Source organism: Lagenorhynchus albirostris, chromosome 1 (assembly GCF_949774975.1).
Source record: "Lagenorhynchus albirostris chromosome 1, mLagAlb1.1, whole genome shotgun sequence".
NCBI lineage: Eukaryota > Metazoa > Chordata > Mammalia > Artiodactyla > Delphinidae > Lagenorhynchus > Lagenorhynchus albirostris.
In genome coordinates, this window is record NC_083095.1 from 148,828,906 (window position 1) to 149,117,263 (window position 288,358).

Here is a 288,358-nt window from a genome sequence, read left to right on the forward strand (position 1 = left end):
GCGGAGCACACCCTGACCCGAGGTTACTTCTGGGGAGCCGCAGTCATGGGGAGGGGATGTGATATGGTCTTCTTTTTACTCTAGATATGCCTGAGCTTTGTAAAATTGTACACAAGAACGTATTCGCGTATTACACATTTAATACATTTATGTTCATTTTTTAAAAGAAGATTCTTAAACAAACAAACATCTCAGTACAACAAAGGTGCATCGCTGCAGAGAGCAGCAGCGTTTCTCGTGGATGTGACTGTCTGTTCCAGAAACCTCAGAGTAACACCCCGCGCCCGCCCACCCTTGGACCATCATGGAACTGATGATGGAAACGTACTCTCCAGGACATCCCAGCGGGAGATTAGGAAAGTTGGAGGCGCCTCGCGGGTCGCCGCAATTGCCGCCCGCGCCCCCCTAACCCTGCGTTTAGGGAAGTCTTGACTTTGCAGCTTGCGTACCCCACCGCCGCACTGGTGCTGATGCGTGAAGGTGCTGCCGCGGCGGGCGGGGCAATCCGAGCCCGCACCCCCACCTCCTCTCCCGCCCCCTCCCCGCCGGCCCCGCCCGCCTCGCCCCCAGCCTGCGCCCCGGGCGGCCGGCCCGCCCCTTCCCCTCCGCGCGCAAACGAACCTCTCGACGCCGCGTTCCGCGGCTGCCGGCTGGGGCCGGGCGAGGGAGGGGGCTAGCCCGAACAGCCTGACTGCAGTAGTCTCCCGAGCGCGGGCTGCGCCGCCCGAGCCGCTACGCTGGGGAAGCACTAGCCGTTCGCTCACGGGCCGGCTCCTCCAGGCGCTCGCAGGCATGCAGCCCGGGAGCAGGCGGCGCGCCCCGGGCCGCTGCTGAGCCGGCCCGGGCGGCGGGGACCATCGCCTGCCGAACCCCTCCCGCCTTGCCCCGGGGCCGACGAGCGGCGCCCCGGCACCCCCTCTTCGCCCGCAGCCCCGCCAGCGCCACCCTCCGCGGGCTGCAGGGGCTCATGCAGCCGCCAAGGTAAGCGCGGGCTGGGAGCGAGACGGACCCGGCTCTTGACATCCCGGAGGCGCCGCCGCCACTTGCTCGGCGCACGACACCGCTGTGGTTCTCCCCAACCCTGCGTCTCATCTTGCTCCCATCTTGCCCAGATTTGGAGCTTTGCTGCGCCTCGATCCCTTTAGCTCTTGGCAGCAGTAAAGTTTTTGTGGTTTGGTATTTGCTCTTTTTTCCTAAAATGCTCTCCCCGGGCAGCCGGCAGCGCGCGTGGTTGGGCAGACCCGGCGAACGTCTGTACCACTGTGCGCGTGCTGGGAGCTCCCTTTCTCCCGCGCGGCCGTTGCAATCGGCCCGCGGAGCCTGGGACTGAGCGTGCCACCCGGCTGTCCAGCCGTGAACCCCATTGGCACGACTCGCCCGGCCCCCTCCTCCTGCTCTGCGCCCGGCTGCCTAACCAGCTGCAGAGTCGCGTCTGGAGCGCCTGCCCCGGGGGGCGTCGACGCGGCGCACTGTCTGAGCTCGGGTCCGAGCGGTCCTTCGCCTGGGAGGGCAGGTGCGCAGGAAGGTGAGGGGCTTGGGGTGAGTGTTTAAGGGATAGGATCCCCGAGTGGCCCTGACGTTCCTAAGTGGACAGGTGGGCCCGGCGGCCCGGGCACAGCGACGGCTGCGCGCGTGGCCCGAGCCGTGGCTCATCCCAGGGAACGAGTGGGGCAGGGGAACAGGTGTATTTAGGGGGAGGGCCGATGTGGGGGACGCTCGGATGCAATTCTTGATTGCATCCTCTTAATGTAATTGCATAAGATTTGCTCGGAGGTAGAATCAATTCCCCCAAATTGAGTTTTTTAATGGGATCCTGCGAGCTGCTGTTATGTGGTGTGGTTTCGGAAGGCGTTGGATTGTATTTATTTTATAAATCGGATGTCTTGCGATCGGATTAGGGGAAATCGCGCCATCTAGCGGAAATGGTACACTGCGCGTTTCTTTTAGGCCGAGAAGTTGGATGTTCTCAAAGTAGGAGATTCCGGCGCGTGGCGTGGAGGCAGGAACCAGCAGGCGGGTCCTGGGATGAGTATTTCTAGGTGTATTTACAGTCCGGCTGAGCGGGAGCTCAGCGACGCCCCCAGCTCCGCACGCCGAGCTCAAGGGCCAGAACTGCAGCTCGTACTGAGTGGCAGGTTGTCACCTCGAGGAGATCGTCACCTTCTCCTTCTGGCTTGAGGGTCCTCTAGCAGGAACATAACGTAAAATGTTGCCTGCCGGTGAGTCTGTGCCTGTTCTCTGGGCATCTGTCCCAGAAATCGGAAAAACCTATGCACGGACCGTTGTCTTCTCCCGTGTATCACAGATGAGTGATTTTTCAGGCGAATCTTGAGCCGTAACCCCTAGAAAAGGGATTGGCTGTGCTCTAAAGGGCAGCCGAAGGAGAGAATTGGGAAAAGTCTGGTGCAGATCTGTACAGGAAAGGTATAATATACCAAAATGGCATTTTTTTTTACACAAAGAAGAGGCTTCCTGCTGTTCCACTACCACAGCGAGTGACAAGCAGGCCTCCTTTATGAGAGGGACATGGTCTCCAGTTAGCAACTGGGGCGGACTTCGCTGGACAGCCAGCTGAGCCGACAAAGACTGTGGGTGGGGCTCCCTGTCCTTGGTGCCTGGTTTTTGCTGCCACCTTCCAGGCCAGATGATATTAGCACTGAGCTGGACTCTCCCTGTTCTGAAGTGTAGTCTGCTTCCTTGTAGAGCAGTGTGGTGTTCTCCTTGTGGGGAGGACCCTTGCCCCCTTAAGATCCTCTGAGGTGTGGTGGCGGTGAGGGAGGTCCCAGCCTCCTTTTTTCAATAGCCCTGCTCCCATCATTTCCCTCCCAGGTGACAGGTGCTTGTGCTCTGAATAGACATATGGAGTGGTGAGTGGCTTATCTGCTCACTCCCCACGCTATCTCAAACTGCCTCGCCGTTTGCAGGTGTTTATTTAATAACTAGATTTATGACAAAGAGGGTCTTGCAGTAACCTGGCATCTTATTCAAAGAGGGCTTCTCTGACCTTTGCTAAGAAACCTCTGTCTGCTTTCTTTCCTTACAAGCGTCTCCAAGGCATGACTCGCTCCATCCCCAGTGGGTGTAATAATACAGAATGGAGGATGAGAAGCTCCTGGTTAATATGACCCTTGACTTGGCTCTTCACCCGCCCTGTAGGAGCCCAATACAGGAGTTCTTAGATGAGGAGACGCAAAATAAAATGAAAAGGTAGTCAGCATTCCTAACACTGGGACAGGGAGTTTTTCAAGTCACTCTCACAGTGATGCTCGCTGCTTCTAGGAAGCAGGCAGGAAGAGGTGCTGGCATTTCCACTGCTCAGAAGAGGAAACTGATGCCCAGAGAGGTGCAGAGGAATAGCCAAGGTTCTGTGAGTTTAAAGTGCTTTTTTCCCTACAGCCTTGCTACCGAATGAATTAAACTCAAGCACTTGGTTTTACCAAGTATGGCCCCCAAATAGGGCATGCCATAGGAGATGTGTTCACCTATCTCTCCAGAAGCCTGCCATCCAGAAAAAGAGACAGGATATACCCAAATGAAACTGATCATAAACAAAGTTCAGGCTTATTGGAATCTGTTATTTCTGTGAAACAAGGAGGCACTCCTACTTAAAGATCACTGTTCTAGAACTTGACTTACAACATCCCAAGTGTAAGTTCAAACCACGTTTACGTGTCTGCAGTGTTCCTGTGGCTCTCTGGAGAATGGCTTTGCTTTTCAAACAACATTCATTGTTTATCCATTCAGCAAACATAACATAGACTTAACTTGAAGGAGACCCAGGCTTTGTCACCTGTGGTATCCAGCCCCATTCAGATGACAGGCTTCTCTTTTTCTTATTTTCACTGAATGACACCACAATTTCAGCTTCTCTTCCCTTAGCAACAGAGCTCTGAAGAGCAATGAACAGGGCAATGGAAAAAATGAAGAACTGTCTTGCCCAGGTGTGCAGACAAGGTCAGGCAGAAGTCAGTTTCCTTGGTGACAAATGAACATCTTTTAAAACGATGCCAGTTTCTTAGCCAGGTCTGACCTATGAGTAGAAAATGCTGTATCACACTAGAGCCTCTGGGTCAGGAGGCAAGAATACCCACTGAGGTGTGAAACTTCATAATCTGTGGGCAAGAGGAAGAAGAAATTTTGAGATTTGGGCAGAAATCAGAAAAAATGGTAAATGCAAGTACCTTTTATAGCCCCATTTGAAAGATTTAAAGTCACTGCTACTTGACAAACATAAATACGCATTATGTACCTTATAAAATTATTATATCCAGATTACTACTGTAAAAAATTAAAGTGTAGCAGGCACTGTTTTTGTGGAAAATAATGACAAAATTGCCGGTTGAGTTTACTTCTCATTTTTCAACTGTTTGTTTAAAGCAACATTCCAAGATGGAGAACTTTCAGGAATCAGGACCCTGGGTTTGCCAGAGTCTGAAAATCTGGCAGAAACTTGAAAACAAAAGATTCTGTCAACAATCTGGTAAAACAAGACCAATCCTTACAGATTCTGTGTCCTCCACAGGGCATAACAGAGATGAGTGGGTATGAGTACCAGTGCCCTAAAACTTGTTGATTGATATCTCACTAGGGTATCATTTAGTAGTTACCATCCGATGTGGTTTCCACTTCTGTTTTATTTTTTTGTCTTTGGAGATGCTCCGAGCTCAAGGTCTCTGCAGCAGCTTGCCCTGGCTGACAGCAACGATCTGTCCTGGTTCCTGATGATACCCACTCTATATCTGCCCTTGTGAGCAGAGATATTCTCCCTCAGTCCTCAGCAAGAGGCTCGGTACCATTACTTATTCTTTTTTTTATTGAAGCGTAGTTGATATACCACATTACATAAGTTACAGGTGTACAATATAGTGATTCACAATTTTTAAAGGTTTTACTCCATTTATAATTACTATAAAATATTGGCTATAGTCCCCATGTTGTACAATATATCCTTGTAGCTTATTTTATACATAATAGTTGACATGTCTTAATCCCTTATGCCTGTATTGCCCCTCCCCACTTCCCTCTCCCCTCTGGTAACCACTAGTTCGTTCTCTATATCTGGGAGTCTACTTCTTTTTTGTTATATTCACTGGTTTGTTGTGTTTTTTAAATTCCACATATAGGTGATAGCATACAGTATTTGTTCTTTGCTGTCTGACTTGTTTCACTTAGCACAATGCCCTCCAAGTCCATCGATGTTGCTGCAAATGGCAAAATTCCATTCTTTTTATGACTGAGTAGTATTCCAGCATGTATATATATCACACCTATGGTTGCTTCCATATCTTGGCAGTTGTAAATTGTAAATAATGCTGCTATGAACATGGGGATGCACATATCTTTTAGAATCGGTGTTTCTGGTTTTTTTCAAGTATATGCCCAGGAGTGGAATTGCTGGGTCATATGGTAGTTGTATTTTTAGTTTTTTGAGAAATCTCCCATTACTTCTTCTTAGCACACTTATTCTTCTCGAAGGTGGATGCAAACAATTTTTCGTCCTCTTTAGGAGTTTTCTCCTTGATGACTTCTTTAAACGAGACCAGGTGGAAACATAGGAACACACAAAGACTGACCCATAATGGCTTCCTAAACATCCGTCATGGTATAAGCCTTGTCGGTTACAATGTGAACACTCCACCTGAGAATTCAGTCTCCTGACAGACTTTTTAATACATTTCCCAATTGATCTGGACCACAGTGTGTATTTTCCTCCAGGTTCGCTATTTAAAATCCATGATATCTAGTTGTTCAAGGTGCTTTCACCATTTTATCCTCTTCATCAAAGTCCAATCCACTTGTGAGACTACCACATCTCCCTGGTTACCCCTTGCAGGAATGCATTTACCTGGCTGTCAAAGAGGCTAGCTCAGGAAACATCTGCTGGGCCATCACAGTGACTTGGAAATTTGCTGCCAGTGTGCATTTTTGGCCCCAGAATAGAATAGAATAAAATAGAATAGATGACTCTTACAAGAACAAGTCCCTTGGACTGCTGAGGGTGCAGCTAAGCTACCCCATGGTATTGCTGCCTCTGCATCCATTTTGTTTGGCCAAGTGGCCTGTGAGGACCTTAAATTGACACCAGCCCCCTCATACAAGTGCATGCGCTAAGTAGCAGCCAGCCCTCGTGACCCACAGTCTCCCCTCCTCCCCAGGGCCTACCCCTTGTGCACCCGTCAGCTAAGATCTCCATCAGGCTCACCGAAAGCTCACTCTTTTGGTTTGAATTGATCTATCTGGCCTTAGCTCAGGAACCCCAAAGCACTCTGCCCACAGACCCTAATCAAGACATGTGCCACAGGGCTTCCCTGGTGGCGCAGTGGTTGAGTGTCCGCCTGCCGATGCAGGGGACGCGGGTCCGTGCCCCGGTCTGGGAAGATCCCACATGCCGCGGAGCGGCTGGGCCCGTGAGCCATGGCCGCTGAGCCTGCGCATCCGGAGCCTGTGCTCCGCAACGGGAGAGGCCACAACAGTGAGAGGCCCATGTACCACACACACAAAAAAAGACATGTGCCCCAGGTCCTGTTTTCTGTTTGCACTGGGCCTTGACTTCCCCATGTGGCCCCTAGAAGTGCACCAGGTACTTCCTCCAGGACCTGTGAGTAATGAACTTCCCTATTTCAGTTTCTCTCGTGGTCTGCAGTTGAACCCTGGCTCACCATCCAGCACCTTGTGCTCCACTTGACAAGTGTGAATGTGACAGATTCATAACAGAAGAGCACGTGGAAATGCATATTTCACTCATAGAATCGTAAAAACTACCAGCTTTCTTCAAAACAATTGGTACCTTGAAAAGGATAAGAATTAATTGGAAAGAATAAGAATTAATGTTTGTTTGGAAGTTTTGGTATATAACTTTCATTTACATTTAATTTAATATCCTTCATGGAAGGAGGTAGAATATAAATAATAAATAGATTTTTAATACAATTGCACTTTCTCAGATGGGCTTCCATTTATGCAAGCAAAAAGAAACATAGAGCTTATGGGTGTTCCCTGGTGGTCTTGTGGTTAGGATTCGGGACTTTCACTGCCATGGTCTGGGTTCAGTCCCTGGTCGGGGAACTGAGATCCCGCAAGCTGTGTGGTATGGCCAAAATAAAAAGTAGAGAGAGAGAGAGCTTTGAGTGCAGACTTACCTGTAGACGGGATGAGGCTCATGAGGGCTTCCCCTCACAGGTCCAGACCTGCTAATGACCCCTCACTCCTAAGGTTGGTAATTCATTCTGCCCCAGAGCAAGGGATTCATGGGAGTTTAATTTGTGTTGTTTTACATCAGTCAGTGCAGCTAAAATAGTTTGAAATTCAGATTTCAGAATACTGATTTCAAAGTGCTTCCCTTACTATCCTGAGGCATACTTGTTTTTGTATCCTTGGGTATCTCAAGATCGTATGGTCAGGAAAAGCTAGAGGCCACCCTCTTCAATGCTGTGAGGGTTTACATTGCTTTTATTTTTCTCTGCTAAGAGCATTTTGAGAAAGGAGATCCCTAAACTCCAAGCATCTGATTTCTTCATGAGCAAGTGGATGCTATTGGCAGAGTCTACTGACTTCAGGGGTTCATTGCTAGGGAGCATACTGCTCCCTACATACACACACCTGGGCCAAGAGCCAATGAGGGCAAAGCAAACCCAAGCCAAAACGGCACCCAAACCAAGATGGCACGTAAGTCCTCCCTTTCTGGGTCAATGACCAATCTCTAGGGGTGGAAGCCCATCTGGCTTTGAATTTAATTAAGACATGCTCTGAATAGCTTGAGGTCTGAACGGACTGCGGTGAATGGATACTGTAGATAGATTTACCTAAACATCTTGTTGTATTATATTTACCTGTCACTCAGAGGCTATTAAGTCAGGTAAGCACTCTATGAAACCTTGACCTAAAGATACCATTTAACATCCAAAAGAAAGAAGAAGAATCTATAAGTATTTCAACTTGCATAAGTTTTTAGGGGGGTAGGGGAGATGGTTCAGGAAAATTTTTCTTTCCTTAAAACATTTTAATATTTTAGTTTGTTTATGGAAAACAGTGTATCTCTAAACATGCTCACATCTCTAATGAATGACCCATCATTATACATATGGAGCATAACAGGAAAAAGTAAACCCCAGTGAAGATGAGAAGTAGCTGTGATTTGGTGGGAAATACATTGGACTTGGCATCACAAGGCCTGGTTTTGAGCCTCTCTCTGCCATTTATATTCTTGGTGACCTTGGACAAGTCACATAATCTCCCTGAGTCTCAGTCTCCTCATTTTGAATTGGAGACAGCTGTGCCCATCCCATAGTTGAGACCACCCTACAGTTACGTGGGAGACTTTGTCTTATAGTGGTTGATCAATAAAACTGGAGTATAACTGATCATGCACTTAGAACCCACCCAGAAGTCAAGGTTATCTAAAAGTCCTTGGGCACTAATTCGAAAAGATACGTGCACCCCAGTATTCATAGCAGCGCTACGTAAAATTGCCAAGATGTGGAAACAACCTAAGTGTCCACCAACAGATGAATGCATAGAGAAGACATGTCATATAGATAGATAGATAGATAGATTAGATATAGAGATATATATACACACACACTGACATATACATTACACACAATGGAATATTAGCCATAAATAAAGAATGGAATTTTGTCATTTACAGCAACATGGATGGACTTGGAGGGCATTGTGCTAAGTGAAATACGTCAGACAGAGAAAGACAAATACTGTATGATATCACTTATATGTGGAATTTAAAAAAATACAACGAACTACTGAATATAACAAAATAAAAAGAAGCAGACTCACAGGTATAGAGAACAAACCTGTGGTTACCAGTGGGGAGGGGCTGGCAATACAGAGCTGGTGGAGTGGGAGATACAAACTATCGGGTGTAAGATAGGTTACAAGGATGTATTGTACAACATGGGGAATACAGCCAATATTTTGTAATAATTGTAAATGGAGTGTAACCTTTAAAAATTGTATTAATATTTTTTTAATTTTTTTTAATTTAAAAAATGAAATAAAAGTCCTTGGGGAACGCTACAGATTTCCCCACTGTCCCCACGCATACAAAGGCTGTAGCAGAATCAGGTACCTAGTAGATACTTTGTTACAATCAAAACAATGGTTCTTATCCATGATATAAAACTAACATTGGCAACTACTTATCAACACTTACTCTATGCCAGGCATCTGCTCTAAATTTTCTATTGTTGTGTTAACTCATTTAATCCTCACAATAATCCTCTGAGGGAGCCAGAGTCTATCCCCATTTTTCAGATGAGATAACTGAGGTTTAGACAGTCTGTTCAGACTGCATGTTCTTGGCCAGCATGCCATATTGCCTCTGTTATGTAAAAGTGCAGACATTCCCTCAGCCTCCAACAAATTGAAAAAAAGAATACCATCGTGGTAGAGGCTAATGTCACATAAGCAACACATTTGTTCTTTCTCGATTGGCACCCTTCCCCACCGCCCATCAGCTGGGGATCTTCTTCATTTCAGCTTTGCATTAGCCATTCTAAACAATTTTGAATTTGATGAATAACTTGGTCCTCTGTTCCTATTGCTAAATGTCTGTGGTATTTGTGCTCGGCACCGACTTGTTCATTAATCCAAATACTGCGTCCTTCTGCTGGTTGGGAGAGAGACGCAGACTCGCTGATCAATTCAAATAGTTGCCATTTGGTGGATAAATGGGTCCAAGTTGGTTCTTCTCCCAAGAACTTACTGGAATGGGGAGAAGTAGACACTGGGTGGTCTGTCCTCCCTTACAGGAACCTGGTGCATCTCAGTATGGGTACCCAGAAGTTGCTTTAAAACAAGACGTTAGTAAATGTTTACAAGGTGTGGTTTCAGGTATACAGTAGTATTGCTGGGTATGACTGCTGAAGAATTTCATGCTGACACTAAAACATAGAAGTGTCACTTTTCAAATAACATTTCCTACTTGCTCAGCAACATTTCGCTTGGGAGAACCCAGAAATGTTCCAGATGAGGCCCCAGGATGGGTCCTCAGAGTCAGGTATGGGCAAGGCCAGTTAGTTACAAAGCCAACAGTAGTTCACTGAGTTCCTAGAGATACCAGACCGTGAAGCTGGGAGACCGCCCACCCCCCTGGGGGGGCGGTGGGATGTGGCGGGCAGCCAGGCCACGATTCTGCAGATTGAGAGGCTGCGGGTCCAAAGGTAGGAAAGGACAGGGACCACACAGCTAGAGTTAGAACTGCTCCAAATCCCAGGTCTCTCTCTTTCCCCACATCCACTGCAGTGTCTAAAAACTCTCAATCTCAACACCGACAATGAAGCAATTCACAAATACTATCACTTTCGTACTGGGCTTTGTAGGCAGAAGAATTTGCAACTGTAGACCAGCTAGTAGGTGTGCACTGGAGTCGCAGACAAGAGCTCAAGAGGAAAGTGAGGAAGACTTTCATACATGAAACTCCAGCTATGTACTAGCTTATAATCCCAGTTAGCAAGGAAGGGGAGAGGTATCAAAAGAATAAATGAGGCTGCCCCAGGAGCTTACTGAGAATCTCAGAGGTCAAGAAGGAGAGGTGCGAAGGACGGAAGGAGGGGCTTAAATTATGGAAATGTGACCTCAGAAACTGTTAGCATGTCATCAGGAGGGCTCCAACCCAGCCTGGGCTGAGGCTGGGGGACCTCAAAGGGAGTCCTTCCTTCTGTTCTGAGTAAGAGGATGAGTACAGAGATGCACGAGGGTCAGTGGAGGCAGAGAGAAGACCAAACATCTCCATGCCTGGGAAGGAGTTAGTGAGCTCATCAGAGGTGGTGTGACAGCTGGGAGTCACCCAGACCTGCCCAAACCCCACTCTGCCACCAAGCCAGCTGGGTCACCTCAGGCAGGTTACTTGCCTTCTGCAGTGTAAATTGGGGTAAATGAGGGTTGTCTGACTTATGGATGAGAGAAGAGAGAAGACGTGTTTTCGAATGAGAATTGAAGTCCAGGAAGAGAAGAGGATGTAGTTTTAAAAGGCATTTGGCATTCCTCATATGGACTATTTTATTTTATTTATTTATTTATTTTTATTTATTTTTTAAGTGAAGTATAGTTGATGTATGATATATGTTACAGGTGTACAATATAGGGATTCATAATTTTTACAAGTTATACTCCATTTATTGTTATTACAAAATATTGACTATATCCCCCTTGTACAGTATATCCTTGTAGCTTATTTTATACTTAATAGTTTGCACTTCTTAATCCCCTACCCCTATATTTCCTCTCCACCCTTCCCTCTCCTCACTGGTGACCCCTAGTTCTCTGTACCTTTGAGTCTGCTTCTTTTTTCACATGGACTGTTTTATATTTAAGTCTACCTCTACATACGTACATCCCCTTTGGCTGGGGAACTCAGTTCTTCTTGGAGTCCTCAGCTCCTGACATAATGGAGGGACTCATAGGGCTATTTCGCTGAAAGTCAGAATGAAAAAAGGAAATACCCACTGGGGAGGGAGCAGTTGAGGGCTTGCTAATACTTTTTGGTAAAATGGTAGCTAGCTACATAGATAAATAGGTTGATTGATGGATTGGTTGATTTTTATGTGTGCTTATGTGCATATGGAAATATCTAGAAAGATGCACATGAAACTGTTGATAGTTATGGCCTCCAGGGATAGTCACCTGATTTCATTAACAGGAAATTGATTTTTGAACATGTGTGTATATTACTGTTTCAATTTCTTGAAATAAATTTGATGTTAGATTGAAGGAAACGGAAAGTCCAGAAAATTTGTTCTCCTAGCATTTTGTTTTTTTTAAAAATCCCTTTTATATCTTTCCAGCATCATGATATGCCCATGCCTACCAAGCAGGGGTGTGCTTCTGGAAGCTTCTGAGGTGGACACTCCATGCTGATGTCCCATGCCAACCTGGTCCTCCAAAGTGGACCCCTGAGCAGGGATGTTGCTACCCCACAGAGCAGTCTGATGTGATTTGTCCACAAGGTGGAATTTTGACAGATGTGTACCAGACAGTATGAGGCCAATGGTGACACAGTTGTCACCAGATCTGGTACTAATGAAGTCTTGCTTTGCAGTCAGTGGTCCAGTTCGTTAAAGAAGCTACTGACGAAGACCCCCATTCTAAAAGATTCTTCAGCCTGGTAAAGTCCCAAGTTAATTTGAGGCAACAGGGATGGGGAATAAACGTGGGGCTCCTGAGACACCGCACAATCACCCCTCTCAGAGTCCTCAGAGCTAGAATTATTTGTCTCCACATCTGCCTGCGCCCCTGGGCTTCCTGGGGTTGGGGGGGGAACTGTCTGCTGCTTATCCGAAAACTCCCAAAACCCACTCAAAGCCTAATACTCAGTGAATGCTTGTTGAATGAATGAAACAGAAAAACAAATAAATTAAAAGAATCTGCCTTGCATGTGCGAGTGGGGCGGGGGGGGGGGGGTGGGTCGGTGGGGGGTGGATCTTAGTAACCTGATCACAGACATTAAAAGACATGTCCAAGAGCAAATAAAATCTGCTAATGTTTTAAATCCATTGAGAGAGTTCGAAGAGAAAGTGACATATCTCTTCAGTTTCTGAAGAGCTGTTGGAATGTCAGGGAAATGTGTGTTTCAAAAAACCATTAAAATATTGGAATAAAATCCGTATGTTTTAATTACTAAGAATAAGCGTCCCTCAGGGTGAGGGACAGAGCTCATAAGCCACGGAAGTAGTGTGCACACACAGAGAAAGTAAAGCTACAGCAAACAGACAAAACCAAGATAAGCCTAAGGGGGAACACATTGGACGGCTTTCCGAAATCCACAGTAAAGAGGTTCCTTGATGCCAGGGTAAGGACAGTGAGACCCAAAAATGCTTTGGAAGAAGAGAAGCAGGGAGATTCCTAAATTGTCATGGAAACAAATAGGTCAAGGACAGCCTGTGGCCCTCTACCCCAGGAACGTCTGGAGAGAAGGGAGCAATGGCAATTAAAGATGGCAGTCATACCCTTGTGGCCAAAATATGCAACTTTCCTTCCACACCTGGCCTGCACCCAAGGGCGTACATGCTGGGCGCCCTGCCCACAAAGGAAGCCCACCTATGCAGGAAGGGTCACTTTTAATAACCACTTTGTGGAATAGATACTAAAAAAGTAGTATCAGCAAGCATTTTGTAAAGTCCTAATTAACTGGCCAAAGCACAACACGCTTTCTGAAAAGAGAACATGAAACTGGACCAATCTGTTAGCATTCCTTGAGGAGGTAGAAACAGGTCTGGAGAAACCCAGGGATGAATTATGTTTAAACGTTCAAAATTCCTTCTGACAAAGTTCCACCCCAAAGGTCATTTCCAATAGTAAATTCCTCCAAAACATAAAGGGAAATCTCCATGGATCGGAATTGTCCTTAGAGACAGGAAAAAAAAGAGGATAAACAGGTACTTTTCTAGATGAAGAATTATAAACAGTGGGGATCCCCAAGGATCACTGGTGCTCCCAGACTTTGTTTAAATGTCCATAGATCATCTGGAGGAATGACTGGTTCCAGGCCTGCAGATGAAATGGTTCCAGGCTCTCCAGAGAGATGGCAAACAAATGGTGATTAACTGCAGGACCAGTTTATGAGTTTGCAAGAAGATACATATTAAGCTTTTGCAGGGGCAAGCCTCAGTTAATACATTTAGGAAAACAACCCAAATTACAAAAATAACGGACTGTGTCCAGTCTGTCTATAGCCCCCAAGGGATCTTGGGGGTCTTTGCAAAATGTTTGTTTGCCCAAGACTGTGCAGGACCAAGAGTTCAGAAATGGTATTGGAAACTAAGCCAAAAATAGTCTTCTCCCTGGGCTCTACCCAAACCTGGCAGTTTTATGACCTTCTCCTAGAAAAATGTCTCAAAACTGTAGAAAGGTGAGTAATCACCCAGGCAGAAGGCTTTCCTGAGAAGCTGGGCTGCTTTGTTCTTTAAGGACGTCAGTGTGGAAAGATGAAGCCAGAAAGGTGATATGATCAAAGTCTATAAAACCTTAAAGGTTATGCAGAGATTGAGCAGCTCTGGTTCATCAAGTCTGAGATGGACAGACCCAGTGTAGCCTTTGAAGTTTGAAAGAGGATTTTGAGGGGCAAATTACAAAGAAGGATTGGGTCCCACTCTGAGTTGTAAATGAAGCAACTGAGTTCCTCAAAATGTGGTATAGGGCAAAATTTTTTCAAAGGTGGAGAGTGGAGGGGATGGAAGTAGGCTCAAGAAATGTTGCCAGTAAATGGATAATGGATTAAGAGCCATCAACAACACATCCCTGCACTTCTGAGGATGGCTAAAATACTTCTTGGGACCAGTTGGACCTTAGCTTCCTCCTGATTGGTCAAGAATCTGTGCATAGATGTGAGAGGAACCAAAATCAAACCAGTTTCAGCAAAACAAGGACTTTGTTGGCTCCCATAGCTGGAGCAGGTCCTCGTGGAGCTCCGAGGAGCTAAGAAGGAGCTTCAGGGAGAATCACGTGCTGAAGAGTGGCATGGAGATGGTTAGCCCTGAAAATCGCCATCAGTCCCTGAAGAGCTCACCAGACACAACGCAATTTTAGTATAAACAGTATGCCAACTCTGCAAACACAGCTTCAACCCACAACACTCATCAATACTCACCTTCCCGTCAGATTACTATCCCCAGACCCATCCTATGGAGGAATCAGAGATCAGAACTGGGAGCTCCCTCATGGCAACAGTCTCAGGACAGATTCTGATTGGTCATCTTGGGTCATGTGCCAGTCACTGCTTTAATGAAATCAAGTATTAGGTTCTCTGTCTTGCCTGGACTTTAAGTCCAAGAGGATAAACTGATTGACTCATCCTGGGTCTTATGTGCACCCACGGTTGATGGAGGGTGATGGAACTTAGAACCTACAAGTCCCTACACATTAGTCACCCAGGAGAGCTGACTAAAAATGCTGATACCCAAGGCTCTTCCTCCCGGGATCCAGATTCAGCTGCTCCGAGTGGGGCCTGGGCATTTGTATTATTGTTAAATCCCCCATGATGATCTCCCAAAAGAATATACCCCTCTCCTTTGTGAGGCTCTGGGTGGGGCTCCCAAGTGCTAAAAATGCACACCCTAGCAGAGCATGTGCTGGCCTTTCCCAGGCTTTCCCAGGCTCCTGCTTTCTCTTTCTGCAGCCTCACCTCTTTCTCCTATAGCCATCCTCAAGCTTTTCCAGGTCCTCAGGCAAGCCACACCTTGGTACACGGTTTCTTCAGTGTTCCTCCTACCTGGAAGCCCTGCCCTCCTCCTCCTCCCTTGCCCACCACCTTCGCCTGGCACATTCCCAACTGGGAAAACTTCCCTTCCCACGCTGCACCCCAGGCTGGGCTGGAGGCCCCTGGCGCCCGTGTTCTGTGCCTCCCCGACAGCGTCTGTGTTATGCCTTATTGAAAGTGATTGTTAAGTTATCTGTCTTGACTTTAAGCCCAGTGTGGACTTGCACCATTGGAATGAAAGGCACATACAGCACGTCAGGGGTGGGGTTCGGTGTGCTTGGCTCTGCCGTTCATTAGCTGGTAATTGGGTGAGTACTTAAACTCACTCAGCCTCAGTTTCTTCATCTGCAAAATGGGGATAGTAATAGAACCCACCTTAGCTTAAAGTGTCTAGAAATGTAAAGCACTTAGCCAGCACCTGACATAATGTAAGAGCACGCTGAAACATGAGCCATTATTACTATCATTCTTAGTGAAAACGAATCCTTGAAGATACCTCACAAGATACACCACCCTTTCGGTAAAGCCCTCCCCAGGTAGTTAGTTGTTCACTCCTCACCTGTTTTACCCCTCACCTTCCTCTAATACCTGTTTCTACTAGCAGTTCAAAGATAGGAGTTATCTTATTGATTTCTTTATACCCCAGGGACTAGCATGTACTAGTCCTAAATATGTATTTATTGACTGATGACTCAGGCCCTGCATTTGAGAACACCCTGTTCATACCCAGAGGCAGGGGAAGCCAGACTCCTTCCCCACCACTGCCCCTGGGAGGGCTTCAACCTTATGTAAACCTCGCCTTTCAGAAGCTCCCTGCTCCTTCATCACACAACCCCACCCCCCGAAAATGGAGAGGGAGAGATGGTGGGGCGAGGGTTCAGTGGTGGGGCCTCCACAGCCAGGACTGGCGGAAAGGGAACAGGAGCATGAAAAGGTCTCTGCCCCTCCGCCCAGGCTGCATCCAGGGGAGAATGCATAAGTGGTGAGACTCTATAATGAGAGCTGTCAGTCTGAAGTCAGCTACACTTTGCCATACGCGTGCCTCTCACTGTAGTGGCCTCTCCCGTTGCGGAGCACAGGCTCTGGACGCGCAGGCTCCGGACGCGCAGGCTCCGGACGCGCAGGCCCAGCCGCTCCACGGCATGTGGGATCTTCCCAGACCGGGGCTCAAACCCATGTCCCTTGCATCGGCAGGCAGACTCTCAACCACTGCGCCACCAGGGAAGCCCTGAAGTCAACTACACTTTGATTTAAGTGAGTTTCTATGGCAAATAGAGTGCTGAGTTCCAAAACCCAACATTTCAAGAATTTCTTATTTTTGCAAAGATTTGTGGAGTTGTCAATAAGCTGGTTGGTTTGGCCGGTATAGACAGATTCCTCAAGGTCAACACAACCTCATATTGCTCTATTTGTAGCTGGATTTCTCTTCATAGTCTAAACTGTGTAAAAGCCAAATCTCTACTTCTGTGATGTCCAAATTCAGCCTCATACATTTTTCCTCTGAGAAGGAAGTCCTTTTCGTCCCTTTCCCAAATGATTTGCTTATGCCGTAGGAATTGGATCTCCTCCCAAAATGACAGCCAGTCCCCTGGCCGGAAGGCTGGGGAGCTCCCATGGCCCAGGGCCCCTCCCAGATGGTGTAGGCACACCTCGTTTTATGTGCTCTGTAGATACTGCTTGCTTTTTTTTTTTCTTTAATTGAAGGCCTGTGGCAACCCTGTATCCAGTAAGTTTATCCATGCCATGTTCCCAACAGCATTTGCTCACTTTGTGTCTCTGCGTCACATTTGGGCAATTCTCTCAATATTTCAAACTTTTTCTTTATTGTTCTGTCTGTTACGTGATCAGTGATCTTTGATGTTACTCCTGCAAAACGATTCCAGCTCGCTGAAGGCTCAGATGATGGTTAGCATTTTTTAGCAATAAAGTTTTTTAAATTAAGATATGTATACTGTTTTTTAGACATAATGTTACTGCACACTTAACAGACTACAGTATAGTGTAAACATAACTTTGATATGCACTGGGAAGCAAAAAAAATGTGTGGGACGTCCTTATTGCATTAGTTGCTTCATTGCGGTAGCCTGGAATGGAACCCTCAAGATCTCCAAGGGATGCTTGTATTCAGTTGCAGTCTTGGGGTGACAGTATTATCAGCCTGCCCCTTACAGACAAAGAAACTGAGGTGTAGAAGCTGCAGCCAAAGGTCCACACTCTTGGGCAAGGACAGCACCGGGAGGGCCTGCTTCCAGGCCTTCTGAAGCCTGCACAGCCTCTCTGCTGGATCCTAAGCCACGTTGTACGACCCAGAGATGCTGCAGCTGTGGTGGTGGTGAATTTACAGTCGGGGCTGCTGGGAATGCTAATGGATCCTTTCTCTCTCATTAGCGAGAAGCTTTAGAACTAACTTGTGTAAGGCAGGATCTAGCAAAGGGTGTTCATTGGTGGACCTCAAAGGTGCCTGTGTACAGTCTGGCTCTGTGCCTGCCTCAGTGTGCCGGGGCTGTCCTGTGATTCTAGAGAATAAATGGTGGATCTGGCTCCTGGATGGGCCAAGCCTGAGGAACGCGAACCGCGATCTGGATTTTGAGGTGGTGGCCTTTCACTGGACAAACCTGTAGCATTTTGCCAACGGGGGCTTAAAATGAATCCCGGTTTGGGGAAATGATAATTAGACAGAGCCTGTTGGACTGAGACCCTTTTTTTTTTTTTTTTTTCTGTACGCGGGCCTCTCACTGTCGTGGCCTCTCCCGTTGCGGAGCACAGGCTCTGGACGCGCAGGCTCAGCGGCCATGGCTCACGGGCCCAGCCGCTCCGCGGCATGTGCGATCTTCCCGGACCAGGGCACGAACCCGTGTCCCCTGCATCAGCAGGCGGACTCTCAACTACTGCGCCACCAGGGAAGCCCCGTGAGACCCACATTTTTGAGGGAAATACGGTGGCACCCCAAATTGTAAAGCCAGCAGTAGCCATCACAGCATTTTGCCTTAAGGAAACAGCAGCTTGTTTTTGCCCCATGGTGCGGTGCTTGAGGCGTTAGTCCCCTTTCGTACTTGTTTTGTAGAAGCCAGATTCAGAAGTACTACTGCTTTGGGTTCCATCTACAGACCTAGGGTCCTCTTCCCCTAGCCCAAAGCTTTCTCCTTCAGAGCTTCACTCCCCTCCCAGCAGGCAGAGTCCTAAATGCAGACGCAGCCCTGCAGCCTCTGTGGCCTTCAGCAAGTGAGGACTGCCATAGTGCTTAAAAGAAACATCTAAATTGGATAAAAACTCAGAATTTTTTCCAAAGAACCAGATGAGTTGGCTTGGAAGTGAGGTGAGGGGGGCCAAAGGAGCAATTGGTTTGACTAAAAACACTTGCTCTGGCGTATTTGTGTTCCATCCAAAAGATGCTTCTCAGGGGAAGTGGCCAGTCTTAAATATCCCAGCAGCGGCAGGAGAGCTGCGGGGCCTAGGGAATCTTGGGGAGGAGACATTTTGCTCCTGGAAAAATAAGTGACCAAGTTAAAGGAAGTCACCACCCTGATGCTCTCCCAAGAGCGGCCTTGGTGGCCTTGCCCTGGCGGCGCCGAGCGTCCAGGCCCTGCGCACCGCGGGGCCCGCTGCATCCACACCTCCTGGGGTGGCAGCTGCCCTGCCGCCTCCGTCAGGCTCGCAGGCCCCCGACTCCGGAGCGCGGCCAGTACGAGTCCTGGGGCAGCAGCGAGGTGCCTGGAGGGGATGCTGGAGGTGGCCGAACCCAGGCGGGGTGGGTGGCCCGGGGCCAAGGGAGGGGCGTGAGGTAGGGAGGGAGCCTCGAGGTGCTTTAGTGGCCGACATCCATTGGGCCATCCCGCCCAACCCCGGACAACTCGGAAGCGGATTTTTCAGCCTCCTGCACTGGGGACACATCTGAGTGAGAGCAATGAGTCGGGGTGTCGGTGGCGTCTTCGGGACAGCAGTCTAGTTGTAAAGGGATCCCGGGGTTTTTCTCCAAGCTCAGTTTCTACTTGGGTTGGATACGTATAGGGAAGATGGGGGAAGGGGGCGCGGCCGTCCTTGCTCTCTGCCGGCCTTGACTGTCCCGGGGCATTTGGGCCTTTTCTGCGTGGAAAGCCGCGGGGTTCGGGGAGCCGGGGCGCGCCCACCGTCCTCCAGCCCTGGGTTCCCCAGGTCCCCGCGGCCTGCGCCGCAGCCCGGCCGCCTCGGTCCCCGCCCAGCTCTTCTCCCCCAGCCCCCAGCGGGCCGCGCTGAAACCCGAGCGCGAGGGGGCGGAACGCGAGGCGGCTGGGGCAGCGGGGCCGCGCCGACATTGGAGGCGAACTGGGTGATGGATGGCGAGGGAGGGGCGCGCGGGGAGGGGGGGCGCGCCGGGCGCCCGCGGCCGAGATGGACCGAGCCTCCCGGCTCGCTGCTCCCGCCGGCGGAGCGAGGCTGCCCTTTCTCCGCAGCGTGATTTATTTTCTTCTTTTCTTCTGAACTCTTCTTCCAGGGAGAGGCTAGTGGTAACAGGCCGAGCTGGATGGATGGGTATGGGGAGAGGGGCAGGACCTTCAGCCCTGGGATTCTGGCCGACCTTCGCCTTCCTTCTCTGCAGCTTCCCCGCAGGTAAGGCACAGCCCCCGGCCCGGGGACAGCCGGCCGCGCGCGCGGGGCCCGCTCCCCGGGTCTCCTCGCAGCGCCGGGCCACAGGTCGGCGAGTCGGAGCTCAAGTTCGCCGGCCCCCCGCCTCCCATTTCCACGCGTCTTTGTTTCTCCCGCGTCCCGCCGAAGGCGCGATGGATGCGGCAGTGGGGACCTGGGGGAACCCCTCCCAGGCTATAATGAAAAAGAGCCAGGCGGGGAGGTCGCAGGCGCCGGGGACGTCTCCCAACTTCCGAGAAAAAGGGGGTACCGGGATGCGCCCCTTAGGGGCCCCCGAGAAGGGGGAGAATGGGAGGCACGGACTCGGAGCAGGGGGCACTTTCTCCAGCTCCTCGCCCAGCAGTTTGCAAACCTGCCGGGTGCCCAGGGGTGGAGCTGGGGGCGCCCCTGAGGTCCCAGGCCTGACCCGGACCGCCCCCTCCCGCGGGACCCCGTCCCTCCCCCCCGCGCTCGCCCACGCGGGGAAGCCCACGGACTGGGCTTCGAAGGGCCCTTATTCCTGTTTGATAACATTCCGCGTCGCCCCCTGTTTGTTTTTATTGTGTCAGAAAGGGAGAGAATTTCAGAATTAAAGCTGAAAAAGCCCATCTGTTTCCAATGAATCCCCCATAGTTTTTCACAATGTTTTTGGCAGATCGCTGCTTTCAAATTCCTCCGAGCCCGGACCTCTTGTTTTTGTTGGGGGAAGGGAGACCAACTCCACAGAGAAGCATTTGTTCCTTCCCAAACGCTCCAGTTTCTTTACTTTTTTTTCCCCCCCCTTTCGGAGGGGGAGGGGGAAGGCACGAAACTTAAATCCCGGGTCTGTTTTCTTTTTAATGTTTCAAGAAAGTTTATTCCATTTTTGCCATATGCTACTCACAGCCTCGAAATGCCAGTTAAACCCTTTGTACCCATTTTCCCCTTGCTAAAAATACAAATAAACCCAGCGTCACGGGTCAAATGGTCCGCGATGCAAGGCGAGATTTCCCGGCTGTTTCCATTGTGCTGCGGGATGCCGAGGTGTCTTTTTTGCAAAAATGAGAGCCTGTTTCGCTCCGCAGGCGGAACGGATCCGCAGCCGCAGCGCTCTACCGAGCTCTGCAAGAAAGGACTTGAGTTAGACCGGGATTGGGTTGTTTTGTTTTGCTCCTCAGCCAGCTGGGTTTCAGGAACTGGCAGAACTGGGCAGTCCGGACTCGGCCTGGCTGTAAGTTGGGGCTCCCGGTGGGAGGACATGCAAGGCAGCTGTAAGGGAGGAGGAATCCGTTTACTTTCCCGCCCCAGCCCTGCTCCGGGGCCCCCCAAAACCCACCCGGCACCGCGCGCCCCAAGGGCGTCCCCGGAGAGTCACAACCTGCTCGCAGCCCTGGATTCCATTGGGGATGCCCCGGCCAAAGACAAAATGGGGGGTGTCAATGCCTTAAAGAGCCTTTAGACCCCGTGCACCCTCGCCCCAGAATGTTACAACCTCCATAGAGGGTCAAGCAGCAGGGAGTCCTACTCTCCCTCCCTTTTTTTTTTTTTTAAACGTAGGTTCCCCACCTATAGAAGGTTCTGGCTGAAAGGCTGATTTGGGTCCTTCCCAAGAACTAAGAAACTAAAATTTGAAATGATCGTCTTCTTAAAAGAAGAAAACCCCCTTTTAGAGATGCAGAAGTTTGTAATGTGTGTGCATCTCGGTTTGGTCCAGATAAAGATCCAGCCCATTGGAAGTTTTATCAGATGGGTTGATAAATGGCTTTTGTCCCTTAGCTGCCATGGGGGATGTGATCTCAGCTTGGAGCTGAAATTGAGAAGGGGGGCTTAGAAGCCCTTAAAACAACACCTTCCCGCTCTTAAAGCGGCAGCACTTGTTAACTTCTTGGGCTGGAGGGAGAGGAAGGGAAGGGCTGGCAGGAAGTACTCAGAGGTAGGAGGGAGCTGTCAGGGCTGGGTGGTGGAGTTTTGCTGTTTTCATTTCTCCATCTTAAAAACTTTATTTTAAAAGTCTCCCCCATCGTCTGAGGAGAGCTGGTGGGTTATAGAATTCATAACCCGAATTCCATCACTTGTTTCCAAGAAGCCCATTTCTTTTTGGCTTCAAGGCCGGTAACTAAAACCTGGCAGATAGAGCAGATAGCTGTTGCACTGTCATGCCAACTGGCTAATGTTTCTTCTAATTTGAGGCCCTGACAGCCGCATTTAGTCAAAATTGCCCACCTTGCTGAAAACTGAGCTTCCAGTATGCCCGCATGAAATAATACACTGGGGGCTCTGAAAACGTGTGTGCTCCAGAAACCTGGGTCAAGAAGACGGTTTCTTAAGAGATGAAATGGGTCATTTCCACCACAAAGAGGTGGACTGTCGCCAGAGGGGCTGCTTGGGGATCAAGTCAGAGAACCTGCAGGTCTGCTGGGCAGCTGGGTGGGCGTTAGAGGAAAAAAAAAAAAAGAAAGCACTGGAGACAGTCAGGGGCCCTGTGTACCAGCCCCTCCCTCTAAAGACAGGTGGAATCTGGCTGGAGCAGCCTCGTGAAAGCATAGGCTTGTTCAGTGCTAGTCGACTTGAATGGCTTCCAGGAGTAAACCCATAGGACTGCAAATTAAATTGGACATAGTTATGTGGAGAAAGATGCCTTAACCTCCGCTAGACTGAGAGGGTTTGTGTCTTTTGAGAGTGTTTACATGTACTCAGCGTGCGTGGCACACCTCCTGTGGTCCTGACACAGGGACAGCATTCGGGGCCCTCATCGGAGCAAGGTTGGCGTCCGCCTTCAGTCCTGGTGGAAGGACAGGGGCCCTTCGGTGTCCCTTGGGCTCTCAGGGTGTCTGCATGGACCATGCTGTGCCTTCAGCAGATGGACAGAGTGGCCACTGCTGGGGTCTAGCTGGGAGGGGGGGGTGGCAGGAGGCCAAGAAAGCCTTCTTAGGAGAGTCTTTCACTAATAGCGTCTGCTTCAAAACACAATTAATAGATACTTTTTTAAACTTTGAAACCACCCTGGCTTAATAAAACAGATTTCTAAGAGGAACCCGGCAAAGTCACGTGTTGTAGACATGCTGGCATGTTTCCCATTGGCTACATATGGACGCTATACTCCAGCATGGTGGTTCTCAAAATGTGGTCCTTGGGCCAGCAGCATCTACCCCCTCCCTCCCCCCCGGCCCAGGAACTTGTTAGAAACCTACTGAAGCTGATGTTCTGGGGGTGGGATGCACAGTCTGTACTGTAACAGGCCTTCCAGAGGGTTCCGATGCACCTCAAGTGGGAGGACCACTGTTCTAAAAATCATTGCCCTGGGCCTTTCTTTTTTCCTCTTTCCCCTTCCTTTTAAACCACAGCTGTTTTAGAAAGATTAGTCCTCAGTGGGGAAACTAAGGCTTGCAGAGACGCAAGTCCTCTGCAGTATCCAAGTACATCTGTGTCATTGTAGAGATGAGAATATTTATCTCGGAGCTGCTATTCAAAAACGTACAAGCAAGTCAACCCACTTACCGTGTTTTTGTCCTTCCAGTAGGACTTTGTGTCCCAGAGGGAAAGACTGAAATGAGTCCCATTGCAAGAGCCGGATGGCAGCAGCGTCAGCCAGTAGGCTGGTGTGTGCCACACCAAGGGGCCTGCAGGGCACAGCCCTGGCTCCCAGGGAGGGCGGGATGTAAAATCCTGCAGATGCTTGGTCGCTTTGGCCCTGAGGATGAGTTGGAGAGTAAGGAGAGGATCTATGGTCTTCTGGTTTAAGAAGGGAAACCTCTGCAAGGTTGGAGGAATTGCTAGCAGTCACCCCAGTGCCCAGAGGAGAACTGGGGAGAGGTGATCCATGGGCTCAGATAAGGTTGCTCCATGAGATGGGGAACTGGGGTCCCGGGTCTCTGTGGAGGTGAGAGGATTGCGTGGGGACCACTTTACATGTTGGAGGTCATATGGGTCCTGCTAAAATTTCCCTCTCGGGTGCAATGTGCAAGGCCCTCAGCAGAAGTGGGCAGAAAACCCCAATTTATGTTTGGTTGAGTGATTGGGGGTACCATGCCGTTGTAATGCCTGGCTACACTCAACCTGCCTAAAACTGAAGGCACTGTTTCTTCTAGGGTAACCAACTCATCTCAGTGGACCCAGGACTTTCCACTGTTTTAAAATTGAGAGTCCCGTGTTTTTAGAAGCCCTCTGAGTCCTGGGCACACCAGGATGGTGGGTCTTCCTAGACTGTCCTCCTGTCCCCTGGACTAGTGCCTGGCCTGTGTCTGTTAGACCCCACTGCCCAGAACCGTTAAGTCCTGGGTGTGAAGTGGCCTCTCCCTTCTGTCCGTTCACCCGGAGCTGGGCCTCCTTCCTCCACCCTTTCCTGCCTGTTGCCGTTGTCACCTGCAGGCAGCTGAGCTTGGACCTGCCTCCCAGGTGCCCCACCCTCACACTCCAAGGTGCCAAATGAATCGCTCTAAAACTCCTGCTCAGGCACTCACAGCTCTCTGTGGCCCTCTTTGGAGCATCCAGAAGGGAGGACCCTCTGGCATCTGGTCCCACACTCATCCCTGGCCTCATTGCCTGGCATGTCCCCAGGCTCCAGGCCCCTCCAGGTCTCCCCATACTCTGTCACCACCCACCATACCTTAACAGTGGGCAGCCCCCAGGCCTTGCTGAGGCCCCTGCCCAGTTTGGAATGGGAATGCCCACTAGATTAAAGCCCAAGGCCAGTGCCATCTGTTGGGGTCCAGTGCCGTCCCTCCAGTGACCTGGGTACCTGTCACCTTGGCTGCTGACGCCTGTGCTTCCTCTTGACCTTGTTGCTTCCTGGGTCTTGGGTTTTTAGTCCTCTTCTAAATCACTGGAGCTGTTCATAAGGGCAGGAACCCCATTTCCTGTTTCTTTATACCCTTCTCTTTGCTCTGCGCCCCAAACACACCCGGCACAGTCCTGGAAACTACAGGACCCTTGGGTTTTTTGTGTGTCTGTTTGTTTTCTGCTCAACAGGCAGAGACCACAGGGTTGGGGTGGGGGATGTCCAGATACCCCAATCTTTTTTTCAAAAAATCTGTTTCTGCTTATAAAGACAATACTCATTTTTAAATCTAAAGACCGAAAAGGATAAATAAGAAAATGAAAATAACGCAAATTCCAATCTCCCACAGACTACCATCACTAATTGACATTCATGAATAACCTTCAAGACAGAATACCTTCATATTGTTTTCTCCAAAATATGATCATTTGAAGAACAACAGTTTTTAAAGCTCTTCCGTTTATTGAGCAGCCACATATACCAGGCACTCTGCTAAATACTTGAAATACGTCACCTCATGAGATGGTCACCCCTCCCCTGTGAGCATCATTCCCTCTGTATCGATGAGGAACCAGAGGGTCAGAGAGGTTGCCTGACATCGCACAACTTAGTGGCAGAGCCAGGAGTAGAGCCCAGACCCCTGCCCTTTTCCGTATACCAGGTTTTGGGTAAACACTCGTTAAACGTGCTATGTAGCATTTTACACTTGGAGCTATGTAGCGTATGAGGCTTTAAGGTGGGGGGAAAAGAATAAGAAACTTTGGAGATATAATTAGACAGCAGAATGAAGAGTGACCACGCTCTTCCATGGATCTCACATTGTTGCCGCTTCCCAAAGGCCCTCTCTGCTCCCTATCTATCCCTGGCTTAGCATTCCAAAGCACATGCCACCCAGCCGTAGGTTGGGAAAACAACTTTGGCAGAGCTGTCATGGTGCAAATTTTCCCAAGTCAGATTTGTGTCTTTTGGGTTTTGCTTATTTATTCATTTCACTCACTACTTCACCTGGGCAGTCAGAATACCGAGACGCCTATTGAAGTGATCCCTCTGCGCCCAAGTCCCTGCAGAAAGGAGCCCATTATAGTTCCCCATGCTGAGGAATGTTCCATGAACACGGACTCACACTCGTGTGTGCACCAGCCAGGCATGTGCCTTCCCAGTGCATGAGGAAGGTGGAGGAAGGCCTGCCTGCAGATGGAAGTGGGGGAGAAAAGCCACTTCAAATGAATTTTGACCCGGAGCAACCAAGCAGATGAGCCCAGGGTTACTAGAGGCAGAACCGGAATGGAAAACTGTCACCTCTAGAGCCAGTCCTAGACTCAGGAAAAGGGGTTATGCCTCCAAGTAGGAAGCCCAACTGCTCGCCTACAAGCTTCATTTATACCTGAAAAGTGATGTCTTTGCCCCTACCATCCTTCTCGTGGAACCCAGAGTCGCTTAGTTCTCTGCCCTAAGGCAGGGTGGTCTGGGCATGGAATCCTGTGCCTGGCCCCTGCCCGCCATGGGCCCTTCTAACCCAGAGGAGCCCGTAGCTGCCTGACTGCAGGGCTGCTTGTGGCCTTGGGCCCGAGGGTGAGCACATGTGCTTTCTAACGTCCTCTCAGCTGTGGCTGTTGATCTGGCTCCGTGTGGCCCCGGTGGGTGTGCCCTTTTCCTTGGCACTCGGCCTGGTTTCTTGCAGCGACTTGGCACGTGTGGAGGCTGGGACAGAGCAGCCTGGCTGGGCGTGACGAGGGGGCAGCGCCTCCTGCCTCAGCTTGGTGAGTGGCACTCGGCCACCTGTGCCCACACTTAGCAGTGAGTTAACCGCTGCTCCCCCATCTCCCCTCCTCCACTCCCTAAGCCAATGCAGATTCTCTGAGAAGCTTCCTCCTGCCCCGGGCTTTCTTCTCGGGTAGGCAGGTCCCTATAGGAAGCCGCTGAGAAAAGTCCCAGTGCTCTCAAGGGGCGAGAGACGCTTTGGAGTCACCGGCTAGGTCAGTTCCTTGGAACGTTCTTAGGCTGAACTGGGAGGAATGCCTCTGAGGAAAGCTGACCGCTTCTGGCTGCCTGTGGGTGAAGTAAGGTAGGGTCGGCTGCACCTGGTGAAAAATCCAGTCCCTCACCTGGGTGTGTTCCTCTCGGTATCTGACGCCAGACACCTGGATGGAGCGACACAAACCCGGCAGCCACAGGCATCTCTCAAGCAGAGAGACTCCAGAACACTGGCCCGGCCAGAGCTTGCCAAATTCTGGCGCTAGATCCATCCGCTGTCCCCTCCCAGCCTCGGTGCTAAGGGACAGGAGAGGGTGGAGAGCTGTCCACTGCTTCTGCTGCTGGTGCCCAGCCTGGGTCTCCCACGGGGCGCAAGCACATTTCCCACCTCTTTTGGGACCCACATCCCAACTCGTTGCTAAGAGGCGAGCCCCAGCATCGGCGCTGCCTGGGACAGGTGGGCAGTGAGGACAGGGGGCGTCTCAGGCTTCTGTGCTGCTCCTTCCACAGAGGCTGTGCAGTGAATTCTCTTTGAAGCTGCCCTCCCTCTGCTCTGCCTGCTTCTGTCCTAATTAAAAGCCATCGCCTCTTAATGTTATGCCACTTCCTAAAATAGTGTTCTCATCATGCCAGGTACTTACTGAAGGTTATCCAGCGGGCTCCCCACGGTCAGCGGGATCTGGTCTGAAATCCTTAGGCTGGCGTATCGGGGTCCAGTCAGGAAAACAGAAACCACGTGGGGTATTGCCACAGAGGGAACCTGATACAGGGGATTGTGTCTAGATGGGCGTGGGAGGACGGAAGAGGCCACAAGGGACCACGGAGGCACACACAGAGTTGCAGGAAGCGACTTCCACTCCTGGGGCTGGAGGCACAAAGGGAAGAGGACCTTGGGGGCCCAGGGCTCGGAGGAGGGCCGCTACCTGGCTGGTCTGGCTACTTTGGAGCAGCGGCTGGAGGGGAAGAAGGGCCAGGGCTGGGTGGTGGTGCTGAGGTTAACCTGGCTGGGCCTCGTCTAGTGCTCCCCGGCGGTGCAATCTAACAGGGAGCTGGGTGAACGGGGAAACGGGGTTTGCTGCATCCCAGCCCCACACAGAGTGGAGAAAAGCAGTTTGAAGCTGAACGACATTTGCTTCATCGCCGGCTTTCACTCGGGGCTTCCGTGCCTGGCCCCAAACTTGCGGCCACACGCTCAACCATCCGGCATTTCACCTCCGGCCAGTCCCAGCAGTTCCGGAGCCACTTGGGCTTCTGGACCTCTGCCCTGCATCACCTGTCAAATCCCACTGCCCTTCAGGACCTGGTGGAAAGGCTGCTTCCCTGATCCCCTCTACGCCTCCATCCTTAAGTCTGTGTTCAAATGAACCGTGTCTTCTTCCCTGCATCCCGGGGGTCTGTGTAGCTGACTCCACCTGAGCACAGAAACCAACTGGGGCTTGTTCGAGGAATGGCAGGAAGCACCGTGCCGGACACCTCGTGGGGTCCAGAACCTTCAGCAAGTCCATGAATCCAGGCAGGGACCCTGCGAACCACGGAGGCAAAACCCATGTGACTGTGGGGCTTGCCTTCAAACGAGCCGTATACTCCTTTAAGAAGAGGCAGGTTTTTCTGTCTCCCGGCTCACCCCACCCCTCCGACCCGGCAACTGAAACCTGATCTAATCCCTTTGCACGAGGGTAATTTATTGGTCTATTGGGCTTTTCTTGGTGGCAAATTGCATTGTCTTTATTCCTGGGTTCGGGCTGAGGAACGGCTCCTGCATTCCTAAGACTCCTTTCTCAGGGCCGAGCCTTCACACCCCGTGGCGCTCAGCAAAATAAGTTTTATTGGGCTTCTTTGTTATGCAAACAAGCCGGTAATAATCAGGCTATTATTCTGAAAGATTGGGCTTGATTAACAGTTCAAAGGAGGTCTCTGAAAGCGGCTAATGCCGCGCTGGTGCATAAATATTTTCATCCTGCCTGGGTTGGTACAGCTGCAGCTTCCAGCTCCTGGCTGCTGCTGCCCACCCCCTCCCCCGTCTTTCTGCTCGGAGAGGAGCTGGGTTGCTATTTAAAGGAAGAGAATTAAGTCAGACAAGCCGTGTGTGGCTGTGATTTCTCTCTGCTGCGTCTCAGACCATGAAGAAGGCAGTCTGGAGCCCACCTCCTGCAGAAGTGAAAGGTTACAGATGTGGGGTGCCGGAGCACAGATGCTTTGAGCGTAGAGTGTGGGAGTCAGAGGATTCTCGGGATTTTCAGGGAGGAGGTGGCACCCTAGCTGGGGCGTCGATGGTTGACAGTTCAGTGAGCCCCACAGAGAGGAGTGGCCAGAGGGTGAGACCAAAGAAGGTGACACAGGGAAGCCAAGGGGCCATCTCCAGTATTTGCAGGGTTACATTTGAGCCTTTTCTCTGTGGCTCTAGAGAAGGGCCAAAGCCCCACGGATCTCCCTGGGGGGCAGTTGTGGGTCCACAGCTGGAGCTGTCCAGAGCAGGAGGGGCCAGCCCTGCCCAGCATAGTCCCAATGGCAGTGGAAGCCGGACGCCCACCGGGCAGGGATGCTGCAGGCAGATTTCCTGCCATGGGGGCTGGCTGGAGGTACAAACTGGTGACCTGTGGCATCCCTCAGGCCCCAGGTTCTAAAATTCCATGGTGCGCCTCGGGAAGCCCACATGGAGTTTGGTCGCCAAGTGATCATTAGATAAAGTGATCTTAACAAAGTCAATTGCACAGAGACGTGGGAGGCCTGGCCCTAACCGCACAAGTTGGGAGCGAGCGAGTCCAGTGGTTGCCCAGGGTCCCAGCCTGCACCCCACCTTTCGAGCCAAGTGTCCGGCATCACGGGGCGCCGGAGGGAATCGGGATTCCTGGGGGTGAGTCTGGCTGGCCACTGTCTTTGCAGCCTCTGCATTCTCTTCTGTTTGTTCCCTAGTAGCTAGGGAACTTCCCAGAAGTTCTACGTCTCAAGAGACTTGAGTCAAATCCAAACGTGCCTAATAGGCTTCCGAGGAGCATGAAGTCTGTGCAAGGGTCTTTGCATTTTCCTGGGTGTCTGAGGTGGAGCTCCAGGTACCAAGGGTCAGGAGGGGCCCTTTGAGAGCCCCCGGTGCCTGAGGACGCAGCGTCTGAGATGGAAATAGGAGCTCAGGAGAACTTTAATCACCTGGCCGTGCGCACATGGGCTGCCGTGGCACCGTGGCGAGGTGGCCGTCTGCAGGCGCCAGGCAGGAACAGGGCAGCAGGCCGCCTTCTGTCGCACTGAAAGCACCAAGGAAGCCGCGCTCAGAAAAGCTTGCTACCTCTTCCCACTCATACGAGTTGCAGTAAGATGTTTCAAACACTCGGACTTTCCTCTCCTTCCCTTCTTCCTTGAACACTCACATCAGAAAAGCCCAAGGTTTACTGCCTGGAATTCAGGTCTGTCTTTTTTTTTTAAGATACAGCACATAAAAATCAGCCCCTCTGGGGTCTCTTTGGCAGGTGACGCCACAGTCCAGAGCTTTTCCTTTTGATGCTGGGCCAGGTTACATTCAGGTCCCTGACCTGGGTTGGGGAGCCTTCAGTCTATGATTTACTGGAGTGGAACACAGGGCGGCAGGATGACTCCATGGGGGTTAGGGCCCCTTGGCTCGCCACCCGTGGGGACTGTCCAGCCCTGGCATCCCCGGCACCCTTCCCTAAGGCCCCCAGGAAATGATGGCAGACGGGCCTGGGAGAGCTGCGTTACCACCTGGAGAGAGGGCAGAGGGGATATCCCCCAATTCTGGTCCCAGCTCTCGTTACTCTCAGTGGCCTCTTATACACCATTCCCCCACCCTGATCTGAAGCTTCTCCCTTATGATGGGAGCGCCTGGGGTTCCTCTTAGACCCTTAGGAAGATGTGCAAGGCCCAAGGGTTCGGGACAGCTGGGGAAACCCAGGACATCAGGGAAATGTGGGCCCAGGCATCATGGTCCTGGACTGATCCAGGTGGGCTTTGGGGCTGGGCCTTTGGGTGTGAGTGGGCAGTGGGCAGGAAGAGCTGGCCAGACCCAGCTGATCTGAATCAAGGCAGAAGGGCAGTCGGAGCGCCAGCCAGGGCCCTAACCCGAGGAGGAGGGTAGAGGGCTGGGAGCAGTCCCTGGGATTCGCTAGGGAAGAGGCAGAGGGAGGGGCTGGCTCCCATCCAATGCCCTTCCGTCCCCTGCCTGGTGACTTAACCTCCGACCTCACAGGAGGGTTGTATCTGTCCCCCTCTGAGACCTTTGTCGGGGACCTTATTTGTTGAGTGCCCACTGGGTCCCAGGCATGCCAAGTACATCTCAATCCTCAGCAGCTTCTGAGGTGGGTGTTACCTCCACTTCACAGCTAAGGAAACTGAGGTCAGGTCCAATTCCCACAACTACTCGTAGGGGACAGAGTGGGACTTTGGGCCAGACACCCTCCCTCCGGCGCACACTCTGCCCGCCATCCCACGCGACCAGCGTCGCCTTCAGACTTCCCCACTTTTGGCCCAGCCCTGGACGACCGCATCGAGAATGTTCTCCAGAGGGTTGAGAAATGGGATTGGCAGGACTTCAAGCTCAGCCCCTCTACCGCCACCGCCCCGCTGGGATGGAGGCTGGAGGGAGGCCCTGGGTGCGAGGGCAGCGGGAGAGCAACCCCTGTCGCCGCCTGCGGGTGGTGGGCGGAGCTGCCATGCGCCCTCGGGGGTGGCCGGTTGCTACCTGTGGCTCAGGAGGGGGCGGGGGGAGCAAGGGGCGGAGCCACGGTGAACAGAGAGATGAAAGGCCTTGTCTCCGAGCGCTGACAGCCTGAGTGCCCCGGGCTGCTCAGTGTTGGCAGCTGGGTCGCAGCTGGGCTTGCTCCTCGGGAGGCCGGTCTCCTCACTTCCCTCTCTGCCTGCAGCCCCCCCGCCCCCCACCCCCCGAGAAGATGCCCCGTTCACACATTCCAGACCTGCGGGGGAGCCAGGGGGGGTGACGGGCAACTTGGCCCCTCTGTGACGGGCTGTTGAAGAGAAAATGACCCCCAGAGCACCTGACAGCGGTGCAGACCTCAGGCCCACTGGGCCCGGCGGAGGCAGAGCCCGGTGGTTGGTGGGCCCGTTCGAGGAGCGCGGCTCTGAACAGATCCACTCGATGACCCCAGGGCACTTCGGGGACTCTCTCTGAGGGCACCGGAGTGGGATTTCGGTCATGCATTCCAGACACACCAGAGAGCTCTTTAGCTGAGACACTGCTCTGAGCCCAGGTGTCAAGGCTGTGCAGACAGCAGACCCCCTGTCGCCCGTTTGGGGGGAATAGAGCCACGCATGACGGGGGTCGGGAATGGGACGCCCCCAACGCGTCCCACGCTGTGTGCAGGTTGGCCCTGCCCTGGGCAGCGTCCCGACCCCAGCCTTCAAGCCCCTGCCCACCCCTGGCTGCACCCTGAGAAACAGGCACTGGAAACCAGTCTGTGGAGGCAACGCCGCGGAGCGTGTGGACCATGGGCCTCCTGGCGGGTGGCAGTCTCTCAGCGTCGCGGGAGGGGTCCTCAGGGAGAGGCTGTAGCCCACCTGTGGCGGAGTGTGCCTTTGAACCACCCAGCGGCCGGTGGAGGCAATCATGAAAGCACCAAGGTTGTCCGAGGTCCTGGCATTGCCAAGGGCCTGGGCTCTCGGGTCTGAGGGGCTGGATTCACATCCTGCTTCCTCCTCACAGTGGAACCTCAGTCAGTCTCGCTGAGCCTGGCTCTGCTCTCTGGGAGGCGGGGATGCTGTAGTGCCCACCTGTGAGGCTGCCCGGGGCCCTGAATGAGGTGAGACCTGCAGGGCCCAGGCCACTGAGCCTGGAACAGAGTCAGTTAGCTGGGACTTCAGTCTGTGCCGCCCCAGCTTGGCTCTGGTGGAGAGCTGAGGCCAGCACAGCCCTGCGTGTGCTGCAGTGGTCTGGCTGTAAAGGGTCGGGCACTGTCTTTTCTGTCCTTTGGGCAAGGTGAAGGCCAGAGGGGGACCCAGGGCTGGTGGGCCAGTGGGCAGTGCCAAGGTAGCTGCCACTCAGCATGAGGCCTGAGTCCCTTTGGGGTAGTTTCCTCTGAGATGCCTACCTCCAGAATTCTGAGGAAGCAGAATGGCAGGTCAGCTCGCCTGTAATCACCGAGGCTACCGGAGTGGGCATTACGGGGAGGCCGCAGACCAGAGGTGGAGGGTTGGCAGCTGCAGCGGCCAGTTCCCCTGACCTGTGTTCCTCCACACTGCTCGTTCTCCACGGCATCCTTTCCACGCACACCCCCACCTCGAGGCCCCCTTTACCGTCTCCCACTCAGGGCACAGTAGCATTTGCCACAGGGATGTTGGGCCCTTGGGCATCTTCTACAGGTTGGGAAATCATGAAGATGACGGGGCCGGAGAATCTTCTAGCCGCCTTTCAAAGGAGACCTGGGCCAGGAACATGGCTCTGGGAGGGCGACCACACAGGGGGTCTCCCCGGACGGGCACCTCTTCACAGCGGTCACCCCCTATCGTTTACCAGATCTGCTTCTCTAGGTCAGCATGCTGCTTCCACTTAAAATGGGAAATCTGTAGCTCTTCTATCAAATCTGTTTTATTTTTCCTAATACATATTTAAATATGTGACTTCTCAAGTGAAAAGAAAAATGCTCACCCAGATACCTCCTGAAATGACCTTGTTTACCAGAGGTGTGACAAATACAGGTCAAGTTAGGGGAAAAGCCTGAATTTTAGGACAAGCACCGTGTTTACCAGATATACTTGGGGCAAGTCACACCAGCTCCAGGAGAACAGCGCCCGCACCTGCAGAGGTGGGAGAGCTCCCTGAGCTCGGTGGCCCAGGCATCCAGGTACGGGGCCTGGCAGCACAGACCAGGGCCACACAGGGCAGCTGCCTGGATGGTTCTTTTGCTAGGTTGCCCTCATATACTTCTGTCCCTGCTTTCAGGCACAACTTGATTTTTTAGGTAAAAAGCCAGTAACAGAGAAGTAGACTGACTTTTCCAAGGTTAAGAGCCAGATGAGTGGCCGAGCCAGGAGTGGCTGGAGCAAGCGCCTCCTTCCCCTCTGTTGATTGGGCTGAGACACCAAAAGCTGCAGCTCGCAGCTGGTCTGCTGGCCCCTTTGCACCTGGAAGCCTGTTTAGAAACGTCCCTCCTGCTGCCACTTCTGGTCACTATGGGCCGTGCAGAGGAATCCAGGAGGCCGGGAAAGGGCAGATTCCATGTGTCTAGGTACAAGATGCAGGTGTGTTGAGGTCACAGTTCTCAGGCATGATAATTATCTGTAGCTAATTATCACTAAGGTCTCAACGCTTAAAGTGACCTTAAAAAAAAAAAAAAAGCATGAATTAGAGCCGATCCAAGGTTGCCACTCAGTTGCCTCCCAGCTTGCTCTCCTGAGCAGAATAATGGGGGGTGGAGCTCCGGAGACCAAGAGGGAAGCTGCCTTTCATCTGCAGACGAAGGGACAGAACCAGGCCCTCTGTGACCAGGGCTAATATAATGATTACACTAGCCAACATTCATTGAGCTTCTGCTCTGTGCCCGGTGCCGGGATAAGTCCTTTAACACTTTCAGCAACCTCATAGGGTGGATACTATATTACCCCATTTTCTAGATAAGTAAAATGAGGCACAGAGAAGTTAAGTGATTTGTACAAGGTCACACAGTGGCAGAGATCAGAACACATACTGAATAGTGGGGCTTAATTCCCTGCCAGATTTCTTTTGCTGTGCCAAAATTCTTGGCGGTAGTTGTGAAAGTGTCAACAGACGCCAAAGGCCCAAGGGTGGGCGGAGAGCTTGCGGGGGGGGGGGGGGGCGCCGGTAGTCCTCTGCCAGGCCTTTCAGCCTGCAAGTCCGCAGGCCTAGCTACTCAGGGTCATTACGGCTGCGCAGAAGAATCGGGAAAGTGGGAAAGGCAGGTTCCGCGCCTGCAGGAACTCTTCCAACGCCTGAGATGAGGCGTCCTTTGTCCCTTGCACGTGTCCCGCAGCCCTGGCCCACGGGGGTGGAGGAGGCCTGGGCTCACCACTCCCAACGTGACAGCGCCTCCCTTCCTCTATCCGCAGCCACCTCCTCGTGCAAGATCCTCAAGTGCAACTCTGAGTTCTGGAGCGCCACGGCGGGCAGCCACGCGCCGGCCCCGGACGACGCCCCCGAGTTCTGCGCGGCGCTGCGCACCTACGCCCTGTGCACGCGGCGCACAGCCCGCACCTGCCGGGGGGACCTGGCCTACCACTCTGCCGTCCATGGCATCGAGGACCTCATGAGCCAGCACAACTGCTCCAAGGATGGCCCCACGTCGCAGCCGCACCTACGCACGCTGCCGCCGCCACCGGGGGACAGCCAGGAACGCTCGGACAGCCCCGAGATCTGCCACTACGAGAAGAGCTTCCACAATCGCGCGGCCGCCCCCAACTACACGCACTGCGGCCTCTTCGGGGACCCGCACCTCCGGACTTTCACAGACCGTTTCCAGACCTGCAAGGTGCAGGGCGCCTGGCCGCTCATCGACAATAATTACCTAAACGTGCAGGTCACCAACACACCGGTGCTGCCTGGCTCAGCCGCCACCGCCACCAGCAAGGTACGGGGGAGGGGGGCCGGGGGTGGTGAGGCGGGTCACGGCACCAGGCCCTGCCGTCAGGAGGGCCCGGACTTTCCTCCCCCCGACCCAGACGCCCCCTGACCCGCCCTGTTCCTCTCGTCGGTAACTGAGCAAATTACTTAGGAAGGAATGTCCTGCACGTTCTTTGTCGTCAGGTGAACTACCCTGGAGCCACCTCTGCCCTTTGCCCAGAGTGCGGTGTTTCTCAAACTGCTGCTGTACACCGTCCACTAGGAGTCTTTGAAATCAGCCTTCTGGCGTCAGAAGCTAGCACACAGGCATAGTTTGGGGGTGGGTCTGGGTTGCGGGGCGCAGGGTAGAACAGGATAGCCAAACCTAGCCTATATTAAGGCAGTTTGTGAATGCTTTCCCAGTGCAAGAGTAAACGTTTAGGAAACTTAGATTTTGTTGTGTGCGTCTGTTCATGTGCGTGCACATTGGGTCTAGCTGTAAGTAAGATGGATTTCTTACTAGGGTTAATGGTCCAGAAAGTTTAAAAACACTCCCAGAGCATTCAGTTTCAAACTTCTGGGACAGTCTTTTCTTGCCCCAAACTATATTTTCGTAGAACTCCAGAGTCAAATCCCAATAAAGGGGAGCCGATATGCAGGTATGTTTCTGTCGTTATCATCGCGGAGCTTACTGTCCAGTGGGAGTCAAACCCCGCCCCAGACAAGCGGACCCAACAGCCTCCTGGAGGTGACGGTCCTGCCCAGGGGTTCTCATTGTGGCTGTACATTTACGAACCGAGCGGATTTTAGAAGATAATGGTTCTGGACCCCCCAGGCCGCTCTGACACCACATCTCTGGGTGGGGGTCAGATGTGTTCTTTTTTTAAAACCCCCAGTGATTCTGGGGCATGGAGGGCGTTGAGGACGCCGGTTGGAGGCCACGGCTGCTGGATGCTGCTGGTGCCAGTCGGGGCTGCAGGGTACCATCCTGCCCTTTGTCTCTGTCCCACACCGACACAGGAAGGCTGCAGCCTCAGAGCAGAGAGGGCCGTGGTGTCTGGGCACAGGGAAGATGGAACAAGTGAGGACAGGGCATCAGCCCACTGAGCACGCCCAGGGCCACCCATGCAGCCCGTCTGTCCAGGGCAGCTCCGGAACCTGAGGCTCTAAGAGGGAAAGTGGCCTCCCCACCCAAAGTGCATTCGGCTGGGAACCAAGCTGGGATTTCACCGGAGCCAGGGGACTCCAGAGCCCAGCGTGTTCTCACTGCCAGGAGAGGAGGTTCCCATCTGGAGCCCCGGAGGCCACCGAGAGCCAGTCATCTTCTGACCCAAGGAGGCTTCAGTGTCTGGGTGGCAGGACTCAAGTCCTACTCACAGAGCCACAGCCAGAGGCGGCCATGACGTGGCCCGTGGCCCAGGCAATGGGACATTCCTGTCCACTCCAGATTCTCCCTCGCATTTTTCCAGGAGGGTCTCCCGTGACCTCACATTCAGACTCGGCCGGAGAACGTGGTCTCAGGTCCAGGAGGCTGGTGGACGATTAGAGTCCAGGCCGTGGGGACAACTCTACCTCCCCGGGGCCTGGGCCACCAGAGCCCCTGGAGTTTCCGGTTTGGCAGCGGGTCTGTTTTCCCAGGAAGAGCACGTTGCAAGGCAGTGTGTGGGGTAGTGCCAGGCTGGCCCACAAGGGCGTTTCTGTTCCTTCTCGTCCCTCCATGCCCCAGAGGAGGACACTGAGGTGACCTGGCAGCCAGGAAAATTCCTGCCACCTCCCTCTGCTCCGGTGGCCCTTGCATGCCCACAGGGGTCTCTTCCTGGGACCAGCTGCTGGGTAGGAAACAAGCAGGCCTTAGCCCCATGGATGCTCTTACAGGCCTTTGGCAGCAGGCCATGAAGCCCAGTGGGCAGCAAATTGCGGCCAGGGCTCCCTCCTCCCCCTCCCCCCTCTCAGCCCTCCACAGACTAAGGGGGGGCCTGAATCAAGGTGCCGGCCGCCTTCTGTGCAGCGACCGCCTTCACCTACCCGCCTCCCTCCCTAGAGCCAAGATAAATGAATGTCTGGAGCCTGAGGCCGCGGCTTCCAAATTCAGCAGCAAACACACTGTGCAAGGGGGACCCCGCCTCCCTGTCCCCAGCTGGCAGGGGGGCACACAGGAGGTCTGAGGGCGTGAGGGGGCTGTGGACCTCAGGAGGCCTACCCCTCCTGACAAGGGTGGTGTGAGCGTCAGATGTGACAACAGACCTGGGAGGAGTTGTGGTTAGTGACCAGCAAGGGGGGCTTGCTGGCCCCTTTGACTGGGGGTGAAAGCTAGAGAAGGAGCCTTTGGGTCACATACTAGTGGGTCCTGCAGGCCGGGGTGAGGTGCCTGGGCTTAGGACCCCTGGATACCACCCTCAGCTTTCTATTGGCACACAGTGGGACCCTGAGCTCAGCGAGGCCGTCCACAAACCAAACGGCTTATTCGTTCATTTGTTCTTGTATTCCATTCATTCACTTAGCCCACATTTTTCAAATGCTCACTCTGTTTCAGGCTCACTGCTGGGCACTGGCCAGCAGAACTGCCCAAGTAGGCACGGGAGTGCCTCCCTTCCTGTCCCAGCATGAAGCTTCCAGAAGGGTCTGGGGCTCTGCAGCAGAGCCCCTTGATCAAGCCAACCCATTTCCGCGGTGACCTAGGGCCACCTTGATCTTCCCAGCAGGTGAAGAGTTTTAGCAGCCTTCTCTTATCTCCCCATCGGCCAGGAGGCAGCACAAGGCTCTGCTGGAGGCCGGGCAGTGAGTCCGCGTCTGTGGCCAAGCCAGCTTCAGGCCTCAGGGCCGACTGGGGTCTCATGGTACCCGGGTGAGAGACATGGGTGGCTGGTTCCCCAGTGCCCTCGGCCTGCCTCTGCCTGTTCTCTTGGGCCTCCATTACTCAGGTGTGTGTGTTCCTTCGCTGATTCAGAAAACATGGACCAAACAGCTCTTCTGTACCAGCCTCTGTGCTCGGCGACGCCTCCGTCTCAGCAGCTCCCAGGCTAATAGTGGAGCACAGAGATAGCCACAGGATGCTGGTGATGGGCGCTGGGTGGGGCAGCAGGATGCTGAGGGTCTTGGGGCGGGGCACTGGCTCTGCACAGAGCACCGGAGAAGGCCTCCTGCCTGCCCTTGCCCTGAGCTTGCCCCCGAAGGACAGGACGGGAGGGGCAGCAGCAGAGCCAGGCAGAGTGTGGGCTCTTATCCCCGAGGTGGTGGAACCTGGGCTTTTGTGATTTCCCATCCCCTCAGCCGTGGTGCCTTGCCCAGGAGCACGGTATTCTCACTGTCCAACCCTGCCTAGCCCTCTGTTCTTGTGGAGGGTCGAGATCTAGTGTTTCCAGCCCAAGCTGACCTTTCAACTTCCTGTTCCCGTGGGACTGCCTCCCATGCCCGCCCCCTGCTCTGTCTTCCTCTTTCTGGCTGCGCTGGGGGCACCCCGTGTTGAGCCTCAGGGAGGAGAGGAGCTCGGATCTCGGTGCCTCCCCCCACGGCGGCCCCCTCGCATGTTCCCCGTTGCACTTCCATTCCATCACACGGCATCCTTCATCCGCTTAGTCTGTGACATCACCTTCCACCCCCGCAGTGTGAGCACCGTGAGGACAGGGGTCTTGGGCTGTTTCCTCCCCTCATGTGGACACAGCCCCCAGCCCCAGGCCTGGCACACAGTTGGCGCTCCACGAATAGTTCTGATGACACTCGGGCTCTGCCCTGTGCCCAGCAGTGGGGAGGGCGCGAGCCCCTCGGGGAAGGGGGGCAGCCGAGGCGGGAGCGGCAGCCACGCCTGCGGCTGTGTGGGCAGTGAGCCGCCTGGCTTTCGACAGGCCCCCTTCATGCTGTTCCTTGTGGTTGAGTCCCTGGCACCGGTGCCAGGAAGAGTCAAGCAGCCTGTCAGCCTTCCAGGAGACTGTCTCCGCAAGAGATGGCGGTTAGAGCGAAACCAGCCTTTCCTGTTCCAGGGAGGCCGATGGCACTGGGAACGCCACCCCCCTACTCCCCCGCCCCCAGTGTCTGTGTGGCCCTGCACACCAGGCAGGGACACCAGAGCCCCTCATTGCACACCCCTCCCCCCATGGCAGGACCACCCACTGCCCAGACCACCCCGGCTGGCCCACCTCCCGGCCCCCCGCAGGCAAGCAGGCAGGCGGGCGGCCTCATCAGGGCAGGAGCCTAGGATGGAGACAGGAAGCAGCAGGAGGTGGATCCCTGTGAAGTCGCCACGTTCGTAGGTCTGGGCAGTGAAGGAGCGGCAGTTTCGTGGGGTTCGATGATGCGTGGGGCTACGGGCAGGATGGAGGGGCTGCAGCCACCTTGGACATCCCACAGCGAAGCAGAAGAGCCTCGTCCCGGGACCAGCCTGTGACCTCCAGGGAGGAGACGGGGAAGCAGAGCCCCGGGCTCAGGGAGCTGTGCACGCGGGCCTCCCGCTGTAGCCCGCTGTGGCCTCTGGCGGGGCCTCCGGCTCTCGACCTCAGAGCACCAGCCCCTCCTCGTGTCCCATGAAGACCGCGCAGAGTGCCCCCTGCACACCCGTCAGGCCCCACAGGCGCGGTGCCTTGGCCCCAAGACTTCTAGGGCCACGAGAAGGCTTTCCTTCCTTTTAAAGTCAGAAGGAAAAAGCCAACATGATCCAACCTAGACTATTAATCTTTACGCCAATGCAGTCCCAAAATGCAGCGTCTTTCTTTTAAAAGAGTTTTGCTGGCCTATAGTTGATTTGCAATGTTGTGTTAGGTTCAGGTGTACAGCAAAGTGAGGCAGTTATACATATAGCCACTCTTTTTTGGATTCTTTTTCCATATAGGTCGTTACAGAGTATTGAGTTCCCTGTGCTACACAGTAGGTCCTTATTAGTCATCTGTTTTATATATAGTAGCGTGTATATGTCAATCCCAATCTCCGCCACGAATGTAGTTTTTAATGTTTCTGACGGAGGAAGGGACCCAGCAAGGCCCAGGTGCCCTGGAGTTCCCCAAAGTCATACTGTGGCCTGCCCCTCTCAGACTTCCTCTCATCCTTACATCTCTCAGGAACGGGGTGAGAAGGGCTGGGGTCTTCTCTGCGTTCCCTCTGAGGGCCCCTCGTACACTCCCTGCCTGGTCGCCCCTGAGCTTTATACTGGCGTGAGGGGACGCGCAGAGCAGCCGTGAAACAGAGCCGGCGACACCTCCAGCCCAGCTCTTGCTACTTTGTGGGTTTGCTCAGCCTAGAACTTTCTGCAGCCCCTAGGCTGCCCCTCTCCAGTCCTTAGGTGTCTCAGCACCTGCTCCTGGGGCCCCCAGCCAAGGCCACTCCCTGCCGGCTTCCCCCTCCTGGCTATGTCCCCAGCCACCCCGGAACTGCAGCCAGACACTCCCTGGCCCATGCCCCACCGGCACCTCCCCCTCCGCCTGTCTTGGCCGGCCTCTCCCTGACCCTCCTGCCTGAGCTGAGGTCCTGTGGCAGCTCTCCCCGCCTTCCCTTCCCCATCGGAGCTGCTTTGGGTTTCCTCTTTGGTTTCTAGCAAGTCTGGGGCCTCGCCTTTGTCATACACCCACTGTTCGGCCAGAAATTCGCCTAGTGCTTTGCTGCATTGCCCTTAACCTCGAGAGCTGTCCAGGCCATCTTCATGCCCCTCAACTGCCACGTCCCCCTGGAGTGCCCAGGCAGAGAATTCAGCCACGGCCGACCATACATGTCGTCAGCAGCCCCCCGCCCTTTGCTAGAGCCCCTTCGGCCTACAGACGTTATAGGGAGGTGTGGTACCCCAGCTGGTGAGGCCCTTCTTCTCCAGGCTTGGTGGCAGGGATGAGGGGACAGGGCCTGGGAATGGTGGCTGGGGGCCGTGAAGAGGTTGGGGCCGGGCCGGAGGGGGGTGCTTTTAGCGGGAGGTCCCAAGATGCCTGGGCACCATCTTGCCCCCATCGCCCCACCTCCTTTCCTGGCTTCAGGCTGAGAGTCCAGCAGGAACAGGGCAGGGGCGAGTTTCCCAGTTTCACTCCTGTCTCCACCCCATCTTCCTGGTTAGGGTTACGGAGGAAAGAACAGCCAGACGTCTCACCCAGGGTGACAGGGGAAACACATCACTCCCCGGACTGTTGGTCTCTTGTCCTTCTCCCAGGCCTCCCACCCTATGACTTTTTGGCCAAAAATGCCCAGGGACTGGAAACCAAGAGCCTAATCCCAGCTCTGCCTCTTGCTGGCTGTGTGACCTTGGGCAAGTCACTTTACTTTCTGAACCCGAATTTCCTTGTCTATAAATCCGAGGTAATGTCACCTTCCCTGCAGCGCCGCACAGGCCCAGAGTAATAAATGCAGCAAGTCTGTGGTTTGCAGGAGGACGGTTACTGATGGAGCCGCTTAGCCCTCTGCTTCTCCAGTAGCTCAGCGCAGCCCCTCACCCCGGCTGCAGGCTCCAGCAGAAATGTGCCTCGCTGCTCCCCTGGCCCGGGCTGCCCGTTAATCTGGAGCCCCCGTCTCCCTTTTGCTGACTGGCACCTCCCTCCCCTCCCTCTTCCTCCTGCTACTGCCAAGGCCTGGTGGGAGACCCCGCAGGGCAGCCCTGCTGCGGTGGCCTCTGCTGACCTCTGCCTGCCTGCCTGCATGGATTTTGCCTGCTCGTTCGTTCTTTGAACATCAGTCTCTTCCACCTGCTGTTATGTTCGGCCTGTGGCTTATGGTCCTTTGGTTGTGGTCCATATTCGTTTCCTATTGCTGCTGTAACAAGTACCACAAACTAAGTGATTCAAACAAATAGAAATTTATTCTCATACCTCTGAAGGCGAAAGTCTGAAATGAGTCTTAAGGGGCTAGCATCAAGGTGTCAGCAGGACTGATCCCTCTGGAGGCTTCAGGGGAGAGTCTGTTCGTTGCTTCTTCCAGGCCTCTGCTGGTGGCCAGCATCCTTCAACTTGTGGCCACAACCCTCTGGTCTCTGCCTCTATGGAAACCCCGCCTTCTCTTCTGCCTCCCTCTTATGAGGACACATGTGATTACATTTAGGGCCCACCAGGATAATGTCTCATCCTTAATAAGTTAAGGATAATTTATCCTTAACCTAATCTCAACTGCAAGCTCCCATTTGTCATATAAGGTAACATTTACAGGTTCCAGGGATTAGCGCCTGATATCTCGGAGGCCATTCTTCAGCCTACTACAGTGGGTAACGACCTTTCATTTTTAATTAGCCATGCTTTTCTTGTTATGTTTCCTCTCTGTATATAGTAAATGAGCTGGTTTTCTATTTAGGAGAGGAGTATAAAGTCCCCTAAGTCAAAAAAATTTTTAAGCAAAAATGCAGATTGTTTTAAAGAAACATATTAAATGTGTAGGGCAGGTGGCACTGCACAGTGACCACAGTGGGGAAGGGGCGGTCTGGGACATCCTGGGGGCTCTCGCCATCCCTCCGCTCAGTCCAGAGCATTGTAAGTCTGGGGCTGGGCCTTGTCCCCTCCACAGTTCCCGGTACTGCCTCACCCCCTCTCTTTGCCCCCTTGCCCCACAGCTCACCATCATCTTCAAGAACTTCCAGGAGTGCGTGGACCAGAAGGTGTACCAGGCCGAGATGGACGAGCTCCCTGCCGCCTTCGCCGACGGCTCCAAGAACGGCGGCGACAAGCACGGGGCCAACAGCCTGAAGATCACCGAGAAGGTGTCGGGCCAGCACGTGGAGATCCAGGCCAAGTACATCGGCACCACCATCGTGGTCCGCCAGGTGGGTGGCTACCTGACTTTCGCGGTCCGCATGCCCGAAGAGGTAGTCAATGCCGTGGAAGACCGGGACAGCCAGGGCCTCTACCTCTGCCTGAGGGGCTGCCCACTCAACCAGCAGATCGACTTCCAGGCCTTCCGAGCCGGCGCAGAGAGCCCCGGCGCCCACGGGCTACCAGCCGCCAGCCCCGCCCCCTCAGCCCCCGACACCTTCCCATACGAGACGGCCGTGGCCAAGTGCAAGGAGAAGCTGCCCGTGGAGGACCTCTACTACCAGGCCTGCGTCTTCGACCTGCTCACCACAGGAGACGTGAACTTCACGCTGGCCGCCTACTACGCCCTGGAGGACGTCAAGATGCTCCACTCCAACAAGGACAAGCTGCACCTGTACGAGAGGACTCGGGAGCCGCCGGGCCGGGCGGCCGCCGCAGGGCTGCCCCCGGCCCCCTGGCCCCTCCTCGGCAGCCTTCTACTCCTGCGCCTGCTTCCTGTGCTGCTGGAGGCCACTTAGGACCGAGAGCGAGGCGTCACCGAACTGGTTGGCGGCTGCACGAGGGCCGGTGGTGGCCCCCCGGTGGCCCCGCAGTCCCTGCAGGGGTCCGGAGCCCCGGCGGCCACGCACCTCCGCGCTGCCTTGGGCTGCCTGCTGGCAAGGGCTGGGGGCGTGGGACGTCCCCTCCCCTCCCCCGGGGCCCGGGACAAGGTTGTGGTGACCAGTGCTGTGACGTTTGTGACATAGAGCTGTGCAGAGGGAGAGCTGCCCCTCTCCGCCCGCCCCGCCGTGTGAATGTGCAAATCAGAGCCCCTCAGGCCTAAGCCCTCACCCCAACAGAGACACTGGGCGTGGGCAGAGTCGACCTGCCCTCACCCCTGCAATGCACTGAAACAGGCCCGGCTGACTGCTGCACGCGCATCCCGGGCCACCTGCGCCCACCCCACGCACACACACTCGTACACACTCGCACACACAAGGACGGGGGGCGGAGGTAGCCTCGAGGCTGGACCCCTGGGCCGGGCATCCTTTCTTCTTGGGCTTCAGGACACCCCCGGGGTGCTGCTTGGCATCTTTAGAAAACTAACGTAACCCTTCGGCCAAAAAGTTGTGTCCTCCTGGTGCCTTCCCGCCTGTGGCCTCCCTGCGAGCCAAGGAGAGACCACCGTGTGCGCCCTGGCTGGGCACAGGCTCAGGCCCCAGTTACCAGGCCCCGCAGGTGGGGGACGACACATGTCGTCGGCACGTGCTCTGAGCAATGCCTGCTCTGGCGCCTTCCCCCACTGCCCATCCTCCTGTCCCCCGGTCCCCACTGTTCTTTGGAAGTCGAGTCTTTGCTTCTAAATGTCTAAACAGAGAGCCACCCCCTTGATTTCTGTTCCTTCCTCCCCGGCAGGTGGCAAGAGGCGGTGAGCAGGGGAACTGAGGCCGCAGGGTGCGGGCTGGAGACTCAGCGGATGGGGCCAGCTGGCCTGCCCTGATCCTCTGCTTTCTCCTCACCTGCCCCCCAGATCCTTGCTCCCTGCCCTGTCCACCCAGGTCTGCATTCTGGGGAAAGGAGCAGGGCCTGGAAGGTGTCTCAGCCTTTAGCATCCCTGGCAGGATCTCCTCCTTCTAGGCCTTTCTCTTAAGCCCCGTGGCCACACAGCCAGGAGACTTTCCCACCTCACGTCAGCCAAGCTGCCCATCCGAGGAGCCCCGAACCAGTCCCACCTCTGCTGCTGTTTCAGAGAACCCCGGGGCCCAGCACCGAGCTGGGCTCCACTCCTAAAGGCGCGGCCGTGTCCCGGAGGGCGATCCTCCCAGAAGCCCCGCAGGCCCCACTGTCCCCGACCGCCCCTCTGCTGTTGCCCAGGGACCTCTCATACACTGGCCCGGGAGGCTGCGGACTGGTCCCTGCCTCCCCCTCCGAGAGGTTCCCTCTCTCTGCCAAGCCGTGGGCTAGGCGGGCAGGTGGGGGGGAGGCGCAGCCCCAGCCCCTCCCTGCTGGTTTGTAGATGGTCCCTATGTTGGAAGTAAAAAGTGAAGCACTTTATTTTGGTTGTGTTTGATCACGTTCTGCTTGGAAGTGGGGGCCCCTCACTGTGTCCCGTGTCTGCGACCTGTGTGGAGTGTCACCGCGTGTACATACTGTAAATTATTTATTAATGGCTAAATGCAAGTAAAGTTTGGGATTTTTGTTTTGTTTTGTTACTTTCTTTTGGACTACGTGTTGGAGTTTGTTATCTGAACGGACTTTGGTTCCTTTCGGGGTGGAGGGTTGACTTTGGTGGTGGCTGCCCCCTTACAGTGTATCTACCAGGGAAAGGGGAGCGGGCAGCGCACGCACGCTTGTGTGTGTGTGTGCGAGTTGAGTGTTGTGAGTGCCTGCAGGAGGAGAAGCAATTAAACAACCAAAGCCCCCTGCTTCTCTAAAATTACTTTTTCTCCTTGTGATGAGCTGCCTTTGGGGCTTGAGGGGCCCAGGTTCCCTCGCAAAGCTGGAACCGTCTTGGAGACAGATGATCACGTGGAGGGAGGGACATGAAGGGCCTTCTGGGGCGAGGTTGGGTGGGCTGGCCTGGGATCCAGGAGGAGTCCATCAGTCTAGGACCCTAGATCTGGAACTGTGGCTGCCTCCCTCCCCAAAGGTCCCCCTCCTCGCCTGCAGCCCAGGGAAAGGGTGGTGGCACTGCAGAGGGTCCATCAGTGTGCACAGGACTGAAGCTTGCTTCAGGTCTTCACATTTCATCTTTTAAAGTTATCCAGGGTTTCCCTGGTGGCGCAGTGGTTGAGAGTCCACCTGTCGATGCAGGGGACGCGGGTTCGTGCCCCGGTCTGGGAAGATCCCACATGCCGCGGAGCGGCTGGGCCCGTGAGCCATGGCCGCTGAGCCTGTGCGTCCGGAGCCTGTGCTCCGCAACGAGAGAGGCCACGACAGTGAGAGGCCCATGTACCGCAAAAAATAAAAAAAATAATAATAATGAATAATAATAAAAAAATAAAGTTATCCAGTGAGTCAGGAACAAATGCATGCCCATTTTACGGATGGGAAAAGAGAGACTCGGGGAGATGGACTCACTGGCCTAGGGTTCCTTAGCAAGGGCAGGGTCAACATGTACACCTAGGCCTGTTTTGCCCCCAAAGTCCCTGCTCTTCATACTAAATGCCAGGCAGCAGAATAGCAGCCCAGTTAAGCCAGGCCACGTCCCAGCTTCTCCACTTTCCTAGCTCTATGACCTTGGGCGAGTCAACCTCTCTGAGCATGCATCCCCTCCTTTGTAAAGTGGGGAGTGTCCATCCCATAGGGTTGTTTGAAGATTCAGCGAGTTAATTCCTGTGAAGTACTAAGGACAGGGCCTGGCACACAGTGAGTGTCCAGTGTCGGTGTCACTATTACCCCAAGGCAAGAGGGGCTGAGTGAGACGGTGGGTGAAAGGAGAGGGGAGAGGGCCACGTGGACCCTGGAACCTCGGTGGGGAGGTGAACCGAGAAAACCAGAGAGTGAGCATGTACACCAATCCCAAGCCGAGGAGGAAGCTAACAATAGGAAGGGAGAACTTTCTAGAGCCCTGTTCTTAAGCAGGCTCCCAGAGAGAACACAGGAGTCCGGGCCTTGGGAGGAAGAACCATCCTGGAAGGGACGAAACAAGGCTGGGACATCCCCAGGCATCTTACCCAGTCACCCAAATTGATAGGCCTCTCAGCCTCACTAGAAAGTGGGATGAAATGAATACTCATGCAGGGGGTGGGGAACCAACGAGGGCTGTTGGCACTTGGCCAGCGCAGAAGAACAGATTAGTGAGAAGCCAGGGCCAGGGCACACGGGAGAGAAAAAAAAAAATCTCGTTCACCATCAGATGAAAAAGCTGCGGCACTGGCCAGAAAAGAGTCTCGGTTTGGAATTTGTTCAGGACCCTAAACTTAACCAGCTGGAATTCTTTTCCAAGTACCATGCTACTAGTTGCCCTCAGTGAACATGGAAATTTGCATTTCATCATGAATATGGAACACAGAGTCGTGAGCTAAATGATTCCCAAGAAGCAGCTTCATCTTACTCCGCAGGGACGCTTCTGTGCTAGCTCAGCCGAGGCCAGTCAGCCTGGAGGTAAACGCATTAGCAGATGGAGCTGCGGGCCCCTCTCCGCGCTCCACCACCCCCGCTTACCCAGAACCCATCTGAGCCAGGCCAGAATGGGGCTCATCAGAGCAATGCCGGCGCGCAGGGTGGAGCCGGAGGTTGCACGGACTGGGGCCGGGGGGTGGGGGCACCTGGTCTCAGACGGCAGGCTGACTTGGCATCCAAACTGGCTCTGCCCGTCGCTGTGTGGTCTCCCTTGGATATTTTGAACCTTGGATTCCTTCTTTGTAAAATGGAATTAGGAGTACCTACCTCCCAAGGCCATTACAGAAATCCGATGCGCTAACGCTCATAAAGTGCCTTGCACACGGAGCCCTGGCACCCCGGCAGCATGCAGAGGCCACCAGAAATGGCCATCTCCTCCCTTTGCAACTGCCCGTGTTCCTTGATTCATTGGATAACTCTTTCGTGATTGCGGGTGCTGGGGGGATGCGACAGAGATCTGTACACACTCCCTTGCATTCTTGTTGGCGAGACGGGTCCCTAACCAAGCAGTTACATCAGCGACTGTCCCATGTGACAGCAACATGAAGGAAAGGTTCATGGGTCAAAGGACCCGAGAGAGATGCACCCCGGATCGAGGGGTGGTGGAGAGAAGCTTTCCTCTCCGGTAGGGTCAGCGGGGACCTCGTACTAGTTCACCTGCGTGAATCCGGAGAATGGGCCGTGCAAAGATCTGGGGAGAGCGTTCTCCACGGGGAACGGTGAGTGCAGACGCCCTGGCACAGCAGCAGCCCAGAGGGTGTGGACCGCAGGAAGCCAGGTGCATGGATCAGGGTGCAGGGTGAGGTCACGGGCAGCTGGAGCAGGACAGGCCTTGTTATTCTAGCTGCCACAGGAAGCTGCTAGCAGGCTCTGAGCACGGGGAGACGGGCTGGACTCTGGTTTTAAAGGAATCATTCCAGCAAAGAGCGAGATCACTGCGGGGAAGAAAGGCCGTCAGGGGGTGCGGCACAAAGCCAGCCAGAAGTGAGAGGGCAGTGGCAGAGCCAGAGGTGGCACGAATGACGGGCTTTGGGGTTCACTGTGAAGGTGGAGCTCTGGGGCACGAGAGGACTTGAGAGCGGACCAAGGTGTTGCCTCCAGGTGTGTGGGCTCAGCACCCGGGGAAGCTGTGGTGTCACTTACCGAGCCCGGGAGGACCACAGAAGGAGCAGGTCCGGGACCCCGACATCCAGATCTTACTTTAGGACACGTTAGAAAGCACACGCAGCTGGGTTGTTCTTAATTTTTAAATGTAAATGACAAAACTTCCAAGAAAAACTTCTTAAGAAGTGCAACGCTCACAGAATAAACCTCCCAAAGGGAAATGTGTTACATTTGAATGAGCCGATTGCAAAGCCGTGGTCGGTAAGAGGACTGGCAGGGGTCTCCCGGCTGTCACTCAGGGGATAAAGACACCTGAAGGCCACGACCCAACAGAATCTTGGGAACCTGGTGGGTTGGGTGGCCCAGGACAGCTGGCTTCACTAAGATTGGGCTTTACGGCAAACACCCAATTACGCATGGACCAAAGTTCTGATCCTGATGAGGACAACAATGCTAAAATTTGAAAAAAAGGAAGTTAAAAGAATAGGAGGGAAGCCTGGGAGGCGCATACTTACTCCCCACAGCTACCAGATGATGTGCTGGAGCCCCTCTGGGCTGGAACAAGTCCGCTTCAAGTGGTGGCCCAGCCACTTGCTGGCCGCGGGACCTGTGGCCTGTTTCCTCATCTGCAAAATGAAGCCGGTGGTCCTGCTGCAGAGGTTCTTGGGAAGACAGACAAAAATGAGAGAGAACACGGAAGGAAGCACCAACGAAACCACAGACCCCAACTAGTGTCAGCCCCTCCCCATCTCATCCCCCCAGCTCACACCACCTTCACGGACTCCCCCCTCCAGTAAGCCTGCTTGGGGCCGCTCCCACACCAGGAGGGCCCCTGCACCCGCCCACTCCCCGGCTGACCGATGAGATCCGGAGAGAGGGCGCCTTGAAGGAAAGGCCCACCCTTAGCCTCACATACCTGTCTCCCACCAGACACTCAGGGTGGGGACCCTGCTTGGTTCACGGTCCTTTACCATGTGCTCATCTCTTGAATATGGCCCAGGAATCACATCTCTTTGGTCTGATTGGCCTTAAAACAATTCAAGAGCTCTTCATCCAGCTCCCACACAGGCTGAAGAAGCTTGGTGTTCTGGCCAGTGGTCAGGGGGAACCCCCGGCAACTAATCAGGAGTCTAAGGACCCCTAATCCCAGGGAGGTGCCCGTTGTCCCTGGGAAATCATCACCTCCTGAATCAGTGGGACCAAAGACTCTACCACCTGATTCAACAGCTCCCTCTTAGCTACCTTCCCCACCTTTCCAGGCTTTTCAGCACCTTTGACCATTTAATCCTTTCCTGCCTCTGACGTGGGTTTGGTGCAAGAGCCCTGAAGGAGAGGAACAGAAATGAACACGCTCGGAAGGTCCCAGAAGGATGGACTTAATTAAGAAACTGCAACAGGCAGCAGGTGTGCAAGGCATGATGTGCTGGGGGCGAGGGTGTCTCTGGAACTGGGGGACGCAATCCCAGGCAGCCTGGATCCCCGAGGCCGAGGCAGGCGTGTCGCTGGGCATCACTCCATCCTTGCCCAGAGCAGTGCTGGGAAGGCTCACAGATTCTTCCGCATTTGAACTCCTCCTGCCGCTTCATCCCTCCCTCCCGCAGGAAGTAAAGTCCTCCCCAGGCCGGCCCCTTTAGCCAGAGCAAACTGTCTGGCCAAGCAGATCTGCCGGCGGGGAGAACAAAGACATGCTCGGAAAGGTCTGCTGGAAATGGTCTGGGGCCTGGGTCTCAAGTTCACTCCAAGCTCCTTTTGTGCACGAGTCCAGCCACGGTATCCGCCATCTCCAGGGCTGGGCACCTTATTAACGTGGATGACCTGGCTGGGGCTGAGGGGCACACCCCTGAAAGCAGGCCTCTAAAGGGATTGAGAGGACTAGAAATGGGTGGAGAGGCCGTCCCCAAAGCACACCCTCAAGGAGGCAGTGCAAGTGCTTGGTCCATTGGACCAGCCCCACCCTGCCCAAGGCCAAGCCCTCACCTGGGGGCAGGGGGTGTGTGCCTTGGGTTGGGTGGGCCTGGATGACCAGGGATGGGCAGTGGTGTGGGCAGGGGGACACCCGGGCAGAGGGAAGAGCCCAGGCTCCAGGACCAGACCTGGCCAGGATCCCAGCCCTGTCACCCACCTACTGACTGTGTGACGTAAGGAAATGAGGGAGTGAGGATTTTAAACTCTTCAAACATTCTTCCAAGGAATTTTGAGAACTTTAAATGAAACAGTCAAATAATTTAAATGGAGTAGTCCTGTGTTGGGAGAATCACGTACCTGCCTCACCTTCATGGTTGGGGGTGACGTGTGGTCAGCCTCAGCTCTCCTAGCCACGAGGGATGATGACCGCGTGTCCTCACGTGTTCTTCCTGCGGACAAAATGCGTACGCCCACACCTGCCTTGAACTTGCAGTTCCTTTGACCATTTTCACAACAGCCCTACCAGGCAGATGCCATCAACCTGGTTTCCAGGTGAACCCCATGCCACCCACCTGCTCCTCCCTTGAGGAGCCCCAAAACAGGGCTGGCATCAAGCCAAGGCTCTGGTCCTGGGGGAAGCAGGGGACCAGACCCCCACCTGGAGTCTGGGCAGGTAGGGGGACCTCAACAGACCCTGAAGTGAAAGAGGATGGGAAAGACGGTACGCCAGGCTTGAAGCCTGAGAGGCTTGGGGTCGAAGGAGGAGACAGCCCGGGCTGCCTGTGGGGTCTCGGCTGGGTCACCCCAGTCCAGGGGCGGCCATCAGCTTGCCCAGGTTGGGGTCAGCCTTGTTGGCAATCCCAGACATGATCCAGCTGCTGGTGTGGACCCCACTCCCAAATGCATGGGGACTGGAGTCTCCAGCCAGTGCCATGACAGCTACCTGTTCTGGACACCTGCCGTGTGCCAGGCGCCCTGCCAAGTGTTTGATCCAAGGACTGATTTGTCACAGCGGAGCGCCCTTCCCGCCGCCTCCTTCCCGCCGCTCAGGGGACTGGAATCCTGGGCTCCACCAGAGGGGCTTGGTCAGCAGGGCTCCCAGGTGGCCCTCAAGTCAAGGCCGGGGGCCTGGACCACCAGGGACCAATGCCAAGGGGAGCCGGGCAGCGCAACTCCAGCATCTGCCTTGGTGAGTTGACACATCCTGCCCTTTGCTAATGGTCAGGGTGGAAGTGGGCGGTGAATCCCTCCAGGAAGTGCCCAGGCCCCTCCCTCTGGGTGCTGACCTTCCCTTCTCTCTCTCTTCGGTCCTTGCACAGACACCAGCTGGTGCTTCCCCTGTGGGTCCGGTCATGGTGTGGGTCTGGGGACACATTCATTTAGTCCACACACGTCCACTGAGGCCTGTGCCGTGTCTGGGGCTGTGCTTCGTGTTGAGGACACAGCAGTGCTCCAGGAGATGAGTGTGGCCGCCCTCCCCAGATGACTTACAGAGGGTGTAATAGAGTAGGAAGGGGATGAGAATGGCGGCGGGAAATGGCCCTGAGCTGGTCCTCACGTCGCTCACCTTGTTCTCTGGCCTGGAGGCAGCCACACGCTGCCCCTGAGCCTCTCTCTCTAGTCCTGGGTCACAGGGCCGTCGGGAGAATGAGATAATACCAGTCAAAGGCACTTGGGTGACAGTCGGAGAAGCCATTGCACAAGGCAGGGACAAGCTCGGCCTTTAGAGGCAGGAGGAGCCGCGTTGGAATCTGAGCTCCACCATTGAGCTGTGTGATCTTGGGCAAGTTACTTCAAGTCTCTGGGCTTCAGGATCCCCACTTGGAAAATGGGGATAAATCCGACCTCATGGCAATTTTGTGAGGACTCAAAGAGAAAACACAATAGACAGGCCCAGAGCCTGGCACCCAGTAACCAGCCCTCTGTAGGTGGTGGCTTCTGCTCACGGGCCTATCACTCAAGCTGCTTTATTCACTCACACCCAAGTCAAGGCCGTGACCAGCTCGGGGTTCCCAAAGGTACATGACATACGGATGCTTTCTAGGGGCCAATATTTCCCCAGGCCCTCCAGGGCTGGAGTTCATTGTGTAATTTATGAGTTTAGGGAGAGAATCTTTGTAATTATAGCTCCTTTCAACTATAAAATCAAGACATTTATTAATTAAGCCCATACAAAACTACAAAACCAATAAAACGCAAAGGGACAGCATTAATTTAAGAAATGCGTGATGTTTTGCAGACCCTAAGTGGGCCCTCTCTGTGCAATGGAGGGGGGCGGAGGTGGGAGCGTCCGGGCCAGGCTCTCCCCAGCTCAGCTGCCTGTCATCTGTCCCCCTGCCTTTCAGTCTTCTGACCCTGGGAAGCCCGTCTCGGGTGTGAGTTCCCTTGTCCCCCCGGGGAAGTAGCACTGATTCCTCGGCTCCAATACACCCCTCCAGTCCCGGCTTCCTTTCTCCCTCCTGCCCTTCCCAATGACCCAGGATTCGCTTCAGTTGATTGAAAAAGATGTCCATCAATATGAAAATATACAAAAATTTCAATTCTTCTAGAAATCTCAAAGGACTACCCTCCCCACCGTACATCTGTTGGCCCCAAGTTCAGGAAACACTGAACTAGGACCTAGTTGGGCGACAGTTAGCTAATCTGATTCCCAGCCACACCCACTGTCAGAGCAGAACTCAGGAGGTGAAGGGGGCCGTGAGGCTCCGTGCAGGGGACAGAGTGACGTGACACGGGGCTCAGAGGGGTAGGCAGAGAGGCCCCGGGTGGGGGGCTGGGGACCACAGGAGCCCAGAGCAACGTGGGAAGAGGTGGCCCCAAAAGGAGGCAGGGAGGCCCGCAGAGCCTTAATCTCCAGCCTCTCCAGGGCAGGGAGTGGGCTGGGCCTCAGGACAGACCAGATGACCAGGCCCAGGCAGGCTGGTCCATGCTGAGGACCAGCAGCCCCGAGGAGTTGGCCACAGCAGTTAAGGCTCCCCCTGCATGGCGCTTAGCACGGCCGGGCACTGCTCCCCCATCAAGTGGGTGACACTTCCCACCCCTACCCCGAGAGGTTAACACCTGGCCCAGGTCACAGCAGTCGGGGTGCAGCCTGATCTGAAGTGAGATGTTCTCTCTGGTACCCATGCTGTCAGCCAGACTGCTATGAGGGCCCTGGATCTCCTCCCCGGGCCTTGGGGCCCTCCTGGGTGAGTCCACTAGGCTCTCCACCCTGCTACTGCCACCGCAGACCTTGCTGCCTCTTTCACCCTCCTGCCTGGTACAGTGAGCTCCAGGCCGGGCCTGGGTACCTCCCTCCGCAGGTGAGGCAGCCGGAGACCAGGAACCGCATGCCTGCCGCAGCATAGCCACCCTTCCAGGAGCTACGATGCTGAAATAATACCATCAGGGCTAGTAAATTGCCTCTACTTAATATTTGCCCCAGGCTTCTAAAGCCTCATCGTGCTCCCAGTCTGTTCCCTGGAGATTCTAAAAATCCAGCAAATGAAGGGTTAATGCCCGGCAGGCCAGGAAGCCTTGGGGAAGTTGTTCTACTGCCCAGAACTGGCTTCTAACTGCTTTAAATATCCCCCTGGTCCAGGAGGCCTGCCGACTGGGACCTGAGCTCTGGCCCGAGCCCCCAGCATGCTCATCCTCCAGGGAAGGGAGCACCCCGGCCCTCCTCTCCCCGGGTCCCCTCTCTGGGCACCTCACAAGAGAAGGCTTCGAGCCCAGCACCCACAGGGCCCATGCAAAGTCAGGACTCAGAGCTAGAGGTGAAGGAAACCTGGTCCCCGCTGGGAGCCCCACTTTTCCAGGGGGGCATGGCGGCTATGAGAACATGGGGGCAACAGAGTATGCCAGGGGCTCTGGTGGCATCTGTGGGCACCGGGAAGGGACAGACAGAGACGGGACAGGGACAGCAGGGTCAGAGGAGGCTGCTCGGAGGAAACCAAGCTTGAATTGCATCTTGAGGTTGAACAGGATTCACAGGCACGCGGAGGTGAAGGAGGTGGAGAAAAGGGGGACGGTGGCCTAGAAGCAGACCGTCAAACATCTGAGGCTGCAGGGGCAGTTTGGGCTGGCTGCAGCCGGGGGCTCAGGGATACAGAGAAGATGAGCGTGGCCAGCAGGGCAGGTTGTTGCCCATGGCCTCGGACCCAAAGCAGTGAGCTTAGAGCTAAGGGGAAGGTCACGGGGGACCAGCAGAGCGATGCCTGGGCCTTGCGGCTCAGGGCGGACCCTCTTCCTGCCACACGCAGGTGGGAGGGAGGAGAGGCTGGAGCTGGGAGGAGCCTGTGTATCCCTGAAGGATGGCTGGAGGTGACCGTGAAGCAGGGCTGCCCCGTCAACCCTGGGGGGCAGAGAGCCCACCCGGCTGCCTGAGGCCCCTCCTGAGGCTGGTTGGTGGCGGTCAGCACGGCCCCCGGGCCTCCTGCTGGTGTAGGCAGGTGAGGCCAGCCTCTCCCTGCAGCCTCTAGCCCTCTCCTGTGTCCCCCGCCCCGTCGCACTTCCGGCAGGGGCAAGGTGCCTCCAGGTCTCTGGCTCCAGTGTGGGCTCACAACCAAGGAGAACAGCCCCCAGGGGGCAGGGGAATGACGGCTGAGCCCTCCCAGGGTTGGGTTCAGGTGGTGGCGGAGACAGGCCGTTTGTAGTGGAAAGCTGCTGCCCCCTGCAGGAAAGTTCTAGAACCATACGTGCTCAGGGCCCTCCATCGGAGAACAGGAGCTGATCCCAAAACACAACGCAGACCCCAGCTGGGTGGCAAGAATCGTCTCCCAGGTGCAGTTCCCAGCACCGCAGGATGTCCCAACATCCCCCTTTGATAATATCGACAGGTGACGAGCCCATCAGGGACCCCTCAGGGACCTCACTCAGGCCACCAGAGCCTGACCAAGGGCTCTCATGCGGACTTTGAGTCTGAGGCTTGGAGAGGCAGCAAGGTCGCCCAAGAACGCCATCTGGTTCAAAGCCAAGTCTGTGCAGCTCACAGACCCACGCCTCCCATTGGTCCTCACACCTTCCCTGGACCCCTGCCCTCTACTCATCTCCTGGCTCTTTTCTCCCTGGTATTTGTCAGACCTCGTGTCCTCTTTTTGTTCGCTTGCCTAGGGTCTGCCTCCCCAATCACCCTAGCTAGGAAATCAACTCAAAGAGGGCAGGGCCCCGTCCTTCCTGTGCGTGTCCACACCACCTAGAACAGGGCCCGGCCCACAGGGAGAACCTCTCTCTCATGACTGTCTAGTCCCAGCTGTGTCTCCCCCACCAGACTGGGAGCCTTGTCTCTGTGTTTAGATGGTTCCAGTCCCTTCTGGGCCTTCCTCCCTGGGTTTAATCGCCCAGAGCAGGCTTTGCAGAAGCCCCTTTCCCGGGCTCCCAGGACAGGCAGCTCCAATTATTTGGCCGGCTCCAGGGTGAGGGCTGCTACATCCTAGGTACCCCTGACCTCCCCTCCTCTACCTGCACCCTCCCCAGCTGAGAAGTGATGGATGCTGTCTCCTTCCAGGTGGTCCCCGGGGCTTGCAAACCTCTTCCTTTCCCACAGCTGTCTCCTTCCAGGTGGTCCCCGGGGCTTGCAAACCTCTTCCTTTCCCACAGCTGGAGCTCTCACTTACAAACTACATTAACCCTAGGAGCTGCCTGGTTCGTGTGCAAATGAAGGTGAAAAATCCACCTGCCCTACTGCACACAGGGAAGGACCAAAGTAGACAAGGCACTGACTTCCCTGCCCGCCTCCTAGACCATCCCTGCCCCCCAAGGCCAACCCAGTGCATGGCGTCAGTGGGGACCATGCTTTAGTGATGACAATTCCCTCTTGGATCACGAAAGACATTAAGAAAAAGACAGCACGTATGAACCCTCTGTGGGGCAGCACTGGCCCCAGGAAGTGGCTGTCATTCTGCCCATCTTCGAGGTCGGAAGTCTGTAGGTCAGAGACTTGCCTGTGTTCCACATAAAGCCCGGTCACACGGCACAGAACCGACCAGGAATCCCCAAGACTCAGCCCAGGTTAGGACCCCACCACCAGCAGCAGAGGCAGACCCACCAGGGCCCTGGTTTCTACAGGGTAAGAAGCATTTATTCCGATGAGCCATGTCTCTTCCCCACTTCCCAAAGCAGAACAAATGCAGGTTGGGAGGTGACATGAGCCCAGTAGTTTTCCAGTCTCAAAACGTGATGGAAAGGCTGCCTCCAAGACAAACCTGGTCCTGCTCCTTTAAGAGCCACAGGTTGGAACCCAGAGCCACCAGATCTGGCAAACTGCGGGGCCTGTGTTTCAATAAGTGACCTTTCTGTTGGCGCTAATTGAGAAGGACTTGCCTTGATGCCAGATGTGTGAGGCCCTGCCAGGGAGCGGGGAGGGGCCTGGGCCTGCTCCTTCCAGTAAAACGCAGGCGTTTTTTGGCAGCGGTCAGTTTAGAAGCCTGGTTGCTATTGTAAATCATAAGCTGATTATTGCACTTGTTCTTAAAATTTCCCAAAGTTGTTCCAGCCGAGCTGTGAGTTGCAACACGATTGTGAGCTAAGTTTATAGGCAGGAAGACCCCTCAGCTCTTGAGTCTCTGACTCCCACTGCATGCACTAAAACCCCGGCACCACCAGGCGGGCGAGGCTCCCTGCAGCCACGTGTCCTGGGCTGACAGTCACAGGAGTTAAGCCCTCAGCCCTGAGCAGACACACGGGTTTATTTGGTTATTAGCAATTAAGACCTTCACAAAGACTGAAGTTCGGTTCCAGAGTCACCTAAGTATTAGCAAAACCCTTTGGGTCTGGCAAACTTCTCCGCCTCCTATTCAGACGGCTCGCCAGCCACGGCTGTGCCACCCTTCCTCTGTCTGGGGCTCGCAGGAGCTGGGCCAGCCCCCGTGCCAAATGCTCAAGTTAACATTTGTGTCAGTGTTTCCATTATAAAGTGCTCTTTTCCCCCCTTCAAGAATATACAGCCCAACCGTAAAATTACCCTCAAGGCTGCAGGCTGGCGGACCCGGTGTTCTGATTTCCTCTTGATCGGGGGGGGGGGGGGGCTGCGGGACCGCTGCTGATGGGCACCTGACCGGCACGGGTCTCCCCGGGATCCTCCCCGCCCGGCACGACCAACGTGGGAAATTGAAGGCGGCTCTGCTCAGCCACTGGCGACAACTCCTCATCAAGTGCAGGGACTCGGGCTAAGACGACTGCTGCTGGGCCGGGGGACTGTCAGCCTCAGCTACTCAGAGAAAATCTAGAACGTGTGGTGAAAGGACCTGGACCCGACAACACAACTGGGCCTGGGGAGGGGGAAGAGACGCAACTTTAAAAGGCTCCATTTCGCAAGCTGTCAATCTTGACCCAGCAACCAAGGGAAGGGAGACGAGGAGGCATGCACAGTCGCGGGTCACGCCAATGCAATGCAACGTGTTCGCCCAATTCTAAAAATCCTAAGTAACACTTTTTAATATACAAGAATCAAAAGTACAGCAGTTTTACAATGTAGGAAAATTTAATACATACTATATAAACAACATTATTTACATCAGAAATCACTAGGACAGTGGCATTTTTCACAAATATAAATTAATTACTGTTTAGTCAACAGGTTTTAAAAGTCCACAATTTTACAATAAAGAAAAACCATCTGTCCCCAACCGAGTGGGATTCAGATGGACTAAAGCAGCCTGGACCCTTGGCCTGGCTCTCCTCGCCCGACACGGCAGCCCTCGGAGGAGCCAGAGGAGCGAGCGCTGGCACTGGGCCCCGGGCCACCGCTCCTGCTGACGCACTGGTTTTGGTCTGTAGGATTTCAGTGTCACTGTGTGAATTCATAACTGAATCGTGTTTGCACCGCGCACCCTGATGCGGCTCTCAGACATCAGCTAGAGTGTCTGCAGCAGGACGTGAGAAGCGTTCTGGGTTCCCATCAAAGAGCGTTAAGGAATGCCTAAAAGGAAGGGGAGCCCGGGGCCAGCGACAGATGGCGGGGACGAGTCTGGAGTTACCGTGTCCTCTGCTAGGACTAGGACATACACGTGAATCCGGGTTTCTGTTCAACTTCCCTCTTCCTCAGCCCCTGCTCTTTCTACCTAATAACTAAATCTTTCAAAGCTAGGCTCCACGGAATACCATCCTCACAGATTCCGGGGGCAGCTTCTCCCATCCACAAGTGAGAGAATTCCTACCTGTGCAAATTTCTGGTTTTGATATAAGCATATAGTATTCATACTGATTTAGGACAATGAGGAAATGCCTTTCTCCCAACCCACCCTTCAAACATACTCCGACACCTAAAATAGATGCTTTTATGGGGATACTGTACTTTTCATAATCAATTTAACACTGACATGGCTGACACTGCCTTTTGCTACATCATATGGCACTAAAAATCCTGAATGTGAACAAAAGGAAGTTCCTTTTTCCTCATGATGAGACATCTTTGGGAATAACTCACATCTCCTACCAAGAACTTCAGGGGAAAAAAAAAAAAAAAACCTTGATGAGCATTGAAATGCAGGCCCTCCAATTCCTCCTCCTGGCCTCCTCTAACTGAAAAGGACACGACCCAACTTCCCACAGGGGAAGCCGTGCTAGGGCCCACCCTGCCCACCTCCAGGGCCCACGGATGGCTCAAGGATCTGCAAGCCAGGCTGCCCGTCCCCTTTGGCCTGAGCAAGACAAGCACAGGTAGTGTCAGTACTGTTGGCAAGGAGCCCAACCTGTGGCCAAAGCAGAGACATGATTTCCTATCTTCCCCCACGGAGCAGTCTCTCACGTCCTCACTGGGGTGACGGTGGCCGGGGGCTCCACTGTGGTCCCTTGGGGCTGTGCTCCGGGCACGTGTCGTACAAGCCCAGGGTGAATGACGCCAAGTACCAGGAGGAGAAACAGATCAGGAGGTGGTGGGCCCACTGAGCTCCCCTCACGAGCTGTGCAGACCCAGACTCTCATGTGGACCTCAGCACAGGCGAGCCCAAGGATGCTCTGGGAAGCAGAGTGTGACGGTCCCCCAAAGCCACCTCTGCTTCACTGGTGAGGCAACAGTAAAGGCATTAATGGTGCTGCCCAGGATACCAGCATGTAAGTGATAATGATTTTATGAAGTCCCCTCGGGTTAGTGCGGGGAGTTCAACCCTGTATACGCCCAATGGAAGGGTTTCCAGCAGCTCTGAGCCTGGACACGTATAGGCACACTGTATGTTCAAGTCAGTTATTCTGTCTCCATCTAGAAAGGCCTTTGGATACTCTAACAATTACTGGCAAGTTATATTTAAAGTGAACAGAACGGAAGGCCCCAGAACCAGTCAAATGAAAGGAGCCTCCTTAACGAATGTAACCAACTTGCCTCCCATCCTGACTCAATTCAACTCTACCCTGTCCTTGGATGTTTCGTGTTTTGGAAAAAAAAAAAAATGAACTGAGGTTTACACTTAACTTGATTTCATTCTAAAAGATACTGAGTTCAATTCTAATGATCTCCAACTAGCAGTGGAAACGTGTTCACCACAGGCAACTTGTGTCTGTCCACCCACCACATGAGCGGCAGGAGACGTGTGACTCTGCGGAACCTTACCTCTTCAAGCTGGGCGAAGGCAACTCCGACGCAGCTGCGGATGGTGACCAGCTGCCACGCTGGCCCTCCCCAACTTGCCGCACTACCACCCCCCAGGCTGGGAAACCCGTCCGCCCCTCCCCAGCAGCCCGCCCTGGTGCTGCCAGCAACCAGCTCGTCAGCAGGCCTGCTCCCTCAGCCCCCTCCTCGCCAGGCCCAGGACCGTTACCGCTCATCCCAGGAATCGGAATCCACCAGGGATTCCCGTGCCCTGGCCACACACACCCAGCCCTCGCCCCGCCTGCCCTGCATGCAGCCCACGCCCAACCAAACAGGACCCACGCCCACTTCAATGCTGCCCGACTCACAGTCCTCAGAAGTCAGCTGCACAGGCCCTACTTTCCCTGGCACAGGGGGCAAGCGAGGCCCACCTGGGAGACCAAACCTTTGAAATGTACAGTGTGGGAAAACTTAGTGTTGGTGGGGAAGCGGCCGCTGTGGAAGTGTTTCCCCCTCAGTCCCCCACGCCCCCAGCACCACAGGTGTCACATGATGAGGCCGAGTGTCACTTCTCCCAAGAATACGTTTGAGGGGGGTACCTGCTCCCCTTCAAGTCCTATGATGCGAGACCCCACCCGCTCGCCCCCGCGCCCCGCTCCCCAACAGCAGCATCTGTCACGTCATGGTGAACCAAACCCCGTGCTGTCCAGCAGGTCCCAGCAGCCTTCGTGCACACGCGCCTTCCCCGACCACGCGCCGAGGTCCAGGGCGCGCCAGCCCTGGTGATAAAACATTCACGACTCTAAGATCCTTTCTTCCTTCACTGGGGAACAGCCCGTGAAGCTGGTAGACAAAACGTCACCTCTTCCTCCTAGCACCCATCAAAGTGGGAGGCCAGGACAAGGCTGGAATGGGATGGGGTGCCCAAGTGCGGGAGTGGTGACCCAAATCAAAGCTGGACCGAGCGAAAGGCCCCCCACTCCCTGAAGTGCTCCTTCAGCGGCGAGCTGACAGCAGCAGCGTGTCCAGAAACGCCATCACTGGTCTAGGTAACTGGCTCCTGTGGATCAGACCAAAAACATCCAGGTGCTTAATGACTCTTGCACTCCCCTTCTTTCCAAGCTGTCCTTTATGTTTTTCTAACATTCCAGTTATAATCTGGGTTGTTTTTCTGTTCTAGTGATCTCTCCAAAGGAGACCGATGATCCAGGGGTGACTTGGAATCGTGAGGAGATTTCTGAGAAGGGGGCGAGCGAGGATCTGAGACTGCGGGGTGCAGCGGGGGAAGGGGCTGTTTATACTCCCCCAATTTGTCTGTGTGGAAAGAGCGGTGATGGTCCGAGGGTCCCTGGCCGTGGTAGCCCATAGGGGGGCGGTGATCAGACATTCGTCGGAAATCCTGCTGGTGGTAATTTTGAGGCCTGAATTCATCGGATCGCCTCCGTTTGGAGTCGTGATGGTGCCTGAAACAGAGATGCAAGGATCAGCTGGAGACCAAAGCCGGATTCCCACCCCTCCTCCGTCATCCATTGGCTCTTCCTCATGCACTCATATTTAAGGACGCTTCCAGAAACTCAGATGCAAATACTTACATTACTAGGAATCGAAAAAAACAAAACTAAAGTAGTAACAAAGGGCTATTTTATACTTATTGGCGAAACACAGCCTATGAAAGGACATAAGCCTCATCAGGTCTGCAGTGAAACAAGTACACACTTGAATCACTGATGGCTTTGTAAACTCACATTCCCTTCAGGAAAGCTGGCAAGATCTACAAACATCCTCATGTTCCTCGACCCAGCCCAGGAGAAAAAAAGCCACAGAAATTATTTTGTAAGTTATTAGTAACAACAAAAATTATAACCTAATATGCAACAATAAGTGCAGGGTTAATTAAATTATTTTAACACGTACTCAATGTGAAGAATATTAAAATTTTTAGTCGGGACCATGGCAAACTGCTTGTTATACTATTAACAGAGAATCTGTATAAGTCAACAACAAAAAGACAAACTCAAAAATGGGCAACGGAGCTGAACAGACATCTCTCCAAAGGAGATACACAAATGGCTACTAAGCACATGAAAAGCTGTTCAACATCTTTAATGGGCATTAATCACCAGGGAAATGCAAATCAAAACTACCATGAGATACCACGTCATACCCATTAGGATGGCTACATTCAAAACACTAAAAATAAATGTTGGTGAAAATGTGGGAAAATTGCAATTCTAACACATAGCTGGTTGGAATGTAAAATAGGTCAGCTGCAGTAGAAAACATTTTGGTGGTTCCTTAAAAGTTAAACATAGGACTGCCACCGACTAACAATTCCAATCCTAGGTATATACCCCAAAAGCACTGAAAAAAGATATTCAAACAAACACTTATATACCATGTTCACAGTAGCACTATTCACAAGAGCCAGAAGGTGGAAAAACTCTAATGCCTATCAATGGATGAATGGATAAACAAAATTTAGCATGTACATACAATGGAACATTATTCACCCATGAAAAGAAATGAAGTACTGATACATGCTACGATGTGGATGAACCTCTAAAACATTATGGTAAATGTCAAAAATGCCAGTCACAAAAGGCCACGTACTGTATGATTCCATTTATGCAAACTATCAAGACTAAGTAAGTCCAAAGAAACAGAATGAAGAAGACTGGTGGTTGCCAGGGGCTAGGGAGAGAGAAGAATGGAGAGTGACTACTTAGTGGTTACAGAGTCCTCTCTGGGGTGACGAAAGTGTTTTGGAACTCGACGGAGGTGGTGCTTGCACAACACAGTGAATGTACTAAATGCCTCTGAATTGTTCACTTTAAAGTAATAAATTTATGTTATGTGAATTTCACCTGAATAAAAGAAAGGGAGGGAGAGGGAGAGGGGAAGGGAGGAAGGGAGGGAGGGAAAGAGAGAGACTGTCCATGTTCCAGCCAAGATGGAGTAACAGGGGCTACACTTACTCTCCTGCTGAAACAATCAGAAAGGGACAAAATGTATGGAACAATGGTCTTCAAGACACCAGATGTCACATAACAAAGAACCGCAAACCCTACGGGAAGAGAAACTAATGAGATAAGCCTTACAAGCACCGGCTCAGAAGCCCTGACTTCCTGCGTTGGGGTGGGGGTGTTCCAAGTGTAGAGTGCAAGAGAAGCAAGTTCTACAAAGAGAAAGAAGTTCAAAGACCAGCAAAGGTTTCCCCTCGAGTGTTCAGCTGGATACCGCTCAGGGTGTATATGTGAGGAAACTACCCAAAGGCCAGGAGAAAAAAAACACTGAGAAGGATGAGATGCCAGTGCTCTGTGCTCACACAGAGTTGGAACAGTGCCTGTTCTCTTCTCACCAGCCAGATGGGGAAACCTCAAGATCCAAGGGGCACTGGTAGAGTACCAGGAGGGTCCTGGCCTCAGTGCTGGGAAATCATGAGCCTTTGCCTGAGCACTGCTCCAGTTCTGCCTAACAAATCCTAACGACAAGATCTGAAAGAATCAAACTGTTTCCAAGTAACCTAACTGTGTTTCATAACAAAGCTCCAGAACGTTTACAGGAATACAAAAATGTCCAACACTTAACTAGGTATCTAATCAAAAACTACCCGGCATAGAGAAATAATAGCAAAAATAAACAACTGGGACCTAATCAAACTTATAAGCTTTTGCATAGCAAAGGAAACCATAAACAAAACGAAAAGACAACCTATGGAATGGGAGAAAATATTAGCAAACAATGCAACTGACAAGGAGTTAATTTCCAAAATATACAAACAGCTCATACAACTCAATAACAACAACAAAAAAAAACAACCCAATCAAAAAATGGGCAGAAGAACCAAACAGACATTCCTCCAAAGAAGACATACAGATGGCCAATAGGCACATGAAAAGATGCTCAACATCACTAATTACCAGAGAAATGCAAATCGAAACTATAATAAGGTATCACCTTACTCCGGTCAGAATGGCCATCAATAAAAAGTCTACAAGTAACAAATACTGGAGAGGAGTGGAGAAAAGGGAATCCTGCAACTGAATTTAAGTTGGTACAGCCACTATGGAAAACAGTACAGAGGAGGTTCCTTAAAAAAACTAAATTTAAGAGTTGCCATGTGATCCAGCAATCTCACTGCTGCACATATATCTGGACAAAACTATAATTCAGAAAGAAACATGCACCTCTATGTTCATAGCAGGACTAGTTACAATAGCCAGGACATGGAAACAACCTAAATGTCCGTTGACAGATGAATGGACCACGAAGATGTGGTACATACACACAATGAAATACTACTCAGCCATAAAAAAGAATGAAATAATGTCGTTTTGCTGCAACATGGATGGACCTAGAGATCATACTACGTGAAGTTAAGTCAGAAAGAGAAAGACAAATAACATATATCATTCATATGTGGAATCAAAGGAACTCATTTACAAAGCAGACAGAGACTCGCAGACACAGAGAACAAACTTATGGTTACCAAAGGGGAAAATACGTGGGGGAGGAATAAATTAGGAGTTTGGAATTAGCAGATACAAACTACCATATATAAAACAGATAAACAAGAAGGTCCTACTGTATAGCACAAGGAACTATATTCAACATCCTGTAATAAACTGTAATGGAAAATAGTATGAAAAAGAAGAGAACCAGGAAAATAAGACCCATAATGAGGCAATAAATCAATCAACTGAAACTGACCCAAATCATAGAATTAGCAGACAAGGATAGAAATACCATGTTGAAACTGTATACCAGATTTCAAAAGGTCAAAGAGAGACATGGAGGATTAAAAAAAAGGACCCAAATGCAACTTCTAGAGATAAAACTACAATGTAAGAAATACAAAATATACTATCAATAAATGGGCCTCGAGGCAGATTAGACATTGAAAAAGACAATATTAGTGAACCTGAAGACAAAGCAACAGAAACTTTCCAAATGAAACAGAGAAAACAGAATTAAAAAAAAATAAACCTAGCATCAGTAAGCTGTGAGACAAATTCAAGCAGCCTACCACAGGTGTAACTGAAATCTTCAAAGGAGAGTGGGGGAACAGAAAAAAGTATTTGAAGAAATAATGGTAAAAAATTTTCCAAATCTGATAAAATGATAAAGGTGCAGATCCAAGAATTCCCAAGCACAAGAAACATAAGGAAAAATATACCACGGCACGTTATAATCAAATTGCTAAAAACCAGTGATGAAGAAAAAGACATATTACGTACAGAGGAGTAAAGATAAAGTGAAAAATGAAAAATGACATAAAAAAAAATGACATGAAAAAAAAAATCTGTCATGAAAAATGACAGATTTTTCATCAGAAACAATACAAGTAGAGAATAGAGGAACATCTTTAAAGTACTGAAAGGAAGTGTCAATCTATAAATTTATACCCAAAAGAAAATATCTTTCATCAGTGAAGACAAAATAAAGATTTCCTCAGACATACAAATGCTAAAAGAACTTATCACCAGCAGACCCACACTAAAACAAAAGTCCTCCAGGCAGAAGAGAAATGATACAAAATGGAAATACAGATCTACACAAAAGAATGTAGGGCAAATGCCCACTGGAGTCAGACAAGATGGTACAGAAGGGTGGGGGGTGAGGGGTACAGACCCCTCCTAACAGGCTGCTGCTACTTGGCCACAGCTGCTGTGCTAAAGCAGCCTGGTATTACCAGATCCTCCAAAAGAAGGCAGGACACGGAGATGTTTATATGAAATTTTCCTATATTAATTTCAAGGTGCAGTCAAAGCATGTCTTTAGCCTAGGAGAAACCAAAGTTGCTAGGAAGCTAAAATACAGCTAAGTCCTGAAATTAAGAACCTCTTCAGCCCTTCCTGTACTTAGTGCTAACTCTCACAACTACTCTCACAAAACCGTGGCCCATCATATCATGGTATTATATAGTTGTAGAGAAGGGACAACTTCAAAAGACTTTGACCGCTAAACTGTGGGCTCCTAGCATGAAAGGACCACAGGCTGGTACCCACCTAGTGTGGCCGACACCATAGCACAGAGCTTAATCATTTTGGTTGCAGACTCTGATACTTAATGGCTACCACTTCTCTAGATTTCCTCAGAGGATGGCAGAAAACTCCCCCTGCACAAGTGTGATGGTGAAACCAAAACTGGCTCCTTGGCCCAGAGAATAAAACTTAAAACCTGTAACTTGGCATTCAAGCCCCACCCCCACATCCAACCTGTTCATCTTCTGGGCATCCCTTCCTGGGGGCCTATCCTTGGCCTGGGCCTGTGACACCTAGTCCACCTCTCTCTGCTTAGCTGACTCTCCAGGGCCCAAACCAAGAATCACCAGCCTCCCCTCTTCCTCAGCCCTCAGGAAAAACTCAAAAATCCATTCTTTCAACCGTCCACTCAGCACACAATGTCAGCTGCCTACATCATGATTTCTCCCCAACATTCTGAAGATGCCTTGATGGCAGAAACACAGCACCAGACTTGGGACCATGCCTGGCACAGGGTAAGAATGAGCATCTGACGGATAAATACATGAAGTTTCTGTTGCTTGTCTCTCCACCTATAAATAGTAAGCCACTGGCAGAGGTCAGTGCCTGGTGTCTGAGGGCCCTCTGCATACCGGTCATAATAATCCCTGTGTCCCCGGTGGTCTCGGTCACTGCTGTACTGGTCATAAGGTCTCTTTCTGGACAGGTTGTTGGGTCGGTAGCTCCCTGAACGGTGGGCGTCCATGTGTCGCCGGTCCCCGTAATGGTGGTCCTTGTACCAGTGCTGCTCATACTGATGGTGCCTGTCACCACCCCAGGGTGGATTGTTATTGCCACCACCATAGTTGAACTTTCTTTCCCTCTGCCAGTCGCCTCGATCTGCAGAAAGAGAAATAATGATCTCGTGATTCCAAGAACTGGCTGCATTTCACTTCCACTAAAGTTTAAACTGAAAAGGCCTGACACGTTACAAACACTACACTTCTTCCTTCTTGACCTTTTTGCTGCTGGTTATCATACAAGTAATGAGTCCAAAATTCTTTCCCCAAAATTTTAAGGCAAAAGAAAATTCACCTTTCTCCTTCTGAAATTCAAGAACCACTGTTTTTCATTTTTTCTTTCTTTCTTTCTTTTTTTTTTTTTTTTACTGTTTTTCATTTTCTACACCTGCTTACCTTCCAACCTTGGGCTTACTCTTAAAATGAGATTTCACTAAAACAAACAACAACAACAACAACAAAAAAAAACACACCAAACATTAATTTGGAAAAAGGCACTGCTGAGTTTCACAGCCACAAGGTAATACCCTCCATTTACACATCTAAGGTTTATTTACCTGCGGGTACCATCAGCTGTGCCTGGTTCCTGAAAATCTTTCCAGACTATACCTACTGATTCTACTCTTCTTCCTTAGCCCACACCAAAAGAATGGCACTCCTCCTGTAAAAAGTGATTGCTCTAACTCTGGATTCTGTAACTCTCAAGGATAGAGCCAAACTGAAATTTGTTTTAGCTTCAGTAAGCCTCCCTTTTCCCCTGAGGAGAAGAATCACACGTATCTGAATCCAAAAAGGCACTGAAGACACAGAAGTAGAGGAAAGGAGGCTATGCTGTATTGAAATGTGGTCTCCAAAATGTATGTCCACTTAGAACCTCTGACTGTGTCTTTACTTGAAAATAGGGTCTCTGAAGTTGTAATGATGGATCTTGAGTTGAGATCATCTTGGATTTACAGTGGGCCCTAAATCCAATGATAGATCCTGTTAAGAGAAAGGTGTAGGGAGATATGGGAGAAAGAGACACAGAGAGGAAGGCCACGGAGAGATGAAGACAGAGAATGGAGAGACATTCACAGTAAGACAGACAGGATGAAAAGGCAGAGGGCTATGTACCAGATGAAGGAACAAGACAAAACCCCAGAAAAACAACTAAATGAAGTGGAGATAGGCAAACTTCCAGAAAAAGAATTCAGAATAATGATAGTTATTATTATCCAGGACCTTGGAAAAAGAATGGAAGCAAAGATCGAGAAGATGCAAGAAATGTTTAAAAAAGACCTAGAAGAATTGAAGAACAAACAAACAGAGATGAACAATAAAATAACTGAAATGAAAACTACACTAGAAGAAATCAATAGTAGAATAACTGAGGCAGAAGAACAGATAAGTGACCTGGAAGACAGAATGGTGGAATTCACTGCTGCAGAACAGAATAAAGAAAAAAGAATGAAAAGAAACGAAGACAGCCTAAAAGACCACTGGGACAACATTAAATGCAACAACATTCACATTATAGGGGTCCCAGAAGGAAAACAGAGAGAGAAAGGACCCAAGAAAATATATGAAGAGATTACAGTCGAAAACTTCCCTAACATGGGAAAGGAAATAGTCACCCAAGTCCAGGAAGCGCAGAGAGTCCCATACAGGATAAACCCGAGGAGGAACACGCCGAGACACATAGTAATCAAATTGGCAAAAATTAAAGGCAAAGAAAAATTACTGAAAGCAGCAAGGGAAAAATGACAACATACAAGGGAACTCCCATAAGGTTAACAGCTGATTTCTCAGCGGAAACTCTACAAGCCAGAAGGGAGTGGCATGACATATTTAAAGTGATGAAAGGGAAGAACCTACAACCAAGATTACTCTACCCAGCAAGGATCTCATTCAGATTTGATGGAGAAATTAAAACCTTTACAGACAAGCAAAAGCTGAGAGAATTCAGCACCACCAAACCAGCTTTACAACAAATGCAAAAGGAACTTCTCTAGGCAAGAAACACAAGAGAAGGAAAAAACCTACAATAACAATCCCAAAACAATTAAGAAAATGGGAATAGGAACATACATATTGATAATTACCTTAAATGTAAATGGACTAAATGCTCCCACCAAAAGACAAAGACTGGCTGAATGGATACAAAAACAAGACCCATATATATGCTGTCTACCAGAGACCCACTTCAGACCTAGAAACACATACAGACTGAAAGTAAGGGGATGGAAAAAGATATTCCATGCAAATGGAAACCAAAAGAAAGCTGGAGTAGCAATTCTCGTATCAGACAAAATAGACTTTAAAATAAAGACTATTACAAGAGACAAAAAAGGACACTACATAATGATCAAGGGATCGATCCAAGAAGAAGATATAACAATTGTAAATATTTATGCACCCAACATAGGAGCACCTCAATACATAAGGCAAATACTAACAGCCATAAAAGGGGAAATCGACTAATACATTCATAGTAGGGGACTTTAACACCCCACATTCACCAATGGACAGATCATCCAAAATGAAAATAAATAAGGAAACACAAGCTTTAAATGATACATTAAACAAGATGGACTTAATTGGTATTTATAGGACATTCCATCTAAAAACAACAGAATACATTTTTTTCTCAAGTGCTCATGGAACATTCTCCAGGATAGATCATATCTTTGGTCACAAATCAAGCCTCGGTAAATTTAAGAATATTGAAATTGTATCAAGTATCTTTTCCAACCACAATGCTATGAGACTAGATATCAATTACAGGAAAAGATCTGTAAAAATTACAAACACATGGAGGCTAAACAATACACTACTTAAAAACGAAGTGATCACTGAAGAAATCAAAGAGGAAATCAAAAAATACCTAGAAACAAATGACAGTGGAGACATGACCACCCAAAACCTATGGGATGCAGCAAAAGCAGTTCTAAGAGGGAAGTTTATAGCAATACAATCCTACCTTAAGAAACAGGAAACATCTCGAATAAACAACCTAACCTTGCACCTAAAACAATTAGAGAAAGAAGAACAAAAAAACCCCAAATTTAGCAGAAGGAAAGAGATCATAAAGATCACATCAGAAAGGAAACGACAGCAAAGATCAATAAAACTAAAAGCTGGTTCTTTGAGAAGATAAACAAAATTGATAAACCATTAGCCAGACTCATCAAGAAAAAAAGGGAGAAGACTCAAATCAATAGAATTAGAAATGAAAAAGGAGAAGTAACAACTGACACTGCAGAAATACAAAAGATCATGAGAGATTACTACAAGCAATTCTATGCCAATAAAATGGACAACCTGGAAGAAATGGACAAATTCTTAGAAATGCACAACCTGCCAAGACTGAATCAGGAAGAAATAGAAAATATGAACAGACCAATCACAAGCACTGAAATTGAAACTGTGATTAAAAATCTTCCAACAAACAAAAGCTCAGGACCAGGTGGCTTCACAGGCGAATTCTATCAAACGTTTAGAGAAGAGCTAACACCTATCCTTCTCAAACTCTTCCAAAATATAGCAGAGGGAGGAACACTCCCGAACTCATTCTACGAGGGCACCATCACCCTGATACCAAAACCAGACAAGGATGTCACAAAGAAAGAAAACTACAGGCCAGTATCACTGATGAACATAGATGCAAAAATCCTCAACAAAATACTAGCAAACAGAATCCAACAGCACATTAAAAGGATCATACACCATGATCAAGTGCGGTTTATTCCAGGAATGCAAGGATTCTTCAATATACGCGAATCAATCAACGTGATACACCATATTAACAAATTGAAGGAGAAAAACCATATGATCATCTCAACAGATGCAGAGAAAGCTTTCGACAAAATTCAACACCCATTTATGATAAAAACCCTGCAGAAAGCAGGCATAGAGGGAACTTTCCTCAACATAATAAAGGCCATATATGACAAACCCACAGCCAACATCGTCCTCAATGGTAAAAAACTGAAAGCATCTCCACTAAGATCAGGAAAAAGACAAGGTTGCCCACTCTCACCACTCTTATTCAACATAGTTTTGGAAGTTTTAGCCACAGCAATCAGAGAAGAAAAGGAAATAAAAGGAATCCAAATCGGAAAAGAAGAAGTAAAGCTGTCACTGTTTGCAGATGACATGATACTATACACAGAGAATCCTAAAGATGCTACCAGAAAACTACTAGAGCTAATCAACGAATTTGGTAAAGTAGCAGGATACAAAATTAACGCACAGAAATCTCTGGCATTCCTACACACTAATGATCTGAAAATCTGAACGTGAAATCAAGAAAACACTCCCATTTACCATTGAAACAAAAAGAATAAAATATCTAGGAATAAACCTACCTAAGGAGACAAAAGACCTGCATGCAGAAAATTATGACACGGATGAAACAAATTAAAGATGATACAAATAGATGGAGAGATATACCATGTTCTTGGATTGGAAGAATCAACATTGTGAAAATGACTCTACTACCCAAAGCAATCTACAGATTCAATGCAATCCCTATCGAATTACCACTGGCATTTTTCACAGAACTAGAACAAAAAATTTCACAATTTGTATGGAAACACAAAAGACCCCGAATAGCCAAAGCAATCTTGAGAACGAACAACGGAGCTGGAGGAATCAGGCTCCCTGACTTCAGACTATACTACAAAGCTACAGTAATCAAGACAGTATGGTACTGGCACAAAAACAGAAAGATAGATCAATGGAACAGGATAGAAATCCCAGAGATAAACCCACGCACATATGGTCACCTTATCTTTGATAAAGCAGGCAGGAATGTACACTGGAGAAAGGACAGCCTCTTCAATAAGTGGTGCTGGGAAAACTGGACAGGTACATGTAAAAGTATGAGTATGGTGTTAGGGAGTGATCTAATACCATAACACCTTACACAAAAATAAGCTCAAAATGGATTAAAGACCTAAATGTAAGGCCAGAAACTATCAAACTCTTAGAGGAAAACACAGGCAGAACACTCTATGACATGAATCACAGCAAGATCCTTTTTGACCCACCTCCTAGAGAAATGGAAATAAAAACAAAAATAAACAAATGGGACCTAATGAAACTTAAAAGCTTTTGCACAGCAAAGGAAACCATAAACAAGACCAAAAGACAACCCTCAGAATGGGAGAAAATATTTGCAAATGAAACAACTGACAAAGGATTAATCTCCAAAATTTACAAGCAGCTCATGCAGCTCAATAACAAAGAACAAACAACCCAATCCAAAAATGGGCAGAAGACCTAAACAGACATTTCTCCAAAGAAGATATACAGACTGCCAACAAACACATGAAAGAATGCTCAACATCATTAATCATTAGAGAAATGCAAATCAAAACTACAATGAGATATCATCTCACACCAGTCAGAATGGCCATCATCAAAAAATCTAGAAACAATAAAATCTGGAGAGGGTGTGGAGAAAAGGGAACACTCTTGCACTGCTGGTGGGAATGTGAACCGGTACAGCCACTATGGAGAACAGTATGGAGGTTCCTTAAAAAACTACAAATGGAACTACCATATGACCCAGCAATCCCACTACTGGGCATATACCCTGAGAAAACCATAATTCAAAAAGAGTCACGTACCAAAATGTTCACTGCAGCTCTATTTACAATAGCCCGGAGATGGAAACAACCTAAGTGCCCATCATCGGATGAATGGATAAAGAAGATGTGGCACATATATACAATGGAATATTACTCAGCCATAAAAAGAAATGAAATTGAGCTATTTGTAATGAGGTGGATAGACCTAGAGGCTGTCATACGGAGTATGTCAGAAAGAAAAAGACAAATACCGTATACTAACACATATATATGGAATTTAAGGACAAAAAATGTCATGAAGAACCTAGGGGTAAGGCAGGAATAAAGAAGCAGACCTCCTAGAGAACGGACTTGAGGTTATGGGGAGGGGGAAGGGTGAGCTGTGACAGGGCGAGAGAGAGGCATGGACATATACACACTAACAAACGTAGTAAGGTAGATAGCTAGTGGGAAGCAGCCGCATGGCACAGGGATATTGGCTCGGTGCTTTGTGACAGCCTGGAGGGGTGGGATAGGGAGGGTGGGAGGGAGGGAGACGCAAGAGGGAAGACATATGGGAACATATGTTTATGTATGACTGATTCACTTTGTTATAAAGCAGAAACTAACACACCATTGTAAAGCAACTATACCCCAATAAAGATGTTTAAAAAAAAAAATGTATACTTCATTTTGATTATGGAACACTTGACTCTGTAAAATTTTATACTATGCTTCTATATATACTATATTCTTTTAAGCTTTTGTTCTATATGTTTTCTTTTTATTACTTTTATCTTTAAAAGTAATTCACGCTCGTTGTAACCAGTGAAGTAACAGACAATGGAGAAATTATTAATTTCCTCCAATCCGTCCACATTTTTACCAGCCTAAGGTAACTGGTATGTGTATGTTTTCACATCCTTCTCTATGCTTATACAAATATATTATTCAAATATATACAACAGAAAACAGCTTGGTGTTTTCTTGGTGGTTCCTCAAAAAGTTAAACATAGAATTATCACATGACCAAGCAATTCCACACTCCTAGGTATACATCTAAAAGAATTGAAAATAGGTACTCAAATAGTTGCATACAAATGTGCACAACAGTACGATTCACAATAGCCAAAAAGCAGAAACAACCCAAACATCCGTCAACTAATGAAAAGACAAATTCTAGTCTAACCATACAATGGGATATTATTCAGCCACAAAAAGGAATGAAATACTGATACATGCTACAACACGGATGGACCTTGAAAACCGGATGCCAAGTGAAAGCAGTCAGACACATATTGTACAATTCCATGTGATTCCTTTAATACAAAGAATCCAGAATATGTAAATCTATAGAGACACAAGACAGACTGGTGGTAGTCGGAAGCTGGGGAGAGGGGAGAATGAAAACTGTTTTTTCTTTGGGGTGAGCAAAGTGTTTTGCCACTTGATTTAGGTGGTGGTTGCACAACATTGTGAATGTACTAAATGCCGCTGAACTGTTCATTTAAAATGGTTACGTTTTAAATGGTTACGTTTAAATGGTTACGTTTATTCACGTTATGTGATTTTCACTTCAATAAAGTTAAATACACACACAACAGAGATTCTGTTGTTGCTGTTGCTCTTTTTTCCCTCCAATTTTTTTTTTACCTATAAAGCCAACTCATTTTTTTAACAACTGCTAATAATGTAGAGTACAAATGTCCTATTATTCATCTAACCATTTTTCTATTAATGGGCAATTTATTTCCAGCTTTTTGCCATTATAAGGCTGTAACAGCATCCTCATACATGTATGTGTTTGCATTACTACAGGACAGACTTCCAGAAAAAGGGCCTACGTATTTAGATATTTCAGATTATTTTCTGGAAAGACTGTAGCAATTCACACTCTTAGCAGCTTGTGTGCATTTCACCCTTTAATTTTTGCAGATCTGAATGGGTAAGAAATTGGTTTAATTTACTGTTACTTTAATGTACATTTCCCTAGCAGCAATTGTTCATCTTGTCCTACTGGCCACTTGAATCTCCTCTTCCAAATGAATTCCCTATTCCTAACCTTTGTCCATTTTTCTATTTGGTTATCCTTCTGTTATCAATTCATAAGAAGTTTTTCAATATTAGCAGTTTTAATCATTTAACTGTCATATATAATGTAAATTGTTTCCCTGAGTCGTTCATTTGTCTTTTGCTTATTTATGTTGGTCATGTTCTTCTTAGATTTGAATTAACAGCCTTTTGGATCTTTGTCTCATGCTTCATCTCACTGAGAAAAAAAGAGGACAATAAAGTGATGGAAGAGAATAAAGCACAAAGGTCCAGCTACTGTCTTTGGAAAAAAAAAGTGATTCTTCTTTCGGCACCTTTTTTTTTTTTTTTTTAAACAACTGAGTTCTGTTCTGTTTTGTTTTTTGGTATATCTATTTATTTATTTATATTTATTTATATTTGGCTGCGTCAGGTCTTAGTTGCGGTGCGTGGGCCCTTCGCTGAGTCGCACACTGTCTATAGTTGTGGCGTGCGGGTTTTCTCTCTCTAGTTGTGACACGCGGGCTCCAGAGTGCATGGGCTCTGCAGTTTGCGGCACGTAGGCTCTCTAGTTGAGGCGCCTGGGCTTAGCTGCTCTGCGGCATGTGGGATCTTAGTTCCCCGACCAGGGATCGAACCCACATCCCCTGTACTGGAAGGCGGATTCTTTACTACTGGACCACCAGGGAAGTCCCCTGGGCACCTGCTTTTAAAACTTCACTTAATGACTCACCTGCATTACTGAAGTGTCTCTTGTTGGGGTGACTATAGTTATCTCTTGGGTGTCCATGCATCTGTGGGCCATGAGAGGCAGGCAAATGAGGCTTCTGAGGGTGAGGGTTGTGTGGGGTGTGGGACTGAGACATCAGGGAATCCCGGCTTGAACCCGAGGCCTCTGGTCGAAATGGTTTTTTACCACCAATCGCATCATCTTTCTTCTTCTGCTCCTGTAGAGTAAAAGGAAACCAAAGACCCTCAGGATCCCAGGTGGAATTCCCAAGAACAGTATAAAGATCATCCCCTTTAAATATTCCCCTCTAGACTTTTGACAAGTCCCTCTCGGCTTCCCTGCTGTTTACTACCTTCTTAGGAAAAATATGCTCATAAATTCCACTGAGCTCCCAGGGCAGGGAAAGCCTCACAGAGCTCCATCTGCTGCTCAACCTGCTAGGCCACTACAAAGAAGCCAATCTCCAGTGACCTGCAGCTGCCAGAAAAAGGGCCCAGGCCGCTGGATGTCACTGCACGGGGCGAGGAACAGGGGTCAGGCTGTCAGCACTCTTGGAAATTGCTCTCAGGCCATGTAAAACTGGGACCACCAACTTCTTCAGGCTAACTCGAACAAACAACCCCTGACTGGCCCAGTGGGAACTAGTTCCCATGCCAAAGTCATCAAGCTAAACATCTGAATGTTTAAGTAACACCATACCTTTACCACACAAGTGAAATATTTGACATAAAAACATCACAAAATATAATAAGGAAAAAATAAGAACTGTGAAGTGACCTAAAATTTTACCACCAAGGGAATTACTGTTAATAATTTGGTCTATGTCTTTCTGAGCCATTTTGCGTGTTTATACATAATACAGTAGACCCCCCTAATCCATGGGAGATACACTTCAAGACCTCCAGTGGACGCCTGAAACTGCAGATAGTACTGAACCCTATATGTACTATGTTTTTTCCAATACATACATGCCTATGAGAGTTTAATTTATGAATCAGGCACAGTAAGAGAATATCCGAATTGCCAGCATCACTACTCTTGTGCTTTGGGACTACTATTTAGTAAAATAAGGATTACCTGAACTCAAGCACTGCAATACCACAACAGTCGATCTGATAACCAAGAGAGCTACCGAGTTACTAATGGGCAGGTAGCGTATAGTGTGGATATGCCGGACAAAGGGATGATTCACGTCCCACGTGGGAGAGGGCAGGACGGCACGAGATTTCATCACGTTACTCAGACCAGTGCGCAATTTAAAATTTATGAATTGTTTATTTCTGGAATTTTCCATTTAATATTTTCAGACCATGACTGACTGCAGGTAACTGAAACTGTGGAAAGCAAACCACAGTGGGGGGAACTGCTGTGTGTGTGCGCATGCGTGCGTGCGTGTGTGCGTATTTTTTTAAACAAAAGTATCATTTGATATTCTTTTTTTACTTAATGTATTGTAAAAATCTTATGTGAATACTTACTTCCACAATATTATATTTATGGTTGAAAATTCCCTGATATGGATATATCGAGTCATTTCCATATAATCATGTTTAAACCCTTAATTATCTCCTTCGACTAAATTCTTAGAAGGAGAATTACATGTTTTAGTCTTTTGGTAAATCTTACTGAACTGTCCTCCAGAAAGGTTGTGAATGTATACTATAACCCCAACTAGTGGGACCACTACTTTGATTATTCACCTTATCCTAACTTCTGATACCTAGACTAATAAAGCCCTTTACCCTTTACATCATTTGTCCAACTTCACTCATCCTAACTTTCACTCTTTCCTAGAGGGCCTTTCCCCAACCATTTCATTCCCTCCTGGGGCTTTTCCTGACTATTCTTTCAGAGACTTTTTACAATGTATAAAATTCACAGTAACATTCAGCAGTATTACTATATTATTCCTGTATATTACTGTTCTACCATATTCTTCCATGTAAAATTAAATTATAAACCACTTGAGGGTGCTACTCCACAGCTCAGCACAGTGCTGGGCACAGGATATGTTCATGCAACAAATACTTCTGAGCACCTGCCCTGCGCCTGGCACCATTCCAGGTGCTGAGGATACAGGAGGGGATGAGAGACGTAAGACCTCAGCCTTGACATGGTAGTGAAGGAGGTATTAAATGTTCCTAGACTGGCGCTACATGGCTAATTGGGGTAGGGCCCACGTGACAAGTCACCAGATCTGCAAATGGACATGCCTGAACAAGGAACGCTGCCCCTGCAGCATTGGCCAAATCACTTCATGCCCATGCCCCTCCACCAAAGAATGGGAGGCAGCTTCTGGGCACCTTCTCATGTTTGCTCCTTTACGTGAGCGGTTGGGACCCTACGTACAAAAGCTGGAAGGACACCAAGTACATGTGGCCCAGAAAAGAACAGAAAAATTATGTGCTGCCCATAACTGTTATCTTTCAGGAGCCACATTTATAAGCTACCATAAGACATGTGCGTATGGAAGAAAAGCCCTGGTGAATAAATGATTCCAGGATGTAAGAACACAGAGGAACAACTCCTTGTCAGAATTTCCACACTGTCTGGTTCCAATACATTGGCTATTTTACCCATTGGGTCTTAAGTGTTAGTTTGACTACTCGTGGAACATGTGGAGAAACTGCACAGCTAACACAGTGAAAGAGCCCACCATCCAAGACAGGCTGGGCTGTGGTGGGCTCCTGCACCCCCTCTTGGACCTAGACCTCCATCTGCAAAGTAAGGGCAGAGAACCCATGCCCTTTCTAGCACCAACAACCTATGAGTCTATGATCATCTCCTCAGGAAAAAAACAGTAATTAAGGAATTCTTCTGTGGAAATGGTTTTTATCTGTTTGTATGAATTAGGATGAAGTTTGTATTTTACCTCTTCTTCTTGAGACCTTTTCTTGTGAGCCATCTTGTATAACTTATGCAATTTTCGAGCATCAAATTCTGTAAACTTGGAAACAAAAATCCATAGGTTCCTTAAAAAAAAAAATTTTGTTCTGGTGAATTACAGGATTTTAAAAATAACTATTCTCTTTATAGATGGCAAGTTATTGAATTTTGCTGTGGAATACTCTCCAAGTATAGAAAATAAGTTACAGAAATAATCTTTCAGGTCTTGGCAACAGTAATAAATACACCTTTAAATGCTACTGTCAATAGAATTTGACCTAGGGGTCTGGAGACGAGGGTCTGTCTCACAGCTAAAACCCCTCTAATTTATTTCACTGGCACCTAGGACTCCGGACCTAACGTCTTCCTCCACCTTCTGCACTCCCTGGACTCTGCCGGGCAATGTCATCACCGCCATATCCCAGGTGGGGATCTATGTACCGTTGGGCACCTCTGCATTGCTGCCCCTTCTTTCCTCCCAGTCGTCACCACCAAGGCCTGTCATTTCTACCTTAAAACTTCAAGGGATTCTTCTCCTCCAATTCCATTGCACTCACTCTAGCATGCCATTACTGTCAACAGGGGAGTGACTGGTAAAACGGGTGTGTAGGATAAGGAGTCACAGGTAACCTCCGTGAGCTGGAACGGAAGGCTCACATCCTCCCACACTTCCTGGAGAGCAGTCACACCACACCGTGCCATGCCACTCAGAGGATGCTGCCCTGGCTCTGGACAAGTAAACCTGCTGCACAGTGTGGAAAACCATTGCCTGCCTTTCTAAAGCCTTCTGTAATAGGGCTTCAGTCATCTTAACGAACTGCCTTTAAACCCTAAGACCCTCCCAGGCCCTTCACTGGCCCACTTTCAAGGCTTTGCTGAAGCCTGAGACCTCTCCTCATCTAAGCAGGTCCACTCTGCTCTTCCATGCCGGCTCGAGTGTACCTGCCCAGCCCTCAGAAGACTTCCCTCCCTCACTACTCCTCTGCATGTGCTTATTCCTTCTTGGAATTCCTACTATACTTGATCTTCCAATCACCACTTCATCGTGGACAGTTCCTCACAAGTGGGCAAGGAACTGCTTATGAACCACACAGCAGTCCAGGACCACAGTATCCAGCCCAGCTTCGTGGATCTATACGTTAGGATGATGCATTTTCGTTACAGAAAGCCAGATGGCTAGATACAGGGATCTGGTTTGGCAACAGTGTAAAAGGAAAGTCAAGCCACATTTCAAAACTTAGATCTTCTTTTTTTAATGGGTGTGAAGCATGCTATGGATAGCATCATGACAGAAGGTGTTCTTAAATCTTTTTCACTCAAAAGCCAATCCACTGATATTAGGTATATTATACAAAGATACTTCATTAACCATGAATTATCAATATATGAGTTCAACATAACTGTGGAGTATGGAAAGAGACTTAATGTTACAATTGTCTTTGAGAAATTCCAGTCATGTTTTCTTAAAACATCAAAAGTGAGTATATAAATGAATATATGTAAGTCATAATGCCTTACAAACTGAAGTTCTGGATTAACTGCCTTAATCCAAATTACTACTAGAGCTCTTCAATTATTAAAGAGAAGAGAACTCATAGCTCTGGTGGTTTTAGCCTTTGCTTCCTCTCATGAGGTTAGCAGAGAACTAACCAATTAGTTATTATATTATCTCTGAATATTAACCTGAGATGGGTAAAGTAGTGAAATTATAGACGGTTTCTATCCCTTCCAGGTCTAAAGACTGAGTCTTTATTCTGAGGACAGGCCAGCAAATCCAGTATTACGGTATTTCTCTCATAAAATAATGACATCATCCTACCCATTCAAAAGATTGGTCTCAGAGGAATGGCCTATTTCAGGAAAAGAAAACTGAAGCCTGCAGGTATGCTGCTAATAGACTGCTTTTGCTGGGAAAAAAAAATACTTCATTAGGTGGCTGTGTCATGTTGCATAAAACAAAACAGAACCCCTAACACACACTTTGTCATCAAATCAAACCAGGCAATTCGAGGCTGTGGCTGCTTACCTCCTCCACAGTTTGATGTGCTCCTGGTCTGAGTAAGCTTTAAGGCACTCGGCTATCCGGTCCCCGATCTTCAGCAGGCAGTTCCGGGTGTGCTCCAGCTGTTCCTGTACACTGAGCCCCTTGTCAGGTTTATCCAACTGTTTCAGTGCCTTTTTCACAGGCCTCATCCTCTCCTTACACTGGAACAGACCAAGAGTAGAGACATAAAACATCTGCAGCAAAGACAGCTTCAGCTGTGCTTACTGGGCCCTAAATTCCCAGAGAACACACAGCACCCCCCAGGCCACATAATCACTAGAGGAGAAGCAGGTAATGGCAGGGGAACAAGTATAAATGTTAGAGTCGGAAAAACCTGAGGTTCAAGTCCCAGCTCCATCGCTCAGAGCGATGACTTTTACAGCTTACTTGGCCTCTCAAAACGCTGCTCTGTCTCCTCATCTGCAAGAGGGGCATGATAATCTCCCAAGGCCATTATGAAGATAAATGAGAAGCAAAATTATAGACCCAACCTGAAAACCTCCCATCACAAACTATCTAAAACTACAGGATAAAATATTTACAAGTCCTTTAGACTTGTAAGAAACTGAGGGAAAGGTTTCCAGACAAAGATAGTAGACTGAACACAAGAATCTTTTTCTCCCCCTCCCCATCCACTAAAACAACAGTAAAGAAATCGCCATAAGAAGAGATAAGCCCACAAAGACATGGAAAATGAGAGGAAGCAACAGCAACAAAATATTGGCAGCAAGCGAAATGACTCAATAGACCTCAGACAATGAAATCCTAACCCAGCAGTGGAAAGAGCTGAGAACCAACCTGATTTATACTGCAATTCCTGCAGAGGCTAGCTAAGTATCTCTGGAAGTAGGGATGAGGGCTAAAAATAAGGCTTTTGTTTTGTTTTGTTTTTTTAAGACTGCCTAAGAGGAACAGATTTATAACAGACGTCCAGACTTCCAACTCTGCCCGACAAAAGATATGGAGGTTTATTCTTTGGAGAGGATAAAAGAAAAGTCTCTGAACTGGGCTACACAGGCATAGTTGAGAGGCAAGGCTACTACACTGAGAATAGCACTGTATGAATATATGCATATTAGATAAGCCACCGCCCAGTCTTTTTATTTATTTATTTTTTGCCTCTCAGATTCTAGAACGAAGAAAGCCAGGCCTTAACCCTCCAGTCAGGAGACTGGAGGATTCTCGTCCCCAAAATCCGACCACCCAAGAGGAAGAACCAAATGATGCTGACTCCCCACTGGAAGTTTTCCAAGGAAGCAGCCCAGCCAGATCACCCTACAGAGAACACTCTCAAAGTCGATCAAGCCCAACCCACATGTTCAGAGCTTCCAATCAGATGTTTAGTCCCTACTCTTAGATACGAGCAGACAACCAAGGATTACCAAGCCATTTGAAAAATATCTAACATGAGCAACGGAAAACAAATCTAAGAGAAATATAAAAACATTCAGAGAACCATATGGGGAAAAAAGATCTTGGAAATAACACATGACAAGAGAAATGAAAACCTCAAAAGAAATAATGGCAGATAAAGCTGAGGAGATCTCCAAGAAAGTAGAGTTAGAAAAGAAGAAATGGAAGAAAGTTTAAGATAATATTAGGGACCACTCCCAAAGTCCAACATCCAAAAAGTAGGATAAAATTAAGAACTGAGGAGGAAATTATCACAAAATAATTTAAGAAACTTTCTCTGACCTGTAGGGCATGGTTGTCAGCCACTAAGTATCTAATATAAGGAACTATTAAGGCACATGTCCATGTAACTTCAGAAGAGTGAACATCTGACAAACTTCCATCACTCTGTGATAATTTCCATAGCTATATACTTACGATTTATTTTTCAGTATTGTACTTAAATTTTTTTAAAGTACACAAAATAAACTGGAAGATACATGACTGTAACAGATAAAAGATTAGTATTGCAAATGGATACAGGATTCCTATAGAAAAGGTAAGAAGAGAAAAATTACCTGGAACAGGCAAAGGATGTGAAAAGGCAATTCACCAGAAACATGAATGCCCAATAAATATGAAAGTAAATGTTCAACAGCACCACTGGTCAATAGATCATACCTCTTAGATTGGCAAAAATTAAGAAGGTAGAAATTACCAAGTGTTTCCGAGACTGGGAAGCAGTTGGAACTCACATTCGTTGCTGGAAAGAGTGCAAATCTCTACAATCACTTTGAAGACTAATTCCACAACATCTAAAAGCAGTAGATGTGCAGACCCAAAGAAACACCCAGCTTTTCTGCTCAAGCTACACACGAGCGAAGCTCTTACACATGTGTATAAGAAAATATTTACAATTTCACTGCAGCCAATTTGTAGTAGTAAACATTTGGGAAACCCCAGTGTCCATCAATAGGAGAAAGAATGAATCGTGGAAGTCATAAAACAGAATAATATGAAACACCGAAATCAGAGACATAATTATCAACATGGATAAATCTCAAAAGTGTACATGCTGAGGGAGGAAACTCAAGTTACGGGATACACACAGTGTGGCATTTACTGATAGGTTCAAATTTTTGCTCTACATCTTGGACAAGTTACTTAACTCTCCTCACCTTATTTTTTAAGGGGTAAAATAGAGATAATTACCTACCTCATAGGTTGTTGTGGAGAAAAAACACAAAAAGCACACTAATGATGCCTGGCTGTTTATATGAGCTATTACTTACTGTCTTTAGAGACATTAAGTAGTAAAACTCTAGAACCACGCATGAGAATTACGATTTGATCTACAATGAAATTAGAATTGTGGTCACTTCTAGGGAGGTAACAAACCATGACCAGAAGCTTCAACTTTATAGCCTGAGCCTTAAAAAATTCAGACCTGACAAAACTTGATGGTACCTCTATCAATGCCTATTACATTCCTGAAATTTTTCTGTATTTTTAGAAGATATCATAATATAAAAACAAGAGTAAATGAGCCAGTATGTAAATGCAATTTCTTTTTTTTTTAATTCAAGTATAGTTGATTTACAATGTTGTATAAGAGCAATTTTTTAAATAGTATGGTACCACAGAAGCGTTAGTTATGATTTTCTCTTTTAAACACTGGGCTAAGGAAGAAGCAGGAAACAGATCAGAGAGCTAGTTGTGTAATGAATTTATTCATTTACTCATTTATTGAGCTACTTCTAGCATCTACACGTCCTTTATATAAGACACAGTACTTGCCCTCAGAGAGCTCACAGGAAGAAGAGTAAAGAGATTTAAGAAAAATGAGATAAGTGCGAAGAGAAAAAAATATACACGTATGCATACAGGTTTCTGGGAACACGGGAAAAAAAGGGTAAAAAAGAGAGAAGACTGCCTTACAGGATGAGGTCAAAATTCTATGCTTTGCTTCCCCAGAGCAGGAATATTTTGAGATTTGGAAGATCACTTTCTCTCTGAAACTAAATTAACTATTCAAGTGAACAGTGATGTGTAGAAGTTTGGGGAAAGGAAAAGACCTCAAGAGAGGAGGGGAAGGGAAGCGAGTGCAACACAACGAAATATACACATGCAGCTCCGGTAAGGGCCTAAGTCCCTGAGGACGCACTGGCCTGTTTCCACCCCATACAAGGTTTGGTCCATGACTCCTCCCCCTCACCTGCCCTGTCTCCTATGAGGAGATGAACCACATCCTAGGCCACGTCTTGGCTCCTAGCCCCACAACACGGGAACACATAAGACAGGCCCTGCTCGCCACCGCTCCAGCTCACGCAGCCAGGACCCCAGCCTCGTCTCAGGTCATGCTGCTTAGACCGCCTGAGGCTGTGTGGCGGGAACTATGAAAGGCAAAGCCGCAGCAAGCACTGTGGCTGCAGACCCCAGAATTCCTCAACTTCAGGACTTACTATGCTGAATGTCTCCTGGTCCAGATCATCATCCTCATCCTCTCCAATGGGGACAGGTTCGCTTCCTGCTGTAATATGGACAGGACCCTGAGATCGCTTTGATTTACTTGAAGATTTGGCATCACCACCTTTAGGCTTTTAAAAAAGAGTTACAAGGAATCATTGTCATTTGTGTACTCCTGTCTTGCAATTTGGACTTCTCAGCTATGTCACATCACTACAAGTGGGTACACAGGATGGCCTCAGTTTTGAGACATCATGAAGCCAAACCTATTTGATTAACAGTTTAGTCACATGTCATTCCCACTTCTGTCTCTAAACAGAGCCAATTATAATTTTGGCTTCACCAATGCTATTCTGGCTTCTATTCCCTAATCCATAAAATGCATAAAAATGTCATCAAGAGGTTAAGATTGTGAATTGGCAGAGCCCTCACAGAGTAGCTTGTAGCAACTTCAAAATGAAAGTACACTTTGATCTTGGAAACTGTATTAACTAAAATATTTCAAGTGACTGAAATTTACATAAATCCACATGGGTAAAGTTCATTTATCCATGAAAGGGTGCAGAAGGATGGAGACAGAGATACATATAAAAAAATTCTATGTATGAACATTTAAAAACATAAAACAATACTACGCTTTGATTACGATTATGTAATATGTAGTAAAAGTATAAAAACATGGGCAGGAAGGTTTCACACGAACTTCAGGGCAGTGTTATGGAGGAGAGAAGAGGGAGGAGAGCAATGAAATTGGGAGAAGAAACAGAGGGGAGTCCCAGTAATGAGTGCATGGATACCAAATACAGTAGCCAAAAAAAAACCCACTTGAAGTAAACATGAAAAATGTTAACAACAGCTGCAATATCTGGTAGTGGACACATGGATGCTGGCTAAATCATTCTTTGTGCTTTTATTTCTTAAATATTTCACCTTAAAAGAAGAATACCTTTCTGCAGAAGCACAGATGCAAAGAAAGGTATCTGTTACAATACAGTTTATAACATTAGAAATTTGAAAGCAATTTCAATATGGGAAACTTAAAATTGTTTCCAAAATGTTATAATCAAACAAAATCTTCTTTATCTATTAAAAATGATTTTAACTTTTATTTATTCACTTGGAAAGCTGTTTGTGATATATTGCTAAGTGGGGAGAAAAGGTTATCCAGTCTAGTCTGATTTTTATTTTATATTTGTTCTTATACGCATAATAAAAAAGTTCCAAAGGTGCTCATCAAGAAATCTCTTAGAGCTATGACTGGATGGTGGAATTAAGGCAGTTATTTGTTTGTATGTTTCAACAATGATTAAAGATTAATTGCAAAATAATTTCATCAGAAGTCAGCAAGATGCAACACTGTACCAGAATTCTGTGGTTTGGAATGAACTTCATAAAACCCCAACATGAAGATTATATAATAATAGTAGGGCTTTCACCCATTTCTACTCCAAAAGCTTAACTCTTGATAGTATTTGATAGTATTTCACATATTCAGATTCATCTGTGGACTGTGCTTTTCTGAGAACATGAGTTCATGTATGAGTCTGAGAGCATGTATCAAGTAGTCTGAGAACATGTATCAAGTAGTTACCTGTCCTGTCTCATTCCAACACCCCCTCTGAAGTGTGTAATAAAAGAGCAAATAAAGGCTTCTATATTAAAGAACACCACAACTCACACACTCCCCTCTCTCTGCAGGAAGAGGAAGAGGTGAGTATATCCCTTCCTTCTGGGATATACTCATAAAATGACAATTATTTCAGGGCCCTCAAACCCCATTCTACTTCTAAATCCTAGAAGGGAATTTCAAAGGCTGCAGGCATCTCAGTAAGCAGAATGACATCGATACCTTCTCTTTCTTATCTTTTGATTTCTTCCTTTCCTTGTCCCCTTCCTTGTCTTTCCTAGAACTCATTTGTTTCTCCTTGTTCTCCTTGTTCTCTTTCTTCTTCTGTTTCTTTTTCATTGGACTTTTTTCTAAGCCATCATCCTAGAAAACAAACAAGGTTATGAGCTTTTGCCACAAACTTTACATTTCCTCGTTTACTTTCTAGAAAAAAAAGCACTGCTCCCAATGGTTCATCACTGTGTCCACAGAAGCATGTTCTCAAGCATACAGCCTTAAAGCTATCTGCTTAAAGTGAAGCCTGTAGAGGCAGATGCTCTTCACTTACATCTTCTCTTTATTTCTCATAGCAACCCTTCAACACAGGCATTATCATTCCCATTTCACAGATGGAAAAAGCTGAGGAACAAAGAGATTATATACCTGCCAGGTAGTAATTGGTAAGGTTGCTAGTATTTGAATTCATGCATGCTTGACTCAAATCCATGCTAGTTCACATACCCACTGCTGATCTTCCTGGAAATAACCTCAAAGGGCAATTACACTTGAAGAGTAACAAAATAAAATCCCATAAAGTTTTCAGTCACGGAAACAACAGACTGAATGCTAGCAAGTTACTTTTCCTTTTGCTTAGACCAGAGGTTACAAGTTGACAGGCCTTGGGCCAAACCTGATCCACAGATGAGTTTTGTTTGGCCCAACAATGAACTGCATAACAGCTGCCCCTATATATTAGGCATGAGCTCCCTGGTTAACCACAGTCTCCACCACTCCCTATCGCTCCCAGCAATGAGGCTGAGTGTCAATTGCCATTTATCACTGAAATTTGCATGGTTCCCTTCATTTCCTTCCATTACGAATTTACTTCTATTACGAATTTTCAATTGCTGATTTTAAATGAACAACTATATTCCTCTCTCACAGGTTAAGCAAAGACATAACATAGTTTCTATTTTTATTTTATCTACTCTGGAATGTAAACCAAACACATTTCAGATAATTTTATACCAGTTGGCACAATAAATGTAACTTAAAAATAATCTCAACTGAAATCCAGCCTCATACCTTTACTTCTCCCTCTTCTGATGGATTATCTGAGTGTCTAGGAGATGAAAACTCAATTCCATGCTCATCTTTCAGCCTCGGTGCTTTGTTTTCCTTCTTTACTCGAGGCTTCCGCTTCTTTAATTTGGCCTGGAAAGGGTAAGAAAATGATGGTAAAGCAAGTCCCTCAAAAGCATGACCAAATAACATCATGATTCTTTGGAACAGCAGCAGCCATATAATTCAAACAAGGAAACTCAGAGAAAATTCAAAGGAGTGCAACCAATTTTACCTGAAGTAGAGAAAAAGAAACTATATAAATCTCCTATGCCACACAAAAACATCCATATCCTTGAACCTACTGATTCCATTTTTTGGAATACAATCTAAAGATAAAATTCAAAAGAAGAAAAAAAACCCTTATGTACAAAGATATAAATAAAGATAATATATAAAATAAGAGTAACATTAAAAAAACTAGAAGCATGTTATATCTAAAAATAATGAAAAGGTGTTCATCTACTCAAACAGATACAGTAATTTAAGCAAGTAAAAACATGATGCAGGGGCTTCCCTGGTGGCGCAGCGGTTGGGGGTCCGCCTGCCGATGCAGGGGGCATGGATTCGTGCCCCGGTCCGGGAGGATCCCACGTGCCGCGGAGCGGCTGGGCCCGTGAGCCGTGGCCGCTGGGCCTGTGCGTCCGGAGCCTGTGCTCCGCGACGGGAGAGGCCACAGCAGTGAGAGGCCCGCGTACCGCAAAAAAAAAAAAAAAAAAAAAAACATGATGCAATCTATCTCCCCAGAGCCTAACTTATAGAATATCCTCAACATACTATGTGAAGAATGACATTAATTATGACACTACTATGCAAAAAAGGACAAGGTATGGGATTGGATTTTTTTCTAAAATTTGCTTTCTTTATAATATAGGGAAATTAATACAAATGGCATAGCTCTAAGAGCACTTAAGGAACATGCACACACAAAGGCTGCTACTACTGGCTGTAACTTACAGTATCTCCTAACTGTGATTCTCATCTTTTTAAGCCTGAATTGAAATGAAAAGTTGGGGAAATAAAAGCTAAAGCTCAGATGAGTCCATTAGTAACTCGGTTGAAATTTTTCACTGAGCAAGTAAGGCAACTGTAACTGAAGTCCAGTTTCTGAATTAACTGTGTATCCTAATTACCCATTTATTCCCTGGGACCCATGATTACAAGTAGCCGAGTATTAGCTGTAACAACAGGCAAACCCAGTGATATTCACGCAGTACTGAGAACTATATTCCTAAATTGAGGAAGGAGCATAAAGATACAGCAACAGTATGTCTAGACCAGCGGCACTGGGAGAAATGAGGACTATTTTGAGGCAATATTTGAGGAGAATGCCAAGATGTTTAGGTCAATTACTAAATGAACATTACTATCATCACTCAACCAAACCATCATTACTGGAACCTCAATACCAACACCTGACAAGGAGAGGGTTAGCATTCTGTGGAGATGCCTGGAGAGGGCATCTCTTCCCCTACCTAACCCTGCAGGGCTGGAGCCTCAGACCCCTGGACGGTGCTCGGCTGGCAGCTGCACTCACCTCTTCCCCGCCCGTCACGGCCCCCTCCTTCTCCAGACTCTTCCTGAGCAGCTTCAGCAAGTAGTCCGCTCGGGTCTGCAGCTGCTTTCCCTGGGGCTTCTTATCTGTCTCCACTGGCAGGATCTTCAACAGGAAAGGAAGAGAAGTACCCGCCACGGCCCACGGCCCGGTTAGTGGATCAGGATAAACAGAGATGACAAACAACTGAGCAGTCCTTTCCCTCCCCACCACCCAAAATACAGATAAAGCCTCAGATCCTATCTCATGTCCATGGCTCCCAGTCACTGAAAATCCCTTATGAGCCGTTCTCGTTTTACAAAATGGGATGGAGAAATCCAGCTCTCCCACTGGCTCCTACCTGTGCTGTTAACAGGGTAGAACAACTCAGGTAGGAGGGGCTTGTTGGCTTCATCTGCTAGAGCATCCCAGCCGTCGTGGATTTCCTCCTTCCAGGAGCAGGGAATCCCTGGAGCTAGGTTAAAGCTTCGTTTTAGATTGAAAATGCTTCTTAGAGCATTGCTGGAAAGCACTGAGCTATGCCAGGACACAGCTGGACCTCTCAGGCCAGACTGGATTTGGTCTCAGTGCTTATGGCAGGGTGCTGTCACCCTCTGAGAACATTGCACCTGGGATGAGCATTGTTTGACGTGCCAGGAAAAGCCCTGCCAGGAGCACAACATGGAGCGCATCCTACTAAAATTGGAGCCGGCTTTCCCTGCTTACAGCTCTGAGCACGGCCTCACTATACTTGGTAGCCTGATGTGCAACGGATAGGGTGGGAGGCTCGATTTTGTGGGAGAAGTACAGCCACAGTTTAATTCCATTACAAAAAATACCAAGGTATGGCTCATTCTTTCTTCATGTGTAGAACTGAAATATGGCTGTTTCAAATATCGTTAAAGAAAGTGCCAACAACTAAGGCCGAGGAATGCTCTTATTATTAATAATCTTACCCTGGTATTTGTTGCAATGAGATTTGACCTACAAGAAAAATCAGAATTTGAAGGCTTCTCCTGTAATTTCCCCAAAATTTCACCTGGCTATAATTGTCATCTCTGAAATAGTGCCACAGTCCACTAAAGATGGTAATGTTTCCAGGGATAAAGAAATCCCAGGAATTTACTATTGTTCTAATTTCCAATTTGATCCCCACCCCCCAGAAAATAGTTAAAAGTAAGTAATTAATATAAAAATATTATACAACAAATCTTCTAGACATCTCCAGCATCACAGAAATACTTACTTTGTCAGTTAACTTAAGCTCTGGATCCGTTTTAATTAGCTCCCAGTTTCCATAGCCGTGTTCATAAATTCCCAGCAATAGGCGAGAATCATCCTCTACTCCCCACTCGACATCAAAATGTGCAGCTTTGACACGACAGGTTAAGCAGTATCTGAAAAGATTTCCAAAGCAGGAGGACATTAGAGGAAGGGTCTTTCTGATTTGGGAATAACCACCAATAAGCAAAGCACTCTGGTACGTTAGAGAAAAAATAATGAAAATACTACATAACTACACATAACTGTAACTTCAAATATGTTTTCTAATGGCACAACCACCCATGCATGGGCATGTATTATACTCACTTTTTTTTTTCTTCAGGGTCTACAGGGATAGATTTATGCAGCATCTCAAACTCTTCTTCATGTTGGATAATAGATTTCACATTAACCTGAACCCCAGATATCTTGATAGTTGGGCCTCTCTTTTTCCCTGGTCCTTTCCCTAAAAACACCAATTTCATATTCGTTAAGTGAGAATTCGCTGAAGTTTCACAAAAAACATAGGTCAACAAATTCTGAACTCTTATTTCCTCAGCGTATATCTCTGGTTTATCGTTAATTCAAAGATATAATCAAGTAAAGCAAAACATTTTCTCAATTAATGTTTGTAAAATAATCTCTAAACAATTCAGTTTTTTAAGATTTAGAATTTTTTAATCCAGTAGTGTTTATAATTGTATTTTAATCTTCTTATTCCTGTTTTATACTTTGGCTCTAAAATTAATAAAATTTATGAAAGAAGATTTTAAAGGAGTAATATTAATGCTGAAGTTTTTTCTTTTCTAACCCATCAACAGATTTTTAAGTGCTTTAAAAGATGATCTTCTCTACTAAAAAAGTATGAGATCAAGTTAATACCTAACACATTTGAAATGATGAACAAAAGAAGTCATGGAAAGGTTACCCTAGCCCGAGTTTCCAATTAAAGTAATCCTAGAAGTAAAAACAAAGCAGTCAATTCTAACCAGAGTCCAAATCGAAATGCATGATAACGACACTTGTCTGTGAGGGAAAAGATGGCTCAGAGCCTGAGAAAAGATTTCTTTTTTTAACATTCAAGTCGATGAAATGGCACTACAATTATAAACAATTATTTAGGGATTCTCATATAACCCACAAGAATTTCACTTGCAAATGCTATTCCCAACAATACTGATGAGTTCTGGAACAGAATGTGGCAAAACGGGAAAGGCACCTCCTCCGAAGATCAGAAATCTGGGATTTATTCCCGGATCTGCACAAACTACCCCCTGTCCCCTTTCCCCTCTCACTTCTAGTTATTAACCTCTCTGGGTCTGTGTTTCCTCATCTGTAAAATAAAAAGATTGCAACAGAAAAATGGGTAAAGGATAAAGAGACAATTCACAGAAAAGGAAATACAAATGGTTCCATGTGAAAAATACTCAACCTCATTCATGGTAAGAGAAATGCAAATTAAATATATAGACATAGCCTTTTTAACCTCAGGCTGGGAAAATTCAAAGATTTGAAAATATGTCGGTGAGACTAAGAGGAAACAGACACTGCCATTCTAGTCAATGCTGGTGGGAGGATATGGCGCAAATGGCATACACACAAGATTATTTACCACAACACCGTAAAGCAAAAGATTGGAAAGCTAAACGTCCATTAACAGGATACTAATATTGTAAATCCATTAACAGATTATGTAGCTCTTCAAACAAAAAAAAAACAGGCAGTGGAGAAAAGATCAACCATCTTTAATGAATGGTGTTGAGACATATAGTAGCCATATAGGAAAAATCCAAAATCCAAAAAACCTGGATGCAATACCAGGAAAAACTCCAAGTGAATCAGAGATATAAAAGTAAATGAAATCACATAGGTATTGGTGGTGGTGGGGGGTGATCTTAATGACTTCCTTTATATCCTCAGAGTAGAAAAAAGAATTTTTTTTTAGTTTGTTACAATATATTGAATATAATAGGTTCCTTGTGCTATATTAAATCCCTGTTGTTTACCTCTTTTATATATAGTAGTGTGCATCTGCTAATCTCATACTCCCAATTTATCCCTTTCCCCTTTGGTAACCATAAATTTGCTTTCTATGTCTGTGAGTCTGTTTCTGTTTTGTAGAGAAAATGTTTTTAACTAATCAAAATCCAAAACAACAATAGGGTAAAAGATTGATAAATTTGACTATATAAAATTTTTTTAAGTTTTCTGTACAAAATATCATAGCAAAGTGAGAGGACAAATCACAAACTGGAGGAGAACACTGGCAACTTTTATCAGAAAAAGAGATCCTGGGACTTCCCTGGTGGTGCAGCGGTTAGGAATCCACCTGCCAGTGCCGGGGACACAGGTTCGATCCCTGGTCCGGGAAGATCTCACATGCCGCGGAACAACTAAGCCCGTGAGCCACAACTACTGAGCCCGTGTGCCACAACTACTGAAGCCCGCATGCCTAGAGCCCGTGCTCTGCAACAAGAGAAGCCACTGCAGTGAGAAGCCCACGCACCGCAAAGGAGAGTAGCTCCCGCTCGCCGCAACTAGGGAAAGCCCATGCGCAGCAACGAAGGCCCAACACAGCCAAAAATAAAATAAATAAAAAATTTTTTAAATTCCTTGTATTAAATCTTCTTAAAAAAAGACAAGAAAAAGAGATCCTAAAAATTAAGACCAACAGCTCAATAGAAAATGGGCATAATATATGTACAGACAGTTCACAAGTGGCCCTCAGAAAAGATGCACAACATTGCTCATTAAAAGAAAAGTGAGATGCCATTTCCCAACAGTCAGTTTGGCAAAAATCCAAACATTTGACAATACATTCTGTTGTGTATGAATATACACTGTAGGTGGCAATGTAAATGGTTATCAGATTTATGAAGAATTTGGCAGTATCTAACCAAATTACATATGCATTTTTCCCAGGACTCAACAATCCCACTTCCAGAAATTTATCCCAAAGATATGCTGGCAGAGATATGAAACAGCATATTCATTAAACTATTTATTCATTGTAGCTTTATTTATAGTGGCAGAAGACTGAAAACAACCCAAATATTTATTACTAGGGAACAATAAAGTTTGAATTAACATCTATCTACACAGTGGAATACTGTGCAATTGTAAAAGGAAGGAAGTATGAACTCTACACAGTAAGATGGAGTGAACGCCATATGTAAAAATTAGATGCAGAACAGAATATAATGTATGATATCTCCTGTATAATAGAGGAAATACACACACACAGACTTAAAATTTTAAAAAGAAACAATGGAAACATAAGCCCAAAACTAATCGAAATGATTACCTACAGGGGAGGAAGAGAACAGTACTGGGGGGACAGGAATGAAGGCAAGATTCTCTCATCGTGTTCCTGGTTTTGTTCTGACTTTGGGCCATGCAAATGTTTTACATAATTAAAGAAACAAAGTTTTATCAAAAGGAGAAAAGTAATCCCTAGAAACTGAAAGGAGAAGAAAACAAAAGATACTAAACTATATATTAAGTTGGTGGCATAACCACACAGAGAAAAGAACAATTTCAAATAATTTTAAAACATAGTACTTTGTGTACTGCTAATGAGGTGTATTTTAAGGACAAAAAGAAACACAAAGAAATCAAACTCTGCATTAAGAAGTCTTATAGTTAACAGTAAAATCAGGGGGATTCCCTGGCAGTCTAGTGGTTAGGACTTGGCGCTTTCACTGCCATGGCCCAGGTTCAATCCCTGGGCAGGGAACTAAGATCACACAAGCCTCATAGCACAGCCAAAGAAAGAAAGAAGAAAACAAACAAATAAAAACAGTAAAATTGGTACTAATATTTGGAAACGTGTATAATGTATAAGACAAATACATGATTATGTTAACATTTTTAGGAACAAAATTTTCAACTTAAGCAAAGAGATATCAATAATCTTACATTAGAATTGGAAATGTTAACCTGGACTCAGGAATATGCTAAATGCCAATTTATAGAAAATACAGGTATATGGAAACAAGTTAAGCAATGCCAGAAGGAAGCAATCAACCAGATGCAGAATGTGAACATGCAGAGAAAAGAAACATGTGGAAAGGAAGGGACTGTTACAAGGAAATATCTCCAAATATGCTGTGAGATGGACAAAGCAAGGTACAGAACAGTGTGCATGCTACAGCACCAATTGTGTTAAAACAGTATCTATCCATTTTTTGAACATACATATTTTTATATTTCTAGAAGGAGACAAGAACTAGGGATACCTGTTTTTCATTTTTGAGCCATGTGAATATAATACTTATTCAAAATAGTTACACGGAAAAAAAAAACACTGTAAAGTTAAGATTTACTTTTGGATGTATTCTTGGCGCTATAAAAGCACATATTTGGATCACTGTCCAAACCACTCAAGTTATTTAAGTTTTTTTCATGGAAAAAAAAATCTAAAAATGTTTTTGACTATATTCAAGAGATTTAAAAATTCTATTACTTTTAGTAACAGCCTTAAGAAGAAAATTGCAAAGCACAAATACTTCTTTACTTAATGAAATAGCTAATACTGCAAGCCAGATGTGATGACAAGCACTTCACATGTATGGAATTATTCAAGTGACCATCCAAACCCTCTGAGGCACAGACTACTACTCTATTTTGCACATGAGGCTGTTAAGACGCTATCACTTGTCTCAGGTCTTGCAGCTAAGAAATGGCAGGACCAAGATTCCAGGTAAACTGGCTGCCTCCAGGGCCTGAATACTTAACCACAGACGACAGAGCCTCCTGTAACGTCAGTGAAGGGTGACAAAAGAATGGGGGCAATGGCACAGATAAACCACAGTCCAGTGAACTGTGGAATGACCACACCCTCATCTTTTTGTTTGAGGTTCAACTATAAGGGTATCCTTTAACAACAAGGACCTCAGCTCTCTCCTCACACCTCCTGCTTTTAAAGGACAGGCAAAAGCACTCCTGGTGTATAAGACAAAACACAGTACAGGTCGAATCGAATTACTGCAAATTCTAGTGCCAAAGAGAGTCTCATTGCAACAAAAAGGTTTACAATATTCATCTACTATTTTTATTCTAACTAATTCTCTAAATCCTTTAAGTTTATCACAACAAAACAATACATGTATGTATATCCAAGATAATTACTGATGTCTGTGGTCTGTAATGTCCTCACTTACAGCCAAAATGCAATGTGTCCACGCAGCTTTACCCACTCAGGTCTTTACATCATTCAAACCAATCTAAACTTTCTACAGTAACATTAAAAGAAATCATTCATCTTGTTCATTACTTTGCACCTTCTGCAAATCAACTTCATTTGTGAGTAAATCTTTGGAATCTTAAAACTGACCTCACGGGCTTCCCTGGTGGCGCAGTGGTTGAGAGTCCGCCTGCCGATGCAGGGGACACGGGTTCGTGCCCCGGTCCGGGAGGATCCTGCATGCCGCGGAGCAGCTGGGCCTGTGGGCCATGGCCACTGAGCCTGCGCGTCCGGAGCCTGTGCTCCGCAACGGGAGAGGCCACAACAGTGAGAGGCCCACGTACCAAAAAAAAAAAAAAAACACAAAACCGCAAAAACTGACCTCACGTAAAGGGATGTGAGAATACACACCTCAAAAAATTAGGGATGCATGGGATATAAGTGTGTTCATCTTAAAAAAAAAAAAAAAGATGCTTAGCAGCAGAGATCCCAATCCACAAGTGCCAGGTCTTTGAGAATCACTGAGGGAGACATGCTGACTTACCCTCGCTGGCATTTTCTTTCAGCTGCTCTTCGTATTCTTGCATTGCTGACACACAGCTGTTGTGAATCAATTCCCCTAGGCGCTTCAGATCTGCTACAGACTTATCTACCAACTCAGCATCACGTGCTATGCACTCCAGCCTGAGGAAAGACAAATACGGGGATACCTCAAGGCCCTGTGCCCACGTTTCTAATGTCACGTGAGCTACCACTTGGTTTCACATAAGCTTGTTCCTGCAAAGACACTTTCTCTACATGCCTTAATTGATCCTTCCAACAAGAACCCTCGGACAGTGACTGACGACTTACTTTCCATCATAAAGAATTTGATTTGGAATAGTCCACAAAAACAGACTAATTTCAAAAAACAGAGGAGAAAGGGTTCATCTTTCTTTATTAACTAAATGCGCTGTCTGATAACAGTAGCAGGTGAAGTGCCCCAAAGCTATTTGCACTAGTTTGTTTCTTTGTGCTCACTTTCCTTTCTCTAGCGTACTTTCATTCGCTGCAATGTTCCTAGAAGCGAAGTACAGTTACATGTACAATATGTTTCGGTGATCTCCAAGTCATCTGGAGCAGGTGAGTAAATTAATGTCTAAAAGCCAGGCTGTCAAAAGGTGCCAGACCTTAAAAATGGAAAGTAGAACCAAAAAAAGAAACCTCTACAATACAGAAGTGAAAAAGAGGCGGATAAGGAACTATTATATTACTAAGCTTACCGTTCAAGAGGGAGACCAAACTTCTTATACGCCTTGATGAACCTAAGAAAATAATCAATAAATCACATTAAAAAAAAAGACTTCAGCTATATTAATGCAAACACATCCTGTGATGAAATATGAGCCATAAAAACTGTCAAAAAGAGACTGGGCCCAATCCTTGCAACTGCCACTAAATGAACTAAAGGTGGCCTTTGAAAATGGCCAGCTTAAAATAGTGAATGCTAAAAATCTATTCAAACCAAAGATTAACTTTATTCTCAGTGACTGCTCATGAAACTGCTTAGTGACATAATTGAGAATGGTGACTTAACTCTAGTACTATCATTTTTAGAAGGTACAAGTTTATGGAGTTCAATACATAATAAATGATTTAAAAACCACAACCTCTTATAATAAAATCCAGTACAGTTAAGTGGTCTATTTAGTCCACTATTGTTACTTTCAATTCCACACTGCAATATTTTCCGTTACTTTCTGGTCAATAATACAAATATAAGGTTTTTAGGACTGCCTCAAATACTTTTTGTAATGAGGCAAAGTAAAATAAACATATGATTTTAAACTTATTAGGCAAAACTCTTTTGGAAACTCTGACTCCTTCTGCCAAACATTGTTTCCAGCCAAAAATCTAATCTATCCTTCCACAAGTCTCTAGCCTAAACCATGCTATATGCCAATCCATGTTTAATCCACTCCCTTCCCTACAGCCAACCACTAGACTTTCACTAAAAAAGCAAGATGCCATGATATATCAAGGGCAGCACTGTAACACGCCAAACTACCTGGTTAGATAAAAATGAAGGGAGAGAAACTATGGAGAAAAAAAATGAAAAGAGAGGGCACAGCAATTAAAGAAAATGGGGATGAATATAACAATAGCTAAGAAACAGTATTAAAGGAATAGCATGGATTAGGAAAGTACTATATGTGAAAGCAAACCTGAGAATTATTCCTCCACTCTACGATTCTTCTTCTTGATATATACTGAAATATTTTACATCTGAAATAATATGCCATTTGTGATTACTTCAAAATAATATTGAGACAGAGAAGCATTCCAGGAATGGTGGAGTAAGGACCTCTGAAAATCCGCTCCTCCGTAAAAGCAACAAGAACACTGGCAAAACTGTCAAAATCAACTTTGTTAGAATGCTGGAAATTAACCAAAGGCTTGCAGCCATCCTATGAGCATTTATTCAAGAAAATGGCTGAATCTCAGTATGAACAGTGAGCTCTCTGGCATCCTGACTTGCTCTGTTTCCCATGCCCTCTCCCCAGCTCCATAACTGCCTTGAAAACTACACCTTCCCAACTACTGCAGCTGTGCAAAGAAGCAACACAGCAGCCACTAGAGGGAGCAGAACAGGCGTAGAGCTCCCCAAAAGCTCTTTCCCCAGAGAACAGTGCTATTTTGACCTGACTGACAGCACCCCGAGAAGCACCATTCTCAGACTTGTCTTCATTTGACCTGACTCTGTATGAAGAACACTGTCTGTAGTTCATCGGTCAAAAAACAATTAGAGGCAAAGGTTTAACACCACAGCTGCCTGAGGCAGCATTATAAGTTGGCAATATGAACAGGTTGACCAAAAACTGCAATGGAGAAACCTGGGGGAAAAGATGTGCACAGGGATCTTTGAAAAGCTCAGGCATATTCCTGGGTATCTAGAAGGCTGCATATATGCAGGGCTATGTGCAGGCACAGAGAAGACCTGAGGAGCTGTGAATCTCTCACCTCTGGCTGGCATTGAGGCTCTGCACAAACAGGAACTGAAGGCTAAGGCAGAGCTGTAAACTGCCTATCAGAACATTGAAGACATCCCCAAAATACACAAGTAGCCCTTCAGCAAAGGCTGGTAGATTTACAGGTTGGTAGACTTAAGGTGTTTAAGGAAGTCTCTGTCCAATCATTAGCTGACCACTAAGCTAAATGAGCAGAGACTTCAAAAGACAGAGAAGACAGACTTCGCAGAACTAGTCCAGAAAAGTTACTAAACAAACAGCAACAACAACAAACAGCAAACACAAAAAACTCTTGCTGGCAGGGGGAATCTGATTTCCAGACTTGCCACATTGTATTACTTAAAATGTCTAGTTTTCAACAAATATTACAGAAAACAAGAAAGTATGGTCCCTATACAGGGAAGAAGATGGTTTTCAATGGAAATAGACCCTGAGGAAGTCCAGAAGTTGAACTTATTAGACAAAGGTTTTAATCAACTATTATAAATATATACAAGAACTAAAGGAATCCATGTCTGACGAATTAAAAGAAAATTTGAGAATAATATATCACCAAATGGAGAATATCAACAGAGACAGAAATTATATAAAGGAGTCAAATATAAATTCTGGAGCTGAAAAGTACAATAACTAAGATGAAAAAAATCACTAGAGAGGCTTAGGATTAGATGTGAATTAGCAGAAGAAAAAAAATCAGTTAAAAGATAGGTCAACTCAGGGACTTACTTCTCTGGTGGCACAGTGGTTAAGAATCTGCCTGCCAATAGAGGGGACACAGGTTTGATCCCTGGTCTGGGAAGATACCACATGCTGAAGAACAACTAAGCTCGTGTGCCGCAACTACTGAAGCCCATGTGCTCTAGGGTCCGCGTGCCACAACCACTGAGCCCACATGCTGCAACTACTGAAGCCCGCGCACCTAGAGCCCATGCCCTGCAACAAGCCACCGCAATGAGAAGCCCACGCACTGCAATGAAGAGTAGCCCTCCTTCCCTGGTGGTGCAGTGGTTGAGAACCTGCCTGCCAATGCAGGGGACATGGGTTTGAGCCCTGGTCTGGGAAGATCCCACATGCCACGGAGCAACTGGGCCCGTGAGCCACAACTACTGAGCCTGTGCATTTGGAGCCTGTGCTCCAAAACAAGAGAGGCTGCGACAGTGAGAGGCCTGTGCACCGCGATGAAGAGTGGCCCCTGCTCGCCGCAACTGGAGAAAGCCCTCGCACAGAAACGAAGACCCAACACAGCCAAAGATAAATTAATTAATTAATTAAAAAAAAAGAGTAGCCCTTGCTTGCTGCAACGAAGACAAAACACAGCCAAAAATAAATTAAAAAAAACAACAACAACAAGAGATGCATTTAAAAAAAAAAAAAGATAGGTCAACTGAGATTATCCAATGTGAAAGACAGAAAAAGAATAAAGACTAGCCTTCAAAAACACAGGAGAAATTAAGACATTCCTAGATAAATAAAAAGACAGAATTTGTTGCTAGCAGACCTGCCCTGAAAGAAATACTAAAGAGAGTACTCTGGGCAGAAATGAAAAGACGTGAAACAATAACTCAAATCCACATGAATAAATAAGAGCCTCAGGAGGATACCTGAGTAAGTAGATAAAAAGACAGTGTATATGTATTTTTGTCAGTAGCTCTTTTCTTCTCCTAAATGATTTTAACTATCAACTGCATAAGGCGATAATTATATAACTGTGTTGGTGGGCTTATAAAGTTTAAAGATATAATCTGTGTGACAATAAAAGCACAAAAGAGGGGGAAGAAACGTACCTAAACTGGAGTAAAGTTTTAGAATACCACTGAAATTAAGGTGGTATTAGTCCAAACTAAACTGTTCTAAGTTAAAACATTAAATTATAATCTCCAGGGGGTTCCCTGGTGGCGCAGTGGTTGAGAATCTCCCTGCTAATGCAGGGGACACGGGTTCGAGCCCTGGTCTGGGAAGATCCCACATGCCGCAGAGCAACTAGGCCCGTGAGCCACAACTACTGAGCCTGTGCGTCTGGAGCCTGTGCTCCTCAACAAGAGAGGCCACGACAGTGAGAGGCCCGCGCACTGCGATGAAGAGTGGCCCCCGCTCGCCGCAACTGGAGAAAGCCCTCGCACAGAAACCAAGACCCAACATAGCCAAAAATAAATAAATAAATAAATTTATTAAAAAAAAATTATAATCTCCAGGGAAACCACTAAGAAAATAACTTTTAAAATATAAAAGAAACAAGAGAATTAAAATAGTATACTAAAAAATATGTAATATGCAAGAAGGCAGTAATGGGGGAATAAAGGAACAAAGAAGACCCAAGACATAAAAAATGAACAGCAAAATGCAGACATAAATTCTATCTTATAAGTAACTGCTTTAAATGTAAATGGTTTAAAGACTTCAATCAAAAGGAAGAGAGCAATAGAATGGATTTTTGAAAAACATCTAACTATATACTACATACAAGAGTTGCAAGCTAGATTCAAAGACACAAATAGATTGAAATAAAAAAGGAAACAGATACTGCACATACAATACCAAAAGAGAGTTGGAGTGTCTACACTAATATCTAACCAAGTTATAAACTTTAAGACATAAATTGTTACTAGAGACAAAGAAGGACATTTTATAATGAGAAAACGGTCAGTTCATCAAGACAACAGATTATACAGCATACACACCTAACAGCAGAGGCCCAAAACATATGAAGCAGAAACTGACAGAACAGAAGGGAGAAGTAAACAATACAGCAATAATAGAGCCTTCAATACCCCATTTCCAATAATGGATAGATCAGGCAGAAGATCAATAAGGAAATGGAAGATCTGAACAATAGTAAACCAAATAGACTTAAAAAACATCTATAGGACACTCCACTCAACTGCAGCAGAATATACATTCTTCTCAAAATAACACTGAGGGTAGGGGAAAATAGAAATATGGCACACACACAAGATTGACTACAAACTCATAATGGTTAAAATAATACCCGGGGAGGGGGTGCGCTAATATTCTATCAATGTTTGTATACATTTACATTTTTCCATAATATATTAAACAAAGAAATAATAAAAGAACAGGTATAACATTTAGTGGGAAACAAAGACCTTGTGATTTCAAATACTGACCTAAAAGGACTATTTGATAAGTTAAAATTTGGGTTAGACCATAAAGTTAATCATTTTCATATTTTCTACTTTCTTCAGCTTTTTAAAAAAATAACATGGCAGCTAGGGGAAAAGTGGTTTGGAAGCAATAATTTTAGATTTTTCTGGAGGGAAAAGGGGTGTGAATCAGACACCAACAAATGTGTAGTAAGTACTGACATAGAAAGATGCCTAAAATTGGTTATAAGTGACAAGAAGCTGCAGAACAGTATGTTGTATATACCAATAAACCAAACTGATATCAGCACTAACACTGATGGAAAGTAAACTGGGGTTATCTATACTACTTTTTTATATTTATACCATTTCTTTTATACACACTGATACATATGTATGTATGTATTTATTCATATTCTTCAATAAAAACAAAAAAGAAAGTTTCAGCCCAAGTTTACCTCCAACAGCCTCTTTCCTCTTGGCTGGACTTTCTTTGTGAAATGTTCAGAACCCAGAACAAGAAGTAAACAAAAAGAAAGAGCTCAACTGAGGAAAACCTTGGAGAAGGGAGAATCATCCTGGGGCCTTGGAGCATGACTCAGCCCCCCTTGCCTTCCTCTGACCTCCCTGTCATCAATGTCAGGGATCCATCAACCTGAGGCTTACAGCATGTCCTTCCAAATGTGAGGGGGAAGGAGAGCAGAGCCCCCACTAACCTCCGGATCTCGGCATCAGTGAATCCCTCCACGAGGTCCTTCCGCACACTTCGGGGGCGCCCTCTGCGCTTGGGCTTCTTGTCGTCATCAGAGTCATCTGTCTCACTCTCAGAGGCAGAGGATCTCTGGGCCTGCCTCTTAGACTCAGTATCAGAGTCACTGTCATTTGTCTGAGCCTGAAAAGGCAAAGTCACATTGTAGCAAGTGCCAGGTCCAAAAGATCTAAGGACTAAGACCAGCCCATCTTAACTCCTTAATACTCAGAACTTCCCATCGTATCAGGCAAGTCAATTTCCCTTTAAGAAAGAAGGAGGCAGATGGCATGTGATGAAAGAAGACCTGCTTGGGACAGTCATTCTGCCAGAGACATACTGTAATGTCATTAAGTAAACTGGAATAAAAATATTTGGATTGTGGCTTCATGCTTACTTCCTTGGGCAAATTACTTTACTTCTTCATGCCTTTGTTTTCCATTTGTAAAATGGGGACAATAGCACCTATAATACAGGGTTTTCATACGAATTAAATGAGTCAGTGAGTGGAAAAGCACTAACTTATGCCTGACATACGGGGAATACTCAATGATAGCTACTATTAGCTAATACTGATTTACTAGGATCTCAGACAAACCTGAGTCTGTTATCTCCAACAACTGGGTAATAAAACAGTCTATCTACTTAAATGTTGTTGCAAAAATCAAATTAGATAGTGCCTATGATAGAGCTTTGTAAACTGAAGCACCTTTATATAATCGCTTACTAAGTATTTATGCCAAGTGCTATAAACAAACACTTAAAGGTGAAAAGAGGTTTGACTCTGAAAGGCAAAGGCCTTGCCAATTAGAACCAAACTCTTAGACTTACTGGTTCTAATCTCAAGGGCAAAATGTAAACTTCTGTCAAACTCAAAACCTGTCCAGCCATCTCACAAACAGCCAATCTGCAAAGATCAAATGGCTCATAGGTATGCGCGTGAGCCTTGTGCATTTTTCCATTTCCCTCTGCTAGGTTTCCTATAACTCTACCCTGGAACCCTCCACACATCCAGACAACAACATAAGGTGAACAAAATAAGAAGTATCAATACTTCCATATCTTTCATGTTATTTGTTCACCTTTTTAGTGGAACTCCGAATTCGAGGCAACATATAAATTTCTTCCAGCTCTTTCTGCCGCTCTTCCTCCTCTACTTTCTTCCTTTGCTCCTCTGGAATGATCTCATCCCAGTCCTTGTGAGGACGCTCTTCTAGTTCTTCTTCATCCTCCATTGTTGCGAAGTTGGCAACCTTAAAACAAATGGACAACCCATTGTCTGACATTTCCCTATTTCCCAAACACCATCTACTAACACACCAACTCAAGCACTGTTTTTAATCTAACATGCTATGAATGATAATAGGACTCCTGTGATATTACATAATCAAATAATCAATTTTCTACTCATCTCTCCCTTATCACCCCCCCAACAAAATCTACTTGCCAAATCCTAAAGTTCATCAGAAATTTTACTGAAAAACAGGGAAAGATATAAAGCTACAAACTGCCTTATAAGTTTTATTGAAAGATTTGCTGTTAAATCATACATACTTTCTAATGTACTAATTAGAAATTTTAGATTTATTTAGATTATAACATTTGAAAACCTAATACTAATCCATTACAAACTTACAGTCCTATACATTATAAATCGCTACTGAATAGAGCTCATTTGAAACAACCCATAACTCAAAGCAGTAGCTATTGGTTACCTTATTCATTTTTATCAAAAGTATAGAAGCTAAAAAAAAAAAAAAAGTATAGAAGCTAAAGGTCTGTAAGAATTTCATATGCTCAAAACTGCATGTTAGTCTTAGGAATAAAAACAAGAACACAAAATGCAAAAAACTGAAATAAACCATTTATTTCATATCAAATATTTAATATATTTAGACCAGGACACCATCATGAAGATTACATCTGTTTAAGAAGGGAGCAGTAGCCATAGAAGTGAAATCCAGTTGAAACGCTAACAATTCACCTCCATCCTCTGCATCCACAGACACATTAACTCTGATCCTAGAGCTCTGTGATCCACTCAACTCCTTCCTTTTTCTTCCACTAAGACAACTTCTACCTGTGGCCAACCTTGGACTTCATCACAAAATAATGCTTCCTTTCAAACACTTCTTCCTCAGCCCTTATGGGTCTACCACACATAACCATCAATGTAACCTCCAGGTCTTCCCTGCTTCTCTAACATGCATGGAACCAAACCATGATGAATCCATTCAACCATGTTCTCACTGGAATCTGGGTAACTTGCCACTTTGATGACTCTTCGATGCCTCCCAAGCCAATTCTCCCACCTTGGGATGGCCAACTGATTCAACTTCTCTGACCTCAAGTATTTCTGGAGCAAGTCATATGATCCTGCTGACTGGCTCTAATGTGAAGCCCCATCTTCTAAATTCAGCTCTACACCCTAAACCAAGTTCCTCCTGGCAACTCCTGGCCCCTGGATGGGACTATCCCAAATCTTTTCCACTTCTCAGCTAACACCTCACTTAATTTACTGGTAATTAAGGTCACCAGTTGGAACTCCTACATCTTCTCTCCCCTCTATTTCCTGAAGTGTATACTTTCCTTTTTCTTTCAAAGCCTAGTTCCTCCATCTGTGCTTTTGATTATATCTGTTCCAGTCTCCTCCTGGGCAATGTGCAACCAAATTTTCCTTCTTTCCTTAGAACCTTCAGAATTTCCCTATTCTCAATTTCTTTCCTCAACCTAGAAATGTGGTAACACCTTTAAAAAATTTCGCCTTGCTTGATCCTTCTATCCTCATAAATTACTTTCACTGTTCTCTTCACTAAGCTTTTTAATAATGTCTATACTCAATGCTGTCATCTCCTACTCATCAGGTGCGCAGCTTCTGCATTTAGTCCTGATCTCATTTAATTTTCTATCAAATACCACTAACTACCCCATAACTGTCCTTAAAAAAAAAAATCCCACCAAGTCAAGAGCTTCCCAACTGTCACCTTCGATTTTCATACCTTTGACCTCTCTTTCTTATGATTCTATTAATGTCTCTCCCACAACCTCTCCACCCCTCCCAGAGCTCCACACTACCAAGTTCTCCACCTATCCCACTGACAGCTTATTCTCAGCCCTTGTCACAGCGACTTCTTTTCCTCTACCCACTGAATCTGGGCAGGATGGACCGCTTCAGTGGTGACCCTCATGGGGAGGACTATATGGTCTATACCCACATCATACTTGGAACTCTAGAGAATGATTTTGAGGGGTATGAGTCAACTGCGGTAAATAGAAAAGCAGAGTCCCTTGCACCCAGAAAGTACTGACAGGCATTACTTATTATTGGTTCATGAATCAATGCCAAAGACTTTCTCAGACAATGATTTTCATACCTTAAATTGTGACAGAAGCTCATCTGTTGCACTTGTTGAGACTTCATTCTCTCTGGTTTCAGCCAAGCGCAAAATTTCATCTATATCCATTTCCTAAAAGAACAAGAGCAACACAAACATGGTAAAAAGGCAAGCAGTGGTAAGCATTTACTGAAAATGACTGGTGCAAATAAACCGACTCTCTTCTCTGATATTCCATTTTCTTTCACACTCTCAGTTTCATGTCCTTTACATCTAATGTTTCAAACTACTAGTTATACAAATGATAAGATGAAACTTCAGAAATTACGAGAAATAAAATTGGAATAAAAAAGACCAAAGACAAAATCCTCAAATGCTTTTCTCATTCTTTCCTAGTCAATTTAGTAAGAGCTTTTAGCCCTGTAAGAAAAAAAGAGAAACTATGTTCTGCAAGTAACTACTATTTCCTTATAAAAGCCTCAGACTCAGAATCACTTCCAGAAAATTTCAGACTCTCACAGATGATACTTATCAAGAAATTTTTTTCCCTTATTGTTGACTACCTGAGGCTCTGATTCCTCCCCTTCGAGTTCTTTGAAGAGATCCTCTGCTCCAAATTTCAAAATCGCTGTCAGCTCTTCTTTATTAAAAGGATTTGAACTGCAGAAATAAAATGTAGTTGTAATCTTTTAGGAATGTCAGATAACCTCTACGGAGTTCTAAATATCTATTCTTCATAAAGAGGTCAAATTACTGGTGAAGATATAAATTCTGCCACAAGAAAAATGATCTCACAAATATTTCATGTTTTTTAATCCACAGGATGAGTCTGCAGTGGTAAACCTAACCTAACAAAAGACTAAGAAATCAATTATTTTCCTGTTGATTCATCTGTTACATGGTTAAGCAAGAAAGATAATTAGCAACATGAGAGAAGGGAGTTCTCTCTTTGTCCTTTGACTCAGAAAGCTATCATTCACCATGAATTTTCAAACTCCTCATCTCTGGTCCAAACTAAAAGAACAAGCTTTTTCTGCCTAGTTTCCTTTTAATGGAAAATTATCATCATCTAATTAGGAAGGGCTCATTTGATCTCACCTGTAACACAAGTTGCAGGACTGCCTCAGAAGATACTCAACAATTTGGTCAAAATGTAAACTCTCTAAGAGAAATAGTTGTGTTTCCAAATAAAGCCAACTAAAACTTAACTACTTTCCTTTTATAGCCTTTTGTTTTCAATAGGAAAGATAATCTCCACACAAACTTTTTTACCAAGAAATAGATACCAATTCAATCTGGTGCATTCTCACTGCTGAAAAGTCCAAGGCAACATTGTGCCAGGATGAAAGCCCAATGGGGAGCACACAGCTGCCACTGCTGCTGCTGTGTCATATGTCACAGGCAGAGCCAAAAGCAAAAGGCAAGAGAGGAGGGCAGGAAAGAAAGAGAGAGGGCACATAAGAAAAGAGCTGATATGGAAAGAAAAAAAAAGAACCTGAAGAAGAAGGAGAAACAGGGGGAGCAAAATAAAATGAAAATGCCATCTTCTTGCAGTTTTGGCTTGGCCTTTTCCAGGTAATTAATGGATTAATGTCTGTTGTAAAGCATCCTATTAGAAAAATGAATTATACCAAATGTTGACATAAAATTGACTCTGCTACCTCTCCCATCTTTCTGGAACTTACTTGGACCTTCCAGAGTTGTTTTCCAGAACTGTCCGGCCAGTGGTATCCATGCGCTGAATCACCAGATGGTCCAATACCATCTTCTTTTTGGCCCGTTCTATGATCTCTTCCTCCACGGTCCCCTTTGTAACCAAGCGGTAAATATTTACCTGTAGGAAAAGGAAATGTTATGCTTATGCCTGATCACACATACAAAAAAGTTACCTCTGCCTAAAACCAAGGGGGAAAATAAAAAAATATTTGTTCTCTGCTATGGCATATCACTTGTAAGCCATCCATCCAAGCAGACAACTTAAGTATTGTACATGCAATATTTTTACTATTTGCAGCACGTTACATTCTTAAATAAAATAGCCCCTAAGGAATTATTATAGCCTTGTTCTAACAATAAAAATGCTGCTAAAGAATGATCTGTCTCATTGAAACTGAATCTTTGGCCACATATGAAACTTAAAGAGGTACCCAGTACTAGAGCAGACTTTGAAATTCATCTACGAAGGAAACAAGTGTGTACGTTTCCAACATACCACAGAGCTAATACTGTTCGTGTGTAATAAAAGTAGACCATCTTGAACAATGTTAGAATATTTTAACAACTTTTCCGTAATAAAATAGATGGAAAATTTCAATTCTAAGTCTATTCATCAAATATCTTTGAGTAAGCCAGAAAGTTACTGGTGATATACTTTTCAAACAGCAAAAGAGAATAGTTTCATATCTATAAGCTCATCTCAGCCCCAAAGACAGCTTCTCTGTACTAATTAACAAACAGACATCTACCCTTGGGGAAATGAAGACAAAACAGGAAAAAAAAAAAAAAGCATTTTACAAACATCCTGAAAGGGCTGAATAACCTCCCCTGCCCCCTCCCCTCCAAGCCATATCTAGAGGCCCCTCTCCACTGACCTGCTTCTTCTGACCAATTCTGTGGGCTCGGGCTTGTGCCTGCAAGTCGTTCTGGGGGTTCCAGTCAGAATCAAAGATGACAACTGTGTCCGCTGAAGCCAAATTGATTCCCAGGCCACCAGCCCGTGTCGAGAGCAGGAAACAGAAGTCCTGTACACAATGCAATATACTACTTTATGCAGTGGCCTTCTCAGAAACAGTTTCACAGTCCAATAAGCCCTTATACCTGGAAACCCCTGCAGGTGTGAAGAAAAGTGAGATATGATGGACAAACTTTATGGAGGCTACAAGAATGTCAGGGACTTGATGGCAGAGTGAATTTTCATTTGATTAAGAGGTAAGAGTCAGTGCAATGAACTAAGGAGTAAAGTAGAATCTGATAAGGCAACAGGAGCAAAAGAATTGGTGTTCTCTCCTGGCTAAAACTAGTATACAAGCAGTTAACAGAAACCAGACAAACTTAATTATCATGAGGATCGTTTCAGCAAGTTGCTTAGATACTTATTTCCTGGGTAAAGGTGCATTATGCCATGTAAGGCAGTCAGTATGAGCAAGGAGACTTTATTGGGTAAATGTCCATTCATTTGTTAGGCTGGTGAGGAATACAGAAACACTGTACTAAGAGATCACATGACTGAACCACTGGACAGCACAGGATCCTCAATCACAGAACATGCACAAAGAAAACCAGAGCAGGTGTGGCCGAACAGCAGTGTGTGGGAAAGACCCAGGCACTGACATATTCCAGTTGCCATAGCAATGATAATAGAGACTGGGCAGGAACAGTACACCAGCCTGCATCTGAGTGCTCAGAAAAAAAATGGGCAGGAGGCAGAGAATAAACTCTGAGCCAGAGAAAACCAAAGCCAAACATTTCTATTTCCAGGGAATTTGGTCATGTATCAAAGACTGACACCTTTCTGGCATTGGAAATGGCACTCAAAAACTGGTAGTTCTGAGTTACATTTTGATAAATGGGTGTATTTAACACATATACACAGATGCAATGAAAAGGTCTCCACATTCTAAATAACAGTCACATTCACCAACATTATGCCGTAGAAATAAAAATGGAGAGAGCTGTCTCACAAGAGCTTTAAACAATTCCAATAAAGAACTGATTAACAGGGGGGTTGAAGCATAGTCTGTGAGCCTTGGTGGAGATACCAAGCAACACCACACTCTGAAGAGAAGCCTGCAGGTAAACACTTGAGAATGAGACACCTAAAACTTAAATGAAATCTGGGGTCTGAATGATCATAAGAAATATTTTCAATGTCACTCTTTATCAAAGACAATATGAATTATATTAAGATATTTGTGCCTATTATCAAATGGTAAAATGGAAATATTCATACATAAACATTATGAATATAAATTGTTTGGAAAGAGTGATTTAGCAAAATGTATCAAAAATCTTTTTTATATGCTCATATCCTAGCTAAACATCTGAGAACAATAAAATGGTCAAATAAATGATGGAACAGGCATGAGAAAATATTAGAAATTAGTTTTTTAAAATATTTAATGACACGGGAAAATGCTCAGAGTAGAATTTTGAATGAAAGGCGAGCACAAAACTATATGCAGCATGATCCCAATTGGGCAAACATAGAAAGAAACAAAGGGTTTCTTCCAGGATGAATGGAAATGCACCCAAATAATGTGAATAGCAAGCTTTCTCTGGGATGGAAGTTTTCTTCTTTGTATAGTATTTCTTCTTTGTACTCTTCACCATCTTCCAAAATTTCTAAATGTGTTTATATTACTTTCCCCCAGTAATAAAGTAATTTTTTAAATTAATTAAAAGAAAACTCAGAGTTGCAGAAAATGGTAAGGAATCTCTATTCTATATCTAGCCATCGGACAGGGGAATCAACAGAACTATGAAGAAAGCCACTTTAGCTTTTTCTTGAGAAAGGGCGATATGAAACATTCAACTCACACTGTGTTTTAAACTAATAGTAGGGACCACAAAACCAATCTCAACAAATACTGAAGAAGAGAAACAGGTAACACTGATGGGGTGCTTGTTGTGTACCAGGCCCTGCGCTCAGTGCTGTGTGTGGAGTATGGCACTTAGTCGTCACAGCAGGATTATGAAGTAGGGCATCGTGGTGCTTTTACAGTTGAGAAAATAGGGAGGAGAGAGAGGAAGATGGAATTAGATGGTTATCAGTGTTTTTAGTAATTACATTCCTCTTCTCCTTGACCATTCAGAGCCTTGGTTCTGAAGAGATTAGTGCCCAAAATTCCTCAAGGAGAACTAAAATTTTAGGCTGGAGAAATAGGCAGAATACCATAGTCTAACTAGGCTTATGTGCTATTCAAGGGGCAGGAGTCATACCATTCTGGACTGAAAGACAGACATTAAGAGTGTTCAAAGCTCTTGAGAAAGCAGAAAGTTAAGCCTGGTCTATTTATAGAGAATAGGGGCCCAGACTTCAGAAGCTCTAACGTTCTCTCCAAAACACTTCTAGTTCTACCTCTGGCCCTCACCACGGCTTTCTTAACTCCTCACACCACTTTAGCCTTACTTACACTAAACTTCTTTTCGCCTCTTCTCTCACATCCCATGGTATTTAACAGTTTGATATGCACAAATTACAAGGTTACCACGGTTTCTAACTTGTCCTAAGTACTCTTCCACATGTACCTTAAAAACAAAATACTTTATAATGCCAAATTCAAGTTGGATACTTAACAGATTAACCAATGTTGCTATTAGCTCAAGCAAGGGAATTAAGCCACATCCTGCCGGGGTCCAACAAATCTGAGACATAGCAAACATACTTTTTAAGACTCAAGTCAGCAAAAAAAGTATAGATCAGAACCTTCTGATGTAACATACATGTCAAAATTAATCCTACCAGCCAGCCCTCCCCAACCCTCGCCTTGCGGTTCTTCTAGGCCCAGAAATTTGGCATCTGAAAGCCACCAGAGAACCCTCAGTTGATACCGGAACTACTCTGTCATTAATCCAGACCAGGGGAGATAAACAAGCATGCATATGCTTTTCTGGATTGACAAACAACAAAATTAAGAGGCATCTTTAGTGATTTCTCCTTCCCTTATCAGGTAGGAGAGCTGCACTGTGAAATGTTTCTGAAACAGAATACATTAAGCTAGAAAGGCTTTCCCCTTGATACAGAGCCCAAGCTGCCCAAATAACAAAGCCATGCATGCTATACCTCAGACCCATCTGCATTGAAGTGGTCCAGTGCCTGTTTTCGGATTTCTCCCTTGATGGAACCATCCAGACGCTGTAAAAATAAACCATAAGAAAATCATAAGGTAGGAAGATCAGCTACACTCAAAATAGAACACCAGACTTGTAACCTTCATCACTCCAACACCCACTGAGTAAAAATAACCGGAACACACTGGCAAAGTGCTGTCCAGGGGCTGTGCTTCAGCAGCACACCCAACTTTGCCCCAAGCTCTCCGGTTACAAACTCAAGGTCAGAAGCTTCTGATTCTAAGGGCCATCTAGGTTTATCCAAGGATCAGAATGGCCACCAGGACATAAGGAGAAAGGTGGCAACCCAAGCTGTGCTTAGAGGCTTTGTCTGCTTCTACATCTGTGCGTACCAAAGAGATTAGGAAATAGTACCACTGGTCACCTCATAATTAGCTCCTGCAGGAAAATGGTGCTCCTTAGCTACATGGCTAAAAGTTGCCCTGTTATTAAGTGCTCCATAAACCAAAAAATTATTTACATAATTTTGTTTGGAAAACATTTTCCCATAATATTGAAAATGTTAAAATTAAGTGAGTCATATATCCCAGCTTTTCTGAAAATTACACTCTAAAATCAGAGCAAAGTGTTCAAACAGCCAAAATGTATCTTCAAGAGAGCCTCTGGCATTTACTAGCACATACAATTCTTACATTAGACTATATGTCAATTCTAGGTCCAAAACAATGTCACCATAGAGAAACCATATAATATGTAAATACTGAAGAATTCCTACTTGTATGCTATATATAAAGCATTTCGGACTCTTTAAAATCATTTTCACATTACTTCCCCTTAATCACCACTTGAGATAAACTACCTCATTTTACCGAAGGCAAAACTGACCAGGCAGATGTCAGCTGACCAGTGATCAGTGACAGGGGAGGGGTGGAGTCTGTGGAAGGACCTACAGCTCAGCGCTCTGTCCACCAAACCCAGAGCCACCTGATCACAGGTAGAATCACACATGGGAACCCCCTTTCTTCTTTCTGACTACCAACTCTACTGAGAGCCTTGACCCAAAGATAAGTCTAAATAGCAGGTTCACAACCAGTATTTGAAATGAGAAAACCCAAATGCCCTCTTTTCAATATTCTAAGAGAAGACATTAGGCATGATAACCTGAGTAGACACCAGACTACTCATTCCCTAGAGAGAAAAGTAACATATTCTTATTTTACTTGATACCCAAATGATGAGCTAGACCTGAAAGCTCCCAGGGATCAGATATACTGAGAGATCACTGACTCTCTGTACTGTGCTATTTTTGGTAACAACCACGGTATTTAACTATATTCTAAGACAACTGCTGAAAGACCACACAAAGTATTGTGGATATAACAACGCCTTTCAGGGTATGCTGAAAGAAAACCTGTTACTGAGTTTTAAAGCTTGGCCTTCTTAGAGAGAATCACTGCCTTCAAGTATCTTCAGTATCAGCATAACTGCATGAGTCCATCCAAAATTAAAGAAAAAGTTTATTTAATGCAAGGCAGGGCTTCCCTGGTGGCACAGTGGTTAAGAATCCACGTGCCAACGCAGGGGACACGGGTTCGAGCCCTGGTCCATAAAGATCCCACATGCTGCAGAGCAACTAAGCCCGTGTACCACAACTATTGAGCCTGCACTCTAGAGCCCACAGGCCACAACTACTGAGCCCATGTGCCACAACTACTGAAGCCTGTGCACCTAGAGCCTGTGCTCCGCAACAAGAGAAGCCACTGCAATGAGAGACCTACGCACCGCAACGAAGAGTAGCCCCTGCTCGGCGCAACTAGAGAAAGCCTGCGTGCAGCAACAAAGACCCAACACAGCCAAATATAAAATTAATTTTTTAAAAAAATCAAGGCATTATAAAAATATTAGGCCAAAAGTCAAGGTAAATTGCACACATCTATAAATAAATCAGAGATAAGTTTCCCATTGTCTAACACGTAGAAAAATATTATGCTGAAGAAACTTTTTCCCCCTTATTTTTCTCATCTTACAAGAGATTAATGAATGAAGACAAAAACCCAAAATTATAATTCTGCAAAGTATATTCAGGGACGAGCAAGGTTTCAAGTATACTGTTCTCCTGAGTTCCCCAGCCTCACGGCCAGGGTCAGCTTCCTTTGGGGTGAAATATAAAACACTGTCACCTCTCTTTTTCTTTCTTTCTTAGGATTTGGGCTTCTGTCATCAGGTTCACACTTCCTTCCTCGCTACTTTTACCACAGGCTCAGAGATGTAAGATACCATCTAACAACACTTCTATCCCCATCCCTCACCCACCAAAAAAGAATAATCTCCCATGACCTTGTTCATTACAGGGTAGCCTAAAGGCATGGAAGTAAAAATTAAGACCCGCCTGGAACCTTAATCTCAATTTGTTTGAAACAAGAAAACTCTTGTTTTCTCCTTTAGGATAATTTAGCAAGCAAAGCATACAACCTAGAGGGAGGGAGGGAGGAAAGGAGGAAGGGAGAGACCCCAAGTACCAAGCATCCTCACCTGGAAAGGATAGTGCTTAATAGTCAGGTACTCAGCCAGGATATCCAACATTCTCACCATCTGAGAGAAGATAAGGACTCTGTTCCCTCTTTCTCGAAGTCTTGTCAACAGTTTATCTAATAGAATCAGCTTCCCACTGCTCCTGATCAAGGACTGAAGATTGAAAAGACATTCTAATCATCATGTTCAAAAGCATACTTCAATCTGCCCTTCCTCTCTAATAAGAGTTCATATTTTTAAAATCATCTTTAAGCTTTTGGAAGACTTCTGCAATCTAGCTGACAAGCAATTCCTAAAATGCTCTTTACCTAGTATCTGTGACAATATACTTTCCAGATTTTTCCTAGCTATTTGACTTTTCTCACCTGTTTTTAAAGCTTCTTTTGATGCTCCTTGAAATTACCGAGGAGGAAAGGGAGCATTTTGATAAAAAGCATCTATAGAAACTAAAGTGTCTTTAAGAAAGCAATTACAAACAAGGTAAGCACACACCAGAAGAATCTCCTGTCCATTTTCCCTTTCGTTTTCTTCGGGAGGTTTAATGAGATAACAGTGGTTGCAGCACTTTTTCAGTTCCATCACAATATTAAGGAAACCAGATGTGCTGCCTCTTGTTCCTTTGGCAAGAGCCTTGTAATTTCTAGTCAGAATCCATCTGCAAATTAAGATAATAATGATATTATTAGATTCAAAGAAAGAGAGTTGGGGATACCAGCAGATTATAAAAGGAAATAGTATTACTGAGGGTGGGAGGCGGTGGGTGGGGGCGTTAAAAAGGCAGGGAGGGATGCTTTATTTTATATCTCCTGCCACCTAACCAGGAACCCTCACACATCTCCAGTCAGATTCAGACCATTAATCATTCTATTGGCTATTTCAACCTGGATGAACACAGGAATATTAAAAGAAAATAATAGCAACAAAATATATATATTCATAGAACATATATTACATATATGTATTTTATATAAACAATGACTGTCACTGAAGCAGTCTTTATTGTAGTATAAAAGTGGAAATTAAGCTGTCTCAAATTAGAAAATCAGTTAAATAAATTAGATATACCAAAGATAGAAGCTACAGGGACTTCCCTGGTGGTCCAGCAGTTAAGACTCCACGCTCCCAATGCAGGCGGGCTGGCTTCCACCCCTGGTGAGGGAACTAGATCTTGCATGCCTCAACTAAGAGCCTGCGTGCCACATCTAAAAGATCCCACATGCTGCAACTAAAAGATCTCTCATGCCGCAACTAAGACCCGGCACAGCCAAATAAATACGTAAATAAATGTTTAAAAAAAAAAAAAGATAGAAGCTACATATCCATTTAAACTGTTGTAAAAGGGTATTTTACATAATACAGTGTTCATAACGAGTATGTTTTATATCCCAGTTTGAAAATATTAGAACTGCTTTCTTTCTGAGTAGTGAAATTTCTTTACACTTTTAGCAATCACACTTTTAGGAATCCATCTCAAAGAGGAATTCTCAAGGATTCTCACCGTAGCACTATTTATAAAAGTATTTGAAACTATCCAAATGTCCATCACTAGGAGACTAGTTGAATAAACTATGCTACAGATCCACTATTTAGTTGTAAAAAGAAAGGACTGTCTCTATAAACTACTATGGAGTGCTCTCCAGCACAGCCGATTCCCATCACTAAGTGAAAAAAGTAAGGTATAGAAAAATGCATACAGCATGCTACCACTTGCACAAGGAGGCAATAAGAAAAGTTAACATCTGCTTATATTTTAAAAATTAAAAAATAAAGGAAAGATAAACATTAAGATTTTTAAATATAAAAGTAATTCTTACCTAAGGAAAAGAGGGACTAGAATGGGGGAGACAAGGATAGAAGCCAGATATCTCTGAACATACCAGGCATGGCAGTTTTGCCTTCGGAACTCTATAAATATTATAAATAATCATGAACAAAATTAAACAAAGCAATCTCTAAAAAAAAAAAAAAACCACTAAAATGAAGTAAATAAACAATTGTATCCAGTCAGTACCTAACCAAAGAGAAGAAAAACCATCTCAAGTGCTTTAAGCCTCTTACCATTTCTAGTGGGATATACCTTTAAAAACAAAAAAAAAAAAATACTATTTTAAAAAACCTTAACCTGTTTTTGTTCTTCATCTTGCTAGTGGTAATCCTGGCACCATTATTTTAAGACTGTGTGTGTAGTGTGAATTAGGCTGGTGCACTTGAGAAGTCGAATTTTTGGCATGGGTATAAGTTCATTAAGGTCAAATAAAATTTCTGTAGTACTATTTAACTGGACAAAACTCATGATGTATTTTTATCTTTAAAAACAAACAAATTTCCTAACTCTGTCCACTTTAAAGACCAGTGAATAATGTCCACTGCAATTGCAAAGAGCACCCCCAGTGCCGTCTGTGACCTCCAAATATCATTTTCCAATGAAACAGGATGTGAAGCTTTTTGGCTGACTCTAGTTCTGGGGCAGGAAATGAACGAGACGAATCTGAGCATTTTATCATTCCAGAAAGCAAAGAAGCTATCAACTACAACTTGGATTTTGTCAAAAGAACTTGAACAAGTTCCCACTGGCTAAAACTGGGACCATTAGACCATGAGTATAGATAATAACTGCAACAGAATAAAACAGAAATAAATATGTTTATTGATGAATCAATAATCATACAAAAATATTGAAATCGTACCAATAAGTCTCATTGGTCAAACCTTTGAAGGAAGATAGATAATCCATTTTTTCTTTTGAAAACGTCAAAAATTCAACATGGATGAACCTTGAACACACTATGTTGTGTGAGATAAGTCAGACAGAGATAGACAAGTAACGTATGATATCATGTATATGTGGAATCTAAAACAGCCAAACTGAAAGTAAAATAGTGGTTACCAGGGGGCGGGGAGTGGGGGATAGGACAGATGTTTAAGGGTACAAACCTGGAATGGGTAGTAAATAATCCCTAGAGATCTAATGCACAGTACAGTGAATACAGACAACAACAATGTATTATATAATCATCAACCTTGCTAAGAGACTAGATTTAACAATCCCAACCACTAAAAAGAAGGGATCATCATGTAATGTGATAGAGGGGCTAATTATCACAATGGCCATCAGATTAAAATATATGAATGCATCAGATTAACATGCTATACACCTTAAACTGTACAACATTATATGTCAAATGTACAGTCAGCCATCCGCATCCACAGGTTCCACACCTGCAAATACAGAGAGCCAACTATACGTTGCCATTTTATGTAAGGAACTTAAGGATCCATAGATTTTGGTATCCGAGCGGAGGGCCAGGGGGCTCCCTGGAACCAAACCCCTGTAGTTACCAAGGGACAACTGTATTTCAATTTAAAAAAACAGTAAATAGATGAAAAATTTTAAATTCGAAAATCAGAAAGAACCATGCATTTATTCTGTCTTTCCTATGTGAACTGTTCCTCATTGATGTGGGGAAGTTTCTTTTTACAGAAGTATTCCACCTAATAAACAAAGGAGTAACAAAAGTTGAATATTACCACTTTGTAATCCCTAATGAATTAATGATCTAGGCAATGCTCATCAACATTTGCTAATATCACAAGAAGACAACCTCCTATGATAGACTGCATTCTGTGAAATACACGGATTCTGGGTCTAGCCAACCTTCTACACTTATCTGTGAATGTAAAGGAAACAATGTGTTCTCAGGAAAATATTAAATGATGCCATGGAGCTGGAATGAGCAAAATCCAGGCTGTGAAAAAAATTTATGGAACACAAACCCAGTTTCTCAAAAATTTAGAAGGACGGAGGGGAAAATGACTTAAAATAAACTTAAGAGATACATCAACCAATCATCATGTATGGAGCTTACTTAGATCCCAATGCAAACAAGCAAAATGTGTGTGTGTGTGTGTGTGTGTGTGTGTGTGTGTGTGTGTGTGTGTGTGTGTGTGTGTGTGTGTGTGTGTGTGTGTGTGTGTGTGTGTCTAGGACAACCAGGAAAACGTAAACACTCACTGTACATTATAAAAATAGTAAGGAATTACTGGGGGGGGGTTTAGGCATAATAAAAATAGTATTGAAATTATGCTTAACTTTTTTTAATTGAGGTATAGAATGTCATATTCGTTTCAGATGCATAAAACATGATGAGATATTTGTATACATTGCAGAATGATCACCACAATGTCTAGTTACCATCCATCACCATAAATAGCTACAACTTTTTTTCCCTTGTGATGAGGACTTTTATGATCTACTCTCTTGCATATTTCAAAAAAAATGCACTTCAGAATTATTAATTATTGTCACCATGCTGTACATTTCATCCCCGTGACATACATTTCATAGCTGAAGTCTGTAACCTTTTGACTCCCTTCACCCATTTCTCTCACCATCCTCAACACCTGGCTCTGGCAACCACCAATCTGCTCCATGAGCTTGGGGGGTTTTGGGGGTTTTTTTACTTAACTCTTAAGAGTCCTTATTTTTTAGAGATATACAGAAACACTTATGATTTGGACCTGGAATATGTTTCATATGACCTGGGGGTGGAAATGGGGATGCAAAAGAAGATACAGATGAACTAAGACTGGCCAGGAGTCAGTAAATATAAAAGCTGGATTATGGATACACACCATTCTATTTTTGTATGTATTTGAGATTTCGCACAATAAAAAGATTTTTAAAAATCAAGGCAGAAATAGTTAATCAAGTCCAGGAAGCACAGAGAGTGCCATACAGGATAAATCCAAGGAGAAATATGCCAAGACACATATTAAACAAACTGTCAAAAATTAAATAAAAGAAAACATATTAAAAGCAGCAAGGGAAAAACAACAAATAACACACAAGGGAATCCCCATAAGGTTAACAGCTGATCTTTCAGCAGGAACTCTGCAAGCCAGAAGGGACTGGCAGGACATATTTAAAGTGATGAAGGAGAAAAACCTGCAACCAAGATTACTCTACCCAGCAAGGATCTCATTCAGATTTGATGGAGAAATTAAAATCTTTACAGACAAGCAAAGGCTGAGACAGTTCAGCACCACCAAAGCAGCTTTACAACAAATGCTAAAGGAACTTCTCTAGGCAAGAAACACAAGAGAAGGAAACGACCTACAATAACAAACCCAAAACAATTAAGAAAATGGGAATAGGAACATAAATATCGATAATTACCTTAAATGTAAATGGACTAAATGCTCCCACCAAAAGACACAGATTGGCTGAATAGATACAAAAACAAGACCCATATATATGCTGTCTACAAGAGACCCACTTCAGACCTAGAAACACATACAGACTGAAAGTAAGGGGATGGAAAAAGATATTCCATGCAAATGGAAACCAAAAGAAAGCTGGAGTAGCAATTCTCGTATCAGACAAAATAGACTTTAAAATAAAGAATATTACAAGAGCAAAGGAGGACACTACATAATGATCAAGGGATCGATCAAAGAAGAAAATATAACAATTGTAAATATTTATGCACCCAACATAGGAGCACCTCAATACATAAGACAAATACTAACAGCCATAAAAGGGGAAATCGACAGTAACACATTCATAGTAGGGAACTTTAACACCCCACTTTCACCAATGGACAGCTCATCCAAAATGAAAATAAATAAGGAAACACAAGCTTTAAATGATACATTAAACAAGATGGACTTAGTTGATATTTATAGGACATTCCATCCAAAAACAACAGAATACACATTTTTCTCAAGTGCTCATGGAACATTCTCCAGGTTAGAGCATATCTTGGGTCACAAATCAAGCCTCGGTAAATTTAAGAATATTGAAATTGTATCAAGTATCTTTTCCAACCACAATGCTATGAGACTAGATATCAATTACAGGAAAAGATCTGTAAAAATTACAAACACATGGAGGCTAAACAATACACTACTTAAAAACGAAGTGATCACTGAAGAAATCAAAGAGGAAATCAAAAAATACCTAGAAACAAATGACAATGGAGACATGACGACCAAAAACGTATGGGATGCAGCAAAAGCAGTTCTAAGAGGGAAGTTTATAGCAACACAAACCCACCTTAAGAAACAGGAAACATTTCGAATAAACAACCTAACCTTGCACCTAAAGCAATTAGAGAAAGAAGAACAAAAAAAAAAAAAAAAAAAAACCCAAAGTTAGCAGAAGCAAAGAAATCATAAAAATCAGATCAGAAATAAATGAAAAAGAAATGAAGGAAATGATAGCGAAGATCAATAAAACTAAAAGCTGGTTCCTTGAGAAGATAAACAAAATTGATAAACCATTAGCCAGACTCATCAAGAAAAAAAGGGAGAAGACTCAAATCAATAGAATTAGAAATGAAAAAGGAGGAGTAACAACTGACACTGCAAAAATACAAAATATCATGAGAGATTACTACAAGCAACTCTATGCCAATAAAATGGACAACGTGGAAGAAATGGACAAATTCTTAGAAATGCACAACCTGCCAAGACTGAATCAGGAAGAAATAGAAAATAAGAACAAACCAATCAAAAGCACTGAAATTGAAACTGTGATTAAAAATCTTCCAACAAACAAAAGCCCAGGACCAGATGGCTTCACAGGCAAATTCTATCAAACATTTAGAGAAGAGCTAACACCTATCCTATAGGCCAATATCACTGATGAACATAGATGCAAAAATCCTCAACAAAATACTAGCAAACAGAATCCAACAGCACATTAAAAGGATCATACACCATGATCAAGTGGGATTTATCCCAGGGACGCAAGGATTCTTCAATATACGCAAATCAATCAACGTGATACACCATATTAACAAATTGAAGGAGAAAAACCATATGATCATCTCAACAGATACAGAGAAAGCTTTTGACAAAATTCAACACCCATTTATGATAAAAACCCTGCAGAAAGTAGGCACAGAGGGAACTTTCCTCAACATAATAAAGGCCATATATGACAAACCCACAGCCAACATCCTCCTCAATGGTGAAAAACTGAAAGCATTTCCGCTAAGATCAGGAACAAGACAAGGTTGCCCACTCTCACCACTCTTATTCAACATAGCTTTGGAAGTTTTAGCCACAGCAATCAGAGAAGAAAAGGAAATAAAAGGAATCCAAATCGGAAAAGAAGAAGTAAAGCTGTCACTGTTTGCAGATGACATGATACTTACTATACATAGAGAATCCTAAAGATGCTACCAGAAAACTACTAGAGCTAATCAATGAATTTGGTAAAGTAGCAGGATACAAAATTAATGCACAGAAATCTCTGGCATTCCTATACACTAATGATGAAAAATCTGAAAGTGAAATCAAGAAAACACTCCCATTTACCACTGCAACAAAAAGAATAAAATATCTAGGAATAAACCTACCTAAGGAGACAAAAGACCTGCATGCAGAAAATTATAAGACACTGATGAAACAAATTAAAGATGATACAAATAGATGGAGAGATATACCATGTTCTTGGATTGGAAGAATCAACATTGTGAAAATGACTCTACTACCCAAAGCAATCTACAGATTCAATGCAATCCCTATCAAACTACCACTGGCATTTTTCACAGAATTAGAACAAAAAATTTCACAATTTGTATGGAAACACAAAAGATCCCGAATAGCCAGAGCAATCTTGAGAACGAAAAACAGAGCTGGAGGAATCAGGCTCCCTGACTTCAGACTATACTACAAAGCTATAGTAATCAAGACAGTATGGTACTGGCACAAAAACAGAAAGATAGATCAATGGAACAGGATAGAAATCCCAGAGATAAACCCACGCACATATGGTCACCTTATCTTTGATAAAGCAGGCAGGAATGTACACTGGAGAAAGGACAGCCTCTTCAATAAGTGGTGCTGGGAAAACTGGACAGGTACATGTAAAAGTATGACATTAGATCACTCCCTAGCACCATACACAAAAATAAGCTCAAAATGGATTAAAGACCTAAATGTAAGGCCAGAAACTATCAATCTCTTAGAGGAAAACATAGGCAGAACACTCTATGACATAAATCACAGCAAGATCCTTTTTGACCCACCTCCTAGAGAAATGGAAATAAAAACAGAAATAAATGGGACCTAATGAAACTTAAAAGCTTTTGCACAGCAAAGGAAACCATAAACAAGACCAAAAGACAACCCTCAGAATGGGAGCAAATATTTGCAAATGAAGCAACTGACAAAGGATTAATCTCCAAAGTTTACAAGCAGCTCATGCAGCTCAATAACAAAAAAACAAAAAACCCAATCCAAAAATGGGCAGAAGACCTAAACAGACATTTCTCCAAAGAAGATATACAGACTGCCAACAAACACATGAAAGAATGCTCAACATCATTAATCATTAGAGAAATGCAAATCAAAACTACAATGAGATATCATCTCACACCAGTCAGAATGGCCATCATCAAAAAATCTAGAAACAATAAATGCTGGACAGGGTGTGGAGAAAAGGGAACACTCTTGCACTGCTGGTGGGAATGTGAATTGGTACAGCCACTATGGAGAACAGTATGGAGGTTCCTTAAAAAACTACTAATAGAACTACCATATGACCCAGCAATCCCACTACTGGGCATATACCCTGAGAAAACCAAAATTCAAAAAGAGTCATGTACCAAAAAGTTCATTGCAGCTCTATTTACAATACCCCGGAGATGGAAACAACCTAAGTGTCCATTATCGGATGAATGGATAAAGAAGATGTGGCACATATATACAATGGAATATTACTCAGCCATAAAAAGAAACGAAATTGAGCTATTTGTAATGAGGTGGACAGACCTAGAGTCTGTCATACAGAGTGAAGTCAGAAAGAGAAAGACAAATACCGTATGCTAACACATATATATGGAATTTAAGGAAAAAAAATGTCATGAAGAACCTAGGGGTAAGACAGGAATAAAGACACAGACCTACTAGAGAACGGACTTGAGGATATGGGGAGAGGGAAGGGTGAGCTGTGACAAAGAGACAGAGAGGCATGGACATATATACACTACCAAACGTAAGGTAGGTAGCTAGTGGGAAGCAGCCGCATAGCACAGGGAGATCAGCTCGGTGCTTTGTGACTGCGTGGGGGGGTGAGATAGGGAGGGTGGGAGGGAGGGAGACGCAAGGAGGAAGAGATATGGGATCATATGTGTATGTATAACTGATTCAGTTTGTTATAATGCAGAAACTAACACAGCATTGTAAAGCAATTATACTCCAATAAAGATGTAAAAAAATTTTTAAAAATTTTAAAAAATCAAGGCAGTGTTAAGCAAAAAAGTTGGATAGTAATTTTTGAAAATTAAATTCTTGTTTTTATTCAGTTATATTAATTAAGAACAAGCAGGGAGTAAATTGGTACAGCCACTATGGAGAACAGTATGGAGCTTCCTTAAAAAACTAAAAATAGAACTACCATACGACCCAGCAATCCCACTACTGGGCATGTACCCTGAGAAAACCATAATTCAAAAAGAGTCATGTACCACAACATTCATTGCAGCACTATTTATAGTAGCCAGGACATGGAAGCAACCTAAGTGTCCATCGACAGAGGAACAGAAGATGTGGCACATATATACAATCGAATGTTACTCGGCCATAAAAAGAAATGAAATTGAGTTATTTGTAGTGAGATGGATGGACCTAGAGACTGTCATACAGAGTGAAGTAGTCAGAAAGAGAAAAACAAATACCGTATGCTAACACATATATATGGAATCTAAAAAGAAAGGGTTGGGGGGGTTCTGAAGAACCTAGGGGCAGGACAGGACTAAAGACGCAGACATAGAGAATGGACTTGACGACACGGGAAGGGGGAAGGGTAAGCTGGGACGAAGTGAGAGTGGCATGGACATATATACACTACCAAAGGTAAAACAGATAGCTAGGGGGAAGCAGCCGCATAGCACAGGGAGATCAGCTCAGTGCTTTGTGACCACCTAGAGGGGTGGGATAGGGAGGGTGGGAGGGAGACGCAAGAGGGAGGGGATACGGGGATGTATGTATACATACAGCTGATTCACTTTGTTATACAGCAGCAACTAACACAACATTATAAAGCAATTATACTCCAGTAACAATGTTAAAAAAAAAAAAAAGCAAGGAATATCATTAGAAAGATTACCAGACCTCTAACTTTAAAAGACTGTAATTTTCATGACAATACAATTATTTCCAATCATTCCAGATCCAACTTTAAATCATCAAAACTGAAAGCCCATGACAAGTACCTTATATACCACCCTCTGTCTCAAACCCACCATTTTACCTTTAACATATTATAACCTAAACCAAGTCCATAACCTGCCCATGCCACTTGGAGTGCTAGAAGAAGAGTCTTCACCCTTTGGTACAGAGGTGAGTGCTTTTCCTTCTGAACTTCCACACTCCCCTGCATATGCCTCAGTTATAAACAACACTTTGTATTATTTGTCTCTAGTCTGTCTTCTCTACTAAACAACAGGCTTCTGACAGGAACACATTCCATTCACGTTCATATTTCCAGTATCTAGCAAAATGCCTCGCATGTTGCAGAACTTGAAGCAAATGACCGAATGAATGGCAGAGAAGAGAATGAGTAAAGCATGCCTGTTTATTAGCAGGGGGATAAGCCTAAGAACATATATTTCAGACCACTAAGATAATGAAAAGTACTGTGCAAATTCTCACCTAAAAAAGAAAGAACAGTAAATCTTCCTCTTTCTGACCATAAATAAATTGCTACTTAAATCTGTCTTGAGGCTTCACTGGAAAAGGCAGTTTATTTGTCGGTTATATATCTCATGGCTTCCTGGTACTGATCTTTTTTTTTTAATTTATTTATTTATTTCTTATTATTTATTTTTGGCTGCGTTGGGTCTTTGTTGCTGCGCGCAGGCTTTCTCTAGTTGCGGCGAGCGAGCGGGGGATACTCTTTGCAGTAAACGGGCTTCTCATTGCAGTGGCTTCTCTTGCTGCAGAGCACAGGCTCTAGGCATGTGGGCTTCAGTAGTTGTGGCACGTGGGCTGAGTAGTTGTGCCTTGCAGGCTCTAGAGCACAGGCTTAGTAGTTGTGGCACACGGGCTTAGTTGCTCCGTGGCATGTGGGATCTTCCCAGACCAAGGCTTGAACCCATGTTCCCTGCATTGGCAGGCAGATTTTTAACCACTGCGCCACCAGGGGAGCCCCCTGGTACTGATCTTTTTTTAAAACAAAAAATTTATTTATTTTATTTATTTATTTTTGGCTGCGCTGGGTCTTCACTGCTGCATTTGGTCTTTCTCTAGTTGTGGCGAGCGGGGGCTACTCCTCACTGTGGTGCATGGGTTTCTCATTGCGGTGGCTTCTCTTGTTGTGGAGCACTGGCTCTAGGGTGCACAGGCTTCAGTAGTTGTGGCTCGCAGGGTTAGTTGCTTCACAGCATGTGGGATCTTCCCGGACCAGGGATCGAACCTGTGTCCTCTGCATTGGCAGGCGGATTCTTAACCATTGCACCACAAGGGAAGTACCCCTGGTACTGATCCTAATCCCACTCAGGCTTAACCCAGCCAATAACTTACTTGTAATACTGTTTCTGAAGGGCTGACATCTCCACCCTGAGAATCTGTTCCACTTTGGCAGGAAGGGATTTCTCCACATCTTTTTTCACTCTCCGGAGAAGGAAAGGCTCTAGCACCTTATGAAGACTCTGATAGCCATTCTCTCTCCCTTTCCCATGGTCTTCCTCAAAATCTTCCCAGAACTCAAACCTAGAGATGACATAGTATAGTGTTACTTAATTACAAAGAAGAAAAAAAACATTTTTCCAACTAAAATTTCTTTTTTAAGGAACCAAATAGGAAAAAAAAATCTGTTAAAAAAAAAAGAGTCTTCCCTATAAGGAAAAATAAATTTTATCAGTCACTAGCTCTTGAATACAAGAGAGGGGAAAACAAAAAGGCAAGGGAAAACCAACTCAATCAATTCCATCAGTCTACACTAGATAACAGCAGGTTTCCAATTCTGAGACTGGATCTAGAGTTCACAAAATATTTCAGTATATCATGCAAGTAGTATGTAAGTAACATAATAAGTTACTGTGATAAAATGTTAGGCAGAAAAATTAATCATAAGGTATCTTTTAATAAGCTGCAATTTACTGGGAAAACAAAATTCAGAGGTCAAAGAATAATTAGTGGTGATATTACAGCTATCACTGGTCAGAGGTACAAGTTATACAGCTTCCATCAGTAATCCTCACTGCTCATAGATGAAAAAGTTAATGGATTATAATGACAGTAAACAAGTGACAGCCCCCAGACAAGAAGAGCAATATAAGTGATACAACTTAATACTAATAGAACTTGGAGACACAAAATTTATTAATGAATTTTAAAATGTTATCACCCGTAATAATTTTGCCTGAACTCTACAGATAAAAGTTTCTCCTGTTTAAATCTTAATTTAACCATCTTTGGGTCACTAAAGGATTTGTGGCAGAAATCCAGTACAGGACATTATGATCAAATTTCTTTCAAAAATAAAAATTGAAAGAAATTTATTTCATGAGCATTAGGAAAATATGCTCTGACTTGCTACTAGAAAGCCAGCAAAGCACTTGGAAGAAGTTGTTTAGTTTTGTGTGCAGACTGGAGCCCAGTGGGTGAGGTGCTGCCCCATGGTCTGCTTTCTGACACCAGGAGGCCCAGCTCTGCTGAGGCCAGTGAAGTCCCAGAATGATAAACTCAGTGACTCGACATTACCAAGAGCTATGTAATACGCTCTCTGATAAGACAGAAAGTCAAAGACAGCAAATGCCAACACTGTCACCGGGCTAAAGGATGTCAAGAGAGTCTGCTGCCATTGTCATTTCTGAACTCATGAATGGCCAAGCATTTCATCAGGCACTAGGGGCATCAGTATCAGCCCTAGTGACAGCTGGTAATGCCTGAAACAACCGTGTTCGGAGAAGCAAACAAAATGATCTTTTGGGGTAGAGATCTATAAACATAATTAATGCTTCTAGCTCAACAAAACTAAAGTAAACTGTATTTTGTCACACTGCTATGAAGATACTCTAGGAACATAAAATAAAATGAAGAGTTAAAACTGATAAGAGGATTAAAAGGAACAATGTAAACTAAGCTATCTTAATACCATCTCACACACAAAATGCATGAGGCAACTGGAAATGAGAGACCATCACTATATATCAGGCCATTTTCTGAAGAACTGGGAGATAATTTCAAGAGAATGTTTTAATTTATGTAACACATATTATAATTAATTAAAACTTTACTAGTCTAAAAACTTAAATAATGAACTTTTTTTTTTTTTACAAGACTTACTTCCCCTACTGTTTTAGGGAACAAATATTTTCACCCACCTAGTGTACTCTTACTACATTAAAGGAGTTAATATGAGATAGTATTTCTTCATATACACATTGAATTATTTATGAACTACCTGTGGTTGCTTTCTGTCTATACAGCAGATGAGTAGCTGTGACAGAGACCATAATGCCTACAAGTTGAAAATGTTTACTACCAGGTTCTTTAAGAAAAAGTTTGCTGTTCCCTGCAATAGACAACCGTCAATTTATAACACCACATATATAAAAGGTATATGGTCATCGTGGTGAACTTATAATGATACCACACCACAGCCTAGAGAGTCATTATTTTAGTTATTTCCCTGTTAATCAACTTCTGTATTTAACATGTCTCTCACCAAAGTAGAAACAATTTTGATCATTTAAATTTTCCAGACCTTGGGATTTTAGAAAAATAGAAGCTCACTCTACTGAGGAATAGCAAAGAAAAAAATTAAATCAAAGCAGTGAGAATGTTATACTAGAAGTCATGAGATAAATATGTGAAAGGAAAAGTGCAAAAAAATTCACAGACTGGCCTAGACAGCAGAAGCAAAAGTAAAAAAAGATTTCAACACTAAGAGGTAAGATCTCTGAAAATTATCAAACTGAGTTATTTTGTAGGGTGGGCATGAAGTACATATGTGCACATGATTATCTTTATAAGCTGAACTCTTTGATGTAGTCATAGCTCTATCTTTAATACCAAGCTCCATGCTTTGCAAAATACTACATACAGAACAAAGTGGCTCACTGATATATACCTATAATAAGGGTACTAACAACATACAGTAAGGGTAGGCTCCTGGCCAGAGCCGCCATGCAGGAAAGGTGCTCAGACTGACTCTGCACAAAGGAAACAGCATTTTAGTTGGTTAAAAAGACGACTAACTTTTGGATGTTGAGAACAACGGCCTATCACAGTTGAGGAGGGGAGAGTCCAGAAGTTACCTGAGCAAACCTAATTCTCTTCTGTACAATAACAATTCTTCAGTGGATCATTTCCTTAAAAAGAACAAATGGTTGTATAGAGCCATAATGAACCTCAGAAACTACCACTAAGGCTGGGGAAAATACTTCACAGGATTTGTCATCCACACAGTAAGCTCAGGCAGAAATAAAGGAAAATCTCCACTCCTTAACTAATGGGTTTCCTTCTTATACACGCATCTTTGTGAAAAATAATGTTTTTTTAAAAATGTTTGAAAATAATAATGTTTTAAAAACAAAGTTTGCAAAGAGAAAAACCTCTCTTACACACACACACAGTGCATCTCTAACCCCAATCCATCCTTCAATAAGTAATCCAACTGGCCATATGGAAAACCTTGGCAGACACTATCTGAAGGATCATCTCTAATGGAAAAAGTAATTCAAAGTTCCTCTCTTTCCAAAACGTAGCCCATGCTGGGTGGAATGCCACAGGTGCTTAACAGCAACAAAAAATGAATTATGGCCATTTAGGAGCCAAAATCCCTACCATCCACTTCAGTAGCCAAGTACAGAAGGGCAAATCTTAGCTAATCATTCATTGGAGGAAACTAGGCATCACATTTCTTTTTCTAAATATCAAGCACATATGTTCCCACAGTGCCTCAAGATCCCTACTATGTAGAATGCTTTTAGTTCATCTCAGTGGTGCTATGAAGGATGCACTATTTCTCTTAGAATTTGAAGTTTAAAGGACATTGGCCTCGGTCACAGAAGACCAGAAACTGAACTCAGTCCACCCACTTATTAACCGTGTGATATGAGACACATTTTCATCATCTCTCTACGATAGCATATTCTTATTACAATCTGAGGCTAAACGTATAGAGTGTATCAAAAATTAGATATGAGAAAACAATATAAAAACTATAAAGTAATATACATGAAAATTCTTATCCATTTCAGAAAACAAAGATTAATAACTAATAATTGATACCCCCACTGTCTCTAAACTTTTATACATTATCTATTTGTTTTACAGCACATATAATCTTTGAAAAGCACACTTTATAAAAACATGGGCTTCTGCTAATACATGATGGACAGGGTATTCATTACAGAATGGATACAATGTTCAAAAAGAGAAGGGGGCAACTGCCTCCCTCCTCAGAAAGGTGACTACTGTTGACTTAACAGAGCTCTATGGAAGGAACAGAGGATCCAGGTGAGCAGGAAACAGGACAGGCAAAAGATTAGCAGTGAGACGAGGTGGGGAGGGTGGAGGAGGACAGAATGAGCAATGTGGGAAGAACTGAGGAACCCGCTCAAGTAGTGCTTCTCAACTGGTGGTAATTTTGCCCCTCTGGGGTACACTTGGCAATGCTGCAAGACATTTTTGGTTGTCCCAACTGAGTCATTTCTGGCATGTAGTGGGTAGTGGACAAGGATGCTGTCAAACATCATATAATGCAAAGGAGAGCCCCCACTGTAAAAAAGAATTATCCAGCCCAAAATGTCAATAGTGCTAAGGTTGAGAAACCCTGTTCTAACGGAAGGCATAGGGAGCAGGGGTGCAGAGGGGCCTCCTCTCTCAGAAGCATACTATAGTGAGGATACCTGCAAAAAAGGAAACAGTCTAGGCCCGTTCTACTAACAGCTATAGTGAGCGCATGCATAATCAGAGTAGTCAAGTTTCTCTATCCATCTCCTGAAGAGTCTTAAACTACTCTTCAAAAATAAAGGTGAAGGGGGCTTCCCTGGTGGCACAGTGGTTGAGAGTCTGCCTGCCGATGCAGGGGACGCGGGTTCGTGCCCCGGTCCGGGAAGATCCCACGTGCCACGGAGCGGCTGGGCCCGTGAGCCATGGCCGCTGAGCCTGCGCGTCCGGAGCCTGTGCTCCGCAACGGGAGAGGCCACAACAGTGAGAGGCCCGCGTACCGCAAAAAAAAAAAAAAGGTGAAGGGACTTCCCTGGTGGTACAGTGGTTAAGAATCCGGCTTCCAAGGCAGGGGACATGGGTTCGATCCCTGGTCCAGGAAGATCCCACATGCCTCAGAGCAACTAAGCCCATGTCCAACAACTACTGAGCCTGCGCTCTAGAGCCTGCAAGCCACAACTACTGAAGCTCGGATGCCCTAGGTTTACAACACAAGGAAGGAGGTGAAAATGGAACTATGATGCAGAAAAGTTCCTATATTTTACCAAAATTAAATCAGTATTAATTTTAAGAAAATTGTGATAAGATGTATACACTAAAAACCTTAGAGCAACCACTACAAAATAAAACTTAAAAAAATCAATTAACAGAAGAATCTAAATGGAAAACTAAAAACTACTTGTTGAAACAAAAGAAGGCGGTAAGAAAGAAACAAACAAAAAAGAAATATGACATACAGAGGGAAAAAGCAAAATAGCAGACATAAATCCAACCATATCAATAATTACATTAAATGTGAATGAACTAAATACTCCAACCAAAAGGCAGAGATTGTCTAACTAGAGAAAAAAGGAAGATCCAACTGTTAGCTGTCTATAAGAGACACATTTTAGACCCAAATAAACAGGTTCAAAGTAAAACAATGGAAAATAGTATTCCATGCAAACAGATACCAGAAGAGAGCTGAGGAGCTATAAGAAAATCAAAATAGACCTAAGGAACAGGAAATATTACTAAAGATAAAGAGGGACATTTTATAATGATAAAAAGGTCAATAAATCAGGAATATGTAACAAATACAAATGTGCACATACCTAACAACAGAACCCCCAAACTGACAGAACTGAAAGAAGTAGGTCATTCAACAACTGTAGTTAAATATTAAAATACTTCACTCTCAATTACTGATAGAACAACTAGACATGAAGTCAGCAAAGATACAGAAGGAAGACTATTAACCAAGTTGACTTAATGGACACTTATAGAATTCTACCCAACAAAAGCAGAATAAACATTATTCTTTTCAAGTACACATGGAATATATTCTCCAAGACAGAAAACATACTAGAGCATATAACAAGTAACAATTCATTTAAAGCATGTTCTCTAAGATAAAAGTAAACTACAGATCATTTGGGAAATAATTAAATATTTGGAAATTAAATAACATACTTCTCAAAAAAAAAAAAACCGCCATGCATGAAAGAAAAAGTCAAAAGAGATATTCAAAAATAGGTGAAACTGAATGAAAACAAAAACACAAGATATCAACATTTATGGGATGCAGCTAAAGTAGGACATGGGGGGAACCTATACTTTTAAGTACCTATATTGAGAAAAGGAAGAAAGAGACTTAAATCAATAATCTAAGCTTTCATCTTAAGAAAACAGAAAACAAGAAAATTAAATGAAAAACAAAGGAAGGCAATAATAAAAATGAGAGTAGAAATAAATGAAATTCTAAAATAGAGAAAAAAACAAAATAACGTCCAAAGCCAGTTTCTTTGAAAACATCCCCAAAATTGTTAAAAGCTTTACCTAAAAAGACCAAGAGACGAGACACAAAATTGCCATAATCAAAAAATTATTTAGATCAGTATTGATCCTTCAAAAATTAAAAGGATTATGAGGAAATACTACAGCTTTATGCCAACAAATTAGACAACTTAGATGAAATAAACAAATTGTCAGAAAGACACAAATTAACAAAACTAAGTCAAGATGCAATAGAAAACCTGAATAGACCTATAACTAGAAACAGAAATAGTCATTAAAAATTTTCCCACAAACAGAAGCTAAAGCTCACAAGGCAACACTGAGAATCCTAATCAAATATTTTAAAAACAAGTAACATAAATCTTAAACATTCTGACCAACTCGGATTTATCCCAGGAATAAAAGGTTGGCTTAATCTAAAAAGGAACTAATGTTACATACCATACTGGTAGAATAAACAGCAAAAACCACATGGTCACCTCAACAGGTAAAGAACAGCACATGACAAAATCCAACACTCAATTCATCACTCACTAGGAATTACAAGAAAACTTCCTCAACCTTATAAAGGGTACCTAACAAAAATTCTGTAACATCCTACTCCCACCAATTCTACTCAACATGGAGGTTCTAGCCAGTACAATAAGGCAAAAGATAAAAGGCATCCACCTGCATTGGAGAAATGAAGTATTACAGCCTTTACTTAGAGAAGATCTGAGTCTAATATAAAGCACTTCAATATAGACTACTTAAAAAATAAAAATAAAAACCTCTTCAACTCAGAAGGCAAAAAATCCAATTGAAAAATGGGTAAAAGATTTGAACAGATATTTCACCAAAGATATACAAATGGCTAATGAACACAGGAAAAGATGTGCAATATTATTAGTCATTGTACAAATGCAAGTCAGAACACAATGAGATACCACTACACATCCACCAGAAGAGCTAGAATCCAAAAGACTGACAATACACCAAGTATTGGTGATGATACAGACAAACTAGAAAAGTCAAACATTTCTGCTGAGGATATAAAATGGTACAGTCTCTTTGGAAAACAGCCGGTAGTTTCTTAAGTTAAATGTACACTTTCTGAACAACCTGGCAATTTCACTCCTATAGATCTAGTCATACGTCCACACAAAGACAAAATAATCCAAAACTGAAGCAATCCAAACATCCATCAACTGGTGACTGGATGTGCATACAATGGAATATCACTCCATAATAAGAAAATAACTCCTAATAAACTCTGTAACATGGGAGAATCTCAAAATTATTATGCTAAATAAAAGCAGCCAAAATCAAAACACTACTTATTAGGATTCAATTTAGATGAAATTTCTAGAAAAGGTAAATTCTCTAGAGATTAAAGCTGATTCGTGATTGCCTACGGCTAGAAGTTGAGGCAGAGATTAACTACAAACAGACAAGAGGGAACTTTTTTCAGTGAGGAAAATATTCTAAAAGTAGATAATGGTGATGGTTGCACAATTCTATAAATTTACTAAAAAAATATTAATTTGTATATTTACAATGGTACATTTTATGGTATGTAAATTATATCCCAATAGGCTATTTAAAAAAAAAGGTAACACATGGGGAAAGGGACCATTTCTCTATTTGTTCAGTTTATGGCATACAGTAGGCACTCAAGTCTTTTCTAAATTAAAAAAAAAAACAAAACTGTGGAGCATTTACCTGTCAATTTGACAACTCTCAATTTAACTGTTTACTGCATGCCAGGTACCATTCTAGGCAATGTGGACCACGGATGAATAAAGTAAATAAGATCTCTGCTACTTCTGAATGCATAATTTAATTAATGACATGGTATGAATGAGGAAATAAATGAAAAAGAGAAAGGTGCCATATAGAAAATAAAACGGGGTATGGATGATAAGCATGTCTGATAAGGAACTTGAGGTTCAGTGGTCTGAGGAGACCTCTAAAAGGAGGTGGTCATATAAGCTGAGGCAAAGATGTTAATAAGTGACTGGCCACATGAAGATAAGGAGGAGAAAAAACATTCCAGACAAAAAGAATAGCAATGCTTGGCATGTTAAAGGAACAGAAAGATGGCCAGAATGGCTGGAGCACAATTAGTAATGGAGAAAGTGGTATGAGATGGGTCAGACTAAGTACGGTATTCCAAATCAGGGTAAAGAATTTAGATTTCATTTTAAGTATCATTGAACACCAATGGATAATTTTAAGTTTTATGAAACGTGCATACCATCTTCCCCACAAAAATCTTTTCAGTAAAGACATTCCACAATTCTTTACTAAGTTAGATTTTAATGAGACCTAAACCCAGTGCTATTGTTATCAAAAGGTTAGATTTAAGATATTTTTTAATACTTGTCAGATTGTGTACCTCGTATACTTTTTTCAATTATATTGATCACCTTATAACAACAGGGAGAAGGTGTGATGTTTCCTATTTATCATTTCCCCCAAAGCATTAAATGATTCAAATGTTTGGTAGACAGTATGCTTTCTTTCTTAACAGACTGATTTCTGAGCTTTCTATCATTTGTTATGAAACATTTTACTACTTTTGTTGCTGCTTCAATGCTTTGCTTTCCCCAAACCATGCCATCTGTTTTCCCTAAGGTTTACTAAAAAAGTTAAAGAGCATTGGCATTTCAGACATTCTAGCATCTTTTGAAACACATAGGAAGGAGCTTACTTCTCCGGCATAATAAAGTGCAGCAAGGACCAGAGCTCTTTGAGGGAATTCTGAAGAGGGGTCCCCGTAATCAGGAGCCTATGGTTGGACTTGAAATCAATCAGAGTTTTATACAATAAAGAGTCATCATTCTTCAACCGATGGGCTTCGTCCACTCCCAGAAAGGCCCAGTTAATACTGCCCAGCACAGTCTAAAGTAAAAACAAAACAGAACGAGCCACCAGGTCAGAAGGGAACCCAAAAGTACTTTCAAGTGTTAATTATCTCTGTACAAATACCATCACGAAGGTATACATAGAAACATTTATTCTTCACTGACTTAAAGTATATCAGGACTCTTCTGTTTATTCCGTTAGTTAACAGATTGGTGTCTACTCAAAAGAGCAGATCATCCTCTAAAAGCTATAGGGGGGGTCTTTTAGGCCAGGTTTTGCTGCATGCCTCAAAGTGAAAACACAAAAACTGGTATGCTGGGCAAAAACAACACAAAAACAAAAAATACATGATTTTGCAGTCTCTCCTTAATCAAGATTCTTCTCTGCCTATTCTCCACCCCAACCTTGAAGCACAGAAACACCAAGAGCCACCAAATTGCACTTGTTTATGCTTATTATCACCACTGGGATCACCTGGCACATACATTTCTTAGTAACTGTGGGAAGGAGATAATTTTAAGAGATTCATTTTTCTGTCCTCCTCCTCAGAGACACTTACACAACATCTGTTCTGGAGAAATGCTTAATAATAAGATGGGAAGTACCTGAGAGGGCACTCAAGACCAGCTTCCAATGACTCACTAGAATCTCCAGTAAGTTACTGGCCTCAATCCCTTTCACCTATTTAATTCAATTGGCTTAGGTGACCCAAGGTCCCCTTCAACTGTAAGGTTCTGTTTATTTTCTAATAACCTTAATATTCTTCATGGATTTTTTTGTTTGTTCATTTGTTTGCTTTTTTTAAATACGAAAAGAAAAGTAACATGGCAAGGGGGACGCAAAGACCCCATCATTTGGACAAGTCACACTCCAAAATTTAGCCTTTTGGTTACCAATTACACACCTTATCTTTTAAGAGGATCTCATATGTTGTTATAAGTGCATTGAACTTCAGCCTTTTGGTCTGACAGTGAATCCATTCATATTCTCGTATCTATAAGAGAAAACAATCATTAAGATATAATTTCTACCTTTACCTTTCTATATCACCAGCAAGTCTTATGACAGATGCAATAAATATACCAAATAAAAATTAAATCTGATTAGAATTTAATGAATACCTTATACATTCTAAACTGACCTAAGCAACCAAAGTATAGAGCAATATGAGTTAGAATTAAAAGATCTATCGTGGAGCAGCAAAAACTTTATTGCCAGAATTCAAATAAATTGTCACCTCCCTCTGCCCCCCTCCACCCCCGATATATTTGACCACAAAAATGCATTTCATCAGCAATTAAAACCCTGGTAACTTGAACTTATCTAGGGAATCTCCCAGAATGAGAACTTTCTTAAGGAAATACAATTTGATCATTCTTTGGGTAGGGCATATTTTTATTAGTAAATAAAACAAATTCCAACCTCTGGCTTGGTCAGAAATTTCATTAATCATACAGCAGAACGATGTGGCCCCCAAGAAAAAGGAAAGGGAGGCTTACAGGATGAAAATACAATTTAATATGAATGAAAATCACGTCAACGCAAAGAACACAAAAACTAACATTCGTACTGAAGTATAATATAATGTATTTAACTGGACACCCAGCAAGCACAATGGCCCATGACAGAGCTCCTACAGCTTGGTTGTCAAGTTAAGAACTGGAGGACAAGTCAAGGAGAGCTGCAGGGACTCACCACAAAGTGGGAAGAAGAACAAAGAAAAGGAGTACTGGAAAGAAAAGAAAATGTCCCTGATTTCACAGTTTTTTAGAGTTCACTTTCTTTGTCTTCACCTTTCAATGCAGTAGTGCTTGAAGCAATTCTGCACAATCTAGAACTTTTTTAATGGTTAACGAATGGATTAACAAACTTAAGAACTACTATAGACTTAGAAACTCAAAATTAGAGCAATGAAGTCTGCCAGAGTTTAGGTTAGAAAATTTTAATGAAAATATTTAATAAAAATGAATTTGCATTAGCATGGTAATATATGGTTGTAACATCTCTCTCAAACGTTGAGGACTCCTGATGGCTTGCTCTTATTATAAGCAATCCCCTAGAAACAGTTTATTCCAACATACACACAGTGGTAAAAAAGCAAAGGTCTGGGACCAGACGTGTCTTTGTCCCAATCCCAGCTCTGCCACATTCCAGCTGGCCTGGGGACAAGTGTTAAACTCTCTGAGTCAATTTCTTTAACAGGAGATTGGAAAGAATATCATCTACTTTGAAGATTATCATAAGGATTATAGGTAATATACATAAAGCACCCAGCACAGGGCCTGGCACATAGTAAGTACCTTAAAAAAAGTTATCAAGAAAAAGATTTGCCAGACAAAGACAAACTTAAGTCCATGTGTTCTAAGTTCCTGATGCTCAAGTTAACTTTGATATCAGACAGATAATTCTCTTTTCTGCAGCTCTGAAATGGCTCACTGTCCTTTTATTTCTTTCTTGTAAGTTATGCCACCTCACTATTTTAAAAGGTTAGGAAACAAACTCTAAGAACTCAATTATTTTCAGTAATATCTCTCTGCTCAAATAGCAAAAATAATATTAACATTCCACAAGGCATTAACTCTATCTTATAATCCTTTATAAATAAAGTGGTCTTGAAAGTACAGGGGAAAGAAAAACTTAATACTGCAATCCAACTAAAAGAGATTCCCATTCATGTACTGCTGTTGCTGTTCTTTACAAAGTAAGCATATGTTTTTAAGACTAACTGAATTGTATTTTGGGGATACATCAATTTCCCAATATCAGGGGCATAGCACCGTGTCAGAATCACAATTTTACTAAAGGCTATAATGGCTTTAGGTCAATTTCCAAAAATACATTTATAACACAGATTCTATCCCAATTCTTTTTGTTTACACACCGTATTTCTGCTCATCAGGTCACCTATGTAAACCACTACGTTAATCTCTGGTGCCCAGATTTCAAACTCCCTCTGCCATGAGGTGAGGGTGGATAAAGGGACGACTATAAGAAAGGGGCCATACAGCTGGTGTTGGTGGAACAGGTAGGAGAGGAATGATATGGTCTGGATGGTCTTTCCTAGGCCCATTTCATCAGCAAGGATTACACTGTTACTTCTGCAGAAAGAAAAAGATAAAAACAAAAAGATCATTAGTTCACAAAAAAACAGTACGTGCACAAACAGCAAAGGCATCAATGCCTCACAATGTCACCAAGCAAGACATGGGTTGTGAGCCTCTAATGTCTTTCCTCTCCTCTGCAATTAACTCTCCTACATAAGACAGTCGAGTAACAAGTAATCTAAGTATTATCAAGGTTTGGATTACTACAAGAGCCTATTCAGACTATATGTTCTTTATCTTGCATTTTGGTCTTTTACATCTATCCCCTGTAACAGAGAAGGCAGGTTTTGTTATATTGGTGTATGCAAGCACATGACCTTGGGTTCCATCAGTACAGAAAGCAAGGGCAGATGGACTATCCCCACTGCTGATGAACCCTACAGGCCGACAGTCATGTGCCTTTGTTCAAAGTGCCCACCCATTCCACTGCAGGCCACTGGGCTGTTTAATGCTACATACACTACTCCCTAGACCTAAATGCTGGAGCTTGTTTTAAATACACTACTCTACAGCAGGGGTAGGCTGCAGATCAGATCTCTGAATCCCATCCCAGACCTACTGAATCAGAGTATCTGGGGAAGGGCTCAAGAATCTGTATTGTTTAACAAGTACTTCTGGATATTGTGCTATGGGTATATGGCTTGGACCACACTTTGAGAAACAAGGCTCTAGGAGACAGGCAGGAGGCAGGATTTCAACAGGATCCTAATAGAAAAGTATTGTAAAGATATTAAGAAAAAACCTTTAAGTAAATTAAGTTAATTTAAACTGAAAGAAATAGAGTTAGGAAAGTATGTTCCAGAAATAGAAAAGAGCCCATTTGACAGGAAACCAGGACTGCATGTATGCCATAAGTCTGAAAATATTACAAGGTTCTTGAAAATCAGGCCATGGGAGGTTTACACATATATAATACATGCTTAATCAGTGGACCGGAGAGAACTAAAACCAATATTCAAGTCAAAGACAACTTAATCGATTAGAAAAACAAGACATTTAATTCACCAAGAAGAGATTCCTTTGAGTAATTTTCCTCATATTTCTCTCACCTTTTCACACCACTGGGGAGGCAACAGGGTTAATTTTCTCCAACATTTCCTCTCCCTAGCAAACTGCCACTGTCCATTTATACACATGAAAGGAAGTTTGGATTGATTTGCCTGCTTTTCTGGAACTAGACCAAAACAGCATGTTACCTAACTCAAGGTTCCCATGACCAGGGCCTAGTAGCTGCCTGGGCCCTTTTCAGCTGATTCTGAATTAGTTTAAAGTAGAAAATGCTGGCTCAGGACTCTACATGGTGTGACTTTGGACAAGGGCTCCTAAGAGCCCTCAACTACAGAACAAGAGGGTTAGTTACACAACTCCTTAAGGCTCCACCTAGCTTATAACCGTCCTTTAGGAAGATCAGGTCTCACTATTCTCTGAAACAAAAATAACTTTCAAGGAATTTAGAACATCAGACCTCCATTCTCAGTCACAGAAACTGAATCTCCTCAAGATCTCTGATTCTCATATTGAACGTTAAATATTACATAAATTTTTACAAGACAAAGAGTAATACATGGTTCAATTGGGAAAGTCATTGTAAATGCACCTCTATAACCTAAAAACCATCTTTTCGGCATTGAGAAAAGAAGCTGGCATGTTTTTGTCTTCAGGCTGTAGTCTAATTCTGAAATAAGAATTCTTGCTTTGCCATAAAACACTAAGAAATTAAGAGTTTACATGTGGGGGAAGGAATCTGGAAACAAACATTAAAGGTACTTCTCACACCGTATGTCCCATGAAGACAGGGGAATCCTGTCTCGTCTTGGTTCACTATTAAATTCTCAAGGCCTGGGACTTCCCTGGTGGTCCAGTGGTAAAGAATCTGCCTTACAATGCAGGGGACGTGGGTTCCATCCCTGGTCAGGGAACTAAGATCCCACATGCCTCGGGGCAACCCGCGCACCACAACTACTGAGCTCACGCACCTCAACTAGAGCCCACGTGCTGCAAACTATAGAGCCCGCGTGGTCTGGAACCCGTGCACCACAACCACAGAGCCCACATGCCACAACTAGAGAAGGGAAAACCCGCATGCCACAACTAGAGAGAAGCCCGCGCACCACAACGAAGAGCCCACACGCCGCAACGAAAGATCCCACATGCCTCAACAGAGATCCCACGTGCTGCAACTAAGCCCCAACACAGCCAAAAATAAATAAATAATAAATAAAATCTTAAAAAAAAATTCTCCAGGCCTACCTAGGTCCCTAATACATAGTAATTAGGGACTACTTGAATTTGCGATTGAATTTGGTGAATAAAATTTATGAGTACAGCCTCAAAGTACCTTTAAACCTCGTTGTCTCATCTCTCTTTTTCTTTTTTCCAAGACTATGGTGATCTTGTTACAAAAAAGTAAAGGATAATTTCACAAGTCCAACTGTCAGAGAACTTCCTCTACAAGGGATGGCCTGTACAGCAATAGGGGGGGTGGGGGGTCACATCACTCTTCAGCACCACTATGTAAAATTAAAGGTTTCCCTGGCTCAGAAAGACAACTGAATGGAAAAAAGACATTTTCTTCTTTCTTCTGAGAATAACTCCTTCCCCACTAAAGATATGGGCAAATTACCTTGCTATTTATACTCATAAATAACATAGTAAGACATAGGTCTCTGGCTATGAGAAATTAACCCCCAAATAACTAAATAACAAAGTACTTTTTACTTCAGACTAAACTGGTAATTATATATACATAAAAACTCCCAGAAGTGGCCCTTTTCAATCACATAATTTTTTTATTTCTATAATGTACAAGAAAAGGAAGTAATTCTTTATACCTAACAGTTTTAAAAAGCCAGAAACAGTAGAGAAAACATATTTTTCTACCTACTTGCACCAAGAATGAGCAAGCCAGTTGAGACCTTCTAGCTGATAATCTCGGAGCTCCAGATTCTCTCCTCCTAAATATGCTGGCTGTTTCTTTAAAGCCACAAATCGTGGTCTCTGCTTCAGGGCCTGAAATGCAAAATTTAACAAAGCCCAGGTTTGAAGAAAACGTTCCTCCTGTTCCTATGTTAAAATGCTAGCCATGATTTCTGTGCTCTACACCAAAGCATAAGAATTTAAATTTCACATCTGAATCACCAACCACACCCAACCCACCACGAGCTCTTGCATTGTGGTCTGCATTCCCAAAGCCAGATTGCATCCCGAAATAATGTTTAGTCATTGCTCCTTTCCTGAAGTAAGTTTGCGAACATCATTAAATAGCATTGGGAAACAATGGATTAAAAACTTATATAAATTTCACGGCTCATGACTTTTCAACATTCTTGTGTATGCTGTGAACTTACAGGAGAAACTCATTCAGGAATATTTCCCAAAGTTATTTGGCCACAATAGTGTTCTTCTCAGGGAACATTTCTCTGAAGATTAGCACTCTCTGGAATAGTGCCCCATTATGAGAAGTGTCGTCCTAATAACGTATTTGATAAGGTAATTATTGTTAGCTGCAGCTCTCCTTTGTGAGCAGCTGGCAGTAAATGGAATCAGATGCCTCTGGCTGTCCACTTCTGCCACATCTGCCCCACAGTGCTTCTCCCATCCAACCCCCCAGCTGCTGCCACTTCCCCCATCCTCACACTAATTCTCCCTCCGTGGGCTTCTACGACACCTTCCTGGTAGGACCTTCTGGCTTTAACAACTGCTTACTCTGGTCTCCAACACATGGCCGTTAGATGAAACTTTCTAAACAAAATACTGTTTCCTGCCTGCTGCTCTGCTCAGGAGGGTAGGCTTATGAAGACCCACAGAATAAAATCCAAATACTCTCCAAGGTATTCAAGACATACACACTTTGACTCGCCAATATCACCTCCCTCTCTTCCTACCCTGAGGTCCGGTGGTCCTCCTACTGACTATAAGAACATCTTTCTCTTAATATCTTTCACGGGAGGCCAATAACCTGGGCCCCCTTCTGTCTGTCTAACCAGCTCCAATCAAGTCTTCAAGGACAGGGCACTTCAAGCACCACAATTTCCTCATTTTAAAACCACTTCAATGATCCCTGTGGCTCAGTGACTGCTACTTCTGGAATAGTCTTTATCACACTCATTGACCTTCAGTTACACACTGCTTTTCACAGATAGAGGTTTGGTGCCATGAATTTGAATGTCAACCTCTTGGAGAGAGAGGCCATGTCTTACATAAATATTTACTACTGAGGACCCAAGCATACCAATTTACACAGGGAAAGAATTCCAAAGAAAGAAAAGGAACTGTACAACCAATCTAGCAAATAAAAGAGCCTACATATTTAGTTTATAACCTAGAATTCAGACACTCCCCTTTCCCGTCACTTCTCTTTAAAGTGCTTTAATTCTTTCCAGTATTCTCTACAATACCTCCATATTAGATATATCTAATTGTGTAAATAAGAAGATTAAAGAAGTCAGCAAAGCCATTCTACAACTCATCCTCTCCTTTTGTTTTAATTATTTTCCTTTGATGTCAAGGTTAAGTCATTTTCTTTCACTTCAAAATAGGAATTATCACTTACTTTTGTGGTATTCTCTCTTCCCAACATCTATCTATGTGGCCAACCCTTTGTAGCAATACACCTTTCCCCTGAAAATTCAAAAGCCAGCAGTCACCACACCTTGCATTCTCTTGTTGGGATGGTTTTTGAGTTGTTCCGACTATGGAAGCTGTCGATGCAGCTCTGGAATTTCTTTCCAATCAAGGCTTCATCTTCCCAGCTGCACTCTGAATAGGGCAGTCCCATCCATTTGCATAGATATTCAGGTTCGTTGGAAGGTGCCGGCTTCCGACTGTGAGCTATTTCACATATAAAAATTTACAGATCAGCAACTGTCAATTAAAGGAGAGGAGTGACATTCTGTTTTATGTATAACCAAGGAAACACCATGTGGCAAAGCTGTAAATATTCTGCAAAACATGAACTGCTCTTAAATGCTAAACAGTATTTATAAACAAGTTGTCTTGCTTACCTGGAAAGTCTGTTTGACCCAGTGTAGATTTGCTCGTCTTCACAGCTAAATAAATGGAAAGCTGGGTAAGTTATCACCATAACCAAGAAAACGGTGACATTTTAGGTCCTATGAATAAGAGTACAAATATACTCTACTATCTCACATCTTAAAAAAAGAAAAGAAAAAGCAGCCTATCTAGCACTTACCCCATCTCTCTGTTCCCCCTTTACAACAAGGCTCCCCGGGGGAGCTTTCTTCATACTGTCCCCTCACTCTCCCCTGAAGCCACCCCATCAGGCCTGTAGCCCCACCACCTCATGGGTCCATCTCCCCAGGGCCAGGTCTGCTGCCAAGCTGAAGGATCAAGTCCCAGTCCTCTTTGACTGGCAGCGCCTCCTCCTGCCCGAGCCGCATGAATCACCTGGCTCCCAGCACACCTCCCTCTCCTGGCTCTCCCCCTGTCTCACTGGCTGTCCTTTCTCACTCTCCTCTGCTGGTTTCTCTTCCTGACTTCCGAAAGCTAGAATGCCCTCTGACTTCTACTCGCACCACGTACACATCCTTGATTATCTCATTAAACCTTAGGCTTTAAATACCATCTACATATGGATTATATCCTCAAATTTAAATCTCCAGCCCGGACTGAGTTCTAAACTCCAGACTCATATATGCTACAGCCTTCACAATACTATCCACTTAGATGACTGAGAAGTATATCAAACTGACAAATATCAAAATAAGTTCTTGATTTCCATTCTTTCTATTTCAGTAAATGGTACCTCTAGTCTCCTATTTGCTCAGGTCAAGAATCTTGGCACCATCCTTTGCCACCTTTCTTTCCCCCCATCTCCAAATCTACTGGCAAAGCCTGTTAGCTTTTCCTTCAAAATAAATCCAGGCATCTGTCTATTCTCCAAAAGTATACCTACAAAAATGCATTTTTTTAAAATATTTATTTATTTATTTGGTTGCACTGGATCTTAGTTGCGGCAGGCAGGCTCCTTAGTTGTGGCATGCATGTGGGATCTAGTTCCCTGATCAGGGATCGAACCTGGGCCCCCTGCACTGGGAGCGCAGAGTCTTAACCACTGTGCCACCAGCGAAGTCCCGCATTTTTTCAATATATATACATTACTCCCAAAAGAAAAAGTTCTATTATTCCTGGAGCTCAAACACTGCTTAGATGAGTTTCCATGTACTTACCTATTACTCTTTCTACTATCTGATACTGTTTGTTCAGCTCTGAGGCCAGCTCTTGTTGGCAGTTGAAATATTCCACATCTTCAGGAGAAACTTTCCCTAACCTGGACAGAAGACAGACAGAAAAAATAAATACTTATTAGATTTGGGGGATCCATATACATCTGTCAATGCAAAGTCAAGGTAGGAAAGGAAACTTAGTCTTTACTTTCATATGTCCCTTAATAATCTTTTACTAATAATTAGGCCAGAGATTTTAAGAAAAACACGTAAGACTTATAGAAAACACTAAAAACCTTAGACTTACAGGACACACCAGTTGTTCTCTCTGATGTGGCCCATTAATAAAGAAACCTAAAAATAACTATTTTGGGTGATGAATTCATGTGATAAATTCATATATCTTAATAGACAAGGACAATAAAACTCTTCCAGATTTACAAGAAAACCTGCCTTTTTTCAAATATTATGGGCTTTAGGCGTGATTAAATGTGGCTTTTTTTAGAAAACCAGTTATTCATACTTATAAAACGACACCACCAGCAACCTGAAATTGAATACTACTATAGCTTTCAAGCATTTTTAAAATTCTAATCGCTTTACAAACTACCCATATCTCAGGGATACATATTTTTGTTTTCAACTCAAAGAAAAAAATTTCTGATTTACTGAAGCAGCATATTTTGCATAGTAATAAAACAGGAATTGGAACCCATTTGTCCCTATTCCTAACACAAAATAACCTCATCACATGACACTGACACATATGTCTTCGGGGGGAACTTATGCTTCTTTTTGTCAGTTTAGTTGTGTGTATGCTGTGACCCCACGTATGTCTCAGATGCAACCTAACATGCTCAAAGCTGTAAATAAACTACAAACCACAGGCTATCACAGTTTCAGAACATCTCTGTCACATCCTTTCTGTAAACTGTGTAAAACCAAGATTAGTTTTAAGTATATCATAACCCAGAGAGTTCTAGATTATTAACTCCTGACATCCAAGCTACCCCAGGACAACCACAGAAAGTAACAAGGTGCTTAAGTACGTTAGCCTTGGACTCAGGCTACCAGAATTCCAATCCTGGGCCCTCTCACAGAGTTGCTCTGTACCTCACTCTTCCCACAAAAAACCATTTTGTTCAACAGTACAAATCTCATAGGATTACTGTGAGGATTAATGAGATCATGTCCGAAAAATGCTCCATAAGCTAGTTATTATTAAACTCTACAGACTTGGTGGCTACACACAAAAATATATACTATCTTCAGCTCACAGTTTTATAAAACGTAATCGTGGATGCCTCCACGTTCATTCAGATGCTAAAGGCAAAATTTGATATTCTAGATAGCTGTGTTCTCCATGGACTAGTTAAAAACCTTCCCTTCCTCCAGGCTGCAAATGTATTTCTTTTATCCAGGATGGATAATGTACCATTGCTTGATTTCATCCTCTTTCTTCTTGAAGTTCTCTAGTTTTTTTAGGCCCTTCACTTTCTGCTGCTGTAAGGACTCTTCACTCTCCCACGTGCTATGGATATACGACCAGCCCTTCCACTTGATGAGGTACTGGACTTCGCCTTCATCCTTTTCAGGGTCAAAGTCGCCACTAGGGTCTCCGTTAGCTTCAACTGCATATACAGTAGTAGAAGCTCCAGTGGCTGAAAAAGGATTCAGTTAAATTTTAAAAAGCGCATTAAACCAGACATTGAAAAGCCTCCCAAATACACAAATGTCTAAAAAGTCTCTTTATGGATGAAGCACCGAAATCCTTTGACTCGAAATAAGCAGAAATTCACAAACAATACAGAATGAACATGTTCAACAATTTCAAATATTTTCATGATGCAAACCCAATTTTCACTACTTAAAACATTACAAAATTTGCTAGTGAAATCCAAGAAATCTCTGTATCCAAACACAATAAAAATGGAACAGCAATATCCTTTTGTTTTGGTCCCTACTAACTCAGAAAACAAATCTGTCTCTCTCTCCAGGAATATTAAGAACAAGGTAAGAGAATTTAAAATCTCCCCAATTACTCAACTACCCAAAACTCCCTGTTGACTCTCTTAACCTCAAGTAAGCCTGGATGAAAAAAAAAGACAAAGAAAAATGAATTATGTATTATTTTGATATTTCCTATATGGAAAGGTTATTTTAAAAAACTGAGTTATGAGATATCTCAATTTGGATATAAAAAATTCTTCACTACTGTCCAAATATGTATTTAACGCGTTTGACACTTACCACAAGGAGATTCAGAAACAAGTAACTAAAGGTAGATTTACTTAATGTTAATAATCAAGAATCTCTGCTGCATCACTGGTTTTTAGGATATTAAAACATCTTTAACCAGCTCAATTTTAAAATCTCAAAGACATATGGGACACAGCCCTATAGTCTCAGGTCAGTTTTTCTGTGGGTCAGAAAAACTTCCACATTTCACAACAAATAAGGGCATGGACTGAAATTCATCACTTCAGAGCTCAATACATAAAATTTGGGCCTTACTGAGCAGATATAAAAAGTAATTTGTTAGCTTCCAATGGCAGGGAAGGGGCAGCAGGTGTCATGTCTGGCCGCAAAGGTGTCAAGCAGCCCCTGAAGCAACCCGAGGATCAGGCTAAGGAGATGGACGAGGAAGGTGAAGCATTCAAGCAGAAACAGAAAGAGCAGAAGAAGTAACTCAAGGAGCTAAAAGCAAAGGCCAAGGGGAAGGGTCCCTGGCCACAGGTGGCATTAAGAAATCTGGCAAAAAGTAAGCTGTTCCTTGTGCCTGAGGCAATGATGATCCTTAATTCTATTCCTGTTTAAACATCTGGACTCCCTGCCATAACATCTGTTGCCACCTATGGCAAAAATGAAGTGTTGTCTTCACATACCTCCTTTCTTTCCCAGCCTTGAATCTAAGACCTTTTCAATAGTTTCACTATTATCCTGCTGTTCATCAGCTCCTTCTCCAGTCATTTCAATGAGGTCATCTGAGTCAGTCTCAAAGTCATCGTCTTCTTTATAACTGCATGAGGAATAATGCCGAATAAATGAGAAACTATCTTTTCAGATTCAAACACCACCATACATAGTATCATTAGGACGAGGAACCATACCCTTTTGGCTGCAACATGCTGTTGTGCAGATCAGCCACGATAAAATGGGCTCAAAGTTCATTTTTTTTTCCTGCTTAAAGTATTAATGCGTGTTCACAGATAGCTGCAGGAAGGCTAACTCATATTTCAAAATAGAAACTGACTACAGTGATTTCTGTAAGCAAGATATAGAAAACTACTACAAAGACACTCCTATGTTTTCTTTTTTTTTTTTTTTTTTTTTTTTTTTTTTTTTGCTGTACGTGGGCCTCTCACTGTTGTGGCCTCTCCCGTTGCAGAGCACAGGCTCCGGACGCACAGGCTCAGTGGCCATGGTTCACGGGCCCAGCCGCTCTGCGGCATGTGGGATCTTCCCGGACCAGGGCACGAACCTGTGTCCCCTGCATCGGCAGGCGGACTCTCAACCACTGTGCCACCAGGGAAGCCCTGTTTTCATTTTTTAATGAGGTCATTACTATGTATAAACAAGGAAACAACTACAAAGAAAGAAAATGCACGATAAATGAAAAAAATTACTAGTATTCCATTAGATAAAAGCGGAGCAATACATCTAAGATTGAATGTAACGACCCTGCATTTTGTCTCCCAATAACAAGAATATGAAATTTAAGTATTCTCAAGTTACTGAGCATACTTCCTGGTAATAAATTATTAAAATGTAACCTTCCACCATATATTAACAACAAATGGTTTGGGGGTTACAGAAGAGAAAAACACAATTCTGGATGCAGTACAGCTGTAGGAGGAAAAAGTGCTGAGCTACATATTAACATACTCAAAACCTAGTCCTAGCTTTCAAAGTATTAACTGGATACATTGAACAGGTTATTAATAACTCCAGGAATCAGCTTCACCATCTTTAAGTAGACCAAAAGAAACCTGCATATCCTCTAAAAGGAAATTAAATACCCTTTGATTCATATAAAGTAAAATATTTATGTTTGCATATATCTATTCCTTTATTTCATTTTCTATTAATGCTTCATATCGTATCATAAGCTTGATAAGATTATTATATCCAAATAATACATAAGCTGAAACAAAAGAATTTTTCTGATTCAAACAGCAATTCAAAAGTGAAAATACAATCCTAATGTCCTTCCTAAAAAAGGATGTTATGAAATGAAGATAACATCACTACCACCTCAACGAAACATGAACTTGAAATAAAGCAGTTCTCTTCATAGGAATGAAGGCTTCAAATGAGTTATCACTATTCTTTCCATATTCCTATTGGCCAGAACCATTCTTTTTGCAAGAACCCTGACCAGATTTCCGAATACAACCTCAAGACACAGGTCATTATTTTTACCTATCAAATGCCTAATCCTGGACTTATCAGAACCAAGCTCTAGCCAACTACACTATATCACCTTCCCTTCACACTAATGAAAACCTTCTGGGGCATCACCTACCTAACATTTTTAGCCGCTCTGCGGCGAGTCTGCCTTTTGGGAGCTTCATCATCTTCATCCTCATCATCAGAAGAATCTTGCTTTTTCCTCTTTCCACGCTGCGTCTTAGGTTGCTTTTTAACACGAGGTTTGGGCATTGCTCTAAAATGAGAAAAGAAAAAATGGCGAAGTCCTTACTTTATCATCTGTTGTCTACTTCAAATCTATATAATTGTTATTTCCCAGAGCAGGGTTTATACATAGGAATTAACCCGGGGAATGTTAGACATGAATATTCCCAGGTCCCATTCCCTGAGATTCTAATTCACTAGAGATCTGCTTCACTAGAAACATGAAAGTGATTCTACTGTTAACACCCTTCAGTCATTTATAGGAATACAGTCAGCCCTCTGTATCTGCAGGTCCACATCTGCATATTCAACCAACCATGGATCAAAAATGTATTTGCAAAAAAAATTCCACAAAGTTCCAAAATGTAAAATTTGAATTTGCTGAGCATTAGCAGCTATTTACGTAGCATTTACATTGTATCAGGTATTATAAGTAATCAACAGATGATTAAAAGTATACAGAAGGAGATGCATAGATTATACGAAAATACTATAGTACTTTATATAAGGAAGCGACTTGAGCATCTGCAGATTCCGGTATCTACAAGGGTCCTGGAACCAATTCCCCGCAGGGACGAAGGGAAAACTGTACTGTGGGTTCTGAGGCAACGGTTCTCAACTATTCCTCAAGATCACCTGACATAAAAATACACATGCAGCACGCTGCTGATGACAGCTCTCTGGTGGGCAATTTGGAAATACCTATCAAAATGACAGGGCTTCCCTGGTGGCGCAGTGGTTGGGAAACTGCCTGCCAATGCAGAGGACACAGGCTCGAGCCCTGGTCCAGGAAGATCCCACATGCCGTGGAGCAACTAAGCCCGTGCACAACTACTGAGCCTGCGCTCTAGAGCCCGCAAGCCACAACTACTGAAGCCCTGCGCCAAGCCCGTGCTCCGCAACAGGAGAAGCCACCACAATGAGGCATGCACATGGCAAGGAAGAGTGGCCCCCGCTGGCCGCAGCTAGAGAAAGCCTGTGTACAGCAACGAAGACCCAACGCAGCCAAAAATAAATAAATAAAATAAATTAATTTATTTAAAAAAAAATTACAAATATAACAATTTTATTTCTGGGAATTGACTTTACAGATATAGACTGATACAGACACAGTAAGGTATTCACTGTGGTATTTGCAATAACAAAAGATTAGAAAAACTAAACATTCATCAACTGGGAACTAGTTCAATAAACAGAATACTACACAACCATAAAAAAGGGAGTTTTCTGTGCATTGATAAGGAAAGATTTCCAAGATAATGAAAAATGCAGAAGATGATGCATGGAATGCTATAATCTGTATAAAGGAAGTAAAGGACAAGAAATAACTACACATATATTTTTCTCCTATGTACATTAAATATACCAGGAAGGCTACCTGAGAGACTGTGCCCTGCCACAGACCAATGGAACGAACTGAGGAGGTGGCCCCTCTATTGACTTCCCTGCAGCCAGGACTGAGAGCCACAGACTAGGAGCTCTCAAAAGGAAATCCCCAAGTTCTCCATCAGTGGTAAAAAGGTGAAAGGAGAAAGAGGGAGATGGAAACTCACAATCATTATCACCTGTTTCTCTCATACCTGCCATAACCAACACTACACAGACAGATGATCAGAGACTCAATAAATGATGGGTAAAATCTAGAAGACAGAACTGGAGTGGATTCCAGCCCTGAGAACTGAAACTGAGAAGAAAGACAAAACTCACTGATGAACTTCCCTGCTGGGGTGGGAGGTGAGGGGTCAAGTACAATGTCCTAAGCCAGGGATAGACACGTTTGCATTTTAAATGGCTAGAGGATAAGTATCTTTTATTTTCTCAGACAAGAGGCAAAGTTGAGGCCACTAAATAGGTACTTATATAACAAGAGAAAATAAATTTTAACAAATATTTTATTGACGAAAGTCAAAATAAAATAATAATCATTGAGTACTTTTTTGTGTAATACAACATTTACTAACGAGAAGAACAGAATTCTTTTTGAAGGGATAACATTTCACTTCGCTAGAGTTCAAATTTAGTGTTCCCCATCACCAAACTACAAATGTTCACCTATAAAAGCTATATTGAGTTCGCAGGCCATACAAAAATAGGTGGTGAGTGGGATCTGGCCCAAAGTCAATATCTGCCAAAAGCATCCTAAGCAATACTACAAGGAGGTAAATTTTCCTGGGGCCTCTCTGCCTCCTGCCTTCCGTTCCCCATCACCAGTACCTTTCATTGCCATATGTCTGATCAAAAATTACCAGTTTCCTCTCTTCTCCACCTACTTCCTTCCCTGCACAGATTCTCTGCTTAACGTTATAAAGATTATGAGAACAGGATAATAAACAGTAAAGTATGCTTTGAACCAGCCAATTAAACTTAACAATTAGTTCTCCCAAAAAGAACTTGTACACTAGTCAAATACACAGGGAGCTTTTTTTAAGAGTGGAAGATACATTCGCTCCTCATAACTAGTCTGCCTGGAGTATGAACAGTAAGATCCACTCTGAGCTACATACCATGCAAACACACAAAATCAATATAAGTAGCTCAGTAATCGAATTACTTGCTAATGATGCAGGCTGGCAAGAAGTTAACCAGACATTCAAAATCCGGAATCACAACACACTGTACCCCATTAATTAAGGCCTTCGGGCTAGCACTACATCGTCCTTCTCAATCTAACACAAACTAAGCTCGACCAGAAGCAGAGATGTTCAAGCAAACACTGCACCTTCTGGGGACAGGTCTTCTGGCTTTCACTTTTTTTTGCTCTGGTTCGCTCTCTGCACTGGTGCCTTGTTCCTGTTCATCTTCTGAGGGCTCCCGTTTCCATTTTTCTCTGTGATCAAAAGCAAAGCAAAATTTTTTTTTCTAAAAGAATTCTTCAAGATTTGTTTAGCTTGAAGAATCTGACAAATCTGACAATCTGATTAGCCAAAAAGGCAGAACATGTATATTTTAGATATTATGCTAAAAGATTTGTTCTAGCTCCATTTAAATTTTGGTTGTGTTCCTTCCTAGGCTGTGTAATATCTATTCCTATTTTATATCTGGTATCAAAAATACATGAAAATGGAATCTAAGGCTGTATTTTTTAAGCCGTTTGTTCTGAAAAAAAAATCCTGCTAAATCTCTAATATTCTATTTTTATTTACTACTATCATTGACCAGATTGAAGCCATAATATATACTAGATCAGAGGTTCTCAAATTTTAGCATGGATCAGAACCACCTCAAGGGCTTATTAAAAGAGATTTTTGGGCCACAGCCAGTTTCTGATTCAGCAGGTGTAATGTGAGGCCTAAAAATTTGAATGTTAACAAATTCAGATGATGCTGAGAGACTTGAGAACTACTATACTAGTTATTTTAACATCTTTAGAATACACTGAGAAAACAATCCCCAAAATTATTTTTCAATGATAAATCTACTACCTACTAAATAACCTGTTCAACTAATGAAGTAGTTTTTAATAATTATTAAATACAGTAGGTATTCTTTTGCTCCTCAAGATCGTAGAAGACTTGGGAGAGCCATACCCTATAGGTGCCCTACTATCCCCAAACAGTTTTTGAAGTTTACTTGAATACCAAACAAGACATCACATAAACTCAGCTCATTTCTCACCTGCAGGGAAGAAGGAAGGAGCATATATAATAGCTACTGGGCAAGAAATATCTAGAGGGAAAAAAAAAAACTTAATAGGCAAGAACCTGGGGTTCTCTCTAAACAAAACAATTACCATTGTGTCTCTGGGTCTGTGTATAGAAAATGAGGTTATGCTAAAGACAACTCTTGCCAAGTTGCAAAGTCAAATCAATATTCTTCATGGGAGAGTAAGTCCAAGTAATAGTGGAAGAACCTTCCTAAAAGGTCCAGGAGCCACCCTGCACTTGAATTAGTGGAAACATCACAGGAAAAAATGTTTTTCAAGCCTTCCATGAAAAGGCAGTGGAGCACTTCTACGTACACTACTCAAGTTCTACTGGCACTACCATTTCATACCCATTTACCTAACAGTAGGTCACTACATGTGGGCAGGGTATCTTTGTACCAGAGCTTAGCACAAATGCAGGCAAATGGAGATACATCTTTGTTAAATAAAGAAATAATTAAAGAATGAGTCCTATCAGACTGTCAGACAGGTAGGGTGCTTTCGGAAGCAGACTGGTAAGATATTAAGGCCTACTATTGTCACCTAATATCCTTCATTCTCTCTTTAAAGCAAACTATACTCTGGGAACCTGCTTTATTCTCCTTGCCTAGAGCCTCGTACAATAAACGTCTGCTAAGGAATCCAAGGAATAGATGGTGATGACCAGGAAGGAAAAAAGGAAGATGTCTCCAGCAATTGGGAGATTGGCACCTAAGGCTACAGTCTCCCTTGGGCCAAGTCCAGAACAGTTTACCCTTTAGAAGGAACTCACACAGTCAAACTGGAGAGAAGTGGTTTCACAGGAAACAAGCTTGAAAGAACATGCACGTAAGACCTAAGGGAGAGCAGATCAGATGAGAAAGATCCACAGTCAACTATTATTTGTAATTTACATACTCTGCCAGAAATTGAGAATCTTTATCAGGGTAGCTAATAAGGTCCACTTCCATAACTTTAGGAGACTAAACTGGCAGTAAACACTGAGAGAATGGATGTTGAGTCTAGTTTTCCAGTTAAACTGCAGATTTGTAGACTTACAGACAACCAGGAGGACTTAGAATCTCCCAATATAAGAATGTACAAACGGCTTCCCTGGTGGCGCAGTGGTTGAGAGTCCGCCTGCCGATGCAGGGGACACGGGTTCATGCCCCGGTCCGTGAAGATCCCACATGCCACAGAGCGGCTGGGCCCGTGAGCCATGGCCGCTGAGCCTGCGCACCCGGAGCCTGTGCTCCGCAACGGGAGAGGCCACAACAGTGAGAGGCTCGCGTAACTCAAAAAAAAAAAAAAAAAAAAAGAATGTACAAAAAATTAGCCAATTGTCTGGTTCAAAGGCCTCTTCCCAGGTAGGGGGAAACTCAAGACCAGGGAGAACAAGCTGTTTGGTACATGTCAAATCTCCAACCCTGCTACTCTCAACCATAACCTACTGAAGACCACAGAATCTGCAAACATTAAAGCCAGGGTTACACATTCTGGGAGGATCTGAACAATCAGAGGCCTAAAAGATCTAAATGAGTTTTATGTATGTGTATTTTAAATTGGCTGGATTACTTCAAACTTCATTTTAATTTTCCAGAATAGAGGGGGAAAAAAAGTAAGTTACAACCAGCAATACTAAGTCATTTTGTATAAGGGGTGAAAAAGGCAATCAATTACAAAAAGATTACTGCCCAACCCTGGCTCTCCAACAGGTGAAACCGATGTCCACTTCTAGTTTGCCAGCTCCTCATATAATGCAAATTTTATGAGGGAGGCTCCCTGACTAAGCTGTATATTATATGCTGGGCTACAGTGAAGAGAAGTCTAAAATATAAGATCGTGATTAAAATAGTTTTCATACATTAAAGGAGACTTGAATTGCCAGATTCAGCTCTACGAGGCCATCAGTGGGATTCCCTAAAAGGGAATCAATGGAATTTTTGCCAAAATTTTGGGAACTGGGGAGAAAACTACCAAGATTTGGCTACTGAGGCCTCAAGGCAATATAAATAGATAGGAAAAAGTCAGAATGCAAGTTAACTGGGTATAGTTTTCTTCCTTTACTAAGAAAAGGTGGTTGGTAGGACACAAATCAAATCTGAACTGTAAAGGAGGGAAGGAACAAAAGCCATTTTTAAATAAAATGGGCCTAAACTCTGGTCAAGAGCCATTGAGGCTTCCTATTAACTGTCTCTAAGAGCTCAAAGAAGGGAACTCCTTTCTCCTCCACTTTAGAAGGCAGGTAAGGAAAAGAGGGAAAGAGTTGCTTTAACGTCACTGATTTTCAGTAGATTTTCCCGTAGAGAATGCCTTTCAGTACCAATTCCCAGTGAAAAGGGGAAATCTGGGGCTAACGAGGATTCTCTTCCACTGTCACAGGACTGTGACAGACTTTCAATTCAAAGCAATGGAAAGGGAGAAATAACCATAATCCCAGGAGAATAACTTCAAATGATTACAGCTGAAATACTTTTTTAAATTCCAGTTGCGAGAGAGGGTTTTGGAACCACTGTACAGTGGGGTTAAGCATTACTGGGACCGTAACGAGTCAGGAGAAATCCCATACAACATTTCACAAATTAGGATAACATGAATAGCGACTACATAAAAAAGTGTTCAATGATCAAAACAGCATGAGTGGGTGAAGCAAAACTCAAAATTTTGTTTGTATGACTTTAAGTCAGGGGTTACAATCTCAAATACCCACTGGGGCCAGGTAAGGACCGTAAATGGGGTCAAATGGAGAACTCACGGCCTCTCCAAAGGTTACAAAGACCAGTGTTATATGGGGCAGCACCGACAGCTTTTCTCAAAAACTAGAAATCTAGATTCTTACATACCATCCCTCAACTTTCAACACTGCCAACTAATTCAAAAAATGTTTTCCTCCTCTAAGCTTTTAAAATGCTAATTCACATGACTCAAGGAGAGTTACTCCCTTCCAAGACTGTACCTTCAGAAGTGTCAATGTCATAAAAGCAAAGAAAGTCTGTGAAAGTGCTCTGGATTAATGAAACCTGACAACTAACATATATTTAACCCTAGATTGGATCCTGTCCTGGGGGTGGAAAAATATTATGAAAGACATTATTGGGTTGACTGACAAAATGGGAATATAAATTAGACAAAGGGGTTGTAGCAATGTTAAATCTATTTACATTAAAACTGTATTGTGCTTATGAAAGAAAACATCCTTATTCTTAGGAAATACACACTTAGAACTCGGGGGTGAAAGACCTTGATGTATGAATCTTAGTCTGAAACATGTGTGCAATATATAAGGAGAGCACCCACAACGATAAAGCAAATGGTGCAAAAATGGTAACCAACGGTAAATCTCAGTAAAGTACACAGGCATTCTTTGTACTACTCTTATTCTTACAATTTTGCTACAGTTTGAAATTAATTCCAAAAAAAAGTTTAAAAATGGCTCCTTTTAAAAACTTCAAAATCTGTGATACAATCTGCAGGGCAGGGTTTCAGAAAAACACTTTTCTGTGCTAATATTTCCAAATTTCCACTCCCTTTGAGTGAGTCTTTCAATTCTGAAATTCATGTGCACACACACTGGGTTCTGTTACCCTTGCTCAGATCACAGAGGCCCCTGTAGTGCTATGCCTTGCAACCTGAGCCTTAGCAGTTGTAGGACCTCCTGTAATTAATGTTAGAAGGGAAGAGGTCCCCATAAGCCCTAGTACTCTCCAGCTGCCCAGAGGATGACAAGAAGTGAGGCCAGCCCAGGGCCCAAATAAACAAGCATGAGGAGAACCTCAGCTTCTGCTAAGTTCCTATGGAAGCGGCCAGGGGTAGAAAAGCAGCATCACAGAAGACACAAACCCCCCACAAGGAATGAAAAGGTTCTACTCAAGGGAAAGAATGGTCCATGAAGGCCACTGAGAGTTGCCAACTTTGGAGAGCTCTCAGGATTGATAGAAGAGGGAAAATAAATATAGAAGCCAGTCAAAAGAGTAAGTCCGATGTGTTACACAGGGACTGCAAAAATGGAAGGCTTCTCCACACCCAGATAAAGCTATTAAAATGAGGAGTTCAGGGACTTCCCAGCGGTCCTGTAGGTAAGACCCCACGCTTCCACTGCAGGGGACACGGGTTCGATCCCTGGTTGGGGAATTAATGCAGCACGGCCAAAAAAAGGAAAGAAAAAAAATGAGGAGTTCACGTTTTCAAGTACAGCTCATTTAGATTCCAGCCAAGAGACCAGCAGAATGTAGCCAGACGGTGGAGGAAAAAGCACATGCATGGACTTCCCAAAAGCCCCCAAAAGGCCATTAGCCTGGGAAGCTGAGAACAGAGTCTCCCAAGCAGGCCCTGGGACTGGGGAACAAGAGCCTTCTGAGCTGCCAAGAAGTACAGGCTTGCCTACAGTTATCATTTCTCCAACGCTAACGAAATATTTAAAACACAAATGAAAATCATATGCCCTGTGGGCAGGGCAATATTAAATACTACTTGACTTTTCTTAGCATAGTTTCTAATAACCCTGTTAGGTCAGCAGAATAAGTATTACTCTATTTTGGAGAGGAGGAAATGGATTTTAAAAACTCACATTACTTTGCTTTAGGCCAAACACTTAAATTAACGATCACTAATACTTTAAAACAGAGAATATATAACTGGGGCTCTCAGTGGGAACCAAGGACAATCGTTTACCATGAGAACCCCCTGAATTTGTGTGCAGGGTTTTGAGTATTCTTCTGAGGAGACAGGCTGTAGAATTCAGTTTGTCAAAGGGATCCACACATCCCCCCAAAAAAGGTTTTTTTAATTATTTCTCCCCCCCAAAAAAAAGTCAGATTTTTTTTACCATAAGTAGAATTTTTTTAGTTTTAAAATAACAAATATATAATCTATATCATAACGGGATTTCATATTAAGCCCATGAATTAAAATTTTCTGGCTTATGAACTGCAATAGTAAAACTACATGGAAACAACAATGTGAAATTTCATACTAAAATGGGTGTCCAACCAATATAACTTTGCCATGCCAACACAAAGAACAAATGAATAGGAAAAACAGCCAATCTAAATGTGTTCCTTGTTTATCTACAATAGAATACCAAATGCCTATATGTTTGATATTCGTGCACATTTTTAAGAAAAAAAATAATTGGGCTAACTGGGCAAATCAGATGGAATAGCTGGGGTTTGCCCCATAAAGTAGCCTAACACCTACATGTGAAAAACTAAGAATCCTGGGCTTCAAATGCCACTGCTGCTGCAGCAGATTCAGATGAACAGGAATCCAAGATAGCAAGAGACAGAAGTGGACTCTGGGCCCTGGGGTGCGCTACAGACACAATGAAGGCAGTCCCAGAAATGCTCACATGCTCCAAACTACCAAATCAAGTAATTTCCCCCATGAAAGACTTACTGTTTTTTCAGCTGCCTCTGGCCTCTTCTTTTTGGGCTCCCACTCTCAGACCCGCTACTTGCCTTCAGTGTGTGAGGGGGAAAAAATGATTACAGACTTTAATTCACAGTTCTTAGGGATAACACTACCCCCTGGTTCAACAATCTACTCAATATATTCAATATGAGTTTTTAGACAGAAAGAAACCTAAGCATCTGATTGGTGGTGCTCCCTTTTCTTTTGCTTTGAAAATTAATTTGTCTGTTACTGCCAAGTTACTTCTAACACCAGGAAATATTTCTTTCAGCTTGACTTCTGAAAGAACACAAACGCCAGGAAATATTTTTTTCAGCTTGACTTCTGAAAGAACACAGTCCAATAAAATTTTCTGTGATGATGGACATGTCCTGTATCTGCAGTGGCCCACAGAGCAGCCAGCAGCCACATGTGACTGAGCCCCTGAAATGTGACTGGTGTGACCAAGGAATGGATTTTTCATTTTACCTAAATTTAATTAGTACACATTTTAAAAGACACATGTCTAATGGAGACCAAACTGGATGCTGCAGATATAGACTGTCACACAAAAATGCCACACGTTTAGTGTGCCATTAAAGGCGGTGACTACGGACCTGTTTCATTTCAGACTCATTAAAGAGCATGTTCAGTCATGAGCCAGCAGCCCTCTGCTAAAAGTACAAGGCCAAGTAACTTTACAGTCACAGACATTTGAACAACTCTTTTTTCTCCCAAGTTAAGCAAATTGGCAAAGTACTCCCGTTGCTGTTAGTCTTGTGCCCTACAGAGAATGTGTTAATTTATACACAAAAGAGAAAAGATGCGGCTGGTTATAACAAACATGGAAAAAAGAAAGGTAGCTAAGGTAAACCAGCTCAGAGGTCACTGAAAATAAAACACCATAAATGCAATGAAGGTGTTACAGTCAATTAAATTTTTTAAGTGTATTTACTACCCCAAACGCACTAACCTTTGGCTACTAATATTTAACTTTCGTCAGAAAGATATTATATATTTAAGAATAGCAAAGTTCTCCTAAGAATGCAGAGAGGGGACATTTCACTGAGAGACCAAAGAACGTGTCTTCAGAATGCAGTCTATAAACCTAACATAGAGGTAAAACTTAAGAGGATTTCTGTAAAAACATCACACAAACTGAGAAAAGGTCTGATTCTATAGAAACAACAGAACCCGGTACATAACACTAATTTTAAAAACCATCAATCTATTCAATCTCTGACAATTTGATCAGAGAGTAAATATGTGTTAAACATTTTATACTGCACATTAAAAATGAACTAGGAAACCAAATTTAAACCATTTAGGTAAAATAAAATACTTAAGTTAAGCAAACTCTCCTTCCTTTCTCAGCAGTAAATCTGAAACTACTTCCATTGTTACATGTGCTTAGTTACCCAGGTAACAAAATCTAGAAGATTTAGAAACTAGGTATTTTAAAAAGTAAACTTCTTGCTATAATCAACTGCACTATGAGAAACATTAAAAAAAAGAGAGAGAATTTGAGGCCAGTTCTATATAATACTCTAACTCTCTACTAGAGCATTCACATGACATGATCTAACTCTCTAAATGATCTAACTCTCTACTAGAGCATCACAAAACATGATCTTTCTGGTAATTTTATTTTTTTAAAAGCCACATGTGGCTTTTCTTCTGTATTAGATTGAGAAAGCTCACTTTCGAGTCACTTAACTCCCATGCCTGAAGTTCAGTCTCGTTAATGGTAATACATATCAGAGTCAAAAAGGATAAGATAATTAAGGAGTCTGAATGTATCACCTTGAAACATTTTTTTTTTCTTACCTCCTCCTTAATATTAAATCGTGATGGTTCTTGTCTGCTTCGGTTTGACCGCCTAACCCCATAAACATCAGGATATTCTTCCCACATCTGTAAAATTAATAGACCACGCGTGAATCGTTTTTTCTTGACCCCCATTTACTATTTACATTACTGGAATACGTATTTCAATTTAAGAGAATTCAATTAGTTATTTGGTTATACATCAAAAGGGGTTTTTTGTTAGCTTTGTTTATGAGACAGTGAAGGACCATCTTTAAAAAGAATAAGGCATATTATCCGAGAACTCATTAAAGTTGTAATGATGCCTCTTCATTACTAAATGGCTTTAAACTAGAGGTCACACTGCTTACCCATTGTTAAAATATAAACTTACAGTTGAATAATATGGCAACATAAGAGAACAACTGCTTCCACTAAAGACAAAATATTTACTGATGAATTTTAAGTCCCTAATGCTTTCAGTTTTAGCTTTGACTGCACAAGACTCATCTGAGAAACTCAAAAAAATCAGCAGGGCCCCACCACCAACTCTCATTAAATAAGAATCAGTGCATTTGCATATTTTTTTAATTCCTCAGGATGTGTAACATGCCAGATACAGGCAAATTCGGTATTTCTTATGTTTAGCTAGAAGTTCTCAGAACGAGACCCAGTGGCACCCTTGCTCTAGCACACTTCATTTTATTCTCTAACAGTAGTTAACCCTTTGCCTTTAAGACCTGATTTTTAGTAAGGATCCTCACTAGTGATCAAAGTTTAAAGAGGAATCAGTTGAAGAGAACATTTTTTTCACAATATACTGACACTATTTTATTAAAAGACTCAAATCAATAAATATAAAAAATTATAAAAGGCCCCCCTTCTTCCACCTCTAACAATTAGTCTAACCCCTAGCCTCACTCTCCCTCCCACAGATAACTATTAACAGGTATGTTGTGTGTTCTTTTAATGAAATCAATCACCTACAGGCAAAATGAATTTAAACGGATTGTGGAACAATGAAGTGAAGATGCTTAACAGGAGGTAAACACGTAGAAGAGATGCTTGAAAAAGCCAAGATTAGAAATGTGGGTTTGTCATCGAAACACGGGTGACAGCTAACGTGATGAAAATATTTGGAGTGAAGCAAGAGGAGAAGCCACAGGTTGAGGCTCATCGTGAAATGTGTGGAAAGTGGACCCCCAAAAAGACAAAAATGATGAAAGATGATCCAAAAACACATAATGTCACTAAGCCAAGGAAGGACATAATCAACAGTGCCTTTAAAAAAAAAAAAAGCCAAGTAAGCTGAAGAAAAACAAGGCCTCCAAAGGTAACAAGCATGATGTTCTAGGAAAAGGCATTTTAGAACCAGAAGCCATATAATCATGTAATCCAGCATCCTCAGTTTATAAATTCAGTTTATAAAAGTAGAAAATCCTTAACAACCTTAGAATAATATGAGTTGGAGGACAAAAGGCCCAACCAGGAGTCAGTAATAACCAAGCAGAAAGAAATCTAGGCAAAAGAGGCAGCACATGCCAAACACTCTGAACAAATGGGGCAGAGAAAGGAAGGCAGCAAAGAGCTTTGCTCTAGCGCTGCCTGCCAACCCCTCCCCCATCCTTTCTTGGACCTCTCCTAGAGCTATGAAATGACTCAGCACAGGTATTTATGGAGCTTTTATTAACTGGGTGGCTCAATGCTTTAAATGGCACTACATCAATTAGTTTTCCCATTTAAAAAGACAGGCATTCTGGCTCACCTGTTGGGACTTTATCACAGTATATACTGTAATACATACATCCTAAAATCATCTTGTGTTCCTGTTTGTCCTTTTGAGGGCTAATGATATCTAATTCAACTATTCAATAAAAAGCTACCATGTGAAAGGGAAGTGTGTACAGAAAACAAAGAGCTTTCTTTAGAAGCTCATTTTAGAATAATAATTTTTAAAGTCACAATCCAATCATTCTAACTGGCTAGTACATTCATCTATGTATTTATTAACTTTTTGGAACTTATCACCTTAACTTTAATATTTCTGCCTAAAGCTGTACTTCTATCTTAAAATTCAGTTTTATTCCCCTTTATCTCTTTAAAGGGAGTTTCATATATACATATATATATGTATATGGTCTTACAGTTAAACTGTGAATTCCAGACAGTGAGCATGATTTCAGCAAAGTTTTAAACACCTGACGCAAGTCGTGTTTTCTATGGCTTCTTTTACTCTCTGCAAGTAAAGAACTCTCCCCTGTACAGAAGAAAGTTAAAAGGTGGCCAAGCAAGACCTTCTGCAGGTAAATTTCTGAGCTGAATGACACTCAGAGAAGATCTCTAAGTGGTACTTCGACATTCAGGGTCTTTCTGAAATAGGTCACCACCTGAAATGTCTCTTGTGAAAGGTCACCACACACTGAGCAGGCAACAAAGCACAACACTTGAGTGTTAGAAGGTCACTTCTCTGGTGATGAGTTAATTAGCAAGGACAGCTTTCATTTTCCTATCCCTAACACTACTATCAGCATTCCCCAACCTCCCACCAGCTCTTAAGCGTCACTTACCATTAAGCAATGACTACGCTGGGAATAGAAGAAATGAAATAACACAGTTAATCCCAATTCTGTTTCAAGAGATAAAAGCAGTTTTTGTTTTTTAATTTCAGGATTGTTGAAGCTATTTTGTAAAACTTGCAGGTAACTTTAAATTGTTTGTATCGCTACAAAAATCTTTGTGTGCAGATGTAGGTTTGTATTTTAGAAGAAAAACTGATTTAGCATAAAGCTTTTAGTTTCTTTAAGACATTTTACTTCTAAATTTCTGAAAGCAATCTTTTTTATATTTTCAGTGATTCTAACTTAATTCTCTCAAAAGGGAATTTTAAAACATCAGCTGCATTTCTCATGACTAACTAGACCAAGTCATTAATTCTTCCCCAAAAGGGATGCATCCCAAAGTTTGGACATCAATGAAAAAATGCTATGCAACTCTATTTTTGCCTTTTTGCATTCTCTGCTGGAAGATTCTCGTTAAGCAAATACCTACATTGCCTAGGTACAGATAATTTCTTTTCTGTGAGGAGTATTTCTCCTTCCATTCTTCAATAGAACAAAAACTACCCTTATTCTTGAATTGGGATTATCCATCACACTACAACTGCATTCCACAATCATCTGTGAATGACTTTCTCTGGTATAATTCAGTGCTGTATTAAAAAATACATATTTTAACCACCTTTTTTAAATGTTAAAAACCAAAATAACAAAAATTGGTCTTTCTGCCCTATAATTTGATGGTTTATGTAATTATTTTCTTTATAGCCCTGTGTCTAACGAGTAGAGCAGAAAGCACTCCCCATTTAGACCCACAGACAGTATATTATTAGAAAAGGTGGCTGTAGATGAGTTTTCATTATCAAGATACACTAAGGAGTTTTCCGTGGGAAACAAAGGTCTGCCAGCTGGTCCTAGCTCACAGCACGTTTGTACTGTACAGCAAAGCCGATACCTTCTTCACATCAGCTATCCGTTCCTTCTTAGAGGCTGGCTTCTCTTTGGCTTCTGGAAGAACTGGCTGGGATTTGGAACCTCCCGATTCACTTTCAGATTCTGACTGACTCTCCGAAGATTCAGAACTACTGTTTGACTCGCTGCCATGTCCACTTCCTGGATCGCTGCCCTGCTCACTCTCCGACTGGCTGCCTGAGTCTGAACCCGAAGCTTCTTCAGATGCTGAATGACTTTAAAAAAAAAAAATTAAATATTTAAGAACTGCCACATAAATCTGTTTTAAAATAAAAATCCTAGTGTTAATATGACAGCAGATAGTAATTTCGTAATACAAGATCAAAATTTTCTAATTCACTTTTATAGTCTTATTTGCAAACAATGTCATTAGTCCCATTCTCAACATCCCTAATAGCTACCATTTCCTGAGTATGTACAGGATGCCATATGCCACCTAATTTATATAGATTAGCTTTTTTAAAAAAAAAATTAAAAGGGGGATATTATTTTGTCCTTCATTCAGATGAGGAAAAACTGAAGCTCAGAAGTAGTTAAATAACTCTCCCAAGATGACACAGGTAGGATTTGAAACCAGGTCCATCTGACTGAAATCCACTAAGTCTTATTTGTTCATCATCAGTCCCTCCCTCCTTAAGAGACAAAACCAAACCAAAATGAAACGAACGAACAAACAAACAAAAAAGCAACCAACGCAGAACAAAACCAAACCAAGGCAGAGTCACCCAAAGAATAAAAATGCAACCTGGTTGCAATTATCCAATCAGTGGTTCTCAAAAATAGGTGCAAATTAAAACATACACATGAACCCCAAACCAGAACTCCTGCCTTGAAATCTCCGCAGTGAGTCCCAGACCTGGTAGACTTAACAGAAAAGGATAAACAAAGAGCCTAACCCAATGAAGACTGCCATTGGCTTCCACACACCCCCACCCCTTCCTCATTCCAAACCCCTCCCAGGAAAGAGCAATGGTAAGTAGGTAGATGAAAGCAGAAGCCACACACACACACACACAAAGGCGGCCAGGGAAGATTGAAGGCAATATACCACCCCCTGTTCTCCAATAGTTAAAAAGTAATTCATGGGCATGCTGGTAGGAGTGAGGATACTCTAAAGCAAAAAGACTAAAGTTGATGGACTCTACAGGAAAAAAGTGTACAGCTCACTCAACTCTTCCGCTTAAAAACTATCTTTTCATTTAGGAGAGGCAGAGCAGAGGAGGAGGCAAGCAGCAACCCACAACCTAGAGTAACATCAGCAGAAAGGACCCCGAGTTTAGCAACCAGGAGATAAAAGACACACGGCACGAAGCCAGAAAGGCTCAAAAAAAAACCAAAAAAAAACAAAAAAAAGAGAAAGAGAGGCTTTGTATTTTTGTTATTTACCACCACTCCCTTCCAAACTAGAAATGAGGCACTATCACTTGACAAACATGTCCACAGAATGAACAGGAGAGTACACTGGGAACGTCCAGTGTGATCCACAGCAAGCACAATGCAGTTGAGGGGACTTTAGTTAAGATGAGAAAGCAATGAAAATAAATGGAGGGGGAGGGTGTCTACCTTGGAAGGGGAGCAGAAGGGGAAGACCATTTATTAATTGCCTATCATCTAAACAGGTGCCAGGCAATACACTGAGTACGTTACATGTTCACTTTGCTTATTTCCCACAACAACGCTTTTAGACACTATTATTCCCATGTGAAGGATGAAAAAATTGAGAAGTTTTACATAACCTGGTCAATGACAAAACTAGAAAGCGCTGGGGGAGTCGGGGAGGGGAGCAGGAATTGCACCTCAAGTGTGGCTCTAAAAAGCTCATATTCTATTTTACTACAAGAGTTCAAAGCCTTAGAGACTCAGAAAATAAACCTCATCCCTGTTACACAACATCCAAAACCAGTCAGGCATCCCTGTAACAGCGACTGAGTACCTACAAGGCCTCATTATACTTACTGACTCCTTGGTCCTTTGCACAGGAAAGCTGACTAGTCCAGCTGACTAAGGCATCTTAAGTCACTTACTCTCCACCTGTGACCACTCAGAAGGTGGTCATCAGGCAAGAGGATAAAAGAGGAAGTACAGTTAAAAGGTGTAGGCTCTGGCCTCCATGGCTTGGGTCTCCGTCCTAGATCATCTCAGGCCTGTGCCCTCTTTTAACCTGTGACATAAATCATTGCAAATATGATGTAAACATGCAATGCCAACTCCCACATCAGGGTATATGTGTGTATACAAATATCTCATTCTCTTTGAACTGCCTCATAGGATGAATACACTACATTTATTTAAACTGCCCCCTTATTAATGGAACATTTAGGTTATTTTTAAACTGTTCTCTTAACCAACCAGCAACAAATATCCGTGATACACTTCCATATCTCTGTATTTCTGAGTATTTAGATTTCCAAATTGTTCACTATAACCAATAAAACTATATCTTTGTATATATGCCTTCATGTGCAGCTCTGTATTTGTGTCTGTGTAGGAAAGTGACCTCTGGAAACATAAAAATACATATAACACCTTTTAGGTAAAAAACACATCTATGTCTATGTGCATAAATACATTTTAATCACCAAATTGCTAACAGTGGTTTACTCTGTGAGATGGGTTATTTGAGTACCTAGTGGATTCCATGAACTACTTACTGGTGCAATTAAAAAAAAAAAATTAGTTAACTCTGAAAGTCAAACCCAAGAAAAGATAAACATCAAGTTTACAATTGTATTTACCTCTGGGGGTTGAGGGAGGTAGATGTAATCAGAAAATGATATTGGTGGGGGACTTCCCTGGTCGTCCAGTGGTAAAGAACCCACCTTCCAATGCAGGGGACGCGGGTTTGATCCCTGGTCCGTGGGAACTAAGATCCCACATGCCACAGGGCAACTAAGCGCGTGCCGCAAACTACAGAGCCCACGCGCCACAACTAGAGAGAGAAAATCCGCACGCCACACTAGAGAGAAGCCCGCGCACAAGGAAGAGCCTGCGCCGCAACAAATAAAGATCCTGCACACCTCAACTAAGAGCTGACGCAGACCAAAGGAAAAAAAAAATGATATTGGTGGGTTTTATGACTGAGGCTGAGTGGTTGAGTTCATAGTCATTTGTTACATAAGTATTAATCTTTTTAATGTTTCAAATGGTTCATTAAAAAATCCAACCAAAAGAGTCAAATTCAAGGCAAGGGACGTTAAGTATCCCCAATCCTATACAAAATGAGCTAAAGGTATGAATGAGGGTGAGACCAAGTGTTGTTTTTTTTTTTTCCATCATTTCTAAAACAAGTCAGATTTAAGAGATCTAAAATAATATTCGGGGGAAAAAACATTTTTAAAAATAAGCCTTAATAAAGACATAAATGAATTAATTTGCATATTTCTAGGAGGACAAGTTTCTAAATGTTGAAAAAGAATATTTAGGAAAAAACTATAAATACCTTCACATTTAAGGCACTGACGGTCTAATTATTCATTCCAAAGGCAGGATATTTCCTGAAATATTATGCAGATTCACTATTAATGCTGAATGATAATAATAAATACTATCAATATTAAGTTGTACTTTGTAATGTTGATTTAGAGTAGGAGATGTGGGATGTCCACAGGACTGAAAAAAGGGACAAATCAAGTTAGTGGGTGAGTAGTCCTTTAGCTAAGCTTTCACCTAAAGTAATAAAATTACCTGATTTCCAATGGCATTAACAGTTATAAGGCAATTAAAAATGGAATTTCCAGGAATGATTAACCACCATAAATACAGAATCCTCATGAAAAATAAGTTTACCTAAAAATTACTCAAAACCTAAGTTGCAAACAAGTTTTATAATTTCTGATTGAACAATCATCACAAGGGAAATACAATGCAAAAATAAATAAAAGGGACAAGTCAAAATTGGGAGTTTTTCAATTCCAATAGAAAAATGCTTATTTAAAAAAAGCTTACTTCTTTTCACTCACTGATAAAAAAGATTTGACATCTGTTCAAAATCCTTTTTGAAGCTGGCAAAAATGGAGTGATTAAGTGTCTCTTACAACTGGACTCTGAAAGCAAGCAGCATTAATAGCTATTGTTCCATTTTTAATTTTTAATCACCGCTTCCCAGATAACCACAAGAGGGCAGCACAGCAACACTTCGCTACAGAGCAAGCCTGCGGGTTCTCGGCCCAAGAGCTGCCATTTCAGCACTTACTGGGTACTGTTTATTTTCCTAAACTTACAAAATGGCTGAACTGCTTGGCAGAGCTGTATTTTCTTTTTGTTGGTGGTGGTGAAAGCAAAATCTGGTAAAAACGCAAAGCCATCTACACTGGAATTCCATAAAGTTTATCTCCAGACTATGTTCTATCAATATTAAAATAGCTAACATTTGTGGAGCACTTCTGTGCCATTTGCTAACATTCCCCTCTAATCCTTCTCTTCATTTTACATAAGAGGCCTAGCCCAAGTGTGTGTATGTCACCCTCCAGCCCCACAGCCTGAATTATGAAATCCACACTACTATTAACCTCTAAGTGGTGTTGCTGTCCCTGTCATAATCAGTTAAACAGATTATTAAACCACCCAACAAGAGATTAAGGCCAGAATCATTCCAAGGGTGGTGCAGGACAAGTCACTTCTATGTGTCATAAGAGGATAGAAAGGCAAAGATTAAGTCACGAGTTTCTTACTGATGAAAAAAATACTGGATGTAGCTCCTTAAATAAATTGAACAGTATCTTTAAGATCTCCTCCACCTCTAGTTCAGGTCCTATGATTCTTAAGAATAAGCTACATTATAAACCAGTTTCAACGACAAGTAAGAGACTGAGAAAAGAAAGTTCAATGTATACACAACAAAGGATTTATACATACAACATATGAAGAATTACATAGCAAAGAAAAATCCAATAAAAAACTAGGCAAAGGAAATGGACAATTACAAAACCCAAACTGCAATAGCCCATAAACATATAAAAAGGTAATTAAACCTCACTGGTAATTTGGGAAGTGTATTTACAACATATTATTTTACATTAATCTGCTTGGCAGAAATTAAAGTCTGGTTAACATTAAAGTATGATGAGAACGTAGGGAAAATAGTACTCATATACCATTACTGAAAAAGTAATCAGTAGAAGCTTTGGAAAGCTATTTGGCATATTACCCTAGAAATATGCATGAATCGTGTGAGTTAATCAGTGGGTATATAACCTAAACAAATTATCAAATGTGTGCAGGAGATGGAAAGTATAAAAATGTTCAGAGCTCTGCTCATAAGATAAAAAAAAGGAAATAACCTAAATGTTCATGTATGAAAATGCAAAAATAAAATGTGAAACATTCATACTATGCAATTAACTACAACAGTTAAGACTAGGGATGAATCAGATCTATAAATATCAATATGACAATTTCAAAACTATCATATTTTTTAAACACAAAATATATTACATGAACCATGTGCATTTTAAAAATGCCAAGGTTTTTATATGCCAAGTTCATGAAAGTGACTAGGGAAAAGGGGTGAATAGGATTTTAACTATATCTAACTTGTTCAAAACTTTAATTTTATTCTTTGAACTTCCCTGAATTTTTCTTAATTTCTCAAAAAAGAGCTGTTTCTAACATTGAAGAACTGATCAGTATTCCGGAGTAGACCTTCCTAGGATTCGGCAATTCTTTTGGAACTCATTTTAACACTGGAAACACTAAGGATCCTCTTTTCGGAAAAAGGTACATATATGTAAGAGACAAAATACACACAAAAATGCTGTGTAGTTTCAGAAGATAAAGGGTTAATTCAGTCCCATCAGTAAACCAGCCCACCCCACCCCAAGATTAAGAAACCCAATGATAATGGAGGAAAAATCTACTTTTAATAACCATATTTCTAAAATTTTCAACTGGTACCAGGCAGAAGTCACCTTTATCTCTATTATGCTACTCTGCTCCCCAATAACCAGTAAACATTTGAGTAGTCCTACATAGTTTAGGAAGCATTAAACAAATGGAACCCAGGCATACATATCATTACGGAAAAGTGAATTGTAACAAGAAGCCTGGGTAAGGTATAAATTAAATATTCATTTGGCAAATACCTATCCCAATGTGGGTCTGGCAGAGCACTAAGGATTAACATAAAAGGCGAGGCAAGCTTTCTACTCGGGTAACAACATGGAAGACTAACCCTTCCTGCGGTGAAAGGCAGTTACAGAGAGAACTCTCCCTATAATCTACCATACCAACTGATGTATTTACATACATTTAGAACCCTGAGGTTAGATGAACTTATTTGACCAGGAGTTCCTTTCAGCCCTTTGAGTCTTATCTTTCCTTATTAACAACTTTCAGGCTACAGTTTTAGACTTTTATAAGTTAGCAACTCCAAAGCTCAAAGGAGATTTAAAAGTCCTGGCTGCTAACCTCAATAGTAAATGTGGAACTTACGACCACACTGTCATAGGAAGTAAAGTGAAGTCCCTGAATCAGGCCACAGAAAAGGAAAAGTGAGGCCTCCCAACTTTCTTAATAACAGCCAACACTCACTGTGGCAAGCACTTTAGTGTTTTAGACCAGTTTCTCACACTCACCATTATTGATGTTTTTTTGTTGGGGGGGAATAAGGGGTCTGTCCTGTGTATTGTAGGATGTTGAGCAACATCGCTGGCCTCTACCCACTAGATGCCAGCAGCACCCCGACCTGAACCCAAAATACCTCCAGACACTGCCAAAAGTCTTGCAGGGGGAGGAGGTGGTGTCCCCAAGCTGAAAACTAGTGTTATAAAAAACAGTATTTTACTTAATTCTAACTTCCCCAAGAGAGACATACTATATACCCTTACTCCTATTTTAAAGATAGAGAAACAAGCTCAGAGGTTCCTGCCCGAGATTCTACAGCTAAAAAGAAACAGAAAAGAGACCCAAAGTCCCGTTCCATTAGCCCTTATTTCCCAAACCAGCCTCAGTGCAAGAATCAAGGGAGGCTGTTGTTCAACATACAGATTCCTGGACACCACCCCAGAATGACTGAACTCAAAACTTCCAGGGAAGAAGCCTGGGAATATGTTTAACAAGCACCCCAGGTGATTCTTAGCAAGTAAATCTGGGGACTTAAATGCCTATATAAAGCTAAATTTAGAGGAAACAAACTTTTTAATCAAGCAAGGGAACTGGAACACTGCAAGGATTTGACCCATCACCCCCTTCCCTCAAAATGACAACTTACCAGCCATATACTGCCTCCATTTTAAGGTCAAATCAACCAGCATTATCAACTGGAACTGAAGGCGCCCTCTAATTAAGGTTTTTGACAGCTACCACACTCAGGAACCATTTCCCCAGAGGGCATGTCTATAGGACAAGTGTTCGCAACGCTGGCTTTGCAATGGACACACCTGGAGCCCTTCTGACAATCTCCCCCCTCCCCCCCTCCTCTCTCTCCTCTTCCCTCCCTCCCCTCCCACTACAAGACCCCCTAAATCCAATCAGGTATGGGCCTGGGTTTTTTAAATTCACAAGTGATTCTGATGCAAAGCCTATGCTGGAACGAAGTTTACCACAACAAAAAACAAAAATTAGAAGCAAAGCTCAGTCTCTACAAACTGTGGCCAAATCCAAAGTGCATGTGTGGTGCTGGAGTCTGTCCAACCAGAGGAGGGCCAGGTAGGTTCTCATCTCCAGCACCCCTCCACCCACCACCTTTCCTCGTACTACTCCCCCATGGGTTTCTCAAACTACCCCCAGGGGAAATCACTGGATACAAGTTAACTTGAATCTTTCCATGTAAAATCACCGCCTTTTGAAAAGCAATCTGTCTCTGGCATAAATCACACCAGTGATTTTCAGCTTTTGGTTTCTTTAAAAATGTAAAGTTTTTTAAGACAAACAGAGTACAGAATTAGTCTACAGTTTTACTATTTTCCCCAATCACCTACATAGTTTCCTCTTACCTATCTAATCCTGGAGCCAAACTGCCCGTGTCTGAATCCAGTTCTATCTACCCTTTATTCCCCCTTGTGCCTCAGTTTTCTCATCTACAAAAGACGGGTGATAATCCTACCTACCTCACAGACCTGATGTGAGGACAACTCAAAGTAACACATATCAAGGACTTAGAACAAGTTGCAGGCTCATAGTAGGCACTATTGTTAGCGATTATAGAATCTCTCCAAAACAATCAATGCAGTTTTCAATGAAAAATCTCAACGATCATTTCATCTACTGGTTTGCGCAACTGTAAGCAGAACCAGAATAAACGGATAGGAGAAGTAACTATAAGGAGAAGTAACTATAAATCCTCGTTAAGTATACAACCCCACTGAAGGAACAGGATGACATGAGTATAAGAAGAGCTCAGCAGGACGCAGGACCACCCACAGAAGTTCAAAAGAAGAAAGCTCTGTGACAGTTAACCTGGGAATGCTAGTGGAAGGAGGTCACTATCATTTCTGCTACACTAACCCTCACACTAAATAAAATATACATTCAAAACTCCTTGAAACAGTGCCTGACACAGTGAACACTCAATAAAATGCAAATCTACCCTGGTATTCACCACATGTTATTTTCCTTCATGACAAAATCCAAATGAAAGATTACCAGCCACGACTGGACTAAGAAAGAACTCATACAAATGCAATACCCTGAGGTTTATTTTTATATTCTATTCTCTTGTTCTGTTTTTAACGCTGGTTACAATTCACAACCCACCAGTGGGTGACAAATATCACTCTAAATAACTGATTCACAGCACAAGCCAGGGCCACTGCTCTAGCCCTAAGTTACCTTTATCAGCTATGGGGAAAAGGAATTCTGAATGCAATGTAACTGTTCAAAGTTAATTCTGGAATCCAAACGTTTGGAGGTCTCTAAACGGGTTCAAGTAGACAATCACAGTAATGAAGAGATAGCACTAGAACTTAAAGCAATCGGAGGTGAAAAAATCCCATTAGTATAAACATTTCAAAGGTATGCTACAGCAGGATCTGGCATGACATTGAAATGGAAACTTTTCCTCTTCCATCAAGCATACAACTCCCCCTTATCAGCACCCCATCCCCCATTGCTTCCAGACCTCCAAATTCAAGCTGCCCTAAAAAGGGAACTGAGAAAATAGGACAAGGAATGGAGAGACAAAGGATTAGAAAAAAATGTAACAAGTGCTCCATCAGAAGATTTGAAACACACGGGTGGAAACATGCAAACATATGGAAACACATGCAAATTGGAAACACATGGAGAGCTTTTAAAAATTAATCACAGGGGTTGGGCTGGACATTAGTATTTTTAGAAGCTCTCCAAGGTCTGAGGTAGAAACAAAAAATAGAATTCAACAACTCAAACCAAAAGTAAAGGAAATGAAGAAAGCAGAGGAAACCCAAAACACAAATCATGAGACTATGGGTCTAACAGAATAAACTGGACATTAGGCATTATGTTAAATCAAATGCCACTATGGTGAAGACTGATTAGTAAAAGCAAGCTACAGCCAATTAGATTTTTTTTAAGATTTATTTATTATTTATTTATTTAATTTATTTTCGGCTCCGTCGGGTCTTGGTTGTAGCACACAGGATATTCGTTGTGGTGCACGAGCTTCCCTCTACCTGTGGCACGCGGGTTCCAGAGCGTGTGGGCTCTGTAGTTTGCGGCACGCTGGCTCTAGTCGAGGTGTGTGGGCTCAGTAGCCCCGCAGCATGTGGGATCTTAGTTCCCTGACTAGGGATCAAACCTGCATCCCCTACATTGTAAGGCAGATCCTTTGCCACTGGGCCACCAGGGAAGTCCCGCCAATTAGATTTTGTTGTAAATATTACTGTAGTTACATTTATATCCAAACAGCACTGCACCTTGGTATTAATTATTCACTCTTGTACAGCTTGAGAGGGAAATGAGGCAGAGGGTAAACCAGGGCAATAATCACCAGCTCCAGAAGGAGGAAATAAGGCATCTACTCAGAGTGACTGCCAAGAGGAGGGCTATGACTCACACAAGCTGGTCTACTCCAGAAAGAGTCATATGCTCCTTTCAAAAGGCTGGGTTTCTCAGGGGGATAAATTTTAAAAATAAAAACAATTAAAGGATTAACTGCAAAATACACCCAAGGTTTCAACTAACTATAAGAGGACCTGCCTCCTAAAATCATTTTAACAAACCTCTCTCCTAACTTGCCTAAATAGACCAGACTCCTGTGGGAGGCTAGGCCACCAGCCACAGAACCTCACGGGCAGCCTGGCTCTTAAAGAGGGACTTAGAGGGACTACTTCCCTGGTGGCTCAGTGGTTAGGAATCTGCCTGCCAATGCGGGGGACACGGGTTCGAGCCCTGGTCCGGGAAGATCCCACATGCCACGGAGCAACTAAGCCCGTGAGCCACAACTGCTGAAGCCCGCGTGCCTGGAGCCCATGTACCACAACAAGAGAAACCACTGCAATGAGAGGCCCAAGCACCACAACGAAGAGTAGCCCCCGCTCGCTGCAACTAGAGAAAGCCCACGCACAGCAACAAAAGACCCAATGCAGCCAAAAATAAATAAATAAATTTATATATTAAAAAAAGAGGGACTTAGAACAGAAAAAGAAAGATGAAGCATTAGTAATAAAATATTACTAGCAGCTTGCAGTTACTGAGTACTTTCAGTGTAACAGTCTCTCTTTGTTAAATACTTTATAGGCATTGTGTGATTTAATCTTCATAACCCAGTGAAGACTGTCATTATCCACACTTTTTTTTTTTGGCCATGCCGCCCGGCATGCGGGATCTTAATTCTCGACCAGGGATCGAACCCGAGCCCCCTGCAGTGGAAACTCGGAGTCTTAACCACTGGACCACCAGGGAAGTCCCATATCCACACTTCAGAAATGAGAAAATTCCAACAGTGTACTTCATTAGCCTAAACTGGGAAGAAAAGTTTTCAGTACTAAAGTAAATGCTGCACTAGTGCCCATCATTGTACACAGCTCTTGCTCGGCACGGAAGGAACAGTTAAAGACTTCACAAATTACAAAATAACTCATCAGAACTGGATCCTAAGTATAAAATCAAGACTATCTTTAGAATGATGCCTCAGCTGCTGCTCTTCTGCAACACTCTCCCCATCAATATCAGAGTAATCACATTTTCCCCTCAACTGTGGGGACTCTCCAGAAGCTATCACTAAAATAACAAAAATGGTGACCTTAGCCAAACATGTTAACATAATGTTGTAGGTCAATTATACTTCAAAAACAAACTAACTTACAGAAAAAGAGATCAGATTTGTGGACCAGAGGCAGGGTTGGGGGATGGGGGGGTAGTGAGGGGTCTGTGGGGAGGGGGAATTGAATAAAGATAGCTAAAAGGTACAAACCTCCAGTATAAGACAAATAAGTACTAGGGATGTAAGGTAAAACACGATAAATATAATTAACACTGCTGTATGTTATACAGAAAATTTGTTTAAAAAGTAAATCCTAAAAGTTCTCATCACAAGGAAAACAATTTTTTAATTTTGTATCTACCAGATGATGCATGTTCACTAAACTTATTGTGGTAATCATTTCATGATGTATGTATGTCAAATCATTATGCTGTATACCTTAAATTTATACAGTGCTGTATGTCAATTATCTCAATAAAACTGGAAGAAAAAAAGGGACTTAACCAAACATGTTAACAGTAAGATGCTAAATTGGAACTGCTTTGAAATGCAGCATGAGTGCCTTCCATACACCTACATTCTCCATGATTTATTTCACCAAGCAAAGCCTTGTCCCCCCACCTCCAATACACCCAGTAGAGGAGCTTTTAATAAAAGGGTCTCTGCCCCCAGACTTCCCTTATCAATTAGTTTAGACTGATTAGGGGCAAGGCCATAACATATAAAATATGTGCTCCAACACTGTGCTAAATTACTGAAAACAAAATAAACATAAAACAGACCCTGGGCATTTGGTGAATTGTGTCAACTTCTGTTGTTTGGATTTATACTAATAACACTGAAGTTCCAAAAAAGTAGTAATAGGCAATTTTGGTGAGGTATGAATTTGAATTCAGTGCCCAATCAATCAGGTTGAAATGCAGGAGGGAATTATTCAGCTATAGTACCAAACACCAGCTAAGCAGCCCAACATAGTTGTTTTTATATGTATGCAAAATAACTCTTGGGTGATTAAAAAGAACACTTTCTTCGCTAAAACGCCCTCCTTAAGAAAGTCAACTGAGTTCTAAGGTTTTCAAAACAAACAAACAAAAAAGCTAAAAGACCTTAAAAAACTGATGCTCATGCCCAGAATAAATTTACCAAATGTCACACAGAGCAGTCACTTAATTTTTATGTCAGGAGCAAGTTGACTGTGCCACATTTTATGGTGACTGTAATTTGGTCACAAGTAATGAATGATAGGAGTCTGAAAATAGGTGGTTGTAGGAGGTATCTCTCACAGTTGTCAGGGTTTGCTATATATGGGAAGGGGTAAGTAAACCAATCAATTATAAAATCTGTGAGTTTCACATACTGTCAGGTAAAATTCAACTAAACTTCCAGATTCATCTCTCAAACAACAACTTGCTAAAACTTTTTATAACTAAAGCTTCTTATGAAATACTGTTTGCCCACCTTCCTGCAACTGCTTAACCTTTACAAAAGATGTTACTCTCCAAAGAGCCAAATATCAACTGGAAACTGCAGGTTTTCAAAACAAGAATCCAAAAGAAAGAGGAAAGATTAATCAGCACTTTTCTTGCCATTTCATTACATTCTGCACACAGGAGGAAAACCCATAGAAAGCTCAATGAACAGACCTAATACTCTGGTTCTTTAAAGTTAATTGGCTCCAAGTGGCATGCAAACTGTTCACAGATATACTGCTATATCATAATATTCATTTTAACTCACATAGTAACAATATTTATTACATCTACAACAGAGCAGTTCATATCCTGGAACACCATTGCGGTGTTACTTAATTCTATCTTTTAATTTAGCGTATTTAGCAAATAAAATTTTAATACAACTAACCAGAATTCAGTCTCAATACACAGAAAGAACCTTTCTTCTTCTTGCTTTATAGCCACCTTCAGAAGTTGCTAACATGTTAATGATCATCAAATTCTTAAGTATTTGTCCCTAAGACTGTTAAAAATTTCATCATACATATTTGAGCACATACTTTAAAAATCACTTACAGAAGCTTTGATGAACGAGTCTATAAAACAAACTGAAAACCCAATTTCACCTGAAGTTTCCACAAAGAATTCTTCGTAAAGAACCAAGACTATGCGAACCTACAAAACCAATTAATAGTGTAGTGAATTTTATCTTCTATAAACTTTATTCAGAAACTCATGATATGCCCAGGTAAACATCTCTTTCAAAGTACCATACTTTTACTCAATAAAAAATTTCTGAACTATTGCCAACTATGTGACAGATCATTCCAGTTATTGCTAAAAACACTCCAAAAGTTTAGAAAAAACTTTTCACCAGGGTACGATTACGAAAACACCAATACAGTCTTTCCTTCTTACTTAAATTCATTACGTGTGACCAAATTACAGTCACCGTTGGTAAGCTATGATTTTTTTTTAACCAGAAATCCTTGGAAGGGTTTCCAAACAAGGCAGACCATGAGCATCATTACAGCATTTTAACAAGTTTACCAGGATTGAATTAAAATTTCCAAAATGGGGGATCTGAGAAGTTTCCTAAGATTTTGCCAAGTAATTCCACTACTGGCCAAGCTTTGGGAGTCACTATTCTTCAGCAAGTGCTTTAACACTTAAGAGTTGTTTTCTAACACCTGTTTGCACAGTTACGGATGCCTATTGCTGTATTCTGTCGTTTAAGTTAACCTAATATTAGTAACCTAGTAGTTACTGGTCAGGTGAATATCTTTAGCTATTTTCTACTTAACTATCCCGTTGTTAATCTTAAAAATAAATCACTTTGCACATACTGACCTGAGTTTTTCTCCATCAAATGCCAATTGAGAAAATGTTTGGTACCAAGTAAAAATGCACGGGGACAAGTTCAAATAATCTTCCCTTTGTTTATGAGCCATGTATTAAACAACAGCTGTAACACCGTTAACAAGTTTCAATTAAAATAAAAATATCTCCTCTTGATAGTGAAACGCTTTTGGTCAATGGTAACAAACTCACTAATCTCTTCACAGTGAACACAAAAAAGAAAAAAAAAAAAAAAGACCCGCTAGGATATGAGAAAGGAAAGCGAAAACGATAAAAACTGGCAGGTTTTCGACTTGAAGGTTTCCGATTAGTGCCTTTTACTTTCTCCAAAAGCAGAAGCCGCTTCTAAATGAGGAAAACCATTCCTAGGGATGGGCAAAAAATACACGCTGCAGGGTGGAGACGGCCACAGGGCTGGATGGAGGGCGCCGCCTGGGGCGAAATCGCGCAGGAGGGCGCCCACCGGAAAGTCCCAGACAGCCTTCCCTTCCCCTCCCCCCCACCCCACCCCCGTTCCCACCCCCGCTCCCACCCCTGTGCCCCTTGGCGTGCGGCTGCCTAGCCGAAGAGGAACGACGTAGGCTGCGCACGCAGCCTAACGTCACCGCGTTCGCTCCTCCCGGCGACGAGGCGCCTGACGTCGCAGGGCGGAGCCTGTTCACAGGCCGCCGCTGTTGACCCGCTGTTACCAAGCGCGCGCACAGCCAATCAGCAGTCGGCGCCGGCGCCGGCCGGCCTTTGAACTCGGCACGGCAACTTCCTGCTGTTTGGCGAGTACACAGTGCAATGCAGTATGTCTGTCAGCGCTGCGGCACAAAGGAACAGCCATTTTGTGACTGAGCTGGACCTGCACCAAGATGCCAGGGGCTCAGAGAGCTGCTGCCGGCGCTAACTACCAAGCTGCCCTTTATTTCAGTACCAAAGAACAAAAAAGGAGGAGGGGGGAGATACTTCGGTATTTCAGGTTTCAATTCGCTTTATTTTCAATCTTCTCAAAAAATCCCGATTCCTAAGAATTATCAGCATCATAAAATGGCTGCCACTTAAAAAACTCCCTGTTCCACTCCACAAGCAACTGCATTATGCCAACTTCTAACTATCCCCAGCCTTTGAGAGTAACAACTAGAAGGCTGATTAAAAAGATTTTGCCCGCACCTCAGGTTATCAAAATAAAATCTGGTTCAGAGGCAGACGTTTTGGAGATAAATTTAATAAACTGTTTCAGTTCTTAAGATAAATTGAAAACGCAGCGTCCTAGAACACACAGCTCTTTGTGTGCAGTTCCATTCACATTTCCTTCTCTTTCCATTTTGTGATATTACTGGTTACCCCAAACCGCAAATTATTTTAGATAAGTGTGTGGCATACATTTCTATATGTCTGTCACGAAAACTTTGTTTCAGATATTTAAAAATTTAGATATCAAGTATCTTTAAAATCATGTTTTTGAAAGTGAACTTTTTAACCTTCAAAAATCATGATATACAAAGTATAACATTATACTTAAGCATTAACTTCAAAAGAACAACAAACTTACAAAATGACTGTTAAGTATTGCCATTATTTCCAAAAACTGGAGCATACCAGCCATACCTAAATTTACACTCAATTCTTTCAGGTCCTAAAGTAAATCTCAGACCAAAAAGTTTACTTGACCTGCAAACTCCTCCCTTCCTCTCCTGTGGCTCAGGCTGCAAAAGTGGATATCTGTAGTATTCCCTAAACGCTATAGACTTTATGCCACAGAAACTAGGTCCTTATGGAGAAATTCTGATGGATTAAGGAACCAAGTTCTGGCTACCATAACAGTCACCTTAATTTTAGCTCACTTAAAAATAACATTAATCTACTACAATAAAACACCACTAACATTCTATAGCTTTACAATTTTAAAAGGAAGTGATGTCATAATTATGTGCATGTATTAAGGTATGCAATTTGGGGTAAAAGTAATTTAACACTCCATCTTCTTTTCAAGGAGTCTCTCAAATATTTTTTGACACTCATCAGGTATATGAATCAAAATATACGTGACAAAAAAAGACATTTAAAAGTACAGTGCATGCCTCTAGTTAAGCTGCAACCTCATTACCAGGAGACAAATGCATGGCAACTTCCATGTAGTTTTCCAGGTCAGAGTATCATTAAAAGAAAGAATAACAACACCGCTTAATTTTTTTAAATTAGAAAGCAGAGTCTGATCAATGATGTTAACCACAAACCTTGCCTGAGAAAGCCAAAACCCATGTGAGATATGCAAATCATACACTCAAGGGAGTACCAATTTTAGGTATTGAATCTTTAATAATTTGTCAAAGATACCTGGGGATTCCTATTTGTTCAAATCACCATCACTTTTCAGAAAAGTCAGTTTAGAATCAGTAGAGAAGTTTTCTGTCCTAAATCTAACCTAGGTATACATGGGCAATTCAATTCCAAAGACAGTAATCCAAACTATGTGACAACTCAATTTGCAAGAGAATTTGGAAAGGTATTTTTAAAAGCAAGGGTCAAAATATTTTAAGTCTTATAAAACATAAAAATTTAACATTATTAAAAAACCATTTTCAAAACTTTCAAATCACTAACCTAATAATAAAGTATATTGTTTATATAAAATTATAAAAGAGCAAAGCTGGGGAGAAAAAAATCATATAACCAATCAAATTCTTGTTAAATGCATGATTTAAAATTTATAACATGACAATTCATAGAACACACATCAAGAAATGCATTCATATATACTTTAAAAAATTAATATACAGATCATACAAAACATCTTAGAGGCTTTTCATACAACAAAACATCTTAGAGGCTTTATTACTTAGTCACTAATATGGTGAACTCCAACAAATGTGAAACAAATCATGATTTGAACAAACAGTACATTTGTAAGCTTCAGGAGATAAAGCATTCCAGGCGACTCTGTCGAAATAAATCAATAAATTTAAAGCAGCTACAACTAAAATGCAAGGATAAAATACTACATCTACCAACCAGAGAGCACTGTCTGAATATAAGCATACAAATGCAAACCATAAAGTATTTTAAATATAAAACATACAATTACAATCAGTAGCAAACACAAAATAAAAGCATATTAATAGTATTCCAAGATTTCTGTGATCACAGGTCTGATCTCATAAATGCAGGAACTGTAATCATCGAGAGTAAAGGTTTTGATAAATCTTATCAAAATTTCCTAAAATGTCAAGAGTATCAAAAGAAATACAGAGTCAAATAAAAATATAAACTGAGAGGCATCAGTCAAAGGGTCCTTTTTGCAATTTCATTTTAAAATGTACATTTTTTCATTCATATAACTTTCTCAAATGTCTATTTACTATAATTTACTACCACAAGGCTCCTCTATGGCCTTCAGTTACAAGTTTGGGTATCCTAGATTCTTCAAAGAAAAAATTTGCCTTGTATGTAAAATGGTGCAATGCAGCAATGGCTAAACCGACAAGGTCATTTTCCTACAGCACGAAAACCTAAAAACTGAAATTTATTGACAAAAAAACTGTAGTTTACAGGAAAGGCCCCCTTGAATAAAGGTACCTTACCTTTTGACTGCTGTAAGAGGCCTTAAGTCACAACTTAACTTTCATAAATTGCTACCAAAAAATTAGGGTGTGGCATATTAGCAATCTCAAGGTCACGCTTTAAAAAACGAATCCAAATTAGTAAAATACTTAAAATAAAACAGATAGCTATCCTTGTCTGTCAAGGTGAACAATGTAAGCTGAGGTTTCCCCCAAAAAAAAAGAAAAAAGGAAGAAAGTTGATAGCTCATACCTCGATGCATTGCTGTGTAGCGAACTGTCCTCCTCTTGGCTTTTGTCCTTATTTCTCATCATCTTTTAATTCTTAAATATTAAGGGGGAGGGGGAATCTGTGTTTGCTTTGAAGTCCTGTGCCCAGGTATTTACTGTCAAAAGTTGAAAGAAAGGTAAGGTCCCAGCTTCTATCGATGGATTTTATTATCAGGAACAAAGTCCTGACGATGTAACGATATTGTTATAACACAACAGCGGTTAAGCACCAAAAAGCAAAATATTTCTATTTTTTCTTTAAAAAAAAACACATAAAAACAGGCTAAACCGAACAGGGAGAATCATCACTATCAATAAGGAAAGTTTCTCAAAGTAACACACTGGATACAAATAACAATCTCTGTATCTTATTGCGTCATCCAGGAATTTCTCATATTTACAGAAAATAAAGCAAACATAAACATATAAATCTTTTAAATTATCACTAATGATCATGAACTTACCTGATCCATGTAGTAGGTCCAAAGCAAGAGTCCTATCTAGTAGTAGAAAAATATCAGATCCAAATAATTAAAAATAAAAACAAAATTCTCCGTTAAAAAACAAAAAATAAATAAAATTATCCTCAAATATGTTAACTGGTCAAAAAAATACAGCAACAATTAATCCTAAAACGGGTCCGGAAGAAAAAAAACCTCATTAGGAGAGCGCACAAAAATGGAGGTGCGCCATGGCTTCTAAGCTGGAAAAAACAACGACCTGGGCTCTCAGTACGGCTGCTTCTTTCCAACAAGGCACGAAAAGAAAGCTCCCAAAAGCTGCTTTTCTCCCTAAAAAAGGTTCGAATCGACCCCAGTAAGTCACTAGGACAGGCAGGGGGCTGCGGGGGCCCCCTGAGGCTGCCTGAAAGTTAGGGAAAGTTGCGTAAAGTGAGGCGAAGGCAGGGAGCAGAGCGCGCTCTCTCTAAGGCACAGCCGCCATCTAGAGCCTCCTTCCCAGCTCTGAGAGCTCTGCCTTTGATTGACACTCTCTACATTTACCCCACAACTCAGGTGATGTACCATAGACCCACCCCTTCATCTCCACCAAAAAAAAAAAAAAAAAAAAAAAAGATCCTCCATCCCAGGGAGCCTAAGGACCCCTACCCCCACCTCTCCCTGCCCCTCCAGACCACCCCATCAGGGGGAGGGGGGAGGGTTTCTTAACCCCCTCTGGCTCAAGCACCCTTTTTAAGCCAGAGAGAAATGTAATTTGTTCCTTTTGTCTAAAGATCTGCTAAATATTTCAGTCCTTGAGCTAAAATAACTTCCTCTCTGGACAGGAAGTGGTGTTTTATCAAGCCATTTTGAAAGAGGGATAATTCTTAGAGTATATAAAGCTCAGCTTAAGTATTAATCTTTTTAAAAACTACCCCCCACCAAGGGTAAAATGGTTTCTAAATAAAAGCAAAACCTCAACTTAATAAATTAAATTCAAGTCTTGCCTTCTTTAGGAAGCCTAAAAATTATCTAAGGACTAAGTTTAAGGGGGAATTTTCCATCCCAACTGGAAGAAAGGGGTACAACTCAAGAGCGCCTCCCTAGTGTTCAGTTGCATTAGGGCAAAAATTAATGTAACTAGTTTTTATTCAAGAATCTCAAATTTTCTTCGTACTTTCACAAAATTCTTTAACCCATTATATAACCTTGCCAAAACCTTACCCAAAATATTCTCATACCACACTGATTTGGGGCAAAACAATGTTCTTAAATTCAAGAGCATGGAACTACCATGAAAAAACAAACCCAAGAAACTCCACCTCCAAAACCAACACAACACATATATCTCAACCATTCCCTTGTATATCTAATCAAATTCTAAGTATATACCCATTTCAACAATGGTAAACTAATAACAATCTGTCATATCTGATGGAAAGTTATCAAAGTAATGTCACAGGGCAAATTCTCCTAAATATCAAAACCGTGAGATCTAAGGAAACAAATTTACTAATGCCAAAACCAAATTATTCAACACTTTCTCAACAAGCACCCCAAGAAAACATTCACACAACCAAAAAAAATCAAATCAACTTTCCTTACTCAACATTATTATCTGCCAGAACAATTGTCCTTCCCTCACTGAGAAATCCATTTTAGATCTATACCCAACAAAAGCAACAATGTCGCACCTAGGTAAATGTAAAATCCATAATCAAAACCCAGCTTCAATCCCATACTTTCTACAAGATAATTCTCTACCAAAATCAAAATCCAAAATCTCAATTTTGATTTATACAAACCAACCAACTCAAATCAGCCAATGAGAACAAATACTGCATATATATTGATCATCTACATGTATACCCTGCTATTTGACATTAATCACAAACATGGTATGATTAACACTTTCTCACCAAAAGAAAATTAAAGCTGCACTGTTACTTGTTCTCTGTATAACGGGAAAATTTAATCAACAATTCATTTGGTTTATCAAAAGCCTACTACACCCCGTAATAGTAACTGAAACTGATTTTAGTTATCAATGAATGAAACCAGTATTCACCTAGGATTCAAACATAAGTTATCTATGACATAGTGTGGTTCATTTATTCTAAATTCCTAAATTTACAGAGTAATAAAAATACAGTAATCAATCCTATTTCATAAAATCTATTGCAGACATTATTGACACCAAAATTTCAAGTCCTTTTGTGAATACCCTAAGGACCTCCCTACCCTCCCTTATAAATCCAACACCTCTTCACCTAATATTAAGACAATAGGAGGATTCAGTTGAATTTAAGTGTTCAGATATTCTGCAAGATGTTTTATTTATAATATTTAATAAGTATAGGTAAAAGGGACCTTTTCCATCAAAACAAAGTAAGTCAGAAAAATATTGTATCACTCATGCTGAATTTTGAGGCAAAAGGCATTTTGTTTTAAAAGTTCATTAAAATCTCACAGCAAATTAAACATTCTATTATTACCCACTGGTTAACCTATTTTGTAAGATGTTTCAAGAAAGCATAAAATAGCATTTTAACTGGACAACCATCTTTTAAAGCACAAATTTCCACAACTTTGTAAAAAGACAAATATTAACCAAGTAAAACATTTTCCAGTACACCATTTCCATTTTACCAGCTTTATTCAGTACACTTTACTGCTGGGCAACTGTAAAGGTCAAAGTGTTATTTAAGGCGACACCGAGTATTTAATGAAGCTTCAGCTTAAAAAAAAAAAGCCCAAACTGAGAAATTTTAAAGTGTTAGAAATTTTATTAAAGTTAACATTCCACAAGATCATACTCATACAGATCAAACTGCAAAAGATTCCAGGCATACAAACTATCATCTGTTAATGTGCCATCTTTCTTCTCCAAATGTCAAAAATGTTCTTAATGATACAAAGTCTCTAGAAAGTCAAATTCACTGTCCATTTGTGCTGGGTAAGAAACCTATATCTTCATTCATTTCATGAAATCCATGTTAAAAGAACCCTGTCTTGGTTGTATATTATCACAGCACTCTTGTATTAATCCATTTTTCTCAATTCCCCATAGTGGACTGCCATCTTGATTTCTCAGTGGTAGGGTCCATTTGAGACTCTTCAAGCTGACTGGGTGCTTGATGAAAACATTAAAAGAAAAAAAATGCTGTTGGAATATCAATAATCTTATTCCTTCAGAGAACATCCACCCACCTTGAAGATACTCTTACCATACACAAAGCTTTAATAATTTTATAACAGCTTTAAACTATAAAACTGTATTATATTAAAGTTGTATGTGCTGCACATACTTCTCAGTAAGAGAATCATGGCAAAACTGCACACCAGTAACAAAGTTCTTTTACTGTCACAGATACACAGTAACCATAAAAATGTGGCAGTGAAGAGTCAAATTTTTAATAGTTAAATGTAATGTTGTTATACTGTCTACATGAGAAGTGAAAACAAAAATTCAAATTCAAAAATCCTGGAAGGCTAAATTACAGCAACACTATGGATTCTAAATCTCAATGCAGAAAACTTTCCAAGCTTCTTCAAATAAAACTAAATATGGAAAAGAATCTTAAAGGATTAAAAAAAACCCAAAGCAGTGGATCATAGCAGTTTTCCAGTCCAACAGATCTTAATTAATTTTGCATAGATAACACAAATGGCCAATATAGATGTCACCATCTTTAGCTACATATACGAGAATGCAGGAAATAGGTAGCCACTAGAAAACAAAATGATCAGAAATGCAAAATATTTCCCTGCCTTATTTGATATTTGCCATAAAATGCTATCAGATTTCAAATTCAATACAAATATTCTCATTGCAAAAACATCAAATGTTCCTCATTGTTTTAAAAAAATTCATTGCTTAAATAATTTGAAGTAAGGAGATTAAAGGAAGCCAGGATATTTTACCATTAAATAAATGGTCCTGATTCATCATGATAAAACATAATTAGAAAAATAAGTTTTAACCCTGGTCTTCTTTATAAATTTTGCAGCTCTCCAACTAAATTTATAGCAATGAAGTCTGAGTGACTGACTAGGAGATTATTAAATATAAGGACATTTTTTGCTCATTAGATAGTTAGTACCTTGATTCCAAAACTACAATGAGGATTTGTCTATTATATACAATACAAAAATCTACTTAATAAACCATTTGATTAACCAAGAGACACCACCACTCATTAAAAAAAATACTGAAAATGAGCATCACAACATCAGTAATAAGCATCAAACGAAAGCTATTCCTCCCAAAACATTTTTTGCCGATTTCTCTCCAGCCTAAAAGGAGAACTAAAAATAACTCATTTATTCCCCATATCAGTAAAATATCTTCCACTTGTTCACTCCTTACAATTAAGGGACATATTTCTATATAGAAGTATAAAAATAAAAACACCATCATTCCTCTTGCAGAGTTAATTATAAACCAATTTCTCCCCATCTCTACTGTTACAATGCAGGATCAATCTCTCAATGAGTTGGGAATGCAAATACTATTATGATGAACAGTGACATTAATGCATTCATATCAAGCTAGTCATTTCAATGGCTATAGGTGCACTTTATTCAATCTAGTACATTAAGTGATAAACTCCGTGCTTTATATTCTTCTGCCACAAGAGGTAAAAAACTCATCGCAGACACTATAAGAAATTTCTTTTTAAAACGACATTTTTTAAAAAAATTTCAAAAGAAAGCCAAATGATATTAAAACCATATCAAAACTAATAAAATGCACCAGCTTGTGTGGCAAAAATAGAGACTAAAAAATACTAGCATATTGGTCGTGCTATCACATACACTGTCATATATTTAACATGGTAAAAAAAAAAAAAGGCGGGGGGAGGAGAAGAAAAAGAATGCTACAAGAAAGCCATGATCAATCTGCACTCCTATAAAGCCAATGAAAACCCAGAAGTAAGAATTCTGTTAATAAGCAAAAGTGCTCAAATATCAAAGCACCTAAAAGAACAGTAAAGGATTTAGGAATAAAATCCATTTATTTTCATGGAATTCCAATTTCTTGCAAAAATTAAATTTGCAAATAAGCAAAGTTAAAAAGTGAAAAAGAAAGCAGGCATGAGTTCTCTGACCCTGGAAATTTTCTGGGTAACAAAATCCAGTTCTTCATCTGTAACAGTAGTACCTACCTTACGTGGCAGTAGTAGTGAGGATTAAATGAGTTAGTACATTTATAGCTTTTACATTACCCGGTATATAGAAGGACCTCAATAAATAGACCTCCAATATACCACAGTAACCAAAGTACCTAAGGACCTACAAACTAACCTTAATGAATCAAAATAATTTATATTCCAGTGGCCATGGTATCTCTGAAAGCTCTAGGATCATGGGGTCAACTTGTAAAAGACAAAACACTTTCTGCTTTAAAGAGCATTTCATTTTGCATTAAAATAAGATCAGTACAGAAAACTGAGTAGGGTTTAGTATCTAAGCCCTACTACTCCACATCTTTCCAGATTTGTGAATTACTGGAAACATACTGCAGAGATGATGGTTTGATCTAGAATTCCATCATCAAACATACAAGCTTCAAGCTAATATTATGAAAAGTTAGGAGAATTTTTCCACTATGATGTTCACTATTTTATACCTCCTTTTTTAAAGAACAAATTGCTTGTTCTAAGATAATTTCCAAGAAGAAAAAACTTCTATGGTAAGAAGGTGATAAGTACCTGCTACTGCTTAAAATCCCCAAATACTATACATCCAGAAATTAAAAACATAAAATTGAGCAAGGAGGTCTTAAATTCTAATTCAGTAAATTTGTTCAAAAAAACACTGGGATATTGTAAAATGAGTTGTTATTTGAAATGCAAGCAAGTGATTCATTACTGGATGTGTTTAACAGGGGTTCAATTTCCTTACCTCTACTTCCCAGCAAACCCCCATTTTAATAGCAACAAAAAATGTGCGGGACAGGGAAAGAGTACAAGGAAAAAGATTAATGACTCTTAATTTTTTAAACAAGTGGCTCTAATAAATACTACAATTTGTTACTGTAAAACCAGTGGGACAAATGGGTACAAAATTACAATAAGCAGCAGAAATTGATGCTTACATGATGATCATTCTCATCGTGTAATTAAGCTTCTTGGTACTTATGATAATTTCAATCTTCGTATTGTCTTTAAATTTGAAAACATTTAATACTGACTTCACATATTTTGTCTTATTACCAAAAAAGCTTGACTCCTCAACAGGATTAAAACTTATTAACAAGTCTGGGTCCTAAATAAAGTGGGCATAAAAACTAACTACAAAAAACCCAGCCAGCTGTTCACAACATTGCTAAACTATGTTGTTCAACTATGCTAAGAAAGAGTCATCTTACTTAAGGTTTTTACAATCAAATCAAATCTTCCCCATTATCCCATTTGAGTTTAAAACTTGACTACATGTCCATGAAAGATTGAAAGTTGTGGTTTCTTGTAACTTTTACTGAGTCAAAGTTTTGGCATTCAAGCATATCTAAAATTAGTATTTAAAGCATTATAAATAATGAATTTCACTTTTTACTAGATTAGACCCAAAACACTAGTTGATAATGTTTAATAGCAAGTATATACAATAAATCAACAAGTATTTATTGAGCATCCACTATGTGCCAGGCAATCATTTTAAAATATAAGGCATGAAGTCAATAAATTACACTACATTAGTAAAGTTTTCATCTCTGCTCTCACCATCCCCCATCGAAAAAAAAAAAATATTCACTATTTTACAGGCTCTAGTAGCCATTTATACAATAGAAGTTGAAGTAGCAATTAGAAGCAAAGATTATCATCTAGAATCTAGATTCCCGAATGTGATTCAAAAAATTACTTTTATGAAACAACTACTAAATAATTATCATACCTAAAAAGTTCTGTCAATAATAAATGCTTTTGAGAATTCATCCAAATCCATTTCTACAGTCTTACCACTAACTCTTTCCCACTATTTCTCAGATGGGGAATTAGAAATTCCACAGTAGTAGTAGTAACCAAACCTTCTAATATCAAGGCAAAACCCCAGTATGAAGAAAAACTTTTTGTTGGCCTTTCAAGTTTAAGGAAAGCTCATAATTACTTCATTTATTTGAATTACTAACAATGAAATCCATTAAAAGTATGCTCTATTACCAAGAGAACCTAAGGGTTTCTGAGTTTTACACATGTGAAGTTGACAAAAAGGAAGGATCCAGGAAAAGAGTAGGCAAGGTTGCCTAACAGGAAAAAATACTAAGCATTTTATAGGGTTTGTGGCCATTAGCTATAGCTACTCTCAACTCTGTAGCCAGAGTTGGAAAGCAAACACAGATAATGTGTAAATGAAAGCGCATAGCTGTGTTCCAATAAAATTTTACTTATAAAAATAGGGGGGAGTTTACCAACACCCAGATCTAGGGTGCAGGGTTTTGTGGGGTTTTTTGGCCACACAGCGCATGCGCGATCTTAGTTCCCCTACCAGGGATCGAACCCATGCTCCCTGCAGTGGAAGCGTGGAGTCTTGACCGCTGGACCACCAGGGAAGTCCTAGGGTGCAGTATTAAAAGCATGTTCAAATGTAGGGTTTTTTCCATTTTAACTCTGCCTGAGCTTAAGTAAAAAAAAGTAGAAAATAATAAAAGGTTGGAGTAAATTAACGTGCAAGATTTTAATAATAAACTTCATATACATCTAACCATGCTGATTTCTGTACTGCTTTGAGCCTCACTAAATCCCTCTATATTTTTATAGACTCTGACTCAGTTACTCAAAATTTCTAAAGTCATATTTAAAATTAAAAAACAAATTAAACATGTAAATTGAGGAAAACTTACTAAATAAATTCTTCCACCAACATCTATTTTCGTTGTACTGGCCCCTTAGATAATTCAGCCTCAGGATTCATATTTCTGTAGAAATCAAAAAGAATATAATTGTATGTACAGAAAAAGACAAAAACAGATTTATTTGGAAACTTCAACATCTTAACAGGATCACTAGCCAGAAGACCGAGACATACATGTATTTATAAATACAGTCCAAGCAGAAAATCAAAAGTTCTGATCCAGAGGATCTTAAGTTTGGCTGTTCACAGGGCTCACCTGTAGAATAAAGTTACTATAAAAACACGTTATGTCTCAGGCCCCAAAAACTTCCTACGTAAAAATCTGGGCTCCCTAACAGGCAGTCATGGTTGCAAAACAGCTGTTTAACAGAGTCTACATCACTCCTTCCTTAACAGTACAGAACTATTTTATCTCTTGGTCCTTCAGCTAATCTGCTTTCCAGACTTCTAAAGGAAAGCTTCCATTACCAACCTGGCAAGGCCATGTTTCTCACTCTTCAATATTACTATATTATTTCATAATATCATGTACTTTAATCAACTCTATTCTAGGATAGAAACCTTAAGCATAATTTCAAATTTTTTTCTCTACTAATTATATTGACCTACACAACACTAACCCTTTCTAAAATATGTGCGTGATAAAAATTACTTTTTATCTGGTTACTGATAACCATTACTTTTCACTGGTTAGACTGAAATACCTCATAAACATGGAAGATGTTTCCTGTATCTCAAATAAATTGAATACAGGTATATACTTTTTCCAGTCACTCCTGTGCCGAAGTATGATTATAATAATCACAATAATAGGTAGAACTACCCAAAAAGCTTTGTTCAAAAGTTCAATATTAAAGTGTATCAATTTAAGGATTTTTAGAAAGCAAAAGTTTAGGATTTAAGCTAAAACTAAGCTACCTAAATGCTTTTTCCATGACCAAGGTTTCCAATTTTTCAAATTATAAAGCAAGTTCCTGAGTATCTTACCAAATTTAAATCCCTTTAATCGTTTTGACTAGTCATAAGCCAAGAAATAGTAAGATCTGCTTCAAGATTTCTTTCAAGAGCAAGGTGCTAAAATACCCTCCCAACAAGTTGATAAAATGAAGCAATTTACAAGAAACACAGCATTATTAAGCTTCCAAATTTAATCTGATCTTATAAAGGAGACAGTTACACCGAACAATGACAAAACCTAAATCAGTCAAGTAAAATAAATTGATTTAACCCCTAAGAGAAGGGCAGAAATGACTTAAGGAATCCCCACGAAAGAAATGTCTGAGGGAAACCCATCACATTAGTCTGACAACACGCTTATAAAAAGGCTACCTACCAGTACAAGTATGTGGCTCGGGGTGCTCACTGCATCAAAACCAGAGGACTTGGATCACACTTTGCACCACCACAAAAATTACTGACACCAATGTAATCTACCACTCGATCTCCTTACCAAAAATTGACAAAGTAGTACTCTGCCTTCCTTTAAAGGGGGGTAAGCCAAGTTCACCTTAAGCAGATTACAAAAGTTGATAATTTTGCTCATACTCCTATCTTTAATATTTTGCAGTATCGAGGATCCTCATTTAGTATGAAATTATAGGTATAATATAAATAACAACTTTGATTGCTGCTCATTTTATAATAAAAGGCAAAGACGACTTTAGTCAAGTCTTAATATTATCATTACTAGCCCATTTGTGCTTTTCTTAGATTTGGTTTTGTCACCTTTTAAAGTCCTTAAAACAATTTTTACATTTTAATTAAGAATAAAATCCAAGAGCACTGTGAAATATAAGAAACCACCCACAAAAATAAGGTACTAGTGATAAAGTCATTAACAGTCATAAGAAAACTCTGTCACAACTCATAAAGCATTAAAGTTAAGCAAAATATTTAGCTTGATAACCTAAATTAAAATGATTTTGACTACTATGTAATACACACATTAGGATATAATTGCTTTTTGGGAAATATTCAATTTCAAATAAGTGGTATAATTTCAAAAAACAAAGATTGTTTTCCAAAACACTGGATTATCTAGCTGTACACAATGTATAAATAAAACCGTTGTAGGAAACATGTTACTTGAAAGTTATGTAAACAATCAAATCGCATAGTTTTTATTTATAAAGTCCAGAATATCCCTGAATTTAAGTTGTAAAAGTTAATCATATGCAGAAATAAGTCAATTTGAAAATTAAAAGTTTGTACTGGCCCGCTCAATCTGGAAGGGAAAGGCAGTGGGTAAGATGAGGATATTTATCTTTGAAATATAGATTTCTTAAGGGAAATTATATAGCTTAGTCAAGCATGTAAGCTATAAATCATCATTTATACTCACAATGGTCAGCTGCAAATGTTACATTAAATACACTAATCTTTAAATTATTTAATAAAATAATTAGGAAAAAAATCAAAACAATGCTTTCACTGCAGCATTCTAAATCTTTGTTTTTTAAACACAATTTCACACCTTAACTGCTTTTTAAGATCAACTTTCCATTATGCCTGCATTTATACTATTTATTAATATTTTAGAACACCTAAAATTAGGAAAGTCAGGTACACTATCGCCCAGGTTTCATGTTATTCAAATAACTTCAACAAAGAAATAACATCCATGATTTGCAATGCAAAAATTACAAAAACTACTTTACAGTTTAAGAGAACTAGACACTCTATTTTTACCACACAATTCAGGAGCAAAAATGTATCTTAAGAAATTGGAAACTCCAAATACTTTATACAAATTAGGAGACTAAGGTCCACAGTGAATAAATCGTCTAGATTACAGGGCTAATTTACACTAGAAGCTGGGTCTCCTGACTGCTGAATCACAGTTATATTTTCCACTCTATCACACACCTCTCATTAATGCAGAAGATGGAGATGTCCTCAAATTAACATTTCTCCCCTTATGCCTCTCAACAAAGAAGAAAATCAGAGGAGAAAAGGTAAAATAATTGGTTGTCCGCAGTCCAAATTTTTAAATAATCAAGAAACTGAACAGTAAACGAAACTTGAAAGAAAATTTATATTCAAAATTACCTATTGCACATAATCCAACCTCTTATTATGTCGTAGTTCATGAAAACCTTTTGTTAACTATGGGGCATGGCTTCTTTCATTTCTGTGGAACTCCAGGGAATTTTTTAAACAGTTATTACCAATAATAACAAACGCAATGCAAGCCAATCACCAACTTGATCAGGTGACTTTTATGATTCAAGAATTCAAAATGCTAAAATCAAAACAAATATTTAAGTATTTATCACTTCAGTTCTTAAGCAGAAAATAGTAGTAAACTAAACAATGTATTTATGAAATACAGTAATTTAAAACAACAGTATCTTCAGTTATATTTGCCCCCATGTGTCCATTATTTCTGTCCACCAAAAATATTGCCAATTTTACAGGCTTGGCTCAGCAGCAGATTTCAAAACATTGACTCTATTATCATGAAGGTCGAAGTACATGTAGGTCTTTTTAAAATGTGACTTATAATCCTTTATCTTGTTGGTGATAAAAAGAAAACTACACTCCATTACATTAACTTAGGAGTTACTACAACACTTAAGTTATTTTTATAATTATTAATACTTGACTAAAAAAGATACAAATTTTCATTTAACATTTCTAATCTTCTTTAACCATTCGTTTTTTATTCTATGGGTTCAAATTACGCCTTTGGTAGGCCATTATAAATTACTGCCAATTTATACTTAAACTTAGGTTAAACTTCACATACATTTGTGTCTTAAGAGGCCCAATTCTCAATTTTTATAACAGTGCCCAACCTCATCTGAATGCCAACCTAATATCCTATCATTTACAAAGAGGAAACCCTAACCTTGGCATTTTTATGTTAAACGACCTTGGGATGAAAGACGTCTTAACTTTTTTATATGTTACATCTTTAAAACATTGTTAAAGGTCTAACATTTGGTTTTCTTTTGTACACTATAATAAACACAAATCTGATCAAACTGCAAAAGGGCTGAAAAGCAAAAAAAGCTAAAGCAAAAGCAATAAAAATATTACCTTTATCACCTATTTGAATCAACAGAATAAGCCAACACCAACGATGAATTTTCCACAAAAATTACAAGGACAAAGGTAAACCTGCCCTTACATTAATTAATTGTTTATTTGGCTATTTTTAAAACTTCCCAAGGTATCTCATTATATATTTCCTCTGATAAATCCCTTCCTAATATATACTGCTTGACAGTAACTTCCCCTTTCAGTGTTAAGAGTAAGAAGTAATTCCTGAAAATTCTGTACATATTTTTCTCATTCATGTATCTAATTTTAAGATGTCAAAATACCATACACATATTGAAATTATTTCTTCCTTTTATGCTTTAAAAAGACTAAGCTATAGATTAGAAGTCTCTTTAGTCACATTCTAGTTTCCTATAACTTATTTTTGCACCTGTATGGAAAAAAGACTCATAAAAACAGGTAAAATGAGTATTTTAAATCCTTTACATAATAACTAGAATATGAGAGGCTCTATTAAGTTTTTGAAATATACTTCTTTTAAGATAAATCATAAGATCTGCAAATACAAAATTCTAGGCCATTTCTAAAACGTAATCTGCATCACCAAAAAAATGGCTAAAGAATGTACATTTCAGATTGTAAAGATACGTAATTCTGATGACTCAACTACTGATTTAACCATAATTCTAAACCATTTAATTGAAAAATACTGAATGTCTCACTACTATGTAAATTACACGTATCAACTATTTTAACATTAACACAGAACTGCTTTGATGTAAGGAAAAGAATTTGATGGGTTTTTTCTTATCCCTTTTTCGAGATAAGGTCTACAGTTTATGTCGCACTGACAAACTTTAGTGATATTCTTCTGTTGGTAGCTATTAGATTTCAGATGTTGCATAAAAACATTTACTTACTTGCTATATAAAATACAGACTATCGCAAAGATTTCCTTTATCCTCAAGGATAAAATTCCACGGTCTCAGTCTTCAAAATGGCATACCTTTTGGGGGAAAAAAAACAATATTCTAAACAATTTATTGATGGAACCACCAATAGCCAAACACTAATATGTGTTTTAAAACTTTTTATTACATAGAAGAAAAAATAAAATCTATGCTCACAAAACCTGATTTTTAAAGCATTCTTTCCTAAAATCCATTAGTGTGAATAGCAACTAGCTTAAATCTCCCAAAAAATTTATTTCTTTAAATATTTATAAGATTTAAATTGTTTGCATAGTATATTAAATAGCAAAAAAGAAAAAGTGTATCTTTGGTTTATGGTTTTCCTCAAAGTATAATATTTTTTCTTGTTCCCAAAACTAAACAAAGGCTTAAAGGACCTTCAATATTTTAAACTATTCAAAAGGCACATTAAGTTACAATGGCTATGCAGATACACTTTTCATACAATGAAAAGGTTTAAAGATCTTGTAAAATTATTTCAGATACTTACTCATAATCACTATTCACTAAAAATATATATTATCAAAAAAAATAAAAACCTAATAAGTTTACTTTTATGTCAAAGTAATAAAAATTTACCCACTCTTACCTCAAATAAGAGCTGTATTTGTTCAGAACCATCATCAACCAAATATAATTTTAATCTTGTAAGTTACCTTTAAAAAAAAAAAGGAAGATGATTATCAATGTTTTGATTTTTAAACACTTTTGGCCAAAGTTTCACTGTGATGAAACAATGAGAAAATATTCCAGAGACAACGATCATTGGACAAATTCAAGAAATGGCTCATCGACACGCTACCTGTTAATTTTAAGGGTGCAGTTATTTATCTTAATATCTATCAGTCTTTATTTTCCTCATCTTTTGGTTGTATGAACAAACACTAGAGATTAAGGCATTGAGATTAAAAACAAAAAATTCACATCTTTGGACAGATTTAAGATTATGACCTTGTTTTCATTTTTATTCTTCTTTTGATGGCAAGCAATACACGAAAACAAAGGAAAAGTTTACCATTTTTAAAGACTGAAATCAACTTAAAATTTTCTTTACCATCTAGAAATACCTTTTACAATTATGAGCAATTAAAAATTAACTCCTCCAGGACAAATTAGTGAAGTTAAAATGGCCACTGGTTACTTTAAATTTTTAAACCACAAGTTATTTGATCCCACCAAGTGGGATATTAGCTTTGTCTTTAAAGCAAATCTAAAACATGTAGTATCTATGTCCTTTATTCAATTTCAAACTGGGGTCTAGAACATTTTCAGTCTCTCCCTTCCCCCATTTCTCATGTAAAAAGACCTTATGAGGTTAAACTGCTAGCAATTATTCTGCATTTCGCTATTCAAAAAAACTAGATTCAGAATATTAATTTCAAACGACTTGCAGTGCTCAAAAATTTCAGAAATGTTGATTTGAAAAACCAAATTGTTACTTAAACACCAAGAGTCTCTAAAATCAAGATATGCGCAACTGATGTAACGTGTAGCACTATATGAATGCTATTAGGAAAATAAAACAATGTCACTGACAAAAATATCCTCAGAAACACAGTCCATTACACCAGTATCTTTGATTTTATAAGTACTACGTAAATCTGCCCAACACTATTTTTACGTAGATCTGCACCTCTACACCACCAGAGCTACCGCAGGATGAAGACAAATATATTCTAAAATACACAAAGGTTTGTTCATTTGTGGTTTGTTCTTCAAATCACTAAACTCAAATTCCCTCTCAGACAATTTTTTTAAATTCCTAGACTATACAGAGGACTCTACAAGTTTTTTAAAAACCAAAATACACTATTAAAATACTGTTCCGTTTTGAGCATATCTGGATTTTTATGCATGCAACAAATGCAACAAATATGGCTCCTCTTCATCGCCCATTACCGAGCAGTCCTACTTTAATATTTACACTACGAGAAAGTAACTTCACAAAGAGATTTGGTGTCAGAATATTCCTTTGTAAAAGTTCTGTCGACCGTGGCTTGTGATAATACACATTATTTTTTTAAATCATCAAATGATGAACTTAAACTTTTAAAAGTCTATGAACTAACCCAAGTATGGTCTAACATTCAGGTGTGATAAGTTACAGATAACGGCTCCTTATGATCTTTTTAAAAGTAACGAGCAGTAGATTTAATCATTGTTCAAACATCAGAATGTCAAATAATCTTGGCGTAATTACTCAGTAAAATAAACTACCTTAATCAAACGTCATCGTCTAGCACCGTAATTAAAATCTATTTCCATTAAACAGCCTTGACGACATAGTAAACTTGTCTTCGTAATTTCTGAAATACCAGAAGCACTCCTCCAACTTGCATTTTTAAAAGACAACCTTAACATCAATAAAGGTTTGAACAAGCAGCAAGTACCTTCTCATCTGCAACACTGCAGCCGTTTTCAAAATCGGCTTTGAAAGAGTTAAAAGCCAACACCCAAAAGGAAAAAAAAAAAAACAAGTTTTATTTTTGTTGAAACGTAGTCAGGGTTCCATTGTTCTTTTAAATTCGAAAACGAAGATGAGTTCCCACCTCACCGGAAAGGGGTTAAAAAGCTCCCCCGTCGGACAACCTGAAAAGGATTTTTTTTTTTTTTACCCTAAATATCAAAATAACTCACCAGGACAGAAAGGGGCTCTCCTCGCGCAGTCCCCTTCAGGCTCCCGCCCGCGGTCACCGCCGCCGCCCCTTTCCCGGCGGGGCCGGTCCCGGCAACGAGGCCACCCCCCGCCCGGTCTTCAGCAGGGCCCCCGCGCCCCCAGCCCCGGGCCCCGCGGCGCTTCCCGCCCGGAGAGCCAGAGAGCGGCGCCTATGGGGCCGCTAGGGGAGAGCCGGCCGGCGAGGCCCGGCCCGCCGCCCCCTCCTGCTCGCGCGCTCAAGGACATTTTGCTTTTCCTCCCAAGGACAAAGGACAATAAAAGGAGCCGGGGAGCCACTCACCAGGTCCGAGCGCCGCGGTCGGCACCTCCTGGTCGCCCGCACCCGAGTCCCGCGCCGGGCCGCCCGCCCGAGCCTCCCGTCCTTACCGGGTCGAGCCGCCCGGGCCCCGGGGAGCCTCCGCGGCCGCTGCCGCAGCGGCGCTTTCCGCGTCGTGGGCCCGGCCGCCCCGGGCGCCTCTGCCGCGGGCTCCGACCCCGGCGCGCGGCCCGACTCGCCCCAGCCGCGGCCGCTTCGCTCCCAAGGGCCTGCGGGCCGCCCGGGCACAGGTCCCCGCCAGCCGGCGGGCCCCGCGGCCGCGGCGGAACGCCTGACAGCTCGAGGTGCTGCTGCTTCTCCGGCCATCTTGTGCCGTGTGTGTGTGGTGTCTCTCTCCCGTCTCCTCTCTCGGCTTTACTCCCTCCTCCTCCTCCCCCCCCGGCCCTCCTCCCCCCCGCCCCACACACCACACAACATGGCCTCTTTGCTGCGGCGGCAGCTGCTGCGACGGCAGCAGCCTCCGCCGCGTTCCTGCCCGCTCCCCTCCCCCATCCTCCCCGCCTCCCGCCCGCAGCCCCAGGTCGCAGTACGCATGCGCACTACCGCGCGCCCGCCGCGGCCATTGGTTCTGCGAGCTTCCTTCCACTCTTTCCCGGGAGCGGCCCCACGCACGCTCGCAGGCGTCTTCCTCCCGCCTAACAACCACCACTTCAATACTATTGGCTAATTCTGACCCCACCCCTTCAGCTGAGTCCCCGCGGATAGGCTGGTCTTAATGCCATTCACCTTCCGTAGGTGTTTCTGGTTTTCTTGAGGGATCCCAGCTGGCGATTGGCTGGTGATGGAACCTTTGGGTTTGGAGCTGGGCTGTTCTTTTGCACCTCGCAGTGCGGACCCCTCGGGGAAGGCTAGGGGGTTCCTGGAGCGGGGTAGGCCAGGCCAGTATTATTAGTACAGTGCCCTAGAGATAAGGGCTTCGCCCCTGGAAAAAGCTTGGAATTCGGTGTTTTCGACTTCAGATTTTTGTCTTCTTTTTTTAAAAAAAAGGAAAATGATTGACAGGATGACGAGCAAACAAGATGCAGGTTCATAGCCCTTGGGCAAGCAGCCATATCTGAGGAGCTATAGAACTCAAGATTTTTCTTCTAAACAACCAGTCCTTCCCTAAGGGTCACAGAGTTTGGGCCAGTTTTTTTAAACCAGCGCATCCCCCTAGCCCAATATCCGAATTGAAATGCCACTTATTTGAGGGTTTGTAAGCTTCTTGTTGCCTGTTCATGAGAGGCAGGCTATTAGTATGTCCGGTGTCCATCGGCATTATGAATCAGTATCTCATAATCCTGGTTGGGCCAGATTCCACCCTTTAGGGAGCGTTTGTTAAAGGGATAGTTTGAACCCGAACAATCATAGTCTACCTGCCAACCACCTTCTCCCAGAGAATCAGGCAAAACAAGCTTCGCTTCTTTTAAGCAAATCTCACCTTTTTTCTGTTGTTGTTTTCATTACTTTTTCCTACTTCAATCTAGAAGCAACTCTTGGCAGACCAAGGAATAACTGAAAACAACCTTCCTGAAATGGATGGGAAAAGAAAAAGTGGCTCTCTCCCAATACCAGCATTTTAGAAATCTTGCTCCTTTTGGGACCTGGTAAAAAGGAAACGAACGCTAGATGCTCTTAGTCTTAACGGATTTATTTGAGGGAAGGAGTCTTGGGGAAAGGTGAGCAACTCTGAAATTCTCTTGAGACCCTGTTCTTGGATTAGAATAAGAGAATGTTAAATACTCATGAGGCCTAGGAACTAGGTCTGGCCCCTTCTTTTCAAAATGACACAGTTGTTAATTAACTTGATTCAATACGGCATCAGCTACTTCGGGCAGAACTAGAACTAGAACCCAAGTCTCCTGACTCATAGATCTTGGGTTCCCTCTATGCAGACTGACCATCCTCCTTAGCAATATAATTTGAGCTTCAAGTGGACACACAAAAAGAATGCTTCTTGAATTGAAATTAAACTTTCTCCATTTAACTTCCAAGAGAATTCCCTTACACAATGTAGCTTTGAACATTGTAGACCTGCAACAGGCTGTTTTCTCTGAAACAGCCCCATCCTGAACCCTTTTTCCTCATTCATCCTGATGTGTTCTTGCTATGCTATTGTTCACCCCCTCTTTTCCCTTCCTATCACTACCTGAAATCCATCTATGATTCTGCTTGTCCAGATTCATCACCAAGTACCTCTATGCCAGCAAAACTGGCCTGAACAGGTCTTTATTAAAAATAGGTATGGCTAAAAAGAAATAATAATAATAGGTATGGCTGAAAAACATTGAGTTAGCTATGCGCCAGGCATTGTTCTAAGCCCTCATTGGTGGTTAACTCAGGTCATCACGCAACACCCCTGTGAGAGACTATTATTATCTCTGTGTATTATCTCTATTAGGAAGCTGAGGCACAAGGAGTTTAACTTGCCCAGGTTCACACTGCTAAGAAGTATTAGAACCAGGATGGAACCCAGTTGTCTGACTCCAGAACCGTTCCTTTCTGCCTCTTCCTTTTTTTTTTTTTTTTTTTGTGAAGACTGCCCCCTTGCCAGATAGGTTCAGTTGGATCTCCTGTTGTGGGGAGCTGTCTGATTTGCCAGCTGCTCCCTCCCCGACTTCGCTGAAGTCCTTCACCTTCAGAATCAGGCCTCCCTCCAACTGGGGAATATCAGACCCATACTAACTTAATCCCCAGACCTGGGTCCCACCCGATTGCTGTCAACCTCCTGGCATGCCACCTGGGAACCATCTATCTAGCTCTCTTGTTTTACTCCTTGTCTGATTGCGGGCCCCACAGTTCAACTGTGGAGTGACTCCCCTTTAAGAGATACACTTTGGGTGTCTTAGAGAAAACAGCTTTCTTCTCCCAAGCTTACATGCCACACAGCGCCTTCTTCAGAGAACGCCATTCTCTGCCACATTGAAACTTTTTTCCCTATCACACATGACAGTCATAATTTCTTTTGTCACATCTACACCATGTCTTTAGCCATCCTCGTTAAACCTAGACTAGCTCCATCCTAAATAAAAATAAATAAAAAGCACCTGACACCTGGTGGACCACATTCTGTCTCCACCACAGTTCTTTTTCATGCTAAGTGATCTGCCAATGAACCGAGAGGAGATCCCTCCCTCCCCCAGTCTCCGCGGGGTCCTATTACTGCTGTCTCTTTACCAGCGAAAATGAAGAGCACAGCCCTTAGCCTTGACTTAGAGGAAAGGTCTCTGCATGTGTGTGCTCTGAGTAGTTTTTTTTTTTAAGATCTTTTTGATGTGGATCATTTTTAAAGTCTTTATTGAATTTGTTACAATACTGCTTCTGTTTTCTGTTTTGGCTTTTTGGCCACAAGGCTCGAGGGATCCCAGCTCTCCGACTAGGGATCGAACCCACCCACCCCCCGCCGGCTGCCCCGCCCTCGACCCCCGCACTGGAAGTCGAAGTCTCAACCACTGGACCGCCAGGGAGGTCCCACTCTGAATATCTCTGTTCCTATTTAATCGTGCCCAAAAGAAAACCTGGATGGGCAGAGAATATTTCTGGAAGGATACTAGAATCTGTTTACACGTCTCACCTCTGAGGAGGCCTCAGAGGAGGCTGAGAATCGGGTGAAAAGGGCACTTTTCACTCTATACTGCTTTGTGACTTTTGAATTTTGAACCATGGGAATGTATTACCTTTTTAATGAAGAAAGAAAGAAAAGAAAAAACATAAACTAAATCTCCTAAGCTAAAAGCTGACACTCATTAGGTAACTTTAAAAAATTTTTATTGTGTCATTTGCTACACTAAACACCTGTAACTTTTTTTTTTTTGAAATAAAGGTCACACAACACTCAGTACCTACAGGGATGTGAACGGCCCCCGAAATGTCCCTGGTTGATGGTAAGGATCTCTGGTACATAAAATGGGCAGCAGCTCCCATCTCCCATGCACTGTGGCCTCACACACTGCAGAACAGAGCTTCCTGCCGTGCTCCCTGCTTCCCTGCAGCTCCCCAGGTCTGTTTCCCGTTTCTGTCCTCCTCTCCTCCTGTAGTAATTAAAGAAGAGCGAGCAGGATATGCTTTCCTCCCTGTTTCCTGTCCTAAGTGTCCACCTTTGCCTAGGGTGTCTCCCTGAGAGGTTCAGCCCAACGCATCGCGGAGGCTCAGCCGAAACCCAGGATGACCTTGACTCAAGTCAGAGACACAGTTTTCAAATACAGGCCTTTTCAGATGCCAGCAGCTCTGCTCCTGCTCTTTGCCGTTTCTCTTGCTGCTCATGCTCACATGACTTACATGCAGCCTCTCTTATTTCTGGATACACCCTGCTCCTTCTTCACACAGGGCAGTCTTTCTTTCTTTTTCCCAGGGTACATCACACACAGGGTTGAAACTCATTGGATACTCAAAATATTTCCAAACAGAGTTATTGAGTTTCTTCCATGTTCCAGGTACTATTTTAGAAGCTGGGAATGCTACGTGGACTGAGGTGTCTGCTCTTGTGGAGCTTATATTCTAATGGGGCAGAAGACCATACATAAGAAAATACCAGGTAGTGATAAGTGCTATGATGATGAAGGCCTAATTTCAGGTTGAGTGGTCAGGGAAGGCCTCTCTGAGGAGGTGACATTTAAGTTAAAGCAGGAAGGACACAAAGGAGGCAGCTATGTGTATATGTGCCTGCCAGTTCCAGGCTAAAGGTGGCAGATGGTATGCATGCAACTAATTTTGCTCCATCCCAAAACTTCACTAAACAGACTTCTTTTCCCTTTCTTTCTCCCTTCCTTCCTTCCTTCCTTCCTTTCTTTCTTTTCATAAACTCATTAGGAAAGGAAAGCAAGAGAAAAGAGCAACACAATTTCAGAAGCTGGAAAATAGATGGATGAATAGTAACTTAAAATTTAGCAGGCCTAGACAATATAAAACTCTTAGAGGAAAACATAGGCAGAACACTCTATGACATAAATCACAGCAAGATCCTTTTTGAACCACCTCCTAGAGAAATGGAAATAAAAACACAAATAAACAAATGGGACCTAATGAAACAAAAGCTTTTGCACAGCAAAGGAAACCATAAACAAGACAACCCTCAGAATGGGAGAAAATATTTGCAAATGAAGCAACTGACAAAGGATTAATCTCCAAAATATACAAGCAGCTCATGCAGCTCAATATCAAAAAAACAAACAACCCAATCCAAAAATGGGCAGAAGACTTAAATAGACATTTCTCCAAAGAAGATATAAAGATTGCCAACAAACACATGAAAGGATACTCAACATCACTAATCATTAGAGAAATGCAAATCAAAACTACAATGAGATGTCATCTCACACCAGTCAGAATGGCCATCATCAAAAAATCTACAAACAGTAAATGCTGGAGAGGGTGTGGAGAAAATGGAACCCTCTTGCACTGTTGGTGGGAAGGTAAATTGATACAGCCACTATGGAGAACAGTATGGATGTTCCTTAAAAAACTAAAACTAGAACTACCAGGGGCTTGCCTGGTGGCGCAGTGGTTGAGAGTCCGCCTGCCGATGCAGGGGGCACAGGTTCGTGCCCCGGTCCGGGAAGATCCCACGTGCCGAGGAGCGGCTGGGCCCATGAGCCATGGTCGCTGAGCCTGGGCGTCTGGAGCCTGTGCTCTGCAACGGGAGAGGCCACAACAGTGAGAGGCCCGCGTACCGCAAAAAAAAAAAAAATAGAACTACCATATGACCCAGCAATCCCACTACTGGGCATATACCCTGAGAAAACCATAATTCAAAAAGAGACATATACCACAATGTTCACTGCAGCACTATTTACAATAGCCAGGACATGGAAGCAACCTAAGTGTCCATCGACAGAGGAATGGATAAAGAAGATGTGGCACATATATACAATGGAATATTACTCAGCCATAAAAAGAAACGAAATTGAGTTATTTATAGTGATGTGGATGGGCTTAGAGCCCGTCATACAGAGTGAAGTAAGTCAGAAAGAGAAAAACAAATACCTTATGCTAACACATGTATATGGAATCTAAAAAAAAAAAAAAAAAATCGTTCTGATGAACCTAGGGTCAGGACAGGAATAAAGACACAGACATAGAAAATGGACCTGAGGACACAGGCAGGGGGAAGGGCAAGCTGGGACGAAGTCAGAGAGTAGCACTGACATATATACACTACCAAATGTAAAATAGCTAGTGGGAAGCAGCTGCATAGCACAGGGAGATCAGCTCAGTGCTTTGTGACCACCCTAGAGGGGTGGGATAGGGAGGGTGGGAGGGAGACGCAAGAGAGGAGAGATATGGGGATATATGTATATGTATAGCTGATTCATTTTGTTATATAGCAGAAACTAACACAACATTGTAAAGCAATTATTCTCCAATAAAGATGTTAAAAATAAAATTTTAAAAAAGTGTACAACTCAGGAAAAAAAAAAATTTAGCAGGCCTGAGAAAGCTGAGATCCAACCTGACTTACACTCAGAAGGCTCAGAAACCAGAACTGGGGACCACTGGGACTGAGGGTGGAGGGGAAGGCTAAAATAAGGAGAGCTGAGTGAAAGCAGTTTGAGAAGCAGTTAGATCCCACATCCCATCCCTGATCCCAGCAGAAGATTGGAGATTTATTCTGCAAGGACAGTCTCTGGTCTGAAGGATGTCAGGCACACGGAGAGCATAGGTACCACACTGGAGATGGGGGGATCCAGAGGCCAGATGCACAGCAAATTCGGCAACTCCAATTGTCTTGCCCCATTTGGCTCTTAGGATGCTGGCAATGTGACATTCACCTTTCAATCGGAGATTGGAAGACTTTTTCTTTTTTTTTCTTTTTTTTTTTTTTTTTGCAGTACGCAGGCCTCTCACTGCCGTGGCCTCTCCCGCTGCGGAGCACAGGCTCCGGACGCGCAGGCTCAGAAGCCATGGCTCACGGGCCCAGCCGCTCCGCGGCATGTGGGATCTTCCCGGACCGGGGCACGAACCCATGTCCCCCTGCATCGGCAGGCGGACTCTCAACCACTGTGCCACCAGGGAAGCCTGGAAGACTCTTTTTGAGGAATCTACTCAGTCTATGAGGAAGGCCCACAGGATCTGACACGGGGGCACCTTCTAACTCCTAACATGGTCCAACCAGGTCACCCTTCAGCGACGCTCAGGATCAATGTATCAGACACCTTTTGTGCACTGCCCCTAATTCTCTAGGCCTCACCTCTTACTCTACCCAGAGTTGCAGCCACTGTTCCATCAAGTTCCGTACAGCTTCCCAGAGCAAGTGGGATAGTTAGTTTCATGTGTCAATTTGACTGGCCACGGGTTGCCCAGATATTAACTATTATTTCTAGGTGTGACTGTGAGGGTATTTCTGGATGAGATTAGCATTTGAATTGGTAGACTGAGTAGAGCAGATATTGGGCTTCACCCAATCTGTTGAGAGACTGAGTAGAACAAAAAAGGCAGAAGAAGAGAGAATTCAGTCTCTCCACCTTAGAGTTTTTGAGCTGGGTCAGTGGTCTTCTCCTACACTCAGACTGAAACATACACCATTGGCTCTCCTGGTTCTCAGGCCTTTGGACTTGGACTACAACTACACAATTGGCTCTTCTGGTCTCCAGTTTGCAGATGGCAGATCATGGGACTTCTCAGCATAATCACATGAGCCAATTCCTTATAATATCTATATCTACACCTATCTCCTCCCTGAATCTTGCTTTCTGTCCCAAAGCAGCTTTAACGTCTATGTGGGTCTGCAGAACCACTCAGTATCAGCATTCAGGCCTGTGAACCCAGAAATTCAGGGACGATAACATCTGTGGGGCTACCTTTGAGGACAAAGTCTTCCCTCTTTCATCCCCTGAGTGGACAGTTTTGATACACATCCCACAAGACTCAGGATATCCCATGGACTGCAGCACCAGTCACTGCAGCGATGGCTAGCTGGATGACATATCTACACTTATACTGGCTTTCTCTCTGCTTTTTTCCCTTCCACTATCCCTCATTTCTGCTTCTTTGGATCACTTCCTAAATGAGCTTCCTTTGTGTAATTCTTGGACTCTGCTTTGGGAGAAACGTTGGCTAAGACACAACAAGGCCCAATACCACACTCAGAGCTTCCAAACAGCCTTTTAATCTGTGCTCTTAATCAGGAATAAATGGTTAATGGCAAACAACTAAAGAAAACTTCTCACATGAAAGATAAAGACCAAAACCAACAGGGAAAAAAATAATAATAACCTGAAGGAAAAACAGACGGTGAAGGGAAAAGACATCAAAAAATAAAATTTCTTAATCATCATTAGTATTTCAAAAAGAAAAGAGATGACATTGCATCCATGAAACAAGGAAAGAAATAATTCAAAGAACTCTTGGAAATCGAAAACATTATGACAGAAATGGAAAACTCAATAGAAAGAATAATAAAATTGGAGGAAACTCACGGAAAACAAAGCGTAAAGGACAGAGATGGACACTAGTAGAGAAAATTAGAGGATAAGTCATGTAGGTTCAACGTTTGAATAATAGAAACTCCAGAAAAAGAAAACAAAGATAAGGAATTGGAAAGAATTATCGACTAAATAGTTCAAGATTTCCCAGACTTGAAGGACACAATTTCCAGATGGAAAGGCTGATCAACAAACAAGACCAACAGATGAATTACACACACTGAGGCCCATCATTGTGAAATTCCAAAACATAGGAGGCAAAGAAAAGATTCTACAAGCTTCAAGGGGGAAAAAAGCCACATACAAAGGACCAGGAATCAACAGCTTCAGGCTTCTCAGTAACATCACTGGAATCAAGAAGATAGTGGGGCTTCCCTGGTGGCGCAGTGGTTGGGAGTCCGCCTGTCGATGCAGGAGACACGGGTTCGTGCCCCGGTCCGGGAGGATCCCACATGCCGCGGGGCGGCTGGGCCCGTGAGCCATGGCCACTGGACCTGCGCGTTTGGAGCCTGTGCTCCGCAACGGGAGAGGCCACAACAGTGACAGGCCCGCGTACCACAAAAAGAAAAGAAGGTAGTGAAGCAACATCTTTAAAATGCTGAGGGAAAATGAATTTCAACTTAAAATTCTATACTTAGCCAAATCATCTAGTAAATAGGAGGATAGGAGGAAGACAATTTTCATGCAAAATTTCAAAAACTTTCACCTCTCATGCATGCTTTCTCAAGGAGCTATTGGAAAACGGATTCCACAAGGGAGCAAACCAAGAAAGAGGAAGTCATAAGATAGAGGACAGAGGAGATTTATTGCAAAAGGCAGGCAAACAGAATCCTTGGGTGGATGGTACAGGGAGATTCCAGGCTGTGCTCCAGACGGCCACCAGTCAGAACTGGAGCAGTGTAACCCAAGAGACAGACATGACGATGGCTTCATCCGGATGCTGCCTGCCATTGTTCATAACCAGGTGAACCTGACCCAGATGCTAATCTGTACATGACCTATCTTGGACCATGTATTGATAAAGTTCCTCTCTCCTCTGTAAGGCTTGCCACCTAGACCAGCTGAAGACTTATTTCTTCCCCCACAGACATGGTCTGCTTTGATCTACTCCTAGGCTGAGGTGAGAAGCAGATAAAAAGAGAGCAGCATACTCCCCAACCACATAACTGCCACACGTCTCACACCTGCCTCCTACGCTTGTCCTACCAATCCTCCGACTATGCTGCCACCATGTCTTCTCCAGGGTTCACTCATGACATTGCCTAGGAGAGGTTCTGGTAACTTGCCAGGGAAGCCGCAGTCAGACTACAACCTGCAGACCGTTTTCTTTGTCTTCTCCTGGGAGCCTTCATCTAACTCTGGCAATATCTCATGATAGCTAGGTGTGTGCTTGCAACCAGATTTTCAAAATTAAATGACAACTGTTCAGGGAGACATATCTAGGTGGGTTTTTTCAAAACTATATTTTAAAAAGAAAGAGAATGATTAACTCAAATGAAGTCAAAACTCAGGAGAATGGGTAACCTCTGGCAGGGAGAGGGAACAATCAATCATGAATGAGTACAGGTAAGCCATCAGGACTCTCCCCACCTCTCAGCTCTGCCCTCTACTCTGTCGGCTTCTTTCAGGAAGGCCCTTCCCACGTGGTGGCAAAATGACCACCAGGAAATCAAGTCTTTTTCCTAAACCTTCTATTGACCTCTGCACAAAAATCTCTTAGCATGTTTGATGATTGGCTCAGCCTGTGTCACATGCCCATCTCTGAAGCAGTGGCTGGCTGGGCAGATTTGTCATTGCTCTGGAGTTCTGAGATGGGCACCACAAACTTGTGAGGGGGAAATAAAATCGAGTTGCTACTACCAAAAGGAGAAGGAATGGATTCTGAACCAGCAAACCATGAGATGTCATTATAAAAAATACTGTGCAAACACTGCCTTCCTCCCCAGGTTTGTGTGGCCAAAATGATAGGGAACAGATACCCACTGTAAGAATCTGGGTCATGTTTTATTTTTGGCAGGGGGAGTTTTTCAGTAGGGGAGAGTTCATGTATTTTTATTGCTCTGAATACCAGCTAACCTGTCCAAGGTTAGCTGTCCACATTTATAACAAGTTCTGTTTTTTACTTTAAAAATTTTTTTTACTGGAGTATAGTTGATTTACAATGTAGTGTTAGTTTCAGGTGTACAGCAAAGTGAATCAGCTATACATATACATATATCCACTCCTTTTTAGATTCTATTCCCACATAGGTCATTGCAGAGTATTGAGTAGAGTTCCTTGTGCTATACAGTAGGTTCTTATTAGTTATCTTTTTTTTTTTTTTTTTTTTTTTGCTGTACGCGGGCCCCTCACTGCTGTGGCCTCTCCCGTCGCAGAGCACAGGCTCCAGACACTCAGGCTCAGCGGCCATGGCTCACAGGCTCAGCCGCTCCACAGCATGTGGGATCTTCCCGGACCGGGGCACAAACCCGTGTCCCCTGCATCGGCAGGCGGACTCTCAACCACTGCGCCACCAGGGAAGCCCAGTTATCCATTTTATATATAGTAATGTGTATATGTCAATCCCAATCTCCCAATTTATCCGTCCTCCCACCTTTCCCCCTTGGTAACCATAAGCTTGTTTTTACACCTGTGACTCTATTTCTGTTTTGTAAATAGGTTCATTTATATCATTTTTTTTAGATTCGACATATAAGTAATATCATATTTGATATGAAAGAAAGATATTTGTCTTTGTCTGACTTATTTCACTCAGTATGACAATCTCTAGGTCCATCCATATTGCTGCAAATGGCATTATTTTGTTCTTTTAATGGCTGAGTAATATTCCATTGTATATATGTACCACAGCTTCTTTATCCATTCCTCCGTTGATGGACATTTACCTTGCTTCCATGTCCTGGCTATTGTATATAGTGCTGCAACGAACATTGGGGTACATGTATCTTTTCGAATTGTGGTTTTCTCCAGATATATGCCCAGGAGCAGAATTGCTGGATCATATGGTAGCTCTATTTTTAGGTTTTTAAGGAACCTCCATATTGTTCTCCATAGTGGCTTCACCAGTTTACATTCCCATATAGTAACTTTTATCTGATAGTTTCACTAACATCTTTCTTGGGTCCCTGGCAGCGTGTGAAAATGTTAACTTCAATCTCTGTGTAGTTTAAAATTTGACTTTCTCTGAGTACTGATGAATAGTCATTTTTTAAATTACCCATGCCATTGAGTTCTAATGAAATCTTTAGGCACTCTCAGAAATGAGGACATCCCACATATGCAGTTTTTCATGTAATTTTGGAGGTTCGTGGACCCCCTGCAGTCCACGCAAGCACTTCAGGGTAAGAGTGTCTTTTCTCTCCTTTGACCTTAGCAACTGAACTCAGGTTTCCATCTTGAAGCCAGACTTTTCTGGTAATGCTCTTTCCCTTTTACTCAGATTTTCTAATTTTATCAAACTTCAAAAGGGTGTGTAAGGGAATTTGTGCTTCCCAGGCAAGATAAAGTATCAGGAACCAGATTTACATACACACCTGTAACAGCTTAAAAAAAGAGACAAAAGGCAAGACAATGCAAGGGTTTTTAAGACATCAGGCATCAGGTAACAAAGGATTGTGATTATTTGGGCCTCTCACTGTTGTGGCCTCTCCCATTGCAGAGCACAGGCTCCGGACGCGCAGGCTCAGCGGCCATGGCTCATGGGCCTAGCCCGTGACCGTGGGATCTTCCCGGACTGGGGCACGAACCCGCGTCCCCTCCATCGGCAGGCAGACTCTCAACCACTGCGTTACCAGGGAAGCCCAGGACTGTGATTCTTGAGTGCAGGAAGTAAATGAGATGAGCACTGCTATTGCCCCAGCTTACTGTCTGGATTACAACTATGTCTCCAAGCCTTAGTACTGGGAGGGGTAACCCAGGCAGAGCCCCACTATCTCCCTGAACTGAGGAGATGGGCTGGGAGTCCAGGGAGAGCAAGGTGGCTGGAGTTACCAGGGCAGAGTACCTGGGGAAAGAGAGCATGAGCCATAAAAGAAACAATCCTTAACTTGACTTCATAACAATTAGAAACATCTCATCTTTGAAACTGTTAAGAAAATGAAAAGCCACAGGTTGGGACAAAATATTTGCAAATCACTTATTTGAGATAGGAATTATAGCCAGAATATATAAAGAACTCTCAACATTCAATAATAATAAGCAATGCAAGTTTTTAAATGGGCAAAATATATAAAGAGTTCACCAAGGAAGATATACAGATGGTAAATAAGCACATGAAAAAATGCTCAGGGGAATTCCCTGGCGGTCCAGTGGTTAGGACTAGGCGCTTTCACTGCTGGGGACCCGGGTTTAATCCCTGGTTGGGGAACTAAGATCCTGCAAGCCATGCGGCTCGGCCAAAAAAGAAAAAAAAAAAAGATACTCAGTATCATTAGTCACTGAGGAAATCCAAATTGAAACCACAGTGAGACGCCACTATGTGCATAATAGGAACTTGAAAGTTTAAAAGACTGCGCCGCAGGGATATCAGCTTGGTGCTTTGTGACCACCTTGAGGGATGGGATAGGGAGGGTGGGAGAGAGGCACAAGAGGGAGGGGATATGGGGATATATGTATACTTATAGTTGATTCACTTTGTTATATAGCAGAAACTAACACAACATTGTAAGGCACTTATACTCCAATAGAGATGTTTAAAAATATATAAATAAATAAAAGACTGGGGGGCTTCCCTGGTGGCGCAGTGGTTGAGAGTCCGCCTGCCGATGCAGGGCACACGGGTTCGTGCCCCAGTCCGGGAAGATCCCACATGCCGCGGAGCGGCTGGGCCCGTGAGCCATGGCCGCTGAGCCTGCGCGTCCGGAGCCTGTGCTCCGCAACGGGAGAGGCCACAACAGTGAGAGGCCCACGTGCCGGGGAAAAAAAAAAAAAGACTGGGGACTTCCCTGGTGGCGCAGTGGTTAAGAATCCACCTGCCAACGCAGGGGACACGAGTTCGAGCCCTAGTCCGGGAACATCTCACATGCTGGGGAGCAACTAAGCCCGTACACCATAACTACTGAGCCTGTGCTCTAGAGCCCACGAGCCACAACTACTGAAGCCCACATGCCTAGAGCCCCTGCTCTGCAACAAGAGAAGCCACCGCAATGAGAAACCTGTGCACCACAGAGAAGAGTAGCCCCCGCTTGCCGCAACTAGAGAAAGCCCGTGTGCAGCAATGAAGACCCAATGCAGGAAAAATTAAAATATTAATTAATTAATTAATTAAAATAAAAGATTGTGACAGCGGGGTGTAATGTACAACATTGTGAATATAATGAACACAGCTGAATGTTATATATGAAGGTTGTTAAAAGAGTAAATCCTAAGAGTTCTCATCACAAGAAAAAAATTTCTTTTTCTATTTCTTTAATTTTGTACCTATATGAGATGATGGATGTTCACTAAACTTATTGTGAGAATCACTTATGATGGATGAAAGTCAAATCATTATGCTGTATATCTTAAACTTATACAATAGTATATGTCAGTTATATCTCAATTAAGCTGGAAGAATAAAAATAAAAACACTCTGCCAGGTGGTGAAGATATAGAGCAACTGAAACTGTCATACCTTGCTGGTGAAAAATGCCAAACGGTACAACCACTTTGGAAAAGTTTAGCAGTTTCTTTACAGTTAAACGTACTTAGCATATTTACCCAGGTGGCATGTCTATAAAATGGAATATTACTCGGGAATTCCCTGGCAGTCCAGTGGTTAGGAATCCGCACTCTCACTACCAAGGGCCCGGGTTCAATCCGTGGTCAGGGAACAAAGATCCCACAAGCCACGTAGCGCAGCCAAAAGAAGAAAAAGGAATACTACTCAATAGTTTTTAACGAATAGGCTATTGATACAGGCAACAGTGTTGATCTCAATAATATTTCTGCTTGAGTAAAAGAAGCCAAAAAAAAGAGTACGTACTATATGATTCCATTTGTATAAAATTCTAGAAAATGCAAACTAATAGAAAGGAGATCAGTGCTTTGGTTGCCTGGAGATGGGAGAAAGGTTGGGGAGGGATGCAAAACAGGGACATAAAAGGGCATGCGGAAACCTCCAAAGGTAATGAATATGTTAGTTATCTTTTTTAAGCTGATAGTTTCGCAGATGTAAATGCACATCAAAACGTACCGAATTGTACACTTTAAATATATGCAGCTTATCGTATGTTAATTATACCTCAATAAGGCTGTTTCTTTAAAAATTTCAAAAATTTGTTTGTTTGCTTGTTTTCTGATGGAGGATCCTGTGAAGATTGTACTCCTGAAACATTTTTTCCTATTTCATTCATTTTTTTCAACACACGTGGATTTTATGTTTTGATTTTTAAAAAGGTTTTAAATAGTTAACACCTGGTTCAAAATTCAAAGTGTACAAAGGGTATACAGTGAAAAGTCTCCCACCTCTGTTCCCATTCCACCCAGCACTCCTCTCTGAAAGCAATTAATGTAACTAGTTTCCCCAGTGTCCTTCCAAAGATACTCCAAATTTTATTATAAGGATCACACTAAGATGAATTGGAGTGTGATTATGTTTTATCTGTTGGCTCAAAGACTGCAGGGTCAAGGGCAAGTTCAGTATCAGACAAACCGATGGGTAGAGCCCCTGTGAAGTCATGCCATCACGACACTCCCTCCTCTACAGAGATGGCTGTCAATTTCAAGTGTTTCTCTCCTTGACTTTCCTCCTGCATCACACACTGATCCCTCACCTTTTGGAACTCTTCAGACCTGGACCTTCCTGACATGGTGCTGTCCCTGCTTTCTTCTGAGAGATTCAGCCATTTCTTTCTCAGTCATCTCCCCCTAGCCACTTTCAAGCGTCAGATTGGTGCTTTGCCAGCTTCATAAAGCAACTACTCAGCCAGATGGATGGTGTCACGCTCCTGTGATCCTGTCTTGCATCTGACTGCCCCTAACCTTTGCACAACCCTCCAATGTGTGCAGCCCACATCTCCAGTGGGCGCAGTGGGCTGTGCTCGTTGGACAGAACCAGTTCATGCAAACTATTCTGTTTTCTGTCTTCCAAAGTGACGACTTTCTCTCCCTGGAATTTCTATGAGTTAAGGGCTATGTTATTCAGTAGTCAGTGGGCTCTTATCGTAAGTTAATATTTGTCTATTTGGGTATATGGATCATATCTCCCTGAGTAGCCTCCACGTGGCTTGACTGGGGCAGAGACCTTGACTTAGACTTTGTTTACCACTGCACAGTTGTAGATGCTCAAATAACAGCTGATGGAAGATTTGTTCTATTAAAATACCCACCAACTGTAAATCAAATTCCATTAAATAGATTAGGAGACCTTGATACTGAATGGGCTTCTGCATGATTTAGCCAAAGTAACTCATCACAATTTAATGTACTTCTTATGTGAATAGAATTTTCCACTTATTAGAGCTCCTTAAATGTAGGACACACCATATATGTCGGTGGTCAAAAATAGATCTTGCCCCTGGCACTCTGATAGACTCCCTGGAGCATGGGCATGTTATGCAATAGCCCCTGACCAGACAACCAGAAGTATCACCATCCTGAGAACTCCTTGGGACTTTACCTGGGCTCTTATCATTTTCAGGGTGCAGTAGAGATTCCTTGACATGTTTTCTCTTTAGTAGGTATAGGCACTGGGAAGAGAGAGAGTGGACAGATGTGGTACAGCAGCAAGCAAAGCACAGGGACCTCGGCATCCTCAGTTGTGAGATCCAACCTGGACTTGGCTGTTCCCTGGCTCTCCGATGCCAGCCAGGTTCTGATACTCCTCTACAATCAAAAACCATGACTCTGTAGAAAGCCCCACATTGCCCCATCTGTTTGCACACCATCGTCAACCCTCATAAACCCATGAGAGGGGGATGAGCTGGCCTAGGGGACCTGGAAACCTCAGGCTGATGGGAAACAGCTATTCCCATTACACAATAACACAGGGTCAGAGAACAAGCAAACACCCGGTCGGTCTTGATTTAAATGTTTGATGTTGACACAGATGTGGAAAACAAATGTATGGATACCAAGTGGGGAGAGGGGGTGGTGGGATGAATTGGGAGATTGGGATTGACATATATACACTACTATGCATAAAATAGATAACTAATAAAGACCTACTGTATAGCACAGGGAACTCCACTCAGTGCTCTGTGGTGACCTAAATGGGAAGGAAATCCAAAAAAGAAGGGATATATGTATACATATAGCTGATTCACTGTGCCGTACAGCAGAAACTAACACAACATTGTAAAGCAACTATACTCCAATAAAAATTAATTTTAAAAATAAATAAATGTTTGATATTTTGTTCATCAGGGATATTTTAGCATTAATTTTCACTTTTTTTTTCACTTTTTAAAATATTACATTAAAATAGTATTTGTCTTGATTTGGTGCTTCTTAAATTTTGTGTCTGAGGCAAGTGCCTTCACCTTAATCCCAGTCCTGCCATTAGGGTAGAATTGGAGAAAAGGGACCCTGGTAACCAAAAGGCTTTGGTTCTGACCTCAACTCTGCCATTAAAAGCTTCAAGACTTGGACTTCCTGGACCTCACCCTCACGACTTCCTCAGTCCTAAAACAAGGATGATTATATCTGCCCCATTTTCTTTGCAGGACAGTTAAGCGTGATGGTCAGATGAGATCACAGTGGAAAAAAACACATTTAAACAGCTCCGTACACAAAATGGGATAATAATTAGCAATCGTTCACCTTCAAGCCTGCTCTTTGAGTAGGGATTAGCAAATCCAGCTTGATCTGTAAGCTCCTACATTGATGGGATGGTGGCCTTCACAACGCCCACGGCAGCTAACACAAACCGAGATCTATCCTGCTAGGTTCTGGCCTTGGAGCATGTCTGTGCTAGCAGAGTGACCTTGACCACTGCTTGGCCTCTCCAGGACCCAGAAATAGGATGTAATCCCCATTCTCAATCCATATCCTTTACAAAGTGAAACTCAGCTGACGTAGTTCAGGCCTGATCTGTTTCCAGATTGTAGGCTTGTATGCAGGAAATAATCATAACTTTGAACAGGCTAACACCTTCTCCATTTGTTTTTTACAATGTCATTACTTTTGTATAATAATTATACTTACTATATATTTTATATATTAAGTTCTTAAAGTATGGATGGTGGAATAGTAATTAAGGGTTTACCTAAAAAATTTTTTGTAGCATTAATTTATTTGTTTCCTGTGTAATTAGGTAATTTATTTGTGACATCTCATTACTATCTCATCAAAAACTGCTATTCTTGCTACTTATATTTTTTTAAGTTTTTTTATTGTGATAAAATATACATAACATAAAATGCACCATTTTAACTATTTTAAATGTACAATTCAGTGGCATTAAATACATTCACAATGTTGTGCAACCATCACTGCTATTTATCTCCAGAACTTTTTCTTCATCTCAAATTGAAACTGTGTACCTATTAAATGATAATTCCCCATTTTTCCCTCCCCAACCCACGGTAAACACTATTTCACTTTCAGTCTCTATGAATATGCCAATTTTCAGTAACGTATAAGTGGTATCATACAGTATTTGTATTTTTGTTATGTAAACTTTTATATCCAGGGGGATTCCATCTTGTTTTGTTTTTCTCTTTGGTAGACCCTTTTCCCGCTTTAGGAAAACATGGATTCTTCTTCTGAGAAATTATGTAATAGGATTGCTTCCCTTTCCATATAGTGCCCTAAATAGGAAGGGATATTAGAAGTTGTCTAAAACCAGCAGAAGAACTTTTGACTGTTATGGATGAGATCTTCCTCTGATCTGTCCAGTTAATTAGACATTTAATAATCCTGGCTTTTCAGTGACCACTTAGTCAAGTGGAGAAGGTACAGTAGTCTTTTATTATTAACATTTTACCCCTGTCTGCTTAATGAATGAATTTGGTGAATTTTAAGGTTCCTGTTAGCTCCCAGCTTCTCAGAATCTAAAGGTCATTCTTCTTGCTACTTATTTTAGTAATTTTCTTTTGCAGAAGCAGTTAAAATCAGTGGTGGTGAAGAGTTTACTTTTGGAGGAGGTCTGCTTTTTGCTTGTCTGCCTTACTTAAAATGCCCAACGTTTTTTAAAAGTTTGTCAACCAGGGTTCCAAAATACCCCTAATATCGGAAGAACGTGGTCAAATTGTATGTATCTCTATCAATTAATATAATTCTTCACAACTCTCTCGTGTTGATTTGTTTTCACCCTAGAAGTTTGTTTTCTGTCCTTGCTCCCTTTATAAGCGAGTGTGCTATACATTGGGAAATGAAAGGATCGGTGAAATAATATGCTTTGTGGTTATGGCCCAAAGTACCTGTGTCAGTTCCTCCTCCACATTCACCTTTAAAACAGAGACTACCAGCTCCAGCACAAGGCCAGCTTTGTTCCCTACCCTCCAGCTCAAGAGCAAAAGAGCACAGTTCTCAGGCATACGCTCTTTGTACATACCTCTATTCTCACTTTATTTCAGTATATTGTCATTGTTGGCTGACATGTCGGCCGTTGGTTTTTGTTCTTTAGACCATTTAAGCAACCCTTCACCTGATTTTGCTTTGGGGAAACTTTCCTGCCTCATTGGAGACTGTCTAGAGAAACCATCATAAATCTTCACCCTCTACCAGCACATGAATCAAACTTAGCCACGCATTCACCCCTCCTCCGCTCTCCCCTTTGTTCAGTTGAATATTACCATGCTTTTACTATCTGTAGGACCTGTACCGATGACATGTCTTTAATTTATATGTTTACTCTTTCTCTGGAGCAGTCTAACAAGGGGTTTATCAACTGTGTTGAGCTTTTCAAGGATCCAAGTTTGCCTTTTTGTTAATTTTTTCTGTTGTTTGTCTCCTATGTCATTTATTACTACTCTAATCATTTTTATTTTCTTCTTTCTAGTTACCTTAAGTTTATGTAGCTCTGACACTGGAAACTTCAGTCATTAGTTTTAGTCCTTTCTTCTTGTTTTACTATAATCACTGTATTACTCGGTGTTCTCCAAAGAAACAGAACCAATAGGAGATATATATATATATGGTATATATATATATATGTGTGTGTGTGTGTGTGTGTATATGTATATATGTATATACCATGCATATATATGGTGAAAGTGGAACTCCCTGTCAATTGACTCTTGAGCAGAAAATCAAAAGACTGAGAAGAGTTGTAACTGATTCATTCGAGAAATAATGTTCTCAGGAGGGGGTTCAGCACACTCCCAGAGCCTCCTAGCTCTTGTCTTTTTGGAATCTGGCCCTTGAGACTTCCTTTTTATCATGTGTGCTCCCTCATACTCTTCCATTAAATCCCTTTCCTGAGTTCTAAGCAGAGCAGGTTTAGGTCGCTTACAACTTTAGAGTGTGCTCTCATGCTCATCCTCCCAGCTAGACTCAGCGCACTTTGAGGGCAGCTGTTTTAGCCTTTCACCTTGGTGTCCCACGGCCCCTCAGCTCCTGCTGCTTTCCTTTCCAGGCCACCATGGCAGCCCCTATCTGTGCAGGAACATTGAGGATACAACACAAATAAGTGCTAAGAACCTTGCCCTTGAGAACCTGTCATCTAAGTCGGGTGGCAAGACGGGCATTTATGAAATGATTGTGGCTAACGCAAAGCAGAATATGATTAAGGATCTAAATGGGGGGAGGGCAAAATAAGAATGGTTCTGTGAGGTCCAGAGGTGGAAAGATCAGAGTGGGTGGGAATTGCCTGGGGAGCTTTTTAGAGAAGGAGACTTACCCTGAGCTGTGAGTACCTGGGTAAGCAAAAGTAGAAGGTAGATGCTCCTACCTGTAGGAAGCAGCAGGGCTGCCGTCAGTCCCCCTACGCCATGCTTTTGAAAAGCCGTACATTTTAAAGTTAATATGTTGATCTAGCAGCTATTCAAACCTGTTAGTGTTCCTGTTTTTCACTGTGTCTGGAAGGTCTGTTACCAGCTCAGTGTTGAGCCATGGGCACATGCCTATGTGCAGCTCAGAGTGTGATAGTCTGAGAGGCAGTCTTACAGAGTTGAGAGCTTGGGTCTGGAGCCAGACTGCAGGGCTTTGAATTGAAGCTGTGCTGTTTACCAGTTTTAAGACCTTGAGAAGCTGGTAACCTCCTTTGCCTCCATTTTCTCTTGTTTAATATGGAGGTAATAATACCTACCTTATTGGGTTGGTATGAGGATTAATTGAGTAAGTATACAAAACCCTTAGAACAGCCTGGTGTGTCTTAAGTGCTACGAGACTTGGCTCTTATTATTATAGGAGGGAAGGGAGGAAAAATGAGAAGTGGAAGGTGGAACAGAGGGTGATGTTTCTGCAATTGAGCCTTGAGAGAGATGGAGCAGAGTCAATACAAGGGGGTGAAGTCAAAACAAAACAAATCAAAACCAGGGTAGAAGTGACAGAGGAGCTATTTGTGACGCTGGGCCTGAGCCAAGCTGAGAGCCTTTCCCTTTGCTTTTGTTTTGTACCCTTTTGCTCTAATAAGTTGTAGCCAGGAATACAACCATATGCTGAGGTCTATGAGTCCTCCTAACAAATTATTGAACCCGGGGACGGTCTTGGGGACTCTCAACACAGGGAAATCTTAAGACATCACTGTTTTAGTTGCTTCTTAGGCTGACTCCTGTTTGGGTGCAGTACTAGGATGAGAGGTAAGAAACCTGGTTAGTCCTCTGATTATGCTGCCTGCTACCATAATTTCCCTGTATTTTTTCAGCTTCATAATTTTCTGGGGAATTTGGATGCTTTTGAAGCCCCTAACATGTTATTTGATGGTCGTTCCTTTTCAGGCATGTAATATAAATAAATTCAGTTAATTTTTAAATTATCTAAGTATTTTAATGTTAGCAATCATCTTTATTGACAATTAAAATTATCTTGACCTTGAAATGCAATTATTACATGAAGAAAATAGATGTAATGGAATTTATTTTTATGAAAATGCATTAAAGCAGCATGTACTTTAATTAGATAATAATTTTAGAAGGTATGCTTTAGCTTGAAATTCTCTACGAATATTTTTCCTTGTTCTCTTCGTATAAGATCGTCAGGAATGTTACTTAACTTTAAGATGAAAAATTAAATAAGCAAATTGAAGTGACTTCCTGTTTCTGGTACCTAAACAGTGTTCAAACCAGTCAACAGAATTCCTTTCTTGGATATTAAAGGACCACAGAGTAGGCTAAAATTTCCAAGGTAGCCTTGAATGGTTCAAATTGCCTTTGGTTTAAGCATTTTTATACTTGTGATTGACTATTTATGATTGACCATTTGCTGTTTCAAAAACAAAAAAATCTCCCAAACAGGACTGTAATCTTTACTTTGATACTTGAAACTTTCTCGTATTAGATTTCACCAAGAAACTCTTCCCTTTAGTTAGCTGTCTTTCATATTATTATGTGGAGTGACAAATTTTTTAAATGTCTGTGTAGGGCTTCCCTGGTGGCGCAGTGGTTGAGAGTCCGCCTGCCGATGCAGGGGACAGGGGTTCATGCCCCAGTCCGGGAAGATCCCACATGCCGCGGGGCGGCTGGGCCCGTGAGCCATGGCCGCTGAGCCTGCGCGTCCGGAGCCTGCGCTCCGCAACGGGAGAGGCCACAACAGTGAGAGGCCCGCGTACCGCAAAACAAATATATATAATAATAATAAATAAAATGTCTGTGTAGCCAGAGGTCTTCCTGAGCAACGGTTGTTGCTGCTAAACATACAGAAAGATGGTTATTCTTTCAATCTTTACAAATTCCAGTAAATTTTTTAAAAACTTAATTAAAATGAACCTCTCCGGCTCATTCAGATGAAATTGCAATGTGACTTTCAAAATAGCTCTTACTGAGCAAATGATCATGAAAATACAGATAAAAATATATAGTTTAGTTTGATGATGGATTGTAGAGAAACTTGAATGTTGGTTCTTGCTTCCCTTACATAGTAGGTCTGTGAAACTCCTGTACAATCCGAGATTGTGATTTGAAGTCAGCGATTCTCAAAGTTTCTGTGGGCATTCCCAACACCTTCATGTAAAAAAGAAGATACCCCTTCAGATTATCTCATTGAGAAAGCTGTTGGTTTCTCTATAGCGTAAGTACACACTTAGTGTCTGAGTTTTCATGCCATTATCTTTGTTCTATTATAAGAGCTTCTGTTTCAATTTGCTAAGCAAAAAATATTCTCACTTAAAATGAGAAAATGAATCAATTGCCTAGACCTTTCCCTTCATTAAAAACAAAAAAAGGAGTAATATATGCTTCCATGTTGTTCACTTCCTAGAGCTGCTGTAACAAAGTACCACCAAGTGGGTGGCTTAACAATGGAAATTTATTCTCACAATTCTGCAGGTTAGAAGCTTGAGATAAGATGTCAGTAGGGTTGGTTCCTTCTGAGGATTGTGAGGAAGCATCTGTTCTAGCCTCTATTCTAGCTTCTGGTGATTGCTGGTGATCTTTGGTGTTTCTCTGGTGTTTTTTCATCACCCTGCTCTCTGCTATCATCTTCACATGACTTCTCCCTGTGTGCAATGTCTGTGTCCAAGTTTTCCCCTTTCTTAAGGACACCAGTCATATTGGATTAGTGGCCCACCCTAGTCCAGTATGTCGTCATCTTTAATTATACCTGCAAGGACCTATTTCCAAATATGGTCACGTTCTGAGGTACTGGGGGTTAGGATTTCAACATATGAATTTTGGGGGAACACAACTCATAACACATGTGAATGTGGTTATGGTAAATGGCCTTGTGTGAGAGATTTACCCTCTCTGGACCTCAGATTCTGCATTTCTTAGGAAGGGTGATTGTTACTGCTCTTACTTCCTGAGTCTCCAGGAGACGAAGGAGGGGACCTGTCCTATTCAATAGGCTGAGAGGGAAGCAGGTCCAACTTTACTTCTTCTGTCTCGATGAGAACCTGGATGCAGGACTGTCTCCATCAGTGCTGGTGTTGGAAAGTCCTTTTTTCTCACCCAACTCCAATCCTTGTATTAATACATAAGCTAGGCTTCATTACCAGCTTAGCAGCAGCTACCCACATGGCTCCATCCCCATTGCTAGGATGGCATAGCTCCCACCCATCACCCTCCCAGTACCTGAGCAGTTGCAGGTTTTCACATCTAGCTCCATATTCTCCTGATTTAGTGGCACCCTGGCTAACTAATGACTCCAGTCTCCCTTTCCCAGGCCCTGCCTTGTTTTCCCAAGACTAATAAGGGGCAGAGCTAATGTTTTTAGCCCAAGCCTCCACACCAACCCCAGACGAGGGGTACATAACTGCACACTCAACAATTCCTCTTATCACATGTGTTATTAGATCTGAAACTCTCCAATAACTGTATTGTCAAAGCTATACATGATGTATTCCTAATTCCTAGAATGGAATTCACTGAAATTCTACTTTCAGAGCAGTACATTTGCATAGCCAGTGAACCAACCATAGAAACATTCTGGCAGTGATTGTGCTCACAAGTGAGTACTAACAGATTCTTACAATGTATTTAATAAAAGCTAGCGGACTGCATACTCACAGACAAGCTTTCAGGGTCATGAAAGCATGGGCTGAGAGGGACCTTTAAAGGAAAAGAAGACTAGGTGTGTGATATAAAGAAAGAAAGTCAATCCTGTGGGAAGATCAGTGTGAAGTTTAATTTCATGTGTCAACTTGCCCAGGTTATGGTACCCAGTTGTCCGGTCAAACACTCGTCTAGATGTCGCTGTGAAGATATTGTGTAGATGTGCTTAACATTTATAATCAGTTGCCTTTAGGTAAAGAAGGTTACCCTTGATAATGCTTCATCAAATCAGTTGAATCTCTTAAAAGCAAAATCTAAGTTTTCCCGGAAAAGAAGGAATTCTGCCTCAAGACGGTAAAGTGGAAATCCTGCCAGAGTTTCCAGCTTGCCCTTTGGACTTCAGACTTGCCAACACCCACAATCGTGTGAGCCAAATCCTTAAAATAAATCTCTCTCTCTGTGCTTCACTGCCAGTATTGCTTTAATGTGAGAGAGAGACAGAGAGAGAGACAGAGAGAGAGATTGTGTGTGCGTGCGTGTGTGTGTGTGTGTGTGTGTACCCTGTTGGTTCTATTTCTCAAGAACCCTGACTGATACGATCAGATTCATTTTTAGTTGTAGCCAAGAGAACAGGATAAGTTTGAAAGAAGTACTTGAGATGAACTAATTGAGAGGCTAGAAACCAAATCTTTAGTAATTTTCCACTCTGCGTAGTAGAGAAAGAGAGGAGAAAGATAATGGCATTTGACAACTCCAAATGATCTGCTTCCCACTTGGAAGTTGCACCAATAAGGCAAAGTCCTTAACAGAAGGATGTCTAAGATGTTTTCTTAAGTCCACATACCTGAGATCCAAAGATGGTATGAATTCTAAACTTACCTCTACAAATAAATGCTTAGAAAATTCCCCTGTTGACAGGCTATAAGCATAAGATGGACTTTCCTTCCACCTCTACGCAGTTCTTGAAAAGATGCAATAAGTAGGTTATTCTAGTCTCAAAGGCAATGAAATGAATTATGGATGACTCGGCGGAGAGAACTGAACAAATAAAAATGTACATCTTCTAGGCCAAAAATAAGCTAATTAAATCAACACTCAAAAGGTAAACACTAGATGAGGGGACCTATTTATTAATGGCATGGAACAGGATTAATAGTCTTAGTATTTATGGTTAATTTTTTTTAATTAATTTATTTTGGGCTGCTTTGGGTCTTGGTTGCTGCGCATGGGCTTTCTCTAGCTGCGGCAAGTGGGGGTTACTCTTCGTTGCGGTGCACGGGCTTCTCATTGTGGTGGCTTCTCTTATTGCGGAGCATGGGCTCTAGGCACATGGGCTTCAGTAGTTGTGGCACGTGGGCTCAGTAGTGGTGGTTCACGGGCTCTAGAGCGCAGGCTCAGTAGTTGCGGCGCACAGGCTTAGTTGCTCCACGGCATGTGGGATCTTCCCAGACCAGGGCTTGAACCTGTGTCCCCTGCATTGGCAGGCAGATTCTTAACCACTGCCCACCAGGGAAGCCCAGTCTTAGTATTTAAAGAGGTCTTAACATTCAGTAAGAAAAACCCCAATAGATGTATGTGCAAAGGAGTCTTCTACCAGGTAACTCTCAAAAACAGGTTATATAAATGGCTGGCAAACATTTGCAAAAAAATGCCCAACCCCACTAATTCAAAGAAATGCAAACAGAAGCAACAATGAGATCACACTTACATCAATCAAATTAGCAAATATAGGAAAAATGAAACTACCCATGATGGTGCTGATGGGAGTAAATAGCCTATTGGAAAGCAATCTGGCAATACCTAAAAGCTTTAACCTAGAAATTCCTCTTGTGGGAATATCTACCTAAAGAAGGGTTGAATCACAAAAATGTTTCACACAGATTCATTTAAAATAGCAAGAAATCAAAACGTCCTAACAAAGAGGAATGGTTCATTCACTTAGTCATTGAAATATTTGGGTGCCCACTATGTGATCATTTCCTGAGACTGCTAAACAATGGCTAGGTGTTCTAGATTAGCCTTCTTTTAAAAAGTGCATAGAATTTGTGTAAATAAATAGATGTATATGATTATACATAAACTTATGCATGCTTGAACATGTTTATACTGTCACTGGAAGGCTGTACAAGGAACTCAAAACAGAGGTTGCCTTTGGAAAATCAGTTGGGTAAGGGGTAGGAGAGAGAATTACTTTTCACTGTACTCTTTTGTACCATCTTGAATTTTTTCAACTTGTCCATGGATTTTTGCCAACATTTTGAAAGTGCATGGTGTGAATTTAATCTTATTTTTCATAGAGATGTCTTGAGTTGTTTTCAAGGGATTTCACAGGTGTCTCGTCTTCCTGAATGTGGAAAGCTCTTCAAGGGAAGGGATTGTTTTCTATTTCTTTGCATTCTTCTACAGCGTGTAGCACAATTGGGGCACATAATGGGGGCTCAAAAACACTTGTTGAACAGAAAATAATGTAATTTGGACTTCCCTGGTGACACAGTGGTTAAGAATCTGCCTGCCAGTGCAGGGGACATGGGTTCGAGCCCTAGTCCGGGAAGATCCCACATGCCACAGGAAAACTGAGCCTGTGCACCACAACTACTGAGCCTGCACTCTAGAGCCAGTGAGCCACAACTACTGACCCCACGTGCCACAACTACTGAAGCCCGTGCACCGCAACAAGAGAAGCCACCACAGTGAGAAGCCCGCACACTGCAACGAAGAGTAGCACCCTCTCACCACAACTAGAGAAAGGCCGTGCACAGCAATGAAGACCCAACGCAGCCAAAAATTAATTAATTAATTAATTAATTATTTTTTAAAAAAAGAAAGAAAATAATGTAATTTGGTGCTTAAAGACCGTGGGAGTAGAAGTTAAAACCAGTCACTCTGGGTATTACTTTAACGCTGACTTGTATGTTTTAAGATGTATCACATATCTTTTATACCATAGTTTGCTAATCTGCCAATGAGAAAAGCAAGATAATTGATGAAATTCTTTGATGCAACTCTGTATGGAGAAATGTAAAATGCCTTTTTAATGCCTACATATCCTGTAATCTTAATAGCTGAATTAATTTAAAGACCCCTCAACAACAAGCAGGGAAACATATAATCTCAAAGTTTTAATTATTACAAAAAAAAACCCCTTGTAATATAGGGTCCATTTTGAGCATTTCTAAGAGATTAGGTTTGTTTTAGTATAGTTTGTGAGGTGTCTGTAATCTACAGCAATCCCTTTATCATCAGTTTTTTTTTCTTTATTCTCCTCCATATGAGAGACAGGCAACAGAGTAGTTAGGGTAATAAGTTGCATCCACCAGTGAATTTATCTCTTTTTTACAGTTTCATGAATGAATGATAACATCATTTGAAACTGGCACTTGATTTAGTATGTTGATTCCTTTCACTGACTAACAGCCCCCCCCCTTCCCATAGCCATTTACTTTCAAAATATTATCGGAGGCTGAGGAAATTCACTGGCAAACTACAAAAAGGAAGTGTATTTCACTAAATGAAGTTCCTGAAATGCAGCTTTTGTTTGTTTCTTTTTGCTCCGCTGGCAACTCCAGATTATGAGAAAATGCATTCTCTGCATTGTATAGCATAAGACAGCTCGGGACTGTTCCGGAAGGTACAGCCACTATTCGATACAAAGTACAAACAAAGCCGGGAGGGGGGTGGGGGAGGGAGCCTGAGGAAGAGAATGAAGGAAATTTTGAACAAAGGATCTGGTTTTGTTTCTGAAATTCACAGAAGAAATTACTTTGATGCTGAGTGAAGTACAAAACACAGAATTGGAGGCAGAGGTGCAAATAAGATCTGTCAACAAGAGAGTGAGGAGGACCAAATTCATTGAAAAGTAATGAGCAAATGATGCTTTGTGATGACTTAAATGCTTTGTGGGATAGGGAGGGTGGGAGGGAGTGAGGGCATATGGGGATATACATACACAAAGAGCTGATTCACTTAGTTGTACAGCAGAAACTAACAACGTTGTAAAGCAGTTATACTCCAATAAAGATATTAACAAAAAAAAAGAAAAAAGAAGTGAGCCAAGTTCTCCCAGCTAGTGGAAGGGGACTTTTCTGCACAATTCCTCAATGAAAGGAAATCCTCAGATGCGCTGGAATGCACTTAAACTAGATGGTGGGAAATCGGAAAATTTTATTAAACTAGAGAATAAAGATTGAGACGCTGGTAACAGTGGCCTGTATCTAGATCGCAGGGCACCAACTGAGATCACCGGTTGCTAATCGCTAGCTTGAGGCCAGAAATCTGGGAAGGCAGCCCAGTAAAATCTGAAGGGCGTGCCTTGTCATCAGGGGAGAGGGAACAGTGTGCTGTATTTCTTGTGGCTTCCGTAATGTTTCCCTTGATAAGAGGAAGGAGAAAGAGAAAGAAGGAGGAGCAAAGGAGGAAAAGAAAAGGAAAAAAACAAAAGGTGAAGAAATTCTCATATCACAGAGAATAAGCAAGAATGAAAGGACTAAGAGGAAGAGGCAGGAGCTAACATTTAGAGCTGTCATCTCGGGGGAGGGATAAATTAGGAGTTTGGGATTAACACATATATGTTACCGAGTCTAAGCTTGTACTGCTCTCCGCAGGACAGGCCAAAAATCGAGAGATGAGTTGTTGAGGCAAGGAATAGTGACTTTATTTGGAAAGCCAGCAAACCGAAGATGGTGGGCTCGTGCACTCAAAGAACCACCTTGCCTGAGTTAGAGTTCAGGCTCCTTTTATACTAAAAGGGGAGGGAGGAAAGTCAAACACTTCCTGGTTCCCATCTGCCTCCAGAGGGGATGTTCTAATTTCTTCTTCCCTGCAGCCCTTCACAGGTGGGCCTGGTCAGGATGTTTCCTGTGAGCTAAACAAAGGTATTTTAGCTTAATGTTCATTACCTGGGAGGCAGGGTTCCCAGAAATGGACCATTATGTACAAATTAAGCTTATAGGCAACATACCTTTAGCGATTAACTTGTAATAGAGTACAAAAGATTCTTCCCTATTACATACACGCTACTATATACAAAATAGATAAACAGCAAGGACCTACTGTGTAGCACAGGGAACTATACTCAATATTTTGTAATAACCTATAAGGGAAAGAATCTAAAAAAGAATATATGTATGTATATATATATATATGTATGTGTATATATATATATATATATATATGAATCACTTTGCCGTACACTTGAAACTAAGACGACATTGTAAATCTACTATACATCAATTAAATATATATGTAAATATCATCTCATTTTTTTCCTCTCTACAATTCCAAAGCAGTATTAATTTATCCCCACTTTATAACGATGGAGGCACAAGGCCGTGCAGCTATGAAGGGGTAGAGCTGGACTAGAACCTGACTACAATAATCCCCCTCTTTCCTGCTGCATGTGGAAACGTTCAACAGTCAGCAAAGAGGACATCTGTTAGCTTCGGTTTGGTCAATCAGTGTCAATGTGTAAAGGGAAATCAGCATGTGGGACATAACTTGCGGAAATGTTGCTGTAACGTTAGTTAAATTTCACCTTTGAGAAAGAAGTAATGAAGGGCATGGAAAAGATTTTACTCCTTTATATCAATCCTGAACACATAGAAATGGAAATTACAACCAGTTACAATGACACACTAAAAGACTTGGCCTTTAAAAACAAAAAAAGTATTAGTTTGTCCTGGAAATTAAAAGCTGGAAAGAGATGTAGTGTTCCATGATACAAAAATTAGACTGTAGAGACTAGATGATATTTTAAATCATCACCTCCCCTCCCCCCGAAAAGGAGGAATGGTAACACACTGTGTTTACAACTACAGAAGTGAATCGAAAACACTTAACTTGGAATTTTCTGCTCTGACTCTCTCCAAACATCACATATCCCTTAAAATTGATGAATTGGCTTACTGTGGTCTTGTCTAAAAGCAGAGGTCTATGAGTTGAGCTCTTTCTTTGTTGGTGCCGATGCTGCATGGGAGCTAGAAGGAGCCAAGACAGGCTCCAAGGCCCCTCTTTTTGTAGAGGACAGTACTGTGGTCCCAAACCCTCCCAGGAACCTCCTGTCATTCCAAATCTCTTCTCTCCTAACACTCCTCAATTAGGCATCATTCACTAAGTCCTGAAAACTACCGGGTCCCCACTCCAGGGAAGGACACTCAGGGAAACAGTTGCAGTCACCTTTGGACCACAGTTGCGTCTAAGAGCCCTAACTTCCGGGTTTAAGTCCTGTACCTCGTCCTTGTCTCGGCCTCTTTCCTCGCTCCTGTCCCTGTATCTTACTAAAAGTGAAAAATATAATGTCCTCTTAACTGGCTAAGGTAGAAATGAGACAAAACCACCACCATAACGCAAATGAACTGATTATTATTTATTCTTTTTAATTGTGGTAAAGTACACATAACATAAAATTTACCATCTTAACCATCTTAAAATGTACAGTTCAGTGCAACCATCACCACCATCCGTCTCCAGAACTTTTTCATCATCCTGAAATGAAACGCTATACCTATTAAACAATAACTCCCCTTTCCCTCCAGCCCCTGGCAACCACCATCTTACTTTCTGACTTTATGAATTTGACTACTCCAGATGCCTCATATAAGTGGGATTATACAGTATTTGTCCTTTTGTGACTGTTTCACTTAACGTAAGGTCCTCAAGGTCCACCTATGTTGTAGCATGTGTCAAACTATCCTTCCTTTTTAAGGTTGAATAATATTTCGTTGTATGAATAGACTACATTATCCATTCAGCCACTGATAGGTGATTCGGATGCTTCCATTTTTTGGCTGTTGAACTGATTTTTTAAGTCCTGCATTTCAATAAAAATTGTAAAGAAACTTTCAAAGTACTTTTCCATAGATGATCTTCTTTATTCTATGTATCTTTATTACAGTTAGGGATAAATGCATAGGGTTATTATTTTACGAGTTTTGAAAGGGAAGTCAATCACAAAAAGTGGAAAAACAACTACGCAAAGCATCCCCCTGCCACCAGTCCATGGAGGGTCCTTACCAAAGTCACACAGGGTGAAGAGGCTCTCGGCTCTGCTCTCTGGGGCTGTCCTGGGTTTTGGGTTGCCCTTGGCATACTGGAGAAGTCCAATGCCAGGTTGGAGCAGGCAGGAGAAGGAAGGGCTTGCCCTAGACCCTGGCATTTGTAATCTGCTGCCCTATCATTTGATAACAGGCAAAAAATATAATAGGTTTGATGTTGCTGTTATATCAGTGAGGTCAGAACACAAAGAAGATCAACTCCCTTGTAATTTATTTGTTAAACCTGACATTTGTATAGTGCGGGATTAGGGAGATTTTTCGTCATGGTTATCCCCATAACCATAACTCCATAGAGTTAATGATTGGAGAAAGCCCCTGAAGAATATGACAAGTATTTGATGAGCTCACCAACATTCATTCAGTCATTCAACAAACATGTTAAAGGATGTGGTAGTTTTCGCACTTTCACATGGGTTGTCTCACTTTGACTTTGCAAGAACCCTCTGTGGCAGGCCTGTTTAGTCACGTGTTATAAGGTCTGTACCAGGCAGGGTGCTGAGGGCAGCACAGCATGGGGGCTCTGCAGGCAGGGGGGCCTGGACTGGCTCCACCATTACCAGCTGGGCCACCTGAAGAAGTGACTTCACCAATCTGAGTTTCAGTTTCCACATTTCTAAAATGAGGCCAATAATAAAGTCCACCTCCTAGGGCTCATATAAGGATGGGATGAGATGAAGTGTGTAAGCCATTTCTCCCAATGCCTGGCAGACATCTGGCATGCAACACATTAACCATTATTACATATATGCATTCATCTGTTTACCTACCCCACATAAACACACACACACACACACACACACACACACACACACACACACGAGGTATATATTCTTTTTTTTCCCCCCTTCTTATTTATTTATTTATTTTTGGCTGCATTGGGTCTTCATTGCTGCACGCAGGCTTTCTCTAGTTGTGGCGAGCGGGGGCTACTCTTTGTTGCAGTGCGCGGGCTTCTCATTGCGGTGGCTTCTCTTATTGCGGAGCGCAGGCTCTAGGCACGTGGGCTTCAGTAGTTGTGGCTCGCGGGCTCTAAAGCGCAGGCTCAGTAGTTGTGGCGCACAGGCTTAGTTGCTCCGTGGCATGTGGGATCTTCCTGGACCAGGGCTTGAACCCGTGTCCCCTGCATTGGCAGGCAGATTCTTAACCACTGTGCCGCCAGGGAAGTCCTGTATATATTCTTAATATGCCCATTTTATAGATTAGAATATAGCCGCTCAGAGAGGTTAAGTAACTGTACAAGGTCTTGTGTGTCAGGAGTAGATAACACGGATGGGGTTCAAATCCCAGATCTCTTCCATTTGATCTCTTCCATTTGACCGCTGTCTGAGCTCCATGGCCAGGACTCCATGCGGAGTGCTGGGGCAGCTGCCTGTGGCTGTCCTGACCGTGGCAGGGGGAGGTCAACAGGTATGCTCAGTGTTGGGAGCTGCTCTGGGCCTCAGCATTACCCTCACCGCATAGCAGCTGCTGCCTGGGTATAAGACCTCTACACCCCAGCTCTTGACCTCATCCACACTCATTTGCAAACCCCAAGACACCCTGTGTCTTCACACCCTCCCTCTGCGGCCCCTTCTCATCTCTCACCCTCTCTTTGCCTTCCCTGGCCACATTCTCCCTCTCCATTCTCCTCTAACCTTCTTTCACTCTTTCCTCCCTACTAGCCTAATTTGGAATGGAACTAAATTATTCTGTGTTCACTAAACAAGGCGTTACGTTTCCAGTTCTGAAGTTTTAAAAGCAAATGAGTTGAATATTTAAGCCAGGTTTTTAAAAAGGTTCAGACATCAGTGGCTTGGAGAGATTGAAGGATGTATCATAAGGAAAGAAAATCCAGCAAAATGTTTGTTGCAGAATCTAAGCGGTAGCTAGATGGGTGTTCACTGCCTAATTCTTTCAATGCCTCTTTTTGTTTGGAATAAACACGATAAAGTGTTGGTGGGGGAAATCAATGGCTTTATGTTTGTCACTTTTAACTAATTTTTGTTGTTAACAGTGGACACCTTATTAAGAAGGTTTCTCCTCTGTCCTGGCTGAATGTATTTTGGGGTTGCAGTGGGGGTGTGGTTTCTCAGTGTTGGTGTCTCCCTTTGGGAGGAAAATCATGGAGGGGCTCACCCAGGGCTGGCAGTCAGTCGAGTGAGGCATCTTCAGACAAAGCTGGGCAGAAGCAGACATTCAGCTGTCAGCTTTTCTAGGAGGAACCACGAGCCTTACCAAAAGCTCTGATTTCAGCAGAGAGAATAGGGGAACTGAATCAGGATGCCCTGGTCTTTTCACAGGAGGAACTGCCGCGGGTAGGTAACCTTCAAAGAACCCCATCCTATTCGTTCCCTATCTCTCGGTCCCTGGATTATAAGCAGTGCCTCCAGCGGCACAGGTCACAGAATCAGCCCAGTCCCCGGGACTGAAGGTCCTGCTGGAAAAGATGGCAGTGGCGTGCTGGCCAGACATATTCGGGAAAAGTTGTGGTGTGTTTTCATTACCGCTGCTGCTGTTGCTGCCAGATATCGGTGATCAGTTGAGCTGCCGTCTGGATGCTTTTTCTGAGCTGTACCCCGCTGTAGCTGTATGAATTCTCTTCTGACTACAGCCCCAAGGAGGAAACTCCAGCAGTGATGTATGCCTTGCTGGCTGGGAGAGGGCTTGCCATCAACTCCCCTCCTGCCCTCCCTCCCCCTACAGGTGACATTAAAGATCTCAGAGGGGCCTACCTGGCATTGCAACAAAAAAACAAGCAGATTCACGGTGCTGGCTTGTCGGAGCTTCCGATTCGAAGCAACCTAAACGCTCTCACAGGGGACTGGTTAGATAAATTATGACTCAGCCCTACAATAGGAATCTACGCAGCTCCTTTAAAAAAGCAAGAGAGTGCTTTAGGTATTGACAAGGAATAATTTCCAAGCTATACTGAGCATTAGAAATGAAAATAAAAAGGAAGACACAGAATAGTGTATGGTATGTGCGGTTAAAAATATATACCTCTATGGTTATACATGCCAGAATATCTTTGGCTGGAAGGACAAGAAAGGTTGGCTTAAGGTTTGGGGATAGGGGCAGGGTTAAAATGAAGAATCATATTCACTAGATGTAATATGATTTTTGTGTTGAGTTTTTATCATGTGTATATTTGCAATAAAAAAAAAATTACTTACCTAGAAAAAGTAGAAACAAAGCCAGACTTTCAAGGCAGCAGAACTATAGTATTCAGGCTGCTCAAGCTCCCTTTTCTCCTGTGAGTCCCAGGAAATGAATTCAACATTGGGTCTGGAGGGTGGGAGACCAGGTCACATCACAGTGAGGACCTGCTGGGGAGACCCCAAGAGCCTGCAGCAGTGTTTGTTCTGGGAGGCCCCCCGCCCCACCCGTGCCCCAGGGCAGGTTCCCTTGGGCATTTGCAGATCTAATTTCTAATTTCCAGGCAACTGTTTTGGTAAGAGGGGAGGAAGAGAAAGAAGGGCAAACCAGCCAGGATGGAGTTTGGAGTGGAAGGTGTGGCCATGTCAGGTCACTGTAGGTGTTTCCATGTGGGCCTTTGGCAAGATTCCCAGGGGTGAGCAGAGCTGTGGTCTCTCGCACTCTCTAGCGCTCTGACTCCTGGGGACACTTCACCCCAGACTTTGATGACAAGCTGCCTGGGCTTCCCATTCTGGCTCTGCCACTGACTGGCTGTGAGACTTGGGACATGATTAATTTTTTTAAATATAAATTTATTAATTTATTTATTTTGGCTGCGTTGGGTCTTCGTTGCTGTGCGCAGGCTTTCTCTAGTTGTGGCGAGCGGGGGCTACTCTTCATTGCTATGTGTGGGTTTCTCATTGCAGTGACTTCTCTTGTTGTGGAGCACGGGCTCTAGGCGCATGGGCTTCAGTAGTTGTGGCTTGCAGGCTCTAGAGTGCAGGCTCAGTAGTTGTGGCGCACGGGCTTAGTTGCATGTGGCATGTGGGATCTTCCCGGACCAGGGCTCGAACCCGTGTCCCCTGCATTGGCAGGCAGATTCTTAATCACTGTGCCACCAGGGAAGTTCCAAGGGACATAAATTTTTAAAGCCTCAGTGTTTTCATTCAAAGAGTAGGAGGGAGGGTGAGGATGGGGAGAGAAAAATGCTGCTAATGATATCATAAAGTTGTTGTTAAAATTAAGCTTTCCTTAAAAAATAAAATAAAAATAAAATAAAATTAAGCTTTCCATAAATGTTGCCTAGCTGAGTAAGATCATGTCCTCTGGAGCCTGACAGCCTGGGTTGAAATTATAGCTATACCGGCAAACAAACAAATGAATAAACGACTTGGGACTTCTCTGGTGGTCCAGTGGTTAAGACCCGGAGCTTACACTGCAGGGGGCGTGGTTTCAATCCCTGGTCAGGGAACTAAGATCCCACATGCCACACGGTAGAGCCAAAATAAATAAATAAATAAATAAACCATAGCTATACCATTTTCTAGTTTTGTGACTTTGGGAAAGTTATTTAATCTCTGTACCTCAGTTTACTCATCTGTAAAATGGGCAAAACAACAGTACCTATATCATAGGACTTTTCTGAGATATAAATAAGTTAACACTTGTAAAATGCTTAGAATAATGCCTGGTATATAGCGAGTTTTGAGGTGGAAAATTTATTAACCCAACCTTTTATTTTTAACAATGAGGAAGTGTGGTCCACAGAGGGACTGGCCCAAGAGGGGACCATTGATTAGTGACAGAGCCAGGAGTAAGACCTAATCTCCCAACTCCCAGTCTAGAATATTTTACACTGTTAACTTTAGGCCAACATATCTTCTTACATTCTGGTATAAAATTAGAAAGAAGTGAGGAGAAATCTGTTTTAGATCAAGTAAAAGGATATTGGGTTCAAATGCAGCGTGTGGTCATAGCCAACTTTCTTGAGTTCTCTGAACCTCCTCTTCCTTAGGAATAGGCTGAGGATAATAACATGGACCTCATAGTGGTATTGTGGTAAGTGAACTTCTACATGTAAAATGCCTGGCACATAGCACTTCTCAAAAAAAATTAATACCAATTAACAGCAGATGATGGTGTTGTTAGGCCCAGGAGTCCCACATCTGTGGCTAGACGGCTTTTATTCCTCACTCTTCCAGGGGCTTGCAAACTAACTTGACAAATGCCGATGTGGATAATTCTTAACTATACAGATTCACTGTAGTAGCAATTATTGTTAAAACAAACTGGAAATGTCAGCACAAGCTCTCTGATATCAGGGGCAAGGGTGAGTTGGTTTTATGACATGTGGCTATGAAATATCACGGTAAATAAGGTTGGTTTCTAAGTTGGGTAATAATATTTCTGATCAAAAGTAGGTGTGGCAAATCAGTAAAATGCAAATTAACACCACAATGAGAAACAACCCCACACCCACGAGAAAGACTTCAACGATAGATATCAAGTGTTAATAAAGATGGAACAGGGCTTCCCTGGTGGTGCAGTGGTTAAGAGTCCGCCTGCCAATGCAGGGGACATGGCATTGAGCCCTGGTCTGGGAAGATCCCACATGCCGTGGAGCAACTAAGCCCATGCACCACAACTACTGAGCCCGTGTGCTACAACAACTGAAGCCTGTGAGCCTAGAGCCTGTGCTCCGCAAGAAGAGAAGGCACCGCCATGAGAAGCCCACACACCACAACGAAGAGTAGCCCCCGCTCGCCGCAACTAGAGAAAGCTCACATGCAGCAACGAAGACCCAATGCAGCCAAAAATATATAAATAAAATATTTATTTTAAAAAATAATAATAAAGATGGAACCCTCATATACTGCTGGTAGGATTGCAGAATGCTAAAATGACTTTGGAAAACAGTTTGGTAGTTTTTTACAAAGTTAACCATAATCTTATATGTTAGTTACCTATTATTGTGTAACAAATTACCCCGAAATTTAGTAGCTTAAGATAGCATTAACTTCTAAAAAAATCTCTCACTGTTTCTGTGGGTCAGAGATTGAGACAGGGTGCAGTTGGCTCCATCATGTCTGGGCACAGGTGGGAGACTGAAGGCTGGGACAGGAGCCCCAGAGGGCTGGTTTACTCTCACATCTGGTAGATGATGTTGGTGTTGGCTGGGGGCTATTGTCTAGAATACACATGCATGGCTTCTTCATGTGGCCTGGGCTTCTGCACAACACTGTGCCTGGGTTTCCAGGGCAAGCCTCCTGAGAGAGGAGAGGGAGGAAGGGAGAGAGAGAGAGAGAGGGAGATTCCTGAAAACAGAGATCCTATCTTACCCATTTTTTTATACCCTTGTGACAGCTTCAACCTGATAAGCAACTTTGTAATTTAACAAGTGAATTTTTCAAAATGAGTGTGTTAGCCTATGAAATGGTTAATATCATGTGTCAACTTGGCTGGGCCACGGTGCCTGGCATGTGGTCAGACATTATTCTGGATGGTTCTGTGAAGATATTTTTGGATGAGACTAACATTTAAATCAGTGAACTTTGAGTAAAGCAGATTGCCCTCCATAATGTGGGTGGGCCTCATCCAGTCAGTTGAAGGACTGAATAGAACAAAGGCTGACCTGCTCTAAACAAGAGGGAATTCTGCCAGCTGACTGCCTTTGGACTTGAATTGCAACACTGGCTCTTTCTGGGTCTCCAGCCTGTCAGTTTACCCTCCAGATTTTGGACTTGACCTCCATAATCACATGAGCTAATTCCTTAAAATCAATCAGTCAATCAATCAAGCAATCTCTCTCTCAGCACACACACAGACACACACACACCCTATTGGTTCTATTTTTCTAGAGAATCCTGACTAATACAGCCTGGCTTTCTAGTATCACCAAAACCATGAGCTTCTTGACCAGAAGTTTTTGCCCTTGGTTTGTAACTGCAAATGGGATTTTCATGTAAAATATTTCCTGTGCTACTTCTTAATAGTAGGCAGTGTGCCCTTGATATACAACACTTACATAGTATGGCTGCAAAACCTCGTAGCAGGGTGGCAGTTCTCAGTGGTCTTCCAAGGAGGACATGAGCAGGAGCCATTACATGGCTCATCAGTGATCTGTTGCAAAGAAGCTGTGCTCATCAGCGCAGAAGTAAATCTTTCATTACTGGAAAGTGTGAATCAACTCAAGTGAAACAGGGTTCTGTCAGCTTATAAAACTTAATTATGTTTTTAACTCCATAAATTTGTCCCAGTAAAGACATTTGAAAATACCTAATTTCCAGTTTGAACCAAAAGAAAATTAATTGCAAGAAGGTAAACACATATAATGTGTTCGGAAATTATCTGCATTTTAATTAATCTCCTAACTGCGTCTTCCAACAAGGGTGTCTGCTTGAAATTTTTGTGTCAACGCTGCATCAGAGCTGCTCAGTTTCCTTGTAGACAACAAACCCCAGATAATTCTAAACTTTCAGAATAAGAACATCCCCCAAAGAAGAGAAAATAGAGTGGGTGGCTTGAGTTTTCCACCCTTGGGGAGTTAAGAAAAACACTTCAGCATGAGGACAAAAGCTCCCTTGTTCAAGCGCTTCCCCAGCTGCACTTCAACTAAATATATCCTGGGCAGAGTGTTTTCACTTCTCCACCCCTCTCCTGGAGCCAATCACATGGTGACAAATAGCTCAGAGGCCCCCTGGGACTGACACTGCAGAGGTAGTGCCTTGGTTACTGGCTGGGCCTTGCTGCCCAGCACAGGGCCCCTCTGTGGCCGCCCTAATTCCCCGGAGGCTGTGGGAAGCCCAGGGCCAAGAGGAGGCCTGCAGGGGTTAACTCAGCGGCCTGTCTGGAATTCATGCACCACCTGGGCTGACAGCATGAATGACTCATTGTTTCCCCTCTGAACAGTCTTAGGAGTGCTTCTCGGTGTCAATAACTGAGGCAAAGTGAAATCGTTTTTTTCCCTTTCACCATAACCAGTTTTCTAAACCTGAATATAGAACTGGAAATCTGCAGCAGTAGTAGCCAAGGTTACTGCTTTGACTTGGTGTTCTGGGGACAAAGGATTTAAATTTACTGTCCCCAAACAGAAAGAGGCCTAAAGCCAGGGGTCCTTTGATTTACAGCTTGTGTGACGGTCCTATAAAAAGAAGCAAACTTAGTTTAAACCTCTAGTCTGCCTAAGCCCGTGGCCTGCCTGGCTACAGTACTAGGTTTTACGTTACCGGTGATTTGTATAAACGGAAATTTTGACCAATCATTTCCTGTGGCTAAACTTAAGACTTGCAGTCATCCACTCCTGGTTCTAAAGCAGGTATTAATCATCACGCCCCACCTCACATTTTCGTGTATGGAGCCCTTCCTTGGTGTCAGCGAGGTTTACTCTCCTTGGGAGACTGGATCAGTACATTTCCCTGGACTGTGGGATCTTTTGCCTTTCACGAGACATCTCAGTGCAAAAGCTTGAGAGACAGACCACACATTTGACTACCTTTCTGCAAGTGTGTCATAGATAACAGATTTTGAACTCTTGCTGCTTTGGTCTCTTTCTTCTACTTAACTACATTTTGGGGTGTTTAAAGGCAAATATTCAAAATAGGAAAACGTAGAAAAAAATATAGAAAGGATAGGAGAAAATCCTGTGTAGATCCAGGACCTGGACTCTAACTTGAACCTGGGAGGTAAGCATGCAGCAGAGTGTTTTCCTCATCAAATAAAGTAACAGCCCTGAATACATTTAAATAAGGTTAGGTATCAAAGTATTTGCAACACCCTTTTTGAAGTGAATGAAAATCTGCAAAGATTAAGTATTACTTCATTTTTGTAGACGGGACACAATTATTGCAGCAGGCTTAGAGAAATGGCAATAATCAAGGCTTCAGTTTCTCACATCTAACCACAAGTAAATGTATAGTTCTCTGAATGAGCCTGTCTTATATCATATACAATTAATCTATTTACCAACGAGCTTCCTTAGCTACTAAAGGTTTTGTGGTCCTTGTAGCAACACCATAAAAAAGCATAACTGTTGAAACATCTGGAGGATGATGACTTCAAACAAGTAGAACAAACACAACCCTACTATATGCTATGTGGTTTGGTTCTTCCAACAGAGACTGGAATTTAAATTTAGGGACTTCCCCTGTGGCACAGTAGTTAAGAATCCACCTGCCAAAGCAGGGGACATGGGTTCAAGCCCTGGTCGGGGAAGATCCCACATGCCACGGAGCAACTAAGCCCGTGCGCCAAAACTACTGAGCCTGCACTCTAGAGCCTGTGAGCCACAACTACTGAAGCCTTCGTGCCACAACTACTGAAGCCCATGCGCCTAGAGCCCGTGCTCCGCAGCAAGAGAAGACACTGCAATGAGAAGCCCGCACACTGCAACAAAGAGTAGCCCTGGATTGCTGCAACTAGAGAAAGCCTGCGTGCAGCAACGAAGACCCAATGCAGCCAAAAATAAATAAATAAAATTGAATTAAAAAAATTAATTTAGGGGCAGCTTCTAAGCTCTGAGGAGACTTATTTCCATTTTCTCATTGGTACAGCCACCTTCTCATCCCTACTTAGTCTTTTCATGAAAACACGGGTCTTAGGACTCTAACTTTGCTTTAGGTCCTTGCTAGTGGGTGGTGGGTTCATTCTGTTTTTCTCAAGTCCCAAGTAAAAGCATTTTGCAGAGCTGATTGTTTTTTCTCCTTCTCCATAGAATTCTTTAGTAATGAGTTTAATAGATGTAAAATTATCTGATGCACCCTTTCCCTTGAGAACCCCTTGTATACCCTTGACTTGTTTGTAAGTGAGCCTAAAAGGAAAACTGGGGGTCCTTAAGGGCAGGGTTTGTCAGAATTAACTGTGAAGCTTTCCTAACTGATCCAAGCCCCAACGACGGCCCTAATAATTCTGCACATTTGGAAAGGACTAATAAGGCCAGGCAAAACAATAATCTAATGACTTTAAAATCCCGGGCAAGGAGAAGGGGAAAGATGACTTGAGTTATATATTATTATGTCACAGCAGGTGTGGAGCAGAAAGGAACACTTTGCCTTGACTCCACATCATCATTCCACACTCAATAATATTACAGGACAGCGAACATTCCAGGTGTTCAGAAAGATTTTCCACTCCACTAAACCAGATAGGATTGTTGTTCAAACAAGGTAACTCTAAGCTATGAGAATTTAGAAGGAGATAATAATTTTAAATCTTTCCTTGAAAACAAAAGCACTGTTAAATCTCTGGAATTAAAAACAACATTTATAACTTCTTAAATATGGATTTGCTGTCTTGGTATGTTTTATGCGAGACAGAATAATAATATCCTTCTACTTTGTACGTGCATCAGTACTTCTCATCTCACTAGTGTTTAGAGAGAAAAGATAGTATTTCTTTTTAATTTACAAAATTATATATGTTTCAGGTGTACATAGTGATTCACAATTTTTAAAGGTTATACTCCATTTATAGTTACTATAAAATATTGGCTATATTCCCTGCGCTGAACAATATATCCTTGTAGTTTATTTTATACATAATAATAATATGTATTATTATTATTAATGTTTAATAATATACATAATAGTTTGCACTTCTTAATCCCCTACCCCTATCTTGCCCTTCCCCTCTCCCCTCTCCTCACTGGTAACCACTAGTTTGTTTTCTGTATCTGTTTCTTGTTATATTGGGTTGGCAAAAATGTTCGTTCAGTTTTTCCATAAGATGGCTCTAGTAGCACGTAGCTACTACTTAGCACGTAGTACTACTTCATTCGAAACAATTTTGTTAGACTGTATGTGACAGCTATCATATCAGTGTGCATTTAAAAAAAGACATTAAAATTGGTGAATTTTTGTGTAGCCATGTTAATATTGAAGATGGAAGAAAAAAAGCCACATTTTCGGCATATTATGCTTTATTATTTCAGGAAAGGTAAAAACGCAACCGAAATGCAACAAAAAAAGATTTGTGCAGTATATGGAGAAGATGCTGTGACTGATCGAACATGTCAAAAGCGGTTTACGAAGTTTTGTGCTGGAGATTTCTCGCTGGACGATGCTCCACAGTCGGGTAGACCAGTTGAAGTTGATAGCGATCAAATTGAGACATTAATTGAGAACAATCAACATTATACCACACGGGAGATAGCCAACATACTCGAAATATCCAAATCAAGCGTTGAAAATCATTTGCACCAGCCCGGTTATGTTAATCGCTTTGATGTTTGGGTTCCATATAAGTTAAGCGGAAAAAACCTTCTTGACCGTATTTCCACATGTGATTCTCTACTTAAACGTATTGAAAACGTTCCGTTTTTAAAACAAATTGCGACGGGCAATGAAAAGTGGATACTGTACAATAATGTGGAATGGAAGAGATGGTGGGGCAGGTGAAATGAACCACCACCAACTACACCAAAGGCCAGTCTTCATCCAAAGATGGTGATGTTGTGTGTATGGTGGCATTGGAAGATAGTTCTCTATTATGAGCTCCTTCCGGAAAACCGAACGATTAATTCCAACAAGTATTGCTCCCAATTAGACCAACTGAAAGCAGCACTTGACGAAAAGTGTCCAGAATTAGAACAGAAAACACATAATCTTCCATCAGGATAACGCAAGACCGCATGTTTCTTTGATGACCAGGCAAAAACTGTTACAGCTTGGCTGGGAAGTTCTGATTCATCCGCCGTATTGACCAGACATTGCACCTTCAGATTTCCGTTTATTTAGGTCTTTACAAAATTCTCTTAATGGAAAAAATTTCAATTCCCTGGAAGACTGTAAAAGGCACCTGGAACAGTTCTTTGCTCAAAAAGATAAGAAGTTTTGTGGAACTATGAAGTTGCCTGAAAAATGGCAGAAGGTAGTGGAACAAAAGGGTGAATACGTTGTTCAATAAAGTTCTTGGTGAAAATGAAAAATGTGTCTTATTTTTACCTAAAGACTGAATGCACTTTTTGGCCAACCCAATATTCACTAGCTTTACTTTTTAGATTCCACATATAAGTGATATCACACTGTATTGTCTTTCTCTGTCTGACTTACTTCACCTAGCATAATGCCTTCCAAGTCTGTCCATGTTCTCGCAAAAGGCAAAAATTCACTCTTTTTTATAGCTGAGTAATGTTACATTGTATAAATATACCACATCTTCTTTATCCATTCATCTGTTGAGGGACCCTTATGTTGCTTCCATGTCCTGGCTATCATAAATAGTGCTGCTATGAACATTGCAGTGCATGTATCTTTACAAAGACAATATATATTTAGATGCTCATTTTGATGGGTAAGCATTGATAATAACAGGACTAACCATTTCCTCCTCTTTCTAAGTTTTACAAAATAGTTCTCAGTTCTACCCATCAAACATTGTCTGTCATATATAAGGTGCTGTGGATAATGCTCTGGAAAATTAATTACCTGCATAAATGAGCCTTTTTTCATTGTGTGCCTGACTCTATGCCTGTTGAGTCATTAAGGGCAGAGGGCATATATTTGAACTTATCTCACTGGTTTTTGATAAGGTAGTTGCTATAGGGATCTGAGTATCATGTGCACACCCAACCAAAATGCAACAAATATTTTAAAAAGATGTTCAGGGTGAAATTGAAGGATTGGCTAAAGGTGGTAGTTTGGGAAGTCTAAGTAGCTGGATTTAAAAGTTTGCAATCTTAACCATTTGCCGAACTTGTTTTTCTTTCCTTCCTTCTTTCCTCAAACAGCTTTTGAGTATCTATCCTAAGAGTCAAAAACTCAAATACCTATAGGGGCCAAGAAGATAATGTAACTAAGCAAAGCAGGTGGATTTAAGAAAAATGGAGATAGACACTTTTTATGTGCCTAATAAACACAGAGGCAACTCTTCATTCCCACCAAGAAATGAGCTCTCTCCCATAATTCCTGAAAGAGATGCTTTAGTCTTGTTCTCTCTTTGGTACTGAGAGATAGTTCACTACAAGAAAAATATCAGTGCACACTCAATATAAATGACACCTCACACTGGGCCTCAGTGAGGACGCAACAGGGAGTGGCAAAGACTGAAATAAAGTGAAGAGCTCGTGTCTCAGCCAGAGGGGACCATCTCTGCACCAGGCGCCAGCTACCATGTGGAAACAGACCCAGAGGGGCCATATCTTATTCTTCAAGAGAAGTCAAAGACACTGATTTGTATGCAAATCCAGATTTTGAAATGTGACCTGAAATTTTTAAAAATAATTTTGAGAAAAAGCCAAACAAAAACGTAACTAGTTTGAGATCTCAGACCTACTCATCTAGGTATTCTGCTGTGAGATGCTGGGAATACAACGATTAAAAAAAAAATCTTTGCTCTCACAAAGTTTGTGGACTATCATACTTGAGTACACGCACATATCTATGTATGTGCTGTAACAGGGGAAATTACCAAGTGGTCTGGGAGCCCGGGGAAACCAAATCAGAGGAAGGTGAGTGGGTAGGGAAGAGGTTCAGGGAAGAATTCCAGAAGGATGGTCTAGCTGAGCTATCTTGCTAGTTGAGCCAAGCAAGCAGAAATGGTGGAGAAAGGTGGTGGTCCAGGCTGAGGTATCAGCACATGTTCAGGTGTGGGAGCCACAAGCAGCCAGTGCCTTTTGTTAAAGAAGCTAAGATACAAGTTTAAGACTCAGGAGGGCAGTGGAGGGAAGAGGTCCTCCCTGTCAGGCATCTGCAGGAGGACTAAAGACTGAAGACTGAACTCAAAAAACATCAAAGCCAAGTTGTCTGTTTGGCAGTTCTTGGACACTTTCTCCTGGCTGGTGCAGCACGCATATTCACTCGGCATCTGCTAGGAATTAGCTGTCGTTTCAAAGAAACCAGGAAGTAAGAATTTGAATCAGAATAGAAAACTCAACCCTCAACCTTTGGTAATACACTTCTCCTGGCTTCCTATAATTGGCTGACTATTATGTCTGTGAAAATGATGGGCCAGTGAGGTGAAAATTTGAATGCAAGCTGACTCTTTGATTGGAAGAACTAGCCTGAATTGTCTCTGTATCCTGTGTCAGGGTAAATACAAATCTAAATAACCAAATAAAGGGAAAGGGAAAGAAACTCTCCCTCCCCCAACCCTGTTTCTTTCACCATTTACATTAGAAACATTGTGATTGTAAATTCTTTCTCTGTCCCTTTGAGAATTACGCAAACCTTTTTAAAAGCTAAATAAGCCTCTTGCCAGCTTTACAACACAGGAACGTCTCTCTCAATGACCTGGGAGCCATCTCTTTGAAATGGAGTCATCAAGGAAGATAACATCCCTATTTCCTCTCTGTGGAAAGATTACTCTCCCTGGGAGAGTAGGAGTCTAACCTCAGTAGGTCCCTGTTTCCAAGTTGCAAACCTACCTCCTGTTGTAAAAATGTAAGAAGTTAATCTTTCCTTTGGATAAACTAGTTGACACAGATAGCAGCTGCCAATTACCGAGGTGAACTTACGATGAACTATGTGATAAACGGTGCTGTCAAGTCCTCCTACTAGTTATTGTTTATCTTGAGAACAGGTAGTAATAGCATCTATCTGCTTAGCTATGTACAAGTGAAACTCCTTTCTGTCTTTGCAATCTCTAACTGTGCCTGTGATGCACATAGTATTTTGATTTAATGCTTATTCAATAGTAAAACGGTTTTCTTTCTCTTCTGCTTCTGTGGAGAGGTTTTTGGGGTTGGCAAGAGATTTTGTTTTTAATTATACTTCCTCAACACCTGCCACCAAGGTTGGCTGGGTTTGGGTCTTTCAGCTCAGGGTACGGTAAGCATCTAAATGCCCTGACTGATATAAATGTGAGAAGTCTATTCATGACAAAGCAGAACATATTTCAGAGAAAGAGACTTTCACACTCCTCTCTGAAGTGCTGCAATTAGAAGATATCATGTACTCTCTGCAGTATTTACAGACAGCAGTATAGCACAATGGCAGGCAAGCACAGGCTCTCAGACTGTCCAGGTTTGACCCTCCGTTCCATCCTTTACTAGCTGTGATGCTTCAGGTACTTAACCTGCTGGTGTCTTTGTTTCTCTATCTGTAAACGGGAGACAAAATGAGGGTACCTACTTCATAGCACAGTGCTTTGCAGAGTATAAAGCCTCAGTAGTTAATTAGAATTTTTTAACAACATTATTTGAAGGTTTGTTATAGGCAGAAACACTTCTGGGATACAAAGATGGAGAAAACATAGTTACTTATCCCCAGAGGAATTTACAATCTTATAATAATTATAATGGTACCATTAATTTGGGCATAAACTAACTTCTCAAGAAAAAGAAAAATAGAAAAATCAACAGGTATTTTTAAAGGGGCGGGGACAGAGTCAGGGGCTATTACCCTAATTGAGCTCCATGCAATTATACGGTCTCCGTGGTTAAACGTCATAGTCTAATTTAAATCTAAAAAGACTTCTTCCTGAGCTAGTTTAGCAGGAAAAACCAGATCTTATCAAAATAAACAAATGTATGACCAACTTTGAAGCCAAAAGCCCTACCACGTAAAGGCTAAGAGACCATGGTTTATACACCCTGAGGCACTCCCTGATTTTTTTTCCCACCCAGACAACATAACTAAAAGGATTTTTGTAACTTTATAGAAGTAAATAAATATTGACACAGAACACCCTTAAAGCTAGCCATACGGGTCTTGCTTTCTGCTAACCTCAAGAGTGTTCAACTGGCCTTGTACCTAGCGCATTACGACACGACTCAGAGGCCATCTTGGAAACAAAAGAGCTTCGGGCTCCGGGGGTGGAAGAGGTGGTTTCCAGGCAACGGGAGGCGCGCGCCGCGCAGCCGCACTCCGCGGCGCCCAGCCACCTACCGCGTGGGCAGGGCTGGCTGGGCGGTGGAAAATTACAGCGCTTCCTTTTAAAGGCGCCCGCACATATCCTGCCTGGAGCGTCGGCGCTAGTCTCCCTTGTAGACGAAATTGTGAAGCGGCGTGTCCGTTTTATCTTCCTATAGGAAATAAAATTTAGTTCGCAGTTTCCAGGGCAGCATTAGTCTATACTTAGGCAAGTAATGTCGGAATGGACAGGCTTTTTCTTAACCGAGTTGAGAAAAGAAAACTAAACATCTGAAATACCGACTCTTGGGGCAGAAAGCTACTGAACACACAAGAACGGGACGCAAGAAACAACTTCATGAATAATGTCACATTGACTATGCAACAGGTTTAAAAATGATTGGGTTCTGAAGCAAACTCATTTTTTGACAAACGGATTGACAAATTATACTAAAAACCAGAATAAACGTGTGTAAGAAGCAACAGGGTGGGTTTAGCATGCATCAGAAAATTCATCCTTTTGTAGAAAGGTTTTTACAGTAGAAAAAATAATCTGTGGGATTTCTTTCCTGCTTCTTAGTCGTCAAAGAATTTTTCTCCATGTTGGAAGCTCTTCTGATTTACAAGTTAAGCGGTAGTTTAGTGCTGTCTTACTTTTCGGAACGAACAGCTAGATAAATAGCATAATTCTCCTGGTTTTTGTAACGTAAACGTCTAATATATATTCTCCGTGGCTCTGAAATGAGTCCCCTTACCAAGCAATATTTACTAGAAGCCATCCTGGAAACAACTGGATGAAATGGAGATACTGGTCTTCCCTGAAGTAAAGCTCTTCACATTTTAAGTCTCTTCATTCCATTTGAAAGGATGAAAGACCGTCCTTCTCTCGGTTCCTCCTCGGATGGTTTGCTCGGTGGCAGTTGTCTTTTCGGTTGTGAACTGGCATCAGGCGTACGCATCTACTCTTCCTGTCCTCAGGCTCTGGCTGCAGACAGTAGTGGGGGAGTCAGAATGGATTCCCAAAACTGTGGAGGTGATGGTCCAGTCTTATCATGGCCCTGGCAAATTGATTTTCCACTCCCAACTGAGCCATTTTCCCCATGCTTCTCGGCCATGTTAAGCCACATTTTCACTCCAGTCCCCTTTTAACACGTCCCTTTTTATCCTTCACATTACAATCGCCACTTCTTAGTAATTTTTGATGAACCTTTCTTGTTTTTCAGAACGCAGAGCTGAGACATGGGAGTACTAAGCAAATGTTTTGCATGGATTTAGACACCTAGGACGTTGTTTAGCCTGTAATTTTTAAGTTTGGATGTTAAGAAAGGATACGCTTGTGACATTATCTTAGTTTCCAGAACCCCGGGGAAAACTAATTAATTACATGTAACCAGAAGTTGTGTCCTGTAGAGTCGTCATCCATGCTGAAGCTGCAGGGGAATGTGATTTGATGTAAAGGGAACTGTGCCTTTGAAACAAAAATAGGTGCAGCTGCATTTGGTGCGTGCATTTCTTTTTGCTTACAGGATCGTTTACCAATGCCAAGAAACTGAAATAGGAAAATGCCCCATTTCTGATAAGATGATGTTTCTAATTTTTAAAATAGTCTCGTCGTGGAAAACCTAGTCTGTAATAATACTTAGTGGCTGCAGGGCTGGCCAGTGCAGGTGACTGCGCTGGGTAGTGTGGCTACCACCTTTCCTCTGCAGGGAAGTGGCATTTTACAGCCCAAACAGCGCTGCGGGGTTTCTAATGGTCGAGAGTGGCCCTATCGCCCTACGGAGCCCAGAGATAATCTCCTGTCACTTAAAATTTACTGCAGAATAGAGATTTAATAAAAAAAAAAAAAAGAGAGACTTCAGATGTAGAGAGTCATCTGGATTTTCCCTCTCAGATACAATTCTACTGTTAAGTGCTAAGAGGCTAAATTCAAATAAATTAGAATATAAATCTGATGGTTAAAATATAATAAAAGAGTTTTGGAAGAAGGCAAAGTGTTTAAATATGCAGAAAATTTTAGTAAGCAGAGTTGGTAGATTTTGGTTGCTTATATTTAATAAAGATGATAAAATTGCATAGTTCATAACATTTTTTAAGAAGAATTACTGGGTCTGAATGCAGGAAGACAGGGTTTGGGAATTCGGTCTTTGAGGTAGGGCTGCCAGACAAAATACAGGAGGGCATTCAGTCAAATTTGAATTTCTGATAAACAATGAATACTTTTATAAGTATAAGTGGGATTTGGGACATGATCACATTAAAATCTTTGTTGTTTATCGGAATTCAAATTTAATTGGGCAACTTGTATTTTTCTTTGTTAAATCTAACAATCCTGCTTTAAGGGGCTTAAAAAGGGTACATGCAGTTAGATTTCTCCACCTGCATGAGAGTGGTGAACACCACCAAAAGCTTCTGGTTCAAGGTGCCAGGCTGAGATGTGAATGTAACACACACAGCATACAAGTATATTGCCCCAAATAAGTTGTAGATGGCCACCACGTGCAGCCCTTCGAAATATCATGAAGGGCTGATATTTAGAAAAATTTACTATTGCCTTGTTCATTCATCCAACTAATAATACTGATTGAGTGCCTGCCTTATGGCAGGCATAAATTCTGGGAAGAGTAAGATAAACAAGGTAAAAATCCCTGTCTTTGAAAAATCCTTATTTTTGTCACGTGGACTAACAGGTTAAATAACTGCAATAACTACCAGTGATGACGAGTTTGATCAGAGACTCATGGGAACGTTAAGTTTATCTGACTAAGGCAGGAGAAAAACAGGAAGGCTTCAAAGAGGAAGTGATTTTAAATGAAGGAGACTAAGAAGTAGGAAAGGACATTAGTGGAGGGAATTACATGTGCAAAGGCAAGGAGTGTGAAGACACTGTCCACTGTAAAAAAATTAACCAGAACAAGACAAACCAACAACTACAAAAACAGTGAAAAGTTAGGTGTAGCACGAGCTACAAGAGGGTTTGCTGGGAATGTCGGATAATAAAAGCTGGGCCAGATTATAAAGGTGATGCTAGACAGAGCTCAGATTCTCCTGTGGACAACCAGAATAGGATCAGGGCAGTGGTGGGAGAGACAGTGATAGGAGACCTTTTCAATTCATTCTTTCCAAAAAAATAAAAAACCCAGTGTGTGTGTGTGTGTGTGTGTGTGTGTGTGTGTGTGTGTGTGTGTGTGTCATCTTGTCCTGGATTCTTTTTTTTTTTTGTGGTACGCGGGCCTCTCACTGTTGTGGCCTCTCCCGTTGCGGAGCACAGGCTCCGGACGCGCAGGCTCAGCAGCCATGGCTCACGGGCCCAGCCACTCCACGGCATGTGGGATCTTCCAGGACCGGGGCACGAACCTGTGTCCCCTGCATCGGCAGGCGGACTCTCAACCACTGCGCCCCCAAGGGAAGCCCTGTGATGGATTCTTACAACATAAAAATGAATACAGTATCAATCCTAACTTCTAGGACTGCCCTGGTGCTACAGTGGTTAAGAATCTGCCTGCCAATGTGGGGGACACGGGTTTGAGCCTTGGTCTAGGAAGATCCCACAAGCCGCGGAGCAACTAAGCCCGTGCACCACAACTACTGAGCCCACGAGCCACAACTACTGAGCCCATGTGCCACAACTACTGAAGCCTGCATGCCTAGAGCCCATGCTCCGCAACAAGAGAAGCCACTGCAATGAGAAGCCCGCACACCACAAGGAAGAGTAGCCCCTGCTCGCCGCAACTAGAGAAAGCCCACGTGCAGCAACGAACACCCAACACAGCCAAAAATAAATAAATAAATAAGTTTATTTAAAAAACCCCCAAAACCTACCTGCTAGATGCTCTGGCTTTTGCAGGGAAACCAGTCATGTGGACAGTTACATCCAATAAAATAGGATATAAGTTACATTCAAAACACAGGGAGTAAGAAGGAGGTAGAAACTCCCTGGGAAGGGAGGGAGACGGCCAGCCAAGCCTTCCCAAAATGAAGAGATGCCAGAATTAAGGTATTTTTTTTAATTTAAAGAAATTTATGCAAATAGTTAGACATTTTCCCAACAGAGCAAAAAAGTATACAGTGAAAAGGAAATCTTTCCTCACCTAGACCCTTGACTGCGCATCAGGTCACCACCACCATTCCATTAATATAAATATAATATAAATGCATCATCCTCCCTCTTCTTTTCAGCCAAATGGAGGCATCTTCTACTCAGCTCTTTATACCTTGATTTTTTTCATTTAACAATATATTTTGGAAATCAGTACATATAGAACTGCTCACTCCTTCTTAATAACCCTATAATATTTCATTGTAGGGATAAATAAAAAATTTTATACTAGTGTTCCATTGGACATGTAGAATTTTACAGTCTTCTGCTATCTTTGTACACATTCCCTTTTTGCCCATGTGTGAGGTTATCCACAGGATACATTCCTAGAAGTAGAATTCCTGGATCATAGGTTGGTGTATTTAAATTCTGATAGTTTTTGTAAAAATTCCCCTTTGAAGAAGTTATATCAATTTATACTTTCATCATCAGGATAGTAAGGTTTGAGTTGAGTTTTGATGAATGAGGAGGCATTTACTAGGCAGATAAGAGAGCAAAGAGCATGTTTAAAGGGAAGATGGTACAAGGAACAGCAAGCAGCTCAGCGACCTAGGCTGGAGGGCTGGAGACCCATCAGGAGGCAACTGGCCAAAAGAGAACAAGGAATTGAGCACAGGTAGAAAGTGGATTAAGGAAGCAGAAGGGTTAACAATCCCTCCCATCAATTGAGAGCTTATTTGTGTCAGGCATTGTCCTAAGCACTACATACTGTCCATCATTTCATCCTCCCAACAAAGAAAGAAATATCCCAAATTTGGGGGAAGGATACTGAGGTATCCCGCACAGAGATGTTAACCTGCCCAAGGTAACACAGTTTGTAAATGACGGATCTAGAACCCAACTCTGACTTCCTCTGACTTTCAAGCCCCAGTTCATAATTGCTGCTTCAAGGGTCCTTGAAAGAATGAAGAGCAGGGCTTTAGGGGTATTTAATATGGGGAAGAGAGGGAGATTAGGGAGACTAGAAGGTAGTGATGCAGAGGTCTGGTGAGCCCTGACCCTGTTGGAACATGCCCACAACTTGCCAACATAGCAGCCAAGACTCTGGGCCTAAAGTCTAGGACAGGAGACAACCTAGATTCCCTCTTTGATTTTTGGTAGTGCTGAGTTAAGGGGCAAATTTACAAGAACTTTTCCTTCCCCTGCTGAGAGTGGAATCTTGATGTTTTCAAAGGCTCTGGAAATAAAATAAAATTTTTCTTCTCCCCCAACTTCTTCATTTATATCAGATTTTTCTAAAATAAATTTATTTATTTACTTATATTTTATTTTTGGCTGTGTTGGGTCTTTGTTGCTGCGCATGGGCTTTCTCTAGTTGTGGCTTCTCATTGCGGTCGCTTCTTTTGTTGCAGAGCACGGGCTCTAGGCACACAGGCTTCAGTAGTTGTGGTGCACGGGCTCAGTTGTGGCTTGCGGGCTCCAGAGCACAGGCTCAGTAGTTGTGGCACACGGGCTTAGTTTCTCTGCAGCATGTGGGATCTTCCCAGACCAGGGCTCGAACCCATGTCCCCTGCATTGGCAGGCGGATTCTTAACCACCGTGCCACCAGGGAAGTCCAATATCAGCAGATTTTTAAACTTCAGCTCCTAGGAGACAGGTTTCTAAGAGTTATAGTCTCCAAAAACTGTTCAAATTCAATGCCCCTTAAAATAACTAAAATGAAAAATACTCATCCATTTACTGCCTTGGGTGTCAGCTATGAAATCTAAATGATAAAACAAACAAACAAGTCTAGAGCTGTTTTGAAAGGATGACAGTGAGTGAACCTCTGATAATAGACTTCAATCTCAGACACACAGGGCTGATGTAGCTAAAAAAATCTTTGTATGTTTATTGCTGTCTATCTGTAGAATTAGACTATTTAGTAACTGGCCTCAAATGCTATATTTCCAGACATAAGCCTCTGCACTGGGGTATTGTCACTAACAGGAAGCCTATTACAGAATAATAATGATTGCCATATACAGTAGCTCTTAAAGCCCCCAAACCTTTTGAATATTCTTAAACGATGTTCTCCATTTTAATGGAATGTATCTTATTCCAAGTATAGTAATTAGAAGGACTTCATCTAAAGAGAAACTAGGGTTGATTAAAGTATATGTGGTGATCAGAACTGACATTACCCCCCCGAAAGAGGGTCACATTCTCTGAGGTGGTTTTAAGATGATCATGTAAAGGGTGCTGATTGATATTTTCCGATTATTCAGGTGTTTGTTTTATTCATCTTTACTTCTCCGTGTTTTCTAAATCATTTTTAGAGAGCAGAGGAAAGATTGTGGGAAATAGAGTTTGATTTTGGAAGAATAGGCTATGGAATGGTTTCCTGGTAAGGAGTATCCAAGTATCATTAAACTAATATAGAGGAGAAACAGAATTATCTGGTCACCTTGCTTTGAACAGAGCTGTCTTTCCTGTCCTGTGGATAAAGTTTTAGCAGTATACTCACAATAAAACAATTGAAAATAACAAATAAAATGATGATAGATGATGTTTAGACGATTTTACCCTAAAAAAAAAACCCACCCCCAAAGTTCATTTATATTAGATAATTTTGGAGAACTAGTTTTTATATTTGCTGCACATTGGAAAGAAAATGCCAGGAATTAGTTTCTTTTGTACCACATTTATACATAGATAGTAACTTGTTAAAAGGAAAAGAGGTTTCTGTATCGTTAATAGGTTGACAATGAAGGGACTCCTCTTAAATATTTAACTTGAAGTTAAACATCCATGTCTGGTAGTTATTAGACACACACTCATATCAAAAATAATATACAAAGCACAACATTGTAAATCAATTATACTTAAGTTAAAAAAAAGAAGAGACAAAAATAACAAAGAATATATGATTTATAATTTAAAAATAAATTTAGAAGAGTGAGGGTAAAAAAAGTAAGACAGATGGGATCTGACCTCGGTTGGAATGCTGATGCACAGTCATTTGAAGACTCCAGATAGAACACAATGAATTCAATAATTTGGGGAGTCAAATATGTATCAACCAACCTGAAAAAGTTCAGATTCATTGTAAGTTGTATTCTACAGAAATTTGTAAAAAGCTTTTTGTATAGAAGTACTCATACCAACGTTATATTTATAAGAGCAAAAAATAGCGAACAAATTTGGTGTCCAACAGTAAGAGAACAGCTAGTGGGTAATTATGGTATATTCATCTGATAGAATATCATGCAGGCTCTAAAAATCATGGAGATTCTTATTTGACCTTAGAGAACGTACAAGTGGCTAAATGCAAAATGTAGGTTACAAACTAGGTTTAGTGTTCTTTTAAGACAACTACAATTTGTTTAATAGTGGTTATTCCTTGCTAATGGCAGAGTGATTTTTTTCTTTGTATTCTTCTGTATTATTTATGTTTTGTGTTGAGCATAATGTTTTAAGTAAGATGAACTAAAACAATATACTTTAAAAAGTGAAGAAGGTACCAAATTGTACAAACATAAGCTCCCCAAAACTTCAGTCTATGCCTACAAGGACAAGTATCTCTGAATTGTCAGACTACAGTTCTTTTAATTTTTTTTACTTACTTTTCCTTTTTTTGAAAAAAAAAATCAAATTTGCTATAATAAAATATTAAAAAATTTAAAATGCATTTTCTCCTTTTAACAGGATGGCAGTGCTAGTGAAATTGTGGAAGCAAATAACTGAAGGCCTGAGGATGCTAATTCTTGTGGCTCCTGTATATCAGGGGCATTTGCAGAAAAAGTTGCCCAAGTTTCTATCTGAATTGTATGTACAAAACGAGACAGAGAAGCGGGTCATCACTGCCAAACATAAACACAACGAGGCAGGCTCCTTCAGAAGAAATGCTGTGAAGGAAGCTGCATTCTTTTCCCAGGCGCAGGAAGGGAAGGTTCTAACCCCTCCAGGTAAAAGTATTCTTTGGAAACTCTGTCCAGCCCTTTTTCTGCCAAATGATGGACAAGTCTGAAGGGAAACCTCTGAAGGCACGGTTACAAAATGGAGGGGCCGAAGGGAAATTCTCTCAAATCTCTGGGTTTAAAAAAAAAAAAAAAATCCGCATTTAAGCCTTAAAACTAAAACTGTGAGCATGTTTTTTCTTTTCCCCCTTCCTGATCCCATTATACTTTTTCTAGACAGCAACGCAGTTTTGATCACAGCACAAGTGTTAAAATCTCTACCAGACTGAGGAAACGGTAAGGGCTCCTTCACAGAGAAAGTAATGTCCTTCTGAGATTTGTCACTGTAGCAGGGCCCTCGTTACATTCAGAAATTTTTATTAAACCTTCCAAACCTTTCGGAGGCAAATTTCATTATTTAAAAACAAAACAGTCACATCGTTTCAGGTCTGCCAACAGCCTCACAAATTAGCGAGAATGAGAGACAAAGAATCCTAACTCTAAAATGAGCAATTTATTAAAAAAAAAAAAAAACCAAGGACAAACGTCTCCTTTATTCTAAATATACCACCACAAGCCGAATGACTGTGTTAACTATTTTTACCCACACTGGCTCTCCAGCGTCCAACTCATGTAAAATGAAACGGGATGAGAAATGAAAACCCAGCCTGGCAACTGGGCAGGCAGAGATGGAAGAGCTCGGTCTTTCGGTTCCAGATCCTTGGACACCAACGGGAGACTGCGGGCATTTAACTAGTTAATTTTGCTTTATTTCCTGCATTTTATAATATGCAACAACCCACATCTACATTAGCCATTCTGAAAACACATCCAAGGTGGCAGACATGAAGTAACAGAACTTCAGACTGCCACACTCCGGAGCTCCCAGAGCAGCTCCTGTGTACAAGTCAAACTCCGACCACGCTTGGACAGGGTCAGGAAGCTACCTAAGGCCCAGATCACTAAGGGTAGTTTTTTTTGCCTTCATCAGAAGGGAGGCAGTCCGAACTGCTGGAAAGAGTGCGTTTCGAATCAACTAGGACTCCCCGGCTCGATATGCAGCACCTAATCTCTCCTAAAGAACGAAAACGCCCTGAGGAAGGCGTTTCTGTCCCTGGTTGGCAGAGAGCGGCAAACGCGGGGACAAAAGAAAACGGGCCGTGAATGAGATGCAGGCCGGCGGCTTCACGCTAACGCGCCGCGGTGACCCTGGGCGGGGGGCAGGGTCCGGGTCCAGGGGCTCCGAAGGAGGGCCCGACGGCCTCGTGCGGCTACCCGCGGCCCTGTGCAGGCCCGGCCGGGTGACCTCGGACTTTAGACAAAAGGGACCTCGCAGCACTCAGCCCATGCCGCCCACCCAACGCCATCCTTAAGGGACCCGTGTCCTCAGGGGCCCCCGATGAGCCCGCCCCCTCCCCCCCCCGCCACCGCCCCCTTGTTGTTTGCTCCCGGCCCTCCCGGCCGGCCACGTGGCGCGTAGCAGCGGAAGCCGAGGCACCGCCCCAACTTCCGGCCAGACCGGTTCCAGCCGGCCGCGGCCCGCAGACGCGCGGCTGCCCCCTGGCGGCCGGCCGCACTCCGCCCCACCCGGCCCTCGCCATTTCTTTACCCGCCGGCCGCACGTCCGCGCGCCGCTGCGAGTCCCTGGGCCGAGCGCAGCGGCGTGCTCCAGGGGCGGGGCGCGCCCAGGGGCGGAGCGTGTGTGCACCCAGCCCTGGGCGCGGACGTTTCCACAGGGGTTAAATGAGGGTTATTGGCATCTTTACACGCAGTTTAAACAGTAAGCCCCATACAACTGCATCCACGCGGCACTCGGTGTTTCAGGACTTTCAAACAGGAGCCCCCGACCTCACTTTTCAGATGTGGCTTCTGCCCTCCACCCGCAGACCGAATCCCAGCTGGGTCCTTGGCCCCGAGCGCGTGCATGGCCCCGTCCGTTTCCGGGCAGGGGGTGGGGAACGACGTACGGGGTCTGAGTGCAGCCAAGGGCCACGATTCCTGTGTTCCGGGCGATCCCCGCCTTACCAGCTTATCCACGTTCCTTTTACGTTTCACTTCTTGAGCGTTTGCCATGAGAAAGGCCTGTGCATATGTTGTGTCTTATTTAAAATGCTCAACAGCCTTTGAGACAAGCGTTGTTTCATTAAAAAGAAAACAAAACCGAAGCCCAGTGAGTAATTTGGTCAAGAGGCAGAACCTGCGTTGGAATCTGGGGCATCTAAGTTCCCACTAAGCCTTGATGTGGTCAGATGACTCTGATCAGCACCACCTGCAGCAACTGGGGGCTGGTTGGAAATGCAAATAGCGGGCCCAACGCCAGACCTGCTAAATGGAAACCCTGAGGGGCCGGAGACATCTGTGATTAACAAGCACGGCGTGATTCTGAGGCACCCTAAACACCCCTTACCTCGTAGCCTTATTAAGAGTAAGGAAAGGGAAGCTGTGATTTTGAGTGCAAACTCCGTGCCAGGCACTAGGGTTAGGAATTTACCTAATTCTGTGATGTAATCCTCTCCACGCCCTTTTACAGGAGAGGAAACTGTAGCAAACATCCTATGTGTGTAAAATGTTAACATTTGTATAAAATGGTGTGAACTTACATGTGCTATTGTATTTGCTTGTACTTCATACGCATAAAGTATCCCTGGAAGGCTATCAAGAGTTAATGCTGCCTTACCTCCGAGGAAAGGAGGCAGGTTGCTAGAAGGACTGAGTTGGGAAGAGCTTTCTTTTTCCCCTCTGTAAGTCTTTGTAAATTTTGAGTGTCTGCCACATTGTTGATGAAAAATTAATCTGTAGTTGATGTAAGAAAGAAATGGAAAATTTTATTTGAGCCAACATGGGGGTTATAACCTGGGAGACACTTTCAGAAAGCTCTGCGGACTGTTCCACCTGTTCGAGGTCAAAGCACAGTTATATAAGTTTTTGAGACGAAAGGGTTATTTGTCAAATGACGTATTATTATAGACAGTTTGCAAAATCCAGATTTACATGTACAAAGTGAGTCATGGGTCATCATGGCCCTTTACCAGATTAAGAAGGATGGTTGTCTCCTAAGGAGTTGTGACCCTTTATGAGATTAAGAAAGAATGTTATTTCCTAAGGAGGTCTGGGTAATGCAGATGGACAACATACACCAACCAGAGGGAGGAGGACCAAACGGGCAGAGAAAAAAACTTATGTTTAAATTTTCTTGTCTTGCCGTAAGATCTGAATTTTATTTCATCACTATGAATCTATATCTTATTCCAAATAAAATTAAACAGGTAAAAATTGTACTCAGAACAGTGTTAGAACTGAAAACACAATTGGAATTCAGGTCTGACTGCAGATTCCATGTGCTCTATTGACTACACGTGACTGACTTTTAAACATAAAATGCTCTATAAATTTGAAGTATTGTTATGTTATTAATAATGAAATACTTATTAGTTAGAAATTTAGTTTCTATTTTTAACCTTTGCCCAATGACCACGTCTAATTTTGGTCCCTTCATGACATATTGTATGGTGCATCAAATTGTTCTTATTTGCATTACTAATAACAGCTATAAAATAACCATAAAACAGACCATAAATGTAATGCCTAGCCTCTGAGGAGTATTGATGTGTCATTGATTGTTAATTGCAAAGGTATTTGAGCTCTTTCAGTAGAGATGGCAAAGTGCTGTTATTCCCAACACTTATCACTGTGAAGAATTTTATCAGTATATTTATATATCTATTAAGTTCCGTTTACAATTAATTATGTATAAATAATGCTTTTTAAATTTTTACATGAATCTATATCTAAAATACATGAAGGGGATTTCCCTGGTGGTCCAGTAGTTAAGAATCCACCTTCCAATCCAGGGGATGTGGGTTTGATCCCTGATCGGGGAACTAAGAGCCCACATGCTGTGGGGCAACTAAGCCTGCATGCTGCAACTACTGAGCCCATGAGCCACAACTAGAGAGCCTGCATGCCACAATTACAGAGCCCACACACTCTGGAGTCCACGTGCCACAACTAGAGAGAAGCCTGCATGCTGCAACAAAGAGCCCGCAAGGCGCAACGAAGATCCCACATGTTGCAACGAAGACCCGACGCAGCCAAAAAAAAAAAAAAAAAAATTATTTTATTTATTTATTTTTGGCTGCATCGGGCCTTCATTGTAGCACATGGGCTTTCTCTAGTTGTGGCGAGCGGGGGCTACTCTTCCTTGCGGTGCACAGGCTTCTCATTGCCTTGGAACAGGGCTTGGCACAGAGCCAATGTTAGATAACTCTTAACTTAAAAAAAAAGAGATGTAGAAATAAAGCTTGATGACAGTTCAAAGGAGGAAGATGTCAGTGTTTGTTTTGTGCCTAGAACTTTATTGTTGGAAGGGATTGTAAAGATGCGTGAATAGACACTTGTTCCTAGCAGTAGTATTTGATCTCTGAAACTAGGAAATTGGCTCTCTGTAGTGATCCTCTAAAAGCTGCATTGTCCAGCTCCTGGGCCTGCAAATCTTCTCTGAGAGGAGACTGAGTTTCCCATGAGTCAGTGGCTGGGAGCTGCAGTGACATGCTGGGGTCAGCTGGTGGGAATGATGGCTCACATTTCTTCCCAACTGCACTTTCAGTGACATCGTTTTGGCAGCTTGAAATTGGTCACAATGGGATTATTTATTCCCCAGAAATAGGCGAACACTACAGATCCAAGGTTTTTTGCCCTGGAGAACTGCTTGTTAAACATGTATCAGCATACCACAGCCTGTCACCCCACAGCAGAAGCCCTGCTGGGAGAAGCCCAGAGAAGGCACCTAGCTCCCCTCAGGTTGCCCAGTGTTACAATATACTTGGACTCAGGAGTCCCGTAGTGGCCTTGGGGCCAATGTTTCAATAGCCTTAATCTCTTAATCAAACCAAACTATAAACAAATGGTGGATCATGAGTTTTTCCTGGGTGAATCAGTCCAGTACTGTGTAAGTGTTTCTGGGGACAAAGGAGAAACTGGGCAGTCTGGGCAGACATCTAACCCTCCTGAGGAAACTTGCATCATGAATAAACGGGAACTAAAAGGGGGGGTGGGGCATACTCTTCACTGATGGTAGGTGTCTGTGGCCCATTGTATTTCTGGAGTCAGGAACTCCAAAAACCGTGTGTGTGTGTGTTTAGACCTTTTTAGGAGTGGGATATTATAGGAGGGTCTCTCTGCCTGGGAGTCTATATCTAAAGTCAGTGAAGGAGGTGGATGGAAGAAGAGGGAGATTTTCTACAGTAGAGGAAGCCATTTGTTCATTCATTCGGCAAACCGAGAAGTGCCCATCTCAATGGTTTTCATAGCTACATTAGAATCACATGGGAAGCTTATAAATCTGCCTCAATTTAATCTGATGGTGTTCGGGTGTGTGGGAGGCTGAATGATGGCTTCCCCCCCAAAAGACATCCTAGTCTCTGGAACCTGTGAATTTACTTCATTTGGTTTTTAAAAAAAAAAAGCCTTTTCAGATGTGACTAAGTGAAGGATCTTGAGATGGGGAGATGATTTGGGATTGTCGGGGTGAGCCCTAATTATCATCGCACGTATCTTCATAAGAGGGAGACAGAGGAGGTTTTGACTACACAGAAGAGGAGTACGTAACTACAGAGGCAGAGATTGGAATACTGTGTCTCCAAGCTAAGCAATGCCAAGGAGTGCTGGCAACACCAGAAGCAGAGAGAAAGGTGTGGGACAGATTTTCCTTTTGAGCCTTCAGAAAGAGCATGGCCCTGCCAACACCTTAATTTTGGACTTCTATCCTCTAGAACTATGAGAGAACACATTTCTGTTGCTTTGAGCCACATAGTTTGTGGTAAATTGTCACTGCAGCCCTAGGAAACTCATACAGGGTAGGACAAGACTTGTTTTGAAGTAGCACTTTACATATGATTTAGCAAAGATCCATGTTAGAGATGAAGGTTAGCTACTGATAAAGATCCCAGAGGGTCACTCCTTGCTGTCATTGCTGTGAACAAATCAGGCCCCCTTCTCCAATAGGGCTGGGGCCCAGGAAGCTGTATTTTGAAACAAAAAGAAACCAGACCCCCATATGATTCTTGCACATTTGCAAGTCCATCCATCTGCTATGTACCAGGTATTACGATAGACATTAGAGATGCAAAGAAGATAAATAGATACATTTCCTGTCCTCAAAGAGCCTACAATCTAGCAAGGAAAAGATGTGGGAATAAGATAATTTCAGTAGAGTCTGATAAATGTTAATAATAAATATTTGTCGAGCTGTTTCTCTGTGATAAGTGCCATCTCTATATGCCATCTCTCCTGATCCTCCACATAGTTCTAGGAGGAAGGTATTAATAACCCCTCAGAAAAGAGAGTCTTAGAAAATTAACTAGCTTGTTTAATTTCACCCAGCTGGTGAGTGAAAAGGCAGGGTTGCTAGGGAAATGCTGGGAGGGGCATTTAAGGTGTGAGCTACTGCATGATCAAGGGCAAAAACATACCCGTGGGAGAGAGCCAAGTCCACTTTGGAACTGCCTTAACGTGGCAGGAATGTGGGGTGATGGAAGAGTGGGGCAAGAGATGAGGCACTTGCCTCCAAAGTGGAGGGACACTTCTCAGTGGAGGTGCCAGCGCCCCCACCCCCACCCCGCAGCCCACCCCTGCCCCCGTAGCCAAGAGGAAGGAGTCTGGACACCTCAGAATTTGGCCAGAGCAGTGTGGGGTGAATGTGCAATTAAGGGGGACCTCTATCTTTCTGCATTTACCTCTCCAGCATTCTTGTGGCTTTCTATGGCTCGGGGTTGGTATGCCTGCAGGAAGGGAAGTCCATTCAGCTGTCACGCCCTTAAATCCAAGAATTGTGCAAAGCTTCCAATAAGTCATCGGCAATTTTCAGCTGTTTCAAGACGAAATTAAAACAACAACAACAGCAACAAACTACGACTTACAGCAAATCCGAAAAGAAAATTGCACTGTAGGGCAACCTGTGTTCCCTAGGGCAGAAGGGCAAGTGAAAATAAATGGGAAGGGATTAAGGACAATTCCACTAACCAAACAACCATGTGCTGGTACTTTGCATATCTTTTACTCCACAGGGCAACCGTATTTTAAAAAAAAGTTGTTATGAAAAAACCATTAAATATACAGAAGTAGAAAATAATGGAATGAAACTCTATGTTCCCATCTCCAACTTTATTTTATTATTATTAAAATATTTATTTATTCATTTGTTTGGCTGTGTTTGGGTCTTAGTTGTGGCATGTGGGATCTTAGTTGAGGCATGTGAGCTCTTAGTTGCGGCATGTGATATTTAGTTCCCTCACCAGGGATCAAATGCATTGGGAGCGTGGAGGCTTAGCCACTGGACCACCAGGGAAGTCCCCTGTCACCAACTTTAAGAATTCTTAACTAATGGTCAATCTTGTTTAATCTATACTCATACCCACTCTCCCCGCCAGATAGTTTTATGTGCCCCAACACTTTTAATTTAAATTTCAAGCCTACTGAAAAATTACAAGAATAGTCTCATAAACAGCCATATCCCCTAGATTCGTCAATTGTTTTTCTCCAGCTTTACTGAGATATAATTGACACATAACAGTGTGTAAGTTTAAGGTGTACAAGGTGTTGATTTGATGGTCAAGTTGATTATGCTTTAGCTGTCTGAAACAGGACAGGACAAGGGAAATGTCTCTCAGATGTTAAGAACCCTCCTTCAGAGCCCCTGACCTGCTGGGCCAGGCCCCTCTCCTCCCACAGGCATGTAAACTGAAGGCTGACTGTGTGATAAGGTGTCCGGAATGTAGCCCGCAGGTTTCTGGACCCAGCGTTTTAAACAGCCCCTGCAGCGACTGGGGACCACGGAAAGGAGCCATCCTTCATCTCTGAGAGTGAGTTTGGGAAAAGTGAGAGCCATTTGCTGGGAAGGGAACTGAGTCACATGCTTCTTATAATTATCTCCGAGTCTTTGTTCTTTTTATGCCTTAATTCTCTTGAAACCTTCCCTATCTCTATCCCAATCTCTGTCTCAGATTTCTAATGCCGCCTTCAGCAAATCCTTCTTTCGGTGGACAATTGCTGTATTCCAGTGCCCAAGCTGTTGGGCTCATCCAGGTGGCCTTGCTTCTTTTCCTGTCTTCATGCCCTGGTGGTCTCATCCCAGCCCAGCTGTCTTTGAACTCTAGACTTAAAGTTTCTTTTGCCTTCTGGAATTTCCCTTTGGATATCTCAAAAACCCCTCAATGTCAGCATGTCTAAAAGTGAACTCATGACTTTCTTTTTCTACTACCCAGTCACCAAATGAGACCCCTTGCCTCCTTCAGTTTCCCTTCCACCTGCTGGCCTGTCTGAGCCAGACACTGGGGAGCCATCTCTGGCACCCCACTTTTCTGCACAAACTCTAGCCATTGAGTTCTGGTACTTTCCCCATCTCTCAGTCCCTTTCCCTTCAACTCTGTGCCCCTACCCTGATCCAAGACTAATCCTTCCTCCCTGGATTCCACTGGTAGTTCCCTAACTGCTCTCCGGGGCATCCACTAGGCTCCAGCTTCGGCTGAATCCCCAGAGCAGACCCAGTCACCCGGTCAAAATGCAAATCTGACCTTGTCAACTGCAAATACACTCTAGTCATCCGGCTCTCTCCCCTCCTGAGCTTTGAAACCCATCAGTGGGCTCCTGCTGCTGTTTGGATCTAGACCCAAATCCCCCCAGAGAACAAAGGCCCTGCATGGCCTGTCTCCTGCTCGTCCCTCCAGGGTGGGCAGTTTCCATCCTGCACCCCTGCTCTTTGGGCTCCAGCCAAGTGGCCTAGCAGTCGTCCTGCTCAATAGGAGCCACTGACAGGCCATCCCATCTGCCTGAGCACTGCCTTCCCACCCCTTACCTACCAACTCCTGTTCTTCCTGGGATCTAGGCTCCTCCACCTTTTCCTCGTCCCTTTCTCAGGGATGCCTCCCCGCTCCCCAGCAGGCTGGTTCTCCCCCTCTACCTCACAGCACTGACTAAGGTGTGTTATTTTATTTTATTTTTTTTGCTGTACGTGGGCCCCTCACTGCTGCGGCCTCTCCCGCTGCGGAGCACAGGCTCCGGATGCGCAGGCTCAGCGGCCATGGCTCACGGGCCCAGCCGCTCCGCGGCATGTGGGATCTTCCCGGACCGGGTCACGAACCCGTGTCCCCTGCATCGGCAGGCGGACTCTCAACCACTGCGCCACCAGGGAAGCCCAGATGCTCTGTCCATTTCCTCACCTAGACCATAAGGGCCATGGACAGGGACTATGTCTTCCTTTGCGGATTCTTGTATCCTAACTGTGGTGCCAGGGACATAGCAGGCATTGAATACGTACTTGTGGAATGAATGAAAGAGCAAAAACCCAGTAACAGAAGTAGTGCTGAGTTCTGAGGACCAACGTTAATAACCAATTAGTTAGCACCGTTATTGCCATCTAGTGGTCACTGATGTTTATTATACCGCTGGGCCCACTCTCAGTCGTTTGATTGCGCTTTGCATAGATCTGTTGCTGTACTCCCGGACTAGAAGTGAATCAATGCATGAATAATGCATTCTTGTTGAGTATTTGCCTTGTTTCAGGTATTGTAGTAGGCACTCACAACACTGCCTACCTGATACCTGAGCAAAGGGCGTGTAAGCTGCCTTCCCAAGGTCACTAGTAAAGAGACATGAAATTCAACACCAGGATACAGAGCCTGTGTTTTTCCACTGTGCCCCACTGCTTCTGTGTTTCTGCCATTTATTACATGGAATGTACCCATAAGAAAGCTGGAATCGTTGTAGTGGTTGCAGAAGGACTGAACAAAACTGTCTTCAATGGCAGAAAATATATTTTGTAGCTAGAGAAGCTTCCTGTGGGGCTCCTGGAATTTCAATAACACGTCCAAATTCACAGACGAATGCTCTCTGCTTATGCTACAACCGGTGAATGCTCTCATTTTAAAGGCCCCAGGACAACTTGATACCCAGTATTTTTTGGATGGTTCACAGGTCTCTCTTGGTGTATGTTTTTTTTTTTTTGCAGTACGCGGGCCTCTCACTGCTGTGGCCTCTCCCGTTGCGGAGCACAGGCTCTGGATGCGCAGGCTCAGCGGCCATGGTGCACAGGCCCAGCCGCTCCGCGGCATGTGGGATCTTCCCGGACCGGGGCACGAACCCGTGTCCCCTGCATCGGCAGGCGGACTCTCAACCACTGCACCACCAGGGAAGCCCGAAACATGCTATTTAAAAGCCACCTGTGGTGAATTACGTTCTAGGGATATGGTTTTAAGCTTGAACTTGCATCAGAATCACCTGTGCTTGTTAAAGCATAGCTTGCTGGGCTATGCTACGTTCCTGATTCAGGAAGGCCTGGGAGTTTGCATTTCTAACCAGCTCCCAGGAGACACTGATGTGGCTGGTCCAGAGACCGCACTTTGAAAACTGCTAGAGCAGCGACTTATACCCTAATTTACTGCCACCTGTTTCCTGCTTTCTGTCTTTGTCTGGATAGGTCAAGATTCCCCAGGCTTCACTGCTACTATTCCCTCTTTGGAGGAAAGCAGGACAGAGGGATCCCTTTTCAGCTTCAGTCTCTATGGCTCCTGTCTGGCAGCAGTCAGTGAACCAGGGTCTGGCTCGTCTGATGCTCTGGAGGACTTCATTAACAGCATCGCCATGACCACCTGAGAGGTCTTACGCTGGTGGCCGCTGTAGGTCCTGTGGTCCAACAGTGTTGGCTCATGTGGCCTTTTTGGGAATGTCTGTGCCTGGCCTGTGTGGATGTGTGCATTTGAGAGCCTTGGTGGAGGCTGTCATCATTTCTTGGCAGGGTTGTTCACCCATCTCCTCTGGGTCTGCCCTCCCGCCCGGCCCTCTCGAATCCAGCCTCCACACAGAAGCCAGAGCCCTTGTAACACACAGGTTAGGTTGATGTGCTGTATAAACCTTTCAGAATATTTACTTATTCTTACAGAATAAAACCCCCTCTTTTTAGCAAGGTACCTGAGGTCTTTTTTTTTTTTTTTTTGCTGTGTTGGGTCTTGGTTGCTGCACGTGGGCTTTCTCTAGTTGCAGCAAGCGGGGGCTACTCTTCGTTGCAGTGTGTGGGCTTCTCATTGCAGTGGCTTCTCATTGTGGAGCACTGGCTCTAGGCACGCGGGCTTCAGTAGTTGCAGCATGTGGGTTCAGTAGTTGTGGCTCATGGGCTTATTTGCTCCAAGGACTGTGGGATCTTCCAAGACCAGGGATCGAACCTACGTCCCCTGCATTGTCAGGCAGATTCTCTCTCTTTTTTTTTTTTTGTGGTACGCAGGCCTCTCACTGCTGTGGCCTCTCCCGTTGCAGAGCACAGGCTCCGGACGCGCAGGCTCAGCGGCCATGGCTCACGGGCCCAGCCGCTCCGCGGCATGTGGGATCTTCCCGGACCGGGGCACGAACCCGTGTCCCCTGCATCGGCAGGCGGACTCTCAACCACTGCGCCGCCAGGGAAGCCCGGCAGGCAGATTCTTAACCACTGTGCCACCAGGGAAGTCCCTACCTGAGGTTGTTATGTCTGGCCCCTGCTTACCTCTCCATCCTCTTCTCTCTAGTGCAGCTTTTTGATTTTTGACATCCTGAACTTTCTGCCTGCAATGTCCCCGTGTCATTTCTTTACCTGTTTAATTCCTTTTTGTCTTTCTTAGCTCAAGGGTAAGTCCTTACATAACTCTGCGTGATTCTGGCACCCATAGGTTTATGGAATGAGTAGACAAATGCATGAATGAATTAATAAGAATACAGAAAATGGATTTTAAAAAATTGTGGTAAGATACACAAAAGATAAAATTTACCATCTTAACTATTTTTTAGTGTACACTAAGTACATTCACATTGTTGTACAGCCATCACCACCAGGCATCTCCAGAACATTTTTCATCTTGCAAACTGAAACTTAGTATCCATTAAACACTAACTCCCCATTTCCTGGCGGCTACCATTCTACTTTCTGTCTCTATGAATTTGAATGCTCTAGATGCTTCATATGAGTGGAAGTTTACAGTATTTGTCCTTTTGTGATAGGCTTGTTTCACTTAGCATAATGTCCTTAAAGTTCATTTCTGTTGTTGCATGTGTCAGAATTTCCTTCCTTTTTAAAGTTGAGCAATCCCATGGTATGTATATACCATATTTTGTTTATCCTTTCATACAGAGAATGAATTTTTATACAAGGATTTAATTTGCGGCATTGTTTGAAATAGCAAAAGGTTGGAAGCCATCTAATTATCCATATGTAGGGGATCAGTGATATAAAATAGGCATAGGGCTTCCCTGGTGGCGCAGTGGTTGAGAATCTGCCTGCCAATGCAGGGGACACGGGTTCGAGCCCTGGTCTGGGAAGACCCCACATGCCGCGGAGCAACTGGGCCCGTGAGCCACAACTAGTGAGCCTGCGCGTCTGGAGCCTGTGCTCTGCCACAAGAGAGGCCACGACAGTGAGAGGCCCCTGCACCGCGATGAAGAGTGGCCCCCGCTTGCCCCAACTAGAGAAAGCCCTCGCACAGAAACGAAGACCCAACACAGCCAATAAATAAATAAATAAATTTATAAAATAGGCATAATCTGGGACTTCCCTGGTGGCACAGTGGATAAGACTCTGTGATCCCAATGCAGGGGGCCTGTGTTCGATCCCTGGTCAGGGAACTAGATCCCACATGCATGCTGCAACTAAGAGTTCGCATGCCACAACTAAGGAGCTGGCAAGCCGCAATTAAGTACCCTGTGAGCTGCAACTAAGGAGCCTGCCTGCTGCAACTAAGACCCAGTGCAACCAAATAAATAAATAAAATAAAAATGAATAAATAGGTCTTCCCTGGTGGCGCAGTGGTTGAGAGTCTGCCTGCCAATGCAGGGGACGCGGGTTCGTGCCCCAGTCCGCAACGGGAGAGGCCACGACAGTGAGAGGCCTGCGTACTGCAAAAAAAAAAAAAAAAAAAAAATAGACTTAATCTTACAGTGGAATACTGTGTAGCAGTGATAAAGAATAGGGCCTCTCCATCTGTACTGATATGGAACAATCACCACAATAGAATATTAAGGTAATGAAAACTGTATAGACTGGTTTAATTTTGGTATGTGACCAAAACAAAACAAAAACCAGGGCATAGGCAGAGACATACGTGATTTCCACAGTTGCCAAGGCTGCCTCTGGGGGAGGGAACTAAATGATGTACTTTTCTCTGGGTGCTTTTTTATATCTTTTGCATTTTGTACCAGGCGTTACGTATTATTAAATAAGAATGTGAAAAAGAAAGCAAATAACCTGTCCAGAGGGAGAAGTGATTAGTTCCCTGTAGAGCTCACACAAGGAGGGATGCTTTACTCTTACAAAAAATTATTAAATTAAGTCAATAAGACCCAAATTAAACCTGGTTGATTAATTCTCTTGACTGTCAGTAAAGATTAACTATGGATCTGATTCACTGACCACCCCAGGGACTTTATCATAACTGAATCTTATCAATTGTATAGTGATCAGATCTATGCGGTACTCAGCGATTGACCTGAAAAAGTTCCATCCGGATGAATTTAAGGAAAAAGGCTTGACTTTACACCATGCCTCTCAGTGGCTGTTTGAGCTCAGGCTTCTGAGTGACTGCTCCTTTAAAGCAGTCTGGAGCAGCAAGGAGAGCTGCTTTGAGATGAATTTGATAGGCCTTGTCTGAATAGATGCTTCGGTCTGGGTCCCAAGGGGCCGGTGCCTCCGGATCAGGGGTGATGGATAGGCCTTCCCGTAGGATGAATGTTTCTTGATTACTAAAGTATCTGTTTGCGTTAATCGCTCTCATCTGTTTCATGGTTTCGTCAGTGCCCAAACAATGCAGGCCCATCTGCCAAGCTTTCAGCTGGCCTTCACCCCATTAAAAGCTGGGAGATTATCAAGTCCTCCTTCTCTCTTCGATGACTATAAAATCATGCCGGCACATTAACACTACAACAGATGTGCCCTGGACATTGGTTATCAGTGACAAGTATGTTTTGTGAGCACACTGTACGTTCTTTTATTTCTGGCCTGTGCACTGTTCTGTCTCAAACGCTAGAAGGTTTTTCCTTGCTCTGCGTTGCCTGACCAGCTCTTTCTCCAGAGCCCAGTTGAGGTGTGACTCCTTCCTGGGGGTTCTTCCCTGACATTACATACAGGCCAGGGCAAGTGTCCGTCTCAGGCTTTCGTGGCTCCTTTCATGGCCGTTTTGGTGGCTGTACCTACCCACTGCATTATGGTTTATGTTTGCCAGACTTTGAACTCCTCTGGGCCGTGGGTCTCAAACCCCTCCAGAGCACATCAGTATCACCTGGAGGGCTTGTTAAGGCACGGAGTGCTGGGCCCCACCCCAGAGTTTCTGATCCAGTAAGTGAGGGGTGTACCTGGTAATTTCATTTCTCAAGAGATTCCCAGTTGATGCTGATGAGGCTCGTATGAGGGCTACACCGTGAGGACCCTTGCTCTGGGGCAAGGACTGGGCTTGCTTTTTTCATCTATGTATCCCCAGCATCTGGACCATCTGGGCACATAGTCGATGGTCAGAAGGTATTTGTTACTATTGAATGAATGAATACAGTCGAAGAGGGTTATAGTGGGTACTGCCCACCCCAGGTATTTCCAATAATATACCGGAAGCAATCTGAACACTTTCAGAGAACTGGTGCTAAAGATGGTGGGAGAGGAGGTGGTGCCTGGCTCCCAGGAAGAGTTCAGTTAGCACATGGAAGAGGAGGAGGGGGTGGTGTGGGTCAGGGGTGGGGAGATTCAGGGAGAAGCGAGGAGACAAGAAGGGTGGGAGGTGGGTCCTAGAGTCACAGGTTGGGGCTTAACACATTAATTTTGTGACCTTCTTATTTTCTAAGGCTGTAAACTTCCATCTAAATATTTTTGTTATATCCCACATGTCTCAGAGTGTAGTTATTTTGTTGTGGTTCACGTCCAAATATTTTGAGATTTCTATTATGATTTCTTCTTTGATCCATGAGTTATTTAGAAGTGTATCTTAAATTTTCTACCACGGGGTTTTTCTTATTATCTCTGTGTAGTTGTTAGGAGCATTGCGGTCAGAGTGTGTGGTCTGCATGAGGTCAGTCCCCTGAAGTGTTTTGAGCTAACCTTGCTGGCCTGGCATAGGGCCGCTTTTTGTAAATGTCCCATGTGTTCTTGAAAACAGTGTCCATTCCCTGTTTGCTGGGTGCCATGTTCCGTGTATGTCCACTGGGCCAAACTTGCTAATGGTAGCATCTTCATTCTTATGATTCTTAACTGTATTCTTACTATTTCTTTGTTGCCTTAATCTATCCATTACTGAGAGAGGAAGGTAGGGTCTCCCATTTGATGGTGGATTTATCAAGTTCTCCTTGCAGTTGTGTTAATTTTTACTCTGTATGTTATGTGCCTACAAAGTTAGACTCATCTCTCTGATGAACGGAACCCTTTACCATTATGTAGTTATGTTGACATCTTTTTGTTTACTGCCTGTTTTGTCGATAATACAACGATGTCAACTTTCTCTTAGTGTTGGCCTGCTGTATTATTTTCAATCTTTGGACTTTTGACCTACTACCCCACCTTTTGAGGGAGATGGTTTCTCTTTAAAATAGCAAGTATAACTAAATTTTTTTTTTTAAATAAAATCTAGTCTGAAAAATCGTTGTCTTTTAATTGGAAAGTTTTGCCCTTTAAGTTTATTATAATTACTGATTTATTCAGTTTTATTTCTACCACCTTATTATATCTTACTGTATTTCTCCTGCTTTTTCTGTTTGCTCTCCCTCTCTACCCCATACCTTTCTTGCCTTCTTCTGGGTGATGATGGTTTTGTTTTTCCTCTTATCTCTAGTCCACTTACCCTGCCCCCCTGCCCTGTATTTTGGACATTCTGTGTCTGTATAAGAATATCTATTCTTTTAGCGGTTACCCTAGATACCCTGGTGTACATACTAAACAAAATTTAAGGTTAATCAATTTCTTATCGTTCTTCAGATATAAAGTTCTTTGAATGCTTTAGATCAGTATCTCCAAATTGGATTACTCTTCGATGTACATTCTACAAAGTATATGGGGATTGTTTTAAGGGACTCAATTTCCAGACCCTCTATTTTCATATGCATTCTCTTCTGAAAATTGATCTTCCTTCTGGGAACTCTTTTGAGATGAAAGCACAGGGTTTCCTTTCCTGTTTCTTCTCTCATAATCCTCATTTCCCTACTTCTTGCCCATCCTGGATCTAACTCTGACACATTGCCCTGGGCCTACAAACTTTTAAGCTATCAACAAAGGGTTGATTCAAAGATATTGGTGTTGAACTAGGTACCTCTTCCAGAACCTGAGTAATAAACTTCTTTATTTCAACTACCTTGTGGTACTTTGTTGAACATTCAACACCTCAGGGCTCTGTTTAACAAATGTTAACTTAACAATGTCACAACAGGCATATAATTCAGAAGTTCAAAGACTTGAATGACATTACTTTAACAGACAGTCTTCCATTTCCAACTATTTATTTATATGAACAAGATTTCTCAGTACTTGCATCTAGACAAACACAAATTAGAAATAGAGTTGATGCTGAACTGTTCCCATGCTGGTAATTGCTAATATTCATCCAGGAATGAATGAATTGATTGGAAATAAAACCAGTCCCACACATTTCATTAGTAGATACATTTTAATAAAATTTAACTTTACATATTTAAAAATTATCTGTCAGAATGTATATCTCTATGTTACTTTGATCAATTTCATACTAATCATAATTGTAGTGCCAACTCAAACTGGAAGAATTTTTTTCAACAGCCTTATACAGAAAATAAAAATATTCACTTTATATTCATATTTTTGCTGCTAAATAGTCTGATAGAGTGGTCTACAAAATATAAATGGTTACATTAGAATATAATTCTATGGGGGAAGTGAAAGAGAAATAACTATTCAAGGGGCGAAGGAAAGCTGTAAAAGTAAGCAAGAGGCAACCTCTCACATCTGGGGGGCTAGCCTGACACCAAAAGCTTGGCCTCAGTGTTGTTAGAAGCTGAGCTGGCACTCACAGCCTGACATGTGGCTTTCTCCTGGGTATCATGACGATCTCACAGTATACTAACATCAGACCGTGTCACTCTGTGACCTGGTGATGTGAGCCAAATAAGAAATAGGACCACTTTATAATCTTGTCTAAACAGAGACCAAAACAAAGTCACTGGGCAAACCAAAATAATCCCAAATACCCCTATGGTAAGTACTCCTAGAGGGGTGTCTCATGATTCCCATTCCCTGGAGTTTTGCCTTTGTGTAGTCCCCTCCCCTTGACTGGGTGGGACCTGTGACTTGCTTTTAGCAAATCAAATCCGATAAAGCTGATGGGGTATTACTCCCATGATTATTTTACATTTTATGGCAAAGCTGAAGGGATTTTGAAGATATAATTAAGGTCCCTAATCAGCTGATTTTGAATTCATCAATAAGGAGACTTTCCTGGGTATCCCTGACCTAATCAAGGGAGGCCTTTAGCAGAAGGTCTAGGCTTTCCCTGATGGCACAGACTCCATCAGCAGAGGGTCTCTGTCCTTTGTTGACTTCGAAGAAACACATTGCCATGAATTTTACAGTTGCAAAGGAATGAATTCTGCCAACAACTTGAGAGAGATTGAAGATGTATCCTCCCCTGGTCAAACCTCCAGATGAGAATGCAGCCTGGTCAGCACCTGAATTCCAGTTTTGTGAGACCCTGAGCAGAGGACCCAGTTAGGCCATGCCCCAGCCTGACCCACAGACACTGTGAGATACTAAATGGTATTGATTGGGCTTCCCTGGTGGCGCAGTGGTTGAGAATCTGCCTGCTAATGCAGGGGACACGGGTTCGAGCCCTGGTCTGGGAGGATCTCACATGCCGCGGAGCAACTAGGCCCGTGAGCCACAACGACTGAGCCTGCGCGTCTGGAGCCTGTGCTCCGCAATAAGAGAGGCCGCGATAGTGAGAGGCCCGCACGTCACGATGAAGAGTGGCCCCCGCTTGCCCCAACTAGAGAAAGCCCTCGCACAGAAACGAAGATCCAACACAACCAAAAATAAATAAATTAATTAAAAAAAAGTTTAAATGGTATTGATTTAAGTTGCTAAAGTTGCGGTAATTTGTATGAAGCAAGAAAACTAATATAATTCTGCTCTCCCAGCTACGAGTGATTGCTTGTCTACCAAGTAAAGCTTTAGTCTTCCTTATTCTTCCCTCCTTCTAGCTAAGATTTATTTAACCCGACATAGAATTACCACTGCATCCTGACAGCATCTAATTCAGAGCAAAGACCCACTTCCTTGAATTCTCCGTAAAGTACCTAACATGAGCCAAATCCTAGGGGTCCTTTCTAATACCCTGACACTGAGATGCCCCACAGTTCCCCATGGTAAGCGTTCTCCGAAAAGTCAATAAACACAGCTTTGTTTCTGATCATTTTTAGCTGGGGAGCACTGACAAAAGTTTTTTGCTTTTTGATGAAGAGCTCATTCATGTATTTCTTAAAAGACTAATGATGGGTATCAACTCACTATATTTAGATTCTACTGGCTATGTTTAAAAGCGTAGTGTAACAATTTTATTTTAAAATGCTGCTCTTGGGACTTCCCTTGTGACACAGCGGTTAAGAATCCTCCTGCCAATTTGGGGGACATGAGTTAAAGCCCTGCTCTGGGAAGATCCCACGTGTCGCGGAGCAACTAAGCCCGCGCGCCACAGCTACTTAGCCTGCGCTCTAGAGTCCGCAAGCCACAACTACTGAGCCCACATGCTGCAACTACTGAAGCCTGCGCGCCTAGAGCCCGTGCTCCACAAGAGAAGCCACCGCAATGAGAAGCCCGTGCACTGCAGCGAAGAGTAGCCCCCTCTTGCCACAATTAGAGAAAGCCTGTGAGCAGCAACGAAGACCCAATGCAGCCAAAAAAAAAAAAAAAAAGTTGGAAAAGATCACTTTAAAAGAAAAAATAAAATGCTGCTCTTTTAATATATTGGAAATTATGTAATTTGCAACTATGTAGTTGGGGAATGAAAACATTTGCATGCTAACTTTAAAATTTCTGAAGAGACACAGATTTATAAAACTCTTTTGGGGGGACACTCCCCCTTCAAAAATGTTTGAAGACCCCTGCTTTATATCACCCTCTCCCACAGTATATCCTATTGCTGTCCACAAATTCAGTTCTAAATCCTAGTATTGAGGTCAAGGATCTGAAGGCTCCCACTGGTACCTAGGATCTAAGTCCTCAGAGGGGATGCTGGAGAGCCAATGCCCAAATGTGGCACAGACACAGCAGGGTTCCAGAATCTGAGAACCATGTGAGCTAGAACAGGAGACATCTCAGTGATGAACAGTATGAACCGATGACCAAGGGGACTTCCTAATGCCTCTTTGCTGCACGTGAGCCAAGACCATCACAAAGCGGGATAAAAGTAGACGTGATAGTATGGTAGGAGGACCAATAATGTCTGAATTTCTGGCCAAACCAAAGGTATAACGTTTAGACACAGATTTATATCAGCTGAGCAAAAGTAAAGAATTGCTAAATTTCTCACACACCCGAATTGGTGGCTTCAGCTTCACACCTGCTGCATGTGGAACATTTTGTATACACTATCCTTGGGTTCATTGGTATTGGAAACCCACCCAGGGATATATGGCTCAATCCCAGGTTAAGAACCTTTGCCCTGAGGATGAAGGCTGCCTTGAGTGGAAGTTCTTCAGGGCACATTTTTGCCTGTCAAGAAGGGTTGGTTGATCCAAACAAAACTATAAGAGGTAGAATGTATGTGGAGCTTTTCTATGGCTTTTTGACACCATCCTCCTTCCTTCTGAAGCCAAAAAGCTGGTTGCTGGGACTCACACATGCAGAACCAGTCAGAGCTAACAGCAGCACGTGGTCCCTGCACCCATTGTCCTCCTCACTCACCCCCAACTCTTCCTGTTGGAGCAGCCCCACATGACTGAGGCTCAAAGGAAGCCATATGTCACCTACTTGGGGCAGGAGTGTGGACAGGTTGGGAAACAGTCAATGCTTCTTCCGAACAGCAGATAGTTCCGGGACTTCCCTGGCGGTCCAGTGGTGAAGACTCCGAGCTTCCACTGTAGGGGACACAGGTTCGATTCCTGGTCAGGGAACTAAGGTATGGCCAAAAAATAAAAAAATAAAAACAACCAAAAGAACCCTACCAGATAGTTCCTTTCTTCTGTTTCCTTCCTTTAATTGTATTTCAATGATGGGCCATCAAAATGGATTCACTTCTAAGAGGGTACGTAACAGAGGAATCGAATAATACAGCACAGGGAGAGATGGAAATGTATTTGAATGTGGGTGATGTGGACAAAGATTGGCACCTGTCATATTAATAAACAAAGGAAGTTGCTGCCATCAAACCATTAGTCACTGCAGCTGCCCCGATGATGCACCCTCAGGGGATTCAGGATGGAGAAAAATGGGATACTGGCCCTAGATACCTAAGGTGCCTATCAAAGGAATAATTTCATTAAGCCCAGGTTCTTGCATCTTCCCATGCATAGACAAGTGCTAAATTCATTAACTTGAGATTTTTCTTTAATTAGCAGTAATCTTTGATGTTTGACCACCTGGGTTTTTTTCTTTGTTTGTTTTGTTTTTTATTTTGCAAAAGCTCCTATATATTCTGGCTCCTCCCTCACCTCTTTGGAATAGTTCCTCAGAGCTATCTGAGAGGCTGTATGTATCCCAAGATACATACAGTAAGTCCTCAGTAAGTCCTCCAAATAAAACACAATTCTCAACTTTTAGGTTGTGCAATTTTTTTCAGTCAACAGTGAGCATAATGTATCCACTCCAATCAGGGGTTAAAGGTGTATATGGGGTTAAGAGTCACTGGCAGCTTGTCAGAGACAAGCAGGATGTTTGGCTGCCAGGACCAAGCCACTTCCTACTGACCTCTGGCTGGTAGATGCAGAAGCACTTGTTCTTTTCACTAAGACACATGAACTTTATGGAAATCAGTGTTACTTTCCAAACACAAATAAAATTTTCATCTCCAGCCCCTGAGCGAGGTAGCAAAAGTGGAAGGAGCTCGGAGATGTGGTGATGATCCTGGGTCCATCACTTCCCAGGGGAGATGCTCTGGGCAGCAGAAACTTGAGATTTCTCCAGTGTAAAGTAAGGCTAATTATATAGGGCTATGGGTTTAACAAAGTTCTGATAAATCAGAAATTTTGCTCTATATACTGGGTTGAAACCAAGAGCCTGCTGGGTCTGCTCCTATGACTTGCGGTGGATGGGGAGGAAAGGACAGCACTGCCCATCTTGGGTTGGAGCATGGGAGGTCTCTGGCCATCCAGCGGCTTGATGGCTGCTGTGCAAGTGGTCCCCCATCCCTGAACTGCACCAGGCATACAATTCAAAAGGTTTGCCAGCCTTGTTGGAAGGATATGTAAATCTGACTCAATTTGCAGCCTCTCTTAACAGTTTGATTGAAATTGCAGCTGATTTAAGCTCATACATAACCCTCATTAATGTAAATAACAGCAAATGTGGAGGAGCCCACCACAAGGCTTGATAATTAGCTCACAATGAAAACCCAACTGTAGGAACATCACCGTTGCCATGACAACCATGAGAGAAGCCTGGTTGCCCACGGTTACCTATGTTACCAGATGTCAGTGACGCCTGAGTTTTAGCTTTTTTTTTTTTTTTGCAGTACGCGGGCCTCTCACTGTTACGGCCTCTCCCGTTGCGGAGCACAGGCTCCGGACGCGCAGGCTCAGCGGCCATGGCTCAAGGGCCCAGCCGCTCTGCGGCATGTGGGATCCTCCCAGACCGGGGCACGAACCCGCGTCCCCTGCATCGGTAGGCGAACTCCCAACCACTGCGCCACCAGGGAAGCCCGTGAGTCTTAGCTTTGAATGAGCCTCAGGAGCGTAATGGGGAAAGGCCATGGATTTCCCTGCACCCATGGGGATCTTTAATATCCCTTTTGTTTTTTTAGCCCTGATGGATTCATTAAGAGTCTACCTCATTACAGGACCATTGAGTTGTCATCTTGGAGCCAGAAAGTCCTAAAATGACCCTTCCTCTGAAAGGCCTTTCTTTTTTCATTTAAAAATTCTTTGTTAAATTTTAAAAATAATAAATACAAATATGTGGTTCAAGACTCAAAAAATGCAAAAGGTATACAAGGAAGCTCTCCTTCCCATCCTTGCCCTCCATCTACCCCTTTCCTATTTGCCCCAAAGGTATTTTTTATATCTGTACAAGTCAATACAAGAAATATTCCTTTCTTTTTCTTTTTACACAAAAGAATATACACAAGAGAATAATGTATCACACACACTGTTCTGCACCTTTTTTCCTTCATGTATCTTGAAATTGTCTCATATCAAGCCATACAGTGCTTCCTCAACATTTTTAAAGTTCAAAGTATTCCGTTATATGGATGTGCCAAATGTATTCAACCAGTTTCTGTTGACGGGCATTAAGGTTGTTTTCAGGACTTTGCTGTCACAAAGAAGGTTGCAAGATGAGCCTTGCATTAATGCCATTTTGCATGGGAGAGTTACCTGGAGAAAAATTTCTAGATGTGGAATTGCCAAGCATATAGGTTTGCCATTTTAAAGTGCCATCCATGGATCTTATACTGATTTGCATTCCCCCCAGTAATGGATGTGAGGCCATTTCCCACAGCCTCAGAAGAGTGTTTTGTCAAACTTTTGGGTTTTTGCCAATCTGGTCAGTGAGAAGTGGTATCTCAGCAGACTTAAAATCTGCATTTTTCGTATATGTACTTAATTTCAGTGAGCTGTCTATTCATAAGCTTTGCCTATTTTTCTATGGAGTTGTTGGCCTTTTTCTTGGGGGGAGCTCTTAGTATATTAGGGAGGTTAACCCTTTGTGATATGAGTTTCAAATATTTCTTTTCTTCCAATTTGTCATTTACGTTTGACTTTGACAGTATAGCATAATCGATCAGAGCACAGGTTTTGGAGCCAAACTGTCTAGCTTCAAATTCCAGCTCTGCCAGTACATAGGCTGTGTGACTTTGGAAATTTGCTTCTCTGTGCTTCATCTTCCTCATCTGTGAGATGGGGATTATAGTACCGACCTCATATGGCTTTCTGTTTTGTTTTTGTTTTTTTTTTGCGGTACGCGAGCCTCTCACTGTTGTGGCCTCTCTCGTTGCGGAGCACAGGCTCCGGACACGCAGGCTCAGCGACCATGGCTCACGGGCCCAGCCGCTCCGCGGCATGTGGGATCTTCCCGGACCGGGGCACGAACCCGTGTCCCCTGCATCGGCAGGCGGACTCCCAACCACTGCGCCACCAGGGAAGCCCCCATATGGCTTTTTGAGGATTAAATCCTTAATATATTTAAAGAGTTTTAACAATGCTCTCTGTAGAACATGGTAAATTCTATATTTGATACCTATTATTATTTAAATTATTTTAAATTGCTCCCAGATTTTGTGTCATAGTTAGAAAGGCCTTAAGAAACTTTCCCTATGCCCTACTTTGCACCTTCCATTGCACTTTTCATACTTTTATCAGGGAAGCTGCATACCTGATTGGTTACAGTGCTAGTTTTTTGAATCAGACAAACTTGAGTTTCAATGGCAGCTCTAGCGATTACTAGCTAAGTGACCTTGACCAGGTCATGTCACCTCCCTAAATGAGGATTAAAATGACACCCAGTCACGAGACGACAGTGGGAATTGGTGCTGTGGCTGGTACATGGTGAGTGTGCGTGCAAAATAAATAGAGGCCACTGCTTTTAATATCATGGTGCCGGCCATACTGCAGACCAGTTAATTTCACTTCTCTGTCTTTCCAATAGGCTGAGAGTTCCCTGAGGACAGGGACTGTATCTCAATTCATATCCTCAGAGATCCAGACAGAAGGGGCTCAACGAATGCTAGTTGCTGAACAAACAGAGAAACAAGCCCAAAGCAGTTCAGAGATTGCTTAGTTTACATCATTCCTGGCAGTTTGCAGAGGAGAAAATGGAGACAGAGTGATTTGCCCAAGGTCAGAGTCAGAATGGAACCTGAAGCTTTTGACTTCAATCCAAAAGGCAGCAGCTGGCCTGCCACCTTCAATGCCATGTTGGCCCCAGGCTAGGAAGGGCAGGGCTCAGTGTCCTTCACAGCAGACGTCTGTGCCCATCACTGCACATCAAGGTCCTCCACTCCAGCTTCTGAAGCATCATTTATTATTCTTGTTCATGATGGACCCATTAAAATAGAAGCCCCCCCCCCCAAAAAAAAACCCCAAACAAAACCAAACAAAAGTGTGGACTTAAATTGAATTGAATTTCTCTGGGTCTTGGTTCCTCCATCTCTAAAATGGGAACGATCATTCATTTATTCACTTGTTCGTTGAACAAACGTTTATAGAGCCTCTGCAGACTCCTTCTGGGACTATGGTAGGCGCTGCTTCTACAGAGATAGACAGAGTGAGAGCTCTGCACATGGAGAGCTCAGAGACCTGCAGAGCAATCACCTCAGTGGTCCAGCAACAATGCCTGCCTCTTCTTCAGATTGCTAGGGCCTGTATGGGAACGTGGACATGGGGCTTTGGAGAACACAGCCAAGTCGCTGTTTGTTTGGCTTGGGGGAGAGTTAAAGAAATTTCAAAGAGGATGTGACATTTGAACTGCCTTCTGAAGGACACCTAGGTGTACCAGGTTTATTGACCTTGATGTTATTTATAGATTTTTCTTGGCTCATGATGCCCTTTACATGACAGGCCCTGTTGGGAGCAGGTACAGAGATTATGCAGGAACTCAGGCCTTTGTACTTCTTTGATGGGATGATGCTTCCTCTAGCCAAGCTCTCATAACCCCTACTTCAACTTCTGCCCTCACTGTGAGGTCGCCAGAATTAACAAATAAAAATACAAGACCCCATGCAAATCGGAATTTCAGATAAAGAATATTTGCATGGGACGTACTTATACTAAAAATTTATTTGTTTATCTGAAATGCCACTTTAACTGAGAGACTTATTTTATCTACCGCAGTAGTACATGCAACAAAAAATTGCTGGGGTCCCTTTTTTCGCTAACAGGTTGCCTTCTTGGACAGAGAAAATTCAGGATGGCTCAAGCCCTGTTGCTTTCCTCAGCACCTGAAGTTTGGCAGTATAAAGCAAAAAACCCCCTAAGCTGGTTTAATAACATAAGGTGGTATGGATACATGTATTTCCTAGCTCTTTCTGCCCAGAGGGCCTGAAAGAGTGACACTCCAGTAACAATGAGCATACTCAAAGCCCGCATCTTAATTTCTAAACCACATTCTCCAATAAAAGGAACTAGGGCTCCTTGAAGAAATGGTTGATTTTAGGGCTGGGGTAGGGAAAATATAAGATGACCCTGGTTCACCTTGTAGTGACAGAAAGTAAAGAAGTGATCAGAAAACAGAACAGAAGGAAACTAAAACCAAAAAAATGGATGGGGATCTGTCAAAAGAACTTCAGTTTTCTACTTCTGTTGGCTGGCTGGAGGTAAGCATTGAAGGACAGTTTGCCTACTTTTCAGTAAGCCCTGTGGGTAATATCAGAGTCCTCTGCTTTGGGACTATAAGTAAAATTTGGGGGCAGCAGGAAAAACGTAATCAGTATCCTATCATATAAGCTTTCACTGAGAAGAGAAGGTTGAGAAGAAAGACCAACATTTTATATGACCTGGTGGTAGGACACGTTGTTACCTCTTTCTCCCCCAAAATGTACTTTGGTAAACATATCCAAAGTCTTCAAAACGGCCACGCCTCTGTAATAGAACCTTCTAGAAATTGGAATATATTTCAAGGAAGTCATCTGAATGCAACAAAAAACTGCTCAGAGATATTTATTTCACTGTTATTTATAATGTGAAAAACTAGGAACTAATTTAAAGTAAATCATGGTTCTTTTACTATATGGCATTTTATGTAGCCAATAAAAATAATGTTCATTATGATACAAAGATAACATGGAGATATGTTTATATTATGAAGTGAGGTGGAAATTAACTGGTTTCACTATTGCATAGTCTGATCAACCTGGAAAATCTGGGGAGAATATATATACACCAACATGCTAACTCTAATTATCACCAGGTAAGAAGAATTTTCATTCACTTGAAATTAAAAAAAATTTTTTTTTGTAGATAAGTGCAGAAAAGCATAACGAATAAAAACAAATGGGTGACTTTCTTCTTAATTTTGGGTTATCAAAAAAATGTAATTTGATAATTTAGAGTCAAGAAGTACTGGAAAACATTAAGTATGAAAAAGAGGGGTCCCCGCCTGGAGGGGTGGGATAGGGAGGGTGGGAGGGAGGGAGACGCAAGAGGGAAGAGATATGGGAACATATGTATATGTATAACTGATTCACTTTGTTATAAAGCAGAAACTAACACACCATTGTAAAGCAATTATACTCCAATAAAGATGTAAAAAAAAAAAAAAGAAAAAGAGTGGTCCCCCATCCAACTTTTCCCTAGTCTCCTGAGGAACCCTGTTTAAGCCTTTAATTCTCCCCACCCCTTGGTCACGATAACATGCTTAGGTTGACATTTCTTGATTTATCAATTTTAGACATCATCTGTTGGCTTCCTGATAAGGTAGATGAGGATTTGAGTCTCTTATACCCCTACAGTGGATGAATAGTGGTCTCCCAAAATTCACGTTCACTTGGAACTTTAGAATGTGACTTGATTTGGATATAGTTTTTGCAAATGTAATTGAGTTAAGGATCTCGAGATTAGATCATCCTGGATTTAGGGTGGGCCATAAATCCAGGGATTGGTGTCCTTGTAAGAAGAGGAGAGAAAACACACAGAGACACACACAGAAAAGGCCAGGTTGATGTGGGGGCAGAGGCTGGAGTTAAGACAGACCCAAACAAAGGAGTGCCAAGGGTTTCTGGGATCCATCAGAAGCTGGAAGAGAAGCATGGAGCAAATTCTCTTACATCCTCCACAGGGAACTAACTCTGCCAACATCTTGATTTCAGGCTTCTAGCCTCCAGAACTATGAGCGAATACATTTTTTTGTTTTAAGTCCCCCAGTTCGTGGCAATTTGTCACTGGCAGCCCTAGGAAAATAACACAACCCCATCTCTCTCCATTAACCCCCAGGTGTACACTATGACTTCTTTTTTTTTTTTTTTGCGGTATGCGGGCCTCTCACTGTTGTGGCCTCTCCTGTTGTGGAGCACAGGCTCCGGACGCGGAGGCTCAGCGGCCATGCCTCACCGGCCCAGCCGCTCCGCGACATGTGGGATCTTCCCGGACCGGGGCACGAACCCGTGTCCCCTGCATTGGCAGGCGGACTCTCAACCACTGCGCCACCAGGGAAGCCCACACTATGACTTCTTTTAACCTTTTTTCTTGTCAAACTTTCCAGTGATGAGCACGCATTACACTTCTAAAGAGAGAAAATAAACTTTATAAGGAAAGAGGGTGAGCACGTGAAAATGCAAAGCTGGAGGAAGAGCAAGACCACCCGGAGCCTGGCTGAGGTGGGTGCGTGTGACTCTGCGCTAGGACTGAGACACACGCGGGTTAGCTCTCAGGATGGAAGACTGAAACCAACTGTGTCAACAAGATTCCTGTGTATTCCAGAAAGTTCTTGCACAGGAAGATAAAACTGTAAACAATTAAATATTTCCCTGTTGGCTTTGGAAATTCCTGAAAACCAGTTTATTTAATAAGGACTTGTACATTTGGGCACATAGCCCCATTCTCAGAACAACTGGCTGCTCACCTGGGCAAGAAGTCCACTAGCCAAACAACTTATAAAGACTTGCTCTAGGGCTCTCGCCTTGCTGTGGCCACCAGTCCTAAACTATGACATCATGAACTCTTCCCAGTCTTGAACCACTTGAACTCAGACCCCAAAAACCAGTAGGTATCTGCCCTGGTCTCCCCCTTCTGAGACCCTTCTGGGGTTGGTCAGGGCAGAGCTGCTGTCTCTGACTGCGCCTAGGTAAAGGACATGGCTCTGTGTAATGCACAGGCTACTCTGGTGGTCCTTCTGGGAAGCCGGCAGTCAACAGCGTGTGTGTGTTTGAGTGTGTGTATTGCGTGCTTGCTTGTGTGAGAGTGTCTGTGGGAGGAAATATGTTTGCACGTGTGTGTGTGGAGTGGCCAGAGGTTAGGCTGCAGAGCCCAGCAATTTATGAAAGGTTTTGAATGCCAAGCTAGGGAATCTGGATTCTCTTCCATAGGCAGTGGGAACCTAGAAGGCTTTAACAGAGAGAGGATGACATGTTTAAGTGAGTGTTTTGGAAAGACCTGTGATCTCAGGTTTGAGAGAACTTCCAGGGCCATAGATAAATGTTTAGAAGATAGTCACATAGTCAGAGCATAGAAGTGGACAACATTGCCAAACAACGATGAGGTGGATTAAAAAGACGGATGCTCATTCTTTGCCACTCTCCCATCAACGGGTAGAGCCTATTTCCCTGCTCTTCGAATCTGTGCTAGCTTTGGGACTCATTTTGACCAACTGAAAGCAATGGAAGTGACACTGTGTAACTTCTGAGCCTAGGCCTTAAGAGATTGGCAGCTTCTGCTTTCCTCCTTGGAATGCTTTCTTTTGAAGCATCTTCAAAATGCTGCCTTTTGAATCAGACTGTAAAAGGTATGAATACCTTGAGACCTCCATGCTGTGGGGCAGCCCAAGCTAAGCATGTGAAAAGAGAGAGGCCACATGATAAAAGCACAGAGGAATGAAGCCTTGAGAATTCCACTCCAGTTCAGCACCAGCCGAATGCAGCTGAGTGAATGACCCCAGGAGACGTCATGTGGATCAGAAAAGCCACCAGCTGAGCCCTCTCTGAGTTCCTGACTCACAGAAACTTGAGCAAGCAAAATGGTTGTTTTATGCCGCTAAGTCATAAGGCAGTTTTTTATGCAGACAACCCAGACAAACAGCTAGCATTTCTTGATTATTCTATGCAGTATAGTGCTAGATAATAGTGTTAAGGTGTCAATTATCCATGATTTGGTTTGCAGATTCAATGTGATCCCAGCCACTTAGATTTTAATATTTATGATTAGCATTAGCTATATTCCCAAAAGTATTGTCTATTATATTCATTTTAAAAAAAATATTTATTTATTTATTTATTTATGGCTGTGTTGGGTCTTAGTTGCGGCATGCGGGATCTCTAGTTGTGGCACTCAGGCTCAGTAGTTGCAGTGTATGGGCTTGGTTGCCCCGTGGCATGTGGGTTCTTAGTTCCCCAACCAGGGATTGAACCCCTGTCCCCTGCATTGGAAGGTGGATTCTTAACCACTGGACCACAAGGGAAGTACCTCTGTTATATTTTTAACTTTTCTTTTTATTCATAAGTAATTGCTGAATCAAAAATTTCTCTGAATATATATATATATATATATATATATATATATATATATATATATGCCAAATAAGATGTGAACCAAAAAGAATCCAAATTTGTATCCTAAATTAGCCACAGATGCTATCTTTCAATAAAGCTTTCGGAGAAAAATGTATAGAGCTAAGCCTCCCCTCCTTAATCCTTGAGGTCATGCTATTGTTTTCCTCATTTTATAGAGGGGGACGCTGAAGATGAGGGGAAGAATGTGAGGGAAAGGAAGGATGGAACTAAAGGAATTTTGGATACAGGCAGAGGGGACTCAGATAAGGCAACTGAGAGGGGACACCAGAGAAAAGAAATGGTGTGGAGAAGCCAGGGGCTCCTGCCCTTAGTCTGGGCTTCCTTTGCAGGGTCTGGATCTCAGAGAGGGATGCTACCTTTGGATTTGAGCTGGATCCTGGGTTTCTTGCCTCCTTCCTTCAGAATCCTCAACCAATGGACATCCAGCTCCCAACCCCACATTAGAATTTCCAGGGAAAACCTGGGTTTGGGGTGAAGACTTACTATTATTATTTTTTGGAGGTGAGAGGTTGGTAGCCGGGAAAGAGAGGCTACTTCTAATCTACTACATTGATTAGTTGAAAAATACTTGCCTCCTTGGATTTCAGTAGCCTGGAGAAATCCACCCCTTAATGAGGAATTTCATCAGCTATTAATTAATATGCAAATCTATGCAAATAGCATGCAACTCCTCCTGTGCCTCTGGAGACAGGTTTTTTTTCAACAGGATTAGTTTCCTGGGCCAATTCAACTGGGTAGAAAAAGCCCTTTGTAAATGGGATTTTCATATTAATAAGAGCTGCCATGGATTGAATATCTGGCATTTGATGTATCTATCTATTTATAAGCCTCCAGCACAGAACTGGGCAACCTCCAGACAGCACCTTGGAGTTGGAACCCAGGTCTGCCTACCAAGCCAAATAATATGAAAGCCATGATCTTAAATAATGCTCTGCCTCTACCATTAGTTTGAGGCATTTCACCCAAAGAGCCAAGTTCAAAGCCTAAAAAGTCAGTGCCAGTTTCTTAATTTCAACTTTAGGAAACTTACAGAGTATATGATAAGAGTTTTTAAAAACAACATTTTCTCTTTCTGATGATAAAATAACTATTGACAGGCAGATAAAAATGGAAGTTAAGTGCACATTCTGGGGTTGGGGGCCTCAGTTTGAGTTCAGGTCCACCACTTCCCAACAGTGAGAAAGGGGCCAAGTGACTTTTAACCTCTTTTTGTGTCTCAGTTGCCCCATCTATAGTCGGGAGATAACTCACAGGGTTGATGTAAGGATTAACTGAGTTTATTCAAATAAAGCCCTTAATTGCCTTTGATATTTGCACTGTACCATCTATAGCCAATGAGGATCCTTTTAAGTTGGCTTTTGTGTCCTTTTGAAATGACCCCATTATTCTTAGATAGCTTCCCTTCTTTCTGTACAGGTGTCGCAGGCATTTCCTTCCTCAGACCTGGAACCAGGTATTTCTGCATGATCTCTTGTTACCTTTGTGGGGAATGGTTGTTGGAGACCACAGTCTGAGTTGTACAATACTCTGTACTACTGTTCAGACTTTTTCATTGCTTCTAGACCTTTTCAGTGGCAAAAATAAATAAATAAATAATGCATTAATACTGATACAATTCAAATTGATCATTCTCTCATAATGATCTTTTGACATAACTTCTTAGGTTTTATCCTTGTACCTGTTTTCCCTTATAGTGAAAATTTTGGTTTCTAATCTCATTATCATAATTATAAAATTCAGAAACCTATAGTTAGACTGATAAAGAAAAAAACAGAGAGGGATTAATTAAAAAACAGAGAGAATTAATTCTATTAATTCTAATTAATAGAATCAGGAATGAAAGAGGACACATTATGACTGATCTTACAGAAATAAAAAGTGAATCTATAAGGAGGTACTATGAACAACTGTATCCCAAAAAATTTGATAACCTAGATGAAATGGGCAAATTCCTAGAATGACACAAACTACTAAAACTGACTCAAGAAGAAATAGAAAATTTGAATAGACCTATAACAAGTGAAGAGATTGACTTAATAATCAGAAAATTTCCCACAAAGAGAAGCCTAGGCTTAGATGGCTTCACTGGTGACCTCTACCAAATGTTTAAGGAAGAATAAATACCAATCATTCAGAGACTCATCCAGAAAACAGAAGAGGGGAAAATATTCTCATTCTTTCTACTATTCTAAAACCAGACAAAGACATCAGAAGAAAAGAAAACTACAGACCAATATCTCTTAAGAGCATAGATGCAAAATTCCTCATCCCAATACTAGCAGACTGAATCCAGCAACATAGGAAAAGGATTAGCACCACAACCAAGGGGTATTTATCCCAAAAATGCAAGGGTGGGTCAGCATATAAAAATCAGTGCAGTTACCATATGATCCAGCAATCCCACTCCTGGGCATTTATCTGGAGAAAACTCTAACTCGAAAAGATACATGCACCCCAATGTTCATAACAGCACTATTTACAATAGCCAAGACATGGAAGTGACCTAAATGTCCATCAACAGATGAATGGATAAGGAAGATGTGGTATATATAGAAAATGGAATATTACTCAGCCACAAAAAGGAATGAAATAATGACATTTGCAGCAACATGGATGGACCTAGAGATCATCATACTACGTGAAGTAAGTCAGAGAAAGACAAATGTCATTGATATCACTTATATGTGAAATCTAAAAAAAATGATACAAATGAACTTATTTACCTAACAGAAATAGACTCACAGATATAGAAAACAAACTTATTGTTATCAAAGGGGAAAGAGGGGGGTAGGGATAAAATAGAAGTTTGGGATTAAAATATATACACTACTATATGTTAAATAGATAACCAACAAGGACCTACAGTATAGCACAGGGACCTATACTCAATATCTTTTAATAACCTATAATGGAAAAGAATCTGAAAAAGAATATATATATTTTTAAATTTTATTTATTTATTTTGGGCTGCATTGGGTCTTTGTTGCTGCGCACAGGTTTTCTCTAGTTGCGGTGAGCAGGGGCTTCTCTTGCTGCTGAGCACGGGCTCTAGGCACGCGGGCTTCAGTAGTTGTGGCTCACAGGCTTAGTTGCTCTGCGGCAGGCATGTGAGATCTTCCCGGACCAGAGTTCGAACCTGTGTACCCTGCATTGGCAGGCGGATTCTTAACCACTGCGCCACCAGGGAAGCCCCTATATGTTTTATATATATATATATATATATATATATATATATATATATATATATATATAACTGAATCACTTTGCTGTATACCTGAAACATTGTAAATCAACTGTACTTCAATAAAAAATAAAAATTAAAAAAACAGGTTATATAAAAAAAATCAATCAGTGCAATACACCTATATTTGTAGAATAAAGGATAAAAGCTACATGATCATCTCAACAGATGAAGAATGATGGCCCAGAGAGGCAGAATTAGAGCTTTTATACATGAGTGGGGCTTATCATTGGGCTGACACACACAACTAACTCCCTTATTCTTTCCTGGCATTTTGTTCCACCTCCTTAGAGAGCAGAGCTCCCTGATGTTTTGCCTGGGGGTAAGTTTACACCTGTTTGCCTGTAATGAGAAGGTGTTGGGTTAACCCCAAGGTTGGCCTTTCTGGTTTTGCTGTCTGGCTCTCCTTTCTCTTCTCTGAAGCCACCTCTGGAAATACTATAGATGATGGCTTCTTCCATTTTATTTTTTGACAACTTTTTGTCTGCTTTATGTGAATCTTGCTGAAATCACTCATTTGCTGGCGGTCTCCAATTTATTCTCTTTTCTATTTTGTGCTTCTATCTGTGATGAGGGAGAAATAAACAGTCCTTGAGAATCAAAGTTTCATTGGAGAAATTTATTCTCTAAGATGATAAAATGGTACTTAAGAGGTTATACGGCTTTGGTTCTGGTAAGAAATCTAGTCAGTTTTACCCTGGAGAAGTAGAGTAGTTTTCAGGAATCCAAATGTGAACAGCAGTGGTGATCAGAGAGGGTCCACTATAATGGCCAGTGGAGAGTGAACTCTTAGAGCTAAATCTGACTTTCCCTGAATTTTACAGAAAAGGAAATTGCAGCTCAGAGAGAAGGTTCAAGGTCACACAGTGAGTTAGTAACAGATCTTGGGGGAACTTCCCTGGTTCTCAGTCTTTGCTTCTTCTAGTTTACCGTACAATTATGACTGGGAACTCTTTCTTATGTGCATTGGTGTGCTATATGGCATCTATCACAGCAGTTAGGGCATACGAGGTATTAGGATCATGGGCTCTGCGGTAGAGCAGATCTGGCTTGACCTTCAGCTGTGACACCTTGGCCAAGTTGAGGAGAAAGTCTCCATTTTAGTGCCTTCATGTGAAAATGGGAACAATAAGAATACTCATCATATAGATTTGTGATGTAAAGTGCTCTTTACAGCATTTGGCACAAGGCAATTGCTCTGCAGGTGTTAGCAGTTCTGAATTATCTAAGACCAAGGACTTACTGGATCTGGGAAGGACCTCAGAAACCATCTAGTTCAGTCTCCTAGCCAGTGCGTCACTCCATCTACAGCGTTTCCATCAAGAGATCAGTTGGGCTCTCCTTGAACTCCTAAAATGATGGGAACACTCAATATTATCTGGGGCAGCTCATTTAATTTAAATGGTTTTAAAGTTTGTTTCTTTCATTATAAAGCTTTAACTGTGTTTGACATATACAGACTACTATATATAAAATAGATAACTTATAAGGACCTACTGTATAGCACAGGGAACTCTACTCAATACTCTGTAATGACCAGTATGGGAAAAGAATCTAAAAAGCAGTGGATATATGTAGATATATAACTGATTCACTTTGCTGTACACCTGAAACTAACACAACATTGTAAATCAACTATACTCCAACAAAAATTTTTAAAAAGTGCTTATTGTAAAAAATCAGGATAATAATGAGAAGTGGAAGACAGAAAAGGCAAGGCTTATTAAAATCCACTTCTCAGAGAACGCTTTTGTGCATGTTGTCCAGTATTTATGGTATGATAATTTATTCACATAGTCATGATCCTGTGGCATGATGTACAACTATTTATAGCAACATGTCTCTTTTTCACTATAGAAAATTTGGTCTATAAAGGGAATGTAAATCTTCCAGGTTCCTACTACCCAGAGACAACTCTGCTTATCATTAGTGAGGCTGAAGGGGGCGGCTAAATGTGGTGGTTAAGAGGATGTCCTTAAAGCCAGACAGCTCTAAGGTCCACTGCCCAGACTTCTCAAATCTCTGTAAGTCTGAAGTTGTCTCTTTTTTAAAAATTGTCATTTATTTTTATAATTTATTTTTTCTTTTAAATTCAGATAACATACATTTAGCCATTTAAAAGTGTAAATTCAGTGGCATTTAGTGTATTTACAATGTTGCCCGACCACTCTTTCTCTAGTTTCAAAACATTTTCATCACCTCAGAAAAAACACCCCATATCCATAAGTAATTGCTCCCATTTCTCCCCTCCCCCTATCCTTTAGTAACCACTAATCTGATTTATCTCTATAATGTTGTCTATTCTGGATATAAAGGGAATATAAAAGGAATCATATAATATGTGATCTTTCGTATCTGGCTTCTTTTACTTACCATAATGCTTTGAAGATTCATCCATGCCGTAGCATGTATCAGTTATTAGTTCCTTTTTATGGCTGAATAATATTCCATTGTATGGATATACCATACTTGGTTATTCATTCATCTGTCAATGGACATTTGGGTTGTTTGGTTCATGGGCTGTGTGTGTGTGTGTGTCTTATTAAAGTCACAGAGATTCTCTATATTTTATCTAGACGTTTTATAGTTATAACTCATGTTTAGATTTATAATCAATTTCTAGTTAACTTTTGCATGTTGTGAGAGGTAAGCGTTGAGGTTCTTGTCTTTTTTTCGCATACAGATAACCAATTGTTCCAGGACTATTGTTGAACTAACTGTTCTTTCCTCCATTGAATTACCTTGGTAGCTTTGTTGAGAATCAACCCATATATGTATGGGTCTGTTTCTGGACTCTCTTCTGTTCCATTCATCCATGTGTGTCTATCCTTTTTCCAGTACCACACTGTCTTGATTACTGTAGCTTTGTAATAAATCTTGAAAGTAAGTAGTGTAAGTCTTCTGAGTTTGTTCTTCCTTTTCAAAATTGTTTTGGCTTTTCTAGGTCCTTTGAATTTCAATTTGCATTTTACAATCAGTTTGTCAATTTTTATTAAAAAAACCTCCTGGGATTTTGATTGAATATATGGATCATTTTGGTGAGAAATACATTTTAATGTTGAGCCATCTGATTCATGATATTTCTTCATTTATCTAGGTATTCTTTAATTTCTCTCAGCAATGTTTTGTAGTTTTCAGTGTACTAGTCTTGCACGTATTTACTAAAAATTCCCTACATATTTCATGTTTGGTGATGCTATCACAGATATTTAAAAAAATTTAATTTTCAATTGTTTATTCTTAGTATATAACAATATTACTGATTTTTCTGTGTTGATCTCATATCTTGCAACCTTGCTAAACTCACTTACTGATTTCTAGTAGCATTTTTATAGATTCTTTAGGATTTTCTACACAGATGATGATGTCTACAAATAAAGACAGTTTTATTTCTTCCTTTCCAATCTGCATACCTTTAATTTCCCTTTCTTGTCTTCTTGCTGACTATCAACTCTAGCACAAGGCTGAATAGAAGTGGTGGAGAGCAAATATCCTTGTCTTGTTTCTGATCTTAGGGAGAAAGCATGCACTTTTCACCATTAAACATGATGCTAACTGTATCTTCATTTGTTAAATGGAGATATTTGTTCACAGCATCATTAGGGCCATAAGCCCACTTTTGGTCATTATGACCATCTAGTATCTTGAGAGAAACTTAGAAGAAAACAAGGGATGCTGTGGCTGGTGGTCACTATCTTAGGTCAGGTCCCCTGGGAAACAGACTCTGAGTCAGAGATTTGCACGCAGAGGTTTATTGAAGAGTGCTCTTGGAATTAACACCTGTGGGGTTGGGTAGAGGAGAAACTGAACTGCAATGCATTCTCGAAGAAGGGCTCAGCTGATTCCATTAGAATATCTGGAGCTGGGATGACCCTGTATATTGTCCCAAATTGAGGCTGAAGACAGCTGCCTTACCCGGTCATACATGTTTATTCTCTAAGCTTCCTTTCTTATGAGTCCTGGGTTCTTGTGACACATTGGAGCTGGGCTTGTATAGATATCTTAGTATGGTCCATGTCTCATGTCTAGTAGCAAAGATCAAATACTCAGAATTACAAAGAATCTAGATATCATTTAATGACAAGCTAAAAATCACTTTAAGACTTTTACTGAGTGACATTCTTTTTTTTTGCTTTACTTTATTTTCTTTTTAAATTTTTTTTATTGGAGTATAGTTGCTTTACAATGTTGTGTTTGTTTCTACTGTAGAGCAAAGTGAATCAGCCATACATATACATATATCCCCTCTCCTTTGGATTTCCTTCCCATTTAGGTCACCACAGAGCATTGAGTAGAGTTCCCTGTGCTATACAATAGATTCTCATTAGCTATGTATTTTATACATAGTATCAATAATGTATATGTCTCAATCCCAATCTCCCAATTCGTTCCACCACCACCCCCTTTCCCCCTTGGTATCCATATGTTTGTTCTCTATACGTCTGTGTCTCTAGTCCTACTTTGTAAATAAGATCGTCTATGCCAATTTTTTCAGATTCTGCATATATGCATTAATATATGATATTTTTCTCTTTCTGACTTACTTCACTCTATATAACAGTCTCTAGGTCCAGTTGTATGGCTGAGTAATATTCCATTGCGTGTGTGTACCACAGCTTCTTTATCCACTCCTCTGTTGATGAACATTTAGGTTGTTTCCATGTCCTGGCTATTGTAAGTAGTGCTGCAATGAACATTGGGTCACTGAGTTACATTCTTTAACAGATGGTAAGAGATAGAAATCTGTAATATTCCTGAGGTAGACTGGCACAGAGCTAAGACTCCAGACCCACAGGTCTGAGTTATGTGGCCCAGAATTCTCACCTAGTTCCCCCTGAAGCTATCTTACAATCTACCTTATGAAGCTGTCGTGAAAACGAAAAGAACTAATTCTTAGAAAATGCTTGTGATAAGCATGTGATAAACATTAACTCATTAAAAATTATTACTTATATCTTAGGGTCTTTTTTTTTCTTTGCAATTTGTACATAATGAAAACCAGTGCATATACTTATTTTTCAATAAAGTTAACATAGGAATAGATAAGGTCTTAGATGAAAGACAATACAAAATAAGCCTTGGTGACTGGTAATCTCTGCTACTGGCGGTTAACTTCTCTTCAACAGTTACCAATACTAGCAATTTAGTTCTTAAAAGTAATGTTTAAATTTCACTAAAAAATTTAATTATGAAAATGTCCAAAGATACACAAAGATAAGGAGAATAATTCAATGAACGTTTATATACCCTTCACCCAGATTTAATAATTATCAAATTTTCCCACATAAGGATCCATTCCTTTTTCCTTTTAAAAGCAAATTCCAGTAATCATGTCATTTTGCTGCCACATACTTTAGTATGAATCTCTAATAATATAGTCTTATTTATATAGCCACAACACCATAATCATACCCAACAAAATTTGATATCTTCCAGTCCACAATAAAATTTCCCTTTTTACCTAAAAATGTCTTATTTTAGAGAATTTGTTTAAATCAGGATCTAAACAAGGTCAGTACATTATATTTGCTTGTTGATCCTTAATTCTTTTAAAATCTAGACCAACCCCTTATCCCCTTTCACTGCCATTGTCATGTTGCAAAAACTAGTTCAATTGTATTAGAATATATCCTACATTTGGA

The 288,358-nt window shown here is 43.0% G+C and overlaps 2 protein-coding genes and 1 long non-coding RNA gene across 9 annotated transcripts; 1 reads left to right on the top strand and 2 right to left on the bottom strand.

Annotated features, from left to right (window-relative positions):
• The first annotated feature begins 589 nt into the window (after positions 1–589).
• RGMA (repulsive guidance molecule BMP co-receptor a) lies at positions 590–44,955 on the top strand. Of its 5 annotated transcripts, none has more exons than XM_060155985.1 (4): positions 590–981; positions 19,683–19,798; positions 34,569–35,086; positions 42,560–44,955. In XM_060155985.1, exons 1-4 carry the CDS (start codon positions 968–970, stop codon positions 43,274–43,276), a joined length of 1,365 nt encoding a protein of 454 aa, XP_060011968.1. In that variant the 5' UTR covers positions 590–967; the 3' UTR covers positions 43,277–44,955. The 5 variants fall into 5 exon arrangements, with proteins under 5 accessions (XP_060011968.1, XP_060011996.1, XP_060011989.1 ...); XM_060156006.1 differs by lacking the exon at positions 590–981 and adding an exon at positions 18,900–18,918; XM_060155993.1 differs by lacking the exon at positions 590–981 and adding an exon at positions 19,060–19,106.
• Positions 44,956–57,257: 12,302 nt separating this feature from the next.
• On the bottom strand, positions 57,258–180,192 carry CHD2 (chromodomain helicase DNA binding protein 2). Of its 3 annotated transcripts, XM_060156022.1 has the most exons (39): positions 179,688–180,192; positions 179,207–179,339; positions 161,463–161,694; positions 157,974–158,060; positions 156,153–156,214; positions 149,856–149,963; positions 147,027–147,167; positions 145,387–145,520; positions 143,937–144,162; positions 142,505–142,605; positions 141,320–141,364; positions 140,968–141,146; positions 139,201–139,325; positions 136,094–136,310; positions 134,117–134,206; positions 133,058–133,248; positions 124,213–124,401; positions 113,173–113,335; positions 112,681–112,833; positions 110,141–110,212; positions 106,950–107,099; positions 106,044–106,192; positions 104,922–105,018; positions 104,398–104,490; positions 102,106–102,276; positions 100,992–101,167; positions 95,429–95,470; positions 94,711–94,850; positions 89,309–89,447; positions 88,965–89,115; positions 87,722–87,844; positions 86,149–86,277; positions 85,087–85,227; positions 83,234–83,368; positions 79,362–79,540; positions 77,322–77,421; positions 74,453–74,666; positions 65,990–66,236; positions 57,258–60,836 (listed from the first exon to the last, which is right to left on the bottom strand). In XM_060156022.1, exons 2-39 carry the CDS (start codon positions 179,266–179,268, stop codon positions 60,503–60,505), a joined length of 5,487 nt encoding a protein of 1,828 aa, XP_060012005.1. In that variant the 5' UTR covers positions 179,269–179,339; positions 179,688–180,192; the 3' UTR covers positions 57,258–60,502. The 3 variants fall into 3 exon arrangements, with proteins under 3 accessions (XP_060012005.1, XP_060012013.1, XP_060012019.1); XM_060156030.1 differs by lacking the exon at positions 149,856–149,963; XM_060156036.1 differs by lacking the exon at positions 83,234–83,368.
• A 2,231-nt stretch (positions 180,193–182,423) lies between these two features.
• Positions 182,424–195,640, bottom strand: LOC132524200 (uncharacterized). Its single transcript, XR_009541815.1, has 5 exons — positions 195,448–195,640; positions 193,080–193,146; positions 192,440–192,525; positions 187,504–187,578; positions 182,424–182,823 (listed from the first exon to the last, which is right to left on the bottom strand). It is a non-coding gene; the product is annotated as an uncharacterized LOC132524200 (long non-coding RNA).
• Between the last annotated feature and the right edge of the window lie 92,718 nt (positions 195,641–288,358).

What these genes read in the sequence shown, in the direction of transcription:
- RGMA (XM_060155985.1), top strand. An exon ending in TCTCTGCAGCTTCCCCGCAG is followed by an intron (nt 19,799 to 34,568) that starts GTAAGGCACAGC and finishes CTCTATCCGCAG; the next exon opens with CCACCTCCTCGTGCAAGATC. An exon ending in CCGCCACCGCCACCAGCAAG is followed by an intron (nt 35,087 to 42,559) that starts GTACGGGGGAGG and finishes CTTGCCCCACAG; the next exon opens with CTCACCATCATCTTCAAGAA.
- CHD2 (XM_060156022.1), bottom strand. Translation starts at nt 179,268, where the DNA reads ATGATGAGAAATAAGGACAAAAGCCAAGAGGAGGACAGTTCGCTACAC. An exon ending in AGAAGACCTGTCCCCAGAAG is followed by an intron (nt 147,168 to 149,855) that starts GTGCAGTGTTTG and finishes TTCTCATTTTAG; the next exon opens with AGCAATGCCCAAACCTCGTG. An exon ending in ACTGATGCCGAGATCCGGAG is followed by an intron (nt 95,471 to 100,991) that starts GTTAGTGGGGGC and finishes TTATTTTCTTAG; the next exon opens with GTTCATCAAGGCGTATAAGA.